This window comes from Lepidochelys kempii, chromosome 4, assembly GCF_965140285.1.
Source record: "Lepidochelys kempii isolate rLepKem1 chromosome 4, rLepKem1.hap1, whole genome shotgun sequence".
NCBI classification, from domain to species: Eukaryota; Metazoa; Chordata; order Testudines; family Cheloniidae; genus Lepidochelys; species Lepidochelys kempii.
Window position 1 is genome coordinate 71,720,071 of NC_136383.1, and position 288,358 is coordinate 72,008,428.

Below are 288,358 nucleotides of genomic sequence, written 5' to 3' on the forward strand. Positions count from 1 at the left end.
CTGCTGATCTCAGGAGGTGGAATTAGCCCTGTGCAGATACCCAACATAAGGCCTATGCACCACTTTAATACCATTTCATCTCTAAAAATATGGCTTCAAGGGTATCTTAAGGGACGTACAGGAGTTATTCTGACCTGCTGGGCTAGAGTGAATTTCACCTGTGGTTTAGTTTCTTTTCCAGCATGAATATACTTATTGGGCTTAGGATAGAAAGTATAACATGCCCACTGCCTCCCAAAGTTCCCAAAGGGATGAATGTGCTGTCAGAGGGAAGGTGAATCTTACAAGAATTGCAAGCATGTTAAGGTATGGAAATCACAGTTAATACACCCAAACAACTTTAACTCCACCCTGTAGTGATCCATGAAATAACAAGAGGAATATGATCAGTGTGTGAAAGTGCTCATGGTTCCAAATTAGATTAAATTGATTTTTAAAGACACATTCGATTTTTGTTTAATTTTTTTTCTCCTCACAGTGTCCCTACAAGGTGGAGTTAAGGCTGTTTTGCTGCTTGAACTGTACACTTCCATATCCTAAAGGTATCTGGATTTCTTTTAATGTTTATCTGAATTTCTTAGGTTTGTTTTTGTATAATTAGAACACTCCTGTAATAGTTTTAACCTAAATTAGTAATATGTACTCTCAACTTTAACTCCACTTTGACAGTTTTTAATCTGGAAATTTGAAAATCAGGGCCATGTTGCACTGAAATTGGGCCACTGGTTTGCCCAAAACACTTGTGACTCATCAAATCTTTAGATGAACACAATCTGGGTTCTAAGTTTGTAAGGAAGCACAAAACCAGGTGAGACTTTCAAGCTCTTAGTTTTTGTTGCTGAGCAACTGCTGCAACTACCATTGACTTTAGGGGAATTTGCAAATTCCCAACACCTTTAAAGATTTGGCCTGTTAGTATTTAATATTTATATGTAACATCTTAAGGGGACATAGAGAGAATTGCAGAGGGACTAAAGAGATAATCACTACTCGGAGGAGTGTACAGTCTAATTTACAATAGGTACAACTTTGAATCACACAGAGAAACAGGGTATCAAGCAAACAGGAGCAAAGGAGACTTATGAACTAATTTTGTGCTTTTCCATTCTTTCTTTTTTGATTTACTTGTAAATTCATGTAGAATTTGGCAAGCTGGTGAGGGAGTATGTTCTTTTCAGAGGTTTTGTGATAGAAAACTAGACGGAAGAATAAAATGGTGTCCTTTATGTATTATACTAGAATTGAGATTTGGGGGCCAAATTCTGCTCCCAGTTTTTATGCTGAAAGCAGAAATTCAGGGTACCCACATGTGGTCTAACCCACTGTTCCATTTAGGCATGTTGGAGTTAAGATCTCCACTGAACTTAAATTAAGTTTACCCTCAGCTGATAAAATCTAGCAAAATAGGAAAACCTTTATTTTTTTAAAAAAAGCAAGCTTGCATGCTAGTTTCTCCTAAGTTTGCTCAGCTTGGTTTAATATTGTTTGCTTTTCACTTTGTATTTTAACAAGTTTGCTGCTTAAGTTTTAGAATAATTTGTGATCAACACTAAAGTTTATTTTATTTTAGTGGCTTGTTCAGAACTAATTTGAATTTATGTCTGGCTTTAAATAAATATTTACATAAAAATAACATGAGATTGCAGGGTGTAAATGTAGTGCCATTCAACTATGTAAATAGCAGCAAAGATGTTTAATTGAATATAAAACACTATTAAAATGTAAACATTTTTGTTCCAGTTACCTTATGCCTGAGTTTTGATGACACAATTGAACAGAACTAATTGACAGTGGAAGTTATCATTTGAAACAGGGTCCCATAACTTTACTTTATGTCTGGAAACCTTTTCAGTAATTGCTTGTACCTTCCAATGCCATTCACTTTGCTTCTTAATCTATTCCACTGTCTTCTGCAAGGTATTCAGTGTTGGGCTTATTAAATAGGATCAGTATAATCCTAAAGTCATGTACAGTATCATAAATCTAAATAAAGAAGCAAAGCTGGTCACAGGCCTGTGCAGTTGACTGCAAAGCACATGAAAACAATAATCACAGGTTATAGACTGAACTGGTTTCATTTTTGATTATTTGCTGTTTGTATTTTTCAGATCTGTAGAAGATAAAAAGCTAAGGACCTGGGTGTAAGTTTAAACAAAAGTGGTGATGGCCACTAGTTTATGGGATATGAATGGAGACTGAGAAGTCCTTTGCTACTATTAAGATGTGATTGATCTTTATGCCATTGAGGCTCAGGCCTAGGGTCTGAGTAGTACAGGCAAATGATTAACAAAGGAACAAAAGCTGATGTCAGACACACACCGACTGTATTTGTAAAGGGTTGTTCCACTATCTCCAACGTGTTGAAAAGGGTGACCCCCCTCAATTCTGTAAGGCACTGTTTTATTGTGCTGAACCAGTTGTTCGACTTCTTGCTGTACGGTTTCCAGGGGCATCTACTCTGGTTTGTGCCATGCTCTGTACAGTCATTGACAGCAAAGACTAGAGCCAGCAGGAGGCAGTGGCATGCAGAGTGGGCAGATCAGCCAGCCCTATGATCAGAAAGGAGAAAGGAGAGATAAGTGTGGAGAGGGAAGAAATTTAGAGGGAGTGGCAAGAAAAACTATGTGTTAGTGTAGGAAAGATATGCGGGAAAGAAGAAGAAAGAGATGAAATATACTCAGGGAAGAGGAGAAGAAGAAGGAGAGATAGAGAGGCTAGAAGGATAAGAAGAAACAGGATGTGGGAAGGCAAGAGAGACTGAAGGTATATGATGGGTTTTTCCTGCTGATTACAGAATATATGTGAATGAAATTGACTGTGTTTGCTTCACAGAAGTTGTATGCAAGCCTTTGTGGTTTGCATGACTATGCACCCCTTAGTTCACTTTGAATATTGAGTCTACATGAATTCCCAAATCTCATAAGTAAATCTCAGCTGACACTCAGCAATTATACCAGATTTGAGTTGGAAATGAGGTGAAACCTTTGTGTTTCTCATAGTTTCCAGCCCAGACCATAAATCAGCCCTAGTTCATTCACAGCATTCATGAACCTTGATGAAGCACATTTGAGGCTTGGGTTATAATAAACATTTTGGGGTTTTGGCCAAATAATATCAGACCCTTCTGCATGGGTCTCAGAAACTGATCTTTGTTTTTGTTGTTAAAGGTCTGGTAGCAGTTTCCTAGCTTAACTGAGGATCTTCAGTTAAGCCAGGATCTTCTATCTTTCAAAAAAGAGGAGATACCCTGACCCTCATCTCTCCTGCATTTTGTTTAAAGAACAGTAGTCTGTCCAGCATCCACAGCTGTGTCATCACTAGAAGGGTATTTGGCTGAATGTTTTTTCTTCTCTTACATCTGTCAGTTAAATCAAAGGTCCAAAGGCAAAACCTAGCACTCAGGCACAGAGTGTGTGCTACATCCTCAGCTGGTGTAACTATGACCATATTAAACTTGACAAATGGTTCATGCTCCAATATGTGATGAAAGGTTCATGCTTCAATAATCCGGTTTCATTTAATATTTCATATTCAGACAATCATCTTACTAAACCACAAAACAACATGCTTAAATAAATTTAGGATCAGACTTAATCCCACAAAACAACAACAGGAAGTTGAGACTTCGGGGTTGATACTATAGCCACAATATGGGATCTAGTCTTCCTTGTCTCCATGCACTTGTTGGAATGCATATTATATGGCTAGGTAATACAAAACCAATAACTGTTTGAATTTATGAAACCCATCATATTTGTTGAGATAGTTAAGAACAATGGAACAAACTAAGGGTGCTGTTTCAACCCGTATGTTTGCTTTCATGGGTTTACAGCGGACATTTGACAACACTTCAATATAGGGCAAGTGTCTTACACTTACAAATCTGCAGCTGCGCCACTGTAGTGCGTCAGTGAAGACGCAAAGAGCTTCTCCTGTCAGCGTAGTTAATCCATCTCTGCGAGAGGTGGTAGCTACGTTGATGGGGGAAACTCTCCCATTGACATAGCGCGATCTGCACCAGGGATTAGGTCAGTATAACTGCATCGCTCAGGGGTATGGATTTTTCACGCCTCAGAGTGACGTAGTTGTACCGATATAAGTTTATAGTGTAGACCTGGCCATAATTTTTTTGATTTTCATTTCCTTTTGACATCTTTTTGGAGGTTAATTTATTTTATCCTAAACGTCTTATTCTGTGAGGTGCTGAGCAAAACTCCCTCTCACTGAAAGCAAGGAGCATTGAGCAGGCTCGTCACCTTGCAGACCTGAGCCCTAAAGGAAGGGCAATGAAAAAGTATATCAGGCTGTACTACTTCATTTGAACTGTTAGGGTCTGATGCATGAGTACTTTGGGTTACATTACGGCATTCAGAGGCAGAGGGCTTGTTCTGGGGGGTGGTAGTGAGTGAGTGGGGCTGGCTGGAGTTACTGTGCTTGCATCAGGCACAAGCTGGCATAGTGTCTTGTGAGGTGGAGGAGGTGCTTCCCTTTGCCCTCTCTCCACTCTGGATTGTCTGTGCCGTGGAAGTCATAGTTTGGTCATTAAAGTGTAACTTTGTACATTTATACTGTGTCCCAGTATAATCATTAGCGACTGGCATGAATAGGGGATGGTTAGCAACCCAGGCGGGCTAAAAGGTGTAAAAATCCCATACTACAGATCCTAAGCCTGTTGGAAAGAAGATAGCCAACACAGCATAAATCCCACTCTGCCTCATTGAGCTGATGGAAATTTATCCATGGGAATGCATTGATTGGTTGTCCTGGCTGGAGGGGATCATGGCTAGGAAATCTCTGTTCTCATTAGTATTTAGTAGTAGTATTGCAATAGTGCCTAAGAGCCACATTCCCGGTACTGCCCAATGTGATAGGCACTGTGCAAACATCTTACAGGAATCAACCTCTAGCACCCCACGGGGAAATTTCCTATGGGAGTTTAACTCCCACAGAGACCAGGCCATCACTACCCTTTCACCCAGGCACAGGTGAAGAGGTGGTGACAGCACAAATCCGAAGGGAGCCATGCTGCTGGGGAAAAGAGATGCTTAGGGACTAATAGGCATGAACTCATCTTCTTTGGCATCCCCAAGTCACACAGGATCTCTTGGTGGATCTTGTGACCTTTTTACAGTTAGAGGACCATGTTACATATCCCCCTCCACAAAAACTTCTCTCACCTAATGGGATACCATGATGGGGGCTCTGCAAGTGTCAACTCACAAAGTTTCATGTGTAACTTTGCACCCGAGTAGTTTTTTTTTCATTGAAAGGGATGAAATAGCTCTACACACATGTGGCACCAATGAAATGAAGCCTGCTCTGGAGTTGAAGGTGGTAACTAACAAGGTGCAACACTGTGGGAAGGGAAGGAGAGGAAGAATTTTGGCTAAGAACTCCACGGCAAACCTCTACATTTACAGAAGGTGAAATAGAGTATTTAATGTCCAAGAGTAGCAGACAGAAACTACATTTATAACGTCTGAAAGACATACAGATAGTTAGCTGCATGGAACTATATATGTCTACCCTGGCAAGATGGAAGTCTGAGTGAATCCTGCTGGGATTTAAACTGGTGGTTCCACGGGGTCTATTTATTTCAATTGTGCTGCTTAGACAACAAAGCCATCCTCTCCTAGGAGGAAGTAACTGTGTATGGAGCAGCAGCAGATTTTTATATGGTACTAAATCTGAAAATGAAAGGAATTATGACGTGATTGGAATAACAGAGACTTGGTGGGATAACTCACATGACTGGAGTACTGTCATGGATGGTTATAAACTTTTCAGGAAGGACAGGCAGGGCAGAAAAGGTGGGGGAGTAGCACTGTATGTAAGGGAGCAGTATGACTGCTCAGAGCTCCGGTACGAAACTGCAGAAAAACCTGAGTGTCTCTGGATTAAGTTTAGAAGTGTGAGCAACAAGAGTGATGCAGTGGTGGGAGTCTGCTATAGACCACCGGCCCAGGGGGATGAGGTGGATAAGGCTTTCTTCCGGCAACTCGCAGAAGCTACTAGATCGCACGCCCTGGTTCTCATGGGCGACTCTAATCATCCTGATATCAGCTGGGAGAGCACTACAGCGGTGCACAGACAATCCAGGAAGTTTTTGGAAAATGTAGGGGACAATTTCCTGGTGCAAGTGCTGGAGGAGCCAACTAGGGGGAGAGCTTTTCTTGACCTGCTGCTCACAAACCGGGAAGAATTAGTAGGGAAAGCAAAAGTGGATGGGAATCTGGGAGGCAGTGACCATGAGTTGGTCGAGTTCAGATCCTAACACAGGGAAGAAAGGGAAGCAGCAGAATACGGACCCTGGACTTCAGGAAAGCAGACTTCGACTCCCTCAGGGAACTGATGGGTAGGATCCCATGGGGGAATAACATGAGGGGGAAAGGAGTCCAGGAGAGCTGGCTGTATTTCAAACCTATTGAGGTTACAGGGACAAACCATCCCGATGTGTCGAAAGAATAGTAAATATGGCAGGCGACCAGCTTGGCTTAACAGTGAAATCCTTGCGGATCTTAAACATAAAAAAGAAGCTTACAAGATGTGGAAGATTGGACAAATGACCAGGGAAGAGTATAAAAATGTTGCTCGGGCATGTAGGAATGAAATCAGGAGGGCCAAATCACACCTGGAGCTGCAGCTAGCAAGAGATGTTAAGAGTAACAAGAAGGGTTTCTTCAGGTATGTTGGCAACAAGAAGAAAGCCAAGGAAAGTGTGGGCCCCTTACTGAATGAGGGAGGCAACCTAGTGACAGAGGATGTGGAAAAAGCTAATGTATTCAATGCTTTTTTTGCCTCTGTCTTCACGAACAAGGTCAGCTCCCAGACTGCTGCGCTGGGCAACACAGCATGGGGAGTAGGTGGCCAGCCCTCTGTGGAGAAAGAAGTGGTTAGGGACTATTTAGAAAAGCTGGATGTGCACAAGTACATGGGGCCGGATGCGTTGCATCTGAGAGTGCTAAAGGAATTGGCGGCTGTGATTGCAGAGCCATTGGCCATTATCTTTGAAAACTCATGGCGATCGGGGGAAGTCCCGAACGACTGGAAAAAGGATAATGTAGTGCCCATCTTTAAAAAAGGGAAGAAGGAGGATCCTGAGAACTACAGGCCAGTCAGCCTCACCTCAGTCCCCGGAAAAATCATGGAGAAGGTCCTCAAGGAATCAATCCTGAAGCACTTACACTAGAGGAAAGTGATCAGGAACAGTCAGCATGGATTCACCAAGGGAAGGCCATGCCTGACTAATCTAATCGCCTTCTATGATGAGATTACTGGTTCTGTGGATGAAGGGAAAGCAGTGGATGTATTGTTTCTTGACTTTAGCAAAGCTTTTGACACGGTCTCCCACAGTATTCTTGTCAGCAAGTTAAAGAAGTATGGGCTGGATGAATGCACTATAAGGTGGGTAGAAAGTTGGCTAGATTGTCGGGCTCAACGGGTAGTGATCAATGGCTCCATGTCTAGTTGGCAGCCGGTGTCAAGTGGAGTGCCCCAGGGGTCGGTCCTGGGGCCGGTTTTGTTCAATATCTTCATAAATGATCTGGAGGATGGTGTGGATTGCACTCTCAGCAAATTTGCGGATGATACTAAACTAGGAGGAGTGGTAGATATGGTGGCAGGTAGGGATAGGATACAGAGGGACCTAGACAAATTGGAGGATTGGGCCAAAAGAAATCTGATGAGGTTCAATAAGGATAAGTGCAGGGTCCTGCATTTAGGACGGAAGAATCCAATGCACAGCTACAGACTAGGGACGAATGGCTAGGCAGCAGTTCTGCGGAAAAGGACCTAGGGGTGACAGTGGACGAGAAGCTGGATATGAGTCAGCAGTGTGCCCTTGTTGCCAAGAAGGCCAGTGGCATTTTGGGATGTATAAGTAGCGAGCAGATCGAGGGACGTGATCGTTCCCCTCTATTCGACATTGGTGAGGCCTCATCTGGAGTACTGTGTCCAGTTTTGGGTCCCACACTACAAGAAGGATGTGGAAAAATTGGAGAGAGTCCAGCGAAGGGCAACGAAGATGATTAGGGGCTGGAACACATGACTTATGAGGAGAGGCTGAGGGAACTGGGATTGTTTAGTCTGCAGAAGAGAAGAATGAGGGGGGATTTGATAGCTGCTTTCAACTTCCTGAGAGGTGGTTCCAAAGAGGATGGTTCTAGACTATTCTCAGTGGTAGAAGATGACAGGACAAGGAGTAATGGTCTCAAGTTGCAGTGGGGGAGGTTTAGGTTGGATATTGGGAAAAACTTTTTCACTAGGAGGGTGGTGAAACACTGGAATGTGTTACCTAGGGAGGTGGTAGAATCTCCTTCCTTAGAAGTTTTTAAGGTCAGGCATGACAAAGCCCTGGCTGGGATGATTTAATTGGGGATTGGTCCTGCTTTGTGCAGGGGGTTGGACTAGATGACCTCCTGAGGTCCCTTCCAACCCTGATATTCTATTATTCTATTATTCTATTATTCTATGATTTATTTATTTTCTTTCTTAAAGTACCTAGTCTGCATTAAGGATTTAACTAGTTTCTTGAAGTAATTTTTAACAAAGAGTAGTGTAAAAAGGGTCAGAAATAAGTCATCTCTACATTTTTGTTTATGTATTGTGCACTGTCTTCTCTTAGCTGTTGATATAAATAAGATACATTTCTATTTGAGCTCTGATTTTTATCTCTAAAAAACACAAATGCTGTAAATTACAACACCTTTTCATTTTAAGTTCAAGTCAATATTTAGTGATAAAAATCCACCACAAATGTAACATTTTAGTGGTTAATATTAGTTTTTAAACTTGAACCTGTTTCCCCATCACACCACTATTTTCATTGCAGTGTCTGGTGTCTATTCATTTGACTTTCAGCTGTCACACATTCATAGTCAGTTCTACAATGTGGCCTGGCAGAAAAAGAAAATGCCATAAAATCAGTGATCCATTATTAACAGATCTATGAGCGAACAAACCTGGTATAGCAGAAAGCAGCGGAATCACCATAACTAACATTAGAACTGGACTGTTACTGCAAAAAAAAATAATTCCATGAATATTCATTCAGATTTTTAAATGAATTCATTTCAACTGTGTTAATTCCCCTTCTGTTCATTTTGTGCAAAAGTAATGCTGGTACAGAGGACTTCAGTGGTTCACAGACATTGGAAATGCTTGCTGCAGAGTTGAATTTCACCATTTCAGTGAATAGTCTTATAAAGAATTTACTAATAGCAAAATTTGTTGAAACAGAACATTTTAAGTAAGTGTTCTAGAATATGCATTGAAAGCATACTTTGAATTTGAATGTCAAAATTAGCGCAGGATAAAATGACTTAGAGTTACGCTCATCCAATTAGAGCACGTTATTATTTAACATTTATACTGTAGTAGCAACTATAGATGAAATAAGTCAGGAAGCCATTGTGCTAGATGCTGTACAGAAGTATAGAAAATGATTGCCCTGCCTTAAGGAACTTAGTCTAAAAGACAAGATTTAATGCAAAGATGAAAAAAGAGCTGGGGTGGACAATAGAGACAGAGTAACAAAAAGAAGAGGTGCACACAATTCTTAGCCAATTAGGAGCAGTAGGTACAAGCCGCCAACAGTATAGCCATTCCTAGCATGTGCTTTGTGTCCAATCAAAACAGCTCAAATTTTGTCTTTTGAATCCTGAATACTTCCAACAACCTGCTTGAAACAAGCTACAGAAAAATAATTATTTGCAGAAACTCTCAACAAATAACTTTGAATAGTGAATACATTTAAATCATGACTTGTTTTGGGGATAAGTGACAGTCAGAAAATAAACCGAAATTTGTTAAATTGATTATTTATGAATTACTCAATGTTTGTCATCTATCACAAATAATTCCAAGGAAAATGTTGTATAAGCTCCTTTAACATTGTTCAAACACTGTACATTTTGAGACATATACACATGTTGATTTGAAACCACAGTATCCAGTCAATTTGACTCAGACATATCCTCAAGACTCAACAAAATTGTCCTTTTCTTTCTTGCTTGCTCTTTTATATTGCTCATACTGAGGAAAGAACCCCGAAGTTGTACATAACATTGAAATCATTGATTTCAGCCCAGAGAAGCAAGGAAATTCAGAATTAAGGTATAAACTTTATGTTTAACCAATACAGTTATGGCTTGGTACAACAGGAATCTATAAACAAGGGATGATCTCACTTGTAACACAGTTTGTACTGCAATACACAGGGGTAGAGTTACAATAGGGTGAGTTAAGGACAGAGTTTCAGCCTTGGCTCTGATTTTTCTTGCTTTTGCAGAGTTTAAGTCAGTCCTATGACATTATTTGAATGAGAGTCAATTTTTGGTAATTTAATTTGTACATAATTTTAAACCTTGTTTTTGAAAAATAATATGTCTGTAGTAGTGCTATGAGTTTGGGTAACTGCAGATAATTCTGCATGTCCGGGACAATTAACACATATCCTGTGGCTCTGATTACTGGGTTCAAGGAAGTTCTGCTCAGCAGAAATTTTCTTCGTAAAGCCTCCTGGAAAGTTAAAGGCCCCTATCCTACAATTAAAATGGCAAAGTAAAGTATCCCCCGGTCCCCTTTTTTTTTGATTGACTATAAACCTTGACTCAGGGGCGTCTACTTTCAGAGGATGGTGGTTCAAAGCAATCATGAATGAAAAGGAGTTGTTGTGGCTGAAAATTCTTCTACATGCTCTCTTAATAGTTTTCCTAAAGAATTTCTAAAAATAAAATTAGGTAATGCTATACTCAGGCTAACACAGGAATCACCAGCACCGAAAGTGAAGCTAGTCATTTTTTGCAGCATTATAAAGTGTAAAAAAGAAAGTACTTTGTGTATTATGCTAAAGCACAGCCCATATGTACAGCAAAGATATTTAACAGAATAACTAAAGAATACAAAGAATGCGTTTCCTATAAGCTATAGCACAATATTGGATGATTAACTGACATAAAGGGAAAATAAATTAAAATACTTTCTACTATAGCCAATAGTTTGTATTTAACCCCCTGGAAAAGTACAAACTAAACCTACAACCATGGCAGTAGAGAAATTCAATGTTCTAAATTAGTGATTCTTAACCTTTGGGTCATGACCTAGGATTGGTTGTTAGCAGGTTATTTTCGATTGTCAAAAGACTACTCGCCAATCCCTGCTGTTGAAGCCAACTAATTGGTACTCCACATGCTTTGTCTGGTCTTAGAGACCTGGAAGGCCCTTGGTGTATCATGGTAAAAGAACCTAAACAGAGGAGATTAAAGCAGTCCCGATCACAATAGAAAATTGCCTGTTATCTGCAAGGATTTTAGTTCCAGCATATTGTATGAATTGAAGAGGCAGGAAGGCTGGGCGACAGTTTAAAAGTGATCTAGGTGAGAGATGGTGAGGGCAGGGAACTAAGTTCTATTTTAGGAATGGAGCTGGGAAGCAGATGGCACATATTTGAGATGTAGAGGGTAAAGCAAGAGGATTTACTGAGGACCTGGAAATAAAAAAAAGACAGGGAACAGTTAAAGGATGAATCATTCCAAGGTTGTCATCTTTAGTAACTGTGAATATAATGAAGATGTCAACAGTAATGGAGAAGCGGGAAAGGAAGATAAGTTTGGAGGAAAGATGAGAAGTTTAGGTTTTGATATATTTAATTTTAGGAAGCAGCAGGACACCCAGGAGGAGATATTAAAGTGGCATCTAGTAACGCAAGCCAGGACTGAAGATGAGATATAGAGATGCAGGTCTGCCTTGTCAGCACAAAGGTAGCAACTGAAATCAATGGAGTAGAGAAGTTCAAACAGGGCACAATTGCTGGGGACAAAATGTGGGAGACAGAGACAAAGGAGAAAAGAAGAAGAGGAACAGTGAAAGCAATGATGAAGGAGTAGTTGTATAAGGAGGAGGAACAGAGTGTGTTTGAGGGAAAGGGTCTGTTCACTGTGTGTAAGGCAGCAGAGAAGTCAATGAAAATGTGACTCGAGAAGAGTTGCTTAGATTTGATGAGGGAAAGGTAATTTATGAGTGCCGTAGAAAAGACAGAAGCTAGATCAACATGCTATCATTGCTAATGCCTGGCATAGTTTAATATCTTTCCAGGAATACATTTTTTCTCTGTAGATTTTTTTTCTTTGGACACAGCCCAAAGGTGAGCTTGGCTCCTCATACCATAAAAGGATAAACGCTTCACAAGATGATTAATTCTACATCCCACCCCTTCAAAAAAAAAATCTGTGGTTTTAGGGAGAATGAATTATATGCTGTAATGTTACTGGAAGCTGGAAGAACAGCAGTGGCATCTCCATTACATTTAAAATAAATAAGCAAAGAAAATGCACATTTCATTTTGCAATATGTACAATTCACGATGTATGACAAGTTAGGAACTATCCACTGGTGACTGGGGAACAGATTTTCAGAGTTAGTTGTGCACCCAACATATTTGGTGCAAATATCCCATATGCACAGGCACACTGGGTGTTTGCATTTATAAGTGTGGCACACACAGATGCGTGCACAGACTTGCCTGAGTCTAACTTTGCAAATTTAGCCCTTTAGTTTCCAACTAGCTGCTGAAGTGTTTTTACAGCATCAGTGACACATACTGATATAAATCATCCAGGGAGAAAAAAAAAAAAAAAGAAACAAAAACCTTTGCTGTCAGCCAACCACTGCATCCCTTACAAAACAGTGCAAGCAAATATTAAGCATAGGGGTATACTTATGGTTTCTTTCAGATAGATTTACTTTCTGATTCAAATAATTGTGTATATTGCTGTAAAATCTCTGTGCAGAGGTGTTAGAAGAATGAATTGAAAGCACAGCAAATAGTAAATCTGGTGGGCCATGTATTCTTTCCTTCAAATAAATTCTTTTTAAGAACTCTGCTTGCACATACTTCATCAGAAGGATTTGTGCTAAGGATATACTTTTAAAGTACTGCCCTTTACCAAAGGCATAAAGTCTCTCTCAAAATCTGTTTGTACTGAAGGCATAGAATTGCAGTTTGGGCACAATGCTACATTTGTATAGCTTTCATCAAATGTGCTGTCACGTAGTTACCGTGATGATTAAGACCACTTTGAGAAGTCTACCTCCTCAGCCTGTGTAGATTTACCTTGACCTTTAAAGGCCAGATTGGTACACTTAATAAATTTATCAATTCACTAAATATGTCTCTAGACATTTTATTTATATGATATTGTTCTTCCTACATATCTAAAATTAGTTGCATGCTTTTCTCATGCTCAGCTTAACTCTTAACTCTCATATAGTAATTATCCATCGGTGCAATAACAGAGGGGCATAATCCTACAAACCCTCTCTTCTGTGAGACGTACTTACTCAGGGATAAGGCCAGTTCATGTGAGTAATGGTTTGAAGGATAAGGCCCTTAATGTAGAAGATACAGTCTTAAATAATCTAATCTCCAGATATTTTCTTGAAGATTAAAAATTCCCTTTCCCCAGTAGAACTAAATAAGAACTTGTATGTAGTGCTGTTGTAGCCATGTTTGTCCCAGGATATTAGAGAGACAAAGTGAGTGAGGTAATATCTTTTATTGGACCAACTTTTGTTGTTGAGAGAGACAAGCTTTTGAGTTTACACAGAACTCTTCTTCCGAAAATGAGCTGAAGAAGAGCTCTCTGTAAACTCGAAAGCTCGTCTCTCTCATTAACAGATGTTGATCCAATAAAAATATATTACGCCCCCACCTTGTTTCTCTGAGTTAGAAGCGGGTAGGTTCTTGTTCTGAATCCTGCTTGCTAACTATGCAACTAGCAATAGCTACGGTCTTCAGTATAAACTATTCCATACTTCCAAGGAATTACTGAGCATTAAGCATATCATTTGTGTGTGTATGAATTTCATGGAATGTAAAGAAATAAATGTTCACAATATGAGATCAGACTATCTGAGGTGACAGACACTATTTGAGGTGATAGACACTATCTGAGGTGACAGACTATTTGAGGTGACAGACATGGTGAGATTTTTTAATGAAAAAAAATCAGGCTTAACCCCCCCATACCTTTCATGGAGATTTGGGAGACGTAACGCAACATGTGACTGCCTGGTCTTGAAATGCCTCATCCTCATGATTCAGCAGGACTCGATCAAATGTTCATCTGACATTCGTTCTTCATCACACCTTGCTTTTGTAGCAATTAGTAGGCCACCAATCGCAAAGAGCTAAAGAAGCTCACGGTCTGTAAGCATATTCAAAATTTAAAGGCTGATTTTTTCCCATTTTTTTTATTATGTGTCAAATTTTAAAATGGAAGGCAACAGACTACATATGTGATGACAACCACACTACACATTTCTCACAGAAATGGATGGCTGATAGTCTGTACTTGTCTAAATATCACTTATAGTAAAGGCAGGTTAAGTAATACTAGCGTTGGTAATGATTGTGGGTGTCTTGTGCATATCTCAAATCAACAATGACAGAGGTAGTATAAAAACAATTTATGAACCACAGTCCTCTTGGGAACTACATTTCAAACCATAACTTCATCTAAACTGTTTATCGGCTGCTCTTATTTAATGTATGAAGTGTCAAAAAGTTTCTTTGACGTTAGGCTTGTTATTGTCCTTTGATTTATGTATTAAAGCAAAGCATAGTAAATACACAGATTACCTAGTGGTTTTGTGTTTGAAAAATGATTGGAAACATTTGCTATAGCTCTACAATCATTTTTTTAAAAAATAAATAAAAGTCATGAGCCTGTTTCAACCTCAGGAACTTAGGATGAAGATAAAGATGAACTGCAAAGACTTTTGTTTTTGATATCAAGTGGCCAACTTTCAAATACAACTGCCTAAAATAATGTACAGACACATACAAATAGGTAGCTGGGCATAATTTTTCACAACTGTGCACACAAAATATTCACGTGTATATTTTACAGAGTTAGCATAGCTATTTATGTTTGACAGTGTGGCTAAAGAGGAACTGAAAATGGCAAAGAGGGAGCCTGGCATCATCACTCAAAGATTTCCCCTGAGCTCTGTATGCTACTAGAATCGGCCACATTAACTCCATGTGCACCTCCATTCACGTAAATGGAACTACACCAATGTATTTATTTAACTTGACCAATGGCTATGAGTAGTCTCTTATATCAAGTGTTTTCATTAGCTACAGCTGCTGACATATTATTGAAAGCTCAAACACCTGTAAAGTCTGAAAAAAATTTGAGGTGAGATTCCTTGAAACCATGGAATTCAAAAGCTTGGTCACTTTGCCATTGTGCTGTACAGTGTTCCCTCTGCCATGAAATGATTCCAGAGTGCCATTTTTAAAGAGGTGCTTGAACCATCAGCTCAGAAAGGAGACCAGGGGTAATGCTTTTTCACAAGATGGAAGGAAAATGAAAACTTGACTAGAAAAACACATTCAGATGTCTGGATTTGATAGAATAGGGACAACTGCACGACAACTGGGGAGGCAGACAGCTGAACCGGCACAATTCACTTTGCAATTTACATCTTTTAAACAGCTGATAGTAAATTGGTCACATCCTGAAGTCCTAATACAGAGAAAACTCCCATTTATCCAGACTTCCATCCAATCACCTTTTTTCTGGGTCTATGCCAGGACATCTCTTGAAGCCTGATGTCACCAGTGATGCTGGGCCAGTTTTAAAAGTGGACATTTTGAACTTTGGTAATGTTTGTTGGATCTTTGCAGGTTGGCAGCCCTCAGATCATGCTTTTTGCCTCATACAATGCGTGGGTTAAAACTAGAGCTGGTTGAATAGTAGCACTAATGGGTAAACATTTTCATGAATGCAAGTGCCAGGTTCAATTTGCTATGATTCGAGGGTTGAAGTATTAATCATTAGTATTCTGACAGTTACTAAGTATCTGTGAAAAACTGGTGAGATTCACAAACATTAACACATTTTTGTACAAATGCTTATTCACCCAAAAATTCTTACCAGGCACATGATATTCACCAATCATTTTTCCTCTGTTTGAAATATTTAACTCAACCAATCAGATAGCAGAAAATATACCAGGTGTCTTAAGTGACCAGCCACACAACATGAGTAACAAACATATGAAAAAACGATAGTCTGAGAATTATTCATCCAAACAATCGGAGTAATACTTACAAATAATGAACTTCTTAAAAGAAATTCTCTGCTCTCTCTTTACATATCACATATCATTCAGTTTTCCTTACCCTCTGTAGCCTTGCTTTTATCTCTGTACTTACTCCTTACTGTTATGGGCGAGGATGGAACAGCTTTTTAATTTTAATTCAGTGTCCCAAATTACAAGAATTCCGAGGTTTTACAAACAAACAACAACAACAAATTATGATTTTCGTCTCTCCCCATAATTGTGTTACTGTGCTTTGATGGTACATACACTACTGTCTCTGCTCCTTGGTTTTCTCTAGTTCCCAAATTATATATATATAACTTTCAAAAAATAGATTCTTTTTACTGAGACACTGTTACCTCTGTGAGCCTTTCATGTTCTGGCTCGTAGTTGGAATCTCCCAGACTCTATCAGCGCCACTTCTCCCAGTGGCTCTCTTCCTGTCAAAAGATAGAGCATCCTCATTCTAGAAGAAGCATTATTTAGGGGCTTAGGGCTCTTCTTGGGGTTCTTCATTAAAAGTTTCACTCTCACAGTAGTCCAAACTTGGGACAAGGGCCTTGACCTGCTATTCTCCCTTCCCAGCTCCCAACTTACTCTCTGGTAGCAGTATATTTAGTACTTCATAGATGACCAGAATTCACTTGGCTGCCTCCTCATATATGAAATAGCACCTTAATTAATTCTTATCAGTACCTCCATAGGCTGCTATCATTTGGAGGTTCAGATAAGCAGTAAAACTATTGGATGCTTATCCAACTGATCCGCTCCATTCTTTTGTCTGGGATTGATCAAACTGACAGATCTATAATTACCTGGGTCATCCCGTTTACCTCTTTAAAATATTGTAGAACATTAGCTTCTTCTAGTCTTCCAGAACTTCTTCACTGTTTCAAAGCGTACTAAAAATCTCAGTCTGCTCTTTCAAAACTCTTAGATGCAGGTTATCCAGACCTGCTGATTTAAAAATGACTAATTTTACTAGCTGTGGTCTAACATCGTCCTGAGATACTAGTGGAATGGAAAGAATGTCATCATACAATATGACTACTTTTTTCTCCCATGTACAAAACAGAAATATTTATGAACACCTTTGCCTTTTTTTCATTATTATTGATAAGTCTACCATTCTATCTAGTAATGGACCAATATAATTGTTATATTAGGGAAAAAAGAATCCTACTTAATAAAACTCCTTCTCTTTGTCCTTAATGCTGCTGGCCAGAGAGCTCGTCTTCTGTCTCTTTGCTTCCCTTATCAATTTTCTACAATCCCTAGCTTCTGCTTTAGATTCATTACTATCAGCATCCCCTTTCTTCCATTTACTATATATTTTTAAAATGTTGTATAGCTGCCTTCACTTTCCCTCTAAATCAGGTTGGTTTTTTAAACAAATGCACGCTCTTCCTTGATGTGGCTTTTTGGGGATCTATCATAGAATCATAGAATATCAGGGTTGGAAGGGACCTCAGGAGGTCATCTAGTCCAACCCCCTGCTCAAAGCAGGACCAATCCCCAATTAAATCATCCCAGCCAGGGCTTTGTCAAGCCTGACCTTAAAAACTTCTAAGGAAGGAGATTCTACCACCTCCCTAGGTAACGCATTCCAGTGTTTCACCACCCTCCTAGTGAAAAAGTTTTTCCTAATATCCAACCTAAACCTCCCACACTGCAACTTGAGACCATTACTCCTTGTCCTGTCATCTTCTACCACTGAGAATAGTCTAGAACCATCCTCTCTGGAACCACCTCTCAGGTAGTTGAAAGCAGCTATCAAATCCCCCCTCATTCTTCTCTTCTGCAGACTAAACAATCCCAGTTCCCTCAGCCTCTCCTCATAAGTCATGTGTTCCAGACCCCTAATCATTTTTGTTGCCCTTCGCTGGACTCTCTCCAATTTATCCACATCCTTCTTGTAGTGTGGGGCCCAAAACTGGACACAGTACTCCAGATGAGGCCTCACCAATGTCGAATAGAGGGGGACGATCACGTCCCTCGATCTGCTCGCTACTTATACATCCCAAAGTGCCATTGGCCTTCTTGGCAACAAGGGCACACTGCTGACTCATATCCAGCTTCTCGTCCACTGTCACCCCTAGGTCCTTTTCCGCAGAACTGCTGCCTAGCCATTCGGTCCCTAGTCTGTAGCTGTGCATTGGGTTCTTCCGTCCTAAGTGCAGGACCCTGCACTTATCCTTATTGAACCTCATCAGATTTCTTTTGGCCCAATCCTCCAATTTGTCTAGGTCCCTCTGTATCCTATCCCTGCCCTCCAGCGTATCTACCACTTCTCCCAGTTTAGTATCATCCGCAAATTTGCTGAGAGTGCAAACCACACCATCCTCCAGATCATTTATGAAGATATTGAACAAAACCGGCCCCAGGACCGACCCCTGGGGCACTCCACTTGATACCGGCTGCCAACTAGACATGGAGCCATTGATCACTACCCGTTGAGCCCGACAATCTAGCCAACTTTCTTCCCACCTTATAGTGCATTCATCCAGCCCATACTTCTTTAACTTGCTGACAAGAATACTGTGGGAGACCGTGTCAAAAGCTTTGCTAAAGTCAAGAAACAATACATCCACTGCTTTCCCTTCATCCACAGAACCAGTAATCTCATCATAGAAGGCGATTAGATTAGTCAGGCATGACCTTCCCTTGGTGAATCCATGCTGACTGTTCCTGATCACTTTCCTCTCGTGTAAGTGCTTCAGGATTGATTCTTTGAGGACCTGGTCCATGATTTTTCCGGGGACTGAGGTGAGGCTGACTGGCCTGTAGTTCCCAGGATCCTCCTTCTTCCCTTTTTAAAAGATGGGCACTACATTAGCCTTTTTCCAGTCATCCGGGACTTCCCCCGTTCGCCACGAGTTTTCAAAGATAATGGCTAATGGCTCTGCAATCACAGCCGCCAATTCCTTTAGCACTCTCGGGTGCAACTCGTCCGGCCCCATGGACTTGTGCACGTCCAGCTTTTCTAAATAGTGCCTAACCACCTCTTTCTCCACAGAGGGCTGGCCATCTATTCCCCATGTTGTGATGCCCAGCGCAGCAGTCTGGGAGCTGACCTTGTTCGTGAAGACAGAGGCAAAAAAAGCATTGAGTACATTAGCTTTTTCCACATCCTCTGTCACTAGGTTGCCTCCCTCATTCATTAAGGGGCCCACACTTTCCTTGGCTTTCTTCTTGTTGCCAACATACCTGAAGAAACCCTTCTTGTTACTCTTAACATCTCTCGCTAGCTGCAGCTCCAGGTGCGATTTGGCCCTCCTGATTTCATTCCTACATGCCTGAGCAATATTTTTATACTCTTCCCTGGTCATATTTCCAAACTTCCACTTCTTGTAAGCTTCTTTTTTATGTTTAAGATCCGCTAGGATTTCACCGTTAAGCCAAGCTGGTCGCCTGCCATATTTACTATTCTTTCGACACATCAGGATGGTTTGTCCCTGTAACCTCAACAGGGATTCCTTGAAATACAGCCAGCTCTCCTGGACTCCTTTCTCCTTCATGTTAGTCCCCCAGGGGATCCTACCCATCTAGTAAAGTTTCCAAAACAATTCCCATAACAACAGCCATGCTGAGTCAGACCAATGGTCCATATAGCCTAATATCCTGTCTTCTGACAGTAGATGCCAGAAACTTCAGAGGAAATGAACAGAACAGGGAGATAGTTGAGTGATCCATCCCTGTCATCCAGTCCTACCTTTTGGCCATCAGAGTCTTAGGGACACCTAAAGCATGGGGTTGTAGCGCTGACAATCTTGGGTAATAGCCATTGATGAACCTATCCTCCATAAACTTATCAAAATCTTTTTTGAACCCAGTTATACTAATAGCCTTCACAACATCCCCATGGCAATGAGTTCCACAGGTTGACTGTGCATTGTGTGATGAAGAACTTCCTTAAAAAAAAACAAACAAACCCTCTTGCTTATTAAGTTTGTTGGGAGACCACTGGTTCTTGTGTTAGGTGAAGGGCTAAATAACACTTCCCTATTCACTTTCTACACAGTATTAATAATTTTATAGACCGCTATCATATCTCCCCTTAGTTGTCTCTTTTCTAAATTGAACAGTCCTAATCTTTTTAATCTTTCATCATATGGAAGCTGTTCTATACCTCTAATAATTTTTTTTACCCTTCTCTGTACCTTTTTCCAATTCTAACATATCTTTTTTTTGAGATGGGGCAACCAGAGCTATATGTGGTATTCAAGGTATGGGCGTATGATGCATTTATATAGGGGCATGATTATATTTTCTGTCTTATTATCTTTTTCCTAATGATTCCTAATGTTTTGTTAGCTTTTTTGACTGCTGCTCCAGATGTTTTCAGAGAACTATGCATTATGACTCCAAGAGCTTTTTCTTGAGTAACAGCTAATTTAGAACCCATCATTTTGTACATATAGATGGGAATATGTTTTCCAGTGTGTACTACTTTGCACTCATCAGCACTGAATTTCATGTGCCATTTGGTTGTCCATTTTTTTGAGCTCCCTTTGTAAGTGTGCAGTCAATTTTGGACTTACCTATTTTACATAATTTTGTATGATCTGCGATCTTTGCCACTTCACTGTTTTCCCCCTTTCCCTATTCATTTATGAATATATTGAACAGCACTGATCCCAGTACAGGTCTTAGGGGGACTCCACTATTTACCTCTCTCCACTGTGAAAATTGAGAGTTTATTCCTATCCTTTGTTTCCTATCTTTTAACCAGTTACTGATCCATGAGAGGTTCTTCCCTCTTATCGTATGACTGCTTAGTTTGCTTAAGAGCCTTTGATGGGGGACCTTGTGAAAGGCTTTCAGAAAGACCACGTACACTATATTAACTGGATCAACCTTGTTCACATATTTGCTGACACCCTCAAAGATTGGTGAGGCATGATTTTCTTTTATAAAAACTGTGTTGACTCTTCCCCAATGTATTGCATTCATTTATGTGTCTGATAATTCTGTTTTTTATTCTTTACTATATACCCAAATTTACCCCAATTGTGGTGGTGCATGCCTGTAAGCCCAGCTACCAGGGAGGCTGAGGCTGGTGGATTGCTTGAGCTCAGGGGTTCTGAGCTGTGGTGCGTTATGCCTATTGGGTGTCTGGTGCCACTGACAGCCTGGCCAGCAGGTGGCTGAAGGAATGGATAGAACAACACGAACAATGCTCTCTCTGTGAGGGCTGATGGACTGATCGATCAAATTCATTCACATTTTCTTTCAGTTGTGCTTAAGCCTAAGTACCATTGTTTTTTTAATGTAGCACAAGTGAAGGGTGCTATTGTGTTAGTATTGTTTTTCCCTAAAATATATTTTAAAAAATGGAAAAAGACAAGTACATAGCTTGCTCATGTGTCACTAATTGAAATAATGATGGATGAAGACATAAAAAAAAAGATCCAGGAATATTGTTGATAATAAAATATCTCCAAATTCTAGAAGTTCTCTAAAAAGCAGACTTCCTTAATATCATTGGAAAATAGAGGTACCAAAGGGTTTTTTGAATGTGAATGTAGTAAAACCTAAATGACTGTGTACTCTCCATGACTGTAGCAATGTTACTGCTTATATAAGTACTATGCAAACAGGACTAAAAAAGAATGTTTATTAGCCCCTGAAAAGCATTTGGGATAGGGGAGGGAGGGATGTAATGATATGTCCCTTTAAGACAACTCTGCTATGCATGGTTTTGCAGCTTAGTTCAGTGGTGGAGCTGTTATGACTGATGCAAATCAAACTAGGCTTGCATCTCTCTCTTCAAAGATCTATACCCACAGTATTTACAAAATAAGAATTTAGAAATTCTGATCTCAAAGCCTGGAAAATGAATATGTTGGAACATTGAAAAAGGAAGTTATACTTCCAGATCAGTTTTTGGTTTTATTTTGTTAATGTCAATTTTTTCATTGATAGGATTTTCCATGCTCTTTCACAGTGAAACAAATTAGCCAAGACTTTCTTCTCTTTCTTCTCTCTGCCGCTTCAATCAGCAGGGACTGGGACTGCTCCTGAAAAAGGTAAATTTAGTACTTTTGTACCAGATTAACAGCATAGGAAAGTGAAATACTTTCCTTGGAGCAAACTGCTTTCACACTTGCCCCCAAACATGCCTCAGTCTTGACCTGGAGGACCATTTCTAGAGCTGAGAGGGCAATTATATATGTGATCTTATGGACAGTGGTGCAAATCAGGGCCATAGAGCGGGATGGGGGTGCCGGGCAATTTCCCACAGTTACTCTTCTAGAGTAATGCTGCTCTTTGGTGTTAGGGTAATAAAGATTTGCTGCCAGGTATAAAACAATAAATTCATTTTATTGTGATCCATTGGTGGAAAGTGATCATACACTAATGATATCAGTGCAGCTTCTGACTTATACATATACCTATAACCTGACTTACCTGCATCAAGTGAAACAAAGGACCCAAGAAACTACCAGAACTGTACTGCAACAAATTTCTGTTACCTTGGAAACACGTCATAATCACAAGACTGGTAGCATCAAGAGCTGGTTTCTCAAGTAGTTATCACATAACTTTCAGAAGAACAGATGACACACTGTCTCCAATGGGAAGCACGGCAGGGTGGAGTACTTTCTCGGGGAAGGGGCATATGTGCCTTTGGAAACAACTTGTATTACAAGTTTGGCCTATGTTCATTTGAACATTCAAACAGATACCTGTTTTCAAGTCGTCTTAATCCCTGTTCTTTATCCTTGGCATATGTATGCTTTGGGCATATCATGCAAAAATCATGCAAAAGAAATGTAGTTTAATGAACAGCTAAACAATGGACTTTGTTTTAGTACCATCTGTAATTGTTATGAGAAAGGTTCATAAAACATCAGAAAAAATGACAGCTAATATTATGTGAACTGGGATGTAAGTGGAAATTATTGGTCTAGTATTAGTGCAGTAACATAAAAATTATCTGGTTTTCATTTTCACTTTCAGGTCAGACAGTTTCTTGCAGATATCAGATGGAGATATCATGTAGCATACTTTGATTATCTTAAGTACCTTGGAATGGGATCCTTAATGGCGCAGATTCTGCTCTGACACCGACATAAATTGTGAATAACAATAGAAATCCATGGAGTTAAAGACTAGTATGAGATTAGAATTAGGCCCACTGTGAATAAACAATTACAACTGATCAACAGCAGGATACATAAACTGATCAATTGCTAAGTAAAAAGACAATTACAATAGGATAAGAACACAGATATATTTTAATTATGTTTTAAAATTTGCCCTGCTTGACCATCTTTGCTCTCTTTATTTGTAAGCAGAGGCTCTCTGTGAGCTGGGAGATATTCACTCTCACCCTGAGACATGAGCTAGTTTGAAAACTCATAAAGTCTGGTGGATTCATACAGTTCCTAAAGCCTCTTGCCCTGTAAAATCACCTTTTTAATGATTTTGCAGAACCCAGGAGATTGTGTTCATTTAGAAAAGAAGAAATTGCACTACACCAACACTGTACCAACAACACAGTTTCATTTATGTCATAGGAAATGAGAGTTTTGGCAAATAGGTGTTGAGACTTGATTATTTATTTTGTTTAAACGTGTAAAACCTGCCCTTCCACATGGCTGCTGCAATCTTTCAAAGTGATGGAACTTTCTTTTGGGGGTTGGGGTTAGAGCAAGACAGGGTTTTTTATCAAAAAGGGTTTAGTAAGGAAATTACAAAGCTTGTGATAATTATTTAAGAGAAAAAAAATTCTTCCCTCCCTTAGTTTACAATTCTTACTCACAACTATGCATCCATCTTGAAATGTAATTCAGCTCCTTCCAGCCACCATTGTACCTACATCCCTAATTGTGGACCAGGAACCCACTGTGCTAGGCACTATTTTCAATCTGCAACCAACCAGGAGAAGAAAAATCATCTGGATGATAAATAAATGACTTGAGGGCTGAAGAAGAGATTTTTTTTCTTTATAAAGAAAGGGACATTTTTAATGAGTTATTAATAAACAAATATATCCATTACATGGCATCCGAGGCCGACTACTGTATTAAAGAGACATAAATCTCTAGGAAATGTGTACTAACCTTTAAATTAATAAACAGCCATTTCATTCAGTTTTAGAGAACCATTTTCATATAGCAGACATGATAATGGGTCTAACTCTGATCTCACATTGGCTGTTCACCAGAATAACTCAGCTAACATCCCTGAAGTTAACTCCTCATTTTTGCTAGTGTGAGAGCAGATTCAAGCTTCAATATTTTTAAAGATAATTTGTTAAAATGACAGTAAAACAATTGCCCAAGGTAAAAATAGCCTGGACTGAATATATCATTCTGTGTCTTGTAAATTCTGTAGCTGCAGCTGAAAAGTGTTGCTGATCAACATGCGCATGTGATTGTGTCTGATACATGTTATGAATGGCAGAAGTGAGAAAAGCTACTCCTTCGTTTTCAGTTTTTTTAACGAGGTCTGCTATAATAGTTATTTTTTCTGATCTTCAAGATTTGTGAATATCATTTTTGGCAAGCACACTGCTTAGGGAGGGAGTCTGCAACATGAAAATGAAAAATCTGGCATTGACTGCTCACCAGCCTTTTAAAGGGACAGTGTCAAGTGCTTAAACTATAAAATGTACAGTCTTGAAAGGAAGGTACACTGCATTCAATCCCATTTAAGCATACTTACAAAATACGTTTTTTAAATAAAAAAATATAGAACAATGGTTTATATACTATGTAGTATAAACTAAAACACTGGATCTGGAATGACTCAGCAAATGTTTTGGGGAAAAATAATCATAATGACGTACAGAGACACAGATAAAAGAGGAACTGTTTAAACAATAACAACAAAATTATCTAAACGGCCTACATTACAATTAATCTCTTAATTTCTCTGTAGTTTATTGAAGGTTATATGAAAGCAGTCTCTCCAACTGGAGTCTTTTCAAGACAGGGAAAGTTACAGCAAACTGAACTGTTTGTGCAAACTAATGCATGATCTTAATGTGCTTGTAAACTACAAGGAGAGAAACACAGTTTTCTCCAGAGGATTGCTATGTGTTGAAATGATTTAGGTCTGGAAAATGAATCTGTTCATCCTTCTGGACAATTTCTGAAACAAATATTTAGCCAGATTTATAGTGCTATACATATGCTCTCCAAAGGATTCCTCTGAAATCCAGCTTTTTGTAATGCCTTATCATCTTGTCTGTGAAGACATATTTTTTTAATAATAAATTTAATTAACCAGCATATTTTAGGACCACATAAATATAACCAATAGCTCAACTGCTTATTCCCAGTGCAAATAGATGACATTATTTTATTAATTTTATACAACAAATGATAAAACACTAGGGGCCTGATTTAAAAAATATCAAACAAACCAAATAATAGCACCCCTCTAATCCAGAAAACTTCTTATGAGCACCTAAATTACCAAGATTATGGGTCCAGACCAAGCTTTAAGCACATAAAAGAAAATTTTCTTAAGCACCTGAGTCACTTACAAGCCTAAATTCCATTGACTCCTTAGTGCCTAAGTCACTTCTGAGCATGGGACTTAGGTGATTTAGAAAATGTTACCCAGATTGGCTAGTTATTAATCCAAATGGCTATTTGTGCATATATTGCAGTCGTGCCTAGGAATCCCAGTCAGGGACAAGGACCCTATTATGCTAGGGGCTGTACAAACACAGAATAAAAAACGGCCCCTGTCGCACAGAGTTTACAATAAAGTATAAGGCCGGAGGCAACAGATGGAGACAGACAGACAAGGGAGTACAAGGAAACAGTGAGAATGTTGATCAGCATGACAGGCAGTGGTCTCAGCACACCAAACAGCCTAACCGTTGCCAAGTTTTTTGTAGGCACCTGAAAAAGGGGAGTTTTAAGCAGGGATTTGAAAGCGATGTGGCTTTGTAGCTGTTTATGGGGTGCTCCTTCCAAGCACGAGGGGCAGCATGAAAGAAAGTACAAAGGTTCTTTTTTGAAATGTAACATGTGGGGAGGCAGCCATCAAATACCCAAATAGCATGCACAGTCATGGTAACTGCACATGCTAATTAGGTGTGTATTTGCTCACATACATATTTTGTGATGAAGCTTAAGCAATCTGTATTCCACTGCTAATGGCAATGAGAATTCTGATGGTTTTGTTTTATTTTTATGTCAATATTTTAAATTCCCCTCAAGCAGGTATCTGAATCCTCCATGAAGAATGAGAGATGAAAACAAGTGACTACACAGCTGACTACATTTGTGATTGATCAACCACAATAGGAACACAGTTCATAAATTCATAACAAGAATCTGCTCACGGCAGCGTTTTAGGAAATTATAGCTGCAAAAGGCTTGTATGTATGTTAAGGACACCATATTTTCAAAATAAAAAAAAAGGACACTTTTGTGGCAGTATTTTTTTGTGACATACTCAAAAACTGCATTTTGCATTTTGGCTCCTTTCTTTGATCTGCTTCACCTGGAGCAGAGCAGCAAACATTTCAAAAAGTCTAAGCTTTGCCTCTTTCCACTGCACCGAGATACCCTCTCCTCGGTCCCCAGGCCTCTCCTTCCAAGCAGAAGTTTTGCACTGACTAGATTGGGTCTTTACCTTACTGGATTCATATCACAATTTTGTTACCTGGGAAATTATGACAAGCTCTGGCTGTGAATAACGATTGGGGTGAAACATGGTTTCATAATGTGATGAGAATGAGACAAAGGTATGCTGAATATTTGACATCAGTACAGCAATATGTTTTATTTATGGTTATAAAAACTTGAATACTTGAATGACTTATCTGATGAAATAGGATATTTGAGGTATACCAAAAGTAGGTCTTGGGACAACAGGACATCATATGAAAAAATGAGTCTGTCCTGCTAAAACTAGGATGTATGGCTATCAATATCAGACTTTATTATTGTTATGAAATTCAGTAAGGACTAATGCAAAGTACTCCACTTAGGAAGGAACAATCAGTTGCATATGTACAAAATGGGAAATGACTGCCTAGGAAGGAGTACTGTGAAAAGGGATCTGGGGGTCATAGTGGATTACAAGCTAAATATGAATCAACAGTATAACACTGTTCCAAAAAATGTTATTCTGGGATGTATTAGCAGGAGTGTTGTAAGCAAGACACAAGAAGTAATTCTTTCATTCTACTCCATGCTGATTAGACCTCAGCTGGAGTATTGGGTCCAGTTCTGGGCACCACATTTTGGGAAAGATGTGGATGAATTGGAGAAAGTCCAGAGAAAAGCAATGAAAATGATTAACGATTTAGAAAACATGACCTATGACAGAAGATTGAAAAAACTGGGTTTGTTTAGCCTGGAGAAGACTGAGGAGGGATGTGATAACAGTTTTCAAGTACATAAAAGATTGTTACAAGGAGGAGGGAGAAAAATTATTCTTGTTAATCTCTGAGGATAGGACAAGAAGCAATGGGCTTAAATTACAGCAAGGCCAGTGTAGGTTGGACATTAGGAAAAACTTCCTGACTGTCAGAGTGGTTAAGCACTGGAATAAATTGCCTACAGAGGCTGTGGAATTTTAGTCATTAGAGATTTGTAAGAGCAGTAGACAAACACCTTAAAACACCTGTTAGGGATGCTCTAGATAATACTTAGTCCTGCCTTGAGTCCAGGGGACTGGACTAGAAGATCTCTCTTCCAGTCCCACTACTCTCTGATTTATTAGTAGGGCTCTGTGTTTGTCATGGAGGTCGTGGAAGTCACAGATTCTGTGGCTTTCCACGACCACCATAACTTCTGTGGGGGTCAGTGTGGTTGACCCCAGGGGACAGCCACACCGGCCGCTGCTGGAGCTGCACTGCAGTCCGCAGCTCTGGTAGCCCCACAGCCAGCCTCTCCGGTGGCCCCAAGCAGCAGCCAGTGCAGCTGGCCCTGGGACTACCTGAGCAGCAGTCCCTGGGTGGCTGCTGCAGCCACTGCCGGTGGCTCCTGGCGGTGGTCCCTGGGTGGCTGGTGCAGCCACTGATGGTAGACCCTGGCAGCGGTCCCCGGGCAGCCAGTGCAGTTGCTGCTAGCGGCCCCCATCGGTGGTCTCCGGGTGGCTGGTGCAGCCACAGCCAGCAGACCCTGGTGACAGTCCGCTGGCATCCAGAGTAGCAGTTTCCCCAGGTGTTCCCTGGCAGCTGGTGCCGTGGCTGGCCTTGGCCTTCACCCCAGCAGCAGCCTTCCCAAGATGCCCCCCCAGCAATGGCATCCCAGTTTCCCCCCCAGCAGCGGCCCCTCCACATGCTTCTCCCCCAACAATGTCCCCAGCGCCCCGCAGCAGTGATTTAGTGAGGGGTATTTATAGTATAAGCCATGGACAGTCTATTGATTTTTGTGTATTGCCTGTGACCTGTCCATAACTTTTACTAAAAATACCCGTGACTAAATCATAGCCTTATTTATCAGTTATATTATAGAAGCTTCTAGGAACATCAGTAGTGGTCTAGGACCTCAGAGTGTTAGTCAATGTACAAACAAAGAACAATTTGTTTGCGTGCATTGCATTTCTGAAAGCCTTCTTGAAGTCTCAGGAACATAGTAACTGGATCAGCCTGTACCTATTGGGTTCCGGGACTGGATCAGCCTGTAGCGGGGTGGTCACCCCGCTCTTGCCTGAATGGGATAAAGCAGCCCCAGAGAGGGCTGCAGGAGGAAAGCTAGGCTGATTAGGAAAGCAGCCACAGCTGTGGTCAGCTTAATCAGGGCCCAGCTGGCCCTTATAAGAGGGCAGTGGGCCAAGAGCTGACACAGTCTCTCTTGCTGGCTCTAGAGAAGGAAGGACCTGGCTGTCTTGGAAACTGAGGCGGGTATCTAGGGTGGAGCAGTGTTGGGGAAGGGCAGAGGGCGCTGAGGAGCTCTAGCCTAGGAAAACCTCAGGCTACAGGCATAATTAAAGCCCTACAAAAGGTACTGGGGCTGCAGAGGGGCAGCCCAGAGATAGGCAGAGGCAGCTGGTCCAACCAGCTTTGCCGATGATAAGTGGTTCACAAACTACAGCCTGCCTCAGGGTGTGGGGGCTAGATGATGACTGGCAGTAGCCACTGAGGTAAGGTGGGGATAGAGGGTTGGGGGTTCCCCTGGGTGGGGAGACCCCAATTGTGGATTGTTTCTGGGGGGGGCAGAACCCAGATGTAGAGCAGGGTCTGGGAGGGACATGGGGGCTAGTGGTAGGAGAGACATCCTCTGGCAGAGGGTGCTCTGGTGCTGGAAAGAGTCCAGGGAATTAGCAACCAGCAGGAGGAGCTGCACCACACAACCCCATCAGCCATTTAGGCCAGTATTCTGTCTCCAACAGTGGCTAATACCAGATGCTTCAGAAGAAGGTGCAAGAAACTCCACAGTGGACAGATTATGGGATAATCCATCCTCTTGAGGGTCTCATCTTAATCCCTAATAGAGTTGTTTTAAACGTCAAAGCATGAGGTTTTAAATCCCTTCCAAAATTCTTTAACTATTAACTCTTGATATTCTTTCTATCCATATAAGCATCCAGTTCCTTTTTGAATCTTGATGGATTCTTAGACTCAATCACATTTTGTAGTAATAAACTGCACAGTCTAATCACGGGCTGAATGAAAAAGTATTTCCTTTTCTCAGTTTTGAATTTGCCACTTTTTGATTTCATTGAATGTGCTCTTATGTCACAAGATGGGAGAACAGAAGCACTCAACCTTCTCTATATCATTATTTTATAGACATCTGTCATGTCCCCTCTGATTTGCCACCTTTCAAAGACACAATCTCATTCTTTTCAGTCTCTCTTCATAAGAGAGAATTTCCAGGCCTTTGAACATTCTCAGCATCCTTCAGTGAACCCCCTCTAATTGTGCAATGTCCTTTTTGAAATGGGGTGACCAGCACACTGAACATAGTGTTCCAGATAAAGGATGCCATCAACATTTATAGTGCTATTATAAACATTGCCATATTATTCTCCATCCCTTTTCTTACCCATGCTAACAGCTTGTCTGTTTTTTTAAAACCACAGTAGCACAGTGAGAAGAAGTCTTCATTGAACGATCTACAATGACATTCACATCTCTTTCCTGAGGTGATATGTTTAGTTTAGACTCTTGTAAGGTGCATGAGCAGTTCAAATGTCTCCCTCCAGTCCATCTTAGCTATTTCTACCACATTTCTGTCAACTTCAATTGATTATTCACTGCAGAAATTAGTCAGATTTATTAAGCAAGTCCTCCCCATTAGATGGATGCCTCAGGAGGTTTTCTTTAATCCAGTTAAGAGTTTTAAAAAAAATCTCCACTCCTTGTTTTCTTTATTTCTGGTAATTTTTATTTTGCCTGTATCATCCTGCCTGTATCATCCTGATGTTCTGTCTCCCCTATGTTCTCCACCTCCTTTTACATTTATTTTATACCTTTTTATTGGGTGACTTTCAGTTTTACTAAATTTTCATTGTATGCCTGACAGTTTTTTAAAGCAACTTTCCCTTTCCCCCCCGGTGAATGCAGAGGCGTAGATATTGTTTTATGTTCCAGTGATAAATATTTCTAGTAACACCAAGTTCCTCAAACAGGCTCTCAATTGGCCTGTTGTATTTATTCCCCACAAGCCTCTAGTAGCAGTGTTTTGTCTGGATGTAAATGACTTGTAGTCCTTTTTTTTTAACTCCCACCACAATGATTTCTTTGAGCACTCTGCTTTTCTTTAGTCATTGTTTTCTGCTTCCTGTAGGTACACTTCTCAGTGGTGTAGATTTGGTGAGCTCCTCCTAAGGAAATCTTCTAACTCTGAATAATGCCAACCAGCAAGGGGAGCTGTGGAATATAATCCTTCAGCATCCTGAGTCAAACTGAAATGAAAACAGCAATGCTGGAGATGGTTTTTAATGAGGCATTGGTTAAATACTAATTATTTCTAGCTGATGCAAATTTAGAACCTTTTTCAACAAAGCACTTAAGGTAATGCTTAACCTTAACTCAATATGATTTAAGCATGTGCTTAAAATATGCAAGTTCTTGTTGAATAGGGACTGGGTCTTAAAGTGGGGAAAAGAGGTTGCTCTTCATGGCACCGTGGCTCCTCATCTTCCTGGGGAGACAGGCTCATCCATGAGGGTTGTGAAAGGCGGCGTAGCAACTAAGAGGCTTAGCAGCCATTGCCATGTTCTTGAAGACAGGCCCTAGGAATTTTTGGGCTTAATTTTTGGAGGTGCTGAACAACCAGTAATCTGACTGAAGTCCATAGGAGCTACAGATGTTGAGCACCTCTGAAAAAACCAAACCCATAAAACCTATGGGCAAGTACAAAAAAAGGACAACTAAGTCCTGCTGATAAGAAACTGCCTAGAAAAAGCCACTCAGTTCAACCCACAACTCCTAAAGGGAGCAAGGCTTCTGGGGAAAATATTGTTTTTCAAAGTTCTTTCTTCTATGAAAACTTTATAACTTACCCAAGCTGATAGCAGGCATAAAGACATAACATTCTGTAACAGATGTTGAGCTTTAGTTTCATACATATATTGTTAAATTTGTGGCATTGTTTTTAAAATACTTATAGTACCGAAGAAGAAAACTAAAACTGTACATTTAGTAAGCAGCCATTCCTTTGGTCAGAATGCAATCAGATGATTGGGAGTTTCTGGAAGGATGTGAATGGGGTAAATTACATTTATGTGATCTAAATCCACTGGTTACACGCAAGAGAGGATTAACATCTGTTAAAAGTATTATGTTTATCAAGCAGGTGTTTCAATATTTGTATTTATTATGTGTTGCAGCAACAGTCTCTGAGAAAACATTCATACAACAATCTGGTTGTTTTATTGTCTGAATCTGTCAGGACAGTCATTTTGTTACTCAAACATTGTGATCCCCTTGCAAGCTGTAAACTGTTTAATGAGGTGAGTATATTGAGAAAGATGACAGACTTTCAAACTTTTGGAAGAGAGTATTACATCAGAGACATTAGTTTTTACTCTTGGGATTGTTCTTAACACACACATAGCAAAAATGTTGAATTGGATTGAACATTTTCAGAATTCCAGTAAATTCCCTTGTGCAGTCTTATATTTGACATAGCTTTCATTAAGTCAATAAACAAAACACTTGTACTCCAGTATAAGTGGAAATAAATATTCCATGAACTACCAAACAGAAAAAGTATAATTATATCTGACTTTGAAAAGCTTTGCTCCATGTGTCTGTAATACTTTTATTACCCACAGAGAAACTATACAGACACTAACTTACATAAAACTGGCTGTTACCAGTTAAAACTAGATAAAGGTTAAAAGTCTGACATCTGCTGATTTGTCTTGTAGTGAAATGTGACACTGACAATATTACACCTCCCAAATTGTGTGGAAAAATGGTAAGGTTGCAAAGTCAAGCACTCAAAAGTTAGGAAATGCCAGAATTAAGATTCTTTGTGCAACTTTAATTTGGTCCCCTTGTGCATATGTATTATAATACAGTCTTCAATTACATGATCACACACTATTTTTTCCTAGAAGAACCCTAAGGCCTGATCCAAAGCCCAGTGGAACTAATGAAAGCATTTTCATGCACTTCTGTGGGCTTGAGGCCAGGCCCAAAGACCACATTCTGCTTTCACTTACAACTGTGCAACCAATTTGTCTTGGGATAACACAGATGTGAATGACAGCGGGGGAGGGATAGCTCAGTGGTTTGAGCATTGGCCTGCTAAACCCAGGGTTGTGAGTTCAATCCTTGAGGGGGCCATTTAGGGATCTGGGGCAAAAATTGGCTTTGAGCAGGGGGTTGGAGTAGAAGACCTCCTGAGGTCCCTTCCAACCCTGATATTCTATGATTCTATGACAGAATTTGCTCAGCAGATTAAGCTCAGAACCTTGTCCTGAAGAGCTTATGATCTAAGGTTCTGATCCTGTAATGACCTCTAGGTGTGTGGATTCCTATAGTCATATGGATCCCCACTGACTTTGATCTATACAGGTGCAAGATGAATTTCATGCAGAGTTCACAGCAAGATCAAGGCCTGAAACAGAGAAGACAAAAGAAAATCCCTCTGACAACATATAGCATAAAAATTTGTTCGGTAGACAGACACACTCCACAATTAAAGAAAAGGAGGTGGTTTAGATATTTTGGTGCTGATTCAGAGATTCTAAAGACAGAAGAGACCACTGTGACCATCTAGTCTGACCTCCTGTATAAACACAGGCCATAGAAGTACCCCAAATGATTCCTGTTTGAACTAGAGCGTATCTTTTTTTTAAAAAAAATTCAATCATTTAAAAATCGTCAATGATGGAGAATCCACTATGACCCTTGGTTAGTTGTTCCAATAGTCACCCTCACTGTTAAATGTATGCCTTGTTTCCAGTCTGAATTTATCTAGCCTTAATTTCAAGCCATTAGTTTTTGTTATACCCTTGTCTCCTAGGTTGAAGAGCCCATTATCAACTGTTTTTTCCCCTTGTAGATGCTTATAGACTGATCAAGTCACTCCTCAACCTTCTTTGTCAAGCTAAATAGATTGAGCTCCTTGAGTCTATCACTATAAGGTGTGTTTTCTAATCCTTTAATCATTCACCAGGCTTTTCTCTGAACCTTCTCCACTTTAATCAACATCCTTCTTGAATTGTGGACTCCAGAACTGGACACAGTAGGAAGTAGAGCTGACTGGATAGTTGTGCTCACCTCAGCATTTTGGGAAATGCTGATCTAAAATGCAGCTGGGGATTCAGCAGTACCCTTAGATTATGCACTTTATACGGTCATTAATTTATAACTGTCTGGCCAAAGGGTCTGGAGGAAAGCTAGATGACTCATGATCAAGACAGAGTTTATCCCAATGCTAGGGGGCAGACTGTAAGATGAGATTTGTCCTTGCCATTTCCTCTAGATATGTGCTCCAGTTCACCAGTATCACCAATATCTTGCCTACTCTGGACTGAGCATCCACCTACCTCTTTTTTTTTTTTGCAGGTCCTAATCTTGATTTTAGTTGTAATTAAATGATCTCTTTCCAATTATAATTGCACTTAGAGTGCAACTTCCTGGGCCAGCTTCCCTTTCCAGTCATGCATATGGAAAGAGAATTAATACAGCATATTAGCATGTCTCCACAAATCATAATTTCACATACTCTCAAAGATGCTTTTCATCTACCCTTGCAGTGGCCTCTGAGAGAGCATGATCACACCCAATCTATTTTCTATCTTCCACCTTATTACATGCCTGTCACCATCTCTTAGAGTGGTCTCTTGAGGGGTCTCAGCTTCTCCTGATGGACCCTCCTTAGCTAACTCTCAGTCAGGTCAGTTTCTGGCTCTTTGAGCTTGCTTCAGTCTTCTGGCTGTTTTCTTGGAGGCAGCCGGTGCAAGGAGGTGCAAGGCTGTTTCCTGTTTGCTATCCCAGGCCTTTCTGCCTCCCTCTCTGTGCTCTCCCCTTTATAGCAGGCCTTGTTTCCTCTATTGGTTGGAGCTATGACTGCCTGCCTTCAGGACTGGCAGCTCTGGCAGTTGCATGGGGTTGTGATCAAGCTGCTTGCTTGTAAACAGGAGAGACTCTGCTCCCGTCTATGCTGAGCATGCTTGTAGACCCCATTAGAATCTCATTAGGCCTGGTCCTTCTCCCATCAATAACTTCCATCAATGCCAATAGGAGCAGCATCAGGCCTACCTTCGAATCAATTGATCCAGGCTCAACAAACTAATGACTGAAATGTCTATATAATTTTATTCTTTGTTTAGACCTTCTGAATCAGTAACATCTGTTCCTGCTGATGGAAAATATCCCCTTGGCTACAGAGAGATCACAGTCACATGCTGCTGCTGGAACGGCCTGTGTGAATCAACAGCAAGATAGATTCATCACTCTGCACCTAATAGATATAACACCAAAATGTAGCCAAGACATTCCTGTCCAAAGTGGGAGGTAACAGCATGTCCCCTAGTGGAGCGCTGACAAAGATTGAGTCAAACCTGCCAAAATGTGAACCTGCTGTTATAGGCAGACTAAGTATTTCAAACCTGATGCTCAACCCACAGAGCCATTGTTTTTGACAGTTTCTTACAGATGATCAATTAATACTTGAGTAATGCCTGACAATATTCATTAAGATTTGGTTAGATGAAAAGAGGCAGAACAGAAAACTGAGGCTTAATAAAATATATTTTAGAATAGATTTAATTTATATTTGGTGCATTGGTGTTCTGCATCAGTTCCACACTCTAGGTGCTTTACACTATTTATAAAGCAATTTCCTTTAAAATACCACAGCTCCCAAAGACTCCTACAGATCATATATGACAACACAATCTTTTGTAGTATCTTTCTAACTCCAAACAGCTCTCTCTTTCCCCCCTCTCATCCATGCCTTCAACAACCCTTTCAAACCAAAGGGAGGTATACACATGTACAAAGAGGACAGAAGAGCCCTTCATTTTAGTATGAGAACAGGAGAAAAAATAATTTGTTCAACAAAGCTACTTCTTTCTCTTATTTGACTCAAAATCTGCCCTTTTGTCTAGTTCACACCTCACTTGAATGAAAGTAATATGACTTAGATAAGGGGGATTTGGTCATGCCCAATTGGTTTATTTAAGAGCAAGGCTTGTGGTGACGAGGAGAACGTCTTTTATATGCCATGTAAGTGATGGTAGAAAGGAGATCCAAACCTCCACAGGACAGATCTTCAGTTTGTTGTAGAGCAATGCCAATATACATCAGCTGAGGATCTTACTTCTATCATTGTACTAGTTTGCCTCTGCCATTATCTTTTGTGCCATCTCATGGCATCATATTTTGCATGATAATGAATAACCTAGAATGAACAAATGCAATGTGTCGTGATAGACTATTGTTCACATTTTGCTGCAAAATGGAAGTTTCACATGGAAAAGTTTAAAAAGCTCTTCAAAAACACAACTCTAAGTCTGATACTGTACGGTGCTGGGCACCTCCTTGTCTTCAGGGGGAATTGAGGATGTGCAGCCCCTCACACTCCTGAAACTTATGGGAGAATATTGTAGAAGTCAAATAACTGACGTGTGTTAGTGAGGTACAGCTAATAAAAAGGGGAATTGTTTAAAATAGACAAAGTGAAGTTGGGAACTAGCTATCAGAGACAGTTTTGACAGAGAGCCATAAAATGCAAAGCCATGTACTACTTTAGCACGCATTAATACAGCAGAAAGACCTTTCTAATGATCTATAAATAAAACAGAAAAAATGTCTTCTTGACTTAAGTGAATTATTGTTGCTATTAAAGATGATAGCACAATCTGGGAGGAAAGGTAGCACTACCTCTAAAAGTGGGGTATTCCACCCCCCCCCAGCTATTACACAGAATCCTTTCACAGAAATTGGATTAATAGGAGTTTAATACAGACAGACTCAGTATGTATAAGATTCAGGATTAGCTAGTTTTGACACTACTATCAGCACAAAAGACAAACTTTTTTCCCTCTGAAAAAAAATATTCAGGCAGTCTTTGTATGATACTTGCAGTTTTTCTTCCCCAAAATTAATGGATAGGAGAACACCCCCCCAACTTACATAAATATCTGGGCCCCACTGCTGGGAGCTATATAAATATAAAATAAAGTAAGTGCCTGCCCCCAAAAGATAACAATCTAAATAGGGATAAGGTGCAACAGGTGTGTGCAGAACACAAAGGAGTGAATGGAGGGAGAAGACAAGGATGATAGTAGTAGGAACACAAAGTTACATATCTTGGCCAAGTATACAATTTGCAGGCTTAATTTTTCATTATTTATTTTAATAAGATAATTGAACAAGAGATTTTTGATGTATCACTAGTAGGACACTTGTCTCTCTGCTATTATTAACATTTCAACATGGAAGAAATGCCTTCCATTTACCGAACAGTAGGCTAGTCATTTGGTAACGAATAGCTAGGTTTTTAAAGTTTTTTGTTTCTTAACAAAATTTGTATCTGATCTGAATCAAGGGATTTAAGGGATGTTAATCAACATTACTGCCCAGAGGTTGGGGTTGATTACATAAAATTAAGATTAGCATTTTAGCACCTAATTCATATTATGATAGTTACATAATAGCTCTCATTACATAAAAGATGGCAATGATCTCTCTCTTTATTCCCTGTTACCAAGCAGAAGGACTAGGGTTTTTTAAATGAATGAATCTTTGAGAATGAGGGTAACGACTGTGGGAAAACCTGGGCAATGAGCTGGATTTTTCATTTGGCTCCTACTGTGCAAAGGCTACTGGTCATGTTTACTTCTATTTATGTCGGAGTATGGCAAACTTAACTTTAGCCCTCACATTTATTGTTAACCACCTTTGATGATTAATTTTTAAATCTACATGACGTGAGTAAATATTTATAGAGTTGCCTATAATATATTGTGGCAGAGAAGAAGGAAACCTAGGATCATGATAAACTGAAAAAAAGATGTGAAGAGTCAGTATTTCCAGAGGTTCCTTTACAGGCCACATCCCTACTCTTCATCCAAACTACCCACTTTGCTGAGCAGTGAGAGCTTCTCTTTTAAAACATTTTACCTTCTGTTTACCCCCATCCTGTCCCTCTCCTCTCCTTTCTTTGCCTCTTCTAGAAGGTGCTATTGCAAGTGGTGGCCAGAGGAGGGTGGAGGTGTTGTCAGTAGGGTCATGGCTATGGTCATGGATCTATTATCAAAATTCCACTTCTCTCAGCTTCCCAGGATGTATATTCTCAGGCTTGGGGGAAGCCTAGTTTGTTACTCACTACAGTAATACAAATAATTAATAATAATTATAATAATAGACAATTGTAGGTCATTAATATACAGAAATGATAGTACAATATTTTTCATATTGTTTCTTTATATCATTTTGTTTCTCAGTCTTCTAGCTGTTAGCACTGAATAGTATTATTTATCTACTTTGAAAACCTGTTCTCTAATTGTTTGTGTGCATATATTATCCTTTTTAAGTTGTAATCAAATTCAGAAATCTCAAACTGCTCTATTTATATAGATAAAAACATCCTGGTCTTGGATCTGGTATTTAAAACAGATTGGGAAATTTTAATAATCATTTTCATGTTTGTAGCACTAGACTTTACTTTTATAAGTCAAAATTTTATAGAATTTCTTAATTTGAAAAATATGGATACAAAAATTCCTTTCTCTTAGACATGCTTTCTTAACCTAAAGATCAGTTCAGTAAATCATACTAAGTGCCCCTCAGCACTTTCTCTGTATTTTATAGTGCTTCATTACTGCAGATAAATATAGTTATAGTACAAATAATGTGAACATAGAATTCATGTGCAAGTACTTAATTGAAGGGGATACATTTTTATGCAGCAGTACTTTGTTCCTTCTAAATTTTTAGTAGGCCAGAAGTAATAATATAAATGATAGTAGTGTTACAAGTATTTTTTTAATGAAAAAATACACAATCATAGTTAGTTCAGTGGTTTTGATCTGTGACAAGGTATGAAATCAAGTTGGCTCCTATTGCGGTATTTTTTTTTAAAAAAGGTAAAAACAAAAATTTTTGTAAAGAAACCACATTTTAAAGTTTTATGATTAAATCAGCCATTGCTTTGCGGACCAATAAAATGGAAAATGTGTGCTTTTATAGATTTATAAAAAAAGCAAACTATAGTTGCATGAAAAATAACTTTCACCGATTGAGTACAGGTGGTGACTTGTTTAAACTCTGAAGACGTAAAGGCTTAGAATGTATGCCTGAAAAAGGTAACATGGCACAATAAAAAGTCTTCCATTCTTTGCTCATCAATCCTTTGGGTATTCCATGTCAAATAAATGCTACAACAATTTATAGTAAAAGTATACAGTGGAAGTGCCAACGTTAACACTTCTTAGGATTGGATAGTGTCCAAATTTTTCACACCAATATTTAATGTGAACTAAAATGTCCTTTCCATTGGAAGTGTCAGCTGTAACATGCTTTCCTATATTTGGCAACATGCTCATGTGAAGTATGAAGTCAAATGCGCATGATGTTCTTTTTATTTCAACCATGATAAATTGTGTTCATTTGTTTAAGTGCAAGTGGCAGTTTTAGTGTTCCTACTATAAATTTTGGTTAACTTCTATTGACATGCTGTATTAAACTTAAGAAAAACAAATTACACTTCACCCATTTTAATTGACTAAATGTGTCAAAATCACAATAAGTGCAACACTAAGGGTCAGAGCCTCAGACTACACCATAATGGGTGTCATGGCAAGGATCCAGCTTTTTGTACGTTTCATTTTTCATAAAGTTTTGTATAAGGCATACATTTAACATTCACTTCCACGTCAAATCTGTAGCTAAAAAAATCTCTGATGTTCTGATCCTATTGCACGCACTCTATCACACTGTTAAAAGTTTCCCTTGTTATTTAAGGAGATAGTACTGATGAATATGGATGAACTTCTGTAAACATAAGATTTGGAAATTGACTCTGGTATTTCAAGGAATGAATTAATGATTTATGTTGCACAAATGGATTACTGTAGCAACCCACAGCAGAGGCCATGTTTTGGAATCCCATTGCCACTGCTAAATAGATGAGCATCTACATGGTTGGGAGCCAGATAAAACTTGGCACACTTCACTCCTCTAGGAATTGACTAGAGCTTGTCACTTTTAATTCATGTGTTTTATGTTATAGGGTTTACGTATATTTTTCCCCTTCCAGAATTTCTAACCTGTTTTCTAAAGATTAACAAGTGAAATTTAAGCAAATCCACTGAGCCACTCTGGGCACAGTCCTACTGCCCTCGAGCAAGGAAATCTTCCTTTGCTTCACTTGGGGATTTGCCTGAGAGAGGACTGCAGGATCAGGCCTTCTGTAAATACCTGGGTCTTTTTATTGTAGCTTTCACATAAAATTAACCCTATTTCATGGGTTCTAATCTCAATTTGATAATCAGTGTCTGATAAAGACTGCAGATAGGATTTTCAAAAATACTTAAGGGAGTTAGGTGCCTAACTTTGAATTTCAATGGAAATTGGGCACCTATCTACCACAGGATTCTTTGAAAATCCCAGCCTAAGTCTTTAAATCATGGTCAGCTTTGTGGGGGGAGTAAGGAAGAACAGTGCCCTGAGACCAGCACCAACGCAGAATACACAGGAGCAGCAGCGGCTACATCTTTTAATAGGGCATACGCCTCACCACAACTGTTAGCTGGAGTGACAGGCCCATGTTTCCACTCCTGACTGGCTCCTGACTTGGGTTTCTACTGCTGCTGGTGGTGTACCAGATTCCCCTGGTCTAGGTGCATGGAATTACAAGAACCACTGTTTTGCCAGTGATCAAAGGGGATTGCTCCTGGCACACCATAGGCAGTTTTAGGCACTGTCTAGCACTGAGCATTTTTAGCAGCACCAGCTACATTTTCAGTTACAACATTTTGCATGCACATTTTTGTACATCCAAAATATCCCATATATTTTAAGTGAATAAAGTTGCAACGGAATTAGACCACATTCCTGGCCTCCTGTCTTTTCTGGCAAGGCCGGACAATATACAATTCCTTATTTCATTACAGTATACTTTGTATACACTGAAAAGGAGACTGTAATGAATCAATTAAGCTTTGAATAATTAATCTCATGCTACAAACAATGACTCTGAGAATACCCTCATAAGTGGGAGACTACAAATGTTACTCTCAAATGTATTATATCTAAGGCCTTTTATTCTCCCACTCAGATAAAATTACGATTCTAGAGAAAAGTGAGGAAAACATTCTAGTGGAAAACATTTCAATTTTAGATATTTGTATTATGTTAAATTGGGGACTATGCCTCAGTAATACTTGAGATTATTTCACAGTAACCATGTTGGCTGAAATTTAGTGTCTGACAAATCCTAATTCCTATGGTGATTTATGGGTATAATATTTTATTTCAGAGTAAGAGGGATAATGTTAAAAAATTACTATTTACCAGTTTACATCTTCAGAAGGCACATTCTGAGTTATATATTACATTTTAAAGTAGTGACAGTGGTTATGTCCTTACCACATTTAGACCAACCCATTCAAAACACAATAGTTCTGCCCTAAAATTGTGGGCAGGTCATGTAACTGTATATTTTTAACGTTTCTTTCAATACTAAATCCAAAACCAAAATTGGCACTCCCTATATTGTGGCACTGTGGCCTACTGACTAATACAGCCATGGTAACTGTTTACTTGAAATATTGTATATGTTAGCTGAGCCCAACAGGGTGACTTAACCCTCTTGACATCAGAATGAGGCCACTCTGCCACATTACAGCAACAAATAATATTTCACAATTGTATGTACAGATTCAATCCATGTCAATAATTTTTAATAAACTTTAGCCTCTGGCTTTTTTCTTCCCATTAGCCATTATAGCTCCTTGTTGGTCTTCATGGATTGTCCCTCACACACTGTTGTCTTATGCACTGATCACTATTTTGTACCACCACAACATTTTCCATCACTGTCCATCACTCTTCATTATTCACTGGGCTTTTCAACTGCATTCTGCCATGAGTATCTCCACACAAGTAGTAGATCCAGTTTTAACAAGGGGTTTTGGTGTATATCTTTATTTTAGATATACTCTTATCGTGCACCAATTAGTTTATGTCAGAGTAATCTCCTCATATCCCTTCCGTCCCTCTTTCTTTACTGTGGTGTACCTGAGACAGTACAAATCAGGCTAAAGAAGCCCTTTAATGGAAAGCAATACTTGGCCTGGGTAATACAAGCAAAAAGATAAATAGTAGTGTAAATAAATATATGCACAGTGGGAACAGACAGCATATTATATCATATATTTATAACTTGTCTTTATACAGAAGATTCCACACAAACCCCAAGTCCCCTTACCAGTCAACCAGAACAATCTTATTTTAGGTGTCTTTTATATGAAGTTGAGTTTCCCATGCGTATTCACTTCTGGGGTAAAGTGTCTCCCTCACAGGTTTTGCAGCAGTCATGGAGTATCAACTTCCTTCCTGGACATTTGGGGCTGCCAGATAAGGCTGCAGCATTCTCTGAGGCCGAAAAGAGATCTTCTGGGGACACAAAGTACCCACCATCCCTGAGGGAACTGAAAAAAACACTTCGTCACAGAATGGCTCATTTGCTGGCTTAGAGGCAAAGGTTCCATAATCCATAGTTCAGGAGATAGGGAACCCAGTGGATTGTATGAGGATTGTAGTTAGAGCCACTTATAGTTACATTCTCATATAGTGACATGCTTCTGTATAAAACTCTGTTTTCAGTTGTTCAGTTGTTTATAATTTTGCTAAAATTTAACTGTTTGGACTGAAATTTCCTATGCTGGGCATCTGCCTCAAGCTGGATTTTTTTGAAAGTATCAGCTAAAATGGTCCAGATGTTTCAGAGAATAAGGTTCAGAATGAATATGTTGTTTTGCCCATGTTACAAAAATTCTTACCATCATTTAATTGAGAAACTCTAGTGCCTCCCTTTGCAACAGGGACTTGAAATTTGGCAAGGGAGTCATTCTGGTGTCAGGGATGTGCCTTTTACTCTATTTGTGAAAATATAACCAATTTTGTTTAAGTTACAAGTCTCTAAAAAATCAGTTTGCATATGCTCAGTAGAGACTAGTTAGAATTGGGTATTCTCAGATTTCATCTGTATTGAGCATGCTTCAACCTAGGGATACAGTGGCTAAGTAGGACTTTTACTGAAATATCTCCACCAAGCTACTGTGGGTCAATGTAATGCCAAACACAGGAACTGAGAGCAAGAATACTCTCTCTCCTGTGCTCTCAGTGCTCCACCCTGCTGGTACTGATGCAGCATGGAGAGGAAAAAAACTTGACTGAAATGCAGAGGGGTGAGGAGCCAACCTTTGGGGCCAGGGATGAAGAAGGAGTAGATTAAATCAAGGAGCCTGATGTGCTGGTGGTAGTGGAGACTGGGATTGGGAACGGGTCCTGTGGAAAAAATAGTATGTGATCATGTAATTAAAGGCTGTCTCATAATACATATGCAAAAGGCGGCTGAATTAAGATTGCACAGGCAACCTTAATTCTAACATTTCCTAATTTTTGAGTGCTTCTTTACAACCTAAATGTTCTTTTAACCCTTTCTGTTATATATATTACAGACTGATGTATGTGTATGTGTAGATCTGTCTCTCTCTATTTATACACACACCCTGGACTATGTAATTTATAATCTTGCCCTTGGTGTGTAAGGAGTGGAGTTGCACATTCCAGGAAGCTGCTATAGTGTTTCACAATCCCTTACAAGAAGACCGTTGTAGGACTGAAGCTGAAGGAGTCAGTGATTGTTACCCTACAGTCTCAAGACACTTCTGGGAAAGTGAGGAACAGCTTATTTGTTGGGGTTTTGCAATTCTAGAGTCAAAAATATTTCAGCAAAAACTTAATTTTTATTGCTATTATTTATTTATCATTAAATAGTTTTAGAAATCTGAAAAATTCAGTTTTTTTAATTGAAAACAAAATAATATTTGCATGAGAAATTATGAAGAGTGATTTTAAAAAATTTTCCCATGAAAAATTGGCATATTTTGAGCAGCTTAATAATAACAACTTGATCCTGCCAGAGCTACCTACCAGCTATAAAACAATTATGCACAAAGAAAATATCCTACTTTTACAATAACCAAAAGCAGCAGAAATAATCTTCCACTTAGATACTCCAACTTTTACAAACAAACATTTGTGTTTGAAGCCTCCAGCAATTACTCTGACCTCAGATCTCTCCAAAAAGCCTTCAAGGTGCTTTCCAGTCAGAAAGACTCTAAAAGAGTGGTGGGTCACACAGATCTACAACAATTCTCCTTCATGGAGAGTCTCTTTCACTCATTGGGCTGAAGGCAAAACCCAACCTGATTTGGCTAAAAATCAAACTCCCACTCCTTTGAACAGAGGAACCTGTCACCTACTTCTCCTATTCTAAAATTCCCTACATGAGAATGCAACCTGCTTCGGGTTTCTGGGGAGTGACTCCTTATTTCAACTCTAACATAGTATAGTTGCAGAGATATTTGCACTCCATCATATTTCATCACTGCTTACTATGCTTGGACATCACACATCACACCTCATCAGGTCTTGCTATTCTGTTTTGTTTTCCATTACACTTCAGTATTTTCAACACTGCCCGTTATTTTGTAAACCCTCTCTATCATCTCTCAATGCTCTTGACATTCCATCACCCTCCACCCCTACTAGGCAATGTCCATCATTCTCCATCACACTAAGGTAATTGGGTGGCTCCATCATACCTTAGCTCATTGGAATTATCAACAGGTTTCTACTGCATCTCATTTTTTGATATTCTCTAGCATTCTTTGGTTTTTCATTATTGTTCACTATTAAGACAAACGAAACATCAAAATCTTGTTTTAAATGAAATGTGGCATCTCAATATATGTTTCCTTGTAAATATACAGAGTTATTCATTGTCAGACACATTTATTTATCCCTGCCTACATTCTAGATCTCGTTACTTATGCCCCCTGAAAGCCTATGTTCAATGCCAATCACAAAAGCAAAAAAATGTATTTCTTTTCTTGCCAGTATAATCTTATATTACTAGAGAAACAGATGAGTAAAGCTTCCTGTTCACCTAGAAAATTTTCCCACTTGCCATTTGTGAGTAGTTCAAGACATTTGATTTAGTTGGAGATTGGTCCTGCTTTGAGCAGGGGGTTGGACTAGATGACCTCCTGAGGTCCCTTCCAAACCTGATATTCTATGATTCATCAAGTCCAGAGCTAGTGAGTCAGAAGATATATTTCAGTAAAGTCAAGTGTGTGGTCTTTATTTTAATTTTGCTTTTCTTTTGCTCTTTAGTTTATGGAATTGCAGACCTTGTTTACTTATACTAAAACTTTCATTTGGAGTACATCATAAAAAATTTACAAAGAAAGCACTTTATTTCTTCAGCCAAAACAATGTATTTTGCCTTCTTTAATGGCTGGATAAAATTGTAACAGTTTGAAAGTCCAGGAACTTCAGCATTTGTAGTTTTTTTTCTTTCAGATGTTTTCTAGTTAAAGAGTTACTCTTTATCACAATAACTATCACAAATTCATTCTGGCTAGGCTGATTTGAACCAATGATTTGTGTTTTAAGGATGGTGTTAAAAAGCTGGCATCTGGAGGCAAAACATTTTCCGGAATGTACAAGAAATGTGATAATGATTTCAGGCATGTAGGTGGATTTTTTCCATTGCACTATCTTATAGTAAGGTGCAGATGGTCCTTTCTCTGGCTAGGGCAGGGGTAAAGGAGATGATTCCACTTCCTCCGTCTATTTAAGGTTGCTAATGCCCTAGGGAATAGTATCTATACCCGGGGGAATGCAGTGACTCTGATTATGCCTGTTTTCTTGCGTGATAGCATGGGGTCCTGCTCCTTTGGAAACCCATTTAAAAGAAATTTGTCATTAACATATCCCAAATGGGGCTTCTCTGGTTGATTCTAGGGCTTAGCAGAGTGCAGCAGACAACATTCTGTGCCAACCCAAGCTTGCTTGGAAGGTCTATTTTACCATAAGGTAACTACATTAAAATTACATGTCAACAATACTGCATAATCTTCATACACTCAAAATAGGCACACTATGGAAGGAACCAATTCAGTCTGAGCTAGGAACCTACTGAGCTGTGGGGTGAGAGCAGAAGCTTTTGGAAGTACTTATATTAAATAATGTATAGTAAGCAGAAGATTTGCATTTTCCCCTATCACATGGTGGCATTAATACTAGTAGTTTATGGAGTGCCAATGTAGCACACAGCACTGAACAACATGGAAGAAGATAGAATTTATGATCTAAACAGAATCTGACAGTATGGTTCATACATACAGGGTAAATAGAAGGAAAAAGCACATTTCAATTGGTGCTTTTTTTTTTAAAGTGGACTTTCTGGATGTGAAGTTTCATTAAGAAATATTAAGACATTTGAGCCTTTGCAGGGAATTTGTAGAATTGGGGTCTTGCATTTCAGCTCCATCACCCTCACCCCAGCAGCGCTACTATGGTATTCTGTGGGCCCAGTGCATGAAATTTACCCTCGCTGCTCTGGCCATGGACATGACAGTGTTGCTGGGAAAGTAACAATCCAGATGTATGTCTGTGCTGCTCTAATTTTAGGAGATTTGGCACAGCTTCAGTGATGTGAAAATGTACTGTGTTCTAAACCTTGATACGCATGACAAGCTAGACAGATTGTTTCCTTTAAATCTGGGCCTGAAAACCATTGCTGGCTTTGAAAATTCCAAGAAATGCAATTTCACTTTAAATCACAATAAATTTATAAGCTGTTATACACTGAAGAAATCATCTCATGGGAAATGAGCATAAAACTATAATGTTTTCATTAACAATCTGTTTTCACAATTGACTTAACCTATATTTATTGTTGGGGAATTTGTTTATACATTATCAAACACAATAAAACCATATTAACTACGTATCACAGTATCAGTTTTTATGGCCAAGTTGAATTATTCATTTTCCTGGTTTAAAACCTAGGATCTTTTGTGTCTGATTATATGATTAAGTCAAACACAGCTAGCCAGTTCACTTACCTAAAAAAGGACACCAGTAGCATAGGTGCTGGAAGTAGGGATGCAGGGAGTGCTGCCACGCCCCCTGCCTTGAAGTGGTTTTCATCATATACAGCAGTGGTGGACAACCTGCGGCCCGTGGGCTGCAGGTTGCCCATCACTGATATACTGGGTTTACAGTTTGGTTCAATGGCTGTCAGCATCCCCAGCATACAAGTTGTTCCAGCACCCCCGACCAGTAGCAATTTCGTTAGTTCGTTCATTCCTGTGTCTCCCATCTCCCTCTCTGCCATGATTGTGCCAAGCAACAGTAGACCAACTGTTGAACAAGTGAAATATATTTTAAACTACTTTTATGGTTTTAGAGTAACAGCCGTGTTAGTCTGTATTCGCAAAAAGAAAAGGAGTACTTGTGGCACCTTAGAGACTAACCAATTTATTAGAGCATAAGCTTTCGTGAGCTACAGCTCACTTCCTCAGATGCATATCGTGGAAACTGCAGCAGGCTTTATATATACACAGAGAATATGAAACAATACCTACAGGACAGTGGGGTGGGAGTAGGTATTGTTTCATATTCTCTGTGTATATATAAAGCCTGCTGCAGTTTCCACGATATGCATCTGAGGAAGTGAGCTGTAGCTCACGAAAGCTTATGCTCTAATAAATTGGTTAGTCTCTAAGGTGCCACAAGTACTCCTTTTCTTTTTATGGTTTTGTTTCTGTCCTCCACATCCAGCTTTGTTTGGAGCTGGCAGAACCTCTAAATATGTTACCCTCCACAAATCAAGCTTTTAAAATGTATGGAAAAGAGCTTCCTCACACAAACCCGTACCCCCACATTTTCTGGTTTGTTCTCACAGCAAAAAGAGTGCTCTGCATACTAGGTATCAGCATGCAAATAAGACATAACAACACACTTTGCATCAGAATACCTATTCTCAGCATAACTTTTCCGCAGGAGTAAGTCTGTTATTACCACTGGTCAAAAAATGAACAGTTGCAAAAAAGTTCAGAAATGTTGAATTTGTTTTCTTTTTAAAAGGTTTGAAACAGACCAATTTTTTCCACATTTTTTTAAAATTCAAAACATTATCTAATTTTTTTGGTTTACCAAAAACTGGGCTTTTGTGCTAGAAGGGGCTGTCTTGAAATTTCTTTGGATCTCCATTCTATCATCCAATCAGTATAGTCATTACAATTGGTAACTTAGGTGGCCAATCACACACCACAAACAACAGATAGCATTTAGTCATAGACATAGCTCTAGTGAATAGTTCATATACTGCCCATTGGTTGAAATATGCTTGAATAAAATGTTCATTGAACAGTTATGATTAATAAGCAAATGCGTAAAAATATCAAATCTGTTTACAGATTCTTTCTGTTTGCAAATAAAGGAGAATTTTTCTAAATAAATTATTCACTGAGAATAGTTGACTGTGCTCTAATATGTATTACCTACTTCTCAGGAGCAATGAGGTTTATTTCACTATTGTTTGTAAAGAATGCTGATATCCAAAGAGGGCAGGTGCTCTAACTATTACGACTGATCACCCAGTTCACACTACTTTAGTAGAGGTGGTCAAATAATACTTCTTGTCATTTTGAAAATGAAATAGTCACCATAAATTTTTCCAGTCTTGTAACCCTTCTGCCAGGTGGTTCCGGCAGCAGCCGGGGCCGGGTTCAATATCTAGGGGTTCCTTTTCAACAATACAACACAGAACCAGCTTGAGGCCCCACCCAGTAACCTGGGAAAATTACATACCACCTCTGGTTGCCTCTGAAGGGCAATACTTCCCCACTCGCAAACACAGAGTCTTCGTGTAGAAAATAAATTTGTAATGAAAGGAGGAAAGTCACCAGATATTAATTAGAGAAAATGCAGCAGCAGGATTCATAATCATAAAACTGTGAGCAGGACACCCACCCCAGAGTGCGTGGGGCAGTGTTTCTACAGTTCTTTTACTATGCTCCTCTTTGCTGCTTCACCATACCTCACTCACAGTGGTTGTCCTTGGCCCGTGAGGACCCAGGGTTCAGAGGTGCATCTGTGTGAGTTCACCTCCCACCTAAGGAAGAAGGCACCTTGCTTGCTCCGCCATGTGAGAACTTGCTTTGGCTGTTCTCCGCTGGCTGCCCCACCAGTTGTTCGCCGTTCCCACGGACCACCTGCTCGGCATTCCTGCCTGCTGCTACCTGCTTCTCTACTGTGACCTCTGCAAGTCAGTCTCTTGAGATTCCACCTAACTTTTAGTGATTGTCAGCTCTTAGTGGGGGAACCTGAAGGAGGCTAGGAGGAAACATTTTCCCACCACAAGTGATTTCAGCTCTATTGAGCACTTGCAATAACAAAAGACTCCTACTGGAGTCTATTTAGCTCTATCTTTGAACAGTGAGGAGGTTAAACCAGATCTAGGACCCTTAGGAAGAGTCCACACCTCCTGGCTGGGATACTTGTCCCTACCCTTCTTACTTTCAAAGGGGTCTGGCATTCGAGTCCCTGGCTTAGCGAGTTCCTTTCAACTAAGGATTACCCCTCAATCAGGACCCACTCAGCACAGTTCTGTTCCCCTTTACTCATACAATAAAGATAACAACACTGAGAACAACATTTCATTACCCCTGCATTCAGAACTAAAGTAATTTGTAACCCAACACCAGCCAAAGCTGATCACTTTGAACAACACAGCTCCTGTCTGCTGGATATCTATGCAGAGTAGGTGTGTTCAGGTAAATGCAGTTTGCTCCTGAAGTCTCTCCCCACCACCAACTAGCTCTCAGGGGAAACCTCATTCAGACCCATCTTACATCCTCATTGTATAGTTCCACTAGTAAAGAGGAAACATCCATTACCATTTTTGGAAGTAAGAAACTTATTGACCAGTGTTGTGTAACTTGTGATATGAGGCCTGGAAGTACTGCAACTCAAGGAGATTTCATATAGTCCTCAAACTCGACTGGTACTTTACAGTAGTTAACAGTAAGAACTACATGTCAGCATCAAGTCCTAATATTTCACGCTTTTTTTTTAAACAAAATCAGATTTGATAATTTAGGGGTTTTAATATTTGCCGGTGTAGAAGTGTCTGTGGAAGTAAAATTAAATATGGAAGTAACAGCAGTCTGGAGAATGCCCTGCTTTTACTAATATAGACTAGTGGAGAAATGGAGGATAAACAAAAGGTTTTAAATGCCAGGCTCAAGTCCTATACACAAAGGTGCTGATTTTCTTTTATTGCTATTGAAAATGAATTTAAGAGATCAAGAGTAAAAAGCAGAGGAACTTCTGTGTGTTCACAATATTTTTACTTATCAGTTAGCTTTCACCTTTTCTGATATTGTGTGCAAGCACAAAAACCCCAAAGGGTAAAGGTCTTGGAAGTTATACTGATAAACAACTACATGTGGATCCCACAGCTGGCATAAAATATCTTGTTTAGGCTGTAAAACTATTAGCATGTCATGTTATCTTCATAAATTCTTCTAACCCATAAGGTGGGTGAAGGTCCCCCTGAATCCCAAGACTGTTGCTATTATCATTAATCAGCTGCTTTCACATTCATCAGGCACGCAGTTGGGGTTGAAGCACTATGATTTTGGAGGGGTAGATGCTGAGTGAGTTATTTGCTGTGACAGACAGCCTTGTTCCCAAACACTTTTGAGAAGATCCTTCATGCAGGAAAGCAACAACTGAAATAGTATTTTCTATCTGTACTCTAACAGATTTTGTTTTCTCCCTAGAATAATGTATTAGAAGTTAATTATGATTTACAGAGCTTTCTAGAAGTTCACCTAGGAAAGTTCAGGCATTTCAGAACTTTCACAGCTCTCTTGATAGGACACATCATCTACATTTTTTGGCAGCGTAGCTTATATTTACAGTATGACCATACCTCTTATTTGTGAGAACACGTAAGTTTTACTCTTTATATAGAGTCAAATTCTGCCCCCTTTGACGTGAATGGGAATTTTTGATATTGACTACTTATTGCAGGAGTTGGGCCTGACTTTTTAATATAAGTGTGGTATTGCTGATCTTAGTTATACTGTTTCAGAAATGCAAGAACAGTTAAAAATTTCCCACATATTGTTGTTTTTCAGGTGTTTCTTACTTTTGTGTAACTGGGGATTCAAATGACAGTCTTACCGCATTGTGTATGTCAATCCCTAATTGATATAATGCTGAAATGTCAACTTCTTTGAAATAAAAAGTATTTGAGAAAAAATGATTTTTTCTGAATGAGCCTCTGGCAGGCTAAAAATCATATATTACTTTTGAAAAAAAATGTAGGCTTGCTCTAGAGTAAAATTTCCAGTGGTATCTAAGTGATGTAGCTGCCTGTCCCATTTAAAAAAGCACTTAGGAACAGAGCTGTGCAAATAACTGATTTTCTGAAAAATTGAAAAAAATGTTTTGAGTTGACCCAAAATGAAAATTTTAAAAATATTTTGAGGAATCGAAAAGTGGAAAACAAAAACACATTTTAGGTCCAACACAACAGTTTGTTAAACCTGAAACAAAACATTTTCTTTTGATTTTTTTAAAATTAATTGAAAAAAAATCAGTGGGTTTTTTTAAAAATGTCAGAAGGTTTGGGGTGGTTTTTGAATTTTTAAAAGGCTTTTCTTGACTGAAACTATTCAATGAAATCAACACAAATTCACATGGACAAAGTTCAGTGGACCAGAATCTGCATTTTTTCTCTGAAAAAAAGTTTTGTCCCAAAATTTTTGCCCTACTCTACTTAGGTCTCTTAAGCCACTTTTGAAAAAGGATTTTAGATATTATAGGAAAAATTTCCAAATCACCTAAGATTTAAACTAAAAGAATTTAAAAAATTTAATTTATTCTATACAATTTACATTGTTTGTTTATTTTTTCCATTTCATGTAGCTTGGACAATGAAATTACAGTGACCTATATCAAATCAGTCTTACTCATTGGTTTCTTTACAGCAGTACATAGTTGCAGTGTTGGGCCCTGATCTAATAACTGGTTGCATACAATCCCAGCAGTGCACCCTTGTACTGTCACTTACAGGATCAGACCTTGGGTTGCAAGTATTGCAGGGGAATGTTTAAGGAAAAAACCCTTCATTTAAACATTTTTTGTGAAAATATTAAGCTTTTTGTAACAAAAGCAAATTTGGGGACTAAACAATCTAGTTTTATATACCATTCTTATGACCAAGGTATCCAAGCTCCTCCATAAACTATTTGACATTGCCTATTGATTTGAATACACTTGGGGGACTTATAGACAGAAAAAAGTCTAAAAAAGAATATTATGACATATACAAGAACAGTCTTAAAAGAAAGCATAGGGCTGATTTTGCAGTCAGACCATGTGTGCATCTCCCTTTGATGTCAAGAGGAGTTTTACATGCACATTTCCAGGGTTGGACACCATTTTCTACATCAACCTTGATGCATAGAGCTCACAAAAATGTTGCTATTGATAATGTTTAGAATAAATCATCTCTTACAGGAACACATTTTTCATCCATATACATCACTTCTAATTTTGTTCCTCTTCTAATACTAAGCAAAGGCAATAGACCCATCCATATTTTAAAACAATTTCCTGCATTTTCATTTCATTGAGCTATAAAACTTTGAGTTGAAGCTGAGAATAAGAGTGAGTTCAAGTAGCACTGGAAATGTTGTTAACTAAGACCCCAGTGCTGGAAAAAGGTGAAGACAATTAGATTTTGCGTTGGCTTAAGAGTTCACACTGGTGCATCTATTTTCAGTGTCAGGATCTAATGAAGACATTTTAAATCAGCTCATCACAGTATGATCTGCTCTGAGTAAGTGGCAATGTATAGCTGTGCTTCCCAAAGAAACAAATTGTGATGCTGTCACATTCTGTCTAGTAGTCTTCCTTCTTCACTGAGGAAGTAAAGAGTGTCAAACTGATAGCTGGCACAGTATACATCATCCAATGGAGCTAAATATGGTGGACAGCACATTGGAAGAGGGGGCAGAGCCCAAGCTCTGCACAGTCCCCATCCCCTCCCATCCACATGTAGGATGGAGAAGCAGAACAGCCTTCCCTCCCATGCTGCAACCCACGTTACAGGTAGGCCATTCAAGGGAATGTTATGCCCTCTTTACTTGCTTGTGTGGATGATGAGGACTGATGATAATCCTTTATATGTAATTTTCTTAGACCCTCCACTCCAGAGAGAGGCGCTGGGGTAAACTGTAAATTCACATACTACTTGTTTTTCTGTTACACTATCAGTATTATCTTTGACAAAGATATAACCTATGCAATTTCTGTGTATCTAAGTATTGCACTTTGAATATAATGTATGAGATTTAGAAAACGCTCTTTAAAAGGCAGACTTTATAATCAGATTGGAAGGAAACAAATCTCTCTCACTCTCTTCATATTGGATTATGTCAAAGATTAGCTCCTATTTAAGCACCATTGTACAAAGTTTTCCAAAGGATTTTCTTTTTAAACTACTACCACATGTTTTGCTCCATTTAAATAGCTTACATATTGGGTATATGAGATTGATTGATGGCATTGGTTCCAGTCATTTTGTGAGTCATTTATTCATTAGATTGTTAGGTTGAGAATTTATTTATGTTATTTATTAGATGATTGGCAAAGTGTAACTCATTGATACTCTTTCCAAATCTGTGGTTAGAAAGCATGGCAGGCACAAAAAGCACACACTAGACCATTATTATATAAACAATATAGATCTTTTCAGTGCATAAGAATATACATAAATTGTTCGTAAAACCTTTACATTACTGTTCCCATTTGAAAAAGCTAGCCAGGTGATTGATATTCTAAGTTTTCTTCCACACACAACATTAAAGCATTATTTACTTTTCAGACTTGCAAACACTTCAAAAATGAGAAATAATGTACCAAAAATTTAAAACAAGGCCCCCTCCAATACACACCAGGATAGTCAAGGAACATACACATTATGCAAACGCGGCCATCACTCTGCTATCCCAATGACTAGCCAACATCAGGATATGAATAATAATTGAATAAAGTTAAACCTGGGCAAGAATTTACAAAAGGTTGTATTGGTAGGGAAAGTTAGAGACTGGGAAGAGTTTTCTTCCATCCTATAGTCACTCTATCAAGGGCCTTGAGTCCCAGACTGTAAAGTTTGCAGCAATGACTGCAGTAAACACTGTCTATGATATAGGGTTATGCAGGAGACCGTTCTCCATCCTATCTGATGATGACCTTGACCTGGCTTCGATTAGACATGTCTGGTACCTCTATATTGGACTGTTATATTGTATTGAAAGCACTGGCACTGAAAAAGCAACCAATGGTCCAGAATGCAGCCCCCCTTCTACCTTAACAACCCATATCACCGAGCACATATCACCTCTGTATTTTGTGCTCTTCATTGGCTCCCATTTGGACATGCTATCAAGTTTAAGATTTCAGTCCTTATTTTCAAGACCTTCAGTGAACTGGGACCAGGGTACCTAAGAGACTGCCTCACATTTCAAGACTTACTTCCTTCAGCCTCTCCTCAGGATCAATAAAACTTTCTAACTCCTGGGTGAAGCTTGTGATATGCTAGAGATTTTGGCTGTTTTGCAAATGGCATGAGACTATGGAACTCACTTCTGTGGGAATGAAGAGCAACCAGATAACTCATCATTTTTATGTTCAAATGTAAAAGATCTTTCTTTCACTTTGCTTTCCCACTAAGTGACAACTTTACAAGCGTTTATGGTGAGGAGGAGAAAGCGGAGAGGATCAGAAATCAAAGAAATCCATAACTAACTCCTCTCCAGGGTAGGTAGGTGGAGTAGAGAGGAATTGGTAACAATCTAAGTTTAGCTGTTGTGGTGCAGTGATACTCATTAACTCCTCCAGTGAGTCTTGCAGAGCTGCCTGTTTCAAATGTAAATAACTTTCTGGAGCTTCCAGCCCTGAATACACTGTAAGGACCTCTGATTTCCTGGGAACAGAGAGAAAGGGGCTCCTTTTCTCCAAACTATGAAGCCATCATTAGATTCTGATATGCAGGTCTGCTGTGCCCAGCTCACCTAACAGGAGAATTAATGAGGAGCTGATCTCTAAGTCATGTCTGTGAAGGTGTTATGCATACTGATATGAAAAAGAGGAGTCCTACATTTGAGAAATAACTGCATTAATTGACAGTATTATTAGCGATCCAAGAACTGAATCCTCTTTCACTTAAATGGGCTTTACAATTGTGTAACTCAGTGGACCTCATTATAGTTACCCCTGATATTCGCTGGTGGAAGTGTTTTATTTCCCAAACCTTGGAAAATGTAGCAATGATTTATTATGTCTTGGGTAAAAGGACACCCAAAGAGCAAGAGATTAACTTGATGAGTGCCTCATCTTTACCCACATTACAATTTGTTTCAAGCTGTGCGTGTGAAACACTACTGTGCTCAGTGCACGTATATTCTCAGTGAACTTCAAGGGTGCAATTCTCTTTATACTAAGGCCTCTTTACTCTGTATGGCTTACAAGTTATGTCTGATTGCAGTTGGGGGCAAGCCTCCTAGCCTTGGTAGACAGACTAGAAGTAGCTCAACCGGAGATAGTACAATAAAAATGGCAGTGGCGATGTTGCTAGGCACGTGAGCTCAGAACCTGAGGGCGGGGTGAACAACATCCTCACAGCTATTTTTAGGGAACTAGCTCAAGCTGAGCGAGTTCGAAAGTGTCTACCTCCCAGATGGAGACTCGCTTCCGGCTGCAACACAGACATATCCATAGGGGTCTCAGTCTAAATGAGAATCAGACCCAGACCAAAAACCCGGGTAAATATGTACAGAGAGAAAAGGCTGTGAATGCAGGAGATACTGTAACATGCTGGGAAGTGAACTGGCATGGAGAACAGCCTCATATTTATCTTCATATCTACTTTCTTATACCAAACCTGTGTAAACTATGTTGATAGTAATGAAAGAATAATCTAGCATAAGTCTACATATTTACCTATCCACTTTTTACTGACAACTGTAACTACAATATTTTGTAAATCTATATCCACGGGAACTTTATGTGCATATGAATGTAAATTGGTTCTGAAAAACACATTTACAAGATATATCAAACATGCAATTTTGTAACTCCAAGATTTTGTAATCCAAGTCCCAGTACAAAAATAGCAGCTTCTAAAGTATTGTATTAAATATACAAATATTGCATTAAAAGTTACTTCTAATAAGTAGTTTGTTTAGTTTATTGAGGAACATTTAAGGATAAAGGAAATGAATGAGTATGAAGTACAGCTGGTATATTAAAAGAGAACCTACTTGACAACCGCCAAATACCCTGCAGCAAAGAGGTTTAATAAAACAAATAGAAAAAGCCCCAGGATGTTTTCTTTATTGCAGCATTACCAAAAAGTAATAAAGCAACCAAACATACAACAAACAAAGTAAACTAGAATACTGATCCTACATTATTGGACTGCTAATAAACCATACTGATGACCTGCTGTTAAATGCAAATAGATTTGTGAACAGTGAGTAGCAAATATGAAGTCCAACTAAAATAGCTGGTGTGTATCCTTGTGAGGATAATGTCTTCAGGAAGCAATCACAGTAAAATGATGGAAAAATCAAACTAATTTGATGGCCTTTTTGATGTGTCTGGTAGAGGACCTTGAACGATGGACTAGATGTTGTCTTTACTACTCTGGGAGGACCTCTCCATCACCAATAAACAGGATGTGAATTCTGGGTGATGGCCTCTAATCAGTTCAATATTACTCACTGCTTCATTAAGGCCTTGACCCAGGTGAAAGTAGCCTCCATGGCAGGAGGCTCACACTAAATTAAAAAGAAAATAAATTCCATGTGCCACCTGGGACCTGAAGTTACAGAAGCCTCTTGTGACTCCAAGTGCAGTATTTCCCTTGGTGACCACAGACAGCTGACGCAGGATGTACTATCATCTCCTTAAGAGCAGAGACTGACTATAATGGTTTGATTTCTGTTTTGTATATGGCACACAAGCTTTTGAGAATGTTGATGTGGGGTTTTATTGAGAGTTCCCAGTCTTCCTGATGTGGTTGTGACCTGTTTAGGTCTCACAATGAATTAGCAACAGAGCTGAGAACAGAATCCAAAAGTCCTGCCTCCTAATGCCTGGCTTTAACCATTAAAGTAAGATGCAAAAACCAAACTGTTATTTAGAACTACCCAGGCAAATCCATTCCTGATGTAATTCCATTGACTCACCATGTCAGAAAACCTTGAAATTGGTGTATGCACTGTCAGTTTATGTCATAAATATAAAGGGAAGGGTAAACCCCTTTGAAATCCCTCCTGGCCAGGGGAAAGCTCCTCTCACCTGTAAAGGGTTAAGAAGCTAAAGGTAACCTCGCTGACACCTGACCAAAATGACCAATGAGGAGACAAGATACTTTCAAAAGCTGGGAGGAGGGAGAGAAACAAAGGGTCTGGGTCTGTCTATATGCTGGTTTCTGCTGGGGATAGACCAGGAATGGAGTCTTAGAACTTTTAGTAAGTAATCTAGCTAGGTATGTGTTAGATTATGATTTCTTTAAATGGCTGAGAAAAGAATTGTGCTGAACAGAATAACTATTTCTGTCTGTGTATCTTTTTTGTAACTTAAGGTTTTGCCTAGAGGGGTTCTCTATGTTTTTGAATCTAATTACCCTGTAAGATATCTACCATCCTGATTTTACAGGGGGGATTTCTTCATTTCTATTAACTTCTATTTTTGTTAAAAGTCTTCTTGTAAGAAACTGAATGCTTTTTCATTGTTCTCAGATCCAAGGGTTTGGGTCTGTGGTCACCTATGCAAATTGGTGAGGCTTTTTATCCAACATTTCCCAGGAAAGGGGGGGTGCAAGGTTTTGGGAAGTATTTTGGGGGGAAGGACGCGTCCAAACAGCTCTTCCCCAGTAACCAGTATTAGTTTGGTGGTGGTAGTGGCCAGTCCAAGGACAACGGGTGGAATATTTTGTACCTTGGGGAAGTTTTGACCTAAGCTGGTAAAAGATAAGCTTAGGAGGTTTTTCATGCAGGTCCCCACATCTGTACCCTAGAGTTCAGAGTGGGGGAGGAACCTTGACAGTTTATAAATTAAAGATTTAACTTCACATCCTTGCCTCTTGGGCAAGTTCAAATCAGTTCAAACAAATTCCCACAAAATGTATAGGTCTTAGTCCTAGTGACTAAGAGTCTTATAAAAATGTTGACAGCTACAGTTTTTACTATCCAGGATACATTCCTATGCTAAACACAATAGCTTTCACCATTAAAATTGGCAGCCAGCTTCATATAATCTATAGAATAATGAAAAGGATTACTGAACAACCTCCATATGATCCTGAGGTTTTCACAGTCATCTGGAGTTTGCTTCTGTAATGAGTTCAGTAGAACCTTTCAATTGATGTATAGTTTGAATTCACTGTTAGCTATAATTTATGTAAACATGTATATAGTATAGATACATATTTGAACAAAGTGAAAGAAAAATAACTAGAGGCCAAATTCTGCCCTCATAACCTTATGCAGAGCGCCCAATGACAAGTACTGAGTTCCTTGTCCCTTTAAGAATGAGGAAACCAGTTTTTATGAGTACAGTTTGGATCCCGCATTTAGTCTGTCTAATTTGTTTCTTGACTCCCATTTTTACCTCTCACACCTATTACCAAGTGAGCTTTGGCTGTACAAAATGCAAAAGTGACTCCTATTTTTGTTGGTGTTCCTTTGCTTGCTCAGTCAGGCATCCCCATGTTTTAGCTGGCTGTTTCTACTCACATTCTGCTCAGCCACAGCATCTCATGTTTTTAAGTTGCCATTTTCCTTTGCCCTGAGCAAATTACGGCAGTATTAAAAACAAACAACCCCCCAAAAAGTGTTATGCAAAAGGGCAAATCTTGGTTTCATTGAAGTCAATAGTCTGGGATACAAGGCCTACAGAATACATCTGTCAGGCAGGTTTGTCTTCAGCACTCTGTTGATCTGGGTGAGTCGACTTTGTTTTCTCTTTTGCTCACAAAGAACCTGCCTTATAAAAGGCTGCAGTCTCATGGCATTACCAGTGCTTTGCTATGATCACACCATTGTGGGTATCAGTATAATTTCTACTTCTAGTAGCAGGGATTTTGTTCCAATACCATTGTGATTGCATTAGGATAGCATTTGTAGAACAATTGTAGAATAATGACAGTAAGATATGTGTTAAATAACAGCTTGCACTTAAGTAGTACTTTGCACCAAAGATCTAAAAGCGGGTGGTATCTGAAGTTGAGGTAATCCATGGTAATGGGACAGATAAGGGCTAAGCTACTTGTCATTTTGGAAATAAAAGGATTAGAGGAGCTGAAAGAGTGTTTGTAGGCTAGGAATAGGTTTAGATACCAGGGCCTGTATGGGTATAATTGTCAGGGTAAAGACCTACTGTGTGTGTGTGTGTCTACACACACCCACACACACACTTATACTTACACGCAGTAGGTCCTTATCCTAACAATGACACTCACAAACACATTATATAACCTATTTGTAAAGCAGTGTACTTATAGCTGTGTCAGTCATTACCTCACCCACCTTGTCTCTCTGTTTGAAAAGCAACATGAAATTGTATGGGCAGGGCTTGAAAAAAAAAAACCACACTTGAAGGCAGGGGGAGAAGAAACTACTGTCTCCTTTCCAGCAGTCAGAGAAAGATAGAGGACTTCAAATGTGTCATACTCCACAACTAGCCAGAGGAAGATAAGAATATATCAGACTCCTGCATAGCTAGAAGGGGATACAAAAGACAGAGCCCTTGAGTGGGGTACAAGGATTGCACACTCACTGGAACCCCATTATCCTCAAACTTCCCAGTCCCTAGGAGGTGCTGGGCTTCTGGTCACCATGCTGATCTTGGGCCTTACATCCTACTCATTTTTTGTACTGGTCTCTGGTTTGTAGGTGTCTAATAATTTTTTCAATTCTTACCTATCGAGCTGTATAAGTAACAAAATACCACCAGATTTTGAAACTCAAGAAAGAACATTAAGGCACTTAGTGCTATGAGATCTTTCAATACACATTGAGCCTACATATCTTTGTCCCCCGCATCACTTCTCATGAAGCAATTTCTCTCTCTAGCTTAAAATGAACCTGAGGTTCAGTGGATCTATATGAAACCTCCATAGCACTTTCCCTGGGAATTCTTGGCAGCTATAATGTACATAGTGGTGTCTGGGACACTAAATGTCAGATTCACATAGGATATACAGTGACAGATTCCATTGCATGTAGGGTCTGATAGAAATGTGACTGGTCCCCAGATTCACATCTAAGGCAGGAAAGTGGTCCTGAATGATCACATACCACTGCCTATTCCACAACTCTATGAACCTTTCAAGTGTGACCATGGGTTACTTGATTACTATACTATATTACAAAGATTACTATACTGCTAACCCAAGGGCTGAAGAATCATAAGATGCAAAAATGTGAATAGAAACCCCACTCATGATATTTAAGCTAGGAGTAAATTGTGATTGCTTTTTATTTGCCTTCTGGTTTTGAGCCATTAGGGTACAGTTGAGTCACATTTTCAAGCTGATGTCTGCAAACATGATGAATAGAAACTTACTTACAAAAAAAAAAAAGAAAGAAAGATGACATTCTCACCTAATCACTTGCCTCCTGGAGCTCAGGCTCTACAAAATCATCAAATATTGTGAGAGTTAGCAACTTATCAGAAAAGTAATACAACAGTCTAAAGTAATGGTCCATACAACATAGCTAAGAGCAGTCGTCGTGCAGTGTTTGGAGTGATTAGTGTGGAATGCTGTAATATTTTTTATTTGTAGGGCAGTTGGCCATTCCTGCACTAGATATTCCTGAGTTTCCTGCTTGCAGAATGATAACCAGTCTAAATGTCTTACCTGTGACTCATGAAACCACTATTCTCCTGGTGTAGTGTGCCAAGTTGGCTTAATCTCAACATGAACCATTTGGCTTTTGAGATTCTCAATAAGTTAGCACTCCATGCATAAACTCTGACCCCAGATACAGTATGTATCATATCTTGCAAATTACATGATTCCTTTCCATGATAGTTCTCTGAGGCTGAAGATTCATTGTATGGAAAGTTATCTTTGCAAAATATACTAAAAATGGAAGTTGGGACAATGAAGCATCACATAAAACCAGCCAATTAGCCAGTGAACCTCTCCCCCTACTTTTTCACACACCATCAGCACAAGCAGTAGCCCAATTAAAACCAACAGTTTTATAGTTCATTGCAAAATACACACAGAGGTGCTTAAAATCGTAGAGCTTTTATACCATAACACACTTTGGTTTAGAACTCTAAGTATTTCTGCATCGATACCAACTTATGCTATGCTCCCACCAGATTTCACAAGCAATTCTCCCTCACTGTCCATTGTTAAATGCTAACAAGATCAATGAGACTGCTTTCAATTTTTCATTCCAGTGACCCACTTCTTAGCTCTTTACATAGCTATTGAATGGATCCCTGCTATATAACAAAAATAAACCCACTCACCACTGCCCCCACACTGCTGGGCTCAGATCTCCATTATACCTGATCTGCTGTGCCACTCAGATCCACTCCTCTTGCCTAGCATCCCCTCCACTGCATCTTAGCTGGAATGTTCCTTTGCTGATGAGGTTTCAGTATTCTGGTCTCTTCCATCTCCTCCATGGCTATACAATTAATTATCTTCTCTAACTCTCAGCTGAGCTTTCCAGTACATTTCCTTCCTCACAAAAAGTCACCACTACATTCCCTATTTATTCTCTATTTTCCGTGGGGATTTATCATCACCATCTTGGATAATCAGGAGACTGTTGCAGTCCAGACATATTAAAACTTAGCTATTTATTGTGGCCAAAGTTATGCCATTATAGTGTTTTAGTAGCTAGTATATTTCTTTTCTGCTGAAGCTGTAAAATATAACAAAGGCCTATTGTGTTGCATGTGGGAAAGCAAATAATTTTGAAAAATTTGATTAATTGTGCAAGCATGAATCTTTTAAGTACATGTGGTAAGCACTATACAGTGGGAATGGCACTTACTGGTCTCTCAGTACATGTCCAGTGAAGTAAACAAAAAGTTAAAATACAGCCTATAGTCTCCTTGGCATTCATTAACATAGTACTGAAAGCAGGAAAAAGCCACATTTCATAGAAAAAGATTCCAGAAAGCTGTGTCTGCTTACATTAACATTATTCACTTGGTGGGTGCCAAATATGCACATAGCTGGTTTTATGAAATGGAAGAGGGGATGGATCAGCAAGGAAAGCTACCTGTTGGAGGGCAGAAAGTGTAGGGGAAAAGTGAGAACTGCCAAAAGCCAAGCAGAGCTGGACCTTGCAAAGGAAATTAAAACCAATAGCAAAAGGTTTTTTAGCCATATAAATAAAAAGAAACCAAGGAAAGAAGAAGTGGGACCGCTAAGCACTGAGGATGGGGTGGAGTTTAAAGATAATGTAGGTGTGGCTGACCTAAATGAATACTTTGCCTCAGTATTTAATAAGGGTAATGAGGAGGTTAGGGGCAGTGGCAGGGTGACTAATGGAAATGAGGATATTAAAGCAGAAATTACCACATCCGAAGTGGAAGCCAAATTCAAATGTCTTAATGGGACTAAATTGGGAGGCCTGGATAATTTCCATCCAAGAATATTAAAGAAACTGGCACTTGGAATTACAAGCCCAAAAGCAAGGATTTTTAATGAATCTGTAAACTCAAGGGCCATATGTTATGACTGGGGAACTGCAAATATAGAGCCTATATTTAAGAAAGGGGAAAAAAGCAATCTGGGAAATTACAGGCCTGTTAGTTTGCTCTCACTTGTATGCAAGATTTTAGAACAATTTTTGAAAGAGATAGCAGTTAAGGACATAGAGGTAGTTGGTAATTGGGATAAAATACAACATGGTTTTACAAAAAGTAGATTGGCCAGACCAACCCGATGTCTTTCTTTGAAAAGAAAACTGATGTAGAGAGGAGGATCGGAATATCATACAAGATTTGGATAACCTTGAAAACTAGAGTAATAGAAACGGGATGAATTTTAATAGTGTGAAGTGCAAGGTCATTCACTTAAGGACTAACAACAAGAATTTTTGCTATAAATTGGGGACGTATCAGTTGGAAGTGACAGAGGAGGAGAAAGACAAGGATGTACTGGTCGATAACAGGATGATTCTGAGCTGTCAATGTGGTGCAGCCATGAGAAAGGCTTATACCAGGTACCGGTGAATCCTTATCTGGAATACTGTGTGCAATTCTGGTCTCCCATGTTAAAAAAGATGAATTCAGATTCAGGCAGGTGCAGGGAAGGGCTACTAGGATGATCAGAGGAATTGAGAAGCTACCTTACAAGATGAGATTTAAGGAGTTTGGCTTGCTTATCTTAACAAAATGAAGGATGAGAGGAGATATGATTGCTTTCTATAAATACATCAGTGGGACAAACACCAGGGTGGCAGAGGAGTTATTTGAGTTAAAGGACAGTGTTGGCACAAGAACAAAAGCCATCAAGTTTAGGTTTGAAATGGATGAAGATTTCTAACCATCAGAGGAGTGAAGTTCTGGAACAGCCTTCCAAGGGGAATAGTGGGGGGAAAAACACCTAAGTTTTTTCAAGACTGAACTAGACATAATTATGGAGGGGATGGTATGATGAAATTGCCTACAGTGGCATATGGCCCATCTGTGACTGCAATTGGCAAATATCTCAACTGCCAGAGATGGGGCACTAGGTGGAGGGGGCTTTGAGTGCTACAGAGAATTCTTTCCCAGGTGTCTGGCTGATGCATCTTTCCCACATGCTCAGGGTCTAACTGATCGCCATATTTTGCATTGGGAAGGAATCCCAAAAAAAGGTCAGATTGGTTTTTTCCCTTCCTTCTTCTGCAGCAGGGGGCAGAGGTCACTTGCTGGTTTGAACTAAAGTAAATGGGGGAATCTCTGGAACTTGAAGTCTTTAAATCAAGATTTGAGGACTTCAATAACTCAGACAAAGGGTATGGGCCTATTACAGACTAGATGATCATGATGGTCCCCTCTAGCCTTAAAGTCTATGAGTAGGTCTGTGGTAGTCAAAAACATTCTATCGCAGAAGTGTGTTATTGATTAATTTATATTTTTCCTCAATCTCAATCTTACTTCTTGAATCTATCCAGGTATTTTTTTAAAGGTTGAAAGCAATTTAATACTAAGCAACATTCACATTCACTCTGTTCTCTCATATGAACATTGAATCATCATATCAATCATTCAATATCATCAAATTGAATATTTCTCCTTATTTTATCTATTTATTTACCTTTAATTAGCTCAAACATACCACAAACCAAAGTTGGCTGTCCCAAAGTTGCCTAGCAAAAATCCACACTCTCGTGAAAATAAAGGTGGGATAAACCTCAAATCTGTGTTCATGAGGGATTTCACATTGCTTCTTTCACAAACCTAATATTTATTTTAAGTGAAAAGTTAATTGCAATTTATTCCATCTGTGCCACAGAAATATGGTTCTGTGGTCCAACATGCTTTTAACAATATTTATATATTTCCCCGTTTCAATGTTTCAGAGCTCCATATGTGATCAGTTTACACACAATAAAAAGAGGAGCATAGCTTATTAACATGAAATGACCTGTGCTACATTCAGCAGCAACTTAAGCTATATGTGTTTTCACCAAAGTGGCTTTATGGGTTTCCATTACTTATGGCCTATGAAGTTTATGTATGGTTGCAAAGGAAAAAAGACCTTTCCTTTCCTGGTTCTGTTGACTGGATTTTATACATGGCCAAAGGACCAATCTCAGGTATGTCTCCCCTATCCAGCATCTTTCAATGGGGCCTTTGCTCCCCAAAGAGAACTAACAAAAGGATAAGGTGCAAACAAGATTAGGTTTATTAACAGACAACAGTTAACAAGGTAAAGGTAAACTCAGGTAAGTATAGCAAGATAGTGTATTAAACAAAACACTCAGGACTCCCAAAATACAACCAAACAGAGGATCAAATACATAACAGGTGAGGGCTTGAAGCCCTAACCCAAGGCTATTCCCAGATTAGGCTAGGTAGAAAGAAAGATGTTGGGTCTCTACCATATCCTGCAGCTTTAACCAATGGCACTGTCATGACGGGACTGGCTCCAGGTTCCAGGTCCAGATGACTCTGCAGGAAGGAAGGCAGGACCTCCTGGTACAGGGTGATGGATGCTCTGCTCTTCTTCTCCTTGCAGCTCTTCTTCCCTGCGTCATCGTGGGTGGACATATGAAAAGGATTAGAATGGAGGGTGACAGCTCGTTCTCGCTTGCAGGTATGTACCCTCCCAACAACTCTTAGTGTGCTCCTAGACCTACCCTTCAAGGTGAGCAGCAGCACTCAGCAGCACTTGCTACCTCCCAGATGGGCAGCCCCTCCAAACCTAACTAGTGAACTGGTTTTATATACCGTCCCAGTTGCTGGGCAGACTCCCAGTCAGATGACCTGCCGGTTTCCTGCCTTTAGACAGAAAAGGCATCAAAGGTTACAAAGGATGGGAAAGAAGGATGCCAAACATGGATTCCTAGTTGTTGTTAAGGGAATCCAAGATGGCGTAGAAGAAAACAATGGTAAAAATAAAAATTTTCCCTTACGGTTCCTTGTATCTCATTCCTCTGGCCTTGGCATAACCTAACCCTAACTATAATGGAACATAAAAAACAAAGTTTAAAATGTAAAATACATATAAATGGTGCTGCAGCAGGTAAAATGCTATTGTTAATGTATGCTACCATGATATCTCATACACAATCAATTACAAACACACACACACACACACTCTTACAGTACAAGTTCTTCAGACTAGACAACACACAGTATATAGTTTTCAGAGTAGCAGCCGTGTTAGTCTGTATCCGCAAAAAGAAAAGGAGGACTTGTGGCACCTTAGAGACTAACACTGAATGCGTCCGATGAAGTGAGCTGTAGCTCACGAATGCTCATGCTCAAATAAATTTGTTAGTCTCTAAGGTGCCACAAGTCCTCCTTTTCTTTTTACAGTATACAGTGTAAGTGAACAAGCTTCACTAAGACAATACAGAGATTCTGTATACTTGATTTCTTCTGCCATGGGAAGCTAACCTGCAAGCCCCTGACATCTATTACACTTGGCAACACTATGGCTGATTTTTGTGGGATTTATAAGGGCTATAGAAAATGTAGTATTTTTTCTGCCAGCAACTTTGTCGAATTAATTCTGGGCCAACTTTGAGATCAAGGAAGTGAATCTTAAAAGTAGTAATTATTAAATCTAATTTTCTTCCCATGTTGTTTGAATTGATACTTTACAAACAGAAAGTCCTTCAAGATGTAGAAAGGTGTAATCAGCTTGGAATTTAGATCAAAGCAGAAGATTCTTATTTCATGATTTTCTGCATTGTGCAGTGCCTGAGATGTATTTTGATGAACTGTGCCATATGGAATGTGAGGATAATAAAAAGCTGCATGACTGTCTCAAAAGTAAGGGAATAATCCCTGTCTTCAATGTAGCAATGACTGACCTACATGAAAAGCCCTTTATGTTACCCAAATACACTATGCTATGTTCTAAAAGATGTTCCTGAACAACATTTAATAACAATCACAAATCATCCATAATGCGCATAGGGTGTAAACAGTTAAATGCAAGTGTTTTTTAGCATCTGCCACACTGGGATGCTGAGGAGTGCCCCTATTCAGTTTCTGATTGTTTACAATCTCCTGCTGTGCCCACAATATGCTTGAATTGTGCTTAAAACATATAAATCTGCCTTCAAAGGCAGCTTGGGAGGCAGAAGTGTGGCTCGGGAATTTTAAATGGAGGGGCTAAGCAATGGCTACAAAGAGCTCGGTTTTTAGTAGTAGGTGTTGCAGTTTGTTCCAATTACAGCACACACTTGAGTGTGAAATGTTCGTGCCAATCTAGTAAAAGAAAAGGGTACACACAATGCTGAAATTAACACCTTGGTAATTACAGACCAGCTCCATTTCTACAACAGGGCAAGTGCAGCTGAAGCAAGTTTGGTGAGCTGTGATTATAACAATTTGCAAAGATTTGAATTTATCTTCAGTATGACTTGTTAATTGGAGGCTTCTTTGATGGGTCTATGGCTAAGTGGCTGTTTAAAATCACTTACGTTTTTTAGAGCAGAATAACAAGAAACACCAGACATATTTAAGTTAACCAACCCTCAGCCATAAAATAAAATTAAAAAAAAGATGCTTGCAATTGAATGACTGGAATGGTACTTGCATTCCTCTCATTCCCCTGATGAACCATTAACATCACAGAACTAGACATTTGACATTTTTCATAATTTATAGCTCTTTTTACAAATGAAGCCAGTAACAAGCCATCATAGAGACAAAATGTCTTTTCTTTGCATAGAGAGTGCTGTCTCAGAGTCGTGGCCAAATGAATTGCTGGAGATCCCCCAATACTCTCGGTTCCTCACCATTCACACATATTATTAGTGACTCAGCCAGGAAAATATCAGCATGTCTTCTAATTTATTCATGTTTCCACTGTAATACTGCAGAGGCTTCCTGGTGCTTGGACATTTATTTTTGTTAGCCTCACTTGCCAAACAGATCATTTCCCACTTTATTATATAATCATTATTTGTACTATATGGGAAGTATATAGCCACATATTATGTATCAAAACACTACCGAATGCCACTAGGATAATGCCAAGACTAGTTATGTGATATGTATGAAAAGAAGGCTCATTCCTTCAGTGTATTAAGCACTGGTTGATCAGTTCATGTTCATCTGGCACTCTTGATTTGAATTTACAGGGATCTGACACAGAGGACTGACTGGGAGGCTGAGAGCAGCATGTCCAGGAATGATAGCCATCTCCTCCAAATCTAGGGATGAGAAACAGAGACTGGAACCCCAAGGTGAAGAGAGCAGGACTAGAGGGTTCCTGCTGAAAAAATATTGTGAACATTTTATTAAAGATTGTATCACTTTCATAATGCACATATAGAGCTGGTTGAAATATTTGATTCTAGATTTTTTTGGATCAAAGAAACTTTTTTCTCAAAACAGATTTCCGTGGGAAATATCTGCTTGACAAAATTTTGGGGGTTTTCATTGGAAAATTGGGAAAAATCCCCTTGAAGATAAACTTTGACAAAACAGCTAAACTTTCATTTTTATCACTTTTTCCCCCTAAGAACAAATCACATTTCACATTTCTCGGATCTACGTATTTGCACAGGCAACCTTAATGCTATAATTTCCTAACTTTTGAGGACTTGACTCTGCAATATGGACATTCTTCTGAATTTTTTTGCATGTAATTTAGATTGCAAGTTCTTCAGGGCAGGGACCGTCTTATGTGTATTTAGCCCAATGGGCCCTTGATCCCATGTGGGGCCTATACTACTGTAATGCGAATAATTTCTATGCATATGAAATTCTGGGCACCTGATTTAAGATTTAGTATTTGTCATTCCACATATGGGGAAAATATTAGACATTTTCCCAAAGTCAATGAATCTTAAACATTTCAAATAAACCATTTGCATTTGTACATCATGATAACATGCTATTCCTGAATACTGACACACTTTAATAAGAACAGCACTTGTTGATGGCATGATGTGAAGGTGTAAATCCTGAGTGGTTTCTGACCCAATAAAAATATAGAACAATATTAATATCTTAGATTATCACATGGGGCAGAAGAACAGGGAAAGAAAGTAGGGAAGAAGGAAGTGTGCCTCTTAAATTGTGTAACAAAATACAAGAATAGGAAACCAATGCCCATGGGGAAAATTCAGAAGGGGGGATCCCTAACAAGAATTGAGTAGTGTCAATATCCCCCAACTGTCTATCCCCAACAACAGCATACATAGTGAAAACACGAAGAGCTATTATTTCTTCTACCTCCTGCAGGTAATTCTCTGCTTCCTGTGCAGATGTAAAGGAGTGTGTGGGGAGGATCAAATTTTTCAGCAGCAAAGCAGATTTCTCACCTACATATTATAGGCTATAAATGTGACAGAGACAATCTCCTGTAATATCCTGGACAAACCTTACGGAATTAAGATAAACCTTATTGATTTAGGGTTAATTCCTTTGGGATCCACTGAATTAGAAATGCAATTGTGTATGTGTTATTGTGTATACATTCTCTAGTAAGAATTTAACTGGGAATTGGTCCTGCTTCGAGCAGGGGGTTGGACTAGATGACCTTCTGGGGTCCCTTCCAACCCTGATATTCTATGATTCTATGATTCTAAGAAGGAGATGCTAATGAACTTCCTCCACTATCAGCCCTTTGAAGCCAGCACCTTGGAGAGGTATGCATATACTAGTTCAGACTGGATTCTCCAGTGACCAAAAGACAAAAATGGGTTTTGGTTTTCAACTAGGTCAGGGCCTTCTTCCAGATCCGACAAATGGACAGGACCTCTGGTGCACAGAGGACCCCAATCCTTAGTGAAGGGGTGGAAGAACTTGGCCTACTGAGGTACATAAGACTGGGTGCCAGTACTGAGCTGAGGCTCAGGTAAGAGTGCAGGTTAGAGTTGGGGCGATATCTGATAAGCTTATTTGTGAAGAAGTAATAGTAGCCCACTGAGCCTATGTAACCCACTGGTTAGTGTGTGTTACATGTCCCCCTTGGTGTCTGATCCAGAAAGGAGGCAAGTCTTTCCAATTTCCTAGTTACAAAACCTGGCTCTTTAGCTCAAGTTGTACATTTCTAGCTGTGTAAATCCCTGGGGTCAGCCAAAATGGTGGCTGTTACACAACTCTGAATGTCTTTGCTATTGTTAATTGGATATGGCTTTAATTCTGATTAGCTGACTGGTGAAAAGGCATGGGAAATTCAAAATGCAAAAAGAGGATTTCTGTACTTTGCTAGCCCACTTACATTCTATTTGACTAGTGTCTTCCCCTGTTCATTGGCCAAAGATTGCTTGAAAGCCTTTTTGCCATTGGGCCTTTTCTGAGCTGAGAGAATAGGCATTCAATTTTAAATCCCCGTTTGTCTCCTTCCAGCCTTGATTTTTCATTTGGTCTCTCTCTGTTCCAGAGTTATTGTGTTCAAGATCAGAACATTCTCCCTTTCTTCCTTTCCTTGGCCTGTTCCTTTGCCTCATATCTCAGTCATCTTCTCTTCCTGTAGACTTCTTTTACTACAAGCATTAACCTTCTGTCCTTTTGCTACAGAAATAATGTCCCATCCTTCTCCTGCTATAGATTCTGGATCTCTCCCTTCCTTCTGTAAGCCTAGATTTTCATATTTGCCTCAGTAGGTGACATCCTCTACTACAGTTCTTGCTCTTGCTGCAGACTCAACTTTTTGTGCTGAAAGCAAAATATGATAGCAATCAAAATGTTTTCATTGGCTTTACTTTTCCCTTTCTGCTTCCACATTAAACAGAGAGAGGCTTTTTTCTTCTGGTTCTGGATACGTGTTGGTTTTAGCATTCAGTATTAAACATCACTGTAGGCTGACTTAGATGAAACTAGAAAGAATTACTGTTTGAGTATTCTATTACTACAGTCTGCTGTTACATTCTATTACTTCTTGGTTTTTCATTTTAATATATTGCCAGAAAATATGGTGTACTGAGTTACCATAGGAACTCATTCCCCCATGACTTCTGTAGACTGCAGCCCTCTCTACCAAGAATCTACCCTTTGGGGGCCAATTCATCCCTGCTGTAAATGGAGTTACAGCAGATGAACTTGGTCCTGTGTCTTTATTCTTGTAATTCCAATACTGTTCATGTCCCATATGATTTGAAATGCTATACCTTGAATGACTGCCTCTGCTCTGGCTAAATGGCTACTAATTAGAGTTGGTCGGGAATTTTCCAGTGAAATGATTTTTCAATGTAAAATGCAGTTTTCTCCTGTCCCATGATGCACCATGGTCTCCTCTCTGATTGAGGTGCTTGGTGAATCATGGGAGTCACATAACTGCAGTGCATCATGGGAGATGTAGTCCAGCCAAGAAGCCTGGCCAAAAGAGAAGAGTGTGGGCAAGAAGCACCTGAAGTGCAGCTTCCTAGAGGTACCAGAGCACCATACACAGATGTAGTTTAATGCTAAACTGATTTAAAACAAAAATGTTTCAATTTGGTTCCACAAACTAGAATTAAACATTTTAAACCAGAAATGTTGAAAATAAACATTTTCATCGGATATCCGATGAAGTGAGCTGTAGCTCATGAAAGCTTATGCTCAAATAAATTTGTTAGTCTCTAAGGTGCCACAAGTCCTCCTTTTCTTTTTGAGAAGACAGATTAACACAGCTGCTACTCTGAAACCTCTCTTGTGTTAGTAGACCATGCAGGGTTAGTATTTTTCCTATGTTGTAATGATAGTGACAGAATGAGCTCTATCCTTAAGATCACAAAATAATTTTAGTAATGCCCAGGCAAAATAGTTTATAACTTCTACAGAGCATCAAACAAAGGTATTATTAATCTATAGTCATTTTGCTGTCATTTTTTCTAATTGACATGGTTAGTATTCATGTGCACCTCGTATAGAGTATATGAGCAAAATTCTTTCATTTTTTTCTGAGTTACTGGAAAAAAAACTTTTGCCCATATGTAAAAAATATTCTAATCACACAATTTGTGTATGAAAAAATGTCTGCAAAATGAATGAAGTATGAGACATAGACTTAGCATAAACATAGCAATATCTTTGTTTTGTTTGGGAAATTTTTTTTTATTTGAAGTGTGAGTAAGTGTATTTTCCAATTTGCATTAGTACAAAGCCCACTCTCCTCTTTCCTGAGGCTTGGCTGTATTAACCACCTGAAACATAGGAATTCAGTTCAAGTTTTCTCACCAGGTTTGGTTTCTCCTAGGGTTCCTACTTCAGGGCTGCTCAGCCTGTGTATATATATATATATATATATATATATATATATATATATATATATATATATATATATATATATAAATAAAAGAGAGAGAGAGAGAGAGAGAAATTCCAACCTCCCTCATATAGAAACGAAATAAAGAACAATCTGCCTTAATAGTTCAGAACACAATTAACCCTTTTCCTGTAGCATCAACGTCTGCTAACATGGCAGGGTTTTTCAAGAAAATATTGGTAGCCTATTACACAAAGATATGACCATATGAAATGTGTGTACTGAATATGTGCAGTAGAAACTTTATAAATTTTACTACTGCACATTTATTATTGCTATCCTGAGGGGTTATTCTTTAGTAAACCTATTTAATTGATAAAGGTCAACAATTTCAAAAGAACCTAAGTGACTTAGGAGCTTGAGTCCCATTGACTTTCAATGAACGTAGGCATTTTTGAATAGTGTACCCAAAGCTACACCACTTAAAAATATATATCTATACATTTAATTTCACTTTGAGACTATTTTGGAGAAATAATTTTTCTAACATACAGCTTAGGATTTGCTTTTTAGTTTCACATAATTTAATACTTATTCATCTTAATTATATGAAAAGAAAACGATAAAATGCAAGGCATGCAAATTTTGGTGACTTCTAGTGTTTTGAGAAACCTGTTGTTTCCTCTCAGCATTTTTTATTCACCTTAGATCTGAAGTGGTGGCCTGTTTGAATTCCTTTGTTCCCTGCCCCAGCACAGTGTATGAAACGCTTTTCAGGATCATGCATATTGGAGGCATTAATACATATTTGTAGAACACATTTGGTTCCAATTCTGACACAGTCTCTCTCTCTTTTGTGTACAACCTAAGAACACAACACAGAAAGTGAATCTTTAAAACTGCCTTAAAATTCAGGAAGACAAACGGGTTGAGAAATAACCCCTATGACAGACATGGGCTGCTGTTGGATTAGACATGCCCTCGCTTGAACAATGCAGAGTTTACACAACTGCAGTGCAATGTACCCTAGTCCCGGTTACAGCCCAATTTTGAGTGTTTCTCTTTTCCCCTTACAGGCATAACATTACTGCTGGTCCTGAACTATTCAATAATGGGTTCTGGCCTTAATAAAACTATAATAAAAATGGACATTGCCTTTTATCCTCATTTTTTTGGGGCTTGTATGAGCCTTCCCAGAAGAGGACGGAACTACAGTTTGAAAAACACTGATTTGGAGGGCTGTCTTTACTAGGCACTTAAGTACCATGGTGATGTGTGTGGTTTAAGAACCTAACCAGAATGTAATAGAAAAGATGAAGGTAAAATTGGTCCACCGTCAAGTGTGCAGGATCATTTAGTCGATCCTTATTTTTGATCATTAAAGGTTATCTCCTGAAAGATGCCGATCAGTCATATTTCCCATTGAAGTCAACAGGAGCTGAAAGTCAGTGAGAGTTATGAGTGATCAGCATTTCTCAGGATCAGGCTGTACATGTGCAGTTACTGATTCCCTACTGCCTGTCTGCTATGTATATTCCAATTGTTCTTGTTTCTATAATTACACTATGCAATCATCTGATGTCCAGTACAAGATCCTTTTTAGGTTAATAGCAGCTCTTAAAGGGGGTCAGGTTGCCCTTTTGGCATGTTTCACATACCCTGTACTGTGCTTTTGTGGAAAAACAAAATCATTAAAATAACGTTACGCATGAATGATCATTAAACAGCAATATAAGAGCTTGGCATGTTTAGCCCATATTTGTGGTTTGGGTATGTCTTTTAATCTGATGCTTTACTATTCTTAAGCACTCCCTTTTTTAAAACAACCAATAGCAATGCAAACAGTTTCAAATCCCTTTAAAATGAGGAAAAAAAGTAAACAGAACTGCAAATGCAACTTTAGTAGAGAACTCCCCCAAATAATTTATATAAATGTAGTTTATCTTTCTGGCATTCAAACACCATACTTTTTACCCAGATGTTTACAACATCTGAAGTAGTTAAATTAAACAAACATAATTCATCCATTGGTACTAAAGTTGGAAATAAAAGATACTTTATATTACCAAGCAAAATACTTGTTTTTCCTAATAAACCTTCACAGTAATGCACATTTTGTACTAGAATGAAAATTTCACAATTTTTACATTTTACAAGCTTTGTGTTTCATATTTGAATGTTGTTTGTACAAATCACTGTAGCATTATGCAGGCATTTGCATTTTATCACATTATCACATTATAATGCTTTTGATACTACTTTTTATTTTAATGATTGATTTAATTAATTTGACACATATATACAATTCCTTTGGAGTTTTGACCATTTTTATCCCTCATTATCATAACTGCAAATAAATTAATTGAAAGGGTAGATATTTACATGGAGCATTATTTCAACAAAGAAAAGCTGTCATGAAATCTAAATAAATCAATGGAATGATTTAGTGGAAAGCAGTCCATCTTCCCTTTTCTCTCCCTGCTTTTCACTCTGTCTCTCTCGTCTCCTACTATTATTCTGTAGGATATGAACTGCTTTAGTCTAATAAACTCTGTTAATTGTGACTTCTTGGACATCAGCAATACTGTTGGTCTGTCCTGGTCCTAGTCTAATCATTGGGGACTTTTACAGCCATGCTTATAACCCCGCCTGCAAACTTTACCCTACCCAGATTTTCCTTCTGGACATTCATAGCCTCGCAACTTTCCCAGCAACTCTAGGTTCATCCCACCTTTCCCCCACCATGAACAACTTCATCATTTTAAGGATCACTTTCCCTTTCTGCATGACTGAGATGCCATCAACACTCAAGATCTTAAAATTTGACTCTACTCTCCCTAAACTCTGTCTCACTGTCCTCTTTAACATCTGCACATTGCTCTAATTGGCAAAGTCTATTTCCCTAATTAATCTCATAATATATACTGTCTACTTTCATCATTAATGCCCTAAGTAATGTCTGATGACAAGGGAAAGATCCAGTGTCAGCATTTTATTTTTTCATTGACTCGTGACCAAATTGATCATTTTCCATTTTGTCTCTCCTGCTGAACCACACCACAGTATGCATCCGATGAAGTGAGTTGTAGCTCACGAAAGCTTATGCTCAAATAAATTGGTTAGTCTCTAAGGTGCCACAAGTACTCCTTTTCTTTTTGCGAATACAGACTAACACGGCTGTTACTCTGAAACCAGTGCATGAGTACATGCAAACTCAAATTTATTGGTTGGGCTGTGGAGATAAAAAGATGCAAATCAAAGGGGAGAGAGACAGAGTAACTGGCAAGAGCAGACATGGAAAGAATAGGCTTACCATCTACTAAGCTTTCCTCTATAGTTGAGCTGAGAAAAACCAGAATGTGTATCCCAAGGGAAATTCTGGATGTTTGACTTTTTTTGTTTCCACTTGGGACAAAAAAATGAAATACTGAAACTTTAAATGGAATGAAAAGTTCCAAAAAATGTATTTGAAAACAGAAATATTTCTTTTTGACATATTTTATAGAAAAGAAACACTGACATCTCTGAAATAAAATATTTAATTTTGGTTTGTTAAACTGAATCAAACCATTTAGCTTCAAGCAATATTGACTTTAAATTGCCTTTGTCCAAGGACCTTGGTGCTTCATGGGAGTTGTAGTTCAGGTGCTTCTTCTCCTCACGTTCCCGGACCACACTACATATGCCATGATGTACTTGCAGTTATGTGACTCTCCTGGATGCACCACGTGCTTCGCCAAAGGGAAGAATGGGGACTTGAGGCACTCGCACTACAATGCCCATAAGTCATCATGGACCTTAAGCAGATGCGGTTTCATGTAGAACTGACTCCAAATGTTTTGGTTCAATCCAATCAAACCAATCCCAAATGAAATATTTTCTTTTGATTTTCCCAATGGAAAAATCAAAACATTTTTGGTAAATCAAAAATTTTATAGAAACTGCACTTTCTGTCAAGACATTTGGACAGAAAGTTCCCAACCAGCTCTACTCTAGAGTCTGAAAACTCATTTTCTCCATTCAGTCATCGTAGAGGTTACTGACATTTCTAGGTGCCTGGTCTGAGCTATTTGCTTTCCTATACCACATTCTCCAAATTCCTCCTTCTAAGAAATTTACTACATTTTCTTTTTTTAGCTTCATTGCTGCCTTGTGCTTTATTCATCTTCAGCTTGGCACCTTCCTTCATCCACTGATGATATGAATGACCTACTTTAAATAAGCATCTCACTAGACTGCCTTTCACCTTCGATTTTCACTTCCCAACCCAAGTCTTACACATCACTGGCACCGTCACTCATGCTCCCTCTGAATATTTTTAATCCCCTCCTTTATGAAAAGCCCTGTTGACCTCTCATCACTCACTGTTTCTAGCTTCCTTTTCCTCAGCAATACTCTGAAAAAAGTGGCCCTAACTGTATAAGTTGCCTGCACTGGACAAAATCTGATTCAAACATGCTAACACTATTTCATATAAATTGAACTCATATTGAATTGCTGCAGCAAAATCTTATGATCAACTCTGCTAAGCATTATGGGGAAATCCAATAGTAGTCAAAGAGAAATATGGCACTGCAATCCAGATACACAGACCACTGCACATCCATATGAAGTCCGTTAACCTATCTATATGTAAACACACAGATATCTCTATATATTTGTTTTATATCTCCTTGCTTACTGATATATTACAATTTAAAGTGATCTGAACTTTGCATTGCTTTAACTCTCAGTGCTGGAGTTATGCATATGCACAAAGAGCATATATATTTTCCCCTTTGTGACTGGTTGCAATGGTTTTTTGTGTATCCTGTATGCTAAGAAATAATATCAAACTAATTAGAAATTTAGCTTCCCCAATGAGATTTCTATATTAGGTTTATATTATCTTGATAGAGAGAGTGCAAGAACATGCACCTTTAGAAAGAATTATATTTGTAGATTTTTGACACAAAATATACTCCGCTGCTTTAGGCAACTTTATACTACATCCTTTGCTATTGGCTGTCATGGTCCATGGGAGATCCATGCAGTGCCATTGTCTGACAACAGCAATGGTTACAGTCAGGGGAATAGGGTGCATCTGACAGGAGACAGCACCGCTCACAAAGCCATATATTTGCTGTATTTAAATTTACTGCTAGCACTTACATGGTACACAGCACTAAACGGCAGTAGTTACTGTTCACAGGGGATAAAATTCTCCCATAGTGTAACTCCATTGACTTCAGTTGAGTCATACCAGGCACTAATTTTGCCTGTAATTATCACAGATGCCATTGGTTGAATATATACCACTTCAGATGTACACATACACACAGTCATCATAGGAGTAAAGAACAGGGGAATTTCATAGAGCCTGTTTGGATGCATGAGCTGCTACCTGATTTTTTCTGGTATTTCCACTCCTGCAGCAAGATCATTATCTTAATGGTAACCAACTCTATGACAAAATTTCATAAGCCATGATAGGTACCCTCTCCTGGCTTATGTAGTGCATGAATATGCTGCTAGCTTTTCCTTAAAAGGCTTTTATTAGAAGTCCTCTGTGTTGGGGCTTATTGCCAGTATAAACAACTTTTGCTGGCTGGTTTGTGACATATGCCATCAAGCTGTCTGGTTTGATGATGATTGCGTCACTGTTCCTCTGTCTTTTTATGCTTGATGCACTTTCCTAGGAATCACATTATACTGTGCCTGACTCTGCTTATAAGTGCCCAGGTGTATTGCAAGGGGATGCTAGGATGTAAAACCAGCTCGCTGGTGACAGGAAATGTTGAGTATGCCTTTCCCAGTTCTGTTATATTCAATTTTTGTTGAAATGGATGTCTTTGTGAAGCTTCTGAGCCGTTCGTCTGAAAATGAGTTTGGAACTCCCAAACATAGGCTTTTTCCTTCAGGCCAGATATAGGATGTGAAGAGATACCTGAGGAGGATGGAGAATGTTGTTATACTGGCATTGCATCTTTCATTCCAAAGCTTTCCAACATACTTTGTAAGTATAACAAACTGATACGTAAACTATACAGAAGAATCACTTCATTCACCATTGGGATGATATGCTCAAGAGAAAGGAAGCAGTTCAAACTGCCCATAGCAACAGTACATAACAGTAAATTCCTTTTCTCACTGAAACTTCAGGACAGGGTTAGGTAGGCCAGTTGGCATTATTTGTAAAAGTAATGGTGTTAACTACAGTATCCTTGCCCAGTTCCAAGTGACCCTGAATAGCCACAAATCTTGGCTTGATATCGGAAAGTCAGCATCTCTAGAAGCCCCTCATTGAGGGCGTTTGGCCAATACGATATCAGAAGGAAGACTAGCACCTGCTGAATCATTGGCACAACCCCTCCTGCAGCACCTTGGTGTCTCTTTCAGGTCTCCAGGCCAAGTGCTGAACCAGCCTGAAAGTGCCTAGCTTGACACAGCTGGTAGGTCACAACACGATACTTTAGTTCATTTTGTAATGCCACAAAATGAACAAACCAAAAAACAGCAACAGTTCAAGTTTAGGTTTATTTTGAATAAAAGGCAAAATTTAGGTTGATTTCTGACCCCCCACCCCATTTCCTAAATATTATCCTTAAGAATGTAATTTAAACCATAGAAGGACTAAAAATTCAGGCAGAGTCAATGTCCTCACTCTGTTAAGCCTAGATAGCACATGTGATCAATGATAAGTCCTTACACTTTTCTAAAACTGGTACAATCTTTTGGCATGGAAGGTTATGTTAAGGAGGAAGTAGGTGCTTAATTCTGAATTTCTTAGCTTTTGTTTAAATTTGACCCTTTTTCTTCAATGCTTGGGGAGTTAGATGCACTACTCCTATTAACATTACTAACGTGGCACGTGCACTGTGTGATGAAATATGCACAGGGCCATAAGCACATTTTTAAAAATTGCCTGTCAAAATGTTGTCTATTTAGTAATTCCATCATGATGTTTCATTTTCCACCAAATATCAAAATATATATATTCATTGAGTTAGTGAAGTTCACCCTCTGGTCAGGTGACAGGATTATTATGAAATTCATTATTAACAATATGTTGTAAATATTATGACTAGTAGGAAGTGTAGACACATTGCACTGTATCAGCATGTCAGACTTGTGGGTGAAGATATACATGCTTCCTGAAGGTATTTTAGAAAGAGAGTTCTGACCTGAAACTAGAAGTGACTCCATTTATTCTGATGTTTAGTTGTAATTGAATTGCAGAGAAGAAAGTTTAAAAAAGGGCTGTTGAAATGAATAGCTATGATATCAGGAAAGGCTGCAGGTATCTCTAAAAGGCTGACGTATGACAGCTGAAATAATTAGCAGCTTTGGCAGTACTATAACCAGAGTGCTAGTATCTATTATTTATAGAGCCATAAATGCACGTGGTGCTTAATGGAACATTTTAAGAGACAACATTCTAGCTCCTAAGACCTTGCAATCAGACACATATGATAGAGTGAAAGATGGTGAATCATCCTTATTGATCAGAAAATCAGCATAGAAAGTCTTGAGGGCTCTAAAGGGAGATTTGAAGATAGAAAATCAAGTGGAACAAAATCTAAGTGATGCAGATACTTTCTCCCCCGTGAATTACTCTCGCACTTTATTCTTGATTCAAAATCCATTGACAGTTTTACCTATATGGCCTCAGAAAGAGTTAACTAAGGGTGAATACCATTTCCACAAAAGCTGTGCTCCATGAATCTCTTTGCTTTCAAACAGTTTGGCATAGTCTGACTGTTTCAATATGGAGGAGTCATGACATGATCCAGGAAGTTTATTAAAACATTTGCAATGTTTTGTTTAGCATGGTATAATTCAGGGCATTATAATAGCCTACAAATGGAAGTTCTCGAAAGGACTGGACTACACTGGACATTAGAGAAAAGTTTCTTTACCCTTAAAAAAACAAACAAACAGCAAAACAAAACAAACAATTTTATGAGAAATTGCACCATTACTTTAGATGTGGTTGTAAAAGTGTAGCATCTCATTACCATATTTTAAAATACAACTCGGAGCTTTAGCACTGGGATGTTGTTCCTCGTTTAAGTGGGATGCTGTGAGTTGGTAGAATGGTTCAGCAACAAAAACAGTCTTGCCACAAGTACTCCTGTTCTTTTTGCGGATACAGACTAACACGGCTGCTACTCAAAAACAATCTTAGTCAGCAAGGTCTCTTCTCAGGATTATTTGGGAAGGTTAAAAAGTGCTGTTTACAACAAGAGAACAACACAGTTCAACATAACTAGAAAATAAACAGACTCCCCAGCTTCAGCCCTGTCCCATGACCCCTGGGCATAGAGCTTGACCTTCCCAAAGGCTTTCACTCCCTTCCATCTCCAGGGGAGGGAGTGAAGATGTCTTTGTTCACTACAGAATACTCCTGCGCCCTGGCACAGATGCCTTAGTGGGGCAGTATTCTATTTGTAAGTGATACCACTACTTGCTAGGGATTAAGAAGCAACACTCTTATTGTGTTGAAAACTATTGTTCTTTAATAAGCGCTCCAGGTTCAAATCACCTTTGACAGCAAGTTTTAATACCTTATTTTGGAGATGTAAAGTAGGGTGCGTGTGTCAAGAAACAAGCTCTGTGCTTTTGCAATACTTTATTAGGAGGCTTAGTTAGAAACTACACAACATAGTGTGAGCCAAGAACTGTAAGTGGTTCAGATTAGAACAAAAAGTGCATATTTTTGTATAGAATGGGACAATTACGCTGTCCTAGGATGCGCACAAAACAAGAAGTGCCAAATATGAATGAACTGTCATTTTTACCACTGGAGACCTGGGTTGAAATTCCCACTAGGGGATATGTTTATAGATCTCATTTAAGCATATTGTAGTCCCGCCATTAGAAAGCTATCAAATGCAATTTGATGCACAGCATGTTACTTAAACGGTGGCCTGAAATTAACAGACTGAATTACTCTCTCCAGGAAGCCAAGGTTATTTATAAATTGGAATTCAGATAAGCAGAAGTGCTTTACTGAACTTACTACTATTATAACCTCAACCTCAGCCTTCCATTCTCTAGGCCAGTCCGTTATTGGAACATTCACAGCATTGAGCCTTTTAAAGTGGGAATACAACTGAAAGTAGGAAACTATGCTATATACTTATGAGAGACAGCACTTCTGGCATTTGGAAAATATCTTGTAAAAAGTTTAATTAAGAGCAACATCTTGGCATCTGTGAAGTTTAATACAATTAACGGCTTTAAACTCAGTTTTCTATTCTGTTTGCCAATTAAGCAAACTTATGCCAGTGAAATTACTGGTAAGAGTACTGGTTAACTCAGTGACAAAATAAGAACATGCTAAATAATGTGATTAAAGTTGTTAAAAGCCAAAATAAACACTTATAATTATCTCAAGAAAAACTGCGTAACACAAGTGAGAGCTCTATAAAGTGAAACTCTGCATTCATAATTTCAGACTTTCCTGCACAATAGATCATAGTTAAAGATCTGTTAACAGACCTCTGACTGCTGAGCTGGGCAGCTTGTGGTTTTCTTCTAAACCTATTGGCATAATGTAGATTTATGTGAGAGGTGCAAATTGGACGTTGTCTGCTATTGGAGCCATTGGCAGAACAGAAATCATACTGTAGGGTTAGCAGCATGAAGTACATTGCTTTGAAATTACCCAGCAGGGTTTCTGCTTGTTGCTCTAGTTGCCTTTAAGACCGAGACCTTGTATTGTCTGGCCATGATTAAAATCAAAGTGTAGGCTTCTTTGCTGGATGCCAGTAAACTGAGGTGAAAAACAGAAACAATCTGGATTCTTAATTATTTTAAAATGCAACATAGACAAAATGCAAAGATGAAAGCATTTTCTGCTAATCTATCCTAATTATTTAAAATAAAATGATTTCCTAAAGAGGCCCATATCGTGAAATGGGTATTTTTCTTTGACTATGCAACATCTCTTCCCCATATAACTTCTCGCATGACTGAGCACATGCACACAGGCACATAAATACAGACAGACTGCAAGATTTGATGTTTCAGAGTAACAGCCGTGTTAGTCTGTATTTGCAAAAAGAAAAGGAGGACTTGTGGCACCTTAGAGACTAACCAATTTATTTGAGCATAAGCTTTCGTGAGCTACAGCATCCGATGAAGTGAGCTGTAGCTCACGAAAGCTTATGCTCAAATAAATTGGTTAGTCTCTAAGGTGCCACAAGATTTGATGTGCAGTTTAAGCATTTATAGAAGGCCCCTAGTTTTAGGCAAGGTTCAAGTTTTCTCCGAAACTTTAAGTCAACCTAGATACCACACACTGAATTTACTTAAAAATTAAATGAAGATGACTTATAGCCGCTTTAGAGTCCCACCAATGCAAAATATCCATTCTGGAAAGTTGTCTCTGGATTGTCATAATATGGATATATGCACTTTATGTCAGTATGGCCTTTCAAAGCTTAAGATGCTAAATTGAAATGGCTGCACCCCCCTGAGGAGGTGCATCCCTGAGGAGCGTGCGTTCTGTCTAGCACATAAAGGATGAAAAAGAACAAAGGACTATTAAATTAGGGCTTGTCTACATGGTGCATAAGTCTGCACCACTAGTTTGTAAATTCTAGGTTGCACCAGTATGTTGCACCCTAATTGGCCCACGTGGACCTTATTGATGTGCACTAAAGGTTCCCTAGTTCATATTAATGTAGCACTGTTTGAAATAGGACTACATTAATGTGTACCAGGGAACTTTTAGTGCACACCACTAGGGACCACATAGGTAAGTTAGTGTGCAACACGCTGGCATGGACCAAAATTTGTACTCACTGGTTTGGACTAACACACCGTGTAGACAAGCCCTTAGAAAACAAAGGAGGTGGGGGAGGGCAGCAGCCATCAGCACAAACACAAGGGCCTCCAATGCAGAGGCTGCAGCACAAAGCCTGTGTACCACATAAACCCTGTTTTCGGGGGAGTCCCTCGTTAAAATATTGCCAGCGCACTGCTATACCCATAGCAAAACAAGATTTAAAGTGGTGTGCTGGCCTATTCATGTAAGGTCGCCAACTTTGTAATATTTAAAAAGGAGTGCCAGAACCTCCCCCGCCCCACCTCTGCCCTGCCTCTTCCCCTAAGGCCCCACCCCTGTTTGCTCCTCTTCCCTCCTTCCACAGTCACTCGCTGCTTTTCCCCTCTCACAACTTCCCCTGTGCCCAGGTTGGGAAGAGACTAGCTTGCAGAGCCACATCTGGGAGCTGCAGCTGCACAACCCAGGTAGGAGGCAGCCCCAGCTGAGTAGGGGTTGGGGGAGGTGATGACCCAGTGCTTTCCCTCCTCCCCTGCCTGTAGTAACCGGACTTTGGGTGTCTGTTCCCATTTTCGACTGAACTTTCTGCTTGAAAACTGGGCACCCAGCCACCCTATCCGCCTTGGGTGACCATCGCAATCAGAGAACTACAGTTTCTTTCGTGGCTTAGGACTCTTTATTGTCAACTTGTTCAAAGTACTTGTTTGGTGGCTGAAATTCCTCCTTATCAGCTCTTAAAGGTTTAAGTGGTGCATAGGCCTTGTAAATAGGCATATCCTCCACCTGGGGAAAATATTTTTACAAGACCTTCAGTTTGGTACAACCAGGTTCATCTGAAAGACCAAAAATTTGCTCTTCAGAAAAATTTTCATGTACCTCAGGAATAAGTCCTCTTTCGCTGAAATGCATTCCAGAAGCAGAGAAATCATCCCAATCTTCCCTTAAATTTTATGGAAAAATTGTAACGGGTGACTCATATGAGATCCCAATAAGCTCTGGAGAACATCTCTGCTTTTCATGGGCACACACAACACTAAAAATCCTCCTAAACTGCTGTTCCCAGCATGCACTGAGATCAGTATAAAACCTGGGATATATTATCTGAGATTTACTTGGTTGCTACAAAGGAACAAGAAAAACATACATAGGATCATTCTGCTTAGGCTGCACCAAGACTATCTTAAATACTGAAGCTGACATTCATCTTTCTTTCCTGTCCATCTCTCTCTTCTTCAAATCCCTTGCTGGCTTCTCTCCCCTACAATAAAGGGGAAGTGCCAGAAGTTTGAATTGAAGGCTCTACACAGTTCTCTCCCTGCCTACATCTCAGCCTTCCTTCCCTCCTACACCTCCTTCTTGGGCCCTAACTCAGCCCATTCCTTTCTCCTCTAAGGCTTCCTTTTGCTTGCTTATCCCCCTTTTGACTTCATGCTTTTTTCCATGCTGCTCCATATGCTTGGACCAGACTCCTCCTTCACCTTATCCACCCGCTCCACCTCCAAACCCACATTTTTTCTCCTATTCTTCCATTCTAGTGTCTTAGGACTGTTTAGTGAGTCTAGTTATATTCATCTTGTAGCCATAACATTGGCCCTGATTCTGCAAAGGGAACCATTTGGGCAGATCCTTATACCCCATCTAGTCTGTGCAGGAATGGGGATTTGAGTCAGATGCTTTAAATAAATGTAAGCTCTTGGAGGCAAACACCATGTCTAATTTTTGTCTGTGAAATGCCATTAAGGAAGGGTACATTTGTAAGTAATAGAGCCAAGATTTTAAAAAATGATTATCAAAAGTCAGGGTCTTAAATTCATATTTAGGTTCCTATATAAGCATAGTCTGATTTTCAGAAGTGCTGAGCTCTCATTTAAGTCCCCCTAGGCCAGTATCCAGTCTCTGAGAGTAGCCAGTTCCATATACTTCAGAGGAAGGTGCAAAAAATGTCCAGGGTGGAAAGTTATGGAATAACCCACTCAAAGAACAAATTTCTTCCTAATCCATCAATGGTTGGTTTATGTCTTGAATAAGAAAAGTTTAGCAAGTGGCCTTGGGCAAGTCACTTAAGCCTGGTCTACATTAAAAAGTTAGGTTGACTCAGCTACATTGCTCAGAGGTGTGAAAAATCCACATCCATGAGGAACGTAGTTAAGCAGACTTAACCTGTTGTTTAGAAAGCACTAGGTCAATGGGGGAATTCTTCCTCTCAGGAAGGTGGGTTACCAGGACTAGAGGGTTACCAGGACTAGACGTCAGCATAGGACTAGAGTAGAATAGTGCCATTGTAGTATTTCAAGTGCAGACAAGCCCTCAAGCTCTCTGTGTCTCATGGTCATCATCTTTAAAACAGAGACAACAGACTTATTTCAATAGGTACGTTATGAGGATTAACTAACGTTTTTCTAGTTTTGAATCATTATTTAAAATGGTAACATCAGATATTATTCCTGGAGTCATGAGCAACAAACAACAATGGGTTTATAAAGAATACATCATAGCAAATAAACTTGAACTGTTTTGTGGTAGAACTGGAAAATTAAGGGATGAATGAAATGAAGTACCTTTACATTCCATATCTCAGCTTACGTAAAGTATTTAGTACTATGTCTCATGAAATATTGCCTGAAAAAAACCAAACAATGGCAAAATATCTAAGCGTCCAAGATACCGCAAGGAACAGTGTTAGACCTGAATGATGATGTTGTATTGCAAGATTTTGCCAACACAAGGGAGGATGGAGCAAAAATACAAAGGGATCAGAGTTTAAATATATGGCCAGGAAATTAAAAAAAAAAGAGAGATTCAACCTGGAAAAATGCAGCCAACACATTTGGGAAAAATGACCAAAAATACTGGGGCGGGAGCAACCGTAAGAAAGAAGTCATGCTGCACAATTCACAGGGATGTTGCAAGTTATATAAGTCATTGCAATGCGATATGGCAACAGAGCATTTGTTACATGTTTGGGTTGCATATATAGAGCCATCACATCATGGACCAGGAAGATGATAGTGCCTTTCTCTCTGGTCCTGATCCTCCACCATTACAATCAATGGGAGCTTTGCCATGGATTTCAGAGAGCCATAGGCTCAAGCCCTGCATGGTATTAGCAGTATTGTCAAACCCAAGTGTTCAAAATTATGATTCAGGCACCCCAAAATCATGAGATTGTCCTAAAATGCATGAACTTTTAAATAATAAGTGTTGGTCTTCTTCTGGGTTTTGAGCCTTCAGGGTTCACATGTTCAAGCTTTTCTCTGTAACCATGGGGGCTAGAAATTTACTCTCAAAAATGAAAGGAGAGAGTCTCATGTAATCACATGACTCCCATAGCTGGGACTTTAAGGCAAACACCAAATACCATGAGACTCATGATAAAATCATTAGAGCTGGTAACACTGCACAGATGAGACCGTGCTTACTATATGACATTCATTTCTGGGCACTCTAACAAAAAGGTGTTGAGATAACTGAGGAAATTCAGAAGACAGCAACAAAAAGTAAGATAACGGATGGATTCATTTAGAAAGAATAATGTGTAAACAATTATTGCTTGTGGAATGTAAGGCTTTTATTGTTGTATAAGCATCAGAGAGGTGGCTTGTAGTGATAAAAAATACTCCATATATTGGAATGCTTAGCTCCAGGATTACCCAACCAAGCTAAGAACTGTAGGCTGCTGCTAAAAGCAGGCTGGGTTTTGTGATGTTAGATGTCTGTAAACCATGAATGAAAAATATATTTGCTGAACATAAGCTCCTGTTGTTTTAATGAGAACCACAACATAGTGTAAGCATTGTTTACACAGTGTGGCAATGCACACTAGGGGGATGTGACTGCTAAAGAGTGAACCAGCGTGCTGCACACTAACTGGCCTGTGTACACTCTGGTGGCATGCACTACAAGTTTTGTAACGCACATTATCAATGTGCAGTGGAGGGGTTTGCACACTAGAGGGGTGCAGTTGCTGGGAGATTTTAGTGCATGCCAGCAGTTTGCACATGGGCCAGATAGTACACACCACGTTTGTGCAGTTTAGAAATCAGACCCCTCTACTACACATAACTGTGCCGTGTAGAAAAGTCCCAAATCTGAGATAGGATTAATTAGTAAGGTTGGAGTGCTGGGAAAGATATGGTAATTGTGTACACATATTTGAAGGACATTCACAGAAGGCAGAAGATTTGTTTTGTGTGTGCAAGGAAACGTAAGGTGCACTTTTGTACCATGCTATTTCTTATATAACATCAGTTAGAATGTATATAAGATTTCAGGTTTTCAGAGAGTCATACAAACATTAATTGATTAATTCATGCAATATTTCCACATGTTGGGTATGAAGTATTATTAATCCCATTTTACAGATGAGAAAACTGATGTAGACATATAGTGCTAACATGATAAAGGAGGGAGTAGAATTTAGAGCTTTCTAACTTCCAATCCTGCGATAATGCTTCCGGATACTGCTGTTTCTAATTAAGCATGAGTTTGGAGCACAGCGCTATTGAAAATTTAGAGTTCTCTTTCTCTGAAATGCAATGACTGAAAATGCACCCCTCTTTCGTTGTTTCCAGATGGTCTAAACTCCATGTCCTGCCTTCCTAAACAACCACAGCCACCAATCAAATATGAAGACATCCATGCAAGCCTGGTTCTGCCCAGCTCTTGTTAGCTATTTGCAAGTCACTGTGCAAATTGAACACATTAAATGCTGTTTTTAAATGAACAAATGCCTCTTGCTTCAGAGTGAAAGAGAATTGCTTAAAGGATGTGTCACACAAACCCATATATTTGTAATAGGAAGCAGAACTGATCATGTAGTTTGTATATATTAAAGATTAGCAAACAAACTTAGATCTACTTAATGGTAATCAAAATTTAAAAGCTCTCCGTTTCCCCAAGTTTAGGCATTTGATGTGACATTAACTTTAAAAGATATGAAAGAAGAACAAAAGGACAAGGCTAAAGGCAAACTCAAATAAGGTTCTGTATTAACAGAGCCTGTTATATATCTGACCTCCTGAACCTTTAAATAATTAAACCTAACACACTGGATAAACTGCCCCTTCTTTCCTTTTTAACTGAATTTAGAACTGTCTGGATAAAATCATTAGAATAGTTTGGCAACATTTTAGTAGGAAAGCCTAGTTAAAAAAAAAGCTACTGTCAGACAACTTTAAGAAGACCTGGAGGCATTAAAAGAACTATATTTCTGTCATCTTCACTATTTTGAGTAGACTGTTATTTAAGTGATAATTTCCTTCCCAACCCCTGTCTTATTATTGGTTGTATCCTTGTTTAAATGATGCAAAACTATGTCTCTCTGAAGTGCAGTACATTTTAAAAAAAGTCTTCTTATGTAGTTGTTGGGTAATCATGAATATATTTTTAATTAATAATTACATTAAATTAAGTCTTAGAGGCATGTATAATATCTAACCCATGGTGAATAGTATCTTACTATAGAATTAATCTGATGAAACAGGATTTTTCATAAAATATAGTTAATGCTACACGCTACAGTATGGGAAAATAGTGTACAGAATTTGATCAAGACATTCTAATTAAAGTATACTTGCATGTATTTAAATGATTACAGATCTATGAGACATCAATGTATTTTATTAACTATGTAATTATCTTCTGTGAAAGACAAGAACCGTTTCACTGGCTGTTCTTCTTGCTGTATGAACACCAAAGTAAAAAACAAAAGGCATGGACTAGTTTGTATTCAAATTAGGATCTATAGCAGTGATACTCAGATCTCAGTGGTTGAGAAGCCAAATTAGCAATCAGTGTTCCCCTAAAGAGCCACAATAATGTGAATCCATTGTTATCCTGATTGCTTAATAACTTAGACTGGCTAATAATTACATCACACAGTGTTTTAATATCATGTGCTACAAAGAGCCACACAAGCCACATTAAAGAGCTACTTGTGGCTCGCGAATCTCAGACTGAGTATCACCGCTCTACAGTGTGTTTTTTCAGCAAAGCACCATGTTTCACACAATTATTTCTGTCACAGCTCCAGGTGTATCTCTACTCTGTTTGGATATAGCAGGATTTATAGAAAAGGATGAAAAGTTTATCAATACAGTGTGAAAACTGTGCATAGTATATAATTTATGGAAACAGATCACTTTGCTAAAATTCATAGTAAGGGAACCAATGATCTGAAGGAGGCCATATTTTCTTGAAAACAGGAGTGTGCAATCCCAGGAGAGTCTGAAGTTTTGTGATCCACACAACCTGTTGAAAATATTTTGTGAACACAGAATGTGAGTTTAAGTTTTCTGAAACTTTTCTCCCATAAATGAAAGCCATATTTTTAAGGAAGATTTGATTTTAAAACATATTTTTCCAACAACAAGGTTTGTGCTGTGAAAACTGATGAACAGTCACTTGGAATGCCCCAATTCATCTCTCACCTGAGTGCTCTAACTGCTGGACTATGTGATACTCTGATATGAGCCTCTCTCAATCTCTCCTGTTATAGGTGATCCACTGTGAATAAATACTTAAAGAGTCATTGGGTCAGAGAGAGAGAGAGCGAATGAAAATGATTTGATAGCCTGCTGATTATGGCATCTACTTGCGAGGTGGGAGACCCAGGGTCCAGTCCACCTGCTTCAATGGCTGTTTAAGTGTTTATCCAAAGTGCAACAACTTCAGCAAGAGAGACTGAGGGAAATTTACATCAGAATATCCCAGAACTCAGTGGTTAAAACACTCTTCTTTTGGGAAAGTTTTAATTAGAATGTTCAATTCCTTTCTCCACATTAGGCAGAGGTGAGTGCTCTAACTACTGGGCTAAAAGTTATAAGGTGGGCACCTGCACGGCAGTAACTCCTGGAGTTTGAATGGGGCCTAATCTGGTAGATGTGCTCTGAGCACACCTATCAGATCAGGCCACACAGTCAAGATAGGCAGAAAAAAATTCTGTCTTCACCCCATTTGTGGATTGCACTGGGGTTTAGACAGGAGATAGGTGTCCAGCTGCCTTGAGCGAGATAGTAGTGCACATACCTTGAGCCAGAAACTTAGGTGCCTAGGAAACTTTTACAGTGGACATTTAGGTGCTGAGCAAGTTAAAGTCCCTACAAGATTGTGGCAGCTGAGTAAGAGTTCAGAGGATCGCAATGGTGTCAAAACCGGGGAGCTAGGTTCCTAAACCTGGGGGTTAGGTACTCAAGTCCCTTTGTTTCCATTTCCATTTCCTCCAGCCTATCAATCACACTCTGCTGCAATCCAAGCAGTGGAGGAGGGGAAGGCCATTCCACTATTGTTGCAAGCAGACCAAATTATTGCACTCCTTTGGGGGTGCAAATTGCAGCTACAAAGTTTGTTTCCACAACGCAATGAAAACCACACAGGTGCAAGAAATCAGATTTGCTCCTACTATCCATTGTGCAGATGCAAGTATTGTGGCCTCCATCCTACTGAAAAACATGCTCCAATATCTTTTCATATGGCAACGCCGCAGTGATTACCAGTACTATCTAGAGAAGCTCATTGAGTTGGAATGCACTATACTTAATCTTGTCCATAGTTTCTTGTGAACATTTTTGGCATTTTAATTCTATGTGACAAAAATCAAAAACATTCCAACTATCTCAGATCTAGATTGACATTTTTGAATCCACACCTGAGGATTTCACAGTGCATTGAGTACAATGTGATGTTTTATGCTATACCATTGACTTCCTGTGAAGCCATTGTTTAGCACATAATATTAATTAAAAATAATTGTGAGTCATAATTAAGAGCCTTGTGAAATGAAAGATTTCTTGATTAGAAGCTTTATGTGAAAAGTGTCTGCACTGCACTTTACAAGTTTTGTGCCTTCAGAACTTTGTTTTTTAGCAACCATTTAAGGCACTGGTTACATTTCACCTGAAGTCATATAAAGCACCAAAACCTTTTTCATATGAAATTTCTTCTTTATTAAACTCTGAGCCTAAGTGGAAGAGGGTTAACAGCTTTCTTTAAAAGTTTTCTTTTGTGGAAGAGAAGCTTGGAGAGACAGTAGGAGAAAAACTAAGGAAAATCTCCAGAAGAGAGAAAAGGGGAAGTTTCTGCCCATGTTGTTCCATGAGGGACAGTTCAAACTGTTGGGTCCTTATTCAAACTGAAATGAATCTTAAAGCCTTTTGGAGTTTGGCCATCATTTATTCAGATACACGTACAGATGATTCTGAGAGGTTTGCAGCCTGACTAGTTTCAGAGTAGCAGCCATGTTAGTCTGTATTCGCAAAAAGAAAAGGAGTACTTGTGGCACCTTAGAGACTAACCAATTTATTTGAGCATAAGCTTTCATGAGCTACAGCTCACTTCATCGGAGAGCCTTGTGTGTAGTGACATGGAAGCAAAACTGCTGAATTGGAGAAAGGTACATACTTAGGGGAAGGATAGTTCTGATGTTAGGGCACTTGCCTGAAATTTAGGCAACCTAAATTTAATTTGTAGATTCACCACAGAGTTCCTGTGTGACCTTGGGAATATCATCCAGGGCCAGATTTTTATGCCTAATTAAGTGCCTAATACTTTTTCAGTTGCCAACTTTCACATGGTAAATAAGCACTCTTACTTTCACAATAAGCCAGAAATCAAGCTAATCCCATTTCAAAACAAGTTCAAAACAAGCCAGTCCCTGAAAGCCCCAACACTCTCTGTGTGACTAGATCCCCCCAGTGTGCAGTCTGAGACTGTGGTAGGCCCTCTGTACATGCCTTACTCTCCTCCCTGCTTGCCCCTTGCCCCTGCTTGCCGGGAGCTGATTAAATAAGTAAGTAAGTAAATAAATAAATAAATAAGAAGCAACAACAAGTTACAAGCCCAAAACCAACCAACAAGCAATTCACAAGCCAATTAAACCAAAGACAAGCCCAATTTCTGTGTTTTTTCCCACAGGTTTGGCATGTCTGCCCTTTGGCATGTCTGTCTATGTCTCATTTTCTCATCTGTAAACAGAGATAATTTTGGAGGACTTCCCTACCGCACAGGTAAATACATTAAATATTGCGTGATGTTCAAATGCTACAGTGATGGGGGCCATATAGGTACCTAAGATAGATAGGAAGGATTTCAGTGTTTTCAGAAGGTTTAGAAGTAACACCAGATTTGGGGCAGATGCAGAAATTGTATGGCATCAGCCCTAGAATCTTCTCTCCCTATGCAAAAAAACATGTCGATCTGGGTCTGCCCAGCCCTTTATGTCCGCTATTGCAAGTCATTATAATCTTTAACCTCTTATAATTCAGCCCCTCCCCAGAGACTAATGGCCCTACAGCTGTTTGTGTTGCTGATGTTACTATTTTAGGTAGACTGTGACTCATTTGTCATTATAATATCACTCATTAACTATACATTGCCTTAGGTAATCAGCCTGCTGTTCTTTTGGTTTTGTAACTTTTGCTGGCACATAACTTGCTTGTTATGATTTTTAAAATCACTGCTAAAAATTTGCAAGTAATTTTCCGCTCATCTCTAGTTGGGATTTATGCAATACCAAATAGATTGTTGCATTTTTATGGCTACTGACATTGTAGAAATAGGATAAAAATACACACCTCAACTGTCTGGTAAACTTCGAGCTAAAGTCTATCCTCAGATGCAGACGTGTGCGGCTCCCACTGAAGTTAATGGGAGTTGTGTGCTTGCATCAGAGGGCATAACTGGTCCCTAATTGCTTATTATTGGCCATTTGATATCAAGTCATATGCAGACAGTAGGAGAATAGATGCATTATATCAATATGATCAACTGGATGATAACGTATCCTGCAGTTAACATTGACAGTTAAAAATGGATTTAACAGTGCAGTCTGCAAAAGCAATTGTTAGTCAAAAATGTAATAATTGCATGTAACTTCTTGATGATAAATTATTCAACTTAAGTGACTTACATCCTATGTTTTTATGGGCTATGAGCCAGTAATCAGGTAGCCAAAGCTTAAAAAAGCTCCTATAAAAGCTCTAAATTGCTTAACATTTCAGATGAACATGAATTATTTGTTGCTTTGTTTTCATATATCTTCATTTTTCTAGACTTTCTTTTTTTCATTCTGGAATTAATGATACAACTATTAGTGTCAACACATAGCTAGTTAAAACTCTAACACACACCTTATCTATAAGAGAGCACCAAGTTATAATTAACTGGAAAAGTTTTATGAGATGACTTCTGTAAAGGCTCATAGATCATTGGAGGAAAATGTCAGATAAAGGCACACTACTAAAATAAACAGAAAATGTTCTGTACTAAATGTAGTGCAGCTAAATGAAAATCAAAATAAAAGGACCCCATGAAATACCGCAAATGATCAATATAAAACATAAGAAACACCAGGGTCATCTCAGAAATCAGTGTGTCATGAATGGTCTTGAGCTGGTAATTAAGCATGTAGAGACTTCGAAAGATAATATGAATGTATACAAAATTCTCAAAGGTAATGCAGTAAATGCAGATTGTATAATCTCTCTAACAGAAAAGAAAGATTTCAGAGCTAAGAATGGAAAAAGTCATGGCAGCATCCATGAAGGAAAATAACACCTGCATTATTCATTATCATCTAAGTTATCCAAAGGAAAAGTACAATAGGACCTAAAGCACTGAAGTAATCATGAGAAGTAATTTCATAGCATGGGGAGGTTTGGGTATCAGAATTCCAGCGTACCCTGTGGATGGGGGATTTTTCCAGCTTTTCAGAGGATAGCTTAAAGGGCAGACCTACTTAGAGTTTTTAGCTCTTACAATATCTCCACAATGGAACAGACAAGTCTGCTTTTTCCTGTAGACTACTTTTTTTTTGGCCTGCTTTACTGGGGAATATGACCAATCTGCAGGTTTTTTGTAGTGCCAGGCTCTGACCTCACTAGGGAATATCATCAGAAAGTGATCTGTGACTTTTGAACAATAGGCCAGGCATTAAAATATATGAAAGTTACCTACTGTTCCTCTGGTATCTTCATCCATGTTGCTCATGCTCTCTCACATGATGTCATTCTCTACATCACTATTTTTATTATTTTGCTTTTTATTTTAATGTCCATGTTTCTCAGATTTCTGATTTTGTCCCATTCCAGGGAATGAAAATAGTCTCTGAACCCAGTGGCCTCACCTTCACCTGCTCCCCAGCTCATCACCAAAGTCCCATACCTTTATGCTGAGATAGCCATGGTGGGAATGAAGTATGCCTTGCATGCCTGTTCTGCAGCTGCTTCTCCCCTCTGCATCAGAGACATTGTGGCTCTGACTGACTGATGCACGTTGCATCCTCTGTTCCTCTTGATGAATTTCTGGGATTGCTTTCTTTTAAAGTGACTGGTTGTTCAATGTCTTGTGCAGTGCCAGGTGGCGAGGAGCCTGCAAGTGTGCCTGTAAATTCCCTGATCTTTGATCTGCCAAGCATGATACTGGTCATGAGCAGTATCTTAGAGCAGGCCTAGTGCCATACTGGCAGTCATGATTTACCAGATCATGTGAGAACTCTAGCCACGTTCTCTCTGTTGGGGGCTGCAAACTGGGGTGAGGCTGTCTATAAAAGGCAACTTTGTGCCAACGGAGGAGTCCCCTTTTGAACTCTGCTTCTTAAAATAACATTTTTTTTTACAACAAAATCTGAAGAGTGTTTCATTAAACTATTTATAGACAGTTAAGCCTTGATCATGCAAACCTTTATGCATGTGAATAGTTCCACTGTTCAGCTGGGTAAAGTCAGTTAAGGCCATACAGCCTATAGAAAATTTACCATTTCCTATTAAATTCTGTAAGACTTTCCCATAAGGGAAATACAACCATCCCAGTAGGGCCTTGCTCCCTTGAAGACAATTGGTGATGTGGCATTGATATCACTGGGAGGAGGATCGAGCTTTAAATGTGGCTCTAAACTGGAAAGGAAACTACAAATGGCCCAAAATGTAAACATTACAAGATCCAATGTATATTTGCAAAATGTGCTTAGCAGAAGTCTTAAAACTGAACATATTTAACATAGGATCATCTTTATGATAAAGAGAAGTCTAGCTTGCACAAATCAGAGGACAGCAAGGGTAATAAGTGGTCATTTTAATGTTTCTAAAGAGAAGCAGATGGTTAGCTTAGCCCCTTTATTTGATTTTGAGCGTACAGAACATAAAATAATAGGGAATTGCAATTAAGGTTCAAGCTGACTTTTTAAAAAGTGTTACCCAAGTCTAATGACTCCTTTGTATAAATTACTCCCAGATGCTGAACTGCATGAAAAACTATGGGATATTATAACCTAATATTTAACCAGCACCTGAAACAGGTAAATTAGTTCAGAACTATAGTTGAAGAATTTCTGTTGTATCTTTCTAACAAAATATTGGGAGGGGAGGGGTAGGAAGAGACAAGGTAAAGGCCCAAATCTTGCCCAGTTTACTCCTTTGAGTAATCCCCCAGAAGTCAATAAGAGTATTTACATACTGGGTACATAGTCAAATGTAAACACATTTGTTTGTATCTATTAAATGCTAATCTTAATGCCACATTTTCAATTTATAACAACAACAAGGAAAGTAATTGAACCCTACATGTTGCAGTTTTCTTTTGCTTCACTTTCCAGTTAATTTTGTTTGATAAACTGTGGCAACATCACACTTTCAAAGCACAAATCTCCTTGTGCTGAATTAATTTTGCCCGAGTTCTATTGATTCTGAAAAAGATTATCTCCACGTAATGGAAAAAAAATCAGAATGATTTCTTCAGAGGTCAGGAATTAGTTGTTAACACCTCACCTTGTCAGAAATATATGACATGCAATTTCTTTTGTACACAATGACTAATAACTGATATTAGAGAGCATGCTTGCAATAACACACATTTTTTTCCAGAGGCCAACAATACTAAGGATGCGAGAGAAAAAAAGCTCATTACTTTCCAGGGGGCTTATTTCTCATTTTTCACTTGTGTTTGTAATCGCTGTCATCTTTGTTTCTTATGCTTTGGCTAAAAAAGGTGATTCTTATATTTATTAGAACTGGGTTTCAACAAACATTATGCAATATGGTAGACCCAGGAATGATTTATTGATAATTTGTCACTTATATTTATGGAAGTGTAGACCCTGGAGCCCTAAAGCTGGTAAATCACATTAAACAGCTACAATTTTTTTTTATTCTTTGCTGCCAAAAGGGCACCATGTAAACTGACTGCGTCCCCAACCCCCACCCAGTGTCTGATAATCATGCACTTGCTAATACAAAAGGAGGTGGGGGGAGTTTGGGGAGAAAACAACTAATTATAACTTTATTTTTGTTAAATAGGTTTGCAGTTTAAGCTAGAGTTGCATAAACAATAGATTGATAAAATATAATTAGAAGCAAGATTAAAGCTTAACAAGGGGAAAGATTGTGAAAGAATGTAAATGGAGCAGTAGGCTGTGCAGAATTTTAAGCTGTTTATTTTTGTACAGCTGTGCAACACTTTCACATAGTTCCCAGATGGAAGCAGCTGTTTGAACCTCTTTTTTCCCTTATAGCAAAGGCCTGAGTTCATTTTTTTTCACTTGTTCCAGATTAGGTATGTTCGATATGACACTTCACTAAGTCACAACCAGCAACCACATCTGAGGTTGTCAAGATGGGCACCCCGTGTTCATTTGCCACTTTACCACTCACTTATCTCATCTGGCAACCTCTCAAACAACAAGCTGTTCCACTCCTTGTAATATGTTTATCTCCCATAGTGATGTCAGCAGAACGCAGCAAATCTAATATTCATGCTCAAACAGATTTGTTGGTGCTCTTTGTTTATGAGAAAGGGCTCTGTATCACCCCTGCAGCTGCTTCCTCTTGATCAAGCTTTGTTTTTGTATGGTGCTCTTCAGATAGAACTTGGGAGATGTACAAAGCATATGCCCATTTGACTTTACCGTATTTTTGTTTTTCATAAAAAACAACTCATATCTATTTTTCCACAGGCGTGTTACGTAACTTACATTTCCCCCCAGTTTGTCAGGAGCTCCTATGCAAGAGAGAACATAAAAGTCAAATAGAATACTTTCTTCTTTAAAAAGCAATCACTGGAAAAGAAAAAATATGTAGGCTTTCAAGAATAAAGGATATAGATTTAGAAGAACATTTATCTTGCAGGACATATGTAGTTCAGCATTATGGGCCAGGACCTCTATTGCCCTGAATCTTGTGTAGGTATTTACATCAGTGCAAAGTGTGTGTAAATCATTACCATACCCATTCAGATAGACACTCTGAATTGGTGTAAATGACTGTATAAGGTGCAAGGCACCATAGAATCTGGCCCTGTATCTGCAATATTTATACATTTCTAGCTTCCCATTTTATGACACATGGGAGTTTTCCAGCTGTTTACAAAGGAGCTCTTTCAGCAGGTTTGTACCAATTGTATTTCCATGGTATTTTATTTGTGATAAACCTCTTAGCTAAGCTGGGGACACAATGTTCCATTTATTTATGACAAATCCCTAGCAATATTTGTGAACACGGTCTTTCAGGCCATTAAGAGATACGCTGATTTTTTTTCTATTTTGATTATATTTTTGCTATTGCTATACATTTTTTGCTGTTCACTCACACATTCAAATATGAAGGGACTTTAAGACCCCAAGTCTGCAATTTGTTTTCCCTGTGCAAAACAAGTTTCAGGATCAGGTCTTAACTAGGCAGCAAGTATGTCACTCATGACCTTATCTTGCCTTCCTATGAACTTTTCAAACAGTCCTGTCCCAAACCTCTTTGATAAGAGCATCTTTAAAAGTATTGGTTATAATCCTGGCCCCATTAAAGTCAATGGGACTTTTGCCACTGACTTCAGCGAAGCCTCTATTTCACTCATGGTTTCCAAAATTCCCTCCAAAGTCAATACACCTTTTTTTTAAATTTAGAGTTTATGAAATCCCTAGAAACAGAATTCTTCTGTGTATCCCTAAAAAAGATATACCATAAGAAACAGTCGTAAAAAAACCTCACACTTCCCTATCAATGGGCCACCCACTCTCCTGATCTGGATTGGAACCACCTCTAGGCTATGAGAGAGGCTGTTCAGTCTCCATTCCTATACAGTCGTTGGCTATTCTGCTGACAGGGATGCCAATTAGTGCCAATTACGGTGGGGAGTTTTATGGTCTGGACACCTGTCCAGTTGGAATTGGACTGAGACCACCAAGTCATTTCTCATCTATCTCAAACAGGCATCTGATGGCTAAATACAAGAAGTGCTACTCACTTAGCATAAAAACAGAGGATTTAATTTGTTATTTGTGGGCTCTTATTGACTGCTCACATATGGCTGGATGGCTGCTGAGTATTTGTGAAAATGTTTGTGAAAGTTTCATGTATTTTAATATGACTGATTGTTCATTCACAAATCTGAAGCAGAAGTGCAGGCCATTAGGCAAACAAAAGATGGGAAGCTGTGTGGTACTGTGGAGAGGCATGAAAAGTATCCTTGACAAGGTTTTAGACCAAAATAAATTAACAAATACCACAACAACTAAGAATCCTGCCTCATATTTATACACACATTTTGGTCTGATTTTTTTAAACTTACCATTGTTAAAACATTTCAAAGTACTATTACCAAGAAAGATTTAAGAAAATGTGTCTTCTTTCTAGTTTGATTACTTTGTGTACCTGATAGTATTTTGTGTAGAGATATATTCTCTGTTTTCCTTTTAATCAGTCAGTCCTTTTTCATCCTTTTGGGTGGATGGGTGGGTGGGTATTGTTTTTCACACAGCAAAGAGGAGACAAAAACATTTAGGGTGGATTTTTTCAGAAATGCTCAGCATTGGCCTAAATCTGACCCCACTGAGTTCAGTGCTTCTGAAAATCACACCCTTAAAAAAATTTAGGAAAATGTGACTGTTAAAAACTATTAAAAGTGGCAGGAGAATTCAGAGATAGTTGAAGCACATGAAATTACTTTTAAATCTTTTTTATGTAATTGATAAAGTTAATTGGCATCCCTTTAACACACCAACATGGATGCACCAAAAAACTCTAGGCCCCAGATGGACTCACATATTTCTCATCAGACAAAATAATATAATAATCCATTCTAAAAAAAGTGTCAACATTGGGATTATATGTTTTTCAAAATACATAAAAGCAAATTATCGGTATATTCTCTATAAAGGCGGAAGACTAATTGTTCATGCCTACCTCCCAGCCAGGTCTCCCAACCCTCCTTTATGCCAGACCAAAAAGTACCATATACACAAAGATTGGGTTTGATGTCATAATCTGGAACCAATCCTTCCTTACACAAGATAATATTGAAATTTACTGCGTCCTCTTTGCTGTTGTTTTGTCATTCCTCAAAGAATATCTCTACTTCTTTTTCTGCCCTATCTGCCTGTGTTTTTCCACTTGTCTCTTTTTCCCATTCTATGTTCCTTTTAGTCCCTCACGTTCTGTTCCCTATTCTATTTGCTCTATTAAAGATCTCCTGCTTTATTTAGCATTTCTTTCTTGCCATCTGTCCAGGGTACTTTCACTTCTCTTGCCCTTTCCCTCTGTTTCTTTCCCATTTCCCCTCAATTCCATCTTCTGCTCTCCTGCTCCAATAATCTATCCTGTGCCTGCCCCACTACCCAAAATTCCCAAATCTAATCTCTGCCAACATTTATCCTGTTTACCTCACTCTTCCCAATGAATTATCAGACCCTAAATAAATTCAATTCCCCAGTGTCCTCTTTTCGGCCCCCAATCCAGTGGCATGCAACCTTATTACACAGGAGGGCCACAGAAATCTAACCACAACCTTGTGTGGGGCAAACAGATTCTACATATTTTAACAAGATTTAAAGTCACCTGTATTGATTTATATTTTAAGTTCAGCTTGTTTTGAATGTATTTAGATAGATAATACTGTACATGGAAACAGCCTATTTACACAATTAAATAAATGAAAATGATGTAAACATGATGACCGAATGCTAATGAATCAGCCATTAGTATATTGTGTTGAAGCAGGTGGTGGGCCTTATGTAATGCTCTGGTGGGAAGTGTATGACCTGCGGGCCTTCGGTTGGGCAGCCACTCCATCAATCCATCCTGTGATACTGACCTCACTCCCCAGCACAGCACAGCCCTCTTCAGGCCACAAGTTGACTGTTGAAAGTTAAAACTGGTAAGGAAGTATCTGAAAATATTGCTTCCAGTTAAGGCAGCAGCTAACGTTCATTTTCATAGCAAAGGATGGTATTAGATGGAGCCATGGTTAGCGCATCAGACCAGCCATGAGCCCTGGCTTGTACTCCCTCAGTCAGTGAAGATGACCCATTTTTAATGTGTAGAGCTATGCCAACTCTGAGATCTTGGACAAGTGACTCAGTTTCTCCTTGCCTCTGTTTCCCCATGTGTAAAATTTCTGGTAACTTGCATGGTGTGCTGAGCTGGGAAAATGCAGTATTTTCCCTTTTAAAATGAAAGACAGACATTATATAAATCAAATGTATTATTACAAATAGATGGTACCCAGGTGCATCTGGGAAGGCCTCCTTCCCTTTTTTCACTGATATTGACACACAAAACTGAGTTGCCAAATCATCTAGGATTCTAGTTAAAGTATTATATGAAACTTGTAATTGCTAGATTGATTTCCTCTCTTACTCATGCATGAAGAGTTGTGAGATGAAACACAGGAAATACTAAGTCTTTAGGAATCATTTTGCTCTCAGTTACACTCTTGCAACATGGGGTTAGTTGTAGGAATGAGGGGAAACTTTGTCCCATAACATTTCACATTCAAGTAGCATGAACAGCAAATCTGATCTATCTCAGTGGTTCTCAACCCTAGGGGTACACAGAGTCTTCCATGGAGTACATCAACTCATCTAGATATTTGCCTAGTTTTACAACAGGCTACATACAAAGCACTAGCAATGTCAGTACAAACTAAAACTTCATACAATGGCTTGTTCATACTGTTCTATATACTATACACTGAAATGTAAGTACAATATTTGTATTCCAATTGATATATTTTATAATTATATGGTAAAAAGGAGAAAGTAAGCAATTTTTCAGTAATAGAGTGCTGTGACACTTTTGTATTTTTGTGTCTGATTTTGTAAGGAAGTAGTTTTTAAGTGAGGTGAATCTTGGGGGTACGCAAGACAAATCAGAGTCCTGAAAGGGGAACAGTAGTCTGAAAAGGTTGAGAGCCACTGATCTATCTAACCATGTTGCATACTCTGGTGAGGGAGTGTTGAAAGACTATAGTTTTGCTTTGTTACACTGGTGTAATACTATTGAAGTCAGCTTCATAGATTTTAAGGCTAGAAAGGACCATTATGATAACCTAGTCTACCCTCCTGCATAACAGAGGCCCAAAAAATTAGCCCAAAATTTTCTGCATTGACTCTTTAACTTCTGTTTGACCTACAGCATATCTTTCAGAAAGATATCCAGTCTTGACTTAAAGATGGCCAGTGATGAAGAATCCAGCATATCCTGATGTAGTCAATAGAAAGAAAAGGAGTACTTGTGGCACCTTAGAGACTAACCAATTTATTTGAGCATAAGCTTTCGTGAGCTACAGCTCAGCTTATGCTCAAATAAATTGGTTAGTCTCTAAGGTGCCACAAGTACTCCTTTTCTTTTTGTGAATACAGACTAACACGGCTGCTACTCTGAAACGTAGTCAATAGAGTTACTCTTTTTTGACCATAAGGTAAGATTCTAGTTTAGGTAGGTTTAATCATATGTTGAGAGAGTGTGAGAAACATAGGTTTACAACAAGCCAGAGAAGTTTCTAAAAACACTTGTTATTGCCTTTCTAAACATTTCACTAGAACCTTAGGCTTTGTGAACTTGAGCCAATACTGACAGATGATGAACATCAGCTGTAAGGCAGGGATCAGCCGGATATGCCTTTGATAAGGGAAAAATAAAGGAGAAAATGGGGAAAGGATCCAGTAAAATACCTGGGAAAATAGCCTCCTTCTAAACCAGAAGTCAAGTAGGTCTTAATTTTTTAATGTGTGAAACTCTTACATGTTAGGTTTATTTATATAAAAATATTTGTATATGGAAGAATTTCAGTCTTGCCCTAGCATGATCAAGTAGTTCACCTGTTAGTAATTTTAAATGCTTCCACATCAATCCAAACAAACCAACATCCACCATGCAACCATATAAAAAGTCATAACTGTTTCAAAACTCACTAGAAATGAAGATTTTCTTTATGTTTTCTTCCAAAGAGCCTATCTGCCACTTGGCCTCAAGGCCATTTAGAACCCTGGAGTAAGCTGATATTTACCACCTCATAAAAATGCTTGTGTACACCTGAGTAGAGGGGGAAAAGTGACATTTTCTGGGGGTTTATAGGGTGGATCAGATTACCTTGCTTAAAAGTAAGAGAAAGATCTTCATTTCTGCATCTTGGGTTGGGGAGAAGAGTGCCTTTTTTTTTTTTTTAAATCGGAGAGGATGGCTGCAGAAAACAGCTTTTAAAAATAGCTACGAACAATAAAAAACAACGTTCCTGACTTGTAAAATCTTCTCTTGGAAAAAAAAAAAGTATGTGCTTTGACTTTTATTTTCAATCAAAGGCTCTCCCGTGCATTCTTGAGAAAAGTCATAGCCACACTACACTTCCCTTTATGCCAGTTTGGGGTTCTTTCAACTGACATGTACTAAGAAATGTCTCAAAGATGTCTGGATGCTTTATGTAGCATGAATGCTCTCTTAATGTCAGATCAGGAATTTATGTGTTGCATACCGTCTCTGCTCAACTGTCTGTTTTCCTCAAATGAATTATGATTTTAAATCTAAACAGAAAATTAGCACCAAATATTTAAAATATTTTATAGTTGCAGAGTTTTTCCACAGTGTCGGTTTGTTTTCCATTCCCTCCATGACATCTCACAACTCTTAAGTGCTCAATGACAGCCTGTAGAGGTTTTGCCATAATCCACCTTTATCCATTAACAGACACTCAATCACTAAAGTGCTTACTAGACTAAACATATTTATCCAACCAAATCACACTTTACAATGCAAAACTGCCAATCAGACCCCAGCTATTAACAAGGAACTGCTTTAAGGGGATTTTGGTGTTTGTGCTGTGAAGAGCATGCTTACCTCCAACAAACCACTAAACCAAATTAACATAGCTGTATCCTCATAAAAGAAACCAGATATCCTGTTGTGAAAATAGAAAGCTTGGTAGGACAGGCCTCCTTTGATGGCTAACAGCGTGGCAGACGAAGGCTTCAGACTACAAATCTGGTTACCACAGGCTCATTACAAAACTCTAGCATTAAGCTTTTGCTAACTTTAAAAGCAAAATAAAAATGTATCATTTGGGTAACTCAGTAAGTCGTCAACTTACTAAGTTACTATAATAATTGCAATAAGTGCTGTAATTGTTGGATAAGGCTCCTTAATTCTAATTGCTCCTTTGTCCAAGATCATGTTGTAAAAACTCTTGCAATAGCCAAAATAAAATCCAAGAGACACAAATGTGGTAGTAATAATAATTCTTTTTATTAGCCTGGCAAAGAGGAAGAGAACAAAGCTTTAAAAAGACTTCAAAGTTCTGACCAGGGGAAAAAAAAATCTCGAATTGGAGAAACACGCATACTCTCTGCCCTTTTATTAGTCTCATACAAACTAAGTGCCATCACCACAACTTAGAGCTTGACAGCATTTCTTTCCCAGGCAGCAGGAAAAGTTACACCATCCATGTTGCAGAGCTAATTTAAGTTCTCTGTCAAAAACTACATAAAACAGTCCTGTATATTCTCACTAAGAAGCCTTAATAGTTTTAGACTTATCGGTATTATGCCTCCTTTAAATACCAATATTTTAAAGCTGGGTTTGACATTTGCTGGGACTTGGTGTATTTCCTCCCCCAGCTTAACCACAGCAAAAAATAAAGTTTAACTATGAGTAAAGCGGCTGATGGAGTAAGTTGAAATTCATGTTATTTTAAAAAATAGACTTTATCCATTAAAAAATCCTCCCCCTTTCCACTCTGTTCCAAAATATTTCTGGCTTTGTGATTAAAATATGTATTTCAATCCTTTATTATTTATAGAAAATAATGAGCGCTTTTCTTTTTTACTAGCTTTTATAAACACTTCTGGGGAAAATTTTATGAGCAGTTAGAACAAGTTTTACTCTTTGGAGCGCAAACTTCATGTTGGAATCATTTACAAAATGAGTAAACCACAACATGCACAGATTTTCCAAAGATCCGAGGAGCATGCTTTGTAAGTTAGAGCTGAAACATATAAAGTACAATTAAGTTGTCATGTAGCAGAAAATAACATAGCTTAGTGTGTTCGAGTTAGACAGTATACTCCAGAATAGTGACATTGGATGCATACTACTATGTCTTTAGTCTACATGTGTTTTGAACAGCTAAAATTTAGCTTAATATGTTAAATCTAAAATTAAATCAAAGTCCTAGTTGAATGAAGGTGAATATTAGCATATGTTTTTCTGCTGAGGAAAACTGATGCAGTGTTAAAATGTAATGATATACCATTTGTCAGAGAGTTATGTGTACATAAAGCAGTGGTAAAAATCTTTGAAAAACCCAAATACAGGGGTAAAATATTGAAAAGGGAACAAAAAAGAACAGATGTTTTATAAATCGAGACTCAGTGTTGTTGATATAATGTACAATACACACTTGTATTTTATATTTTGTATAATACATTTTGTATATATTTAGTGAAAACATTCAATGAAAAATTCTAAATCACAATGCTAATAATGTCTGTTTTCCTAAAACACTGTTTTCCTAATTAAATTAACCAAGAAGGCTGCACCCATGTACACAATGTTGCCGGTTTTGTTCTGTATCACTGCTTTTGAACTCTTCATTCTTCCATGCTCACTGCTTATTTTTAATTAGCATTTTCTTTTTAAAGCTAACACATTTAGCGAAACACTGAAACTTTTCTATCAGCAGAAAGTGGGGAGAAAATAGTGAGAAGTGATTTTGTAATATTTTGGAATGATTATTTAAATGAAAAACTACAACAACATGAAAACGTTTTCTTCTAATCATCAAACTAATGTGTTATGGTTAGCCACTACAGATTTCAATCAAGTATGGGTAAACTGTATAAAAACCAAAGGCCCAAACCACAACCACATACACACAAAAGACCAGAATCTCTGTTGAGTTACTTGAGGCAACTCTATACTATTCAAGTCAATAGGTTTGTGTAGGAGTAACATGAGAATCTGGCCTACAGTTCCTACCCTAAGCACCATCCTCCCAGTTTTATTTACAAGCACAGCACTACACCGAATCACAGCTGAGTTCTGAAAAATGTCAACCTTTCCTCTTATTTTCTACTTGCTTCTTTAAATAGACATTCTTTATCCCTCAATATAACACATCCATCCAAATTCTCTTTATTTTCCACCATACGGCAGCACCAGTTGGTTTGTATTTTAGAAACTATATGACTTACTCTTCAGGTATATTCCACCAAAAAGTTTCTTCCACATGCCACTTAGGCTATGTCTACACTGCTTACCTTACAGCGTAAAAGTTGAGCAGCTATAGCTGTGCTGCTGTAAGGTACGCTGTCTTGCCCCTCTTTGCTGGCAGGAGAGAGATCGCCTGCCGCCAAAATAAAGCCACCCCCAATGAGGGGCAGTAGCTTTGTTGGCTGGAGAACATCTTGCACTGACAAAGCGCTGTCCACACTGGCGCTTTTTGTTGTTAAAATTTTTGTCAGTCAGGGGTGTGCCTTTTCACACTCCGACCGACAAAAGTCGTAACGACAAAAGTGCAGTGTAGACATAGCCTCAGTGTTAGTATGGTTTGAAAGGGATGCAAGTTAGCAAATAAGTAATTTTTTAACTGTCTTTAAGCATCTTAGACTGACCTTTAACACAAGGCATCCACTAGTTATAAAGTATTATCCACATTAAGCAATTGTAAAGCTCCACATCCTTTAAAATCTGGCTAATTTGCCACAAATTATGTTACTCTAAAGGAAAATGAATGAGCTCTTTTCCCTCTTAAGTTCTTTACAGTGATAATTAGCCAAAAGCAGGTTTTGTAATCATTTATCTGGAGGGGTTCTAGAAGGCAATGACTACTATTGAGAGGTAATGTCTGTCCTACCATAAGCATATATTTTACACAGGAATGAAAAACTTCAAATTTTCCTTTTTTCTGTGCTGAAATTGGGAGAATATGTAAAAACAGAATAAACAAACATCTAAGGATAAACTTAATGTTGCCCCTGTTCCTTCTCAATTTTCTACTGGATCTAAATGAGGTGTACAGATTTCCCCCAACAGTTCAATAGCAAACTGAATTGAAAGCAAACGGTATTTTACATCAGCTGGATGTTCTAGCCTTACAAAGATAGAGTTTGTTGTCCCTCCACTCTTTCTTCTAGCTAAGCTTTTTAGGAAACCAGCTGAAGGAGAAATTCAACTGATAAAATGATATTTTTGTTCTAGACTATGTGAAGATATTTTTTGTGGATTTTTGATTAGACATGTGAGAATGTGTAAAACATGGTAGTTTGTTCTATGCTTAAGATAATTCAATGTGAGGCTGAAAGGATACAAATTGGAAGCCACAAATACATTACCTAAAATGGTAATTCATTTAATTCAGTAACTATAAATATATTTTGTTTACTAAAATGATACAGATTGTATTTTTTCCTCATATAAATAAGTGTGAAAAGCTTTGGAGTCAAATTTCAAATGTGTTCTGAGTTGTACGCAGCATTGTTGTAGCCATGTCAATCCCAGGATATTAGAAACTCAAGTTGGGTGAGGTAAAGTTTGTCTCTCACCAATAGAAGTTGGTCCAATAAAAGATATTACCTCTCCCTCAACCATTTTGGCTAGGAACAATAAAATAGGGCAAGTCACATGGTATATTTCCTGTTTCAGAGTAGCAGCCGTGTTAGTCTGTATTCGCAAAAAGAAAAGGACGACTTGTGGCACCTTAGAGACTAACCAATTTATTAGAGCATAAGCTTTCGTGAGCTACAGCTCACTTCCTCAGATGCCTGAGGAATATATTTATATATATAAATATATATATATTATATATAATATATACATATTATACAGGAACAGATATTTCCTGTACTCCTTATTAACTGGGCCTAGTCCATGTGATCAGAAGGATCAACAGAAGGGTTACCATATGTTCGTATTTTCCTGGACATGTCCGGCTTTTTGGTTCTTAAATCGCTGTCCGGAATTTTTAAATATCTAAAAATGTCCGGGATTTTGCCATTATTATTCTTCCCTAAAGAAGAGTTGATCATTCAAAAAGAAAGAGGGAATGTTGATCACTTAAGAGAGTGCCCACTTTTGCCCCCTAGCTCCCAGTGCTTGTGCTGCGAAACAGCTGTTTCGCGCGGCTGGGGAGGAGGAGAAACACGGCACGCTCAGGGGAGGAGGCGGGGCCGGGGTTTGGGGAAGGGGTCCAATGGGGTAGGAAGGGGGCGGAGTTGGGACGGGGACTTTGGGGAAAGGGTTGGAATGAGGGTGGGGAAGGGGCGGGGAAGGGGTGGAGTTGGGGGGGCAGGGGGGCATGAGCAGCCATCATCGCCGGGGAAAGTTGGCGCCGAGCCCTATGGTTCCAGACAGGCATGATCATTTTTCCATAGTGGCAACAGTGCAACATCGACAATTTCAGTGTCTTTTCTGAGTTCATACCAGGCATGGTAGTGTTTCCTGAAGAGCTCTTTATTTGATATTTTATTTTACTACCCCCAAACACAATGCCCAAATGAAAGTGTAAATTCACTGCACAACTAAAGACGAAATTTCCATGTTTTCAAAGTGGTAGAGAAGAATGGGAAGCTGCGTGCTTGGTAGGTAGACCTGGTACTTGCATCTCTGTGAAAAATAAAGGTGCTAATGATTTACAAACTCAGGTGGACTCAGACAAGCACAAAAAAGCAGTTAGAGGAGAGAGCTCATCAACAAAATTGACAGGTTAATTTGTAAAACCAGGCAGCGAATCAGAGGATGCTGTGACTGCAGCAGAGGGTGCTTTTGCATTTCACACCATTAAGCATCATGACCGCTTTAAGTCAATGGATTGCACATCTGTCTTGTTGAAGAAGACGTTGCCTGATTCTGAAGTAGCACGGAAATTTTCAAGTGCTAGAACCAGAAGCAATTGTTATCTCTGTGCTTGCACCGCATTCTGTTGATGTTGTTCTGAAAACGTTTGAAGAAAATGACATCGCTTACTGTGGAGTTGCTACAGATGGAAGCAATCACGGTTCAGTGAAAATATTTCCAGTAATTATTCAGTATTTCGACTGGAAGAACGGCGGTTTGCAGTCAAAATTGATTGAGGTCCAGAACATACCTAATGAGACTGCCAACACAATTGCTCATTACGTAAAAGAAACGCTTGAAAAAAATGGTTTGTTTGAGAAGTGTATTGCATGTACAGGTGACAACTGCAATACAATGTTTGGAGGACTCCAGCTTGATGAAGATGGAAAGAATGCGTTTGCAAACTTAAAGAAGTTGTTGCAGAAGAGAACATTAATTGGTGTGGGTTGCCCAGCACACATTTTGAACAACTGTGTTCACCATGCAGCAGAAAGAATGAACGTTGACATTGAGAACATTATTTTTAAAATTTACCAGTACTTTCATGTCTACACTGTCCGAACTAAGCGCCTGAAGGAGTACTGTGAGTTTGTTGATGTTGAATACAGAAAGCTGCTTTCTCATAGCAAGACACGATGGCTGTCATTATTTCCAGGCATTACAAGGGTGATACAGATGTTTCCGGCCTTGAAGTCTTTCTTTCTGTCACAGGACAAACCACCCACAATGCTTAAGACATTTTTTGAGTATGAATTAAGTGAGATTTACCTCTGGCACCTGCATTCACTCATGAGTGTATTCCAAACTTACATCCAAGAAATCGAAAGGGAAAGCAATTCTGTCGTGGAAGTGCTGAAAAGTTTGAACTCGGTTCACACGATCCTTCTTGAATGCAAGACTCACAACTTTATGTCCCTGAAAGTTAAGGGACTACTGGCACAAAAGTTTGCATGGAAGGAATTGATAAAGAGTGTGACAAATTCTGTGCTGAAGTAGATAATATGTACAGCAGATGCTTAGAATATTTGGAGAAGTGGCTTAGACCCCTGGAAGACTTCTCTTGTTTCAGGTGGATTACCCTGAGTGAGACACCGAATTGGAGTGATGTGGAACCTTGTATCAAGTACCTGATTGATAAGGGGGTGCAAATTGATGACATGAAGTATTTTGATCAGGTCAGCAACCTGAACAAGTTTACAGAACGTTGCAACAGTGATGAAGAGTTCAATAATTTGCTAGCACACCAGAAGTGGACCAAATATTTTGAGAAATCCAAAAACACAGAGTGTCATTCAGAACTGTTAAAGATTGCACAGTTCTTCTTTGCTATTCCTTCTCACAATGCAAATGTAGAGCGAATTTTTTTAATGATGCAAAGCCAATGGACAAAAGAAAGGAACAACTTGAATGTTGAATCACTGAAAAGGATTCTACTTGTACAGTACAGCTTCAGACAAACTTCTTGTAAAGACTTTCATGCCTTCTTAAAGAGCAATCAGCCACTGCTGAGAAAAATGCGATCTACAGAGAAGTATGTGTGGGCACGTGAGGAGAAAGAAAACTGAAGAAATGGTTAAAGGAAAGGACTCACTACATATAAAGAAGTACAGTAAACTTTAAATAATTAAACTTCACTTTTGAGGCCATATCACTTTTTCTTATATATACTCAATATAGACGACATGTAGCGCACAGCATATATAACAGTATAACAACACATTAACACAACACGAGTTGGTAGGTACTGGTGCAAATACCCCCGCTCCTCCCCGCCCCCATCGAGTGTCTTCTTTTTTGAATGTTAAAATATGGTAACCCTAATCAACAGAAGCTATACCAATTGGTTTCTCAGAGGAGCTGTGTTTAAGTCTAAGTCCTGATCCAGACAGAAGAGTCTCTGCCCCTCAAAATTAAAAAAAAAAAATCTTAATCTGTGTCTGACTCTAGCAAGCAATTGTCTAGGTTAGCACATTATTACTCTTAATTTCATTATTTTGTAGAAACCTGTTATTTAACTTTATATGAAATATGTAACATGACTTTGCATGAGAAGAATTTCCTGATTCAGAATCCTTCCTCGCCAAGGCACTAGCAACCATTTGGGCACAATCTTCCTTCAGCCCCAACAACTTTGTCTGTGCATCAGGTGTCTTTACAAAAACCACATACTTGTTCATAACAAAAATATTAATGTCATGAGAACCCAGCATCTCAAACACTCTGTGATAAATGAAGGGGGTAGCTCCCTTTTATGGACACCCAGCCAGCTAGTTTGCTATAAAGTCTCTTTTGGTGGCTGCTTGTTTTACCTGTAAAGGCTTAAAAAGTCCTGTAGGTAAAGAAAAGGGAGTGGGCACCTGACCAAAAGAGCCAATGGGAAGACTAGAACTTTTTAAAATGGGAAAAAACTTTCTCTTTGTCTCTCTGTTGTTCTCTCTGGGCTGAAGAGACGGGGGCAGCTGGAATGCTGTGTAAAGTTTGGACCAGGTATGAAAATTCATTGTCCATACCTAGGAGGATTCATTGGGACAGGGAATGTTTAGATAAACCTAATCGCGTCTATTTCTTTTATTTTCTGTAAGGCTTGTGGACTCCTCTGTGCTAGCCCCAGATGCTTTTGTTTGCTTGTAACCTTTAAGCTGAACCCCCAAGAAAGCTATTTTGGGTGCTTAATGTTTGGAATTGCTCTTTTAAAATCTAACTAAAGCCTAAGTTCCAGATGTATTTTCTTTCTTTTTGTTTTTAATAAAATTTATCTTTTTTAAGAGCCTGATTGGTTTTGTGTCTTAAAAGGTCTGTGCATATGTTTTCCAATTAGCTGGTGGTAACAGCTGGGTTTCTCTTTTGTTTGTTTTCTTTCTCAGCTTCCCCGAGGGAGGGGTGGAAAAGCCGAGGAGCCTCACGGAAAACTTCCCAAGTGAGTTTTTCCAGGATTTTCAAGAGGCAGTTTTTCACTTGGGTCGTGGCAGCGTTTACCAAGCCAAGGTCAGAGAAAAGCTGTAGCCTTGGGGGTTTAATACAGGCCCGGAGTGGCAAGTATTAATTTTTAGAATCCTTGAGGGCCCCCACCTTCTGCACTCGAAGTGTCAGAGTGGGGAATCAGCCTTGACAGACCTATTTATAGCGCTGTCACATAGCTGTGTTCCTTAACTGCTTCCATGGACCATAATAGTTCACATCTTTGTGGCAGTGATTCTATATAATATACAGCTTGGTATACCCTGGACACTGGACATGACTTGTACCTACATATGTTGTTGCACCTCCCGCCGTCCTCCAAAATCCTTTCCCTGTTCTCCACAGTTTTCCTCTTCATCTACTTCACACTCCTCTTCTCCATGTTTATTTTAGAAAGTGACAGGATTTTTAAAATATTGTCTCTACTGTCTTCAGAAGATGTCCCCTCTATCCCTTCACAAAGTCAAAAGCCTCAGTTCCTGGCTGTGTGAAACCATGCTACCTGAAATTTGTGTACAGGTTCAAGCAATGCAAACATGAACCTTTCTGAACACGAGCTGACATATGTGGCCTGGTTCTTACTCTTAGTTTATTTGTTCATGCAAAGTTTTATCTAGTTGATTGTTTCAAAATCCTCTACTGAAAGGTCGAAAGATGGAAAAAAATCTGGCATCTGAATGTAACAGCCAACCACACCGAATTCTCCCAGTTTCCTCCCAATGTATGTAGTATTTGTATGACACTGATTACACATATCAATGAACAAATATATATGTATATACATGATAATCTGTTCATTGATATATATATAGTACATTTCTTACTGAAACGTCATGGGTAATGAATCACAATGACTAAGAGGAATAGGATTACCTTTTAAAATAAATTTGCAGTAATCTCTTTTCTTTTAAAAAATGTCATGGGTAATAATTCATTTGTTTGCTGCACACAGAGCTCTGAAACAAACCCATTTATGAATGCAGGGTCAGTCATTATTACTCTGATTAAGAAAGGGGAGGATTACTTTTCCATACATTTATCATGCTTTTCATCTGTTGTGCATTTATTTTGGAACCCAATTCCACTTACCATACAGGATCTATGGTTGCAGATACCAATGGAAACACACTACAATTTATACAACAATTCAGGAGGGGGAAAGGGAGGGGAAGGGGAATAAGTCAGGCTATCAAGAAAAGGTAGAGTTTAAGATGGGATTTAAAGAAAAGAATGTTTCAGTAGCCTAGAAATTGGAACTTTCAGATAGATGAGGCAGCACAACTGAAAGGATGGGTCCCCAAAATCCCAAACAGGGAAGGTAAAAGAGGAGTAATATAGAAGTTGTCAAGATTGGAGAAGCTGATTCAGCTGGCAGGATATGGGATTAAGTTCTCTGCTTCATTTCCGAGTGAAGACATCCTAAATTCTGTATATTTTCACACTTTACCTTTGGTAATTATTGTTCAGGGAAACTGAAATGGGTACAGAGGAACATGATACTAAATAAGGTGTTTTCACAGAGCTCTGATTCCCCACTCCACCAGCGAGTGAGGAAGCAAGTTAGGAACCATACTGCTGTCTCCTGCATAGCACCACATTTCTTTGTCACCCTATTGTCACACTGCCTCAGGAAATGATATTCAGAAAAATTCTAGTAGTTAATATAATGCCTAAACCTTTTTTATCTACAAGTCAAAAGCCTTTGGGAAATCCTGGACTATTTATTTAAGGCAAATACAATTTTACAGTAGGAAATAAATGACTCACATGAGCCATCACACCTTTCAGTGCGAACATTTGATACTGCAGCAGCTCCTTTGTGTTTTTATGAATGATTATTAGTATAAAGTTATAATTTAACACACGGTTAAACAGGAACAGAATGAGCAGGGCTGACACTGGATTTGTTAATAGACTAGCAAGATCGCTCTCGTTCCTTATTATTAAACCCCCAAATGCTTATCAGTGTAACAAAAATTGGCTCAAGTGCTAGGCAAACTAACTTTTGTGAGAAAAGCTCAAATGTACTAAATAAGTATAACATGGCCAGACAGTACTAAGGGCGGATGTGGTAACTGTGTACAAGTATTTGAAGGGTGTAAATACCAAGTAAAAAGGAATTGCATTGGTTGGCACATAAGGGTATAGCTAGAATTATGGAGATAAAATTAATCAAAGTAATATTTAGATGGAATGCCAAAGACATTTCCTAACAGTGAAGATATTAGAATAGACTCCCACAGGAAGTAAAAGCCCTACCTTTGAATCATAGACAGAAGGGAAAAAAAGCACAACAGAAGTTAAGAATGCTTACCAGGGGATATGAGGGATATGCAGCAGACTGTTACAAAATGACCACAATAGAGCACAGCTGCTTGGCTCTGCCAAATGTAAAAGGCCAACCTACAGAAAAGGTTGCTGGGAAATTATGAGACAAGCTGACCTAATTGTGGATCCGAGCAAAGAATTAACCTGAAAAAAATTATTTTGATAAAATATATTTGAAGAGTTCAGAACTTTCTCTAGTATCTAGCCATTTGGGAAAAGATGCAAGATGGTGTTTGTGTATCCCCTTGATAAGAATAGCAAGGTCTAATCTAGTGCATATAGAGACACCTTTTCACTTCAGATTGAAAATTCACAAGTGTAAATTTTCAAATATTACCATTTCCCCCCCAATTGTTTACCTGTTTCAATTTTCAGTCTCCTAAGATTTTGTGAAAAAAACCCTGAACATTCAAAATGCAAAATTGTGGCAAATGAACCAGTGAAAAATACTGCACCAGTTTGCATTAATACCTTTTCTCTACTTGTAGCTATTCTAACTAATAGTATCTTTCCCCATTTCTAATTTTGATTTCAATGTTGCTTAGCCGCAATGCTGACTTTTTAATATCAAACAAAGTATTTGGACCATCTCCTGAATAATTTACATCCTATATAACATCAACATTTTGTTTACACTTTGTGAAAGCAATGCCTTTCCTGTGGACTTTTTTTTTTTTGAAAGACACATAGAATTCATGTACACAGATTAATGCATGCATAACTGGGCAATTAGCCACACAATCAGCAAAAGTGTAACAGTAAAACACCCAACATGAAGCAAAGAATGGCCATTTGCAGATATAAAACTTGGAACATTTTCTAAAAAAAGATTAAGTGAAAGCAGCCTCATTACAGTTTTAAATTATACCAAACTAATCACATTTATTTGACATATAATCTGTAAAATTACTAACCTTGGCAGCCTTATGGGTGACACATTATTTAAGAACAGCATTTTCTTGTCAAATTCTCCACTGTATTAGGCACAGATTTCAGCCATTCTTTCTCTGAATACAGCAGGCATTTTGATAACTGCTCATTCCATCACTATTTTCAATTTCATGTAAATAATACAAAGAAATCATTCATTTTCATTTTACTTTGAATTCCTCTCTGCCTCTGACAAGTCTCACTTGAACCAAATTCGATTTCAAAGACAGAGACTCTAGTAATGTTTAGGAACTTACTGTTTGCACTTCCAGTGTCCTCTCTTATGCAATAAATTTCCCTTATTTATTCTTGGAAAGGGAAGGTTCCTTCAAATACCCATTGAGTTAGAGGGTGCAGTGGACTCAGCACCTGAGGTCTTGTAGTGCAGCAGAATTATCACATTTCTGTTCATATTATTCATGGGAAAAGAAATAATTTCCTGACCAGTTAGTTCTGTTTTTAAAGAATTGCATTATGCAAAGATGCACAGCAGAAAAAAAAAATCACACAACGTGAAAGTAAATCTACATGTCTCTTCTGTGTTTTAACACAAATAAGTGCTAAAGTATAGCTGCCTTCGATTTCATTAGCTGACATGTTTAGTATTTTGAATGGAGCATCATGTAGTTAAATACAGTACTCACAGGACTGTGGGACTTTTCATTCCTTCTTAACATTATTCATAAAGCAGGATTATTTTCTTCCAAATGCTTAATGGTTTTATGAAGTCCACATAGGGCCAAACCCTCTACCCAGGGCTTGATCCAAAATCCACTGGGGTCAATGGGAGTAATTCTGTTGACTTCAAGGGATGCAGATTTAGACTTTAGTGTGCATATTGACAGACCAGCTGTGGGTCTTCATGGGGTTGGGGTAAACCTCCTGCTCTTTCCCAGCATGTCCTCAACTTCCCTGAATGGAAGGGTGGAGGGAAAACCTGTAGGAGCCGAACATGGCACCTCAGTACAGGAAACCCAACTCTTGCATCCCTTTCTACAGCACAGCAACAAAAATTTTAATGGGTAAGACCCATCCATGGCCATGGACAAGATCTGGACTTTATTTAGTAAATAAACAATTAAACAATTAATTCCTTTCATTTTTTTTTTCAGTGTTTAAACTCAACTATTCAATCACATTTCTTTAAAAGTTCTTTAAGGCAGTAAAACAACTGCAACTGCTTGTTGCACTGGCCCAATTAAAACCAGGTCCAATTACTGAAAACCTTAAATAAATCCAAAACACATTTAGAGTTGGAGAACATGTACTATCAATGAGCACTGCAAAAATTACAGCTAAATGGTTTTGATTATATTAGCTTAGTATTTTTGCTGCAAGTCACTCACTGGATAAGTCTACATACGGTATTTCCTTTTAGGAAGTTAACAGATTCTGTTTCTAATACAAATCGGAAGGCTTCCAGCCTATTGCTTTCATACTGTGACTCCTGCCATCAAAGCGAGAATTGTGGGTGCATATCTTTGACATATATTGTGCCACATTTTGTCAGAGACATTTTTATAGCATTGGCATAACAACAGTTCATGTCTAGGCCCTCAGTCCCACAAGCTGTTCTCTGGGGATGCACCCCTGCACCTGCACAAAGACCCAGAGGGCCAATTTGTCCCCTACATAGGAAAACATCACACAATAGACGGGGAACTCTCAGAGTTCTAATTCAGAGTCAGAACCACACTCTGGTACTTTGTGATTCAGAGTCAACTGACCTCAAGGAAGTGGGAATTTGAGACAGATGGGTAGGAAGCAGGAGTGCAATCCACAAAGATACTTAGGTACCTAAGTCCTGTTTTTAGGTACCACTCTGATCCACAAAACTCCCACTCAGTTGCTGCCTAACTCTGTAGGCACCTACATTCACTCAGTGCCTAAGTTTTTGCCTCTGGCTATGTGTACTGCAGCCTCACTCCAGACACCTGGGTGCCTCTCTCCCACTTGAGCATTTGCACTGATCATAGATGTCTCATGATAGGTGTCCAAATGCCAATCTCCAATTTATGCCCCAGAGTGATTCCCAAACCGGGAATGATTGGGTATTGGGGGTTCCGATCCATTAGGCTTGCTCAGGGGCCACCTAGCAGGTCAGGCCCCTCTGGTGAGTTCACACAAAACAGCTGGGGGGAAAAGATGGCTTACCTTATAGACTTTAGGCCTGGATATAGGAGTCCCCCCTTCTCTCGCCGGGGAGAAAGGATTTGAAGTGTGAACTGTTACCTCTCAGGTGAGTGCTTGAACCCCATAGCTGTAGAGTCATTCTAACTCTTTCTCTAGGCCAATTCGTATTTAATTATTCAATTAGTTAATTAAAGAGGAACATCTTCAATAAGAGAGATTGAGATAACCCACATCAGAATATTTCATAGCCCGGTGGCTAGGGCACTCAATTAAGAGCTGGCTGAACCCTGTTCAAATCCCCGTACCTTTCTTGGGGGGTCTTTCACATTCTGGGTGAGAACCCTGCTCACTTGGGTGAAGTTTATAAGGGATGTCCTCTTTCTCCCCCTGCCTGCAGTCATTTTGTTTCAGGCCCTGCATGCAATATAGGCAGCCAAAACACCTATCTTTCCCTAGTTTGTGGATCGCAAGCAGAGATGGATGCATTTCTTCAGCCCAGACTTTGGCACCTATCTCTATGAGAGGAGTGGGGTTTAGCACACACCCCTCCGGTCAGCATCTCCCATTGGCTAGCTTAGGTGGCTTCTTGCCTAGTGTGCTGGCATTCTAGACTGCTTTGAAAGGCATCTATCTCTCCCCCTTCATTAGCCTAGGTACCTAATGCAGGCTTTGGGGATTGCAGTAGTGTTCCTGTGATTTTCTAGGTGCCTAAAAGTTAGGTGCCACAACCCAGGTCACTAGTCCATTCTCTGTCTCCTCTTGTCAAAGGCTGGAATTGTCAACATATCCCCATTCTAAACCCTAGCCTCTCCAAGCCATGAGAGATCCATCTGTGCTCTAATTCCTCTCAGCCCAGTTAATAAAGGGAGTCACTTGGGTGTTCCCTAGCTTACTCCTTGGAGACACCAGTATAGCTCTTTTAACTATCCATGAACAGGTTATCTCCCACTCCCAAACATAGTCAGTTACCTTGCTTGGTCTAAATCACATATGCCGAGTCTTTCCTTGGGAAGCAAATGTGTATTTTTAACCCTTAGAGAGATAAGATAAGTGAGGTAATATCTTTTATTGGACCAACTTCCATTGGTGAGAGAGACAAGCTTTTGAGCTTACACACAGCTCTTTGAATTAGAATAAAACCAAATTTCAAAATACTCCACGAAACAGAATTAGTTTTTCCACCCAGTTCTGCAGTTGTATACACAACACACATTCCAAAGTCATAGCCACACTGGCTGAAAATGTTTGCTGCTTTCTGTATCCAATCCAGTTGATGCACCACACCCAACCAAATGGAACAGTTCTGAGGGAACACTCGAGAACAGGGTCTTTCTTTTATGTTATTTATTATCTATCTTGGCTCTTCTTCAATAGTTTCATCATCTTCACAGGGATTGTATTTCCCTTCAGTATTTTTCACCATCCGTAGAGACCATTAAACATTTATGCCTGCACTCAACAGGAGAAATTAAAGATATTGTATGTGACCCTGAAGCTGATTTCTAAAGTCATGGATTACTGAGGAAGTCATGAAGTTTTGGCAGGTTTGCATATTTTACTTCTAAGGGGAGCTATGACATTACCAAAAACATGCACTCATGCTCATATGTATCCACATCAACCAACAGCCTTAATCAAATCTCTCTGTATATATAGTATGTTAGATATGTATCTAATAAATGGTACAATTATTTATATAGCATCACTGATGAGCATGGAATTTTACTGATTTGTCAGCATACAGGTCCCTGCCATGAAGAAGTTATGGCCTGGGGGCTTATTGCATAGTGGCCACTTTTCTTGACCCTTACTCACATTGGACAAGACTTTCCAAAGTGACTAGTGATATGCGGGGAGGGAGCAAACAGACATCTGAGAGAGGCCTAATTTCCAGAAGGCAGGTGCTCAGTACTTTCTAAATATTAGGGCCCTTTAAGGTGTCACAAGTTGGCACCCCAAAATTAAGGCACCCAAAAATCACCAGTCACGTCTGGAAATCTTGACCACTGAGTAGTACCTTATTCCACTAATGGTCCCTTTGAAGTCAGATCAATGTAAGCACTTTTTCATTAATGAATGACTTTTTCCGAAGGGAATAGGAGCTTTAGTTAATAAGCAAATTTCACAAGTGACAGTCCCAGGTAAATCCTACACTATATTTCTTCCCTGATGCACTGGTAATAGATCTGAATTAATTATCTGATTTTTATAGCCCAGTTCCTAAAGAAAATGTTTCACCTGTCATAGTCAATGCTAAGCTCCAGACTGCAATTTCCCCCCTTACCTACTACTGCAGTGTAGTCACTTTTTTATGTAAAGTACTTGAAGATAAAAATGGATCTGATAACATTTTCTTGTCAATTAAATGACAAATTTAGTAGCACAGCAGCCTCTCTTACATCATGTAAAACATGCATTTACACATGCAAATCAAGTAATTGAAAATGCAGTTGCCCATTTAGCACACGCAATAATCTGTTTGTGTAAGTGCATACATGCATTTTGCTGCATCCTAGTTTAGATAGTGTGATCACTCATACACCATCAAAATATCTATCCATAAAACTCTTTGCTGTGTATCTGTGTCAGACAATTAAGTAAAAGCATTCTGCTTTGTGCAGCAAGGGAAGAGTGGATGTCCACTATACTTTGCCTAATTTAATCCTGTTCTATCTGTCCTGTTGTTTTTCAGAAACATTCTAAATGTGGTGGAAAATCTTGTTAGCTCTAATAAATTTCCATTAGGTCAGGGCAGCTTCACTCACAGAATGGAGGTCCACATTCCATAAGCTTCAAAGGCCACTGTGACAGAAGAATGAAAGATATTGGTGTAGTGCAGGGGTTGGCAACCTATGGCACATGTGCCAAAGGCGGCACGCAAGCTGATTTTCAGTGGCACTCACACTGCCTGGGTCCTGGCCACCGGTCCGGGGGGCTTTGCGTTTTCATTTAATTTTAAATGAAGCTTCTTAAACATTTTAAAAACCTTATTTACTTTACATACAACAATAGTTTAATTATATATTCTAGACTTCTAGAAAGAGACCTTCTAAAAACGTTAAAATGTATTACTGGCACGTGAAACCTTAAATTTGAGTGAATAAATGAAGACTCAGCACACCACTTCTGAAAGGTTGCCAACCCCTGGTGCAGTGCAACAGCAGCTAACATGTCTGCATAAGGTATGTGCCATGTCTGAGCAGGGCAATATATTAGCAATACACTATAAAACACAATGGCAATTATGAAAACATTTTGACTTTTTATTTTTAACTCCCAAACAACTCACACAAATGCACGTTCTTCTCCTGTAAATAAACAATACTTAGCTGTCATGATCTATGCTGATATGGATTATGCTCTTTCATTATTGAGAGGTAGGGATAATTGACCAGGAGTCTATCTGCAAACCTCTCATTTGACCTCCACATCCACCATCTGCGTGTTGACTTTTTACTTAGCAGTATACTTTCATCAAAAGACGTTGGCCCAGTTTCTCAGCCTCTGCATCAGTGGTGCAAAAGGGATTAATATGGCCCTTGATGTGACAAAGGTGAATTCTTAACTTGCTTCAAGCCTGTGAAGCCAGCTCCTACCCTGACCTCCCTACCTTCCACAACATAGAAAGCATGTCAGGGGAACGGGCATGGGGATGGAAAGAGGGTGGAGTGAAAAGGAACTCCCCTACAGGAATTATCAGTGGGGTTTGGTCCCTGAGGGACCATATCCAGGTTTAATAAATAAGAGCACCCAAGAGATAGCTCCAACTTATTTCAGGTTTGGGGCAGTTTGATAATTGGGAGAGCCACAGCTGGCTCTCCCTCTTTTTTCTCTTGTGCTGAGCACATCTTGGCTCAGGAAAGACTCTGGCCTTATGTATTTAAGAAGCAAAGCATCCAAGCATTTTAGTCCTAATACTTTGTATTTAATGGAAGTCCTTCAGTTAATTTCAATGAGTTTGGATTTCCTTAAAGGGAGGAAAACAAGCCATTAGCTTCTGGGTAAATTGTTATATTTCCCATGTCCTCTGAGGTGAATTATTTTATAATAATGATACAATTAATGAGAATTAAATCTCAACAAGTCACTCTGGCTCATAGAATTTAGAACTGCAAATCTGATGCAATTTGAATTCCTTCAGCGATTCAGTAGAATCTCCATCCCAGAAATAGCATTATTTCCTCTCATGTCAACCCTCAATTTACCAGAGAAAAGAAATCCAGATTAAGCTCTTGTCTGCATAAAAGGATGAAATTTTCAAAAGAGGTTTAGTAATTTGTGAGTTAGTGGGACTTGTGCTCCTAAGTCATTTAAGTACTTTTGAAATTCTGCCTGAAAGCTTTTTTATTGTTGCAAATATATATTGCTTGGCTTGAATTCCTGGACTTAGTGTGGAAAAAAATATTCTAAACAATGCGTAAGATCTATCTTTCACAACTTGGCTGCTGGTAAAATACATTCTGTATTTTGTATTTCTGTAACAGATAATAGTTCTCAAAACATCAGTCTCAGCATTTTAATTTAAACAGGTGGGTGGTTAGTAATAAAATAAGGTGGCTCCTCATATTTATTATTATTGTTTATTAAGGTAATGCTAAGGGTCAAACAAAAATGGTGCTCCACTGTGCTAGGCACTCAACAAACACTAAATAGGAGACAAACTGGATCTTTAAGGGGTCTAAATTAAGAATCCATGGAGCCAATTTCTCTAAGACGCTTGGAATATCTTTTGCTCCTTTGATCATTTGCAACATCCTTATAAATATTTGTATAAACTCTGGTTTCAGAGTAGCAGCCGTGTTAGTCTGTATTCGCAAAAAGGAAAGGAGTACTCGTGGCACCTTAGAGACTAACAAATTTATATTTGTATAAACTCTGTGTACTAGAGTCTATTTTATTCAATATGGCTTTAGTCTTCTTCATTGTAGCCATTAATATTTTAATTAAGTATCCAGCCTTTTTATCCTGAGGTTTTGTCACAACTTCTGTTGATGGAGTTTATTTTTAACTCTGCTTCCTCAAGTTTGGACTCTAGCCTGCTTTCTCTGGAGACACTACTATTTACATTTTGCCAGTGCTGTCAATTTATTTCTTTTACAATACTTGTCTCCTAATCTGATGTTTTATTGGCTTTAGTTATTGTAAGTCATATGCAGTGCTCAAACAAAATGGCAGTTCTGTAGCTGTAGCCTTCTGACTCAATGTTTTAGGATTTAAAAAGTCATTATATGAGTTCTTTTGTTGCCTGGCATTTTATGGTCATGAGGCCAGTATTCTTTTGTGGATGAATCTTTTGCCCCACAGAATTAATTTTGGGGCGCATTTCTGAGGATGAAAGCTGGAGGTAATCTCAGCCACATTTGGTCTCCTTGCAAACTAGCTCTACCTTCACCATGAAACACTTTACTTGAAAACCTGTACCTTTTACAGAAGTTAAATTAGGAAAGACAAGCCAAACAAACTTCTGTATTCAGTACTCATGGTGAGGTAAACAATCTAAGTATATTGCTAAACTCCTGCCTACTACATTCACATCTCTACTACATACAAACAAGAAGACTATAGTTTTCCACAGACTTGTCACATTACAGAAACAACACAATGCTACAATAAACTGTTTGTATTTTGTGATAAGATAAAGACTTTTTCCTGAAGGTTTTTTCTTGGGGGCGTGGGGGGGGGGGAATCTTGTGGTAGTGATAACTCACTGAGAGCCTTTCTATTGTTTTCCTTCATCTGCACCCAGCTGCAGAGAACTATTTAGATTTATTGTGGAACCTAATTAACTTTCAACTTCTTTGAAATCAGAAACTTGTGCTCATGTTCATATCAGTTTCACCAGCAAAACATAGGAAACTAGAACTTTTCCTGCTTTTAGCCTATGAACTGCATTTTACAAGCCAATGGACATTTGACATAGAGAAGAGAGACAGGGTAACTGTGATTATTTTCAAAACTGCTAATCCCATGTGCAGAGCGTAAGTTAGGTTTGTGATCTATATTGGTATTTCTCTCACCATACAAGAAACAAGGAGCAAAATCCTAATGTACCATTTGCCTCATATAAAATACATCTCTTCCCACTTAACATCTGTTAGCAGAGCTTTTAAAAGAGTAAAAATTTCCATTTGTAGGCAGGAAAGTAAAAACCTTGCCTTTTTGTAGGCAGTCTTTTTAACATGATTTGATTAGTTCTCTCAAATATTTACACATACAGACCAGAATCTCTATCTTCATGACAATCATCTCAGGCATAATTCCTATAATTTCCACTATTGTGAAGACTCAAGTTTTAAAAAAATCTCTCTCAGAAAGGAGAGATCTGTGCCTTCTCATATAACCATGAAGCAGAACAATTAAATGTAGCTGATATACGCTACTATTTACTTTTCTCCTATAATACTGTATGCGCCTGACATGTTTTCCTAGTTTGAAAAATTAGGAGAAAAGTCTAACTTGTTATTTTAAAAACAGACCGCAAAGCTGCTTGAACAGGCTTAGCTTTGATTTCTTTCCAATTAAAATAGAATAGAAATAGTTTGAAAATCCTTAAATATTTTAAACACCAATAGTAAAGACATGGTTAAAAATCATTTAATCTGGCTGTAACTTCAGCTTTTAAAGCTGTCTGGTTTTAATTTTTCTCCATATACCATTGGTAAAGGGGAAGCTTTCTCCACAGGGACAGATGAAAAGACAACATAACAGGAAATAGGAAGAGCTTTTAGATCGCTCCTATCCCAACTCCTTTCACGCCTTCCTCCTCACCTGCCATACCTACTTTATTCACCCTATTTGTTCACCTGGTTATTTGTCTTTTCACACTCCTGCTTTCATGCTCCAAATTCTTCCTCCAAACACTGGGATTAACCACTGTTTTATAATTAAAAAAACCAGACAAATGGCACCACAATGTAACTTTTCTTAAATTGCATGCTTCACCCACCTAAGTGACCACATGATCTTGCTGTTGTTGCATAGTCCCTTTGCCTCTCAATCCCTACCTTTGGGGCAGGAGCTCTCTTTTTTGTTTGATGTTAATACAGAGCCTAGCACAATAGGGCCCTGGTCCATGACTGGGAGTCCTTGGTGCTACAGCAAAACTACGAATTATAATTAATAATATTTGCCATCTTCTCCCATTCTTGCCTTAATTTAGGCTTGGATTCTCCAGTCTGAATAACTCTGGCAGGCATCTGCACTTGTACAGAGCCATTGGGGCTCCGAATAGGGGCTTGCCTGGACAGATCAGAGCTTTATGGTATGAGCCCTTCTGGGCTGGGACTCCATCTTTATTTCATGAAGCATCACGCACATTTATGGAGCTATACAAATAATAGTAACTTTTCATCAGGCAGTCCTCTCCCCAGAATACACTGGAGCACTTTCACTGTTCTCAAGGGCCATACTAAAACTAAAATTTTAGGAGAATCCAGGATCCTGAAACTAGCAACAGAAAACAGAGCTGGCTTTGTTCTTTGATTTAAGACTTTCAAAATTTGGACTCCATATTGTTCCTGGAAAAAAAACGCACTTGCACCACTTATTCCTAGGCTTGTGCCAAAAGCTCAAACAAGGCAGCAGCCATGATGGACTTCCACTAGTGCAGCCCGCGAAGCATTCATGCTCTCCTCATTCTCATATGGCCATGTGCTGTTCCTGCATGCCAATGTGCTCTTATGAGAGATCAATTAGTCCTACCCTCCCCCAAGACACAGCTGCTGCTTCATTCCACTAATTCATGTATGTGTTGGGGTTACAAAAGAAGAAGCAGCTTTGTCCCCCATTTCTCACATAATGAGAGGTAGATGGCAATACAAATGATGGAAGGAAGATGTCACAGTTAAAACATCTGTCCACAATAAAATGGACTTAGCTTCAACAAACCAAACTATCTCCATGTTATAGCTAAGTAAATAATGGTGTTCCTATTTATTGCTTATTATCGAATTAATAGGAAACAAGCCCAAGTTGCTCTGTTACACAGAGAACATCACTTAAAATGTCAAGCCACTCTATTTTGCATGTGCCTGGTTTTTGACATTTGGTGTTTATTATTATAGCTATTTGTTAGCTATTATAGGCAAATTCTTCCACGGATGTGCATGCATAGCTCATATTGGTGCCAACAAGAGCCAAACACACACATCTGAGGATGGAATTTGGTCCTTAATTTATAAACACACTGTAGCTGTCAACCTTAGCCACTAAAGCATGCAGATTTTGCCAAATGGGAGTGGGAAATAAACTGGCAGACAAAAATGCTTGAATATGGTTTTTATTAGATTACAGATGCATTATCAATTCCATTAATAGCTGGGCCTGGTTTTGCAGTGGCTGAGCTCTGTTTTTGTTTTTTGTTGTTGTTGTTCTCATTGAGTTGTCATTATTCAGGGCCAAGTTTCTCCTCATTCTTGTTCACATCAGAGATATTGGCAGTGAGCAATTGTTTTCTTACTGTTATGCTGCTTGGCTAACAAGATCATTGCATAGCAGTGCTTTGCTTAAGGACACAGTTCCAATATAATACTGTTGAATGGCAGGAAGCACAAACATTTAAGTGGATCCCATTTTTTTGTCCTCTGTAGCGTTCAAAAGCAGAAGATACTTTCTGCAAAATGTGTGAATATTACATCTGGAAGGAAAGTACAATGTAATTCATATTTACATAAACTTAGTCTAACTCAGGTTTTTTTTTGTTTTTTGTTTTTTTCCCATTTACAGGTTTCCAAAATGTGACTCAGACTTTTGGCACTGTAAAAATTGCACATAATTATTTCACAATACCTCTCCTCCCCAATCAGGATCCTGGGCAGTTGCAGACTTGTACCCAATGAGAACAAGATGACTGCAATGTCTAATGGGCAGAAGGGTGTATACTTTTACAGACATTTTATAGAGCTGAGATTGAAGGAAGGACAGCACAAGGTCAACCACAAATGAGGCTGGAAGGTGCAATTCTGAAGGATTTAAGAAGCCTAAATCCCATTGTATTGACTCTTGCCAAAGGAAAAAGACTTGCAAGGAACAGTTCAAGATGGAAGTCCATTCTATGTGCCATCATGGCTACACCATAGGCCTGCGAATCTGCTGCTGCTACTTCCAATTAGTGCTTCAGTTAACAATAGTTTATTAAGCTAAAAAGAAAATCCTAGTTGGGCTGTTTTTCACTGAATGAGATTTATGATGATATAAAACTGCAGTGGTCTGAAATGAAAATATTTTACTTTTTGAATCTTTGGCACTTTTGTACTCTTTGTTTCTGTCTTTCACATACACAATCTACACAGTGGTGCATTTGAAATATACAGAAAAATTTCCACTGTCAATATGTGCATTAACAACTTATTTCATCAGAAGGTACACAGTAGCTGTGAAACACCACAAGTTTAAAGTGTAAGGAAAAACTAAAATAAGCATTTTGGCATTTAACCAATAGATTTCAATTCACAAATGAAATAAATGAGGACATTTCAATAACCTGCTAAGACATGTCTGCTGTCTGATTTTGCCCTAATTTAGTGATTTGGTGATTTTGTCCTTGATTTCAATGGGGACAAAGACTAGGACCCTGATATCAGAATTATGTTCCCAATATTATGTTTTACTAATTACAGTTCCTTGAAATCAAAGTGTGGATGCAGCTTTCAATGTGAATATCATAACAGGACCTGCATTTGGAGGCACAAGTCAGAATTAAGGTATGTAGATACCTTTTTTGCACGCCTAAATACAGTTTTATAATTATATTAGATTTAGACATCTTTTTTATGTGCTCAGGTTTGCATACTGGGTCTTTGAATTGTCAGCAATATATGCACATTTTATTTTGTAAAAACAAATAGCTAAGAAGATGAATAAAACATCAGGATGCAGAAGAACAAAAAATATTTTTGGACCAAATATTTCTTTTAAACAAAAAAGTGTTAATGAACTTCTGGAGTATCTTTCTCCTTTAAAAATTACAGTGAGTTCATATTTTATCATTTTTAATTGTTGTGGCAAAACTTCTGGTCTGTACATGTGGACCTTTCTCCATTGTAACCAGGTTGTAGCTGAGCCACTGTCAGACCTTTCTGCTGCCTCAGTTTCCCCTCCTTGACATCATCACACCACGTTCAGACTTAAGTCAAATGACACTTCCTCCTGGAATCTGACTTTTTAAAATAGCACAGCCCAAGTATCACCTTACATCAAAGCAAGTCTTTCCCTTACTCTACAGTTTCTTCAGTCCCTTGGTAGGCTCAACAGCAATTTCCCAAAACCAGGTTTTACTGCCTGGTATTTCTTCATACCTCTTTCTCTTAAAGAGAACTACCTACCTACCTCTAACTGAGTTTGCTTTTTAGCCTTTCATCCAAAGAACAAATGACCTACAGATTATCACCTGATCCCAGGCATCAAACCTATTATCTGGGAGGTAGATAATTAGCCACAAATGAGGCTAAGCCCAGCTCCTTTTGAGGGCCATCCCATCTTATGCCACCATGATGTGGAGGGAGCATTGGCAGCAGCCATGGCCATTCTATGTTATCTGTTATGGTCAGCATCATAGTTCATGGTAACTACAGCTGAATTTCTCCTCAGTGGTTCATCAAGGTCACCCCCCTCTCAGGTTTCCAGCTCCCCAGCTTTACCTCTCTTGGGTGGAGACACATGTTTCTCTCTCTCCTGATGGGGATATATCGAAGCTGAACAGTTCCCTGCCCTCACTGTGTTATTCCCAGCAAAAAACAATCTGCCTAAGCGGGCCTGCTTGCTTTCTCTTCAGAGACAAACAGCATAATTGTCCACAGTTCTAAGTTACCACACTGTTCTTTCTAATCAAGCCTGTTTTATTCTTAAGGTAAAAACACTACAGAGAAAACATTAAAAACAATAAAAGAACCTACAGAAATTCCAATAAGTTTATCTCCAACATGGCCTTTGGCAGGATCAGTCCTTCAAAGCCCACCCAAGGGTTTTCCTGTGGTTTCAAGTTCATAACACCCTTTGCTCAGAAAAAAAGCATAGTATTATGGGGCCTTAGTAAGCAAAGTCCTTCCAACCCTTCCCTATGGACTGGGGCCATCCATGGAGGTCCCATCCATTTGCTGTATCAGAACAAAAGCCCTGGGTCAGTTTACCACCAGATTATTTATCCCAACATCCATTCATTGTCTTCTGGTCTTTTGAGAATCCAATTGAACCTTTGACGAGACCGTGAATAGGTATCAGCCAGATAGTGGGTCCTTTCCATGGGGCAAAGCTTCAAAGGGCGGATAACTGGAGGAATTACTTTAGCATACTTCCTCCTCTTAGAGAAGTTGCATGCTATCTCACAATAACACACAAACAATAGCATTTTAATACAATAGAACCCAAAAGTATTAAACTTAATTCAATAAGGTTTATCCAGGATAGTGCATATCTGTCACAGTCATCTTTGCATTTCAGAATGTTCTCGTTTTGATATTTGTGTTTTTGAAGTTAATCTGTAAAAACATGGAATAGGGGCTCTTTCCTATTCAGTTGTAGGGAACCTTGTTTATATTATCTGTGCCCTTGTAATATAATGGTTGTATGAATACCAATAAAATAAATCAAACCCATTATCTGGGAAACAGCTAATTAATCACAGGTGGGGCTAAGACCAATAAAGAGCCATCCTACACTGACACCCTTTTATTCCCCTCCTTCCCCCCGTATCAGGTATTTAGAATACCAATTCCTTGCAGAAAGGTTCTGGTCTCCTTGTTTGTAAGTCCTTTAGCACACTTTAGGCACGGTGCAAATAAACAGTAAATAATCCCTTACTACATTCTTCCAGAGCCGACCTGTGCCTGCTGATAGTGGGAGGGAGGGCAGAGTGAGGGCAGCCAGCTTCAGCAGTGTTACTGAGCATGCTCAGTCCATGTGAGACTGCTTAGTACAAACTGAACAGCAAATCCGGTGGGGTAACATAATCCCACATGTCCCCCCAGTGTGTCGCCTCTGCATTCTTCCTTTCACATACTGGCCAGTAATCTCTTTTATACGCCATATGAATCAATTCTGTTAGCTCAAAATAGTAGTTATGTCCCCAGGAGCTTGCTCATTGTTACGCAAGTTATTCATACATAACTGTCTGTAGGACTGGGACCTTAGGTTGTATACTCTGCAACTTTATTTCATCTTGTACAGGGCTAACATGTTATCAGACTTAGTACATAAAAATATACTGGCAATAGCATTATCTGAAGCACAGTTATGATTATGCAGAAGTACCAGGCTTCCTAATCAATGAAACATTGTTCCATCGTGGATCACCCCAGAGCATGTATATCAAGAGGTTACATATTGCAATAAAGCCAAATATTATGTAACTCATATGTCTTTTCTTCATGACATTCATGCTTACTGGCAAAAAGAGGCTAGTTTTGAAAAGAAAACAGTAAGGGTTTTATCATTTAGCATACATATGAGTGAAATGTACAGCATGGCATATTGTACAGCTACATGACGCCACATGATATCCCTTTCACCTTTGCAGAAGTCTGTCATATACCTGCAATTGTCTCTCACAGTTCTCACAGGCAATTTCCATTCAAATGTATTCTCTCATACACAGTACCTTGAAAGAGTTAAATGCCATGAATTTTAGTTGTAATGTATGTTAATATGCTTGGATTATCCATATGACCATATCTGGAATCTCAATAGTGTCATTCACCATAGCATCCGAGTCCTTTCCAGGTAAATTAGATCTGCATAGCAAAATCCCTAATGGACTTCAGAATGTCTGGTGTTCATATCCCTTCTCTGGTTATGGGAAGAGCTATATGGGAACGGAATATACATTTTCCCCCTTTTCTTTTACTTCCTTCCTCCACCCGCCTGCCCCATGCTGGTTACGGTGGTTGTGCCCTGATTTATTGGGAATGTTTTATCAAACAGGAGGCTCTTGTAGCAAGCCATGGGTTGATCAGATTGTATCATTCCAATCTTCTCTGGAAGCTCTTTCCACAAATGACCCCCTAGACTGAGAATGTTTTCTCTCTGTGTCTCTCACGTCCTTGGCTCTCCCACCCTACTAATTCCTGACTTCCCTCCTCTGGTCTTTATTCCCAGGTCTTTCCCCACAGTTTCACCTTCACCTCAAATTAATGTTTCATAAGAATATTAAGTAGCACATTGTTTTCTCCTACCCTCCTGAGTTATGGAGCAGTGGCAGCAGTGGAAAACTCCTCTTCCTTCCCAGCTCTCCAACTATCTGCGCACCTGCTGTGCTTCACTTACTGGGGAAGGATCCAACAGGAGAGGAATGAGAGAGAAGGAGGAGAGAAAACTATTTGCTACCACTCTGCCCTTTGGGGAACGAGATAAAAAATTATAGAGAAGAAAACTTCCTCAAACTCATCCCTGTTCCTGGCAGGAAGCAGGGTACAAGGAACCCATTAGCAACTCGTTTTCCTCTCCTGTTTCCATCTCCTGGAGAAGTCCTCTGGTGGTCCACTTATCTAACTCTGACCCCTGTATCCTGAACAGGAAGCTGGAAAGCCTAGTACCAGCTTCTTGTTCTCACACACTTGCTCCAATTCCTTGCCTTGGCAGGGAGTGAGGATACTCAGTTTGAGAGCTTGGCTAAAGTATTGGGAGTCAAACAGAAAAAGAACAGCAGTGCAGGGTTCCTGATCATACAACAATGTGCTTTCACTGGCTCCTTCTTTCCTTTTGCTTCAAGCCTGAGCCTCTGGTTCACACAAAATTGTTGTCGCAATTCCCCACCTACTTATAACTCTACTGTTATATTTTTTTCTTTTCCACTTCCCACTCCATTTGTTCTACATAAGCGTCCTGTTTAACTGCTCCTTTTGGGCCCTGTTCTTTGTTACCATGCACCTTATGTAGTCACAGTATAATATGCTATCAATTTGGAAAGGTAGCATTTTGCATCAGTTATATCTGCACTTGGCACTGGTGGAAGTGACTACACAAGATGGAGGGCAACAATGAATTGGGCCCATTGTATCTTTCTCCCATTCATGTTTCTGTGATTCTTCCATGCTGCCCCCAGAGTGTGGAGCCATCTTCCATCTCTTGTGCACCAGCAGACCGTTCTGTCTTTATTGTAATCACTCCTTAAAATGCACTTGTCATAAATATAAAGAGAAAGCTAATCACCTTTAAATCCCTCCTGGCCAGAGGAAAAAACCCTTTCACCTGTAAAGGGTTAAGAAGCTAGGATAGCCTCACTGGCACCTGACCGAAATGACCAATGAGGAGACAAGATACTTTCAAAAGCTGGGAAGAGGGAGAACATCAAAGGGTCTGTGTTTGTCTGGGTGAGGTTTTTGCCAGGGACAGAACAGGCATGGAGTCTTAGCACTTAGTAAGTAATCTAGCTAGATATGCGTTAGATTATGATTTCTTTAAATGGCTGAGAAAATAAGCTGTGCTGAATAGAATGAATATTCTTGTCTGTGTGTCTTTTTGTAACTTAAGGTTTTGCCTAGAGGGATTCTCTATGTTTTGAATCTAATTAGCCTGTAAGGTATTTACCATCCTGATCTTACAGAGGTGATCCTTTTCTTTTTACTGTTTCTTCTACTAAAATGTTTCTTTTAAAGAACAGAATGCTTTTTCATTGCCCTAAGATCCAAGGGCTTGGGTCTGTGGTCACCTATGCAAATTGGTGAGGATTTTTACTAAACCTTCCCCAAGAAGTAGGATGCAAGGGTTGGGAGGATTTTTGGGGGGAAAGACGTTTCCAAACAATGCTTTCTCAGGAACCTAGAGAAAGATTTGGTGGTGGCAGTGGAAAACCAAGGGCAAAGGGTAAAATAGTTTATACCTTGGGGAAGTTTTAACCTAAGCTGGTAAAAGTAAGCTTAGGAGGTTTTCATGCAGGTCCCCACATTTGTACGCTAGAGTTCAAAGTGGGGAAGGAACCGTGACAGCACTTCATCCATGAAGCCATTGTTATTTATTTATTAAGTCGTGATGGTGTGGCCAACACATACAAATTAAAGCCCTGATGATCTTACAACCTAAAAGACAGGGACAGAGCTGACAAAACACAATGGAAGTCTCACAGCAATGTGGCCTGAAGAGTTTGGGCCTCACCTAAGACAACATGCTTGATAACAGCTTTATGGTTTATGGGTACAATCCACAAAGCAGCTTAGGTGTCTAAACTCCAGAGTTAGGCAAGTAAGTCCTTGTGTGTGGTACCATTGTAATCCATGAAACTCTCACTTGGCTGCCCCCTAACACTGTAGGTGACTAAACTAATCCAGGGACTACATTTTCACTGTAAAAGTTCCCTACCTGCCTAAAGTTTAGATTCTGGGACATGTACGCTTCTGCTTCCCTCCTGGTGCCTATCTCCTGCCTCAGCCCCAGAACAATTCACAAACCAGGAAAAGATATGCATTCAGCTGCCTAAGTCTCATGTGGGGCCTGATCGAGTAGGTATGCTCAGAAACTTTCTACGGCATTGGGTCTCATTCAAATCCTACCCAGAGGAGAAGCCATGCACCTAGTAACTTTTAGCCTCCTGGGTAGAGCACTCACCAGGGATGTGAGACCCAGGTTCAATTGCCCCTGACTGCTAGAGGGGAGAAAAGATCTGAACATCAGAGTATCCTGCTGTGAATACAAAACCAACAAAAATCTAGTTTAAGGATCCAGTAAGACAGCAACCAGAAGGTCTCTTAGCAACAAAACTCTGTAACTAATGTGAAGCAGCTGTGGCAATTTTAGCAAATGATTCAAACTGTTGAAAAGCCATTAGGAAGCTGATATATAGAGAATAAAAAGGTCCATTCAACTTTAAAAAGATTTCCCAATATGGAGTGTTATGTTATTTTATAACCAAATCTTAGTCACACTAAGTTTACATGCTACAGAATGCTATTTATGACCTTGTGGCTGGACTTTCTGTGGAGTAGCTGGAATTCCACCACATACCTGAAATTCCTTCTGAAAAGAAATTGCCACAGTCCTTGGCAAAGTATACATGTTTCTACAGTGACCTGTGCAATTGCAAAACTTCATTGAAGCTAATGCCGTTTACGATATGATTTACTATGTGCACTTGGTACAAGACCCTAAATAAATTAGAATCCACTTTTTTAATCCTAGAACTTACAGACCCTGTTGGAAATAACGCAAGCCATTTGCTTTTTCAGGCTTTTCAAATGGTTGATTATCAAACATTTGCTACTGGTTCCCTAATTGCTGATTTGATTAATTTTGAAACTGGAGATTCCTAATTGTCTGACGAATGTCATGAAAGTCACCAGTACATCCTTTGAAAATAGTGATTGGGATAAGCAATCAGAAGCTGCATGAACATCACCAGTTTGGCATCTTTACACTGTGTGTGTGACTAAAGGTGATTGATGGCTTAGAAGTGATTATTGTTACTACTCGGTATTATTTTACAGCTCCAAAAACAGCCTAAGAAACTGGCATACTGATATTGGCCCCAGTTCAGAAAAGAACATAAGCACGTGCATAACATTAAAGCCTAAGTGCTTTGCTGAATCAAGGCCATAATAAATATTATTCATTTTATCAACTAAGGGTCTTAATTAGACAGGCAAAATTGTTCATTATGAAATTGGTATTCTGTTCCACAGTAGGGAAAGATACTGATCAGTACCTTTCACAGTACTCGCAAAAAGAAAAGGAGTACTTGTGGCACCTTAGAGACTAACAAATTTATTTGAGCATAAGCTTTCGTGAGCTACAGCTCACTTCATCGGATGCATTCAGTGGAAAATACAGTGGGGAGACTTATATACATAAAGAACATGAAACAATGGGTGTTACCATACACACTGTAACCAGAGTGATCACTTAAGGTGAACTATTATCAGCAGGAGATCGGGGGGGGGGGGGACTTTTTGTAGTGGTAATCAAGGTGGGCCATTTCCAGCAGTTGACAAGAATGCCTGAGGAACAGTGGGGGGCGGAGGGGGGGAATAAACATGGGGAAATAGTTTAGTGGTTGTGGTGTGTGGTTGCTGGTGAATATTTGCTTCAGGTTGGGGGGCTGTCTGTAAGCAAGGACTGGCCTGTCTCCCAAGATCTGTGAGAGTGATGGGTCGTCCTTCAGAATAGGTTGTAGATCCTTGATGATGCATTGGAGAGGTTTTAGTTGGGGACTGAAGGTGATGGCTAGTGGCGTTCTGTTCTTCTTTTTGTTGGGCCTGTCCTGTAGTAGGTGACTTCTGGGTAGTCTTCTGGCTCTGTCAATCTGTTTCTTCTCTTCAGCAGGTGGGTATTGTAGTTGTAAGAATGCTTGAAAGAGATCTTGTAGGTGTCTGTCTCTGTCTGAGGGGTTGGAGCAAATGCGGTTGTATTGTAGAGCTTGGCTGTAAACAATGGATCGTGTGGTGTGGTCTGGATGAAAGCTGGAGGCATGTAGGTAGGAATAGCGGTCAGTAGGTTTCCGGTATAGGGTTGTGTTTATGTGACCATCGCTTAATAGCACCCAGGACCTATGCTACCAGCACTCCCAGCTATCTTCGAGACACCACTGACTTCCTGAGGAAACTACAATCCATCGGTGATCTTCCTGAAAACACCATCCTGGCTACTATGGATGTACAAGCCCTCTACACCAACATTTCACACAAAGATGGACTACAAGCTGTCAGGAACAGTATCCCTGATAATGTCATGGCAAACCTGGTGGCTGAACTTTGTGACTTTGTCCTCACTCATAACTATTTCACATTTGGGGACAATGTATACCTTCAAATCAGCGGCACTGCTATGGGTACCTGCATGGCCCCACAGTACGCCAACATTTTTATGGCTGACTTAGAACAACGCTTCCTCAGCTCTCGTCCCCTAATGCCCCTACTCTACTCGTGCTACATTGACGACATCTTCATCATCTGGACCCATGGAAAAGAAGCCCTTGAGGAATTCCACCATGATTTCAACAATTTCCATCCCACCATTAACCTCAGCCTGGACCAGTCCACACAAGAGATCCACTTCCTGGATACTATGGTGTTAGTAAGCCATGGTCACATAAACACTACCCTATACCAGAAACCTACTGACCACAATACTTACCTACATGCCTCCAGCTTTCATCCAGACCACACCACATGATCCATTGTCTACAGCCAAGCTCTACGATACAACCACATGTGCTCCAACCCCTCAGACGGAGACAGACACCTACAAGATCTCTATCAAGCATTCTTACAACTACAATACCCACCTGCTGAAGTGAAGAAACAGATTGACAGAGCCAGAAGAGTACCCAGAAGTCACCTACTACAGGACAGGCCCAACAAAGAAAATAACAGAACGCCACTAGCCAACACCTTCAGCCCTCAACTAAAACCTCTCCAACGCATCATCAGGGATCTACAACCTATCCTGAAGGACGACCCATCACTCTCACAGATCTTGGGAGACAGGCCAGTCCTTGCTTACAGACAGCCCCCCAACCAGAAGCAAATACTCACCAGCAACCACACACCACACAACAGAACCACTAACCCAGAAACCTATCCTTGCAACAAAGCCCGTTGCCAACTGTGTCCACATATCTATTCAGGGAACACCATCATAGGGCCTAATCACATCAGCCACACTATCAGAGGCTCATTCACCTGCACATCCACCAATGTGATATATGCCATCATGTGCCAGAAATGCTCCTCTGCCATGTACATTGGTCAAACTGGACAGCCTCTACGTAAAAGAATAAATGGACACAAATCAGATGTCAAGAATTATAACATTCAAAAACCAGTTGGAGAACACTTCAATCTCTTTGGTCACTCGATTACAGACCTAAAAGTTGCAATTCTTGAACAAAAAAACTTCAAAAACACACTCCAACGAGAGACTGCTGAATTGGAATTCATTTGCAAACTGGATACAATTAACTTAGGCTTGAATAGAGACTGGGAGTGGATGGGTCATTACACAAAGTAAAACCCCCACTGTTCCTCAGACGTTCTTGTCAACTGCTGGAAATGGCCCACCTTGATTATCACTACAGAAAGTTCCCCCCGCCCTCCTGCTGGTGATAGCTCAACTTAAGTGATCACTCTGGTTACAGTGTGTATGGTAGCACCCATTGTTTCATGTTCTCTATGTGTATAAATCTCCCCACTGTATTTTTCCACTGAATGCATCCGATGAAGTGAGCTGTAGCTCACAAAAGCTTATGCTCAAATAAATTTGTCAGTCTCTAAGGTGCCACAAGTACTCCTTTTCTTTTTGCGAATATAGACTAACATGGCTGCTACTCTGAAATCTTCACAGTACTGTATTGTGAGTCACTGAGGGCCTGATTCAACCCCATTTGAAGTTAATGGAAAGGTTCCCATTAGCTTCAACTGATTTGGGATCATCCCTAAGTACAGCAAAGGTGTTCTTTAATCTTCTGCAATGATTCTTTTGTCAGTGCCCGTGAACACTATTTCAAAGCATTAAACTTAGGACTGATGTGATTAAGACTCAAAGCTACTCAAGAGACTGCTGGCAACCTCTACTTATCAAGCAAAATCTGTCTGGTAGACAGTTTAGAAGAGCAGCTGAAGAGGCAATCTCTGGAAATGCTGGTTCACAGGAGTCTGAGGCAAGACATCTGTTGTGGCATAAATGCTCACAGTTACTATGCGAGCAAAGATATAGTCTCCTTTCAAGAAAATAAAGTGATGAGCCTGCAAGTTCCATTACTGAGTCATAGCATGATTGAAGGATGACCAAAGTAGGAAAGTGATGTAAACATAGCTCTGAACTCTGACAGAAAAAGAAATTCGGAGGCACAGCATATAAAAACCAAGATGACCAAAAATGAAGGTCAATTCTTGAACAATGGGCCCTTGAAAACTCAGTATATTGCTTTTTAGTAGCTTAAAATGAATAAAGGATTAAAAGAAAATCTTCAGTTTCAATACTGATATTCACTTCTGTATTTTTAGATCCTAATTGTTGATGACCTTTATTAAAATGAGGTTGTAATATCTGATGCGAAATAAAGATAAAATATGGAAGAGAGAAGACCATATCAGATTTTAAAATGTATTTTGATCTGTTTTTTAACTGGAGTGACTCATACTCTCTGTTTCCTCTGTTTAGCTTAGATAATAAATTTAAGACCATGAAAAAATGAATCTGTACTACTGGACAAATGTAGGCAGATTTGTGGGTTTGTTTGGAAATCATGTGAAATTCAGTGGTTTTGACTCAAGGCCAGATAAAAGTTGGTCATTTTGGCTGAGTTTCACTTTGAGGTGCTGGGTTAATTGAGACCCCCAAAGGAAATCAAGTAAACAAAACAAATGGTTTCCATGAATCTCTGTGAAATAACATCTCCAAAATTCACACATCTTGAATTTCACAAAGCTCCACGATCCCAAATCCATCACTACCCTCCTACAGAAGTAAATTAAATTAGAAGTAAAGTAGATGTAAATAGCTCTTTAAATCCCATTTTATATATATATTTGCTTCAATCAGCTTCATCAATAATGTATCAATTAAAACAAACAAAAAACAAGAACAACTTTTCTCTCACAGTCAAGGTACCTACCATCTACAAACAAGGCCAAAATCTGCTCTTGGTTATATGTATGCAAATCAGTGGAATTATTCTAGATCTATACCATTATAGCCGAGAACACAATTTTGTTTGCCTTTTAAAGGTGTAGGACTACATAATCCAATAAATTAAGTAATGGGTGGGGGCAGTAGGAAGAAAAACAGAGGCATTATCCTCTTTCAGCTGTTTGTTTTTTATAGTTGCTTTGTCAGCTTAATTTTTCTAGACATGTCCTCGGTTGACTCCTCTGGCACCTCAGGATAATCTAAGCCACTTTTCCTTATTCAGTATGTCTGCTATGCATAAGCCAACTGAATGGCAATGACTTATTACAACATCTATGGAAGTGGTTAGCAGTTTGTTCAGAATCCTTCTTGTTCTGTTCGCTTAGGAGACCATTCACTGTCCGGTACCAAAGCCAGAGGAGAAATTTTGCTGACAAAGTTGGGTGGACAAAGACCTTCCTTGACAGTACAAGGAGGCGTCCAGCAGTATAAATCCCCTCTTATCACTTTACCTTGAACTAGGCCCTGAACTAGGCCCTTTTAACACATTTTTAGTCTGTCCTCCTCCGGCCCCTCTTTCTTTTACCCTATTCACTTTAGCTCCCCCCAATCTTTTCCCCCTCAGCATCCTCTCTGTCATATCCCATTAATACCCACACACAGTTTAAAACCTACAAAAGGGACCTATTTAGGATTAGTCTTAGTTCTGAGTGACTGTTCATGTCACTTCTTATTTTTTCTGAACTGGCTCATTCATCTTTTCTTTTGCCAATCTAAATAATAATAAACAAGCTACAAAAGGAGAGTGCACATCTGGCAAGTTAAGCCAAGACCCACTGTTGCTGGAGCACCACGGGTGGGATCCATGAAGGGACTTAGGTGTTGCAATGCTGAGTGTCACAGCACCTAACTTTTAGGTGCATAGAAAACCACAGGACTACCACTCCAAGCCAAAAAGCTGACTTAGGTATCTAAGCTCCTATACAATGAATGGAAAGGGATAAGTGCCTTAGAATGCAATTCAAAAAAGCAAGCATGCTAGGTGGAGAACTGCCTAAGCTAGCCAATGGGAGATGCCAATGAGAGAGGTGTGTGCTAAGCCCCACCCCCCTCTCTGAGATTGTCCTCTAAGTCTGGGCTGCAGAGACCTACCTACTGCTTCACAGACAGGAACCAGCTGCCCGGACTCAGGCACCCTAGGTGCCTGTGGTATTCCCTGAGGTGCCTGCCACACTTGACACAAAAAAGAGGTGGGAGTGCCGCTGCCTACCTTATAAAGGTTAGCCCAGTAGTTAGAGCACTCACTTGAGATGGGAGACCCTGGCTCAACGCAATTCACCCCACTCTGCCGGAGTGAGAGAAGGGATTTGAACTGGGGGGTCTCTTACCTCTTAGGTGCCTACCCGAATTACTGATTTATGGGATATTGTGATGTGAGGCTCCCTCAGTCTCTCCAGTTGAGGTGTCCCAATAAATAAGATGTGGATAAATAATAAGAGAGTGGTTGGAGCAGGGAGTCTGAAACCAGTGTCTCCCACATGGGTGCTCTAACCACTGGGCTACAGTATCATTCTCTTTCTGTCTGCCCCAATGATAACTCCAGTACTTAGCCACAGTGAAACAGTAATTGGGCCAGACACTGAGGGAGAGAATGACTCTGTAATCCAATGGTTAGGGCACCCACCGGGGGGAAGGGGCAGGAGAGCGTGGATCCAGTCCTCCTGGCCCAATCCCTCTTTATTTATCCACAGTGGAACAGCTTCAAGAAAGAGACTGAGGAAGCCGCCTCCTCCTCCTCTTCCTTCCCCTGCCTATCATCACAATATTCCCTAGCTAAGTGGTTGGAGCATGCTCCTGAGAGGTGGAAGAACCCCTATTCAAATCCTTTCTTCCCCCTCTGGCAGAGACGGGGAATTGAAGCTGGGTCTCCCAGGTGAGTGCTAATCACTGGGCTAAAAAGCTATAAAATGGGCATCACTGCCATCTTTTGCCAGATTTTGAATGCAACCCAATCCAGTAGGCGGCTTCTGTGCACATCCACTCTGCACGTGACCTAGACAGCCAAATGCCTATCTTCCCTGGTTTGCGAATCACTCTCGGACTTAGGCAGGAGACAGAGCTCCAAACATCTAAATGCAGCAGCAGTGCGGACATTCAGAGGCAGAAACTTAGGTGGCTAGGGAACGTTTATCCTGAAAACTTAGTCACCGAATGAGTGCCTGTTGGGTTTGGCAGGAGTTTTGTGGATCGCTGTGGAGCCAAAACTGGGACTTAGGTTTCTAATTCTTGATTTTAGGTGCCTAAGTAGCTTTGTGGATCCGGGTCCATTCTCTTTGGAAGTTGTTCAGCAACACCCTACAGTTCTCAAGCAGGTAATCTGCAAGTTCCTTGAAGCCCATTTCTGTTGTACACAATATAGCATAGCAACTAGTACTAAAAGTTATATCCTGTCACAGACCTGAAATCACTAGAGGTAGAAACTTGTCATACTGGCCTGCTAATTAACCGGTTAACTGTTGGAGTAGTGCAATCTCAGTGTAATAAAAGAATGAGAGGCCTCTTTTGGTGTTCCTGGGCAAGTGATACAGTGCTTATGAGTTGTATTTCTAGTCTTTTCGTGCTTTGAAAACATATTCACAACTGTCCCATGGTGAACCCAGGACTAAAATCAATGAATTATTATTTATTTATGCTGCAGTAGCCCCTAGGAGCTCCAGTCATGTACCAGGACCATCATAATTTTATGAATACAAACATCAGGGGACTTCACTCTACCAGACTCCTGATGGTGGAAGGATTTGATCTTCCTAGTAAAGTTGCATGGAGCTCTGAAATATGCTCATCCTATGCTGCTCTAGCATTTTACATTAAACCTCCCTCCCGGATCTTGTGTCTATATTTTGGCACCATGCGTCCAAGTTTCATCTCGGTATAAATCCTCAGAAAAGCAGAAGAGGACTTAAAATAATCTTCAATTAGTTTTTGGTGTATCCTCTTAACTACTAAATTAATTCCTCACTTCTGGTCTTTCAGCTGATGAGGCTTACACAAATAAATATGTCTTTAGCAGAAACCTGCAAAACATACCACAATAAGGAGTGTTTGAATGAATTTAACCAATTGACTTTCAGCTCTAGTTTAATATGCTACTACCATGTCTTCCTTTGCAGCCAGAGAAAATATGAGACCTATAATTCAAATGGGAGAGAGGATAAGTACTCCAAACTGCCAACTTGATTAATATGAATTAAGACAAACCTAGTTTAGTACTTAATTAGTTCATGTCAGCAACGATAAAAAAAACCCAGCATTAATGAGGATGACACTAAAATGCTGAACTTTTAAAATTCTCACTGGCATTTTCTTATATGTGGTTACATAGATCTCAGCCCGCCAAGGCCCACATATTGGAAGCCATGTTACAAGTTGGGATAGCTCAGTGGTTTGAGCATTGGCCTGCTAAACCCAGGGTTGTGAGTTCAATCCTTGAGGGGGCCATTTAGGGATCTGGGCCAAAAATTGGGGATTGGAAAGGGTTGAACTAGATGATCTCCTGAGGTCCCTTCCAACCCTGATAGTCTATGATTCTATGTGAGATAAAGGCTGAACATGAAAGAAAGGAAAAGCAGTAGGGAAGGAAGACTATTTATGATAGCAAATAGATTTTTCACCTAAATAACATATTCTGCAACTCCAATGTTACTGTTTTGCATTTTGTAATGCAAATTTACAGCAACACAATTCAGAGAACACCAAATGTGCATGCTAGAGAGATATGTTTGGGTTTTACAGTAAAAGCCACAACTCTCATAATGAGGCACAGTTGAGAGCTATGGAAATGCTACTGAAGAGCTGAAAGAAAAGATTTAGTCTATGAACTGAAGCTTGCAGTCATTATAAAGGCAAAATTATCACTATCAGGTGCTGATTAAACCTAGGTAGCAAGAGCTAATTTGCTCTGCTCAATTGTACTCACAAGGAAGAGACATAGAAGGAGGTGCAATCACTCAAGTCTCATTATCTGAGCTGAGTTTAATCTGCTGAGTCTCATCCAAATATAAATGTTGGCTAGACGATAGGATAGCTGAGAGACAGCTCACAATGAGTCAAATGAACAGGAAAAAGAAAACTGCATATTATCAGCATACTAATGGTGCTATAGTCCTCTAGTAACCTCATAGGACAGAAATGAATCCAATGGTATGCCATGGGTGGAACCCCATGGTTGAAGGCAAGCAAGTACCCATAATCATTTGCAAAATCCTTTCCTCTAGAAGCACCTCAGCCATCCCCAGTAGTAACTAGACTCATCACCAACACCTGAGGGTCAGCAGTATTACAGATCTAACAGCAGTGCTAGTCCTGCAAATGGTTTCATACAAGCAAACTCCTATATGCATGCAGAGGCCTGTTGACTTCAGTAGGATACCATGAGGGATTAGGGGTCCCCCCCATGCACAGCCAGTTAGAGGGTCATGATCAGCAAGGACAGGTTTATTTTTTTTTAAAGTATCCATTGCTAGAAGGAGACTATCAATCACGTTAACCAGGCCTTTTCCAATACCATGAGAAGGTCTATAGTTTACACCTACCAGTTTAGGAGTTCAGATTAATAAATTTACATTTATAGCCCCAGGCTTTACGGTTTACTCTGACATTGTTTCGAGCATATTATAATGTTAAAAATAAATTAAATATAAGAGCTGAACAGTTGAAATAAAGAACATAATCCCACCAGCCTTACATAGACATAACTCCTTGATTTCAGTGGAACTAGAGCAGGTCAAAAATTTTTAATGGAAGTTTTTACAGTTAAAACTGAAATATTGTGTGGAAATGTATCAGTTTTGATCAAAATTGTCAGAAAGATTTCCCCCTGAATAACCTGTTAGGACACTTGCCTGGGATGTAGAAGACCTGAGTTCAAGATGCTGCACCAAATCAGCTACATCCTAGGTAAATACCCTGACCACTAGGCTATAGAATCAATCTCTTGCTGGCCCCAGTGAATACTTAATTATTGGTCAAAGTGAAATAACTCCTACTAGGGAGATTGAGAGTAAAAACAATTGTGTAGCCCAGTGGTTAATGCATTCACATGAGACGTGACAGAAGCAGGTTTAAGTACTTGCTCTGAATCAGGCAAAGTGGGGATTTGCTACTGAGCTTCCCTCATCCCAGGTGAGTGCTTTAGTTACTGGTTATTCAGTGGTGGGTCTCTGGGTTGTGTTTTTTGTGCAAAATTTCAAAATGTCTTGTCCCTGTCCTGCAGGGGAACAAAAACAATTTTGAATCCTCAAGGTAAAACAGAAACGTGTTTTCTGCCTAGCCTTAAACAGGATCACAGGCTCCATCGTGGGGATCTCAAACCCTTGCAGGCCTACAAGGCTACAAGCTACTCCTTGTGGAAGGTGTAATTCAGCAGAAAGTCTGAGAAGCTGAACTTGTAGAGTTTTCTGCAGACTTTTCCCCTTCTTGGAGGTTTATTTTCTGAGTGGGATGTTTTCATTTTCAACAAAACTTTTCCCCTCATAATGATAAATTCTTAGACACTGCTTTGCTAACTATTTAAAGTAAATTCACTTCATATTTGGAGAAACATTAGAGGTTTACTTTTATCAGGGAATTGTTATATTTATTTGGTATAACTAAGTAAAACAAAGGTTTTTCTTCAAGGAACCAACTTCACTACATTTAGAGAAATAAAAAGGGATAGCCTTGGGCATTTATGATGTAGAGGTAAAAATTAATAGCTAAGTGCTATGTTATACTTTGTCTAGAAAGGCTCATTTAATTTTATAGCATGGGGTTTGCATCTGTTTTCTTTTTTCCAATGATATTTTACAAAGGTTTAGGCAACAGTATTCAAAGTCATTTTTATATAATGTAAAAGATTTAAAAAATGTGTAAAGAGTCTTTGTGGAAAGAAAATAATCAATTTCCTGGTGTTCTACAGTAAGCATCCTGTATGTGATTGGGAGATCCTTTATCATAGAGGGTGGTCCAGTAGTAATGTACAAAAAAGGATAGTGTACAAAAATTAAATTATTATTTGACCCCACATCATTATATGCCACACAACTAATTAAAGCACACTATAACAATGTAGCCTTAATGTGCCGTCTGTTACTTGCATGACTCACTCATCTTTCACAAAGAATAAGTGATTTGTATTAGACAAGAGTTGTTAAGGATGTTTTTGCTGCTAACAATTGCTGTCATTGCTATGTTAAATCACAGGCCCAAGCCTGGGATAGAAAGAGACAGGCTTATCATGAGCCAGGAAAACAGCAGCTCAGGACTGATAGCTCTGACTTAGGGCCTTGTTTAAAAAGTTATGACTCAGTGCAAGCAGCCAAGGTTCCTTAGCCTTTCTCAGTTCAATCCAAACCAGCCACTAAGAGCCCTAATGTTCAGGTTGCGTGCCTCACTCTGATTATTTTTGGGAAATGGATCACAGCAAGTTTCTTTCCTTATGCATTCATCTTCATTTAGTGGATAAAGGGACTTCTCAGTGAAAGCTCTACACATTGGGCTGGATAATGGGCATTTCAGCCAAGCAGTGCAACTGTTCGGATTCATAGACTGAGATATTTAAAAAGTTGTAAGTGCACACATCATAATAGCTACACAGTATTACAGTGATACAACTCCCACCCCCGCATTCATTATATATGTGAATGAAAATTCATGACGATGGGAAACTGGACAGAGGTCATTTTGCAGGTAATTTCAAATGAGCACCAATACAACCATTATTTCACACTATCATGTATTTTGTATATGTCTCATAATGTACAGAAATCCAACTGTAGAAACAACTTCAGGAGATTTTTTGTGTGTGCTGTTTGTTTGTTTTCCATATTTCTTCCAACCAACAAGCTACTTTAGCATTGTGAGTTCAATTTGAAAAGGCTCACAAGAAGACTATTACAATTAATTAAAACATCTCTAAAAATGACCCCAAGTGACTTATATTTATATAAATATATATATTTATTAAAAAATGTCAATATTTTAAAGTCCAATATCTTGGGACATTCAAGGGCAAAAAGCAAGTGTTGTTATTCCTTTGGAATCTAGGAATGTCCCTTTTCCTATGGTATAAAACTTTAATTTCTAGTACTGCAGCATCATGCATCATCTGACTTTTAAAAGTGCCACTACCCTCGGACTGAACGTTGTTTGCCTGGGCCTCAGGCCAGCATAATTTTTGGAGGAGAACAGGGGTGGGGACAGGGAAGTAGAATTCCACTTTTGGTGGGAGAAAAAAGCAAATTCTTTAAAGCTGCTCAGAGGACAAGTCCCAATAAGCAGAACGAATGGTCAAAGATGTATGATCAGTGTAGTCTGCTATTTAGCAAATAGCTATTATCATCACATGTGATGAATGTGTGTATATATACAGAATATTTGTATGTATGTGGGAGTGCACAAATATTCAAACACACACACTTTTTTAATAGGACTTGAAGAAGCTTACAGAGTTAAGGACTCAGCAGTCAGGGAACACCAAAGGTAAGATTCCACATGCAACCTTAACTTTTCCCCTTGAGTGTATGCATTATAGTATAGTCCTTACATGACTATATACTATTTCTTAAATTATAGGGGTATCATGTCCAATTTTTACTGTGAAAAAAACAGTGCTATCCTGGCTCTGACCAAGACTTGCTTCTCTAACACTTGTGCCTATAGAGAAAAAGTTTCTGTGAAAGACGCCAGCATACCTAATTCCCTTACACCATACCGGGGTGTTATTGCAATCCAGTCCCCAAAAGCAATATGTGAGACATCACAAGTGTCTTAAAACTGGCCAGCCTAATTTTCAAAGATTATTATAATTTAGGAGCACCACTGAAGAATCACAGGTCTCACTACCTTTATAATTTAAAATCCATTCTGCTGTTAATGAGTCATGAACAAATACTTTTTATTGAAAGTAAGAAACTTTTCAGAGACAGTATGGTAAGATAATGTTAAATACATTGACTTATAGAACAGTTTAATTCTAGCAATGCAGGAAGTTTCTTGTTAGAGCTTGTTGAAAAATGGAAAAAATGTTTGTAAAAAAAGTCACAAATGTGGAAGTTATTTTCATCAGACAGGTTTTGAAAATGAATGATTTTTTTGATTATTCAAATTTTCTTGAACCTTTTAATTGAAAATTTCACTTTTTTCAGTTTGTTTTTGGTTTCATGTTTTTTTCTTTTTTTCCTTTCTCTCCTGTTCCACCCTCCCCCCAACTCTCTTGTTTTTTCTCTTTGGTTTTATCCCAGAAAATGGGGTAGAAGGAAAGAATGAAAAAGGGGTGGAAAGGGTTTGAAAAAGAAAAAATTAATTTAAAACCCCTCTAAAATTTGCAAAAAGAAAAGGAGTACTAGTGGCACCTTAGAGACTAACCAATTTATTTGAGCATAAGCTTTCTTGAGCTACAGCTCACTTCATCAGATGCATTCAGTGGAAAATACAGTGAGGAGATTTATATACACACAGAACATGGAAAAAGTGGATGTTATCATACACACTGTAAGGAGAGTGATCACTTAAGATGAGCTATTACCGGGACGGGGGAGGAGAAAACCTTTTGTAGTGATAATCAAGGTGGGCCATTTCCAGCAGTTAACAGGAACGTCCGAGGACCGGGGCGGGGGGGGGGGGGTAATAAACGTAGGGAAATAGTTTTACTTTGTGTAATGACACATCCATTCCCAGTCTCTATTCAAGCCTAAGTTAATTGTATCCAGTTTGCAAATTAATTCCAATTCAGCAGTCTCTTGTTGGAGTCTGTTTCTGAAGTCTTTTTGTTTTAATATTGTGACCTTTAGGTCTGAGATTGAGTGACCAGAGAGATTGAAGTGTTCTCCGACTGGTTTATGAATGTTATAATTCTTGACATCTGATTTGTGTCTATTTATTCTTTTACGTAGAGACTGTCCAGTTTGACCAATGTACATGGCAGAGGGGCATTGCTGGCACATGATGGCATATATCACATTGGTAGATGTGCAGGTGAACGAGCCTCTGATAGTGTGGCTGATGTGATTAGGCCCTATGATGGTGTCCCCTGAATAGATATGTGGACACAGTTGGCAATGGGCTTTGTTGCAAGGATAGGTTCCTGGGTTAGTGGTTCTGTTGTATGGTGTGTGGTTATTTGCCAGTTTTATCAAAAATATGCAAAACTTTTGTGAAAAACAGCTCTGGCCCTGTATCTCCACCACCGATTGGTTATAGACCAGCCTCTTATCTTGCCTATGCCATCCTACTCATATTTCTAATATGAGCTACCACAGCTGTCCTCATCTGAGATTAAGAATACTTACTGAGTGGTGAACCGCCTACTCATCTTCTACATATAGAACACAGAGTTGACCTGGTTCCAGCCCATCCTCCCACTGTAGACCAGAGATTACCATTTTACTCTTTGCTCACACTTCATATTTGCAAGAGAAAACACCAACGTCACATTGTAGGTTGGAAGAGAACACAGTAGCTTGTCCACCCTCTCTTTATATGGACCTAGAAGCTGTACTGTACCTCATCCTGTTCAACCTCTAAAAATGGGCTGGGTAACTACCCTCTAAACACAGTCCACCAGATATACCTTTACTCCATCTATTCTAAACACCGGAATGTGGGTCTTCACTTGTGTCCTTCTTTCCATGAAGCAGAGAAAGGCACAGATGCTTTACTGTTTCCTTGCACCTCGGGGAATATGCATCTGCCATTTCTCCCCTGCTAATTCCCCTATCCTGAGATTAGTCACAAAGTTACAATATATAGATCTGGAGATGTCATCTGTTCCGAGTGTGGTACACATATTGGTTGCAGGGTTTTATATGTATGAAGGAAAGAAGGCATGGAGAGGAGCACTGGGGGCTAGGAGACTGAGGCCATCAGACAGAAGTAGTGGAGGAGGTGGGACCAGGTCAGAGCAATGAGCCAATCAGCAAATGGAACAGGCTGATGTGAAAAAGTCAGCCTGAGATCACTTGGGTGCAGAAGTATGGGACTGCTCCTGCTGTGGATCCTGTTGCTTTGGTTAGATATTTTTTAGCTACTAGGTTGGCACTGCTCTACTGCTGTTTCTTTTACCTTCCCTGAACCTCTGTGTCGGTGGGTGGGTGGGTGCTTCATGGTTAAGGAATTCAAAGAACAGCTTATGATTCATCGACTCACAATTCTTCTCTATGCCTGCGGTAGGTCACTGGCTCTCAGCACTCAGCTTTCCATAGCCTGGGTAGAAAATTTTTAGCAGAGCACCTGGGTACAAATTCTGATAGGGAAGTGGTTTATAAAAGAGCAGCCCCCTTTTCCAGGAACTTTTTTTTTTGATTGTTGGGTCTCTATTAACCTTCTTATAAGAACTTTTCTCCACCAATTCTTTCTGAGGGCTGCCCCTTTAAATTTGGCAGACTCAAGCAGCTGCTGACCTAAAGTGGCCATTTTGTGACTAGTTTCTGCTTGCTGAAGTTCCCTCTTCCTTGGCTGGTGAATTTTATTAACTCCTGGTTTGCAAACACACATCTCCTTGTTTAATTGCTTTCTTACTGCTGTGAAGATGATGCATATTCACACCAACTATATTATGATCTACTCTGACACACTCCAGATAATAGTAGAAGAAGCATCCATATTTGTGACTTAGGCTGAAATAGTGTCTGCAGGTTCTATCCCCATACAACTCATGACCATATTCTTGGAGTTCAGACTTATCAGGCAGAGTTAAGTATTATGTACAAACTATTGTGGAGTGGATGTGTCTTTAACCCCAATAGATGAAAGTTGGGTGGATATGTAGAGGATATATGGAATTCCCTGGATTTTTAGTTTTTAGCATATTCTAATGGTGAGAGAGAAAATGACCTACATACATTTCTTATATGCACTGTTTAATTGCATATGGGAAAATATTCATTAGGGGCATCATTCACACCACACGTTTACCTGTTCTGTGTTGTACACCAGCATGTCAGTAGTGCACATGGTGGTAATGTGAGAAACTCCCAATACCAGCCTTTTAAAATTTACTATATCCCCTTCTTAAATGTGTTTAATTGGATGCAGAAACAAAGAAACGCACCTAAGTAAACAAAGGGACATAGGGAATGTGAGTAATTCTAGACTGCCAGAAAGAGCTGGTAGAAATATGAGTTTAAGAGGCCATTGAGCCCTGTGAAATTTTTTGGTATGCCACAATTGCTAAAACACCTGGGCCAAATAAATTTGGACAGATCCATCAGGACAGTTTTTTACAATGTACACTGGTCCTCAGGATTGCTGACCTGAGACCTGTAGTGCAGTATTAAATCAGATTAGGCTGCAAAGGGGAGTCATCCAATTTTGATGGCTGTTGTCATGGGCCTGGACATCATGGTGTGATGTGGTATTGCATCATTTTGTGATGCAGCACAGTAGGGGGCAGAGAATGGGGACAAGAGCAGGAATGTGCCAGAAAGGAGTTCATGCCTGCAAGCAGGGCCATTGCCAGATAATCATAAGCATGTAAGTGTGGGTGACCTAAGTGTGGAGCTCTATGGGCGCACATCTTTCTTGAGTCACTCCCCTGTTTCAGCCAGGATGGAGACTCTGTATTGATGTAAAAACAAATAAAAACTGGGGCTGAGTGCAGGGACTGATGCCTGGAAATTATTTAACTTTCCTCAATCTTCAAAGATCTTTCTATAGAGCAATTTTGTATATTATCTGTCTGTTCTGTATAATGGAGTTGTCATTCCCTCAAAAGGGAGTGGAGTCTCTAGCTCCTCTCACATCCATCTTATGCTGGTAGGGGGATAGAACTTCCTGAAAAGCAGCAGAGGGGGATGCAGAGTTCCCATTTGGGACACCATTCTTTGCCCTCTCAGGTGGGACTACTACTATCATCAGTACTGGAAGCCTGAAACTCCCTAGCCAAGTGCCAGCTCTTGATGATGCTCCCACTTCACATCCCCCATCTGAAGAGTTTTTGTTTTGCTAGCCATCAAAGAAGGCTATCCCTTGAGGAACAGAGATCCCATGAGCCCTGGGGACAGGAGTTGTATAGGAGTAGAGGAGCACTCTTCTATGCTGCTTACTACTTTGAAGGGGCTGCAGAATGCATGATCCTAGACCTCCAAAAGGCCTCCTCACTTTCTCTGCAAGGTACCTTTTGACTTGTCATTGGTCTGTCTTGTTCAAATAAGATTGTTTAAATCTGAGCAAAATAGCATTAAAGTCACTTATATAGTTCTGTAAATGTACATGGTGCTTTACAAACATAGATTAAGCCACATTCCCTGCCTCTAATATACAAAGTAATTTGTAAATTAGGTTTAGAGTGTGGGTTTTTTTTAACTGTAAAAATAAAGAGCACTGGAAAGACAGAAAACGTTAGTCAACTTGTTACCACATCATTATGTTTCCAAACTACCCCAAACTTAAAACAACCGTGTGTAGTTCTATGGAAGGCGTATCCATGGGAGGGTGGAGGTGGAAACCCTTGCAGGGTCCTAGAGCCCAAGCCAGAATGTCTACACTGCAATTAAACAGCCCCTCAGCCCACGCCCTGCAAGCCCAAGACAGCTGGCATAGGCCTGGCGTGGGTTTTTAATTGCAGTGTAGACATCCACTATGAGGCATTCCTCCCAAAGGAGGACAGGGTTTGCCTGTAAGTAGGACTGTAAATGTGTCATTGTACAAACAGTACACTTTGCATGTCTTGGCCATGATATTCTAGTAATAAAGCCAAATCCTAGCTCCAAGTCCTTGTGTGTGTGTCCCTCAGATACATTGCAGTAGTCAGCCATAAACTGGTTACATGGAATTTAATGCCCTGAATTGTTAGTTGGGGCTGAGAATTGCTTTTCCTCAAACCCTTATATTTCCAAGTTCTTCCTTAGGGCCTGTTATTTGACCTTTGTTCTTTATCTCAGGATTTGGTTCAGTAAATTTATCTGGCATATAATTTGTATACATCTCATCCTGCTTATTAAAAGAAAACACGTGGCTATTTTGTGGTTTAGAACTTGGTAAAAAAAATATCCCAAACCAATTCTGAATCACGTGTTTGAAAGTCTAGAAATAGGAATATCTTAAGGAGTTTAAACCATTTTTACTGGTTAATTAGTGCAAAGAAATGTGCATTTGGGCAAACAATTTGAAAACCAACTAAGCACAAAAGGTTTTGAAATGGATGATGTATTACACTCTTACATAGAAATTTATGATGGACATTCCAGTTCCACCTTATTTATTAGTTTAGCTGTCACAGCAGTGTGCATTTTCAAGCAATTTTCAAAGGTAGTCATTGAGTTGTGCCACAAGGAAGGGGAGTACTCAATTATTGACACTCTTAAAATAAAGGCAACTTTAAGATTTCAGTTGGGTGGGTAGTCTAGAAGTTATGGAATGTTGTCCCAGTTCTGGCTGCCCCAGCAATCCTGGAATTCTGAAATTATCTGAGCGTTCAGCATCAGGGATTCCCAGCAGGCAGATTTCACGTGCAGTTGTGGTACCTGGCAACTGGTGGGATCAACAGTTGCTAATCCAAGTGTTCCTGTGCTGGTTTTGGCCCACAGTACTCCCTAGAGGTGCGAGTTACTATATGCAAATCTGCTGGTGCATTCAATATATGAAGTAGGGATGGCACATTCAGAGAACTTCATTCAACATTCCACCATCCACAAGAAATCAACTCTATACCATGTGCAATAAATCACCAACCATAGGTAACCAGGAAATGTTTAAAAGGATGGTCCCAGCCCATGCAACTGCAGAATTTAAGTAAAGAGCTGCCTTCAGGCAGGCAGAGAAGGAGGGTTCTGCCTGATGCATTGAAGGGTCAGCTGGCCTGGCTATACCAGCAATGTGTGTTTCTTAGCAGGTAGGACTGGGCTAAAATCATTTAGGAAAATTCATAGTTTTTTGTGACACTAGACTCTTACTGTACCAGATAGGCACTGCTACACTATAGTGCCCATCAGTCACTGGCAGACACAGACGTGAGCACAGGTCAGGAGGCTCTGTGCTGAAGATGCTCAGAAGAGCTCATACTGCTCAGTTAGAAAAGCAATTACCAGTAAAATAAAGGTTTTTTTAAAAAAAATCTGTTTAATTATGTGGCAGATATTTCTGAAGGGGAATTAGCAGAGCAGCTGTGGACATTTTTCAAGGGCAGAGAGTAGTGTAACCATTGGTTAAGGGAAAGGGAGTGACTAATGAGAGGGGGAAAAAGTCTGTCTCACTGGCTATCTGCAAATCAGCCAACATTATGTGGGGGAATAATAGATCTGGCAACCAGAAAATAAAGTAGGTTCCAGCAGACTTTTTTGGCTCTTTACTGGTAAAACATGTCCCTCCGTGTATTTTGTGATAGGACATCAGATATCGTGTTTAATACCCTATTGTTCATCCACTCTCTGCCCCAGAACACAGTAAGCATATATTACTGACAGCCACGTAAAATGGTACTTTCTTTGCTGAATGGCACGCAACAGCCTTGTCAAACATCTGCATAAAGCTACTATGAGGGCCCAGAAATGCATTGAACCTCATTTAGAGCATGCCAGCTCTGGTACATCTAAGGAAATTAATCAAAGAACATAAATTCAACCCTTTTTAATAACTATGCCAGCCTTCAAAACAAAGAACCTTTTTTTAAAAAAGTTCCTCCTTTTACAAGCTTTCTCCTCCCTTCTCTTTCTTGGCAGCAGTTCTTCTGCTTCTGAGAACAGATCATCTAAAATTTATTAGCATAATCTGCATGGAGAGATTTCATAATACCAAAAATAAGTTAAACTGTATTACTTCTAGGGCATCGATGAACAGCAGTTGAAATGTTCCATGGGAAACAGCATTAGTGACTTTATTGCCATTAGTCAAAATACAGCAACATCCAGTAGTATATGGTATTATCTATGAAACTGGCAATCTTATCTTAGTAAAAATATAGAGCTCTAAAAAACAACAAATGTAACAGGGTGGTCTGTTCCCTTTAAGGGCGGTGAGTCCTGGGCCCAGCCATCCCCTGTTCCAAAGCATGGCCCTTTAAGAATAGATGTTCCATGGGAGGACCAAAAGTCAAGCTGGGAACCAGATGCTTTAGTGAGGTGGCCATAATGCTCAGCAGATAAAAGATGGTGGAACTCAGTACGGTGAAGCTTAGAGTCCGGAGAGAGGCACCTTGATGAAGGTGTGCTAGGGAAGCTTGTGAGGATCACAGCCCAAGGAAGGAGGGCTGCGGAGACCTGTCCAAAGTGGAAGAATTTTGAGCCCAGTATCGGGGCAAGAGAAAGGACCGGAGGGAGAAGACACTAGAGAGAAGGCAGGCTGGTACATAGGAAGAGGTTCTGAGAAGGAAAGAATGAGTTTGGGTCTGAGCTATAGGATTGGTATCCCAATTGTTTTGGGTTCCCAGGGCTAGTAGAGGATGCTGTGACCTCTGCTATTAAGAGGGAGGAAGAAGGAACTAACCAGAGCTGACAAAGGCTGGAAGCTGACCCCAGAAAGAGGAGAACTGAAGACTGTTGTGTGCTTGGCATTAGTCTGTGATGGAAGATTGGTGTCTGTCTTTTGGACTTTGATTATGATGGAAGGGGTGGGCTTTGTGATTTAGCAAGAGAGCTAAATCACCTTGGCAACTGAATTGTTCTGGAGGCTGAGAGAATTCATGGAAAACCCAGAAACTAACCTGAAGCTGGATGACTTCCGTGCTGGCATCTCTTGAGCGGGCATGTGTGCAGGGGCTGCTACAATGAATAATCTAAAGTACTGTATCTGGAAATGCATTTTGGGGAAACTGTTTTCTGTTATTAAACGACGGCTTGCATACGTAAGCTTTTATACATATTTGAAATATATTTGTATTAGAGCAACAAATTCAGCATTGATTTACACCCAGTGCCTCTCAGTTAAATCAGCCTGTGGTGGTGATGGGTGTAAATCAATGCAGAATGTCTCATTGCATTCAGCTGGGCAATCAAATCACATGATAAAGAAGTCATGAATTAATTACATATTTTGAGCTTTATAGTGTAGCCTTGAGTTTACCAGCTCAATCACAAAATCTCTTAGAATACATACTTTTAATCCTATAATTATGATACTGATGTCATCCTTGACACTTTTTAAAAAATTGCTCAGTGTGCCTCTGTGATTTTAATTCCAGGTCCAATCTTGGCATTTTCTAGACCCACTTTGGATGTGGCTTAAATGGCAGAAGTCTCATGATTTCTGAAGGCATAATTTAGACCTAAAGATTTAATTGTGCATAAAAAAGGGGGCAGCTCAAACTATAACTGTATTTTCATATGCTTTCTGGATCCTAGTCCTGCTCCCTTTTAGGTTTGGGCTCTGCATAGAAATATTTCTTTGTAATTTATTCTGAACTGATATTTTACTTCTTAAGGGAGAAATCAGTGCATACATGTTTGCCTTATGCAAACCTTATTTATATTTATTCCCAGACCTGTAGGGATGACAGAACCTAATAAGGTGTCAAACTAAAATTCTCATGAAGTGGACACATTTAATCCAAATGAGTTTCACAGTAGAATGCTCTTCTGTTGACCCTGGACATTGGGCAAAATGTTCCAGGAATAAAACTCCTACAGAAAAATGTATTTGCATAAATCTGAGTAGAGAGAACAAACATACCACTCATCTTTTGCATAGTTTCTGTGTGATTGCTACTGTTAATAGTTTTCCTTGTAGGGACTGAATCTAATGAAAAAAGGACATTCCCACTTACATTACTCCAAACAAGTGCTGTTTCCTATGAGTGCTGATGTTAGTATATAACAACCCTCACCCTCTAATCAGAAATATTTCTGCTGTCTCAGCTCAGAACACATTATTTACTAAGCCTGAACTATGCTAAATTCATTTTTTGTCACCTTCGTTAATAAAGTCCCACCCCAAAATTTGTCCACATGTTAATTATTTTAAGTAGAAACTCCAATTCCTTAAACTATTTTTAAAATTTCTGCCATCTAGAGCCAGTTTTGTAGCATAACATCTTAACACGGTTAATGTGTGACCATTTCAGTAACAGCTTGTCCTCTGACCTTAATACCCCCAACTAAGAGACTATTCATGTTGGATGTGAACTGAAACACTACAAAAGGACATGGGTGGCAAGATGACAAAGTGGAATAGAGGCCTACAAGGGGAAGTTTGGACTGTGGAGATTTGTAGCACTGTTTCAAGTGGGGCTGATATTAGAGATGTCTTGCAGACACACAGGGCCAGATCATCCGCTGTTGTTAATTGACATAGGTTCTTTGCCTTCAATAAAGCTATACTGATGTACATCAGTATAAGTCCATTGCTTTCACAGAAGTTATGCTGATGTACAGCAGCTGAGGGTTTGGCCCAGAATTTCCATCTCTATAGTGATAGTAAGATATTCTATTTTTTTTTTAATTCACCAGATTCCGTACCCTACCTGTTGTTTTCCATCTGATAGCATGTCTGGGTCCAGACAGTTAATTGCATCCCAATCTTGGTTCAGTGCCCTGACCTCTCTGATTGCACTGCCTTCTTCCATATTGTTGTGGCAATGTTGAAAACAGTTGCTGTTCCCCCCCTCAGGTCTGGAGACATTGAGTGAAAATAAACATGTACAAGAAACTGCAGCTGACAGGAGGGTACAAGAAGTTAAGCCAGGTCAGTGAGACTGTGCCTGATCTGAGTGTATTCTACCCTCAGCATAACTAAGCAGTCTTCCCAAGTGGAGGTCATTCCAGCTCATTTAAAAAAAAATAAAAAACAGTTGTCAGTGATTAGGGACCCATCTGCAGCTCCGATTATATCAAAAAGATTGAAAAGGAGACTGGGTGAAGGAGATGCCAAGGCTATTGGAGTGAAGAAAGCAGGAATTACTGAGCCTGGAAAACTTGTGGTGGCTCAGTCCACCTATGTTTGCTGGTTCACTAGCAGCCTTCCTTTCCCACCAGGAGGGATAGTGGTGAGGGACAAATGGGTCCATTCCAGAGCACGTCCTCCCACAAACAGGAATGAAAAGAAAATGGCAGTTTGGAGAGAACACTGGGCCCGCTCCCTAGCAGTTGAGATCTTCAGACTCATTTTGGATTGTCACCTAGTTTGATGCACTCATCCAGCGTGCCTCCTTGCTTTAAAAAGGCTGTTCTCATACAGGTAAAATTAAATTAAATAATTTTGTTTTTATTAACATCTGTTTCAAGTTGTTTTTGTAGTAAGTTTGAAACTATTCATGCCATTTAAAGAGCCCATATATTAGTATGCATGTGTGTTATATTTTGTGCTGTGTATAGTTTGTGCGCATATTAAGACTCATCAAAATTTTTCTGTCTAAAGTGACAGAAAATGATTTTTTTGACTAAACAAAACTTTTTAGAGAAATTGTATTTTTCTGTGGAAATTTTGATTGTTTTCCTCAGAAAACCAAATGCCTGAAAATGAGAATATTTCAGTTCAGATATCCTGCCATGGCGCCTCCAGGGAAGGTGTAGTTCAGTTTTCTCATGTCCCAATTATCTCTATGAACTGACCTCCCAAGACAGACTACACCACCCATAATGCACCATGGCCAGAGACTCCCATTGTGCAACTGCCTCTTCTTATCAGGAGGGGACAGCATTGTGCATAATGGGAGATATAATCCACCCAGGGAGCTCTTTTTATAAAGGAGAGAGGAAGTATGAAGCATAATCCACCCACGGGGGTCAGTTTACAGAGGAGAACGGAAGTCTGAGGCACCTGAACTACAGCATCCATGAGATACCGCAGCAGTGGTTCCAAACTGAACTATGTAGAAATGTGACCCAAAATATTTGTTTTCAATTTTTTGCCAAATCAGCCTGTTCATGGAAAATGTTGATGGTCTAATCTTTTTCATTCACACTAATTTTTTTGCACAACCCCTGCTATTTTCTGACCAGCTTATGTGTACATAATTTCTTAAAGTTTTGAATGATGAGTTTGATATTTGCCAAGGTTACTCTTTAAATCCAACTAAGGATTTATCAGATCTCTAAGCGATAACCCCCAAAATGCATCCAGCTGCACTCTCATTTTAACTTGCAGAGTATACGAGTGAAGTGAAGAGGAATGTTGGACCCTATTAGTTAGGTCACCTTTGTACTTGTTAATGAGTTTCTACCAGAGTCCTGCACCTTGCACTTCCTGAACCCAAGTATGGGGTGGTAACAGTCCTATTGTAACTAGTGGTACCTACAGGCGTTCAACATTGGTCTAAAACCTTTCAATACCAGCTGAAGAAAATGCATACCTCACTCTCTCTTAAAGGGCGTGGCAATTGTTACTCCTGCATGAACTCCAGGCCCCATTAAAGCATATGGCCTCCTTCACTCTCCAGTAGACAGAATACCTCAGTTGTTGGCTCTGATACCATGCTTTTCTATTTACCCACATTGCTTGAGTGTCTGATGCTACCATCTTCTAGCCAACAGTGCAGAAACAGTCCCATTTTAACCTGAGATATGCACACAGCTCCCAGTTACTTGAGTGACTTCTATAAAAACTCTATGGCTATATGTCAGGGAAGTAGTGGACTTGTAGGTTATATTTTTTAATTGTTAAATTCTTTTTTGTGCAATCACATTTTTTCAAACAATCTGGGACAATGAAACCAAATCATAATGTTGATTCAGAAAGATAGGCAGTAAAACTTTAACAAATAAAGCCTCTGTAAACTTTAAGTGGTGGTTGTACTGCCTTCAGGCATATGATAAAAGATTCTAGTGTTCTTGGTTATACTGTGTCAGGCAGATGGATGTTCATCAATCAAATTCCATAACAGACAAAATTGGGAAATGGGGAATTGGGAGTAAACCATTCTAAAAAGAGGTAAAACTTTGTGACAGGCAGCCCTAAAAGACCAATCTTGTTTCTAAACATAGAAGCAATTTTAAGGCCTCTCTTGAGGCAGATGAGACCATACTTGCCTAAACAAATAAACTAGTGTTTCTGTACCGCAGGCATACACTGAAGTTAGCTTGGGACTTGAGACCTGAATAGCATTGACCCTGCTCTGAGACTTGAATAGCAAAGTGTCAGACGCTGTATATTAGCCCATCAGCTTTCATTGAACTCTAGATGAATGTCCTTTTAGTTGATGGATTAGTTAACCTGGAATAGAATGGTGAAACTAGAGGTGTACTATGGTTTTAGCACCAATTCTGAGGTCAGCAAAAATGTTCTCGTATCAGCTAGGGAGGGAGAAACAAATGTCAGATCTTGAATTTCAAACCATGTGAACACTGAACTTTCCAAAGTTCTTAAATTGAATAAAGCTCCTGAAATTGAGTTTGTTTGGAGTCTGTCCTTTTAAATCTGACTGGATGGCTGGCTGAGTAGGAACTTGGCTGATAAAATTTAAGGCCCAACAAGGTTCTCCAGGTCACTTAAGCTCCATAGTGGGGCTGTGTACAGAGGGGCCTCAGTACACTCTGTTCACAATAGGGGGTGTCTAACATCAGCCCCATATAGGTCAGCATAGAGAAGGCAGGCTAGGAGAAGAGGCCACAGGATCCATCCGTGTATGTATCCAGTGGTCCCAACTCCCCATAACAGACATGGAGGAGCTGTGGCCACTATTCAGGCCTCTTCCCCCCCCATCCATGGATTTCATTGCACAGTCACGATTATTCAGAAGAGACTAAGGAACCTAAGTCCCTTTAGAAGTCAATAGGGCTTAAGCAATTTAGATGCCTCTGAAAAGTTTACTCTCTATACTTTGCTGTCGGGTGGGGTTGAATTTCACGCTACATCATCTCCCAAATTTAGCTGATTAGAATTTTCTGTAAGGGTTAATGGATGAGCAGAACTCCAACAAACTGTGCTACTGGAAGAAATATAAATTGGTAGCAAATCATAGTAGCACTTCTAATGGCATGATTTTCATCTAGTGTCAGAGCTAGACTGATGATATATGGGGATGCTGCATTGCCGTCTTGTGACTTTTCATCAATATTTGATGATGAATCACAACAATGCTACATCAGCATTATCAGTTATGACACAGCATCATGACTCAAATTTTGTTTGTGATGCAATGTCACAATGACATAAGCTGGTGGCTCTCTGCATTTGAGGATAATGAGCATCCATTTGAGGACAATGTGGCATTCTAGCTGTTAAAAGTTAAGTACGTTTTCTGCTACTCCAGGGTATCTTCTTTGCTGTCAAAGGAATTTTAAATTTGCAATATCTCAAAGTTTCTGGATCTGACTCTCCACTCCACTGTCTTGTGTAGTGCTTTACACCTGTGCCAAGAGGGTATAACATGCTACCAACTTAGAATGGTAGCAATTTATACACACTGTGGACTCGGTTTTCACAAGGGTGACTGGCCATGCAAGGGGCATAGCAGTGGAAGATCAGGTTCACAACTCCTTTCAGAATTGTGGGTGGGTTGCTTCTAGTCCTGGAATTTTGTCAGTCTTTAATTTTCTATTTATGATACTAGTATGATCTTGATCTCTTTCAGTATCTCTTCCTTCCTTCGGAAATTTATGTCTGTTTCTGGCCTCAATCCCATATCCTCCTTAGTTAATTTAATTTTTTAGTAATATCTACAATACCTCTTCTTCCACTGTGTAGAGATCCGCCTGTCTCCTTCACTGACCTCTTATCCCTTATGTAGTTGTAATACTTAGTATAATTTTTCTTAACCCCTTGTGAAGGTGAACAGAGAAATTAAGTTTGCACTTTATTATCTCAATTCTATTTTATAATTTTTCTAGTACTCTGACAATTTATACCCCTCAGATGCCTCCTGCTTGCTTTTCCTATACATCAAACTTTCTCTCTTGTTTTTGGCAGCATGTAACATATTAACGTGACACAATTATTATGAAGTTACATTATTCATAGGAATTAGCACACACTTTATACGCGTTGATTCTGGAGTTCATTCAGTAACCCCACCTGCAAGTTTTAAAAGCATAATACCCAAATGCAGCAATTTCTATTGCTTCACTAATAAGGAAAGTTAGCCGTGCATAAAAACCTGAAGTGGTCACAATGCATTAGAAGCTAGCAAACAACATAGTGCTCCATGGAACAGCAAACAATAGAAGTTCAGTCAAAAACCTTAGGCCTTAAGAAACTCTACTAGATCTTGGAAAATGCAGTTTTTCATACAAAATTGTTTTGAGCACTTTTCTTCACATTTTTGATGAAATTACTAATTTTGCATCAAAAACATAAGTGTGAAAATCCTGTAATGCAGTTTGGTTGTATGTGTAGAAAAAGCAAACCAAACCATTTCACTGTAAGATGGTTCCCCTGTATACTTCAAGGACCCTGTTTTACTAATTTATATTTACAGATTTTCTAATACACATTATTTAATGAACAAAGTTAAACATTTCTTAAGTTTTGGTTGGCTCTGTTTGAGTACAGTCAGGAGACTTCTAAAAAGCTTATTTTACCTTTGCTAAAAAAGTGTGGTTGGAAAGTGGTTTTAATTGGGTTGGAGTCATTTCATGAATTGATTTTCACATTGTGTTTTGATGGTTGCTTCCAGGTAAAACCAGAAAGTACAGAGGCATGTAACAATTTAAAAGAAAAAATAGTTCACATGTGTAACTTCACAAAAGGTGGAAGACATCAGAGAACAGTTCAGATCAGGTCTAATTTTATTCATAAAGTTTGTGCCTCCTTGGCATTATTGACTTCATTGTGACTCAGAGCGGTCTTATGGAACGGCATGAATAAATAGTATGACTGTATCCCTCTCCCACAACTTTTGTCCACAGTGTGGGACTGTCCTCGCTTATGTATGGACAGTGCCTAGTACTGTATCATCCTCGTTCTGTGTAGTATCACTCCAGCATTGTACAGTTTTTATTACCGAGAAGGATATAGCTAAAGAAGGCAGGAGGTGATTATGAATTTAGCAGTTAGTCTTAGTACAAGTACAAGTTACAAGTGGGGCTGACTTTTCCAATTAACTGCTCAATTGACCTGGTGCAAGGAAGGTTAAAGTCCCACCTAATACATGATCATTAAAGCTTTTCATGTAGCTATGTAGACAAAGCCGTCTGGGAAAAGCCTGAGACAACACCATCTTTGGTGCCAGACTGATAGAGCATTTAGCATTTGTCAGTTACAGGAGGGAGACTGGATAATAGCATATAAATCAAACAAAATACTTCAGTTTGAAAATACTTGAAGGGATTATGTTACTTTACTTTTCTTTTCTAAAAATGGTGTCAGATAACACAATTAAGAGAGAATTTTGACAATGATTTAGTAGAAAAACTGGTGCATTACCTCGAGGCATTGTAATGTCTTTTTAATAAATGTAATTAAGGAAGCATGGATCAGAATTTGGACTATGCAAAGTGGTTATTGTGCTATGATTTAATCCTGTATCATTTCTCTTGCAGACATACTTTGAGTAATCCTGTAATGGCCACTAACAGGGACTACTATAAATGATACACTTTTACAGAAATGTACTTCTCTACAGTTGCATCATGTACCCCTTTTTCCAACCGACTAAACTTCCATTCTGGGAAACCTCTCAAAACAAACTGTAGGAACTCTAGTACAACAGTCTCAGCTGAAGTCTATCAGAGAGTCAGTTCTTTCTTGCCCAGATCTGTTGATGCTTGCTACTTGATGAACTGTTCATGCACAAGTCTTTCATTATGAGAATCCATGAACAATAAACAATGAATGATTGATTGATTTCCTTGGGAAGCAGATAAACAGCTCATAAGGCTGTGAAAAAGGTTAACATAGAACCCGGGACCCAGTTGAAATCTGGGTGCTTAATGCCTTTGTGTTCTATTCTGTCTGCAAACTTCAGCTCTGGTACTAGCAAACTTGTACAAAGTCCTCTCTGGCTTTCTCTGGGGGGTACAGGGGCTAACTCTTCTTTACGATCCCCTTCTTACATTACATTATGGTGTATTCAGGGAGAGCCTGTGATCTCTCCCATCTTAATCACTACTAAACAAGGTAGCCTTCTGTAAATTTGCATCTTCATGAGGTGCCAGATAGCTGCTTCTCCACCCAGCACCTTCCCTGATGTAGCCTTTACCACCCCCATGTCCATATAGCGGTCGTCTCTGTTAGAGTGAGTGGGTGGACAGAGAGTTGGTGCACCTACGACTCTGTAGGGCAGTGAAAATGGGAAAATACTTCTGCTCCCATTGCCAGCCAACTCTCAGCCACTCTGAAAGAGATGTATAATGAAAGAGGGTCCATAACCCCTAATATTGTATGCAGTTGCTAAGAAACTCAAGTGGGTTCCCTAGCAGCTGCAGTTACATTTCTAGGGATTATGAGGTTTCTCTATTCCACTCTGATAGTGGAGGAACCCCAGGGCACTGTTCTAGGGATTATGAGGTGTCATAAATATAAAGGGAAGGGTAATCACCTTTAAAATCGCTCCTGGCCAGAGGAAAAATCCTTTCACCTGTAAAGGGTTAAGAAGCTACAGGTAACCTCGCTGGCACCTGACCAAAATGACCAATGAGGAGACAAGATACTTTCAAAAGCTGGGAGGAGGGAGAGAAACAAAGGGTCTGTGTCTGTCTGTGTGATGCTTTTGCCGGGGACAGAACAGGAATGGAGTCTTAGAATTTAGTAAGTAATCTAGCTAGGTATGTGTTAGATTATGATTTCTTTAAATAGCTGAGAAAATAACTGTGCTGAATAGAATGAATATTCCTATCTGTGTGTCTTTTTTGTAACTTAAGGTTTTGTCTAGAGGGATTCTCTATGTTTTGAATCTAATTACCCTGTAAGGTATTTACCATCCTGATTTTACAGAGATGATTCTTTTTTTTTTCTTCTATTAAAAGTCTTCTTGTAAGGAAACTGAATGCTTTTTCATTGTTCTAAGATCCAAGGGTTTGGGTCTGTGGTCACCTAGGCAAATTGGTGAGGATTTTTACCAAACCTTTCCCAGGAAGTGGGGTGCAAGGGTTGGGAGGATTTTGGGGGGGAAAGACGTTTCCAAACCACGTTTTCTCGGGAACCCAAATAAAGTTTGGTGGTGGCAGTGGAAGTCCAAGAGCAAAGGGTAAAATAGTTTGTACCTTGGGGAAGTTCTAACCTAAGCTGGTAAAAGTAAGCTTAGGAAGTTTTCATGCAGGTCCCCACATCTGTACCCTAGAGTTCAGAGTGGAGAAGGAACCTTGACATGAGGTATCTGAGTTACTTCAGTACAGAACTGATGGACAGTAGGAGTTTTTCCAAGACCCTTGATTTAATTAGAGGAGCTAGTGGCTACATCAGTTGGTCCCTGAAGAAGGTTCTGAAGGCAAGTGATGCTGAAAAACCTCTGCTCTGTGAACAGAGCAAGTCCAAAGAGTTGGGAACAGGCCACTGAGCTCCACCTGAAGACTTCAGACTGTAAACCAGGGGAAAAAGCAACAGCATATGGAATTAGGAATGTCCATTGGTAGAGGTTTCTTTAGAGCCTTGGATGTCTATATAAACCAAATCTCCAGGTGAGCCTACAGATCTCCTAGGACAGATCCTGTAGGGCTTAAATAAGCCTACTAATAGCCACAACCAGCTTTAGGTGAAATGAATGTAAACATTTATAATGATCTGACGCTCCAGAAGATACTCTGAACTATTTCTGATAGGCCTGTTCACAAATCTTAAAACTATAATCATCTTGTTGCTTTAGGACTCCGTAAAAAGAGGAGTATATCATATTACTATAAAGTGATAGAGATAGACATATTAAATTAGGTTTCTTTCAGTTAATTTCTGAAGAGGTTGTCAATGTTTTAAGTATCTGAGGATTCCTGTAAAGAATCTCAGTTATTGGGTTAGCATTATATGCTCTGCTTTGGAAATGATTTGGGATCATTTTTCAATGAACATTGGGGAACTGGATGTCTTTTTAAAAGGTACTCCATTTCAACCACACATTATTGAACTTGATGGAGGTATTGCTGGATAAATCTTTATGGCCTATATTGGGTAAGACATATTAGATTATCACAGTGGTCCCTTGTGGCCTCAAAATCGATGAATACTTCATCTGATGACATCTGGTGGTAGAGGTTGGGCTATTCTCCATGACAGAGACGGTTCTTTGTGGAAGAAATCAAAAGAAGACAAAACTAACTGTTTTTGGGTATGGCCGATCGTGTTCCTTCTCACAAAACATATCCAAAATAATTATTGAAGTACAAATATTAATAGAAATAAAATAAAATAAAACTAAGTAAAATCACAGCTGAACTCAGGAGTGATATACATTCATGACTGCATGCTGGATGTGAGTTTTTAATGTGTATTGTGGTGATGCATTAGAAATACTGTACATACTGATCACATAAGATAGATACCTGTATTGTGTTTCTACATGCATTTGTTATATTTTCTTCTTTGGGGACATGCACATGCATACTGGTGAATGATGACACTGCTTACCAAATTGGGAGTTAATCAATATTCTTTTTCATTCTCCATATATAACTTACTGCACGCCACCCAGTCCCTGCACTGCATACAGAATTAATTTCCTTATAGGCTTTGCTAGTATCGGCTTTCACCATAGTATAGTATCTTAGTGCTTTACAAACATCCGTGAATTTATCTTCACACCACCTTTGGGAGGTGGTGTCATCCTCATTTTACACATGGGATTCTGAGGCAGAAAGATAAGCCAAAAGTGTCAACTAATTTTAGGTGCCCAAGTTGAGAAGCCTCTAGTACTTCATTTTTCAGAGTGCAATACTTAGCGCTTTATATGTTCAGAGCAGAGCTCCCACAGACTTCAGTTGCAGCACAGGTCCTCTTAAATCAGACCTCAGGGATCTCAAGTGAGGAACTCAGAAAATGAGGAACACATATTGGCATGATGATATGAAAATTTTGATTTGTGACCTGCCTAGCATCCCACAGAAACTCTGTGGTAAAGGCAGGGATAGAATCCAGTTCTCCTGCCTTAATCACCAGGCCATCCCTTCTGTTTTTGTAAGTCTTTGCCTCATTCACTACACATGTTCCAACTTCTGCAACAAAGGAAGTTCAGGTCATAAAAGCAAAAGCCTTCTGTGCTACACAACCTTGATTCAATCCCAGAGCATGGTCCATCCTGTGCTCTGAATGATGCTGGGGTCCTGTGGAAAAAATAGTGTGTGATCATGTAACTGAAAACTGTATCATAGGCACAAAGGGGCTGAATTAAGGTTGCACAGGAAACTTTAATTTTGGCAGTTCCTAACTTTTGTGTGTTTGACTTTGCAACTTTAATTTTATTTTAATGTGTTTATGGGATGTAATTTACTAAGATTTTAAAAAGCAAACTAAAAAAACAGAAATTTCATCATGTGAAATCAACTAGAACCCCACATGGCTCATGTGCAGGGTTGGGATTTTTAGATCTATAGTGCAATCATCTACCACTGGAGCTGAATAACCAGTGGTTGTAGAAAGCTGTTATCTTCTGTGTAGACCTGCCACTAAAGAAGGCCGAGATGTAGAGTTTGCCAGTGGGTCTCAAAGCTATTTGTTGTTTGAGCTGGTCAGGAATTTTCAAACTAAATGTTTTTATCAGAAAATGCAGATTCTTCCAAACTGAAATTTTTTTGCAGAAGGTTATCAGTTTTGTCAGGAAGTTTTCTTAGGTCCAGGACGGATTTTTTGATCTGATAGACACATCCCAGAATAGCCAGTAGCACAGCAGTTGGGATGCTCACCAGGGATGTTAGAGACCCAGATTCAAGTCCCTACTTCAAATCAGGTGGATGAGTGCCCTGGCTATTGTGGTGTGGATCTCTGTTGGTTTTCATGAACATTTTGGTAGTCTTGGCTCCATTCCAATGCAGAATGGGGAACATTTTTTGTGGGATGAGAAAACTGTCCTGCCCAGCTCTATTTGTTACACAGCAGAGGAATGTTGAGAGTCTGGAATCCTGGGGTAAGTTCCAGATTTTGTTGAGGAGAATACTCTAGTGCTTATAGGCTTCTGTTGCTCTCCCTCTGTCTCCTGTCCTTTGGCTATCCCTCCCTGGTTTCTGCCCCCAGGCCTTTTTTTCTGCTCTTGCCCCGTCTTCAGCTTCTGCCCATGTTGCCCCCAGGTTCCTTCCCCATTACCATACTCTGCATTTGCTCCCTTACCTCACCTATTTCCCCTCCCCGACCCCTCCCGTGTACATTACCTTCAGACTCTCTGCTCCTTCTCTTCCTCTATGATGCCTGTGTGCAAGGATGGGAGGGGAGAGACGGTTTCCCTGCTCTCAGTTTTTGTGCCTGGTGCTACAGCAGCCCTGGTGACCTTTGGGAGTAACTGCAAGGGAAATACTGCTCAGCCCCAGAATGGAGCATGTTCAGTTGCTCTGTGGGGATGATGTGTACATATAGCCTGGTGGGCAGGGAGCTGTTCTGTGCAGACAGAATCTCTGGAGAATTTAGCTGCCAACCTCTAAGTCTCTTCTAATTAAGTGTGAATTGTAATACAGAGGCTTATAACTTGACCGAGCAAATTTTCAAGGGAACAGCAAATGGCTCATCCCTGACACCAGGGCAACTGTGTCTGCCCAATTTCAAGTCCATGCTCCAAAGCATGGGGATGCTCAGTGAAATAGTTGTAACAATTTTTACAAAATGGGCCACACATGTTTTTTGTCTAACCTTGTTCTCAAACAGCTGAGCCATTTTTAGCTTAAACTTTCTTAAAAAAAAAAAAAAAAAAAAACCCTCACCTTTTTCCATCCATTCCAACCAGGATGGAAAAATTTCAGCCAAAACAGTCCAACAAAGTTATAAACAACTGAAGATGGTAATTGTCAGGGTTCGTTCTGAACTCTAGGGTACAGATGTGGGGACCTGCATGAAAGACCCTCTAAGCTTATTCTTACCAGCTTAGGTTAAAAACTTCCCCAAGGTACAAATTTTGCCTTGTCCTTGAACAGTATGCTGCCACCACCAAGCATTTTAAACAAAGAACAGGGAAAGAGACCACTTGGAAACATCTTCCCCGCAAGCCCTACACCCCCTTTCCTGGGGAAGGCTTGATAATAATCCTCACCAATTTGTACAGGTGAACACAGACCAAACCCTTGTATCTTAAGAACAATGAAAAATCAATCAGGTTCTTAAAAGAAGAATTTTAATTAAAGAAAAGGTAAAAGAATCACCTCTGTAAAATCAGGATGGAAAATACTTTACAGGGTATTCAGATTCAAAATACAGAGGATCCCCCTCTGGGCAAAACCTTAAAGTTACAGAAAACAGGAATAAACCTCCCTCTTAACACAGGGAAAATTCACATAAAACAAAAGATAAACTAATCCGCCTTGCCTGGCTTACCTATACTGGTTGCAATATTGGAGACTTGGATTAGGATGGGTTGGAGAAGTTGGATTTCTGTCTGGCCTCTCTCTGTTCCAAGAGAGAACAACCATGTAAACAAAGAGCACAAACAAAAGCCTCCCCCTGCCTCCCAAGATTTGAAAGTATCTTGTCTCCTTATTGGTCCTTTGGGTCAGGTGCCAGCCAGGTTAGCTGAGCTTCTTAACCCTTTACAGGTAACAGGATGTTGCCTCTGGCCAGGACAGATTTTATAGCACTGTATACAGAAAGGGGTGACCCTTCCCTTTATATTTATGACAGTCATAGAGTAGAAAGTGTGGGGCAAATTTACGTTTAGGTGGTGCTGCTGCCTTCATATATTAGTTTTTACATTATAATACATTAGTTTTTAATAGCCTATGCAAATCTAAATATGTTAAAAGGATGTGATGAAGGTTGATATAATCACAATAATCCTTTCTTTTACTATAGCCCTTGGCCTAATTCACTACTAGAGCTGGTTGGACATTTTGTGGATAAAACAGTTTCATCTGAAAATGCCACTTGGTTGAACCACAAATTTCTTTTGAACTTTTGCCAAATGACAGGCTGGTTTCCAGCAGAATCCTGCCTACCAGAGTTCTAATAGAACCCTGCTAACTCCTCTGGCAGGCTGCCTGGGGAGCCCTCCATGCAGGCTGCCTCAGAGCTGAGCACCCCAGCCTTGCATGGTCTGCGTGAGCAGCCACACCCATAACAGAATTTCCAGGGTCCCAGCTCTGGAGTCAGGAACTTGGAAGAGATCTGGCTTGAACCTGGGCACTTGGGGCTTCCAGTGTCCATGGTAGGCAGCTTTGGAGCCCTGACTCTAACTGGGACTCACATTTTGGTTCTGCAACAAGGAACCTTGAAATCCCTGAGGGTTGTTGAAGTCCTGGGACGGTCTCCCCAGCCCTGCAGCTCCCTGAAAGCCCTGCCATATGGACTGTCCAGGGCCAGAGACCGCAGAACCTATAGACTTCTGGCCAGCTGGAACCCTGTGAGTCCCTGGAGCTGTTGAGTAACATTGAGATTCCGGCAATAGTAGAGATTAAACTCACAATGTCAATTTCATTCAACAGCTGCCAGTTCTGAAGAGCAAATTTTATTTCTGAAAATATTTTTTTTTGAAAAATTTCTAGTATGAGAAATTTTTGAAAGATTTGGTTTCATTATGATTCAAAATGCAGAAATTTCTCATGAACTGAAAATCCAATTTTTGGCCAGCTCTATTAACTATGTTATCTTCCAACTTCTGTAAATAAGGCAGGGGTTTTACAGGCAACAGTTTAATTGACTACACACCCTGGTAATGTCCTATAAACTTAACGAGTCAGGAGTCATGTGAAAACATTAATATGTGATCATGATGCCTACACAAAAGGAGGCAGAATTAAGGTTGCCTTGCCAGCCTTAATTCTGGAATTCATTTGCGCTGTTTGGTTTTGGAATCTTAATGCTCTTTTAAGAAAGTTTTATGGAATTTCTGATATTTTTCTAAATCTGAAAAAGCAAAGAAATTCTACAATATACAACTGTAATGATTCCATACATGGGTTATTAGGAAGGTTTGAAACTGGTACCTTCATATCCACAGCACAAACATATACCACTTGAAGTATGGTTTAAATGCTTTAGTTGATAGCAGTATTTTATTTAGCATGTGCATAGTCGTCTAGCCAAGTGATGGTATCTTCAGTGATGTGATGCAGTTCTTCTAGGCCACTGCTAAATCTAGTTAGCAGGCATTCATCAACAATGTGCATCATCATCTGTGTTTGGGCATGCTGCTTTTGAGTGGCAGAGCTAGGAGTGAATTATGTAAGTCACTCAAAGCAGTGGGATAAAATCTTTATTACACCACAACATCATGGATTCTGTATGTGCCACACATGTTACAATAATACTAGTTTAGGAGTGTCTTTATGAGTTTAAATCTTTCCATTAGCATTATTTTTTAACCTGTAAAGTCAGGTGCTTGAGCCCTACAGAATTGGTTTCATGGTTACTAAGAGAGATCCAAAAAAGCCTCTTAATTGACCAAAAATATATTTTCTGTCCATTAAAACATCCTAATCACACACACATCACTTTACTCTCATTTTTACACACACACACACACACACACACACACACACACACACACACACACACACACACACACACACACACACAAAATATCTCTTTGGAAGGGCCTGAGATGTCAGAATTTAAATAATAATATTTTTATATAGAAAAATTTCAGGTTGATTTTGAGCTTTGGTCCATTTTAGTTATACTTTTTCTCTTTCTCAGTACGACTTTAAAAAAAAAAGGCTTCACAAGAAAAAAAAATACAAGACAGTCTCAAGAAAATGCACTCAAACTTTCCTAAAATATATCTTCGTCTTAAAGAATACATGATGGTCAGGAATAAAGGTTTTCACAGCATGAATTTGGGATGACCTGCATAACTAACTTGTGGCTAAGCACTTGTGAATAATGCTGGTATTCCATATTCACACTGATGAAATTTCATGTCTGTATGTTTATGTTTATGTAGTGTGTGTGTCTGTCTGTCTGTATGAATTTATTGCACAACTGGGAGCACTGTGTACAGTAAAAGTTGCCCAACACTTCTCATTATAAGAGCCTGTTTTCACTTGCTTATAACTGTCGAAGTTTAACTGTTCGAGGTTGAAATTTCTTATGCCAGGTGTTTGCCTGAGGCTCTTTTTGTTTTAGCAAAAATGCTTCAGCAGTTTCTGAAAACAAAGTTAGGGGAAAATACGTTGTTATGCCTATGTTAAAAAATTCTTACCACAGTTTTATTGAGAAGTTCTAGTGTCTCAAAACATTGGAGGTGGGACTTGAAAATTGGCAAGGGGGCCAACACAGTGAATAGTCAGGGACCTGTGTTTTGTTTTTCTTCTAGAAAAACATCCCCAGATGTGACCAAGTTGTAAGCATTTGCAAAACATCTGTTTATGCATGCTCAAAAAAGACATAGTTTGGCTTTTAAATTCTCTGACAACGCCATCTCCAAGGGCTGTAGGGGATGAGCAGGGTTTTCCCTGTGGTTGGTGCTCCTGAATGCTGAGGTGCCAGGCATGGGAATGGAGATTAACGTGATTATCTTTCCAGGGCTCAGTGCTTCTTTTGCTGGTGCCTAGGCAGCGCGGAGAAGGAAGAAACTACTGACATGAGTGTAGAGGGGATAAGAACCAGATCTGGGATGCATGACTGAACTATATTGGGATAGTATGGCCTAGTGGATACAGCAATGGATTGGGACTGGGAAGCTGAGTTTATTCCCAGCTCAGCCATTGGCTCACTGGGTGGCCTTAGGAAAGTCGCATCATCTTCCTGTGCCTCAGTTGCCCCATCTGTAAAGCAGGGCTAATGAATGCTTACCTCCCTTTATAAAGTGCTTTGAGATCTAACGATGGAAAAATGCTATAAAAGCAAAGCATAATTATTAAAAGAACATGATCAGACAGTGTTTTTTCCACAGAACTCCTGCCTTTTTCAGTCCTGGGATAGACGGTGCTTAGTGAATGGAACAATATTTTGTTTTATCCTCATTGTTCAGTAGTTAGCCCATGCTTTGTTTGTTGTATGCTGCTCAAAACCTACCCTGAAGACAGAACTATTAATTTTCTTATGGGCTTTAATATGGCACTTGTCATTATAGCGTCTGAGTGCTTCACAAACATTAATTTATTTTCACAACACCTCTGTGAAGTGGGGTGCTATTATCCCCATTTGAAAGATGGGGAACTGAGGCACAGAGAGCTTAAGGTCAAGTGCTTCCACTAATTTTAGTTGCCCAATCTGAGACACCTAGGACCTGATTTTTCAGAGTACTTAGCATTAAAGCTGATGAGAAAATAGTGGTTTCAAAGAGAAAATATATAACTTAATCAAAAAGTTGTTTCTGAAAACAGTGATTTCTATCTTTATTCAGTCTAATTATACTCTCTAATAAGACTTATGAGATGAATAGTTCTGTTGCAAGATTTCTCCCGTACACAAGAGTATGCACTGGGGTTTGTTTGTTTTATTGATATACATCAGCAGTAAGCGTGAGCTTCAGCAAGTTTATGGTGACTATCTTTTTCTCTACTTCCTGGGGAACAACAAAAACCATCTAACAAGTTACACCCGTCATCTTTCTCTGGTGATCTCAGGTCAGAAAACTCCACACACTGCTTTTCTTTAGGATACTAACCTGTCCATGCTGATGCCGTCTCAGACTTGGACTCTGTAAACAATCACATTGTGTTCCTATGAGTTCATAATATTCCAGTTTAGTACCCATCAAACATAATTCACCCAAGTATGAGGCAACCCTGTTGACTCAGAACCTTTAAAGGTTAGTGATGACATAAGTCCCGGCCTTGGAAATGTTGTTGCACTTAGCAGCAGCATATGCCTTTATATTGCCACACTGTACTATGACATGTATTGCTTTATCAGAATTGCCTTTCACCTTGTCTTTACTGTATGCGTTTACAATGCTTCCCCCTCACCAATTGAAGGAGACACAAAGGCTTAGAAGGCTCATGCACAGGGTTTATAGGTTGTCAGAACAAAATGATTTTTTATTGAGGAAGGGTCAAACAACTTGTGCTTTTTGTTGTGTCACACTAAACAGTATAAGAACCATGTTAAAAAAGCTCTGGACTCCCACTAGAAGGCAAGGGCTATGAGCAGTGATTTAAGGCTACATTATCCTGTTTCTAATTCCTTCTCTTTCTTCCTGCGGAAATGTAATTGCAAGAGGCTGGGAGAAGGGATTGGAGCATCGGCTTCTATGTCAGCCTTGAAGAAACTCATAAAGTCTCTTTTTATGAGTTTCTCTCTAGCCTAGTCCTACTTTTCCAAATTAGAGGAGACAATATGACAATCTTAGCTAGCTCTGATCTTACATCTTAATCTGGTAACTCAACAGCCATATCAGTACTCAGTTTAAGCTGCGCATTTTTGAATTTAACTGATTCCCAATTGAGCTGTAGCAAAAAGTCATGCTTGTAAAAGTATGCAGATCATTTTAAGGAGCCAAAAGAAAAAAGTGTCCCTTTTTACTATTTATTAAAGACAATGGCTTCACTAATGCAGGCTAACCTTAGTCTATGACAGATTGAGAATTTAAAAAACCTAATATTACATTGGATGACCCAAAGAGTAAATCTGAATAATTGACATTTTCTACATAACATGTAGCAGATACAGAAGTTAAAAATAAATACTCTTGTAAAGTTGTGACATTTGAAAGAGTGATTTCCCCCTGCGTGCCCCCCCCATTCTATAAAAGGCTGCAAAGGAACTGCATAGACTTACTCAAATCATTTAAAATGTATTCTAGTTCTTTATTTATTGACCTAATGATATATCTGGTAAAATCATACCCTATTTTAAATAGTCTATTGTCCTAGCCTCACTTAATAAAGTGCTTGAAACTGCAGCATTCCACCTCTGCCATGAATGTACCTTGGTCATGACCTGGGAGGACCACCCACTCCTGAGGGGAAGAGGGTAATTTTGTCTCCATGCTAACTTGATTTTAGACCTCCTTTGAAGAAAAAGGACTTGTATCTGCCAGCCTATCCCAGTCTGGCCTGTGTTGCTTCTGTAATATGGATTTCAGTCTGTTGAAACCATGTAGCTTAGTATGGAAGTCAGACAGGGCAGTAGTCTTGTTGTACTCTTGGTTCCATTTCAACTTGAAGAAAGCTCATCTCTCATGCTACTGTCACTTGAAAACAGCTCAAGGGGAAAAAAGGTGTTAACTTCAGCCAAAATGATTCTTTGGCTAATGAGATCTGACTGATCATTTTGAAGGAAAAAAAAAAGTAATAACCTATGACATAAATATAAATACAGTGGTTAAAGATCTAAATTTTATTCTTTGCACAAATACTTGTAATTAGGAACCAGAAATGCTTTAACTCAACAAAGAGAGAGTACGTTTATTGAAGTGATTTTGCAAATCAGTTAATTGAGCCACAAACAAAGCATCAAATGAAGGAAATAATGTGGTAATTGGAACCCTGATCCCTTATTGGCCTACATTATGGGTTTGCTATCTTTTAGCAGTATTAAATCATTGCTTGAGAACATTGCCAAAAAAACTCTTCATTTCCTTTTAGTGACTTCTTACTGCCCTCAGCTGAAGTTTAATAGAAAAGGAAGGACATGATGCAGTTTTAATGACAGGAAACCCATGGCTTCCAAATGAATAAATTCCATCACTGGCTGCCACAAAGTGTGCTAATTATTTCCTTTGATAAATTAAAAGCTGTAAAAGTCCAGAGTATATAGCATGTGGCTTACAGTTATAGTCTGCCTGTCTGCATTATTGAAAGTTCATATAAACTTCATTCTTTTAATTTAATAAACATTATAATTATTTTGACACTAGTAGGCTGTATAGAAAGCATATGTGGAAGACATGCTTGTCTGACAGGATAAATATCCCACAAAAACCAAATAACCTAGTGAACCCGTATGTTGTAATAACTCGGTTTATATGATGATTTTGATTTAATTTACAGATTCATCTTTCTTTCAAAAAAGAAAATGGTGACCATTGAAACTGTAAATAGAGGAGTAAAACTAGAAAGTATCTGACTCCTATTGTAAATTGGTTGCACAAGTTCAAATGACTTTTTTTTTAAATTAAGAATTTAGCTAGCCTGTGACTAATTCTTCAGTGAGTTCATAGGAACTTACCAGAATAGTATATGATAGAGAGAGGAGATGGCATGATAGGCCAGAATAGGAATGCAGGCACAAAACCATACAGCAGACTGCTAGGACCAGTGAGAAAATTAACAGAACTACAGTAAAAGAGTTGTTATCTGGCATGTTGGGGGAATGGGGTGTGCTGGTTAGTCAAAAATTCTGGTTAATTAAGAGTTATACTTACCAATGGATTACCGATTTTCAAAGAGTTAGAATACAATAAAATGAATAAACTTTCCTATTCTCACCCTTTTCAAGACAGGTGCAAATATCTATTTTCTGTTTTAATGTCAACACAACTCTTTCACATCTTGCCTTTGCTTTTCCGTGGTATTTTGGATGCCATAATGGTAGGGTGGCATTGATATTTTACAATAAACACAGGACAATACCTTGAGTAATAAACCAACCAATCACAATGGTGGATACAAACCAAAAGACAAGCATTCGGCTCTCCGCTAACTTGAGCGTAGTCCAACTGCTCTCGGAAATACTCAGGTCCCGAATAGCTTCTCCATTGATTCCAATTAGTTTTGTCATTCGTCCCAGTTACTAGATTGAAGATTTGTATTGGGAGATATCAGAAATGCCAGTTTCTAGAGCTTTCTGGTTGGTAAAGTGCTGAATAACACAGCTTTTACTGTATCTAGAATTGAGAATATCAGAAGATGCAAAGGACAGGCAATCTTCTTTTGGAAGTTCTTAACATTTAAAACAGATGGTCTTGGAGCAGTGAGGTTAAAATAAAATAACTATAGTAAGAACGTAGGGCGGGGGTTATCCACAGAAGTACTTACATGCCTAAGTCCTGGTTTTAGGCATCACTGCCATCCACAAAACTCTGTCAGCTATCACCTAAACTGTCTTAGCACCTAAGTTTTCTGGGTAAAGGTTCCCTGGGCACGTCTGCCTCTGAACATGCACGCTGTGGCCTCACTCTAGGCATCTGGGCACCTATCTCCTGACTAAGTCCCAGAGCAATTCACAAACTGGGGAAGATAGGTGTTTGGCTACCCAAATCCCGTGTGGGACCTGATCTGGTGGGCAGGCACAGAGCCCTGTGTGAACTCGCATGCAAAATGGCCGGTTACAGGGTGGGAGGAGGCTGGACCTCCCTTATAACATTTAGCCCAATGGTTAGGGAACTCACACACGCTGTACGAAAGCCCTGGTTCAAGCCACCCCCCACCCCCAAACCTGATGAGAAGGGACTTGAACAGGGATCTGTCACTTCTCAGGTGAGTGCTTGAGCCACTAGGTAATGTGATATTCTGATAGGGTGGGGTGGCTCTTGTTGAGGTTGTACCACTTTAACCAAATAATTTACTAATTAGGCCAGAGAAAGTGTTAGAATGGCTCTATAGCATAATGGTTAGGATACCCATCTGAGAGGTCACAGCTGTCTGTTCTAAGCCCTTCTCATCAGGCAGAGGAGGGTCTTGAACGGAGGATCTCTCACATCCTGTGAGAGTACCCTAACCACTGGTCTCAAGATTATAAGGGAGGTGTTCATTCTCCCACCCAGAGCTGTTTTGTGTGGAGTTAGGCAGCCTCTGAGCATACCTAATAGTGGGCCTCACATGTGACTTAGGTGGCCAAATGCCTGTTTTCCCCTGCTCTGTGAATTACAAGTTGAGCTAGGTAATTCTCTGCATCCTGGATTTAGGCATTGAATTCCAAGAGGTGTGGGGCTAAGCACACACTCCTGTCATTGGCATTTCCCACTGGCTAGCTTAAGAAGCTCCATGCCTAACATAATGGCTTTGTGGCCCACGTTCTAAGGCACCAATCTCTCTCTCCATTATTTATATAAGAAACCTAGACTTCTAGCTCAGGTTTTGTGGATTGCAATGCTATTCCAGTGATTTTTATAGGCACCAAAAAGTCAGGCATTGTCATGCTCAGTGTCACAATGCCCAAGTCCCTTTTTGTGGATCTGGACCATAGTGTTTTTCATAGAATCATAGGACTGGAAGGGACCTTGAGAGGTCGTCTAGTCCAGTCCTCTGCACTCAAGGCACAATTAAGTATTAGCTAGACCATTCCTGACAGGTGTTTGTCCAACCTGTTCTTAAAAATCTCCAGTGATGAAGACTCCACAACCTCCTTAGGCAATTTTTCCAGTGCTTAACCACCCTGACAGGAAGTGTTTCCTTATGTCCAACCTAAACCTTCCATGCTGCAATTTAAGCCCATTGCTTCTTGTCCTATCCTCAGAGGTTACGAAAAACAATTCTTCTCCCTCCTCCTTGTAACAATCTTTTACATACTTGAAAACTGTTATCATGTCCCCTCTGTCTTCTCTTTTTCAGACTAAACAAACCTAATTTTTTCAGTCTTCCCTCATAGGTTATGTTTTCTAGACCTTTAATAATTTTTGTTGCTCTTCTCGGGACTCTCTCCAATTTGTCCACATTTTTCCTGAAGTGTGGTGCCCAGAACTGAACACAATACTCCAGTTGAGACCTTATCAGCATAGAGTAGAGTGGAAGAACTACATCTTGTGTCTTGCTTACAACACTCCTGATAATATATCCCAGAAAGTGTAACACTGTTGAAAAAAAGCGAACATCAGACTCATATTTAGCTTGTGGTCCACCATGACCCTGGATCCCTTTCCACAGTACTCCTTCCTAGGCAGTCATTTCCCATTTTGTATGTGTGCAACTGATTTGTTCCTTCCCAAATGGAGTACTTTGCATTTGTCCTTATTGAATTTCATTCTATTTACTTCAGACCATTTCTCTAGTTTATCCAGATCATTTTGAATTTTAATCTTATCCTCCAAAGCACTTACAACCCCTCCCAGCTTGGTATCATCTGCAAACTTTATAAATGTACTCTGTATGCCATTACGTAAATCATTGATTAAGGTATTTAACAAAACCGGACCCAGCCAGAACTGATTCCTGCAGGACCCCACTCGTTATGCCCTTCCAGCACAACTGTGAAACACTGATAACTACTCTCTGGGAATGGTTTTCGAACCAGTTTTGCACCCACATTATAGTAGCTCCCTCTAGGTTGCATTTCTCTTGGTTTTTTTTATGAGACGGTCATGCGAGACAGTATCAAAAGCTTTCATCATATGTCTCCTAGCACTTTGCAAAGGTAGGTATACATAGGTATCGTAATACTACAAATAGGGAAAGTGAGGTATTCTGTGACTTGTGCTGGGTGTCATAACAAATCACTGGCAGAACTGGGCTGAGAACTAGAGCCGGACAATCATTATTATTTTTTTGGGGGGGAGGCAAATGGTAAATTCACCAAAAACTGCATTTGGGTGGGGGGTGCTGAAACTATTCAAAATTAGTGGGCTCATGAAAGCAACTGCAAACTGCTAGACAAAGGTAGATCAAAAATACACTGTTGCATGCAAGAATGTCTCTTGGGAAGGCACACTTTCTTTAGAAGAAACTAACTGCCAGGTGAGATCATTGACCATTAAGTTGCAGACCTGGAATTTGAACAGATAACAGATGGACTAATTAGAGATTAAATTATTTGTGAAATAGCTGATGAGATAAAAACAAAAAAAATATGATAGCAAACTACAAATAAATAAAAATCTGTGTGTAAGCCTAATGAATATCAGCTAATAGTTAAAAGGCCTATTGCCAACGTGTTTGGATTGTTGTTACACATGAGAGGAAAGTTGGGAAGCACCCACGTTTTTAGTTCTTGTTATAGTCATTTTTATGATTTTATTTTTGGTTTTAAAGACATGCTTATGCCATCTGGAAAAAGATGAAATCTGTTTGACATTACTTACAGACAATCCTATTTCCATATCTTGTGTGTGTGTGTGTGTGTGTGTTGTCCCTCCCCCCACCCAATTTTGTACTACTAGGAATAGCTGTGTGAAAATAGGATTTCTGCTTCTACAGGGCTTAGTTACTCCCTACTGCTTATTTCTTACTGACGTCATAACTATTCTTAGTTTATGACATTTAAAATGATTTCCATTGTAGCTAATTTTATTGTCACTGATTGAGGGCTATAATTATAAAAGTAGAATAAGCACGAAGAGCCTCTTATTGTACCTGTGACCCTAACAATAAAGGAGAACTGAAAAAGTGAAAATTTGTGATAAAAGCAGAATTGTTTCTATGCAAGTTTTCGTGTGAGACATCAGTGGGACGTTTAATAACTGTCGGTATCAGCAGCAGGAGGATTTTTTCCATTTGCATTTTAAAGATGTATTTATCTCCTTTCAACAAATTTTGGATAGTGGCTTGTATCTTTGTCTACTGCATTTTATTTTAAATCTGATATAACAGTTTCTATTATTACTTTGAGTGTTAGTATGACTGGCAGTGTACAGTAAGCAGAGGAAGTCCTTGTCCATAAATGGCATATCCTTCACATATTGGACACGAAGAAACAAATCCAGCCTCATTCTCTGCTGGTGCATAGGGCCTTCTTGCAGTGGTGTTGTGCTGAGTTTGGGCTCTCTGAAGTGCCCTTAGTGGCAGTGTGCAGGAGATGGAAGGGGAGTGGCCATCACATCTCCCCTGTGGATGGGCAAAGAAGGGCCCATGGGAGCGACTTCAGCCATTTCATCACCCTCTGCCCATCACCAGGTCTATTACTGTGGCCAAGAGCTGAGCTCAGTTTTGCCCCTCAGTGAACAGTGTTTAAGTTGGATATATTGGAAAAAAAGGGGATGTGATTCTGTTTGGTCCTGCAGGAGGCCAACATGGTCCTTGTGCCAAGGACTTTCTCCCTAGTCCCTTGTGGATTGTTTAAAACCCCTACGCTGTATCACCATAGCATATGGGGCTCAGAGCAGAGGGCAGAATCCTTACAGGATATGAGCTAATTTAAATCTGTGTTCAGATCTTTTGTTTTTGCATAACTGCCCACAGCCCTAAGTCAAGCTTCTTCCACACTATAAATACACCATCAGAATTCCCTGGAGGGAAGTTTTGGCTCTCCTTGATTTGAGGATAGATAAAAGGGACAGGGCTGACTAACACATTCTCTGTGGGACAAAGTTAATGTCTGTGTTCAGTTAATCATTTGTGCCTTTGTGGCTTTTGGTCAGAAAAGTTAATCCCGAGGGGCATCAAATTCTTCCTGCTTTATACTGATGATGTGTGTTTTCTGAGTTTCTCTGATAGGTTCTTTGAGTGTATGTCAACTGGACTGAGTATTAAGGGAGCCTAACCCACCCTCCAACTTGGGTCTGCATGAGATATATGGGGTGCAGGAGGCGAGAGTTATTTTTAATTTACTCTGCGTGCTTTATTGCTGACTGGTAGAATTCGATGTATAGTTAGCACATTATTTTCTCATTTCCAGATGCCACAGCCAACATGAGGGCCAATGTAAATCCATAGATGTAATTGCTAGTGGAAGAATATCAGCTGGCTGTATTGGCTGAAACAGCTTTTATTGTCACAAAATTGTTGGCCTCTAAGGTGCCACAAGAACTCCTTTTTCTTTTTGCAGATACAGACTAACATGGCTGCTACTCTGAAACCTATCTACTTTTATCTGGCTTTTGTTCGTATCAAGTGAGTGAGCCACACAATAATATTATGTTATGATATAATGTTTCCGTTTCCATTAGGTGGAAAAGCAGCAGACCTAAATATCAAATAGTTTCCTTAGAGCTCTAATTTGAAATCCCATCAAGTTCACTTGTTTACAAGCAGAAATAGTTAATTAGTACACAGCCTTTAAATTACTGCTTATCACAGCAGTGCTGTTCACTCTACCATGCTTAAGAACTTGTCAGCATTTCCACTGGAAAACCCTGTTTTCAGAGGCTTATGACTTTATCATGAATATTTTCTCTGAAACTTGGCAAATGTCATCTCAGCCTGGGAACAGATTATTTCATTTGTTTGAGGGACAACTCCATTTGAAGGGGAATAAGTGAGCTTTCAAATGGCTTTTGGGAGCTGGAAGAGCTGAATTTATTGCTTCTTTTCCAAGATAGTCAAGAAATATTATACAAACCTTCAGTTTAAAAATAATGTAAATGAGGAGTGAGTGTGTGTGTGTGTGTAAAGGGACAACGTAGGGTAGAGTGTAGGTGTTAGTGAATGTATTTGGTTTAGCAGTATAATATGTTCTATGAGTAGAACAATGCACATTACAAAATCTCATTTTTGTTGTAAAAATACTTGCGAAAGATGCAGCTCTTAACTACCTGAATTTAATTCAGCAAAGCATTGTTTCAGAGGGGGGAGGAATAGCTCAGTGGTTTGAGCATTGGCCTGCTAAACCCAGGGTTCTGAGTTCAATCCTCGAGGGGGCCATTTAGGGATCTGGGGCAAAAATTGGGGATCGGTCCTGCAGGGGGTTGGACTAGATGACCTCCTGAGGTCCCTTCCAACCCTAACCTTCTATGATTCAGTTTGCTACCCTAGCTGATTTACCGTTCTTCCTAACTGTTAAATCACACTAGACAGGATTTAGGAGGCCTGGGTTTGGTTCTTGGCTCTGATGCAGACTTCCTTATTGTGACCACCTTTTCAAAAGGTAGAAGTAGGACACATGCAGAGCCCTACCCCTTTCCATGGTCCCACCCCAGCTCTTATTCTTACCCTTAGGCCCCACCCCTGGCCAGGCTGGAAGCTGGAGCTGGGCCATGGTAAGAGCTGTCCAGAAAGCCCAGGACCCTCCACCTGTCTTGGGCAGAGGGCCGGGGGGGACCGAGAGCAGGCCATGTTCCTGTCCCCTGGGGCATGCAGGTGGAGGGTCCAGGGCTTCCCATAGTGACCCCAGATTCCCTGAGCAGCTCTAGTACTACCTGGCTCCAGCTTCTGGCCTGGGGCAGGGCCTCAGGGGGGAGAGGAGAAGCAGGGAGTGGGGCCTTGTGGTGAAGAGGGGCTAAGGCCCACCTCAGGCCATCCCCACTGGGAAGAGGCTGGAGCTACCCCTGAGCCTCATGCAACTCCGTGTCTGCCCTGGGACAAATGCTGTCCTGGAGTCATTCAGTCCAGGACCAGGGCTTGAACTCTGTATTTTGGGACTGTCCCACCCAATTTGGGACGGGTGGTCACTCTGGACTTCCTCTATGGCCTTGGGGAAGTCCTAATATCTACCCTAGGTCTGAGTTCCCCATCTGTAACATTGGGACAAATCTCCCCTATTTCACAGGTGCATTTTATCCTTACAGCACACTAACAAATTTCTGCAGTTTATCAGTCATCTGTAAAGACTGAGAATCAACAAATCACGGAATTCTTATCAGGTAGTACATGTGCTGTACTAAAACTGTGTACATATAATTATTCTGGGTGGATAGCAATCTTGAATATCAGATGCTTTTTTTTCTAGTGCTGCATCAAAAAAACATGACAATGTTGACACGCACTGCATTCAAGAAGATGCTCTAAAACTACTGACTGGATAGATTCATTACACACTTTTGTGAAAGCTGTAAATCTACCAGTAGAAAAAAAATAAACATACCACAGTTGCATAAGTGTAGCGTTAGCTATCTCTAGTAACTATATATTTTTGGAGGCATTTTCAGCTGGCCAGCCTTCATATAGTAGGTGCAATTTTTTATCCACAAAACTCTGTCCATACTTTTTAACTCCCAATTGAATTATGCCTACCATTCAGGGTACTTGTGCCTCTCGCTGCTGGATTGCAGGTGCCTGTGCTAATGCTCCGATTTATGCCAGTGAATTATTTCTGCTGGTGTAAAATGGAAGTGCAGATTTTTCAGGTGTCTGTTGTACATACAAAAGAGAGGCTAGGGCCTAGTCCAGCTAATATATATGCTCAACATAATGAACATTATATATTCATTTTATATTCTATTCATCTCACTCCCCCTCTCTCACACACACACTTTATATATATATATATATATATATATATATATATATATATATATATATATATATATATATAACATTTAAAAAAGGCACTGAAATAAATATACAGCTTCACCAAATATCCACATATATAGCGTAAGGCAAAACCATAATATGCAGACAGAAAGTCAGTAGCTTCCAAATTAGCTTTTGCTGGAGTTACCTTCAGGACAGATTGAAGGGTAAATATCACTTATGTTGGACAAGTCGTAAAATAACTGCCACTCTCTACTCCTTTGTTATCCATATTTCTTTCTTGCTATTCTCCCCCCAGCCCTGTTTACATCACCATGCTTGCTGGTGGAAAAGGTGCATCCACTGGTGCCATCTGAGTATAAGATGAGTGCAACAGTAGAAGATGAGAAAAAATAGGGCGGCTGGCTGCTGAGCCTGCGGTCCTGTATGTACTGACTGTTGACATTAGGGTCTATCCTCAAGGAGGGAGGAAGGTGGGTGTCTTTCAAGAAGCCACCTACTACTTTTGTCTGCAGCCATGGTGGCCTATTCACAGTGAACGGGAAGGATGGATCTATGCTTCTTCAGTTTACTCCACCCGTGCTCATCCTAATCTAGGTTGGCACCTCTTCTTACTAAACAGCAGCTTTGATTCTGAGTCTTCAGCATGGATCCATGGGCACAGCAAAGAAGCCAGAGTTCTAGACCCCAAGAGCAAGGGAAAGTGGTTTTCGGAAGTGGCCCGATGATGGTTTTGTATTTGTATCTCACTATGGTTCATTTGCCTGTCTGTTACAATTTTAAAGGGTAAGGTGGATTGTGTGGAAAAGCATTCAAAGGCCAAGGAGCCTATTAGTTAAAGTGTTGGGACTGTTAGAGGCGCAGCATTGTATCATTGATTACGATGTTACAAAGAATATTACTCTTTTAACCACTTGGCTGCTCCCTGGACATCCATGTGTAATGCATCTTCTGGGCTCTGTACACACCGTGTACATGATAACATTCCATTCAGATGAGCGGAGTAAGAGAATCGATGCACCAAAGTAAATGTACTTTTATTCCAATACAGCTGTTAATTTATTAGACCATTTCTGTCATTTACATGAAGGAACCATGTGTGGCATTCATGCCCTTGATTGCGTAGCTATCCCCAAAAGAGGAACGTTACTTCAAAAATTATCTATCAGCCACAGAACAACACAGAGCACCTGCACAAGTGCTCTTAATTAATGAGCATTAAGGAGGGTTGTAACAGGTCCATGATTAGCTCTAACAAATATTTTGACCTAGCGTGCACATACAATCATAGAAATGTAAGGCTAGAAGGGATCTCGAAGTCATTAAGTCCAGCATCCTGTGCTGAGGGAGGACCAAGTAAACCTAGATCCACCCTGACAGGTGTTTGTCCAAACAGTTCTTAAAAACCTCCAGTGATGGGGATTCGATTTGGAAGTCTATTCCAGTGCTTAACTACCCTTATACAGCAAAAGGCATGTTATCCAGCATGTTGGGAGAATGGGGGGGTGCCGGTTATTCAAAAATTTTGATTAACTAAGTTATACTTACCAATAGAGGGAGGGAGTTTGGGTGTGGGAGGGGGCTTGGGGCAGGAGTTGGGGCATGAGAGTGGTTTCAGGGTGCTGGATCCAGGCAGCGCTCACCTTGGGCGGCTCCCCAGAAGCAGCGACATGGTCCTGCTGCTCCTAGGTGGAGGCACAGCCAGATGGTTCTGTGCACTGCATCCGCCCACAGGCGCCACTCCCGCAGCTCCCATTGGCCGCAGTTCCCGGTCAATGGGAGCTGTGGAAACAGTGCTCAGGGCAGGGCAGGGGGCAGTGCTTGGAGCCCCCATGGACATTTCTGCCCCAGGAGGAGCAGGGACATGTCGCCGCTTCTGATTAGCCACACAGAGCCAGGTAGGGAGCCTGGCAACCCGATTGAAGATTTATATTGGGAGATATCAGAAATGCTGGTTTCTAGAGCTTTCTGGTTGGTAAAATGCTGGATTACACTGCTTTTACTGTCGCAAATTCCCCCACCCTCCCAACATCTAACCTAACCCTCTCTTGCTGTAGATGAAGCCCATTACTTCTTATTCTACCTACAGTGAGCATGGAGAACAGTTGATCACAGTCCTCTTTATAACAGCCCTTAACACCTTTGAAGACTGTTATCATGTCCCTCCTCAGTTGTTTTTTTTTCTGAAGACACACTTTTTTTAACCTTTCCTCATAGGTCATGTTTTCTAAACCTTTTATCATTTTTGTTGCTCTCCTCTGGACTCTCCGCAATTTGTCCATGTCTTTCCTAAAGTGTGCCTACAATTGGTCACAATTCTCGAGCTAAGGCCTTATCCGTGATGAGTAGAGTGGCACAATTACCTCCTGTGTCTTACATACCACACTTGTGTTAATACCCCCCCTTAATATTAGCTCTTTTCACAAATCCATCTCGTTGTTGACTCAAATTCAATTTGTGATTCACTATTACCACCCAACCCTTTACAGAAGTTCTACCACCTAGCCAGTTATTCTCTATTTTGTAGTTGTGCATTTGACTTTTCCTTCCTAAGTGAAGTACTTTGTACTTGTCTTTATTAAATTTCATCTTGTTGATTTCAGAACAATTCTCCAATTTGTCAGGGTAGTTTTGAATTCTAATCCTAGCCTTAAAGTGTTTGCAACTCCTTCCAGGTTGGTGTCATCTGCAAATTTTATAAGCTTATTTTCCCCTACATTATCCACAGCATAAATGAAATTATTGAATAATACCAGACCCAGAACTGAACCCCTGTGGGACCACATTAGATACAGCCTCACAGTTTGACAGCAAACAATTGATAATGACTCTTGGAGTCTTTCAATCAGTTGGTTACCAACCTTATAGTAATTTCATCTAACCCAGTTTATTTTTCCCTAGTTTGCTTATGAGACGGTCATGCGATACTGTGTCAAAAGCCTTACTAAAATCAAGATATATCATATCTACTGCTTTCCCCCCCCCATCCACTAGGCCAATAACTCTGTCAAAGGTTGGTTTGGCATGCTTTGTTCTTGGCAATTCCATGATGGCTATTCCTTATCCTATTAACCTCTGGGAGTTTATAAATTGATTGTTTAATTTTAGAACAGGTGTCATGGAGGGCCACGAACAGGTTAATCTTCAGGATGTTTTGCAGTTATGAAATGACAACTGGATATGTTTCTTCAATGTGTTCCACTAACTTGAAAGCATTCTTTGTGTTTGGGTAACACAAGTACCTTGTGACCGCTCACTTACATTTCTGACTTTTCCAAGTTCAGGCACCCAAAGTGTTCATGATCATTCATAAACATTCAATATATAGAAAAAGAGGCAACCTCTGGATGATAGTTACTTTACAATTATTTGCTCAGCTTCAGTAAGATTTTTATACTCCCATATGTATCCTTTCTAACTGAAAACACACCCAACCACACAACAACAAACATCCACAATATTGACCTAGTCTAAAAGGTGGCCATGAAAGAAAGAAAGAAAGAAAGAAAGAAAGAAAGAAAGAAAGAAAGAAAGAAAGAAAGAAAGAAAGAAAAAGTGGCAAGTACTGGACGCCTACTCTGTAAAAGCAAAAGTAGATATTAGTGGCACTGTTATCTCCTCTCCTCACTATGTAGCCATCCCCTGGATTAGAGCAGGCCAAGAGGGTTCCATCTCCGTTTGCTATTTCTAACTCTGGAAGGGAGGGAGACTTGTACTGCCCCAAGTTCTGAATATCAAATGATGGCCCTATTGTAGGCTTGGGTGCTGCTGCCTTTTATGTCTTTTCCTTTCTTCCCTGTCTTATATAGCAAGTAGTACTTACTGACCTTCATGTTAGTGTCTGGTTTCCTTTTTACCCTTCTATTAATATTACTGTGTGATTCAGTCAATATGTTGTACACACTTGACTTCCTACTTTTCCACTGAATAGCCTAGGACCACCCTCATCAGATGTCATTGTTTTAAGTGCTGTTGTTGCTAATGCTTCTTGTGCTCCTAACTTAAGTACTCTTCCATACAGCACTACATAAAGAAAAGTGCACAATCTGAATAAGTATTGCAAATGTTGTCCATAATTACTCATTCAGATTTTGGAACACATTTATTTTGACTCTGTTTGTCACTCCTTGTGTTCATTTTCTATTAACATTATGCATTAACACTCATCCAGTCAGGGAGCAGAAAAAATGTCACATGACTTATGTAACCAGTCCCAAGCAACAATATTTGATTTCAAATAGAAATGAAATTAGATTTGTGAATAATTTCAAATAACAAATATATCTGAGGAGTTCATGATCATTTATAAACATTCAATATACAGAAAGAGGCACCATGATGATAGTTACGGTACAATTATTTGCCCAGCTTCAGTATGATTTTATACTCCCCTATGAATCCTTTCTGCCTGAGGAGGCCCCCCCCCCACAACAACAAACATCCACAATGCTGTGGATTTAAATCACACACACGCAAGCAAAGAAATCCAGAGCTCTGGCTGATACTCCAGACTTATCTTGTTGAAGCAAAAAAAAACAAAAAACAAAAAAAAACCCAAAAAACCCTAATAAAGATAAACCCAACATCCTAATGACACAAGTTAAGCTGGAGTGTCACTCCATATTTCCAAAATTAACTATAAAATATTATTTCAGGCCCTCTTAAATACAGAGTGCAGGCTGTATGTGTATAACTTTCCCTATGGGTTTTTTTTTTTAAATCTCATGGTTAATTTAAATAACTGTAGATTAAATTTCAAAAGCTGCTGCTTTTCTTCAAGATGATGGGAATGACAAAGAACTTGCTTTTCAGTGATACAAATATGTAGGTTATGAGACACAATATGTACAGAACATTAGCCTAAAATTGGTATGACTAAAGCTTCTTGTATTTGGAATATTTAATCAACATTTGGGTTAATTCTATGCATTTGATCTTCTTCTTGACTATATATGTTTATATAACTTAATAAAAGCTCTTTTATTTTTGGGAGTTGGATACTGCTAAACTCCAAAAAGAATAAGAGATGGCACTTAACGGAGCAGAAAAGAGAAAGTATTTTGGATGACATTTAGTTTGACTTCATTTGGACACAAGACCTTGAACTTCTTCAGCTGGACATACTAAGTACAAATTTACTTTGTTCTTTCTTTTTCTTTCTTAATTGAGTTATTTTCAAGGACATTCAAGTGGTCCCAGTTCAGTCTTTCTTTTTAAAAGACGGGAAAAAATCTAACCCTTGAGACTAAATCCACTCTGTGCTTGGAATGATAAAATCTGATCAATCTGTGTTTTGTTGTTGTTTCTTTCTCTATAGCCACTTAAAAATAAATCCTTCAGGCAAACATTTCTTTAGCTTACTTTTTCATTATTTCCAGAGGCAAAAGCTGGCAAGGCAATTTATAATTCAATTTTTGCTAAATCCACAACACCTAATATATATGTCAGGCATTTCAACGGCAGGGTACTTTGGGGATAGGTGATAAATTGTACTGATTATAAGTGCAAGCTGTTCTTCCAAAACATCATATCAAAAAGAAGGCAAGTATTATTAGGAGAATGTAATGTATCTTTAGAATGTCCAGAAACATAAGAGATAATCACTTCATGTGAATATGTTCTCCCTCGAGTTTTACAGCTAAATATTAAGGTCTTACCATGTTTTTGATAGCACTCATCTGGAGCAGGGAGGAGGGAAGACCCTACAAAACCAACATAGGTTGGTAGTCTTTCAGCAGCCACCTAGTTCTTAGGCCTGTAATATTTCATTTCTGCCAAAAAGAAAAGGGCTTACTATGAAACCTGAAACATGATTGTAATAATTTTCTGGCTATGTTGGTGTATGTGAAAAGTATAAATATTATTTTATAAAATAATCTCTCCTGATCTTTTAAGCATCCTTTCAGTGTTTCCATATATTTTCCTGTGACGTACATGTAACTTAGTGTTTATCAATAGTGCTGAGCAAGACAAAAAGCCCTTTAGGTAAAGCTTGACTGTAAAGCTAATCTGAAACTCAGAAATAAAGATAATATAGGTTAAAAATACAGACATAGGCAGAGTGGAGGATCTGCTAGGGTGATATGCTTGGAGAACACATCAACTACAGTAATTAAAGCAATAATTAAGGAACACATAACTGGATATTTAAAGAGATTAGCTAATTTGATACAGACTTTCACCTCTAGGTCATTGGTTTGAATTTAACTTTGTTGGTAGTGACTAAATTTCAGTATTACCATCTGTTGACTGGTTGGTCACTTTAGTCCAATCTCTCACATGTAATGGTCACCGGACTTTGCCTATTTGTAATACCAGCTACAAGCAGTGTCCTGCCAACACCTCTTGAGGATGGACAGTTTCCATGTTCTGTGCTTCTGACCTAGTAACCTAGCTCAGATACCCTCCCAAATACTTCTGCATCTCCGTGTAAGTTAGAAGCTCATTTTTCCTTGTCTCTGACCTTGCTTTCTTTGCTTCCTTTGAAGAATGACCATTGAATTCCCCAACAACACTCCACAATCACTAATTTGATTTTAAAAATTATTAGAAAAGCCATAGAGAATCACATTAAAGCAAAGATAGCTGGTACAAAACACACCTAAATCTAAGACTAGGTAAGCCAAAGCCCAAATGACAAGAGAAAAGTCATAGAATAAAAATGCATGACCTTAGAATTTCTGTTTGTGTCAGTTCTACCTGGCTTAGCACTTTTTTGCCTCATTGCATTTCTAAGCTTCTGACATCAATATGCCTACCTCTCATCTGTGACATATCTTCTGAGAGGTGCCTGCTAATTAGTCCTTGAGCTTGTATAATATGTCAGGTATTTAAAAGTCTGTATTAGAGCTGGTCAATACATTTTTATCAAAATATTTTTAATACAATAAATTTTATTTATGGCTTCTTGATAAAATATTTTTTGTGAGAGTTTTCATTTTCATCTAAATTTTGGGCAGTTTTCATTGAAAATCCCCACAGTCTCCAACCTTTTAGTTTAACTGGGAAAAAAAATTATGGTTTGTGGATTTTCATAGGACCCCACTCTTCTCGCCCCCACCCCGAAAATCTGCTAAACTTTGACATTTTTTCATGCAAAATAAAGTATTTTTCTGACCAGCTCTAGTTGGTATCCACTGACTCCAGTGACTAAAGTTACAGCCTCCATGAAATGAGATATTAGTGTCCATTTCCTACTAGATGCTATCCATACTACAAAGACTCACCTCAAAGTTGGCACCTGATGAGGAAGGCTTGACTGAATGAAGATGATAGAAAAGGGATTAACTTTATTTTCAGAATCCTTTAGGTCTGAACTGAAGCAGTTTAATGGAGCAGTGTAGGGAAACTTTTATTTTTGCTAACTTATCTGATTTGTGGATAAATATTTAAAACTTTTAGGCACCTTCTATGGTATCTAAACTCGCTTATGAACAGAAACAGAAAAAAAAAGTCTACTTCTGAGCCAAAACAACTTCAGATTTGCCCACTTGTCTGAAAGACTGATGAGAATAAGTAACGATCTACTTTGACAGAAAAAGGAGAACCAATTTATCCAGAACACCCAGTAGCTCATCTGGCAGTGAACTAGGGGTCAAAATGTCAATCTTCCAGTTCTGCCTCTTGCAGCATTTAAAAATCTATTTTTAAAATCTCTAACATTTACTTATAGTATTATGGGTGTTTCTGATAGAGGAAAAGAGAAAATAGACAAAGGGTGGAGGTCTGGGTAAGAGGAGAGAGAGAGAGAGGCATATAAACAGGGAAAATAAAACAAAGAAAGTAAAAAGAATGGAAGAATCAATGAGGTGAGATTAGTTTGACTGAATACAATGTAGCAAATTGCATGGAAGAATAAGAAAATGGAGTGTAGATACATAAAGGAAGATCTGAAGAAATTCTGAAGAAAGAATGGCAAAAAAGAAACTAAAACACTACAAACTAGTAAAGAAGATATTGTCTGCTTGGTGGTTTTACTCCTTTCTTTGGAGACTCAGTAATTGCTTAAAAAATGTGGATGAAGTTCTCTGAGAATGATCTGCTTGTGATTATTTTACCAGGCAGGCATGGCTTGTTACACATAAGTGATCTGTTTGGGTACATTTCTTAGGCACTGAAGAACAATGTGTTTTTTTAATACCCCACCAGATAAAGACATGCTTAATATTTGTAAGACTGTTAATTGAACCTAACTTCACATTGGCAAAAGCTGTTACTACAGGAAGCCAGGCTGAATCAGCTATTAATATGCAAAAATGCCATTGTTTCCTAAGAAAAATCCATAGAGATGCTTGTAAAAGTTTCATACGGCTAGAAATGGGTATAAAGGCTTTTAATCTTTTGCATCATTGTGAGGAAACACATGGGAGCTATCTTAACTCTAACTTCATAACAATATTTTTTATGAGGGGGAATATGACTTTCCTATGGCTTCTCCTGAGCTACAGATGGTAACCTATTTCAAGGGCAGTCACCTGTATCAGATGTCTGGCTACATGTGCTATGTGCATATGTTCTCATTGTAGGCTTAGTTCTGCTGCCATTGAAGTCACGGTAAAACTTCCATTGACTTGACTTCAATGGGTACAGAGTTAGGCTAAATCTGAGCTTCTTTAATGTTCCACCCTATAAGGATACCTTTTCAAAGATGAGTATGAGTGGTTTCTTCTGGGTGGTAAATGCACATTATTGTGGTATCTGGACACAACCAAAATTACAGAAAGTTGATCAAGCTATTTTTAGTTATCTTCTCCTCTCCAGCCTTAAAAGTTCTTTAACTTGCAATTTTCAGGGAAGTTCATTGGGGGAGGGAGGAAAAGCTAGTGTATAGAAATGGGTCTTACCATTTGGTCAGGAGGTCATTCATCTTTGTTCATGTTCAGAAAATCATCATCTTTTCACACAAGCTTTCCATTAACTCCCAAAAACTGTAGGTTAATGCCTCCCCACGACACCCACAAACAAACAAAAGCAGAAACCTAACTATACACACATTCTTGGACTTGGACAAGACTGGGGAGAGGAAGTATTTCAGACTGAAGGTTTGCTTTTGGAAATGCTGGTTATGCCGAGATGCCACAGTGATGGAATGTTAGAAATACTTAAACATAACCTACATTCATTAACTTGAATGGAGAAGGAGCTAGATTTTGTGTATAAATATCTAAGGGCCTGGATGAAAACCCTAGATGTGATTGCCCTGAATTATGCGAAGATTCAGGTGCAGATACTAACGCTGTGGCTGAAGCCTGTCCTTGGGTTACATGTACGCACTTCTTTCTTTTCAAAGTGGAGAACAAGTTGTTTAATTTTTGAGGACTGTAGTGATTATCTAATGGATTTTGAAAACCGTGATTTATTCCCATCATCTTTTGTGCATGAATTTCTGCACATTTATACAGTATATATATTTGAAGGGCTAAAGATAAGCAGTTTTCCTAATGCTGCTAAGCTATTGCAAGCTGTAGAGAGATGGGTGAACAAACATTTTTTTGGTTTTTGTTTTCTGAGTGCTCCCTGAAGCTGTGTCATTAAGAGCTTGATACTGAGAGTAGAACAATTGCTTTAATAAATAAAAATGATTCTGTAAATATTATAATCATATACAATATTCAAATGATTCATAATCGGGGCCAGCTAGTTGGATGGCCCTGTGTGGATGTGCAAGAGTGAAAAGAAGACACAAGGAGCCTCTTTGTTATGACGCCAGTCATGATCCCATTCCAACTGTAAAGTTCTGGGAAAGTCTCTCTGGGTCTAGACTGCAAAGTTGGAATGGTGGCGCAGAGCTGAAGTAGTGAGGAGCACATGCTGCATGCTTTTCAAGGTGTCAGTAGTCCCTGATAAGTCAAATCTTCAGGAGTTGAGGGGCATATACTACTACTCTTCTCCCAACTCCCTCTTCCATGGGCTGAGTCAATTTAGGAAGTAGGACACGGGGGTCTTAACCTCAGAACATGTAGTATCAACACCACGCAAGTGTAAGGAGAGAGCATGTCAGGAACTGTGTAATGTTAATACTGAAAGCTACTAGCACAGTTCCTACTGTGACAATAGATTTAGAGCCTAGCCCAGCCCACTGACCTCTCTGTAAGCATGATTGGACTGACTTTAAATCCAGATGCAAGAAAATCGCCACTGAGTAAGTTTGAATGTCCAAAGTTCTAAACACAGAAACTTAAAATATTCTAAATGGTATTTCAATGAGTGAAAATCCCATGAATAATGCTATAGGATCTCAAGGATATGTTTGTTGTCAGAAGCAAAAATGTACAATTGTTTTCCTTTTTTTTTATTATCCCAAAGTATGGACTAATCTTTATCTGATTTTAATTAATGCAAAGGCTTCTGCAATATTTATTTTCTATTATTTCTCCTTTCATACCTGATGTCATGCAGAAAATAGGTACGCTTCCTTCTGAATATGGAATGACAAGTTGTTCCATATAAGATGCTTTTAGACTTGAAATGTTCTATAATAAAAACAGTTAATTTAAAGTTGATCAATGTGAAATAAATATATTAGAGATTTCTGTTATTGAGGGTAGAAGTGGGGAGAAAGAAAAAGCAGAGCTGCAATTGTCTTTAAATGCTGAAAGAGTTTTAGTGAAGTTAAAATAAACAGAGTTCCTAAGCAAATGGAAGACCAACTTTAAATTATTCTAAAATAGATTCTGGCTTGTTCTATCTAGCTGACACTTTGATGTGTTTAGATCTCTGCAGACACTATGTAAGAACTGAATCAAGGCCAAATACACTCCCTCTGTTTTCAATTGCAGAAACAGTGGTATCTGAACAGTAAGTGGACCAGCTCTTTCAAGGAGGAAATTTGTAAAGATAACATGAACAGTGGCTGTCATTAAAAGTCAAATGGCTACTTTTAGATGGTGTAGGTGAGAGTTATCAGAAGGAAAATATGGCACAATAGATTATGCAACCTGCTTTAAGGGATTTGCTATGTTTTCTTGTCTTGTGGGCAGCACCTTGCACTCTTAGATACAACACAGAACATGTTATAAAAGGCCTGATTCAGGGGATGGGGGTGAGGAGAACACCAAAATCCAGCATTCAAAGCAACAAAGTAGGCTGTATTTGTTTTACTGTTTGGACTACCAAATGATCTTAGACTTGAATAAACAAAGAGATCCCTTTTAACATATGAGCCTTTAAGAGCCTATTGCTAAAATCCTAAAACAATACACCTGTACAGGAAGTCTTTAAGATTTCTAACTTTTACAGAAATATTACTGCTTAATTCCTTAGAACAGACCATACACTTGGAGCTGGACAAGTCACAAAGGTAAAGACTGTTCCTGCCCCCAAGAGCTTACAATCTAAGCGCTTGAACCTGCAGTAGTAGTTCCCCTGAGAACAGGACACAAAGATGACAGAAAGCACTAGGAAATCCAGGGTATAATTGCAACATTTGTTTTTAATTAAGAACTCCTTGTAGGCATTGTGGCATAAATTAATTCTAAGGAAGGAATGGAATGAGGAAAGCATGGGGGCTTGGCAAACCAATTTTCCAGATCATACAAGTAGGAAAATGAGACCAACCAAGGTGATACTAAACAGGGTGGATAATGAAGTATTTCCCAAAGGGTAAACACAGGGTTAGATGTTATCAATAAAGTCCTAGCAATGGAGTTTTATAGGGTGGGATCCAACAAGGTGGTCTAAGGCTCAGAGACTGCAACTATTTATTTACTTAGACTCATAATGCCCATTCTGGGGATTGTATAAATGCTTAAAACTGTACTTAATAGATCCCAAAAGCCATTTAAAACTATTTTTTTAAATTTTCTTGTGTATCGAGTCATTTTATGAAGGAGAGAATTATTAGACTTTCACCAAAAGAGGGTCCCATATTGTATCTTGCAGTGTGATTTTTTTTTTTCTTCTGAGGTAAACGGGTATCTGTTAATTTCCCCACAGACAGAAGTCTTTGTCAGTGCCATGAATTGTATTTCCTTACGTTAGATAAGGCAGCAAAAAAAAAAAAAAAAAAAAGCTTTTTGTGATTTAAATATGGTTGATGAACACTGTGACCTTCTAACACATTCTATAAATACTCCATTATGCCATACACATTTATTTTTAAATAAAGTGGTCTCTGATTGATTTGTAAGTTAATGCAGAGGGGGATCAGTCTAGAAAAGGTTGTTATCTTAAAAACAATTGACTTCCAAGTCTGTCTGTGAAATAGCTTTAGCAATGAAAAATACACTGGAACTTGCAAGGGCAACCACCAGACAAGAAACTAGGTTTAGTGCAACAAAACAAGGTTTTCTAAACACTCCATTGTTACAACATATTCCTCTGCTGCATCTATGAAAAAAGCATTTCACAGGAAAAGCAATGCAAGAGCAGAGGGTTGGGAAAAGTATTATAGACATGGAAGAATACACAGCTGCTATGCACAAAAAATAAGTGTTCTTTATGCTTCAGAACAGGACACATTGCACAGAGCTGCAGAAACAAATAAAACTTAAGACACTATATTGGTTGAGCACTGCCCAAAACAATGCATATCCCATTGCTGAACCAAGCTGAGTATAATTGTAGGATTCTAACTGACATGTTGTGCAAGTGTTCTTAACAGTATACGTTTAAAAAAAAAGTCACCCATTTTACACAGCAAAAATGCAGTCTAGCATACCCTCATGATGGGGAGTGCAGATGTACTGATACGGCAAGGAAGCCTATGTTTGAGATTAGCTGAATGCCTAACGGGTGTCCAAGTGGGAGGAAGCTGTGGTGAGACAAGAAATGAGAGAGACAATTTATTTGGTGTCTGGCATGATGACGATGAATTTCTTTTAAAATTGTTTCTGTATTTTGTGTAGGTTCTGGGGGTTTTGTCTTTCTTTATTGCTGCTACAAAGAAGTACGTCTTTTTGCTCAGATTAAATTATGATCACTTCAGTTCTGTGACTATTAATCAACATAAGGCATTTGCAAGCCTTTCTCAGCCACATATCCTTTGAGAGTTTCAAAATGTATAGAATGCAGTTTATCTGGCATTGTAAGAACTTGCCAAGTTCCATGATGCAATGACAGCTAAGTCATATTCTGTAGCTGACACTTTCCCACTGACTTCAGTCTGTTACACTGCATGAACAGAAGCTATTATAAATTAATATAATTCTTAAAGAAGTGGTATTTTGAAAGTAGCACTGTGTGAGTATATAGCAAAACAAAGTTGTTTGCTATTATTTATATAGCATTAAAATGAGCAAGGTGCTTTTTATGGACAAATAGAGTCAAGATACCTGCCCTAAGAAGTTCACATAATAAATGGACAACATACTTACCAGGGTTGCATTAGATTGCAACAAAAAGCAGTGAAGTTTATTAGTGCTATGGTTAGACTGTACTCTCAGGCCTCAATCCTGCTCACGTTCATAGTCATGCCGAAGCATGAGGGTAGACAATGGGCCTACTGATATGCTTGAAGTTAAGCATGTGCAAAAGTGCTCACAGGACAGGCGTCCATATTTGTAGATGCAGTTGTTTTAATAATGAGTCAGTCAGGGCAGCTCGAGTTATATTTGGTACCTATTGATGTTTGTGGGGTTGAGATTTTGTTACTTGCACTTTTATATGTCCAGGGTAAGACCATATGAACGGCCACAGTGGGTCAGACGAATGATCCATGTAGCCCAGTATGCTGTCTATGACAGTGGCCGGTACCAAAGCTTCAGTGGAAGAGTAGAGAACAGGACAATTTTGGAGAGCTGCCTATGTCTTCCCCTTCTGGCAGTTACAGGTTTAGGGTCTCCCCAAAGCACTGTGTTGAATCCTTGACCATCTTGACTAATAACCATTGATGGATTTATCCTCCATGAAATTATTTAGTTACTTTTTTGAACTCCGTTATACTTCTTGCCATCTCAATATCCCATGGCAATGAGTTCCACAGGTTAATTCTGTGTTGTATGAAAAAGTATTTCTTCATTTGTATTAAACCTGCTGCCTACTAATTTCACCTCTCCTGTTATCCCATGACTATTTATTTTCCTGAAGAGCTTTTAGTGAGGAACCCTGTCAAAGGCTTTGAGAAAGTCCAAGTAAATTATATTGACTAGATCACCCTCATCCACATGTTTGTTGGCACTCTCAAAGAATTCTAATAGATTGGTGAGGCATGATTTCCCTTTACAAAAGCCACTTTGGTTCTTCCCCAACAAATCATGCTTATCTATATGTCTGATAATTCTGTTCTTAACTATAGTTTCCACCAATTTGCCCAAATTGAAGTTAGGCTTACTGGCCTGTAATTGCCAAGATCACCTTTGGAGCCTGTTACATTAGCTACCTTCCAGTCATCTGATACTGAGGCTTATTTCAGGAATAGGTTACATACTTCAGAGAAAAGGAGTACTTGCGGCACCTTAGAGACTATCAAATTTATTTGAGCATAAGCTTTCGTGAGCTACAGCTCACTTCATTGGATGCATTCAGTGGAAAATACAGTGGGGAGATTTATAGAGTGATCACTTTAAGGTGAACTATTACCAGCAGGGGAGGGGGAAAACATTTTGTAGTGATAATCAAGGTGGGCCATTTCCAGCCATTGACAAGAACGTCTGAGAATAACGTCTGGGGGAAATAAACATGGGGAAATAGTTTTACTTTGTGTAATGACCCATCCACTCCCAATCTCTATTCAAGCCTAAGGTAATTGTATCCAGTTTGCAAATTAATTCCAATTCAGCAGTCTCTCGTTGGAGTCTGTTTTTGAAGTTTTTTTTGGTTGAAGAATTGCCACTTTTAGGTCTGTAATCGAGTGACCAAAGAGATTGAAGTGTTCTCCGACTGGTTTTTGAATGTTATAATTCTTGATGTCTGATTTGTGTCCATTTATTCTTTTACATAGAGACTGTCCAGTTTGACCAATGTACATGGCAGAGGGGCACTGCTGGCACATGATGGCATATATCACATTGGTAGATGTGCAGGTGAATGAGCCTCTGATAGTGTGGCTGATGTGATTAGGCCCTATGATGGTGTCCCCTGAATAGATATGTGGACACAGTTGGCAATGGGCTTTGTTGCAAGGATAGGTTCCTGGATTAGTGGTTCTGTTGTGTGGTATGTGGTTGCTGGTGAGTATTTGCTTCAGATTGGGGGGCTGTCTGTAAGCAAGGACTGGCCTGTCTCCCAAGATCTGTGAGAGTGATGGGTCGTCCTTCAGGATAGGTTGTAGATCCCTGATGATGTGTTGGAGAGGTTTTAGTTGGAGGCTAAGGTGATGGCTAGTGGTATTCTGTTATTTTCTTTGTTGGACCTGTCCTGTAGTAAGTGACTTCTGGGTACTCTTCTGGCTCTGTCAATCTGTTTCTTCACATCAGCCACATGATCAGAGGCTCGTTTACCTGCACATCTACCAATGTGATATATGCCATCATGTGCCAGCAATGTCCCTCTGCCATGTACACTGGTCAAACTGGATAGTCTCTATGTAAAAGAATAAATGGACACAAATCAGACATCAAGAATTATAACATTCAAAAACCAGTCGGAGAACACTTCAATCTCTTTGGTCACTCGATTACAGACCTAAAAGTGGCAATTCTTCAACCAAAAAAACCTTCAAAAACAGACTCCAACGAGAGACTGCTGAATTGGAATTAATTTGCAAACTGGATACAATTACCTTAGGCTTGAATAGAGACTGGGAGTGGGTGGGTCATTACACAAAGTAAAATTATTTCCCCATGTTTATTTCCCCTCTCCCCATTCCTCAGACGTTCTTGTCAACTGCTGGAAATGGCCCACCTTGATTATCACTGCAAAGGTTTTTTTTTTTCCCCCGCTCTCCTGCTGGTAATAGCTCACCTTAAGTGATCGCTCTCGTTACAGTGTGTATGGTAACACCCATTATTTCATGTTCTCTATGTATATAAATCTCCTCACTGTCTTTTCCACTGAATGCATCCGATGAAGTGAGCTGTAGCTCTTGAAAGCTTATGCTCAAATAAATTTGTTAGTGTCTAAGGAGCCACAAGTACTCCTTTTTCTTTTTGCGAATACAGTAACACGGCTGCTACTCTGAATACTTCAGAGAGTAGTTCTGAAGTTCATATTTGAGTCCCTTCTGAACTCTTGGGTGAAAATATATGGTCCTGGAGACTTATTACTGTTCAGTTTCTCCATTTGTTTCAAAACCTTCTCTATTGACACCTTAATCTGAGATACTTCCTCAGATTTGTCACCCAGAAAGAATAGCTCTGATATAGGTATCTCCCACACAACCTCTGCAGTGAAGACCAATGCAAATAATGCATTTAGCTTCTCTGCAATGGCCTTGTCCTCCTTGAGTGCTCTTTTAATACCTTGGTAATCTATTGGCCCCCACTGCCTGTTTGGCAGGCTTCCTACTTCTAATGTACTTGCAAAAACTAATAGTAATTTTTTTATCTTTAGCATGTTGCTTTTCAAATGCTTCATTTGCCTTCCTTATTACACTTAACCTGACAGAGTTTCTACTCCTTCTTATTATCCCCACTAGGTTTGGACTTCTAAATTTTAAAGGATGCCTTTTTGTCTCTAATGGCATCCATTACTCTGCTATTGAGCATGGTGGCACTCTTTTGGTCTTCTCATTGTCTTTTCTAATTTGGGGTATGCATTTAGTCTGAGCCTCTATTATGGTGTTTTTTAAATAATCTCCATGCTGCTTGCAGGCATTTAGCCCTTGTGAATAGGACCTTTTAATTTCCATCTAACAAGCAACGTCTATTTTGTGTAGTTCCCCTTTTTAAAGTTAAATGTTACATTGGAGGGATTTTTTGGTATTATCTCCTACAAGGCTGTTAAATTTATTACTTTATGAGCACTATTTTTGAGCAGTTCTGCTGTAGTTACCTCTTGGACCAGATCCTGCACTCCACTTAGAATTAAATTAAAAGTTGCCTCTCCCTTTGTTGGTTCCAGGACTAGCTGCTCCAAGAAGCAGTGATTTATGGTGTCTAGAAATTTTACCTATGTATCATGCTCTGAGGTGACATTTACCCAGTCAATATGAAGACAGTTGAAATCACCCTTTATTATTGCGCATTCTGCTTTTGTAACCTTTCTAACCTCCCTTAGCTTTTCACAAGCATTGTAACCATCCTGGTCAGGTGGTTGGTACCATATTTTTACCACCACTGATATTCAAGCATCAAATTTCTATCCATTCAGATTCTTTGGTACACTTTGATTCACTTAATAGTTTTACCTTATTAAATACTATGCTTTTACCTTTCCCTACCAGGGTAACTTACTCCTGTCATTCTTTTTATTTTGTACCCTGGGATTGCTGTGTGCCATTGATTATAATCATTCAACCAAGTTTCCATGATGCCTATTATATTCTCATTTAATGCGGGGCACTTTAGTTCTCCAATCTTAATATTTAGACTTCTAGCATTTGTACATATGAACTTGTACACTTTAATATTCAGTTGCTTGCCTTCATGTTAATATTTAAATTAGGCTCCCTTTCATTTGACTGTTCCTCACTAGCTCCTATCTGTGCTTTACCAATTTCATTCTTATCTTCTTTCCTCAAATATAGAGTTGCTTGTTTAATAAATTCATTCCTGAGGGCAGTCTTTGCCTGAACCGTGTGCTTCTCCTTACCTGTCAGTTCCCCCCAGCCTTAATGTAAAAAATCCTCTATAACCATTTTTATTTTGCATGCCAGCAATTTGGTTTCATTTTGGTTTAGGTAGAGCCCATTCCTTCTGTATAGGCCACTCCTTCCCCAAAAGGTTCCGCAGTTCCTGATAAACCTAATCCCCCCTCCACACACACACATCATTGTCTCCTCCATTCATTTAGACCTTGCAGTTCTGCCTGTCTTACTGGCCTTGCGGAGAGCTGGAATCATTTCAGCGCATGCTACCATGGAAGTCCTGGACCTTAATCTCTTGCTTATCAGCCAAAATTCAGACTCCACCTCTCCTACATTTCCTTATGTCATTGGTACCTTCATATACCAGTACCACCGGCTCCTCCCCAGTATTATCTATAAGCCTATCTAGATGTCTTGTGAGATCCACTACATTTGCACCCAGCAGGCAATTCACCATGTGATTCTCCCAATCATCACAAACCCAACTATCTATATTTCTAGTAACGGAATCCCCCACTACTATTGCCTGTCTCTTCCTAATAATTGGGGTTCCTGTTGGAATATACTCAGTGCGAGAGGATATTGTAACATCATCTGGAAGGAGGAGAGGGCCCCTACTCTGGGATCATTTCCATGTGCTCCAGATTGATCCTTTCCTGCCCTGAAACTTGCATCTGCCATATCAGGACAGGGGCTGTCAGACAGGGGATGGGACAGCTTCATGAGGTCCCTGAAAGTCTCCTCTCTGTACCTCTTTTTGTCTTTCTTTGCTCCTCCACTTTAGCCCCTCTGGCCTCCAGAGCCTGTACTCCGTCTCTGAGGGCCATGAGTTCTTGCACTGCATGCACATGTATGCCACCAGCCCATGAGTTTATATTTTATTACTGTTCTGTATTTGATGAAGATTGTTCTAACATAGTATTTAGACACCTTTGTACAGTGTTTTGATTTATAGAAAAGTGTTGTAACAATCACAGCAAAACTTCACCCTTATAAGTCAGCAGGGTTTGAATTAACCAGTATTTGAAGTACTTGTGGATAAAGTTGGTCAAAAAATTGAATTTTTTCCCCTCACAATTTTATTTTGGCACGGGTGAGGGGTATTTTGTGGAAAACCTGTTTTTAAGACTTTTTTTTTTTCTATTTAGCTCTACTTGTTTGTAGTAATACCAGGTGCTTTTATACTGGTGCATTGCCATATTGTTTGTTACCATTGTATTTTGCAATTTATCTCATCAGTTATTTTCTTAATAATTCAACTGGATACAAAGAAGTGTATTAAGTTATCTCTTGCAAACCACTGTGTTGCTCAGCAGCCTCTATTACGAGTCTATGGTTCTTTCTTCTGTGTACAGAAAAGCAGTTATTTTGAACTACCACAAACTGAGCTGTCCTGTGATTTGAACAGCAGGAACTTGTTCCTGCATTTTGAATGATCAAAAGCAGCAGCCTAGTATAGTGTTGGTAAAGGATGAGTCACTGCCTGTGCTCTATATATCCACAGCCCAGACTCATGTACAATCACTAATTCATAAAAGTCACAGAAAAGATTATACTGTTGATTCTTTATGGTCAATTGAGACCAAATGGGAACAGAAAATTCACCAATCCTTCACTTTTGATCCTGAAAATGGCATCTTTTTAAAATATGAAATAAATAAAAAGCTTTAATAAAAAGAGGAGTGAGGAGGTGGATTCTCCTTGAGGAATCTTGGCCCAATCTTCCTCTGTTTTTATAGATACTCTCCTCATTCCTCAGAGATCTCTTTCCAGGAAATCAATATGTCCCTGGCTTATCCGCAGTCTCCATCTTCTAATTTATCAAAATAAAAAATGATATCTTCTTAACTAAGTCTGTTTTATCCCTCAGATAGGCCCCAGGTGCCTAAGCCTGCAAGGTGGTGAGCACTAGAGGGAGGTGTGCTGTGTTTTCCACTCTCATTGACTTTAACGGGTGTTGAGGGTGCTCAGGGTCTTTTGGGAGCACTCAGCATCTTGCAGGATCAGGTCCTTAATGAGAATTTCAAAATCCCATCAGAATATGAGTTCCCCTTTACACATTCTTGTCATTTGACTATCGTTACTCAAGTCTCCATTATAATCCTCTTAGGCTATAATCATGATAGTTTATTTCTTGGTTCATGTAGACACCATTTATTACTGATGTTTGGCCTCAAGGCAGGATTATTTTAATGTCTCCAGAGGGTACAATGTCTGGCAGTTAACATTGTTTTCAAAAATTTAGCAACATATATATTTCTCCTCCAGTGATATCCTTAGGTTGGTTTCCTAGTAATAAAAATCAGAGTGAATAAACATTCTACTGGCTTGGGGGTGGTACTTAATCTTGATCCATAATCCAATAACCAAATTATCGATGACTGAAGTATATTTTTATCTCGCATATTTTTTTGGCTTTAGAGTCATATCCTCAGCATTAGAAAGGTTTAAATACAATGATTCCCAAGGCCAAGATGCTACAACTGGATCCACCAGGGTAAGCCTTGCACAAAGCCCCAGTGAAGGCATAGGTGCAAGTGTCTGCCTGTGTGGATTCAGTTACTGACTTCAATAAACCTACTCACATGTTTCACTTTAAGCCTGTGAATAAGTGTTTGGAGGGTCAGGACTCAAATCTGTAAGACTCTTACTTATGAAGTTAATGCCACTCCTTTCACCTCTTAAATCTCAACTCTTAAATCTTTATTTTCGTAGTATTCCAGTATTTTGAGTGCTTGATCAATTAACGTGATCTTGCTAATCTATTTTTAGTGCTAATTGAATAATGTTCACTGAATAATAATGTAGTTGACAAATCACTTTATTTTTTTTAAAAATATTGTATCTGAAAAATTTTACTACATAATTTCCTTAATGATACTGTTGGGCTGATACTTGGCTGAGTAAATGATCAGCCCATCTCTATATTTTGGGAGAATTATGTCAAATTGTATTTGAAAGGTATTATGAAACTTGTTTAAATTTCACAATATTTTTAAAAATTATTTAACATGTATATAAATAATTATTCACCCAGCTCTAGTCTTCAGATACTTTCACTTGAAATATGTTGCTATGTTAGTGTATTTTATTGTAATTATGAAATTCCAGTTGTAACTAGAAAAACATTTGCTTCATATTCAACAATGCAAAAAAACCTGATGCAAATTAAAAACTGAACCATTTTTGCAAGATGATGCCTATATTACAAATAGTGAAATTTCTATATTTATAATGTAAAAACAGTAAACCTATATTATGCTTAAAATGGCAATTGTCTCCCACATTTTCTGCTGATGAATTGAATCAAGACCAACCATACCAATGTATGCCCACTCCCCCACCTCCATACACCCTCCCAGTGCATGCCAATCTCTGTGCTTGTTAATTAGTAGTGTGTCTGGTGAGTGTGGCAAGTTCCTGCAGGTAATATTCTACAGGCAGAATGACTTTTATATATTATGCATTTGGCGTGCTGTGAAGAAAAAATAGTCAATGAAATGGGTGTGGTTACTGCCTGTGCAATCATAAAGTTCCTGAATGTATTGGTAGTATATGTTAGATACAGGGAAGAATAAAATGGTGTTGGGAGAAGATAACTGACATAATATCCTGACTGATAACCATGTCAGCTGCTGGTGTCTTGTTATTGTAAATTCAAAATCCATGATCTGTTTTTCACTTAGGTGTTTAAGCCATAGATGGATCTTTACTTTCTCCATGACCCTTTCATCCTTTTATTGACATTTATCCTTCTTTTTATGCAATTATCCCAGAATGAAAGCTTCTGGCAAGGCACGTCAGCTGTTGTCTGCCAAAAAACAGACACACAAATCTTGTCACATAGCTTTTATTTTTGTGGTTAGGAACCCTCAGGCCTTGTATTTAGGCAACTTTGGCTTGTGTGGAACTTCACTGTCTCCTGCACACTCTGAAATAAGATTACATGATAGAGAAGATCAATTTACTCAGGACATTTAAGCTCTCAATACTGAGCTTTTTGTCCAATCACAGCTCCTCTCTAGCTGTGTAGCAGAAAAGCCAGTCACAGAAATCTTGACAAATTAGATATTACCACATCTACTTGTGTATATTTAAGCTTATCAAACTGAATTGTAGCATTGTTACTGTACTATTATGTAGACAAGGACTCCATTTAATAAATGTGGTGCCATTTAATAGTAATTAATCACCCAGCTAAAATGTCATATTAAGGTCAAAGAGACCAGAAGACAAAAAGAGGAGAACATTAAATTCAGCTGACAAACATAGGAAAGGAGACTGCAGAGCCAAAGAAAGTTCTGAGACATTGGCATTAGTGAAACATGTAATCCAAACTTCATCTTAACTTTCAGTTCAGTTGAGAAATAATCACATTCGCTTGGTTCAAAACAAGGTCATTTTTGTAACTTTTTTTTAAATGAGATTTCCTCTGTGCATATGCAGCCTCAGCTCATAGCAAGCTCCAGTTTGCTGGTGCATTTTACAGATGTTGTTCTATCTGTATACACTGTCTTATTCCTTTTCCTTTTTGTTTTTGAAGATATCCTTCACTTAGTAGAATTTTCTTTAACATACCCTGAAAACAGGAAAAGTTTCGGACATGTAGATAATTTGGGATGGAGCTCAATGGATATAGACACACTAGAAAAAAGAATGTAACTACGTAGTTTGAACTAAAGCATGGAAGTATTTTTGCAGTTTAAAAATAAAGCTGCTAATAACTTTTGTGATAGGAAAATTTCAAGTTCTGGCAAAGTGCATAATGATAGAGCACTGGTATTCTACTCCTGTTGCTCCTTTGCCTAAGGGCCACATCTGAAGCTTAGTAAAATCATTGGAAAATCTCGGACCATAACTAATTATATAACACAGAACTTGATTTTCACAGAAAAAGTAGCTTAATGTTCTGTAGCAAATGGTTGCAGTAGGTGAGCTGACTGGAGTAAGGATGCATTTATCTATAATCATCCACATTACACTTATACAAATAGAAACTCTTTACTGTGGACTCCCTTTAAGAAATAGAGCTTTGGCCACCTTCAATAAATTTATTGAGCTCTTTGTGGTCTCTCTCATATCTATGTGCAATGATACAGTAAAGGTAAATGTCCATTGATAATGGTGCCCATTGTATACAGTTTTAAACAACTTCAGATATGAAAGTTTGTAAATTTATACATGGCCCATTTTTTATTCTCTTATACAGTGTCCTTATCTATGTATGTTCTCTTTTGCTTGTTTTATAAAATAAGAAAAATTAGCATTTTAAAAAAATCCTTTGAATTGCTCTGGACTATATATACTAATTTCTCTGCTCAAAAAAGAGGAGCCAGTGAAGGCAAGGAAGCATAAAAGTACTTCTTTTACCACATATTATATGTGTTTCAGAATCCAGTCAAACTGCTTCTAAATATATTCATCCTCTAAAGAATCCATCATTTCTCCTTCCTGTTCCAGAGTTCTCAATTTCATATCCAATAATTGCTTTAGTATTGTGAAAAAAATAGAATTCTTCAAACATTACTGTACATTTGGCAAGATCTATCCCTATAACTTCTGTCAGTGTAAAGAATTTTGGCCTCTTCAAAGGTTAAATATTATCCTTCTAAATTGTGTAAACTTGACTACATCAGGAAATGTATCCATCCTCCCAAATAACCTTTCTTCTTTTGGTGAATTTAATTTGTAGGAGAGCTATTTGAATAATGGGGGAAATAACTTGTAAATTTATTCAAAGAAAAACATCAAAATACATCAGATAACTTATTTGGAATTCATTTCCCAGACACTGCTATGTGGTAAATGTTAACTTAATGGTGACAACTGAAGATGCATGCAGAACACACATTTCCATGCATGTGATAGAACCCGAATTCCAAATTTTGGGGCCCATTATACCTAGACAGTTGAATATTAATGTGGGTATTGCTGATATGGAATTTGACAGTGGATTGTGAGATGTGATGTTAATGAATTTTTGAGCCATTCTTGTAGGGGCGTATGACTCAAAATGCAACATGCAGATAATAAACATCTGTTTTTCAACAGGACTCCTGCTTTATTTGGTGAATGAGTTATTCAATTCAGTTAGTCTTTATCCTTCACTCTGTTGTAGCGGCAGGGCTAGTATCCAGTTATCCAGGGCAGCAGTCAACTTCCTTAGCCACAAGACCATCCTTTCTTCTTCTACAGTCCCCTGCCTCATTCATTACACATGTGCCAGAGTCTGCAACGAATGATGCAAGGTTCCAACAGACAACACTGACTATACAACCCTGACTCATACCCTGAATGAAGCAGGTGAAAAAAACACAATATGGAGCCATGTAGTTAAAGGCTTATAATGCACAAGTGGAGCCAAATTAAAATTGCATAGGCTGCCTCAATTATGGCCCTTCTTAGCTATTTCATTGCTTGACTTTGAACCTTAAGGTTCTTTTAACACAGTCTTTGAGATGTAACTTCCTGCATGGGTGGGTGTATGTATGTGTGTTTAAAAAGCTAACTGGAAACCGCCACCCCTCCCCCCAGTTTTATCATGTGGACCCATACTAGTTGCCAACATGAGTCAGTGGCAAGGTTTGTTCCTTCATATCCATGGAACAAACCTCTACTGTTTTAGGTAATGGAGTAACTGGTAGCAATTGTGGGCTGTTATCCTATTCACCCCCCTCTGACACTAAGGGGGGATGAAATACACATGTTGTTAATTGATTTCACAGCTGTCTCCTGATTGAAGAGGAATGTAGACACTCAGGAATCCTGGGTTCATTTCCAGGTTCGGAAATGATATAGAACTTTTTGCCCCTGCCACACCACCCCAGTCTGTCTCTGTCCCCACTGCTCCTCTTGCGCCCCTCCTTCTTTGCTCCTATCTATCTTTGGCTCCTGATTCTTCTCCATCCTCTGGTTCCAAACAACCTTCCCCATTCTGCTCCTCTCCACACTGGTTTCTGCACATATACCCTACCCCTCATATCACCCTCCCCTCTGCCTCATTCCTCACCCAGTCAGGCTGCTTCCTCTTTCTCTGCACTACCTGGCTGCCAGCAGCGGGGACATTGAGAGAACAGGACAGACAGTGACCTTGCTCTCAAGGTGTTGTGCCCAGCAGCACAGTGGCCCCCAGCTCAGCCCTGGACTGGCGCATGTTCAGTGGAGACAGAATCTCTGGAGGATTTAGCTGCTAAACTCTAACTGTCTTCCACTGAGCATGTGCAAATTGATTTTATTGGAAGCTTATAACTTGGCGAGCTTGGGGTGAATTTTCACAGGGACAGCAAAAGATGCATCCATGGCAGTATGGAGCCAAATGTCAAGTCCCTGTTCCAATGCCAGGAGGTGGCAGAGCTTCTTAATGAAACAGTTACAAGATTTTATAATGGACAAAACAATGTTATCTTATATTTTGCTGTCCTGGAGTAATCTGGAAACACGCAAGTTTTACCCTATGGCAAGCATCTTGGGGAATGGGTGCTTTTTTTTTTTTTTTTTTTTTTTTTTTTAAGATTCTGTGAGTTTAAGAGGACTTTTAGAGAAGTTTGTTTGTGAAGAAGAGTTATTAAGCTAAAAGTTATATAAAATTTTGGGGCTTTTTTCAATGCAACCCAGAGATGTTTGGCTTATAATGCAATGATCTATGTGGCACTGTCTTGTTTATAGATTTTGGATTTCCTTATGCAACAATATGGCCTGTTAATAGGGGAAGTCTCCACATTCTTTGTATGGTTTCCTTGGCTTCTGCAGCAACTCATAGTGGAGCCCTGGCCAGAAGCTCTGGGGCTTTATAAACCCAGAGTGAAGAAACAATGTGAACTGAAGCCTCTGGCTGTTGGGCAAATGGAATTTAGTAGCTAGGTTCCTATTTTGTTAGTCATTGTTTCGTGAATGGTTAAAGGGACACTGTCAAACTGAATATGCCCCCAAATTTAAATTAAGACTCTAAGACCAATAGCTCCGTTTTTCAAATTGTGGAAAGATTTCTAAAGTAATTGTATTTGAATAAATAAACATATGCCTGTTTTTGAAATGGAAATATTCCAGTTGTGAGAACCTAAAAGTGGAACTGACTATAAAGGAAAGTGAAATGGAGGACTTGTCTATGTTTGGGAATTGTCCCTGTTTGTCAGTGATGTCCAACCACAGGTATAGCTGCACTGGTGCAAACCATTAAAAGCTGCTATTTGCACCAGTGCAATTTATTACTGCTAGAAACCAGGTTAAGTTCCACAAGTGCAAATAGCAACATTATCTACTCTAAAGGGTTGCACAAATGCAGCTATGCCAGTGGCTGCCCACTGCTAGCTGAAATTGGAGTAACCTCCCATACCCCCCAATCAATGTAGGCGAATATTAATTTCATTGGCTTTCATTGGTCATCTGGAGCTTAATACAATAAATCAATGGTGACACTATTAGTAAAAATAATTTTTATTTTTAAAATCCTTACACATTTAGCAATCAATAGTATTAGTGATCTAGGTGAAGACATTTTGTTTGATTACAACATATGATTAAGTGGATAGTATGCCTTTGATGTATTCCTCAGTGAGATCCCAGCTTCTCACACATGCATTCCAGCTATTTCTGTGATAAGATGTATATGGGAATCAGAATACAAACTGTACAGTCTGGTTTGTGAAGAAACACATGGTATGCTCATATCTTCACAAAGGCTCTTTCTTTATGAGCAGCTCTTCCACCTTCCAAATTCTACCACAAAAAAACATACTATTCTGAGCACTTTTTATCGTCTTGAGGAATAGTTTCCAGAGAGCCCAGCCTGCACTAGAATATGTTGTTTCTTTATTTGTTTTCTTTTCAAGATACCAATAATACACCCCTCTCAAATGTACAGTTTAGTGAGATGGATCACACTTAGGTAACTGGCAGTTCAAGGAAGTCTTACCTCAGGTTGTTTACAAGAACACGTTTTAGAACAGCCATTTAGCTTCCACCAACTTCCACCCTGCTGACCAGCTGTAAGTGTAAAGGCCGCCAGTGAGCCTATAGGTCGCTGATAAACTAAACCCCCATTTGACAGGCAAGGAAGCCAGGATGATAAGGATGTTGATTTATGTTTTATCTGTCACTACATTTTTCAGTAAAGCTGGGCAGCCAGCCTTAACAGTGTAAATGCTGTTATCACCTCTCTTTAGTTTAAGTGAAGCAGATTCTTTAGTTTCTCTCACTAATTCAGTTTCATTAATTGTTAGGTTAAACAAGACTTACAGTACTAAAGCTAGCAGCAGTTAGTTCAGTCTTTAGTTAATACAAAACCAGCACCTTGCTGGAAAGAGTTCATATTATCATTAGGAATTTCCTAGACCAATTTATGTGAGTAAAATATGGTACATGGACCAAATTCAATGGCTGGCATAGGTGGAGACAACTGTTGTCATTGCTGATGCGAATTTGGCCCTTCATTCTTATTTTTGATACTCATTCTCCTATTGTGTCAACCGTAGCTACAGGGGAAATGAATGCTCTGTTTCTCCACCAATACTTTTGCCAACTTTTTTTTTTTAAAGCATACCAAGTTTTTACATATAATGTTAATAAGAATCAATTTTTCAGTTTGGAGAACAAGTGCATGCCTTCAGCAAACCAGAAATGACCACAAAGAAAAAGGGGGACGAAACTTTCAACATTAAAACACCAGTACTGCTTAAGAAAGTATCTGACCACCAGAAACAAAGAGAACTTAAAAATCTCTATAATCAGTACTGTTTCAGACATTAACTATAAAACAATCAAATGGAGCTCTTCTCATTTCTTTTTGCCCCCTTCTCTTCCCAAATATTTTCAATGTTTCCCTTCCCAGGCTTGTTTAAAAATAAGAGTCTATTCCTGCTTCTTCTCCCACTGAAGTCAATGGGAATTTTGCCATTGACTTTAATAGATCCAGGAGCAGGCCCAAAGCAGTATTTTATAGCTTGCTTTGTTTGCCTTAGGTTTTATTTTGAGTAATGTGTCTTTTGTAAGATTGCTCTATTTCCATAGCAAAAACACCATAATGATAGTGTGTAAATGCTCCAGCCTCCTATATATACACAACCAAACTCAATTCTACACTTTTATGCACTTTTAAGAAAAGGAAATACAATTATATAAGAGACTATAACTAGCATTATGGGCAGATCATGATTTCAGTGCTAGTTATAGTCTCTTATATAATTGTATTTCCTTTTTTTTAAGTGCATAAAAGTGTAGAATTGAGTTTTTGTTTGTATAATGCTGTAGTTTTTTCGTATGTAATACTTGTTCTGTTCCTGGTTTTATCCTGTATTGATTCTCAGATACTCGGCAAGACAGTGAACAGAAACTTTGTTCTTTCCTGATTATTGCAAGTTTGCTAGCTAATAAAATGATCCTAATTCATGATTAGTTAAGGAGGCACAGGTTATGTGTCTTTTCAGTAGGCTAATGATACCACCTTCATGCTCTAGCTAGTCTGCCTTGACAACTGTGTTGAGTGGCCCAGAGTCCAAATGGGTTTAGAATTTGGATGATACCTAGCTGTCTGAAGTTGAATCTAGAAAAAAAATGTCTGTAGGTTGACGGTAACATGAAATTAGTGAGACTATATCAGTACCCAGGACAGTATGTACCATTCATTTGTTACACAGTGGGGGAAAATGATGGAGGGCATGTTTAGGACTCTCTATTTTTGCCTTTTATTGCCCATTGCGATGGGGATTCCCAAAAGGACACTTCACAAGATAGAGTTAACTTATAGCCAGAGGCCACAACTTTATTAAGTAAATAAACAAGAATGCAAATAAATGAAAAGTGGATTAATGCAATTTTTCAGTAAAGGGAGGCTTTAGCCCTTTGTTCAGACCAGGAGCCTCCCTTTTTCCTGATTGTCAGACTCCAAGGTCCAAATGGATACCCAGTTGAGTAAACAGTACGGCCCACCCACACCTGGAACCGAGGCTTAGACCAGAAGAGAGACACTCTACCACTCTCCTCTGCAATACCAAGCCAATGCTGCCAGTGATCACCCACAGCAACACTGAATCCCACTATTCTGGGTCAGATATACCCCTTCCTTCTGATGTAGCCCAAATAGCCAGCTAAACTCACATTCCTGCAAAGGCTATGTTCCATCCCAAAGTTGCAACATAACATCCTGGAATGTATTGTAAGGAACCAGCTGACTCATTACTGGGTTGCTTTCCTCCAGTTCTGTCAAGATGGAGGGAAAGAACCTGCCCAGTGGAGTGGTGTTACGCAATTCAAGATGTAGAGCCAATGTAGACTCAATAATCCCTAGAGTACAGGAAAAGGAAATACCATATGAAAGGATGAAGCTCAGGAGACAGCTGTAGGTTTTGTGAGACCAAGAGCAGCAGGCTACAGCGGCAGCCTGAGAGCTTGTTGCAAGGGACAAGGTTAGATAAAAGGTACCCTGGGAGGAGAGCGGGAACTAGAAGACTGAGAGCAGTGCAGCTATGTAGCTGGGAGGGGCTAGCAGTAGTTGTAGCAGGAGGATACAGGGCAGCAATCTACAGGCAGGCAGCTGTGAGGACAACTGTATGTGTGCAGCAGGAAAATGGTGTGTAGGGAATGTGTATCTATTTGTTTCGGGCAGCCCGAGGAACTCAAAATGTGGGAGTGTTTATGGGAACCCATTGAAGACTAGAGCCTGCAGAGCCTACCTAATGCCTAGAATGACTACAGTTTCCTTAAAGAAAAGGAGTATTTGTGGCACCTTAGAGAGTAACTAATTTATTTGAGCATGAGCTTTCGTGAGCTACAGCTCACTTCGTCGGATGCATAAAAGTGGAAAATGCAGTGAGGATGTTTTTATACACACAGATCATGAAAAAATGGGTGTTTATCACTTCAAAAGGTTTTCTCTCTGAGAAAACGGTTTCCTTCCGAGCTTGTGGTGCACAGAGTGTGGTACCAAACCTGTAGAGGGGAGTAGTGTCTCACCCATACCAACACTTTGCGGAGGTGTTGGAGGGGGTGGGGGAGGGGGTGGAGAGTGTTTATATAAATAAACCCAAGTACAACTGTGAAACTGAAAAGTACACAATGATTAGTCAACATGAAAACATACAATTGGCAATTAACTGCCAATACAGTGTCCTTAGGAAAAGGACCAACTACTATCCTAAGTCCTGGCCTCCAGTGCAGAGTGGGAGGGGAAGCCTGGCTGCAGCAGGATGACAGTTTGCTACGCAGCGCAGCGTAGATTAGAGCTGAGTGAATAATTCACAGGGAATCATTCATTTGATTAATATCATTTAACTTCTTTTTCTCCTGGTAAATAGCCCATGAAGAGCCTATGCTGTTCTCCAAAATATTTGCTGTTCAAAAGTATTTGCCAAGTGCTTTCTATGAGGATTTAATGCAGCTCATTGTTGAATTGTGTTAGTAAATTTAGTTTTTTGATTGAAGGTCACATGGTATTTCTTAATACCTGAATGAGTGCAACTCTTAAGGTCTGTAGTGTGAATACTATGTTTACAAAAAAAATCAGTTCAGCTTAACACTTGCTGTTTCCACAGGGTTTCCTGCCAGCAAACTGGTTATTCATGGAAAACAAACACAAAACGGGTGCAAATGCTGCTGAAGCATTTTATCTGAGTGAATATCCATGACCAATTTTTGAGGCATTTGCCAAGTTTCCATGTACATAAATGAAACAATGTCTGTTTAAAAAAACTGAAAATTTCATCAACCCTCTCATACTTTTCTGTGCTGAGCAGTCTTTTAAATTTGTTCAATTCTGTTACACATTCACACCACCCATTTGTTTGCCCAAATACAATTTACCAGTAGCTGGCTCCATAGCTGCTGCCATGCCCCAGAACAGCTGCTGATGCATCACATTTGTGGCTTCCTCTTGCCCTATGATACTCCATAAAACTGTTTATATTCACTGTAAAGGTATTTTCATTCTGTTTATCTCGTGACCGTGTAAGACGGTTTTTTTTTTTACCACTACAAGCACAAAATGAAAATGTTTACAATACTGTTAGCGCCAGTCCATATAGCACCTAGTATACTAAAGAAATGCGCAGTAGCATGTGCACATGGGCAAGATATTTGCTAATCTCTGCTTAATCTTTCTGTGCTGCAACAGAGTGTCCATGTACAGTTAGAACTACATGAAGATTGCATGCATTTGGTGTCTGCTGCTTTAAGTCTTTGAAGCATATTTATGGCCAGTGGAAGGTCTGACATGTGAACTGGGCAAACTATTTTTGAAGATTTTTTGTAGTTCTGGCTGTATCTATTCTAAAGCATTTGTTTATGCCTCTAAGTGTACTCGTTTCTTTTAGCTCAGATCAGCTTTCTGAGCCCAATTTTCCTGCACTATTTTAATACCATTCAACATAAACAGTTTACACATTTCTCCCTGCATTGTTGTAATCTGCCATGTGCTCAGAGAAAGGGCTTGCTCTACAGCTTTTGTTACACTGACACATTTAAAAAAACAATTGCTTCATTATTTGGAACTTGAATATGAAACTTGCATGTAGAGACACTATGCTGATACACAGCAAAGAGATTAATTCATTGAGTTAATTTCAGCTACCCTAATAGCATGAAATAATACATACATAGACTCGCTATACACACAGTGTAGTCATGTTGCTTAATGCACTACAGGAAGGTGCTCAGATGCTATGGTGATGAGCACAGCATTAAAAGCAAGATAAAATAGACCAGTTTAGTGTGTCTCACACATAGACTCCTAGTTTCTTGTGTGAATGATGCCATTCTCTGTGTGGATGATATTGCCATACCCATGCAATATACATGATGTATTGCTAAGCAACACTTAAGAACCTTCACCCTTTATTTTGTTAGTTTCATTCAGTATCTCACATACAGTAAGAACTCCCAATGCCAAATCCGCTTAATCTTATTCACAAAAACACAGGCTGTGATCAGCTGCCAGTGGGAACAAACTGAGAAGGGGGGAACTCTCAGTGGAGAAAAGCTTTGCAGCTGGACAAGGAGTTTTCAAACTTCAATTCTAGCGGCAATCACTTCCCAGCTGATCTTATCTACTACACCACATTGGGATTTAGGATAAGACTCTGTTAACTGGGAAGCAGATCACTCAGAACTTCAAAGATTGAGAGAACTGACCTTCAATTTTTTTTAATACTCACAACTAGTTTTACTTAGAAAATTTATATGATGATTGTTCCTTTTTCTTGGGAGACACGGCTGTTCTTTCATCCCAATAGCTGGGTTTCTTTTATAGCTGTGCACTACTCCTGCTGTGTGTGTGAGCAAAGTGGTGTTTTGAAATGTGCTGGTGTTTATCTATATGCTGTATCAGAGTCGCTTCTTCTCACATGTGCTCCTCTTTTTTTTTTAAATGATCTTTCAGATCAAATTAGTTGAAGTTTTAAATATATTTGTTTAATCTGCCAATTAAGAACATAACACAGTACATACTGTGACAAACACAGTGGGCCAGAACTCTGCCTCTTCCTGGCATGGGATGTGTAAGGGATGAAGGTGAAAGGAGCTGAGTTGTCTTTATTAAGACACAGGAAGGTATGTGTTTCACAACTGAGTTACTTTATTTAAATACTACTTAACTCTAACACTATAGCAACCAGAGCCTACTACTGACTGACGCCTACAGCTCCCTGCACTCCAGAGCCCCATCTTCCAAAAAATGAAGACCTTTGGTTTCTGCAGGCACTTCCTTACATAATAATAGTGGCTAGTCCATACAAGAAACAATGACTGGGCACACAAGAATTCTTAGGACTGCTTCCGCTGACACCCACAGGGACTCTAGTCTCTGGGTATGGAGGGGACAGAGCCAGGGCCTCACTACTACACTGCACCAGTTCTGGTGTGTGTGGGGGAGTGCATGTTGCACCCTTTTCAAGCACAGTGCATGTATTGATATGTTTTTATGTTTTCACAGTTACTTGCAATACACTATTCAGCCACTAATAGAGATGACATGGGGATGACAATTCCTCAAACGTTTCCATGAAACAGTTATGTCATTTTTTGTTCCACACTGGAATTGTAACAAGATGGCTTATCCCATGGGAGGGAGAGCCTGGGGGTAAACCAGCCTTGATTTCAGGATGCGCTCAGCTGAGAAGAATCTGGCGATTCCTGTATAAAAGAAGCCAGGTGTAAGTGTTGACGAGGCCCAGCTGGGGAAAGTCTCGAAGGAAGAGACTGCAGGGAGCAAGAAGACTCCTGCAGAGTGTGAAGGGGCCCGCTCATCCCAGGTGAGCCTCCTTGTGGCTGGGTCTGGGAATTATTTGCCCCATCTGGCAGCCACTTCTGTCGGTTACTCACGGTGTGGTCCTTCTCTCTGTCTCTGACTTGGGGAGCTACTTCTTTGTGATTTGGCCCTCTGGGCAGGTCACTATATAGTCCCCCATTCCTCCCTTCCTTCCATATGCCATCTCAGGTAGTCTTTCTTCCATCTCCAGGTCCTGTGCCACTTTGCTGGAGGGGCCCACACACTATGCTGGGTTTCAGCTGTGGGGACCCTATAAAACCAGCCTCCAAGGTCTGCACAGTCCCACTCCTTGCTGCTCTTTGCCTCGCTGCCTTCCCCACAACTTGTTAAACTTTTGAATATCTTATTTTTTAATTGTATTTGTAGCCCATTTCATGACTTTGATGTATAATTTGCAAGCATGATTTATCCCTGACACATAAAATGATAAATTTGCATGCTAGGATCTGTAAATCTGTATTTACTCATGCAATATATAAACAAATAAAAAACGTTTTTTCCTCTGGCTTATAGAACCTTTTTAATTTTAAGGGTTTTTAATTTTAGGAGGTTAGTGAATAATGAATCCACATACAGAATACCTGAAACGTATTACTTCAAACATTCTATTTTCCCTTTTGTCGCTAGCAACAAAAACAGTACCCTGAGCCCGGTCCCCCTCCCACGCCTGGCACCCCGGGCGGTTGCCTGCCCCTAAATCTGGCCTTAGCAAGGACCAAGTTTATAAAATGGTTAGCACATGATACTTCTACCCTATATTTCCTACCGCAAAATTCAAACTACTTGTTTTTCAGGCATGTCTCTAGTTTTTAATTAAATCACCAATATTCTGGCCACAAAAGATTTGGCTTCTGTGCAGTGAGGAAGCCAGGAATATTTTTGTCTGAACCTGGTCTTTGAGAAGTAGCCAGAACAATCTAAATACCCCAAATGCAGAGGGACCTGAACTTGTCCAAAGCAGGTTAATCTCAAAATCTTCTTTCCTACATGATTTATAATATGTCTCATAAACAGCCCATCTATAGCTTCAGGAATAACTCAAAAATTTCATTTAAACCTGTAGATTACATATGTTTTAGATTAGTTTCATTTTTGTTTTTGTAAGTTTTATGAGTATTTTCTAAAATAATTTTCCTGTTTTCTGAGTAAATTACATGCAACATCTGATTTAAGTTTAATCCATCAGCCTCATGAAGGCAAAAGTCAAGACTTTTTTTTAATGAGTGATAGTCTAAAAATAGATAATTATCTTGTTTGTTTTAGCAGTTTCTATTTGGGTCTCTGAACAGTATTCTTCCATTAGAAAAATACTATTTTTATACTTGTTCTAGACTAGTGGAACAGTCAGTAATCACATCAGACATAAATATAATAATGCTCAATTTAATTAGTAATATAGCTTGATTTAAAATATGTAGAGTATTTACTATGTAAGCATAAACCTAATTACAAGCCTGTTGCATGCTTGTCTATAATATAACCCTCAGCCCCATAAACTAAAGAATAGAATTAATTACCCCTGGATTAGTAATAGTACTTATGAAAGTGCAACCAGAATATATGAAAGCGTGTATAGAGCAATGTATACAAGATATATTTGTAGTAAAATTCTACACCACTATCTGCACTGTGTATCTCTGCTCTGACAGTCTACTTTCCCTGTATGCACAGCTCTCCCCTTATTGTCAATAGAAGTCCCTTCTTTAGGCAGATGAGAGTATTGGTACTAAGATCCATCAGTGCTTGTTAAAAGCTTAATTTAGTAGAAGAGATCTGTGGCCTAGTTCAGCACTTGAGTCTGCTGAGCCATTCTGTTTTGCAGGCCATGCCTCACCTTCACTGAGCCACTGCCAAATTGAGCCACCATATGATTATTCTAACTTGGTAGCAAATATTCTCTAGATTTAAAAAAAAAAACACTATTGCTTTGTTGAGGAGCTTTAAAAAAAATTAAAACAAAAAGGTTTCCTGGGACCTAAACAAGAACCAACCTGGGTATGTAGTAATCACACACCAAACTACAGTCTTAAACAAAAATTTTCCCCTTAGCTCTACTTACTCATATACAAACAACTTATCTTTACTTGTATAGGAAACTCCTTTTATTCATACCTTCTCCTCAAGCTTCCACAGCCCTCTTGCTAAGGTAATAAATATTCCTACTTCTCATATACTGGGCTCAATGTCCTTTCCCTAGATTGCAGGGGTCACCATAAATGTCTTTGCCCATTGGCTGCAAGGAAGGGTTCACACCTCTTCTAGGTACTCTCTGGCTTGCTCACCAGCATTTTTCCTGAGCACCTCTCGGGCTCGTTTCCTGAGCTCTTGATAAGAGGGATCTATCAGTCAGAACTGTTCTCTTTCAACTCTGCTGGTGGGACTACCAGTTTTCCCCAGGTCTTTCACTGAGATATTGGCTTGGCTTCCTGTCCCAGCATGCCTTGCTGTTGACTTGTCGTCAGATAGTCCCTAGAGGCTTAAAATCCCAGAATGCACCTCCTTAAAGGCCCAAGACTAATAATAACAGGACAGCTGGGCCATGCCTATCCTTAACAGGCCAGTATGCCCTGTTTACATAAATGTTGCAATTGAAATTAAAACCAAATAATCCAAATGCCAAATAAAAATACAACCACATTTTGTCAGAGGGATGAAACCGAGATATTTTGTTCTGAGGGCTTTGTGTGTGTTGGAGTGGAGTGCCGGAAGGAGGAGGCAAAGGTTTTGTGTGTGTGCGTGTGCACACACGTGTATTTCAGTGAAGAGAATCTGCATTCTTTTTTTCTGCATATATCAAGGGATACAGAATTAATTAACTTGGATCTTGCTAACCAGTGCCAGTGGCACTGGAAAATAATAGTTGTGCTAAAGCTTTAACTGTCATTTAAATCCATAATTTTAAATTGTATTTAGCATGAACGTTGTGACTTGTTATAGTTTTTTCTATAATTTTATACATAAATTTTGTGTACGTGTAAAGACTATACCAGTGGGAGAATACTCTTTCAGTGGTAGTTGTAGGCTGTTAGTCATGATGTTAAAATGCCTTTAAGCTCTTCATCAAAGTATTCTATAGTACCAAGTAATTCTAAGCAGAAACCTTACACACTGGATTTTTCCTCTTTCTATTTGCAGAATGCCCATGTGAAAATCTTGATTCTACATATTTATTTCTGCAGATATATTCAAATATTTAAGTAGGGTTTTTTTGTTAGTGGATTGCTGTGGCAGTTTGCAACTTGAAACTCAAGCTTTGTTGGTTAGGTGTGATTGATTACAGAAGCCGTATGATATTTGTGTTCCTTGATTGGGTAAACATAACACTTCTTAAAACTCCCCTCCTGATTAATACATATATAGAAAATTTTAAAACTTTTCCTTTCTGGGCTTTGCCAAAGGCAGCACTCATAGAAAAAATAGGCTACTAGAAGATCTATTGGTTGTATGCAGAATTGATATTTTATTTTCTGTCATTGCATTCACACAAAGTAATCCTAGTGTGATCCTACTTGTGAAGGCTGGAGGCAGATCCTTGTTTGTATTGTTCAATTGTACCAAGTCTGGTGATGGGTTTGGGCAACCTTGTCGCCTACTGTGGTTCTCCATGTCCAATATATCACATTTAATCCTCTATATTTTTCTGCCATCATCACAGATACTTCAAGAAGGAAACTGCATATGTATGTGCAGTCCTACTGATAAAATGTGCAGCCAGATCACTGTATCACTGTTTGACTCGTTTAATTGCCTCTGTGCCAGGCATTTGGTACTAAATTTTGGGAATGCTCATTTCTTCTTTATAAAATACAGAAAATTTGGGCCCAACGAAGGTTTAGTGTGGGCAAATCCTGTACATGTTTCCTCATGCTGCTCTACTGTCATAATGCACCTCTGCCTCACCTTGCAACATCCGTAGGTGTGCCAGTTCAGAGTCTCCGAAGTAGATTGACAAAAGCATCTAATTCTACAAGGTAGTTTCATGTGGTGGATAGGACTGTTGAGGCTACTATGTGGCCCTTACTGGATTTGAAGCCCCGTCTCCATAAATTGAGTAACAATTATAGACTGATATATCTTTGTGCTGAAGTACGTGATCCCTTAAAAGTGGATATTTTTTATTTAGAAATGACTTCTAGCAGCAGACTTAGTTTGGGGAAGGATTTTGAATCTGTTGCTCTGCAGATATCCAAGATCATACTATCAGGGTACAGGTAGGAGCACAGTCATTTGGGGTCTGATTTTTAGAGGTACTGTGCCTCCATTGCACCCATTGACTTCAGGAGTTGTGCGTGAAAATAGGGCCCTCACTGCACTACTTCTAGTTTGAAGAACTAATATTGACTGCAATCCCAAATGAGGATGAGTGTGGATATTTAGAGGAAAGAAGGTTCATCTTTTGCCTTGAGAGTAGTTGTTAGAGTAAAAGGACAAGAGATTCTTAAAACGCTGGTTGGAGAAACTAAGGGCAAATTTCTTCTCTCAGATCAGCACAGTCATGCTCAGCTTCAGCATTCTGCTCTCCCTATGCATGTGGATGTCCCATTAACATCAAGGGCAGCAAAGAGAGGGGAAAAACGCACTCACATACCTAGGAAGAAAGACCACCAACCCCTTCGCTCCACCAGTGTATAAATCCAATATAAGCCAAATAATATTTTCTATCATATTATTTCTGAAAGAATTAGAAGTGTCAGAAAATATCACCATGCTTTTAGCTGTGCTGCTTAAATGCCGATATGAAGGTGATCATATAAGTAGTTTAATGATACTTCTTCCACTGTTTGCCCAGCTATGTATATTAAAAGAATGTTGTGAAAAATACTAGAAGTGCTAAAATCCTAGGGCTAACAGCTCATACATTAGTGGTGATTCATTATGAAAAAAGTCATTTTTCAGGAGAGTCATAAAACAGCCTTAAAAACAAATGTTTCACTGTTTGCTTCAAATGTGGCTGTTGTCATGTGACCACCGTTCATCTGACATCATTAGTGACACAGTTTTTGTTAGTATGATATCTGATTAAGGTTCCCAGCCATGGTGGAGCCAGACTAAGTAGTTTGAGCTAGGAGGCTGAGGAAAGTTAATGTGTCAGTGTTACTATAAGGTGAGAGCGTCTGCTCAATTTCCTTTGGAGAGCTAGAATTGAAATTGTTGATGATGCAATCTTCTGAAACTATTTGAAGATTTGGTCATAGTTAAAGATATGATAAACTCCATTGGGAGACTTAAGTCGTTCAACTGAACATGAAGGTACCATACCACTTGAAGGGAAAAATTTAATGAAGAAAAATCATTATTGAAAGATACAGTAAAATATGAGCCTTTTTTCAAAATGAGGCACATGAAATTGCTTATATACATTTGCACAAATAGGTCCAGATCATGCATTTGCATAAATACCTGGTCTGTGCAGGCAGTCTGGGTGCATGCAAATGTAGGTATGGCATTGTATATGCCTAGTTTGAAAATCTGGGATCTGGATCTTTTCTAAAATTTCAAGGGCTTATGCATCTGCACCTCTTGTTACCTGAGCATGAAACTATTTTCAACAGCCACATAAAAAATACGCAAAAAGCAACTTCCACCTGAGACCAGCTTGGCACTGATCATATTGGCTTGGTTAAAAGAGGTTCCTTTATGATCAAATGATAACGCTGCCGTTTAAAAAAAACCACGAGGTCCCAGCTGAAGTCTAAGCTGCAAGGCTGCCACAGTATGCAGCATGTATGAATATTGAATGCAGCCACCTAATGGCATTAATATAATTGTCTGTTCTAGTCCTCCACGGTTTTTTGCACAGGCCATGAATTTACTATGACTGGAAATACATCTAAGCCTATAGAAAACCAAGTGAGAAGCCTGGATAAAAGGGGTGCATCTTACAAGCCGTCAGACAAATACCCCTCCCATCTGTAAGCGGGGGAATAGTCCCGCTCTTGTGGGAAACTTTCCTGGCTTCTGCACTACCCCAGTGAAGTGGGCTAGCGAAAGGATCTGAGTCCTCGCTCCCACTTCCTTTACCCAGTGGCCTCCCTGCCCTTGAGGACTCCCCTTCCACTCTCTTGTCTGGCAGAGTCCTCGTAATCACAACAAGGCTGGGCCCGGGATTCCTGGGGGGCTCGACCCCCAACCCTGCTGTGGTCACCTAGGACAAGGGCTAGGGTGTCCCCACACCGGGGTACTCTCTCTGCACTGGTCACTTCTCGGACCCACTGACCATTACATACAAGTTAAAGCAAATGCAAGTTATTTAATCAACAATTTAATTTTAAAAAGAATAAGGAAAAATGGGAAAGGTTAAAGGAAACACATCAACCCGCTCTGTGGCAGGGAACATCACAAACAGTGTCTCTGGAATGTCAGGGCAGTTCACAGTCTGTTCCTTGTAAGTCCCAGGCCGCCTTCTCAGGCCCTGGCTGTGCTGTAGGGATGCTGTGGGTTGGACACTTGCTCTGGTGGTGGCCACACTCTCTCAGGCTCTAAGTGGCAGGACCCTCTGTCCCAGTGTCGCCGCCGCCCTGTCGGGGTTACGATCCAAGCCTGGCCTGCAGAGCCTCTTGGCTGAGGCGTCTCTCTGTGCTGGGCCCGCTGCCCAGGGTCCCCCTCGCTCTTCCCAGCTGCTCACCGCACCCAGCTCCAGACAGCTCCAGCTCCAGCCCCAGCTGCACCACGCTGTCTCCACGCTGCTGCTGCTCTGCCTCCAGCTCCCTGGGCTGCTTCTTTGGCCCCTCTGGCTCTGGTTGCTGCAGCTCTGCTCCCAGGACAGGTCTGCTCTCACTGGATCTGGCACAGCTCAGCTTGGGCCCCTGCTTTCTCCTTAGCTCAGCCCCACTCTGTCTGACCCAGGCAAATCCAGCTCACACGGAGGATGCGACCTCCCTGGCCTCCTGACTCCCTGATTAGCCTGCCCGCCCTGTCATTCAGGCTGACCTGGAGCATTGGCCTCTCCCCATTGTTCGTGGGGACTGTCAGTCTCGGGGTCATGATTCCCCATCGACCCTTCCCCCTTTTTAGTACTGGGAGCTAGCCAACCAAAACACACCCACTGAATGTTAGTAAGGGGGCAACAGTCCCCTTACACATTAACTCTATTGGCAAGGTTTGCTTTGTTTCTTTCCTTAATGCTGCAGTGCAGTGAGGTGTAATGGGTTATTTCTTGTCTATGAATGTGATGTGGTTTTGCTTTTATTGTGTAGATAGCATAGTGTCTGTCACCTTGTAAATGTTTGTAATATTAAATAATAAATGCTAGTATTCTCTATGTTAACTACTGGCTCTCCCAGATGGTAGAGACATGGTAAGTGGTCATCCATCGCAATAAAGCTCCAAAAGCAAGAAGTTTGAAGAGTTTTCTTCAAAAGTTTGTGTATTAAAAATGTAATTCAAGGGTTCTTTACCTCTGTGTCCTTTTAGGGATATCAGAACTAATCTGGTGTTTCAGAGCACATGGAGACTGCAATTTTAGTGCCTGCATAACTTTTTGAGTAACAGCAATGTTTGGATTTACCTGTATTTTAAATATATAACACACACATTTTCAATGGGCTTCTCTGGGGACTTTGTCATCTGAAAAGGAAAAGGAATGTATTTCTAAGGAAATCTGTATGGTAATGTTTACAAGAAATATGATGGGTGGTAGATAGGCCTCTAAGAAAGACTGGATATTTGTTTTGGATTGCAAAGCCATGCTCTTTTAATAGCTTGTCGAATGGGACTGAAATCTCACAAGACTAGTGATTTTTATTGTGTTCTGGCATTTCTGGTTCCAGATCTAGACAGAATTTAGAAATACAGAAGTGTTCAACAAAAAAACAAACCACAAAAGAAAACAAAAAAAAAGAAACCTTTGCTGAAAGTCCAGGGAGGGAAATCTTATTTTAGATTAAATGATTTGACCATCTCAACATGATCTAAGAATGAGCATAATATATCAGCAGTTCCTGAGTTCTAATCCCGGTTATGCTACTAACTTGCTATTTGACTTTGGGCAAGTTACTTCACCTTTTTTGCACATAATTTACCACCTCTAAAATGGAATATGATGTATGTTCTTCACAGAGGTATTTTGAGGCATACTATATCTACTGTGCTTTGAACATATAAAATGTTGTGTTACTTTGGGGACTGAAGCAAGAACCACACAGCTGATATTCTGAGCCTTTTTAATGTAAACTAAAAGACTGTGGTATGTTTTAAAAAATGCTTAAATGACTTAAGAGCTGAAATCCAAGTCACATTTTCAAAGGTGACTCAGGACATTAAATTCCATTGACTTTCAGCTCCCAAGTACTCTGGACCCCCGTGAAAATAGGATTTATGGTCAAATTTTCAAAAACACTTTATTCTGGTAGGTGGTAGCCGAGAATTTGGCACAAGGGAAGACACATTATACACACAATGAAGAGCAGATTACATCAGTGCTTGGAGTGTTTTTTTAATTCAATGGATCTATGACAATATATACCAGCTGAGTATTATAATACTGTATGTTCCTGAATACTATTATATTTCACCTCTCAGTATTAGGAGTTACTAAATAGCAAAAGGTGGTAAGAACTAGTAAGGTGAAAGAGAAATATTTCATTGTAATGTGTTTTTGTGAATGTTGTTAACTGCTCATTTAAAGAACAGTGCCTTCTGTTTATTTTAAATCAGCTCCTATTCCTTCCCCATTACAAATGGCTGATTGATTGGTGACTATGGGGTATATCGCAGCTTGTAGAAGACATCATATTACCTTACAATAATATTTGAATAAACACATTTTCAGTAATACTTCAGACGGAAATCTTCCATAGCCTCAGATTTCATTAATGGCTTAGATTTAAGCAGAAACCTTTAATTGTCACTGATCATATTACCCGATCAAATTATCCAATCAAATCCACCCAAAGTGATTAAAATAAAAAGATGATGTTTTTAATACAAACTGGTCTATGAGTTTCTTGATCAGATTAATTGTATAAACAATTTAACAGCAATGCAGTGAAACAGAGGTCCAGGTAGCTGTATGCCATCATTATGGTATGTAAAACCACCAAATTCCTACCCATAAAGAGTGTGCAAGTTACCAGCAACATGAATTTAACAGTTTGCAAAGAATTTGGATCATTTGAAATTAGCTGTAATTACTAATAAACTTTATATGTGGAATAATTTTTTACTTTGTCATGATATTTTAGTTCACATTCGCTAATTTTTTTTTAACTTTGGTGAGATGATTGAATTTGCATGTAAATGCTTCAAGAAAACTGAGTTTTATCAGCTATCTCTGGTCCTTTTGCATGTTACACTAAAGTGTCAATTGAAAGGCATAAATGGCTTTGTTTTATGAAGGAAAAAAGCCTAGGACAACTTTGATACTTCTTTATTTTAATTTCAAAACAAAGTTAATAGTTTTCATATTTCAGCTAAACTCTGTCTCTTTCTTTCTAGACATAGCTGAGTACCTACATTCAGCTAGACAGCTAGACACATTTTGCATTTCTTTATGCATGGCACTTTCTCCAGGTGCTGTAATTGCTGGTACTACTAAGCAATACGGCACAGTACTAAAGTCTAAAAGTGAAAAATCCCAATTGACTGTCGGTTCAAAGAAAATTATTCTAGTGAATCGTTTTACTTCCTAATTAAACATGCAGGTGGAAAAATAAGTGTTTCAAAGAAATACTAAAATCTCTAAGGGCCAGATTATGCCACCCATACTTAAAATGATTAAAATCATACTACTCAAATATTCCCATTGAAATGACTAGAAGTATGTGAAGAGTAAAGTACTATTATTCAGTGTGAGTAAGATTAGCACAATCTGGCCCTATATCTCCAAATAAATTCTACTGTAGATTTTTTGAAAAAGAGATTTCATTTCATTTAGAATGTCTGATTGTAAAAAAATAAATCACCCTCACATTATTGTCTATTAAGCTGCTTTAACATCTCAAATGACCACCAATAGCTAATCTGTTTTATTTAGAAAAGAGCCTAAAGTGACAGAACCATATGACATTAGACTCAGCAACACATTACTTAGATGAAATTGCACTTCTGAAGTGCAGTGGACTGAACCTCAGTAGTTAGCTGATAAGACCCAAGTTTTCACCTACAGGACAACAGTTCAAGTAATCTTTGAATTTCTTAAGTAAAATTAATTTAGTTATGTCAGCTATGTTGCCATAAAATGATAATCCAAGCTGTAGAGATGCCAAACATACTTTTTCCTTCTTTGGCTAGATTGAAACTGCACCAGAAGCATTGTGGTATGTAGAATTCATTTCAGGTGCATTCAGTGAAGGTGGTAAATTGGAATTTTATCCAGTGTGCGCAAATAAAAGAGAATATAAACAGAACAGGGTTCTAGGATCTGTAAGTGTGTTGCTGCTCAATTCTGCAGAGTTACAATGATGTGTACACTTACTCATCTGTGGATTTCCACTAAATCATTGACATCTTACATTTTAGTAGGAAAAGGTCTGGAGTGTAGACACTGATACTATAGGAATAATATAGCTGCTTCGCAGTAGGTACACCCCATAATGGGGTGTTGGATTATGGGGTTATCAAAATGGCTACTTGGCGGCCCAAATGACCTGGAGGTGGGTGGCGGCCCTGCAGTTCAGGGCTGTGTGGCCCAATCGCCAGAGCCAGTGGGGCTGTCCTGTGGTTCAGGGCAGCAAGGCCTAGTGGCTCAGTTCTCTATAGTGGCCTCATAATTCAGGACGGTGTGACCCAATGGCTAGAGTCAGTGGGGCTGTCCTTCTGCTCAAGACAGCATGGCCTAATGGCCCAAGTCTCTATAGCAGCTCCGCAGTTCAGGGCAGTATGGCCTAATGGCCAGAGTGTGTACGGCTGTCCTGCAGTTCAGGGCAGCAAGGCCTAGTGTCCCAAATTCATGTAACAGCTAAGTTCACCTGTCTGGGCATTGGCTACCCCAGTGGCAGGGCAGCCAGGCTAGGGGGCCCCAAGCCCATCTTTCTCCACGAGGTCCCTGCCCAAGGCCCTAAGGAATCGACGCTTCCATAATCAGACTTGGTCTCTTGATACTACAGTCTCGTTTCCTGGGCCACTTCCTTTCCTTCCTTACGGCTCTGGTAGGTTCATGCCTTGGCTGTCTTTTCTCCGTCGGCATCAGTGGTTGGTTTGGGGTCCGCTGGTGTCTCAATCCAGCTGGCTTCTGTGTCCTGGAGCTCCGGAAGACTCCTGGCAGGAGCCTGTAACACGTTTGCTCTCATCAGTGGCCAGGCCACACTGAGCTGAGCTACTCCATTTTATACTCTGGTCCCAGTTGGAGCATGCCCAGGATGGGCGAGGGGCCATGGTTTCCTCTGCCCAGAGTGTGGTTAACCCCTGCTGAGCCAGTATGTGGTAGGTACAATCCATCACAATAACATATATGCTTATATATAGAAAACATAAACATTTTTTATCAAAAGTGATTCACTAAAAAGATCAGGGATTCTTTTTTTTTTTTAAGTCACCGCTAACTGGTGTTCATAATTTGAACAAAATACATTTTAGCATTCCTATGACAATTTCTTGTGTATTGAGATATCCTCAAGAGCAGTGGGTCTCAAACTAGGCCCGCCACTTGTTCAGGGAAAGCCCCCAGTGGGCCGGGCTGGTTTGTTTACCTGCCAAATCCGCAGGTTCGGCCAATCGCAGCTCCCACTGGCCACGGTTTGCTGCTCCAGGCCAATGGGGCTGCAGGAAGAGCAGCCAGCACATCCCTCGGCCTGCGCCACTTCCCGCCGGGGGCTTTCCCTTAACAAGCAGTGGCCCTAGTTTGAGAACCACTGCTCTAGAGGGTATATATGCAATGTACTAATAGCTAGAAGGTGTGAATGTGATTAACAATAATACAAATGCAACTAAATATAATAATAATAATAATAATTTATATTACCATAGCACCTAGGAGCCTTATGCTTGGACCAGAATCCCATTGTGCTAGGTACTGTTCAAACAGAACAAAAAGAAGGTGCCCGCTCTAAAATGCTTACAATCTAAGCATAAGACAAGAGACCACAGATAGAGCAAGGGAGCTTACAAGGAAACAGTGAGACAAAATTGGTCAGCATGAGGCAGTGGTCTCTGCACAGCTGCAGCCTACGTGTTGTAAAGTTTTTTGTAGACCTTATAGCAAAGGAGAGTTTTAAGGAGGAATTTGAAGGTGGATAATGAGGTAACTTTGCAGATATTTATTCGGAGCACCTCCCAGGCATGTCAGGAAGCATGGGACAAAGCACAAAAGTGCATGTTTGAAAATTTTAATAAGTGGGCAATGGAGTCTGGAGATGAGCATCGACAGCTCAGTAGTGAATGAGAGATGATAGGTAGGGTGGGGGAAATAGACTACCTATTACTGTTTATTTGATTATTTGAATCTGCTAAGGAAGAAAACGAAGAAATAATTTATTACTTTGTTTCTATTGTGCTCATTGAATTCAATCTGTCAGTTCAGTCTTTCACAGGGAAACAGCATAGCTCTGCTAAAAGATGCACAGTATTAGAAAACTTGCCATTGCACTGTCATCTTTAAGAACCCTATGACCACAGTGGGAGACAAGTATTGAAATCCTTATTCCCTATTAAAAATAAATGAAACATTAACTTTCTTGAGTAACTTCTGGGCTGGTATTTGGTTGACACGATTCACATTGCTGGTGGTAGTGCTTCATTTTGGCAATATCCTCAGTGATGATCAAATTTCTCAGGAATGATGGTCAATGGTACTTTAGAGCTTGTAAAGTTTTTATATTTATAATAGAACAAATAATCTGGTGAGCAGCCAAGTCTTCAGTTTCTACTGAAGGATACTTAAAAAAAAAATTCAATTCCTGGAATACAATGTAAATGTGTTTTCTGTGATACAGGCAAAGTTCAGATGAGTACATCAGACAAGTTCTTTGAGTGAAATATTGTGGTTTTTCCCCCTCCAAACTCAACTTAGTCTTTCAAGACACATGTGCCCTCTTTAATGACTTGAGATGCTTTTATAATTATTAAACTCAATTTAACTACAGTATAGACCCTTCCAGACCTCTGAAAGCGAATATAACATATACAGCACTACTAATGATCGTCCACAAACATGAGTTTTAGGTCACTGAAAGTACTGCCTGAAAAACTACTTGAGATGTCCACACCAACTTCGTTCAACTAATAGTTTGGGTGATAACCACTGCTGAAATTGTATATTAGTAAAGCCATTTGACAAAGTAGTGGTGGGCCATTCAGTACAGCATTCAAATTTTAAAAGTAAAAATTCCCCTGTTACATTTCTATAGTATTAAATTCACGTCTGATTTAAGTGAAATATTTTTCTCTGAAATGCAGTACATTACCTGAGATTTTTAGTCACATCTTCAGAGTTGGAGAAGTGAAGGGCTTAGGTAAAAAATACTCTTGAAGGTGTTATATGTAAGGTGAATTCTTCAGCACTATATGGATATATAATACTATTGCAGATTAAACATATAGACTTCATTGTCTACAAAGGCAGAAAAATCTGTGTGAAGTGTGCTTACTTCTGAAGTATTCAGTAGGTAGCTATGGTTTGCTAATTAGTAAGCAATTACTACAAAGCTTGTGTCAAGAAAATTATTTTTGAGTTTTTGATTTTTTGACAAACTTAATGAATACTTGTTTTGTGAATTGTAGCTAAATTAGTAGATAAACAATACCTGGATACAGATAATTGGCATCTTCTGTGTGAGACAATGAGGTCCATTCATTTGTCCATGCATGTAGTTCTTATTAGTAACGGAAGATATACTGTCTAGTGCTGGGTGCTTCTTCAGTTCCCATCCAAGTCATACTCTGTGCCCTATGAAGCAGCAGCTGCTGTTACTACTCTGGCGTGATATCTAATTCTGCAAGACTGACTCTGCGGGCAAGAGAACTCTAGTTGGATTGTAATTACTTAGGAACATAGACCAAATCCTGAGATATTCTTTAGAATGTCTAGTATAGATGGCAAGAACTAAGGAGCTCTCACCCCTGACTCTTAGGCTGTGCAAGCACCAAGAACTTAGCTGCATCCTTGCACAGATATGCGAAGGAGTGGAAAGACCCCTTGTGTACTTATCTCTCCTTCCCCCTTTTTTTTTCTCACCTACACAGATACAATTAACTTTTTGCGCACTTCGTAGCTTCTGCAGGCTGAGTGAATAGCCCCTGCCTTTTCCCATTCCATTCCATGAGCGCCGTGTGTGCCATACTCCTATTCCTCGTTATTTCAGGGAGTTCCTGCAACCCTTCCAGCCCTATCCTCATGCCACAGGTTCTGTGTATCCTCCATACTGCATCCACAACGCCCCATCTGCCACAAGCCAGGGGCTCTGTGTGTGCCCCTATTCCCCCATGTTGTTCACCCTTTCCCCTCCATGTCAGGGTGTCCCATTTCTTTCTCCACCATGTGCCAGAAACTTGGTGTGCTTTGGGTAACTAGATAGGAAGGGTGAAAAATCAGAACAGGGGGGTAATAGGAGCCTATATAAGACAAAGTCCCAAATATCAGGACTGTCCCTATAAATTCAGGACATCTGATCACTCTAGGTGTGCTCCCTGATTCCTCCCTGTGGCAGGGTCTCTGTATTCCTCCCTATCTCCATTTCACACACCCTGAGGTCCCCGTTTTTCCTTTTTCCCCAGAGCCCTGCTTTCTGCTCCCCACCAGGCCCCTACTTTCCTGTCCTAGCTCCAGTTCCCCTGATTCCCTGCTTCCATGCCTACCTCTACTATAGCTCCCCTCATCACCACCACTTCTCCCCCCTACTCCCTTTGCCCTCTATCTACTTCCCCTACCCCCCATTGCCAAATCCATTCTCCACACCACTCCCTTCCAGGTCCCTGCTTCCCCCACCCATTCACCCTCAATCCTCTCTTGGTTCCTGCTTCCTCCTTCCCATCTTCCACTCCCCCCATTTGGGTCCTTGCTTCTGCCACTACTACTGCCTCATCCCTCCAGTCCCTGCTGCGTGCCCCTCTCCATCTGGGTTCCCACTTCTCCTCCCAATTTCATTCTTCCTCCCTGTAGGGCTCTTATATATGTTAGGCTCCAGGTAATCTCTCCATGCATCAAATTAAGCTGCTGCCTCTGACATATGTAGGCAGCAGTAGCAAGGGGTAGCAAAGAGATTTTTCTGCCTGCAGCACCAGGCAGTCTGGGCTCCTGACTTTCCTGTAAATCAGACCTTTTCAGTGTGCCCATTGATGCCTAGAATGTTCCCTGAAATTTTGGAATTGATCTGATGCAGTATTCCAAAGTTATCGTGTTACCAGCAGAGAGACGCCATCGAGTCTAGATAACCTCCTGAGGTTTCTTCCAACCCTAATCTTCTATGATTCTAAGTTGAGTGCAAAATCCCGCTTCCCTTAGCCAACCAGAAGCTAGTCCAGTGCGATCAGAGGCGCTGCCTTTGTTGATTAAGTACTACATGAGTTCCGTATGGATTGCCTTATGTGGCCAAAAAGAAACATACTGGACATCTGTGCTCAGGTATTTGTTTTACCAAACTCCACCCTCATGATGGTGCACCACACATACTAGTACTTTTGCTGAGCCCTGTTCAGCTACGTCTTACCGCTTGCACCCGGAAAGAAAAGAACATATGCACTGAAGTACCAGAAAATCAGGACTTAACACTTCGTCATAATATTGATAGTACAAGATTTAGTAAATATTGCCTGTCATTAAACACTATAGTAACCACCATCCCCGGGAGGTACAGCTTTCACTTTGTCATTTCATAGAACTCTCTGCCAGGTGATCAATGCAGAAGTTTAAACAGCCATGTATCTATCCACTGGCTAAAAAAAGTATTATATTGCAAATGTTATGAGTAAGGTGATTTGAAAGGTGGGAGCAGAGGAGAGGAAGAAAGCTACAAGATGTATGGATGGGGTTTAGCATATAGGAAACGTTACTTGAAAATATCTTGGCTCCAGCTGGTTGTCCTTTCTTAAGCTGCCTCATTTAATAGTTTTTGTGAAATTTAACACACTATAGAATGTTATGAGTGGAATGGATACAGATTAGTTGCCAAGGAAACTCAAAATGGAGATTCTAGCAGGTTTTCTAGAGAGGAAAAAAATCAGTTAAGCCACACTGGGTCAAAGCTTGGCTGCTGTGGAAGTGAAGTCCAGGACATGTCAGATGTGCAAATAGAAGTGCATATAAAGCACATAGAATACTTGGCTGCTAAGCTCAGTTGCCCTTTCCAGAAAACTCAGTTGAGGCCTTGACTGCCATAGCTGCTGAGGGGGAGCATCTCTATTTCTCAAAGATAGGAAAGTGAACTCTAGTAGGACTCTGATAAGAAAAATAGGCCAAATTCTGCAAATTTCTAAGTAGCTACAACTCCAGTTGAACTCAACTCCTCAGAATTTAGTCCACACTTCCCATTTATATTTAAAGCTCTTTTCTGTTTGTTTTTCATGTGTACGCAGAATGTTGAATCCTCTAGTAACTTATTGTTCTTTCAGACTAGAGTCAGTTCTTTTTCTCCATAACCCATTACTAGTTTTAAACAGCATACATAAATGTAATCTTATTTGTGCACCCCCTTTTTCGTGGAGGCTACCTTGCTTTTTAAATAAAGTAGTAAGGTACTACAAAGAAGAATACACTCTCTAATGTGACTACCTCTGTAGCTACTTAATATCAAAAGAGGATTAAAGGGAACACCCTTAGCTTCAGTTAAACTAAACGTTTAAAATAAGAGTGACAGGAAAACCCCAAGCTATTTTTCCTCGGTAATAAGATCCATCAATTTCTATTGTCTAGCTGGCTGTTTGGTTAGCATTTAAAGAAATCCCTGCTAGGTTCTAAAGTCTAACTTCTAAAAAGAATGAAAGAAGCTTATATCTTTTCCACTTCAGACTGGAGAAAATTGTCTGCAAGATGGGGTAAAAGGGACAAGTGTACATTGATTTAAGGGAAGGCTTTTCAATGGATGGCCATGACTCAGAATTTATTGAGGAAGTTTAAATTTTGCAGAAAACAAAGACTGCTGAAGAGCCCTAGAAATGAGATTCGGCAGCTTCTTTGCTCTTAATATTGTCCCTCATTGAAAGAATTTAGCTCAAAATGTAAAACTCTGTTCCTTGACCCTTTATGCCTGTTTTGAATAAGAGCAGGTACAGATGTAAGATTTGGGTGTCCAACTTAAATAGTTAATTAACTACAGTCTACATCACTAAGCTACTGTGTGTATTTGGTACAAGCTTGAACAAGCTCCAAAAATGGATTGGGAGAGTGAAGGAGGCAGATTTAGATCAATGTTAGAACATGAGAGAAAATCTTTTGTTGCATCTTAATGCAGCAAATCAAATTGGTAGATGCATGGAAAAAGTCATGCATTTTTCTTAATCTGAGAAAATGTATATTTCTGCGTTAGCAGTACATGTGTTTTATAATCCCTTTCCTTGATCAGAAAGCCACTGTTTCTTGATCTGACTCATGGTAATAACTTAAAGGACATGTTATATATCAGGTCAAATTTTCAAGGTGCTTAAGTCACATTTCAGAAGTGACTTAGGCACTGAAATCACTTATGCACTTTTGGAAATTTTACGTTTTCTCCCAAAGGATCTCAAAGCATTTTACAAATTAATTTACAAACTAAGTATAAGGGATGAATTACTTCACCCAACAATGAACTTCAGCCAGTTCTCCCTCTCAGATGAAATAAAGCAACTATTTTATAGTGCCATCAACGTTACATGACCATTCAGGGCAGGAAGGGAAGAGGTGAAGTTGCAGTGTTGCATAAACTGATAGAGAGAAAAACAGAGCACTTTCATGTCCTAACTCCACCCTACATGTCCAATTCATCCTTTCTTTGACTTCCCACATTTTCCAGTGGTCTGCAGGTGCTAAAAAGGATGTTTAATTGTGTTTTTTGGTCCTGTAGCTAATGAGAAAAGTCTGAGAATTACATAGAAGTACATTACAGTGACAGGGTCAGACATGCTCCCAGAAGATAAACAAAGTGCTAAATGCCTATAACTTCTGGGTAGGGAAGGTCACAGGAACTACATCAGGCCACGTGAAGTGTCTGTCATAAACTGTCAGTGAGGAGTACTTGTGCTAGGGAGGCCTCTTGCCTATATTTGTTTTTCATCAGAACCCCATCAATTCATTGTATAAGGTTAATAAAAAATCAACACATTTCAAGGTGTTTCCTTCAAACTTCTTTGGGGTTGTGTTTATAGACCGTAATAAGCTGCTCACTGAACATTTCAGACACCCTAGTGCTCTGTGTATTTTGTACTGCACTGAATTTTCACCTAAGCTGCCTGCCTATCTATTTATCTATCTATCTATCATGATTATAAAGTAGTTCTGTACTTTTAACTAAGTTTATCTGAACAAAATGTTGTGTTTATAATATAAATCCCAGGAGTCTATCACAAAAGGAAGACTTGAATCATCTTGGCCCTCAGCGCCAACATATTTAATCCATTTTATCATTGCTTGACGAAGACTAACCCCCAAGTCTGGTTAAAAGGAAAAGGAAGCTCATCTGTCTGATCTTCTTGGCCCAAGATTCATTTTTCTTCAACTTTTTACAAGGATATCTGTGACCCTTGCTCTCATTTTGTCTTCCTGAACATCATTTGGCTGTCTTCAGATTCTAAGACATTTCTCAGCAGTGTGTTTCTGTTGAAAATGCATATTAATAATGAAGTTGAAAGAAGTGAAGACTAATACCTTAGAATTGCAGCAACCATTTATCATGTTTAATTGCCACCAGGTCTACTTAAAAGATAGTTGATTTTACCTACTCTGTATTACACTGTCCAGTAATGTTACACGGATTGTTTCAGATAAATAAAATTATTATAGTAGGTGCACACTCTAGTTAAGATCAAGCTGAGTTCTGTTATGAACAAATAAATAAGGGAGTTATAACTTTCTGAAACAAACCTTTTTGGACCAAAGATTTCCATGTTTTTTTATCTCTGAGCAATGGTGAAAAAATAGTGAACAAAAGCGGATTGGCTGTTTTAAAATGTATTTAGTTTAAAAATAACCCGCTTCTTCTTCATGTGTTCCAATCAAAAATATTATCTATGCATGTCAAAATCAGCCAGATTGATTCTGTTCAAAGTTTGCTTTTTTGGTAGATCCCACTGGAATAAAGTATAGACACTATGGCAGACATCACATAGGCTGGTTGTCAGACATCCCCTTATCATAAGGGTGGGTTCCACGCTAATTTATCTCCAACTCATGTCATTTAAAAGGCTGAATGGCTCTCTTGAGAAAGGATAGCTAAAGAGCAAGGGCAGGAAAGTCAGATGAGCAAAGCCCTTTTATATTTGAAAGAACAGCCTTATCTTAGAGGGTTGTTACTTTATTAAAAATCAAGGCAAACCCCCTAATGGGAGAGAATGGTTGGACAATATCCTCTTGTATATGGGAACAAAATGGGGACCCTGGTGTATTTGTTCCTTGGATAAACAGAGGACTTTGTTTTTCACAACTGTACAATACAGCACATTTTGCAAGCACTAAATTCATTAAAAATATTAAGATGTTTTAAAAAAATATTTATCACAAATAGATTTGCCTTTCTGCAATCTAAGGAGTGAGTTTGTGTGGCAGAAAGAGAATACATGGGAAATAAGGGAAATAAGTACATGACGTTCTGCGAAAGTGTTTGCTATGTATACTCTGCCTCATTGCTGGGATTCAGAAATTATCTTGTTTGAGGGGAAGCTTTCATAATTCAGAACTGATAAGATCGTGAATTATCTAGAGCTCCCTTTTATGAGTAGGATTACCCATGTCTCTCAAATGATCATAATATATTTTATTTGTCCTGCAGGAAAATATAAATCTTTCTTGCTCTCATATTCTAGGCAATGCTATTAGTCCCTGATCTTTGTGAGCCCCTAAGAATTAACTATATTTCACCACTTAGAGGTATCACTTTTTAGGAGTGGCACTTCTGGGAGAAATGTGAAAAACATGAGAATGTACCAGTGTGGGTAGTGAAACATCTATCTCATCTGAAGGTTATTGAACATATGCCAACCCTCACACCCTGATTAGGAAGGAGTTACCAGAGCTATGCAAAATGTTGGCAACAAAACCTAAAACCATTTTAAACTCACCTAGTTTCAGATTTTATTACAAATTTGAAATGCAGACAGGGCTAATTGAAAGCTTTTCTAAGTTTTACAAATCTTTCAGCTGAACCTAGGACCTCTTAAATTGAACCCAATTTATAGTTTTGCAACAAAATCATCTAAAATGTGTGGTTTTGCCTGGTTTTAAAAAAAGACAGTGTAATTCAGCAGTTGTGAATTAGTTTTGATTTGAAATTTTGTGTTCACTTGAACCTGTAACTTAAAATGAAACTTGGAAGATGTAAAAAATGTGGATCAAAGCTGAAGTAAGAGTGCAAGCTCTCTGTGCAGAACTCCAGTTGAAGACAAGTGGTCTTTAGGATCACATGCAGGGTATGAGCGAAGCCCAAAAACATAACCATTAAGATCTCATTGAGGTTGGTTTATCACTTAGAAAGCTATTTTGACACTGTTTAGTTCATAATGGGGACAAATCTTATCAGCATTCAGCCCAAATAAGTGAGGTGGACACAGAGAAATTATCCAGGGAGCAGAATGGCAGCAGAGCTGTTATCAGATAGTCATACAGCTTAATGACTCGATGGAGATAAGTTGTTCTCTCTTGCCACAGAGGGCAGGACAAAAGGCAATGGGTTCAAATGACAGCATAGCAGTTTTAGATTAAATCTCAGGAAAAACGTCCTAACTGTAAGAACAGTAGGACAATGGAACAGACTGCCTAGAGATGTTGTGGGATCTCCTTCGCTGGAAGTTTTCAAAAGAAGGTTGGATAGCCATCTGTCTTGGGTGGTTTAGACACAACAAATCCTGAATGTTGGCAGGGGTTAGACTAGATGACATTTGTGGTCCCTTCTAATTCTATAAGTTCTTAAGACACTTTTGCTCCTGTCTCACCTGTCCATGCCACATCTCCAACCTCTCCTGTGAGAAGAATGCAAGTGTCCCTCACAGAGTTGGTTTTTGTGCCACACTGGGGATGCATACTTAGGAAATAGTCTTCTGTGTTATGTTCCAGCTGTTAGCTTCCTTTTAACTTCTTATCTATACCTAGGTAGACTGACTTACAGCAGTCCAGCCTGGAAGTAATCAACACATGAACAAATGTGGCCAAGTTATTGTTCAAGTAGTACGGATGATGTCTTCTTTCTAGCTGGAGCTGGACCAAGGTGACTGTTTCTCTTTGAGCTTTCATCTGGTTATTATGGTTGTGTGGTATCTTAACCTCCTGGTAGACATACACTCTCAAGTGAGAGCAAAAATTTTCTTCTAACCATTTCCCTTCTCCAGTTTCTTTAGTAGGAAATAACACTTTCTGTGCTGGATGAGAGGGTGTATAAAGATCTGACACAGAATCATAGAAATGCAGGCCTGGAAAGGACTTAGAGATCACCTAGTTCATTCCTCTGTAAGGAGGCAGTAAAGCCCGTCCCTGAGAGTTTTGTCCAACTTGTTCTTAAAAACCTCCAGTGATGGGGATATTATGTCCTCCCTTGGTAACCTATTTCACTACTTAGAGTTAGAAAGTATTTCCTAAAATGTAACCATATATCATTGACATATAACTGGTATCATGGACTGGTTTTGTTTTATGGTATCTAATAAGAGTTGTTAATAGAGGCTAAGGAAGACTGGTAACAATACTGAGCCCTTTGGGAATGTGTATAGCAGAAGAAGAGAAGCTAACTATAATGGATCTTTGGGACCTACTGGGAAGGAATGAGCATAGCCATCTGAGCACAGTTCATACTAGCACCATTGCTCATTGCACAGCTATAACTTCTTCCAGTTTGTTATCTACTCCTGACTTCTCATGTCCTGTTAAATTACAACATTGTTCCTCTTTTCTGCTTAATATTTAAGTCTTTTGTTTCAGCATGTCTTCAGCAGAGTTGTTTAAATTCTACAATAAATGTTCTGCAAATATTTGCTAACATTTCACAATAAATTATTCTGGCAATGTTTCCACCCATCTTGTGTTCATTTTCCATGTATCGCTGACACAATGCTCATGGAAAGCAAAATTAAAAATATATGTACATGAATAGTCGTAGAAACCCAATGTTAGATTTACACTGGAAGGGCTTGAGTGATTATCCAATTGTCACAAAAACAATACTAGGGGACTTATATTCACCAGTTCAGCTAACCAACACAGCTTTAACAGTCATGAATATTTGTAGAGAACTGTCAATCCACCCACTTAAAGAACTGATCTAATAACCTTAAATAACAAACATCTGAGGAAATTTGCCATCATTGCTGGAATATTTCATGAGCAGGAAAATAAACTACATTAATTTAATAAATTATGAATTGCAAGTTGTCATGTTATGGGAGTTCAAATCCAGACCAGTGAGGGATTGTGTCACCATCTGCCCTGTAACTGTGGGTGCCTCTCAGTGCTTTGCTCTTGTATCTCCCAACCTGGGCCACTCACAACCAGCCTACCAGCATGCAGGTCACACCCTGAATGTCCGTGTGCTAGACACCTCTGGGTCAGCAGCTCTGACCCCAGTAGCCTGTCTACACCCCAACTCTGGTTTTCAACCAGCAAGATGATCCCTACACATTCCCAGTCCCAATTTTTCCAAAATTGTGTGCTTTGCAATGTCCAGTCCTTTTCTGGACATTTCAGAGAAATTATCTGGTTGGTTTGTTCCTCTAAAGACATACTGTAGTGGGGTGGCTGCCCCACTCCTATACTAGATGGGGCTCCAGCAGGCCAGAGAGGCTGTGCGGGTGGGCGGCCAATCAGAGAAGGCCTGCTAGGGAGCCAATCGGAGGCTGAGTAAGAGGTAGCCAATCAGGGCCAGGCTCAGCCCTATATAAAGGCTACCCAGGCCTTCAAAGGGTGAAGTGCCGTCTCCTGTGCGAGGGGACTAGCACCAGGGACAGCGCAGCGCGGGGCAGGCGAGGGGAACAGAAGGGAACTCCAGCCTGGTATCTGCCAGGCTGTAGGCCCTGAGGGGAGGGCCGGGCTGGTGCAAAGGGGCCGAAGGGGAAGCGACCCAGGGAGAGAGGCGGACAAGGGGAGAGAAGGAGGACAGGAAGGCTGCCATGAGTAGAGGGTGTGCCTGGGTCCCCCCTTCCCCCTTGTACATACACCTAGCTGTTGGACGTGGCGATAGAGGACTGCACCAGATCCCTGGCACAAGGGGTTAGACTTTGGGGTGAGGTTGGCCGCTGTGGCTGGGCGAAGTGGAAGACTGCTGATAAACCACCACCCCTGGAAGGGGGTGAACGAGGACTAGGGGGCACTGTTGGAGGGCAGTGTCTTGAAGAGGACGCCGCAAGAAGGGAGAAACTTGGGTCCAGGCGCCAAGAGAGGGTGAGAGATGGACGGGACGCCACCAGTGGAGGGTGCGCCACACTGGACTGAGCTAATTCCCTGACGAGTCAGCAGGAGGCGCTGAGGTGGTGAGTCCCAACCCTGTCACACATACCCATCATGGTTGTAGGACCCATCTTTTTCAGCTTGCAAGAGCTCTGTTCCCTTGTGTCTGTCTAGTGATGGATGCCAAAGATGACTTCTGTCCTTGCTTATATCATCCAAAGTTCAATGACTTTGCTTCATGAGGCAGGAAGCCCTCCTGTGTGCTCAGCTTGCTGTGTCCACCAGAAAGCTGACTTCATGCTGTTCTTCCTTTCCTGTAGGTTTCCCATCCTCCGTATGTAAATAGGGCTTCCATTGTAGGCATAGCCTTCATGCCTCCAGCTTCCATCCCAGACATACCACACAATCCATTGTCTACAGCCAAGTGCTGAGGTACAACCACATTTGCTCCAACCCCTCAGACAGAGACCAACACCTACAAGATCTTCACCAAGCATTCTCAAAACTACGATACCCACATGAGGAAATAAGGAAACAGATCAACAGAGCCAGACAAGTACCCAGAAGCCTCCTGCTGCAAGACAAGCCCAAGAAAGAAACCAACAGAACTCCACTGGCCATCACATACAGTCCTCAGCTAAAACCTCTCCAACGCATCATCAGTGATCTATAGCTCTTCCTGAACAACAATCCCTCACTTTCACAGGCCTTGGGAGGCAGGCCAGTCCTCGCCCACAGACAACCTGAAGCATATTCTCACCAGCAACTACACACCGCACCATAGTAACTCTAACCCAGGAACCAATCCATGCTACAAATCTCGATGCCAACTCTGCCCACATATCTACACCAGCGACACTATCACAGGACCTAACCAGATCAGCCACACCATCACTGGCTCATTCACCTGCACGTCCACCAATGTAATCTACTCCATCATGTGCCAACAATGCCCCTCTGCTATGTACATCGGCCAAACTGGACAGTCCCTACGTAAAAGGATAAATGGACACAAATCAGATATTAGGAATGGCAATATACAAAAATCTGTAGGAGAACACTTCAACCTCACTGGACCCACAATAGCAGATTTAAAGGTAGCCAACCTGCAGCAAAAAAACTTCAGGACCAGACTTCAACAAGAAACTGCTGAGCTTCAGTTCATTTGCAAATTTGACACCATCCGCTCAAGATTAAACAGAGACTGTGAATGGCTAGCCAACTACAAAAGCAGTTTCTCCTCTTTTGGTGTTCACACCTCAACTGCTAAAAGAGGGCCTCATCCTCCCTGATTGAACTAACCTTGTTATCACTAGCCTGATTGTTGCTTGCATATTTATACCTGCCTCTGGGAATTTCCACTACATGCATCTGACGAAGTGGGTATTCACCCACGAAAACTTATGCTCCAATACGTCTGTTAGCCTATAAGGTGCCAAAGGACTCTTTGCCACTTTTACAGATCCAGACTAACACTGCTACCCCTCTGACACTTGACACATTCCTTTTGTTTAGGATAGACCTGTTTAATAACTCATCCTGATGTACCTGGATTACACACACTTTAGTTATATTCCGGATATAGTCATAACTCTTAATACCAATCCCATTCATACATCATGTAAGAATATTACTGATCAGTGAATTATTAGTTTTCAAATGATACCTCACAAGGTATATTTTGTACAAAGATTATTACATTATTATTCTGGGTATGAGTTACAGTTATTTCCTCAGAAAAGCCCATAACTGAAATATTTTGTAGAAATGTGGGACTGGTAACTTTAATGCTCTCATAACTTAAACCAACATCCTTTCAAATTTTACCATCTACAATCGCAAAGAGAACAAGAAGGGAAAGTAGGAGGAATTTCCTCAGCAAGCAATATTCAGCCCTTCAAATTACCCTTCAAAAACGGCAAGTGAAAGGCATTCTGGATCACTGAAAAGCAATTGCTTTCTCTCTTTGTTAGTCTTTTAGCTGAAAAGTGAGACTCTTTAGTTCCCCAAAAATAGAAATTTAGTTTCCACAAAAGAATGTAAAAATGTCTTTGGTGCCATTGCTATTTATAGCTATATTGAATTTCTCCAGTTGACATATATGGCTGGATTAAAGCCTTAGTTTTATATAGGATTCCTGCTTTCCACAGTAAAATATTTGATCAAATACAAAAGGTCAGATCTTCCCTGCATAGAAGTCAGTGGGAGATTTTCCACTGACTTCAACTGGCTCAGGATTTGGCCCAATGGATTTAAAACTAGGATTTAGTAAGCCTGTTTGGATAAAACAAAAACAGATCCTGAAACATCACCCAAAACTGAAAACAAACATTGTGGTTTGAAAGAGTTCAGATTTAATATGTATTTTATTTTTCATTTTCAAGTCTCTGTACTTCCAGAGTTAGGAACAGGGCTAGAAATAAAATGGCAAACTGCTTCAAGAAAAATCTGTTCTTGTGATATTTACAGGTAATCTTGAGAGGGAGTCTGTATTCCCATGATTCTTGCAACCCATTTGTGAGGACTTCAGTGGTTTAGCTAGTACACATAAACATCCAAACTTTTAGGTGCTTTGTCATAAATATAAAGGGAAGGGTAAACCCCTTTGGAATCCCTCCTGGCCAGGGGAAAGCTCCTCTCACCTGTAAAGGGTTAAGAAGCTAAAGGTAACCTCGCTGGCACCTGACCAAAATGATCAATGAGGAGACAAGATACTTTCAAAAGCTGGGAGGAGGGAGAGAAACAAAGGGTCTGTGTCTGTCTGTAGTTGTCTTGGCCGGGGATAGACCAGGAATGGAGTCTTAGAACTTTTAGTAAGTAATCTAGCTAGGTATGTGTTAGATTATGATTTCTTTAAATGGCTGAGAAAAGAATTGTGCTGAATAGAATAACTATTTCTGTCTGTGTATCTTTTTTGTAACTTAAGGTTTTGCCTAGAGGGGTTCTCTATGTTTTTGAATCTAATTACCCTGTAAGATATCTACCATCCTGATTTTACAGGGGGGATTTCTTTATTTCTATTTACTTCTATTTTTTATTAAAAGTCTTCTTGTAAAACACTGAATGCTTTTTCATTGTTCTCAGATCCAAGGGTTTGGGTCTGTGGTCACCTATGCAAATTGATGAGGCTTTTTATCCAACATTTCCCAGGAAAGGGGGGGTGCAAGTGTTGGGAGGATTGTTCATTGTTCTTAAGATCCAAGGGTCTGGGTCTGTAGTCACCTAGGCAAATTGGTGAGGCTTTTTACCAAACCTTGTCCAGGAAGTGGGGTGCAAGGGTTTGGGAAGTATTTTGCGGGGAAGGACGCATCCAAACAGCTCTTCCCCAGTAACCAGTATTAGTTTGGTGGTGGTAGCGGCCAGTCCAAGGATAACGGGTGTAATATTTTGTACCTTGGGGAAGTTTTGACCTAAGCTGGTAAAGATAAGTTTAGGAGGTTTTTCATGCAGGTCCCCACATCTGTACCCTAGAGTTCAGAGTGGGGGAGGAACCTTGACATGGTGGCATAGTGGTGGGATTAACCTGAAATCATTTTGAGATCCAGTTGAGATTTTTTGAACTAGAAATACAGATTTTAAAAAGAAATTTTTTTTTCCTTTGGAAAGAAAGTCCAGAAAGCAGTTGAAACTGAAAGCTGAAACTGTGGCCAAGCAGAGACAAAAGGGGATTATCTTTGTGAATTGCAGGTTTTCTTTGCCTGGAGGCAGGGTACTTAACTCCTGCAGGGAAATTCACAGTCTTCCAACCCAGAGGTTTTTTTTTCTTTTCTTCCTAAAAGTAAATAGGGGGTGTGTGTTCTACCCATTTGCTTTTTCTTTGGGCTGGGTAAGCAGGTTTCCAAGTAGTTGGAGGTTTTTTGCTTTAATTTGGGCCCAGAGCAGAGACAAGGGAATTGTCTTTTTCTGTAGGCTGACAGTCACTATCAGAGAATAGGTATTCTATTCCAGCACAGCAAAATTTTACAGCCAAGTTTTGTTTGTTTATTTCTAAACCTCGGGTGTAAAGTTAGTTAAAAACAGAGAGGTTAGAATGACCAAATCCTCAGCTCGACTACAGCTGGAATTAGCCAAATTTCAGGCTGAGGAAAGACAAAGGGAACATGAAAGACAGATAGAACTCATGCGGCTGAAGAAGGAACAAGAAAGGGAGACAGCGAGAGAAGCAGAACAACACCAAGCGGCTGCTCACAGGAGAGCTATGGAAGCAAGGGACAAAGAACTGGAGGAGAAGGAAAAAGAGAGGAAGTATGTGGAGGAGATTGAGAAGATAAAGGCTCAGCAGAATATCCCAACAAACCCTAGTAATCCTTCTCCAGGTACCACTTCCCATCCCAGAAAGTTCCCCACCTACAAGGCAGGTGATGATACTGAGGCCTTCTTAGAAAACTTCGAAAGGGCCTGCCTTGGGTACAACATCTCTACTGACCAATACATGGTAGAGCTGAGGCCGCAGCTCAGTGGACCCTTAGCTGAGGTGGCAGCTGAAATGCCTAAAGAACACATGAACAAGTATGAACTGTTTAAATCCAAGGCGAGAGTCAGAATGGGGATAACACCCGAGCAGTCTCGTCGGAGGTTAAGAGCCCTAAGGTGGAAACCAGACATGTCATTTACCCGACATGCCTACCACATTGTGAAACATTGGGATGCCTGGATATCAGGAGCAAGTGTTGAATCTCCAGTAAATTTGCCCTTCCTAATGCAAATGGAACAATTCTTAGAGGGTGTTCCTGAGGAAATAGAAAGATACATCCTAGATGGGAAACCCAAAACTGTAATTGAGGCAGGAGAGATTGGAGCCAGATGGGTGGAGGTGGCAGAGAAGAAGAAAACTGGTCGCAGTTGGAGCGGAGACCAGAAGGGACCCACCACACCCTATTACCGGGGGCCGCCCAAAGCCCCACCTACCTCCCAAAGAACCCTCCAGACCCCTTATCGTCCCACCACCCTGTTCTCCAGCAACCCACCTCGCCCCGGTGACCCGTCAGCTGGACGATGTTTTAAATGTAACGAGCTGGGGCATGTAAAGGCCAACTGCCCCAAGAACCCCAACAGATTACAGTTCATTGCACCGGAATCACACCAGAGGTCCACAGGCCCAGATACCTCCCAGATACCCTTGGAGCGGAGGGAAACTGTGAGTGTGGGCGGGAAGAAGGTCACCGCGTGGAGGGACACCGGAGCACAAGTGTCAGCTATCCATGCTTCCTTAGTGGACCCCAATTTAATCAACCCAGAGATCCAAGTGACGATTCAACCCTTCAAGTCCAACTCTTTCGATTTGCCTACAGCCAAGTTGCCTGTCCAGTATAAGGGCTGGTCAGGAATGTGGACTTTTGCAGTCTATGATGATTATCCCATCCCCATGCTGTTGGGGGAAGACTTGGCCAATCATGTGAAGCAGGCCAAGAGGGTGGGAACGGTCACCCGCAGCCAGGCTAAACAAGCCGTGAGGCCTAGCTCTGTTCCGGAAACTTCTATCAGGACCTGGTCAGAGGTGATGGACCCGGACCCCAGGCCAATGTCTGCAACAGCAGTAGTGGATCCAGTCCCAGAGACCCAGACGGAACCAGTCCCAGAACCGGAACCAGCCGAACAACCAACACCAGACCCCGTGTCAGCACTGAATCCAGTACTTGCAACCTCAACACCAGAGGGCCCCACCGAACCTGAACTGGCAACAGCCGATAACCCTACACAAGAGGCTCAGCCGGAGCCTGAATCCCAACATAGTGCACCAGCGGAGAGCGGTTCACAGTCAACAGAAACAGCTCCATCCCCTATATCGCTTCCAGAGGGACCAAGCCTAGGTCCACAATCCCATGAGGAACTGATGTCTCCAGCATCAAGGGAACAGTTCCAGACCGAACAGGAAGCAGATGAAAGCCTCCAGAGAGCTTGGACGGCAGCACGGAGCAACCCACCGCCTCTCAGCTCTTCTAATAGATCCAGGTTTGTTATAGAAAGAGGACTTTTATACAAGGAAACTCTTTCTGGTGGACACCAGGAAGACTGGCATCCTCAGAGACAGTTGGTAGTTCCAACTAAATACCGGGCCAAGCTCTTGAGCTTAGCCCACGATCACCCTAGTGGCCATGCTGGGGTGAACAGGACCAAAGACCGTTTGTGGGGGTCATTCCACTGGGAGGGAATGGGCAAGGAAGTTTCTACCTATGTCCAGTCTTGTGAGGTGTGCCAAAGAGTGGGAAAACCCCAAGACCAGGTCAAAGCCCCTCTCCAGCCACTCCCCATCATTGAAGTTCCATTTCAGCGAGTAGCTGTGGATATTCTGGGTCCTCTTCCGAAAAAGACAGCCAGAGGAAAGCAGTACATACTGACTTTCATGGATTTTGCCACCCGATGGCCGGAAGCAGTAGCTCTAAGCAACACCAGGGCTAAAAGTGTGTGCCAGGCACTAGCAGACATTTTTGCCAGGGTAGGTTGGCCCTCCGACATCCTCACAGATGCAGGGACTAATTTCCTGGCAGGAACCATGGAAAACCTTTGGGAAGCTCATGGGGTAAATCACTTGGTTGCCACTCCTTACCACCATCAAACAAATGGCATGGTGGAGAAGTTTAATGGAACTTTGGGGGCCATGATACGTAAATTCGTAAATGAGCACTCCAATGATTGGGACATAGCATTGCAGCAGTTGCTCTTTGCCTACAGAGCTGTACCACATCCCAGTTTAGGGTTTTCCCCATTTGAACTTGTATATGGCCGTGAGGTTAGGGGCCATTGCAGTTGGTGAAGCAGCAATGGGAGGGATTTACACCTTCTCCAGGAACTAATATTCTGGACTTTGTAACCAACCTACAAAACACCCTCCGAACCTCTTTAGCCCTTGCTAGAGAAAACTTACAGGATGCTCAAAAAGAGCAAAAAGCCTGGTATGATAAACATGCCAGAGAGCGTTCCTTCAAAGTAGGAGACCAGGTCATGGTCTTAAGGGCGCTCCAGGCCCATAAAATGGAAGCATCGTGGGAAGGGCCATTCACGGTCCAGGAGCGCCTGGGAGCTGTTAATTATCTCATAGCATTCCCCACCTCCAACCGAAAGCCTAAGGTGTACCATATTAATTCTCTAAAGCCCTTTTATTCCAGAGAATTAAAGGTTTGTCAGTTTACAGCCCAGGGAGGAGACGACGCTGAGTGGCCTGAAGGTGTCTACTACGAAGGGAAATGTGCTGGTGGTGTGGAAGAGGTGAACCTCTCCATGACCCTTGGGCGTATGCAGCGACAGCAGATCCAGGAGCTGTGCACTAGCTACGCGCCAACGTTCTCAGCCACCCCAGGACTGACTGAACGGGCATACCACTCCATTGACACAGGTAATGCTCACCCAATTAGGGTCCAACCTTACCGGGTGTCTCCTCAAGCTAAAACTGCTATAGAACGGGAGATCCAGGATATGTTACAGATGGGTGTAATCCGCCCCTCTGAAAGTGCATGGGCATCTCCAGTGGTTCTAGTTCCCAAATCAGATGGGGAAATACGTTTTTGCGTGGACTACCGTAAGCTAAATGCTGTAACTCACCCAGACAACTATCCAATGCCACGCACAGATGAACTATTAGAGAAACTGGGACGGGCCCAGTTCATCTCTACCTTGGACTTAACCAAGGGGTACTGGCAGGTACTGCTAGATGAATCTGCCAAGGAAAGGTCAGCCTTCATCACACATCTCGGGCTGTATAAATTTAATGTACTCCCTTTCGGGCTGCGAAATGCACCCGCCACTTTCCAAAGACTTGTAGATGGTCTCCTTGTATAAGTAGGGGCATAGCGAGCAGATCGAGGGACGTGATCGTTCCCCTCTATTCGACATTGGTGAGGCCTCATCTGGAGTACTGTGTCCAGTTTTGGGCCCCACACTTCAAGAAGGATGTGGATAAATTGGAGAGAGTCCAGCGAAGGGCAACAAAAATGATTAGGGGACTGGAACACATGAGTTATGAGGAGAGGCTGAGGGAGCTGGGATTGTTTAGCCTGCAGAAGAGAAGAATGAGGGGGGATTTGATAGCTGCTTTCAACTACCTGAAAGGGGGTTCCAAAGAGGATGGCTCTAGACTGTTCTCAATGGTAGCAGATGACAGAACGAGGAGTAATGGTCTCAAGTTGCAGTGTGGGAGGTTTAGATTGGATATTAGGAAAAACTTTTTCACTAAGAGGGTGGTGAAACACTGGAATGCGTTACCTAGGGAGGTGGTAGAATCTCCTTCCTTAGAGGTTTTTAAGGTCAGGCTTGACAAAGCCCTGGCTGGGATGATTTAACTGGGAATTGGTCCTGCTTTGAGCAGGGGGTTGGACTAGATGACCTTCTGGGGTCCCTTCCAACCCTGATATTCTATGATTCTATGATTCCTAGCGGGATTAGGAGAATATGCAGTCGCCTACCTTGACGACGTGGCCATATTTTCGGATTCCTGGGCAGACCACCTGGAACATCTACAAAAAGTCCTTGAGCGCATAAGGGAGGCAGGACTAACTGTTAAGGCTAAGAAGTGTCAAATAGGCCTAAACAGAGTGACTTACCTTGGACACCAGGTGGGTCAAGGAACTATCAGCCCCCTACAGGCCAAAGTGGATGCTATCCAAAAGTGGCCTGTCCCAAAGTCAAAGAAACAGGTTCAATCCTTCTTAGGCTTGGCTGGTTATTACAGACGATTTGTACCGCACTACAGCCAAATTGCTGCCCCACTGACAGACCTAACCAAAAAGAAACAGCCAAATGCTGTTCAGTGGACCGAAAAGTGTCAGAAGGCCTTTAACAAGCTTAAAGCGACACTCATGTCTGACCCTGTACTAAGGGCCCCAGACTTTGACAAACCGTTCCTAGTAACCACAGATGCGTCCGAGCGTGGTGTGGGAGCAGTTTTAATGCAGAAAGGACCTGACCAAGAATTCCACCCTGTAGTGTTTCTCAGCAAAAAACTGTCTGAGAGGGAAAGCAACTGGTCAGTCACTGAAAAAGAATGTTACGCCATTGTCTACGCTCTGGAAAAGCTACGCCCATATGTTTGGGGACGGCGTTTCCACCTGCAAACCGACCATGCTGCACTAAAGTGGCTTCACACCATCAAAGAAACTAACAAAAAACTTCTTCGGTGGAGTTTAGCTCTCCAAGATTTTGATTTCGACATCCAACACATCTCAGGAGCTTCTAACAAAGTGGCTGATGCACTCTCCCGTGAAAGTTTCCCAGAATCAACTGGTTAAAATCGTCCTTGAGATGTGGAAAATATTGTTAGTCTTTATGTACTTGGTAGTATATTTAGAGATGCATGTGTCTTATTAACTCTGTTTTTCCTAGAGCTCCAAGAAGAAATCCCAGCCAGTGTTTCACCCTAGCTGAGATTTGGGGGGCGTGTCATAAATATAAAGGGAAGGGTAAACCCCTTTGGAATCCCTCCTGGCCAGGGGAAATCTCCTCTCACCTGTAAAGGGTTAAGAAGCTAAAGGTAACCTCGCTGGCACCTGACCAAAATGACCAATGAGGAGACAAGATACTTTCAAAAGCTGGGAGGAGGGAGAGAAACAAAGGGTCTGTGTCTGTCTGTAGTCGTCTTGGCCGGGGATAGACCAGGAATGGAGTCTTAGAACTTTTAGTAAGTAATCTAGCTAGGTATGTGTTAGATTATGATTTCTTTAAATGGCTGAGAAAAGAATTGTGCTGAATAGAATAACTATTTCTGTCTGTGTATCTTTTTTGTAACTTAAGGTTTTGCCTAGAGGGGTTCTCTATGTTTTTGAATCTAATTACCCTGTAAGATATCTACCATCCTGATTTTACAGGGGGGATTTCTTTATTTCTATTTACTTCTATTTTTTATTAAAAGTCTTCTTGTAAAACACTGAATGCTTTTTCATTGTTCTCAGATCCAAGGGTTTGGGTCTGTGGTCACCTATGCAAATTGGTGAGGCTTTTTATCCAACATTTCCCAGGAAACGGGGGGTGCAAGTGTTGGGAGGATTGTTCATTGTTCTTAAGATCCAAGGGTCTGGGTCTGTAGTCACCTAGGCAAACTGGTGAGGCTTTTTACCAAACCTTGTCCAGGAAGTGGGGTGCAAGGGTTTGGGAAGTATTTTGGGGGGAAGGACGCGTCCAAACAGCTCTTCCCCAGTAACCAGTATTAGTTTGGTGGTGGTAGCGGCCAGTCCAAGGATAACGGGTGTAATATTTTGTACCTTGGGGAAGTTTTGACCTAAGCTGGTAAAGATAAACTTAGGAGGTTTTTCATGCAGGTCCCCACATCTGTACCCTAGAGTTCAGAGTGGGGGAGGAACCTTGACATGCTTATTGGAACTGAACCGCTGAATCTTTTGAGGTTCACCCATCTCCAATTTAAAAATCCCCTTGGGAGAAGAGATATCCAGCTATAAGCTTTACAAAAGCACACCTGGCAAAATAACATCTGCCTGAGGATGATTTAGTGATCCTTAATAAAAGTTAACATATTTGCACATACAATTGAACTGTATAGCAACAATGCATTTTGCATTAGGACTGTACACTGGGGAATCCTGACTCCTGAAGAATAACCTCATGGCTTTTACACTTGAAATTACAGTGAAGCTTTATCCACAGATTGTGCAAGCAAAACATGCGCTGTTACACACACATGGGAGCTAAAGGAGGTTATTTTCATGACTACCTATTTCTAATTTCCAGTATTCATCTTAATGCAGTTGCTGCAATTTGAGATTAGCTCTTTCAGTGGCAGTTAAATCCAGCTGCTTTGGTGTCTGATACTTTTGTGATCAAAAGTCTGCAAGCTAAGGTATTGATGCAGTGGGTTTTGTTGACACTTCAACATTATGAAATACATCCCTCTCCTTTATTATGGCTTCCCTCTCTCAGGAGGTCTGATGATCAGATTGTTGTGGTTCATTCAGCTAAAACAGATAGACGGTGAGTAAGTTAGATGAGTTACTTTAAGATTAGTCAGCTGGAAGGCCAGCATCACCAATGGTGATTTATAATGTGGCAAATGGTCCTGTTTTGAAGATATCAACAATGAGGTTAGTCAATTATTTCTGGAGAAGTAAATTTTAAATGTTCAGGTTCTTGAAAACCAATAAAAAAGCTTGAAATACAGTGAAAGAAAGGACTAACTCTTGCAAGTGTTTACATAGCTTGTTTTCTTACATTAAACATTGTTTTAAGATTTTAATGAAATATTTCATTAAACGTTTGCAAATGGCCAAATTCTGACATCAGCACACAGGCCCAAGTAGCCAGTGGGATCTCGGTCTAGGGGCAGGAGGGAAAGAATTGCTTTCCCTTTTCAGGCTATGGAACAGAAGCAGAGCCACTCTGTAGTCTCCGCCTCAGAGCTGTAGTAGCCCCCGTGACCAACATATGATCTCTTTTTGTGGAGGAAAGCAGATGTGTCCATGTAAGCATGGCTCCAGCAGCTTATTCTTGCTCCTCCCGAGCCTGCCTGTCCTCATGTCGCATAGCTCTGCTCATTGGAATGAGACAGATTCTGGTTTACCATAGCCATGGAGGGGAAGGCTTAGGCCCATGTTAACTGAATATAATGAATACTGAGGAATGGCAGGGAGGGAGGGCACTTATAAGGGTTACAGAGATTTTTTTATGTAGTACTAATGGCCCTAATGTGGATCCATAGTTTCCTCATTTCCCCCCCCCCCGCCTTTTTTTTTAACTATCCCATTTCCTCCAGCTATTTTTGGCAACTACTGCTCATGGACACTGATTGTTCTATCATGTGGGATTAACAGCTAATTAAAATGTTTATTACCACTCTGAAAGCAACTTCAGATGGCCCAATAATGAAGAAAAATCAATCAGAATGGAACTCCTGAGAACATGGGGCAGGAGGGACAACCCATATATTGTCTTTAACTTCTTTTACTCATTCAGGGTGTAGAATTTAATTGTGTGTGTTTGTTGCCAAAGACTTATTTTGACATACTGTGTAGTATATTTTGGTATACTGTGCACTATAAGCTATTCCCATTAATACATTTATTAAACTTCATGTGCTGTGGGAAAAAATTGCATCTCCGTCTCTAATTTCAGTACCTTCACCTGAGAGTATTCAGTTGTTTCCAGATTTATAAGTATCTGGATGTACAAAGGTCTAATGGTGCTGTTGAGAAAGATTCTGCTTTCATTTCTCTAACACAAGTTAATAATAAGCAATGGAAGTAGAAGGCTCATTTCAGCCTGAGGCTATTTGTAAAGCCTGGAATTAACAAAAAGTTCACCATCTCAAAAATAAGGCTTGGTTTGTGAACTGTAGTCCTGCTGGATCCTCTGATACCCGAATCAAGTGTTAAATAAAATAATATTTACATTTCAGTCGTGCCTAATGAGGCCCAGCTCGGTTGTAGCCTTTGTGCTAGGTGCAGTACAAACATATAATAGGACTTTGTCCCCAACAAGATGGCTGAGTTGCTTTTTGGAGCCTGTCTAAAATTTCTTTGGTGTGGTCTCCTGTTCCTGCCCCTGCCCCTGGCTTGAACTGGTTCAATTTCTTATGTCCATCTCCCATGTAAGAAATCTGATTTAAAAACTCTCAAGATCTAGGAAAGCCTAGCCTTTAATAATTCTACAAGTAGTGTATTCACTATCCTGACTATTCATCAATTTTTAGAAAAAGTGACAGTCATAACTATATGTAATGGAATTTGAATAATTTAGGTGTAATACATAGCAAAGTTTTGAGCTGGGGTGGGGGTGGGGTAGCATAGTTTATTTAGAAATCTGGAGGAAGCTGTGGCCAAAATTTTGAAACTTGGGTTTCTCAGTTTAAGCACCTGATGTCCTATTTAGTCACTTAATTAAATGAACTGATTTGTACAGATGCGCTAAGCTTCCAACACTCCCATGGGAGCTGTATCTACTAAGTCGGAACTAAATTTTGCCCATTTCCCCAAATCTTTACTACTCAAAAGAATTTCTCTGTGAGAGACCTAGCATATTTAAGAAATAGAGGTGTGCTTTCTTTGTCACCTGTGCAACTACTCATATCAACTACTGCATCCCCTACGAGGATGCCTTTCCTATAAGGTTTTCATCTTTGTGTCTGGGACAGGGTGAGAGAACAGCACAGGCAACTTCCAATTTTTTGGAATTGCCCAGAGCATCTCAGCTCACGCAGAGCATCTGGTTTTAATGAGGATCTCCCAATTTACTCAATTTCCCAGATGTTTGCACTGAAGCACAGGGTGGTCAAGTTTGGATTTGCTCGGAGTAACTAAATGAATCACTAGGTCAGCTGTGATTAGAACTCGGGATAGAGAATTGGTTTTAAAAAATAACCCAGCATAAATCTTTGTCAGACTCCCAAACCTTTTAAAATTTCATACTGGTTTGGATAAACTAACCCTTTCCTAACCAATTTATAGCTCTCTCCAGCCTTCTACCCTTTCAACAGCTCCATGATCCTCCTGCCTCTTTTCAGGAAATGGAGCCCACTGTTGCCCTCATGTAGTTCCAGGTGGGAGGGATGTGAAGACACTAGTGGTGCCCCTAGATCACTCAAAACTCTTGCATAGGCAGCTACTGAGCTCTTCCAAAAGCTTTTGTACTCTGACTGTGGGGGTAAGAAGAAAATGCACTACTGGCTCAGCCTCCTGAAAATCTTTTCTTTGGCAGAGCTCTGAATCAGAACACAGGGAGTAATAGAAGAGCTCTTTCACATACGTACTATACACAGGGCCAAGAGACTTTAAGCCTCTCTGAGGCCTGGTCCATTTTCTCCTGTCAGATCATATGCATTCTGGAGCTTGCCCCATCAGAGGTATTTGATGCACTTCAGAGTTCTTCTAATCAGAACGCCCCAGAGTGCCCAAAATTAAAAACGGTACTGGCCCTTTTCCCAGCAGAAAAAGAGATTGCCAATCTTTGGACCAGGTGAAGGATTATCCAAGGCAGGGTTGGTCAAAGGCCACTTGTTGGAGGGAGTTGCAAAGGGGGATATAGCTGTATTGAGATGTATCATGGTGCTGAAGGCCCAGTAAGGGAACTGTAAAAACCAACCAACAAAACAACCTCTTATCTCTGAGAAAAGATTCAGATAAACACCCAAAAGTACAGATTCTTATATGATCTGAACTTCTGAACACATGTATATTGTCTCCATTGTTGGAGAGGTGGAGATAGCTGACCTTTTCCCCATATTTGTGTTGGAGCAGATGATCCATTAAAGAGCAGAATGAAAGGAAAAGAAAGCTGAAGTTGGGGTTGGATGGATGGGAACAGGCAGACTTCATCAGGGCTTCACTAAGAGTCTGAGGAAAGCGGTGGTGGGAAAGGAAATCCTTAACAGATTGTCCAATGTGAAATAGAAGGAAAGATTGCAGTGCAAATAGGATGGAAAGAATCACAGATCTATCAAGGAGAGGAAGATGTTAGTTGGGGATCAAGGATGAAAATGAGCAAATAGGGAGGAAAGGTTATCGGATCTGTGTAAGGGTACAGCATATTAGGAAATGAAAACAAATAGATTAATCAGCTCTGGCCATGCCTGTTGTTTTAAGAATCATCCAATACTTCATTTAAAAATATATTCTATTTAGAAACAATCTCATATGAGCTTTTCCAACCTTCTCCTAAGAGCATTTGCAGGTAAACAGTCTCTTCATTTTAGAGTGTTCATTTGCTGCTGCTATATTTTACTACCTGGAATTACGTCACCTTTTCCACAGCAACCAATTGCCATTTCATAAACAGGGGATTTTGATTTAACCTTCAGAATTAATCTCCATGAGCCACGAGCAGCTCTTTACAAATCTTTAGGTCAGTCATACTGGCCCAAATTATATTTGGTCTCTTGAAGGTTTTTGCATGCATGTGAATAACAGGAAAAGGAGAACAGTGTTAGCAGATCAAACCGTGACCAGTGGGAGTTGCCATCGGCCAAACCTGTGGACGCTGCAGGTAAACAAACCATCCTGGCCTGCCAGCGGATTTTCCTGGCATGCCAAAGGTTGCCGATCCCTGCCTTATCATCTTGGCTAATAGCCATTGCTGGGATAGATCTATCTCCAGGAACTTATCTAATTCTTTTCTGAATACAGTAATACTTTTGGCCTTCATAACATCCCTTGGCAACGAGTTTCACAAGTTGACTCTGTGTTGTGTGAAGACATAATTCCTTTTGTTTGTTTTAAGCCTGCTGCCTATTAATTTAATGAGGTGACCCCTTAGTCCTTGTGTTATGTGAAGGGGTAAATAACACTTCCCTATTAACTTTCTCCACATCATGCATGATTTTATAAACCTCTACCATATCCCCCTTTACTCGTCTCTTTTCCAAGCTGAACGGTCCCAGTCTGTTTAATCTCTCCTTGCATGGAAATTGTCCCATACCCCTAATCATTTTTGCTGCCCTTCTGTGTACCTTTTCCAATTCTAATATATCCTTTTTGAGATGGGACAACCAGAACTGCATGCAGTTATATAGTGGCATTATGATATTTTATGTTTTATTACCTATCCCTTTCCTAATGGTTCCTAACATTCTCCAAGTATACTTATCCACTAACACTCAAGATAGCATTCAGTTCAAAAGGTAGATGGATAGATTCTGTTAACAGCAATCGCTATCACACAAGCAGACATTAGATAGAATAAAATATATGTATAATGTATTTACAGAATCATTAATCAACAAAAGATGAAGGATTTGCACTAGGAATTTAAAGTTGTAAACCGGAAATCCTTACATTTCAATTAGAGCTGGTTGAAAAACAAGACTTTCCTTTTGGGGAATTTTTGTCCATGAAAACTTAAATAAAAATATTTAACCAATTTTTCAACCATTTCCAAAGATGGCTTAAAATCAAGATGAAATTCTGTGAAAATTTTCATCAAATAAAATTGACCATTTTTTGACTGAAATTGAGTATCTGGAAAATTTTTCATCAGGTCTATCTTGAATCTATTCAATTAAAATCAGAAATTTAAATGAAAGAATACAACAGATATTGGAAGAAGCCACGGGAAAAATAAGACTCACTAAATAGCTATCATATCACAGGTATTTCTGGATACTTTCACAGCCTCTGGGCAAGCATGGATCTAGCTGCCTGCAGATCCTCCAGCTTCTGGAAGCTTTTCCCTGTTAACCTCAACCACAAATATCCACGCAGCAGAAGTCCTGTCTACTTCCAAGAGGTCAATCTTCTGACTAACCAGAAATTACACCAAAATGTCTTTTAATTGGTTCCTTCACTACTGCAACAGAACAAGTCACTTAGCTCAGAGTTAGAACCCTCATGAATCAGGCCTGAAGAGCCTGGCACCACACAAAGCAGAAGTGTTCATTAATAAGACCTTTTTAAGGTAGGATTTGGGCTCAAAGTTTCTAAAAGTAGGGATGTTGTGCTTGAATTGCAGTACAAAAAATGTCAAAACACACTGCAATACATCTATTTTCATTAATAGCAAAACAACAAACAAAAAATATTCTGGAGAAACAAGTTTCTTAGTTTAATAAAATTTAGGCAACTTACTAAAAGAGAATCCTGTAACTCCTATCACTTTCAGAGGTCACCAGCTACCACTGCTGCTGCATTGCTTAAGGTTTGCACTTTTTCTTTGGGCTTTGGTTGGGATGATTTAACTGGGAATTGGTCCTGCTTCGAGCAGGGGGTTGGACTAGATGACCTTCAGGGGTCCCTTCCAACCCTGATATTCTATGATTCTATGAAAAGCCCTAATCCAAAGGTCTAGATGTTTCTACAGACATTTTAAAAAAATAATTTAGGACCAATGTCCACAAATCAAATACTTATCCACCATACTCTATCTCTTGAAAGGAAGAAATGGAGCCACAACCCCCTGCTCTAGAGACCGCAGATACAAGAAACCTCAAATCAACTGTGCTGAAGTCTTGAACTAATTAAAACCTAACATAAAACTTCTCTGAGTTCAAAGTTGTTTTTTTTTCTTTATATTCTATAAATTACACTGTCTTTACATTAATCAATAACCAGTATTTTGAGTTCAATCTTACTGGTGCTGGTTATGAGATGCATTGTTATAGATATCAACTGGAATAGTTTTTTAAAAGTTAGTCTACTAAGCAAATTATTTTTCTCTAAGGGATTGTTCTTCTCTAGTTTAGTTTTATCAACTGCAGATATTTAAAAGAAGATATTGGACTTCAAGAGCCTCAGAAATAAGTAAGGGAGGCAATTCAGCAGCACAAAGATGTGGTACACTAGAAACATCAACATGCATTAAATTTCTGGCTTGTGCAGTATCTTTTAGTGTCCATGCGTCTGAGCAATGGGTTTCTCATCCTGTGCATCTATTTTCTTCTCTATTTCCTTTCAACATGACTAAAAAAAATTTCTTGTGATACTTTTCTTATGCTGCAGGCTGATGTCCACCTGTCTCGGAAATGCATCAAGATAATATTAACAATGTTCTTAATTCTCTGTATGTCAAGCATATGATTATTCTGGAAGTTATGCTATAAATCTTGAAGTTGTGCTAGAAACATTTTTAGTCTTATTCATGATGCATTAATTTGTTAAAGGATTTTTGACACATATGTGAAGGAATTGAGCTGCATGTGGCGAACTCCAATAGAAATTTTTTTTTTGAAAACTGGGTAAGCCAGCCACAGGATGGCAGTGGGTTGAAATTACAGCATAGCAGTAGTGCACAAAGCCAAACATTCTCTGGGTATTGTTGAATAATGTATTTAGTGGTACAAAAGGCACAGAAAGACAATCACTTCCCCAAATCAGAGGATACATTACAAAGGTGTATATAATAATGAATGGTATCTATAAGGTTTATTGGTTGGTTTCTTGCCTTTTCTCTAAAACTACAACAAATTTGAATGTAATTCAAAGGCAGCACATTTTAAACAGATAAAAGGAAATAGTTTTTCCACCAAATTAGCACTAGCACAATTAACTTTGGAATTAATGTGCACAACATATCACTGATGCCAGGAGCTTTGCAGGATTCAAAAAAAGAGCTGGATATTTCTGTGGATAATGAGAACATCCAGAATTATAACAATAAGGATTAAAGTAACAAGAGTTTAGGAAGAGATGTAAACCCTCTGTCTACAGGACATAAACCAACCTCTAATTAATGGTGGGTGGAAAGATCCTTTCCCCACAGGCAGGATATTCCGTAATTGTCTACTGCAGGATTTCTTCCATCTTCCTCTTAAGAGATTGGTGCTGGCCACTGTCAGAGATATGGTACTGAACTAAATGGACCACTGATCAGATTCGGTTTGGCAATTCCTATGATGCAAAGAGCTTACAACGTAATGGACCCATTCTTGTGAAAAGAGAGAAGAGTGTAGAAGCCAGGAAATCCAGAGGAAGGAATAACTTTAGAGGAAAGAATGTTTTGTTATATTTAACTGTTTTGTGTGGTTCGCTTCTTGTGGGCATCTTGAAAAAAGTGAATCTTTGGGAGGGACTTGACAGGTGGTAAAGGTCTGACTTGATGAACCATGATGGGGAGTGTATTACAAGGAAAAAGGCATAGATATGGGATATGCTAATAATAGCTTCCTAATAAAACCACAACCAGGAGGGATGTTATTGCTTGTAGAGAGAATATCTGTGCTACAGAGCTTGAATTTCACTTGGATTCTTATTTGTCATGACAATGTTTATTGATTTTGATAATAAGAAAAAATAAAGTAGCAGAAAACTATCACTTTAAACTCTTTCCATTCTTCTTTTGTTATGTACTATTAAACCAACCTCAAAGTGTTGTTGTTTAACATGATCTGGGAGTAGATGAAGGAAGGGAATCATGAGCTATTTTTCTTTTATGTGAAAGAAAATGAACTTCCTTTGGAGAAGCCTATATCTCTCTCATGACTAGGGTGACCAGGCAGCAAATGTGAAAAATCGGGACAGGGGGTGGGGGGTAATAGGAGCCTATATAAGAAAAAGACCCCAAAATCGGGGATGCCCCTATAAAATTGGGACATCTGGTCACCCTACTCATGACTCATTTGTTGTATGTAGCTGTTAACCCTAATGGAGAGCAGTGCTGGTGGAAGGAAATGGGATTTTACAGACTCTCAGTAAAATGTAATTATGCCAACTATAAAGGCAAAGTTAAAGTTGGGTAGGAGGTGAAACTTGCACATAAATAAATTCCCATCTCCCAACAACTCGCTCTCATCATCTTTATGTTTCCATCAAATAGGGCCTAATACATCCAAACAACTTCCAATCAAGCCCATAGTTTTTGGGTGGAGAGATTCCTGGCTTCATCTCCCAGACTGACCTTAGAAAGAGAGCTTCTCTCCTGAGATGGCATGAAATCTTTACGGTGTGTCAGTTTTAAAATTCTTCACAGACAGGTCTGTCAGAGAAAGAATCTACAATCATTCTAGGAAATCAGAGGCTCCTCAGTCATAGGCAGTGATGGAGCTGGGCAGCGTCACATTTGGAAGAAAGTGGTGCAGAATGCAGCATTCTGTGGAAATCCCATTGGCTAGCAGCCACTGATGCATTTTTTTTCTCCCTGAATTAGTCCCTTGGTGAAGAGAAAATGATAGAATTTATTTAATTTTGGAAGTATTCCATATTTGCGTACAATAACTGCTCTAGGAGACTCATTTAAAATTTTTTATTAATTTGAAACCTCAATGTTTTCTTTTAAATAAAATAAAGGATAAAATATTGTTTTTTAACTATTCTTGTTTCAAAAAATTGCTCCTAATTTATCGGATTATTTTAGTTTTATGTCCTTTCTCACACATGTAAATGAATAAGTAAAAGGTGCAATAAAAGCAAATAACTATACACTTTCATGTCAACTAGAGCAGGGGTCTCAAACTCAAATGATCACGAGGGCCACATGAGGACTAGTACATTGGCCCGAGGGGCCTCTGGAGGGAGGATGCGGTCTGGGCCTAGCACCAGCCATTCTGCATAGAGAGAGACAGACTAGAGTAAGGCAGCATGAATTGAGCCTCTCTGTCTTAGGGAGCAGCCTGTTTTGTCTCTCTCGGTTTCAGGGTTCTTGTATGTTGTCCTGAATTCCAAGAAAAAAAGTTGTGTTATGTTGCAAGCACATTGTCTCTCTTTGTCTAACTTCTCTGTGTGTGCTCTGTGAGCATAACTGCGGTTTCCAGGTAAACTGTGATCATCCTGCCCTTCATATATTGCAAAACGAGAGGGGTTCTATTATGGAGAAGGGCTGATAGTGCTCAGATAGATCGTGCTCATCACCATAGTAAGAACTATATAGAGTACAATAGAACCACTATTCTGGCATGAAGCTGTTAGACCTACTGTTGTCCAGATGAAAAATAAAACCTTAAAGTCTTGAACACTTGTAATCATTAAAGATACTTGGCATCCAGGTAAGGGTGTTAGCCTTGGTGTTCTGCTTATATTCCAGCTCAGGAAACCACATCCTGCCTTTGTAAATCACCTGCAATTTCAATGAGAGCTGGGATTCTTTTACACCTCACGTGCTAAACTGTTGTGTAGAACTGGCTGGGTAGGCTGTTGCACTGTTAATCAGCTGCTGCCTTCCATCTCAGAGCTGGCTGCACTGTGGTGGTGGGAGAAGTGTTTTATGCATATCCCTGACCCACCTCCTGGATGACCGCTGCCCCGGCCCCGCCCCCAATCCAACCCCTTCCCCAAAAAAACCCTTCCCAACTCCGCCCCCTCCCTGCCCCCAGGGGGTGCAGGAGGGGTGCGGCAGGGGGCTCAGGGCAGGGGGTCGGGTGTGGCAAGGGCCGGGGTGCAGGAGGAGTGTGGGGAGCGGGCTCCGGTCCAGAGCGCACTGGGGGCAGGTCAGGCTCCCTGCTTACCTGCCTGCCCCCGCGCCACTCCAGGAAGCTGAGGGTGTGGGGGCACAGGGATCTGTGTGTTGCCCTGGCCATGCCCCCAGGCACTGCCCCCCACAGCTCCCATTGGCTGGGAACAGGGAACCGCAGCCAATGGGAGCTTCGGGGGAGTTACCTTGAGGTGCGGCCAGGGCAACACACAGACCCCTGTGCTCCCCCCCTCCTCACAGGTCCTGGCTGCTTCCCGGAGCAGCGCAGGGGCAGGGCAGGCAGGCAGGGACCCTGCCCTGCCCCCGGTGTGAGCTAGGTAAACACTGGGCGGGGGGGAGCTGGCAGTCCTCAGAAAATAACCCCGCGAGCCACGTGTTTGAGACCCCTGAACTAGAGGCATTTCATGAAACAGAAGAGACAGTAAAGGAACAGATTTCCTAGACCACTACTTTCTTAAGTGTACTAATTAGCTTTCAGAGGAGATAATTTCAGTACACAGGGGTGCTCTTTTAAGTTTTTCTGGGAAATTTGGATTTTCCATTGGTAATCATTTTAACATGTCACACTGGAGCCACAGTGAATTAAAGTGAAGAGCTACACAGTCTAAACAAACAATCTTTCCCATTATCAGAAGCCTGACAACGTAACAAAAAAAATGATAGTCACATGGTCACATTCACAAGTGGTGCAGTAACAATTAAAAAACAAAGTGTTACGTTCCATAAAAATGATTGTTTTGTGGAGCTTGCATAATACTCCCAGCCCTATTTTTCAGTTTCTCATGCTACCTTTTTACAAAGTCTTAAAAAAATTATTAAGCCGAAGTATTTTGAATGGCTTAATATTCCTTTTGACTGTGAGTTGATATGTTTGTGTTATGAAAGCACTGTAGCCGACCACAGTAATATTAGGAAATAAGTTTAGATATTTGAATCCTCACTAACCTGGTCCAGAAACTCTCACTGACTAGAAAAATCTTTCCTCACATGAGTTCTAATATAAGATTAGTATTTAAAACATCATCTTTATAGCACAGTGTGACAATGTTTTTTTTCTACTATGTATATTTGTGTCTCTACATGCTAAAATAACTGTATTGGCAAAAGAATGAATTACATGACCTAAATAGATCTTCATTATCTGATTTCTGCAGTTCTATCATGCTTTGGAGTTCAGCTTTTGCTAAACAAGACTTTCACAATGGGAAAAAAAATTCAAATACTAGATTTAAATTAAATCCTTTTTCACTTTGTGTAATTTATCTTACCTTGTTTACTAAATCTTAAAAGAATACTAAGTTTTAACTTTTCTAACATGTCGGGATGCGATATTCGACAAAACATGCACCAGATGGAAGTCATTAACATTGGATAGGTTGTACTGCGATGCAGGATCAAGTAGTAAGAAACTTCTAAAAGTAACCACTGACATTGTTTCCATGCTGTTTACTCCATAGTACAATAGAAAGTTCTCATGTAAAGACATTAGCTAGGAAAAAAGGCTTTGAGTATGCAAAAAACTCAGTGAAATTGTTCATATAAACACCTCTGCTATATACTTGGGAAAAAATCATATTGTAATCAGTCATTTCCCACTGAAACAATGGACCAAATCCTCACTTGATTTTAACAAGGACTTAAGGACTCTGGGATTTGTCCCAGGGGAGTGTGTTTATGTGTTTTCTTTTAAGCAACCACTTTTGACTCATTAATAGTCTCTACATTAATCAGTAGGGTAAATCTCCTTATGACTTACCATTCATTCTAGTATTTGTCAAGGTAGAGTCAGAAGCTATTGAAGCTTTTTTTGTTGAATACAGAACATTTTCTGATATGACAAGTAACTTATTTTTTAATCTACCAGATCTTCCAAAGCATCCAAACCTAGACTATTGTTCACCTCTTCATTCTGAGGTGCCATCGTTCGCATTTGTTCCTTCCCTGTCTTGTGGGCTATCCTACTGCTCCTAAAGTCGCTCTTTTTCTCCACCCAGGAGGCTGAGTATGGGTTCGCTCTTTAGATTATCAGCAACACATTGTGAATCACTAGGCAGGCATGGATCACAAGAGCAATGGGGCGATAAGTCTTCCTGCAGTTCAATATATCAACATTAGTTGTCTTTTTTTTCTTCTTTTTTTAACGTGAGAAGCGGGAGTCTGAGAGAGTTGCTGAAACTAAGCCGATTCTTGGCATCTGTCAGTATACAGAGAAACAAGGTGGGTGAGGTAATATCTTATATTAGACCAACTTCTGTTGGTGGGAGAGACAAGCTTTCACACTTATACAGAAGACCTCTTCTTCAGGTCTGGGAAATGTACTCTTTCCTTTTTCTCCTCAGGTGCAGAGAATACGAGGGGCAGGGAGAGAAAGAGGGTCCCCTGAAGTGTTTGCTTCTCCTTTTTACAGTTTCAGTCTCCCTCTTGAAAAACATTTCCAGCGGAGAGCTAGGAAACAAAGAGTCTATGTGGAAGGATGTTCCTTGTTGTTTTTTTCACCTGTTTGAGCTTGCTTTGTTTTCTCTTCCTGCTTGATAATTCTGTTTACTGCTTAAATGCAAATTAAGGCAAGCACACATTCTTTTGTGTTAGACCTGTTTGCCAACTTCTGCCTGGGTAGGGCTTTGGGTTTTGGAACATCTGTTAATAACATCATACAGGGGAATCTTATAACTTCTCATGAACACACATTTTATCAGGATATTACTGATCAGCAAGTTCTGAGCTTTCAAATGATACATTACAAGGCATACCTTGTACAAAGATTATTACAGTAGTGTGGAGGGTCTAAATGCAGGGGTGTATTCTGTCACAGTCACTTGTCCAACTTGTTCTGAAAGCAGATCCTCCTGTCCCTAATTTTTTTCACCTTTCTTTTGAAATATTTGCCACCTGTTAATTGACATGTTCATTCTTTTTCCCCTCTAACTTTAAAGGCAATTTGTAAAACCTTAAACATTGACAGCACCTCCTATAAGCTCTGTAGATTTGTCTTTGTAATAGTGTAATGAATGTGCAAAGCAGTAATAAGTCAGCAGAGGGCAGTGTAATGAACCTGCTGAAGGTGGAGCAGCTGCTTCTCTTCTGAAACTGGTTATAGCTCAGCCAGGTGAGAAAAAATCTATTTCAATGTAGAGGACAATTGGAGATGGTGAAGAACATAATAAAAGCAGCTGCGCTTGGTGGCTTTTATGGTGTTTCCAGATACCTGTATATGCAGCTGTGTCTATCTTAGTTTAAGATCTTCACAACTCATGTACACATAACACCATACCTGAGGCCACGACAACAATTTCTCTCAACAGAAAATGATTTGGTCAAAGCCTCAAAAATGACCACTGCTTGCATGAGGTGCAACAATATTTAACATATGCTGGATTTGGCATGCAGAAATTGGCTTCTCTATGTTTAAGATGAGACTGTACATCAGATACAGTAATATTTCATATGTAAATAGAGCTAAATTAATAACAAATAATTACTGTGTTTACAGATAAGAGATGCTAAATTTAGCTCTTCCAATGGCCCTCTAGGAGAGGGATCTGATTAGCTCTAACTGTCTGGTTAAATTTAACCATTTTTAAATGGCTAACCTTAACCTACTACATGTTGTAGACAACTTTGCAGGTATCATATCATGGAATATCAGGGTTGAAAGGGACCTCAGGAGGTCATCTAGTCCAACCCCCTGCTCAAAACAGGACCAATCCCCAAATTTGGCCCAGATCCCTAAATGGCCCCCTCAAGGATTGAACTCACAACACTGCATTTAGCAGGCCAATGCTCAAACCACTGAGCTATCCCTCCCCCTGGCAGTTTGGAGAATGCGGGTGTTGGTCCCACTACACCTCACATGCTAAGCGAGCGCTCTACCATTTGAGCTAATTCCCCCTCTACCCCCACATATTTCTGATGTCTTTTTTTTTCTAGGTTGCATATTTTTTTACATGTGAAAGAAACATTTTAGATGAAATGTTGTCTGTCTTTTTATAAAGGTGCTAACTGATTAATCCATTATTGCATTGATTGGAAAACATTACAAGAAACTCATAAAATTGTAGTCTTATCACCTTTCAGACATGATGCAGGCATTTTACCACTAAGGTATACAGACTTTTCATTACAGTCAATGGGAATGAACAAGTAGAAAGTTAACTGGGTATTGTCCAAGGAATGTAATAACATCATCTTGAGTTAAAAGAAGAAAAATAACCAATTGAATATATATTAGCTGAAGAGTTATAATGAAGCCTGTCACCTATCTGCATCAAACTCTACCTGTAAATGCAAATTGGTGAAAATTTCACTCTGTTCTTGGCTAGAATTTGAGCACTAGGATTCTTTCCTCTTGGCTGTAAATTTCTCCATAAATAGGAAGCCACTTTAAAGGATTTTTGAATATGAGGATGATTAGATTAGACAAATCTTGGTCCTACTCTGCTGCATGGCACAGAGTCAGCAGAACTATTTAGTCTTACTTGGACCTTTTAAAAGGAAGACTCTATGAGGATAACTCTGTGGCGCGTTTGCATTTCCCAGACCCCTCTGCTAGTATGGATTCCAAGTCTCCACCCGGCATTTTTTTTTCTCTTGCCACTATGGCCATCTAACACCACTGGCCTCCTTCAGTCCCTTTCCTAGCTTTTCATTGACTTCTGCCTCAAATCCAGGCTCTTCATCCTCAGCTTCAGCTCTGCCTATCTACAGTTTGTGTCTCCAGCTTATACCCTGTGCTCTGACATTTCTGCTAAACCCTGTGCTCCCTTTGTGTCCTTCTCCCACAGAAGAGAATCTAGTTTTATCTAGATTAGCTATTTATCTAATCCCAGTTACTGTCATATCTGAGCACCTCACAATCTTTAATGTAGCAATACTCACAACAGGAAGGAAGGGGAGTCCTCTTATTCTCATTTTATTGATGAAAAATTTGTGGCACAAAGAGGCTAAGTGTCTTGCCTAAATTCACACAGGAATCCTGGGTGCACCAGGGAGCCACAATCTGGTCTTCTGAGTCCCAGGCTAGCATGCTAACTCCTGAACTATGCCTATCTCTAAAGTGACTCCCTTGAGCCTTTTTGCCATGCTCCTCCTCCTCCTCCTTCAATTCCTCCTCAAAACTTCGGTCAACTCTCCAACATTGACCTCACCTCTGTCTCAAGATTTTAAAAAATGGAGGAAGCTCACAACTTCACCTTAAAAATAAATTATGTTACCACAAATTACCTCACAATCTTATACTGTTTAAATCTTGCTCTTTTCTGAGCCCTCTCATCTGACATCACCTCTCTAATAATGTTTAACTTAGACTGTGAACTCTTCAGGGCAGGACCTGTCTTTTGCTTGTTTGCAAAACACTATTGATAGCAATGGTTCTGTTTTAAGAATAAATAATTATAACTGGCAGTCAGGACACTGGGTAATGAAGCCAGGGAAGGTAGTGCCTCTAGGGATATCCTAATAAGGGAGTTTAGAGGGGGAGCAGTTTCCTCCTGGATGAGTGATGGGTAGGGAGAAAAAAAGTGACAGCTCACTGAACAGCGGTGGAATTATCAGGGCAAAGTACACCAGCATGACAGTTGTGGATAGGGAGGAGCAATCAGTGCCCCACCCCACCCCATCTTTCCTAAAACCTCCATGCTCCAGTAGTAAAATATTTTCTTTTTATCCATGTTAGGTTAGGGAGCCCACCCTAATCTGGTCCCCATCTCCACCCTCGGAGCTCCATGGAGATTACTTCAGACCCAGGGCTACAGAAACCTCAGTGGGAACTACACGTTCAAAGAGGGAAACCAGAATATGTGACTATGTTGCTCAAAGTTCTTGGAGGTTCTGTTCTCTACTCTCTAAGCATGTCTGTATCACTTCCTGACACACCTTCTCCCCAAGTAAGCTCAGTCATCCTCAAAATTGGATGCCCTGGTGCAGAGCCTGCTAACATTACTGCTTGGGGCTTACACATCCATTATGACTGTACAAACAGACCTCAGAATCTGGCACTGCTCTGTGTTTAAGAATCTCTTTTTCTAGGAAATGCTAGCTCAGAAGCATTTAGTTCAGTGTGTTCCTTATTTTTACCCAGGTTTTTTTTTATATCCTGCAAAAAGTGAAAAATTGCTGCTTTTCTGTTTTTGCTGTCTTCATGCCATAAGAGTTAACAGGGGAAAACATGACACAACACAACACAACTTTTAAGCAGCATTAACCTGGGAATAAGAAGAACATTTTTAACAGTTTACCCAGGGATATGGGGTAAAAAAAAAATGTGCCTAAGTGATTTAGGTTTCTAAGTCCAATTTTTAAGGGGATTTAGGCACTTAGGAGTGAACATTTTATGCAGAATCTTTAAATTGAGACCAGATGACATTCTAAAGTTTATCCTGTAATTCAACCACATTTTTGTTGAATACAGTGCAGGAATTACTGGTTGAAATTCTCTGATCTATGCAGGACATCAGACTAGATAGTGATATAGTCCCTTCTGTTACTAAAATATTTGAATTCTCTTCCTTCTTAATTGCTCAGATTTCATTTTCTTGGTTCTTGTGGCTCTAATCCTACTAGTTGTCCAGGCATCACAGAAACTTCCAGGAAAAACAGAAGAGACCAAATTTGAATTTCTATTGTAATAAATTAATTGGGAAAACAAACCCTTCAAAATGGTTCACGAAGCCCTACCACCACCTTTGAGGCCTTCTTTATACTTCATAACTACACAAACAATGCTAACCTATTTTTCCCTTTTGTGGGGTTATTTAATTTATTATCTACAGGCAATCTATTGAGTAATCTATTCTGGGAGGAGGGGTTATTGATCTCTCAAGTGTCATCCACCTGTGCAAAACTCAGCATTTGGCTGAGAAGAAATGCTGATAATGCTAGACATTAATAAGGAACAGTAATATGAACAATAATTTTCCATGGGTGGTTTCTGAAACAGAACTTTCTATAAATTCACAAATACCAGCTAGTGAAAAGAAGCACCTTTTCTCAAATCCACAAGAGGTAGTGTTCTGAAATCTGAGTCTCCTGTTCACTTCAACAGAGATCCCAAGTGATTCACAAATCTTGTGTTGAAACTTGAGACTCTGCTTCTTTTCTCTAGTTGACACTCTAGTAGCACATTATCCCAAAGAGTCCAAGTATCATTATTAGCCCATCTTTTTGTTCTTAAAGGGACAAAGCTTCTTCAAAAATACATTTTACAATTTAAATGGGTGAATACTTTGGACCAATCCTGGCCACTGTAATATGAGACTTTAAAAAAAAATCATTTCCACTAAGAGATTTAAAAAAGGAGGTACATTTGGACCTTACAATTGTTTTGCTCTTGAGCTGAAAAGTCATTAGAAAACTCTAGCACCCTCTGCTGGCCAACCAAAAAATTGCCAGTCTCCGAAATATGCTGACTTCATTGGTGATGCTTGTACACAAACAAGTCAGCAGCAAGTAGGGCAGAGCCATGCTGACTTGTGCCCTGTTAGTAAAAATCACAAGAGAACATACAAAAAACGAATGGGGAAAAGTTTCAAGTTTCTAGAAGAGTATTCCAAACTGTAAAGTAATAAATAATATACTTGACACTATATCTTTCAAAGGGGCGTTTTTATATTAGGCCTCTGTTTAAGGAAGCAAACTTTGCATAGTATACTGTTACAACATTTTAAAATGATTTCATATGTGCTAATGAAACCCCCTCATGTAGGTTTAAATTCTGACTCACTGCTGGAAGCTATGTGATATAGAACATTTAGATGAACCCCCTTTTATGTTCTAAAACATATGGCATTCTTAAAATCAGATATTAACCTTGTGCTTCAGTGGTGCATTAGATCACTTTTAGGTAGAAGCCACAACTTTGTTCTCCACATTCAAAATAAGAGTACATAGTGCGTCTAAGGTTCACAAGGTTAAAGAGGTAAATGGTTTCACATATACTATAGGCCCCTTCTAAAAAGAGGACAATAATGATGAGCCAGCCACTTTTTCCAGAGGAGGAAAGTAACTAGTTAGAATACTTAATCTTCTGAGACACATCCCTGGCATTAAGTGGATCCGTCTAACTCAGCTGAAGGCCCAGCCTGAAATCCAACAGCTGGATTCTGTCATCCCTGACTGGGGCAGTCTTGTTAGTGTAGTGTGACCTCTGGAGCACTAACACAGATAATACTGGCACCTCTCTCTACTCTAATCTACTACCAGTCTGAGCAATTCAGCAGGAGATGGGGGCATTAAGGCCATATTATTCCAAACAAAATTCAGCAGTGGTAGCAGAGTATTGTGACAGCATAAGAATGATTTTACCTTCCTTTCCCACCAAAGGTTTTTTAATGATAAATTTAGGGAATGATCTGTAAAAACACTATGGCTATATTATTTTTAAGTTATGCTTAGCAAAAGGCAGTTTGTGTCAGGAATGCTATCAATGACAATGCTAAAGCTCTCAATTTTATTTCCATGTACATTATTGTCATTCCAAAAACACATGGTTAATATGTGCACGCATGCGCTCTCTCTCTCGCTCTTCCCCCTTTCCATATATAATACATAATACTTACACATGCAAAACAAACAATCTTGTGTTCAAGGAACATTAAGGTCACAAAATCAAGCACCCAATAGTTAGCAAATGCCAGAATTAAGGTTGCCTGTTCAACCTTAATTTGGCTCCCTTGTGCAAATGCATTATGATTGTTTTAAATTACAGTGATCTGTTTTTGCCACAGAAGCATTGCCTCATTCAATGCACAGGATGGAAAGTGTTCTCTGAATGGGGAGCTATTCAGTATTTCTTTCTATACTTGTCATTCAGTCTGTGACACCAGGTATTATTTGCTCTCTACCATGAACACAATATAGAATTATTGCTTTTCTATGGTGCTTTCAAAGTAGTATCTTTATTCTTTACAAATGTTAAGGAATAGATCTTCACAACACCCCTGTAAGAGGAGGTGGTGGTGTTATCCTCATTTTACATATGGGGAACTGATGTACAGACATGAAAGCCAAAAATGTCAACTAATATTGGGTGTCCAATTTGAGATTCCTATGGCTTGATTTTTCAACAATACTTAACATTTTATATCACTTTATGTTCAAAACATTGCTCCCTTTGATTTCAGTTGTTGTGAATGCTCAGCACTTCTTCTAATCAGACCTCTCACTTCGGGCACCAAGAAAATAAGGAAAATACAGTTGCCAATTGTGAAAATGTTAGTGTTTTGACTTGCCTAGCACCACATACGAACTCTGTGGCAGAGGCAGGGATAAAATCCAATTCTCCAGAATGACATTCATCTATCTTTACCACAAGTCCATTCTCTGTCTTCCTGCAATCCCCTGCCTCACTCACTACGACTTCCAATTTCTTCAACAAATGAGGAAGAGGTCCTGCAAGAGACAGACAGAACCTGAATCAACCCCATCAGTTTTAATGTTCTTTTAATGTGGGGGCAGGGTAGTGTGTGTAACTTCCCATGCTTTTTAAAAACAAGAAAACTGAAAAAACAAAAATGTAAGCATAGATTCATAGATTCCAAGGCCAGAAGGAACCATTGTGATAATCTAGTCTGACCTCCTGTATAGCACAGGCCCTGGAACTTCCTCAAAATAATTCCTAGAGCAGATCTTCCAGAAAAGAATCCAATCTTGATTTAAAATTTGTCAGTGACAGAGAATCCACCACGACCCTTGATAAATTAATCCAAAGGTTAATTGTTCTTTCTGTTAAAAATTAGAGTTTATTTCCTGTCTGAATGTATCTAGCTTTAACTTCCAGTCACTGGATCACGTTGTCTCATTCTGTGCTAGGGTGAAGAGCCCATTGTTAAATATTTGTAACTGCAATGAAGTCACCCTTTAACCTCTTTGTTAAGCTAAACAGATTGAGCTTCTTGAGTCTATCACTGTTTGGTGTGTTTTCTAATTCTTTAATGATTCTCATGGCTCTTCTTTGAACCTTCTCCAATTTATCAGCATCCTTCCTGAACTGTGGGCACCAGAACTGGACACAGCATTCCACCAGCTGTTGCACCAGTGACAAATACAGAAGTAAAATAACCACTGTACTCTACTCCTACTTGAGATTCCCCTGTTTATGCATCCAAGGATTGCATTAGCCCTTTTGGCCATAGCATTGCACTGGGAGTTCATGTTCAGCTGATTATCCACCATGACTCCAAAATCTTTTTCAGAGTCACTGCTTCCCATGATAGTCTCCCTCTCCTGTAAGTATGTCCCACATTCTTTGTTCCTAGATGTATGAATTTATATTTAGCCATGTTAAAACACACTGTTTGCTTGAGCCCAGTTTATCAAGTGGTCCAAATCACACTGCATCAGTGACCTATCCTCTTCATTATTTACTGCTCCCACAATTTTTGTATCATCTGCAAACTTTATCAGTGATAATTTTATGTTTTCTTCCAGGTCACTGATAAAAAATGTTAAATAGTATAAGGCCAAGAACCAATCCTTGCGGGACTCCATTAAAAATGCACCTATCAATGATAATCCCCTGTTTACATTTACATTTTGAGACCTATCAGTTAGCCAGCCTTTAATCCTTTTAATGCATGCCATGTTTATTTTATATCATTCTAGTTTTTTACTCAAAGTGCCATGCGGTACCCAGTCAAATGGCCTTCAGAAGTCTAAATATATTACATCAACACGATTACCTCTATCAACCAAATCTGTAATCTCGTTAAAAAAGATATCAAGTTAGTTTGATGGGATCTATTTTCCATAAACCCATGTTCATTGGCATTAATTATATTACCTTCCTTTAATTCTTTATTAATCAAGTCTCATATCAGCTGCTCCATTATCTGGCTCTGGACTGATGTCAGACTGACAGGCCTAGAGTTACCTGGGTCTTCCCATTTACCCTTTCTAAATATTGGCACAACATTAGCTTTTTTGTAGTCTTCTGGAAATTCCACAATGTTCCAAGACTTACTCAAAAACAACATTAACGGTCCAGTGACCTTTTCAGCCAGCTCTTTTAAAACTCTTGGATGCAAGTTACCTGGCGCTGCTGATTTTAAAATGTCTAAATTTAATAGCTGCTGTTAAACATCCTCCTGAGATACTACTAGAATGGAAAAAATGTTATCATATTATATGACTACATCAGTTATACTCAATTAGATCTACCCGCAGGCTGATTTCAGAAATTTAGGATAAAAGGCAGGCTATTTGTGCAGAAGGCTGACAAAATAATAATTTAAAAAGTCACCTGCCAATAAATAAAAGACCTTGATGGCAACATAAGTATTCGTGTTTCTATCTTTTAACAAAGTTTGGAAATCAGCATATCACCTGCATAGGCACTGACTCCAGGAGCTGGGGTACCCATGGGAAAAAAAATAGTGGGTGCTCAGCATCCATGGGCAGCCAGCTCCTCCCCCTCTTCTCCAGCGCCTCCTGCTCGCTGTTCAGCAGCATGCAGGAGGCGCTGGCGGGAGGGGGAGGAGTGGAGGCAGGAAGAGGCAGGGGAGTGGGTGGAACGGGGTGGGAAGAGGCAGGGCAGGGGCAGAGTGGGGGCGGGAAGAGGCGGGTGGGAGTGGAGGCTTGGAGAAAGTGCTGGAGTGGAGCAGGGTCTGGGGCGGAAGAGGGAGGTACCCTCCGGGAACTCTCAAAGTTGGTGCCTCTGATGACCTGTGTTTGTGGCATTCTCTAATGGGAGAGGTGACATTAATGATCTCTGCCAAGCTTTGTGAAGAGTGGTGTGTAGGGGGTCAGGGCCAGATGAATGCACTGGTGAAGATGCTTATCTGTCAGGTGATTGCAGTGTTTGTTTTTTATACTGTTCATGGTAGAAAACCCAGATTCACAGAGGTATGTTGATCTGAACATAAATTAAATGGCTAGATTCTGGCTATTCTGAAACTGGTCAGCATATTGAGCCCAGAAATCACCAAGTCCCACTTCTCCGAATTTTGCCTTCAAGACATCTGAGATCTTGAGCCTTACAATTTCTAATTGAAAGGTACCTTTATCAATTGAATCTATAACAGTCTTTGCTTCAGAAGGGCAAGGTCCATTGGCAGAGACAACAAACAGATCACGGACAAATAAAGGCAAATCCTTTGGAATTTTAAAATTTTCAAATGTCTTTTTAAAACTTTTGATCTGATTGTTTAAGAATTTTTGAATCATTGTCACTGAAGTTTCAATTGTAGCAACAACACACAATATGGGGAAGTGCAACATCTTTCCTGTTAAGTCTGTCTGAAAGATTTGAAGATTTCTCTGAAAGGCACACACTTGTCCAAACAGATCCCTACACTGCTTACACGGCCTTGGAGCTGCAAGTTGAGGGAATTCAAGTGACCAGTAATATTACAGAGCAAAGCTACCTGTGACATAGCAGGAACATCATTCATAAACTCCAGGAACTCGCAAGCCTTGTTGGTTTTGAGGGCTGAAATAAATTCATTATTTCTTTTTGAAGTGCACAAAACCTCTCTAACACGCACCCTGTACTTAACCAATGAACATCGTTGTGCTGCACCAGGTCACTGTATTCTGTTGAAACATATTGTAAAACAGCTTTAAAAAGACAATGTTGCAAGCTAGAAGTTGAGCGTCTGTAGTTCTCATCACAATACCCATTGGTTTTTTTTAAGTCCCCAGACAACTTACCACACAGGACAGTCTGGTGACTGATGCAGAGAAGTATATTTAAGAAGCTTGTATCACTGCTAAATATGAAGCAATGCTTTTCTCTTTCCTTGTCATGGAGGAACCTCCATCTATAACAAACAAATTGACTTTCTTTCCAACAAACAAATTGCAGAGCTAAACCATTTTTTTTTTACCTGTTCAAAAATATTCTCTCCTATGGTTAGGTTAATGGTATTAAACACACAAATTCTTCCTTGAAAATTTCACCACCATAAAATCTAACAAAGACCAATAGCTGGGCAGCATCACTTAAATCACTTGATTCATCCACTGCAAGAGACATGTATTTGACATTTTTTAAGTTGGAAAGCAGTGCTGATGAAATCCTCATAAATTACCTCCAATCTTTGCATTGCCTTGGAATCCAAACAGGGAAACTTGCTTCACATGGTTAACAATGTCATCTTTGTTTTTATCTCCGGCAAAAAGCTCCTCCAGCATTTCCATTGTGCACTCCTTCACAACAGTGGCATCCAGAAACACTTTTTCTTCTTAGTTAGTACCAACATTATCCAAGAAAAATCAGCTGTTGTTTTTTCCTGTAGCCTCTGATGTTGTGAGAACAACATTTGAAGTGTGGTACGAAGACTTCAAATTTTCAGTTCTGTCAGGTCTTGCAACACTGCTAGGAGCATAGGCCACGTAGAAGCTACTGTGCTTTGATTCAAAGTGGCGCCTCATGTTGACGACCTTACAGGCAGATACAATGGTTTGGCATATTAATCACAAAGGTTTTGCGTTTAAATGAGGTGGCATAATAAAAAGAAAATCTACTGTCCAGTTTGGGTTAAAAGCTCAGTGTTCGCTGTCGACTTTGCTACATTTACTCCCACTTGCATTCATTTGTAGATCCATTTCTATCAATAAGAAAAAAATGGTTGGCATCCTAGCTCAAATGTAGCTGATGCTATTGTAAGAACTTAAGATCCAGTAAGCAGTGTTTAATTTTGTGCCAGGGCTTGCTGGGGCTGAGCCTTGGCACCTCTTTCATTACAATTTCAATTACATTCAATTACACCAATTTCATTACAAGCCCACATTTGGCCCACAGGCTGCCTACTGAGGATCACTGGACTACATCATCTGTTTTTTTCCCCAAATACAGAACAGAAATATTTGTTGAACACTCTGCCTTTTCTTTATTATTGATAATTCTACCATTTCCATCTAGTAATATATCAACACCATTGTTAGGATTCTTTTTGTTCCTAATATACTTTAAAAACTCCTTATTGTCCTTAACTCTGCTGGCCATAGATTTCTCCTTGTGTCCCTTTGCTTTCCCTATTAGCTTTCTAAAATTCCTAACTTCTGATTTATATTTATTACTATCAACTTTTTCCCTTTCTTCTGTTTGTTATGTATTATATTTTTACATTTCATAGGTGCCTTCTCTCCCCTCTAAAATAGGGCAATTACTTAACCAATATGGCTTTCTTCTTTGATCGTAGGATTGTGGCTTTTTGGGCACTTGGCAAAGTTTTCTTAAACAATTCCCAATTATCATTCACATTTTTTGATTAAATTCTTCCTTCCAGTTGATTTGGCATATTTTGTTTTCATCTTTGTGAAATAGGCCTTTGTAAAGCACCAACTAAGATATATTTATCACTGGTATGGACTTTATTCTGTTTGCATATTATAAATGTAAACAAGTCATGATCACTTGTACCTAAGTTACGATTAATTTTTAGATCTGTGATCACTTCTTTATCTGTCAAGATGAAGTCTACTATAGAATCACAGAAAATTAGGACTGGAAAAGACCTTGAGAGGTCTCCAAATCCAGTCCACTGTGCTGAGGCACAAGCAAGTAAACCTGGACCATCCCTGACAGGTATTTGTTAAACTTGTTCCTAAAACCTCCAATGATGGTGATTCCACACCCTCCCTTGAAGGCCTACTTTAGAGCTTAACTATTCTTGTAGTTGGACAGGTTTTCCTGATATCTAACCTAAATATCCCTCACTGCAGATTAAGCCCATTACTTCATGTCCTACCTTCAGTGGACATGGAGAAGAGTATACCACAGTCCTCTTTATAACAGCCCTTAACATATTTGAAGACTATCATCAGGTTCCACCCTCAGTCTTCTTTTCTCAAGACTAAACACTCCGCATATGTTCCTTAAATCTTTCATCACTTCTTTTTTGCTTTTCTTCAGACTCTCACCAGTTTGCACACATCTTTCCATGTGTGGCACCAGTACTCCATTTGAGGGCTCACCAGTGCTAAGTAGAAAGGGACAATTACCTCCTGTGTCTTACATACAGCACTCCTGATAATACAATATTAGCCTTTGTTGTTAAACTGCATCATGTTGTAGACTCATACTCAGTTTGTGATCCACTATAACTCTCAGAGCCTTTTCAGTAGTACCATCACCTGATCAGTTATTCCCCATTTAGTAGTTGTGCATTTGATTTTTCCTTCCTAAGTTAAATACTTTGCACTTGTCTTTATTGAATTTCATTTTGTTGATTTCAGAACAATTCTCAATTGTTTGTAGGCTGTTTTGAACTCTAATCCTGTCCTCCAAAGTGTTTGTGACCCCTCCCAGTGTTGTCATATATAAATTTTATAACATGCTCTCCACTCCATTATCCAAGTCATTAAGGAAATTATTGAATAGTGCCAGATCCAGAATTAACCCCTGCAGGATCTCACTAAACACGCCCTTCTTGTTGGACAGTGAACCATTAATAACTACTCTTTGAGTATGGTTTTCAACCACTTGTGTATCCATTTTATAGTAATTTCATATAGAATGCATTTCCCTAGTTTGCTTATAAAAATGACATCTGGAACTGTTTCAAAAGCCTTACTAAAATCAAGATATATCACATCTACTGCTTCTCCTCCTACCCACTAGGCCAGTAATCCTCTGTCAAAGAAGGAGATTATTCTGATTTGGCATGATTTGTTCTTGATAAATCCATGCTGTCTATTGTTTATATTCTTCTTATCCTCTATGTGCTTATAAATTGATTATTTAATAATTTATTTTAGTATTTTCCATGTATTGAGTATATAGAATTGGATGCAATGCTTTTTGAGTTAAGAAATTATCTATAATATATAGTACTTCCAAGGATGTCGTAGTATTGGCAGCATGAGGCATCCAGCATATGTCATTCAGGCTGAAGTCTCCCATGATCATGCAGCTTTTTCCCCTACACATTATAGATAGGTGTGTAAGGTCATCCTGTTCCCTAGTGTGACTTTGTGGTCTGTAGCAAACACCAACTACTACCCCATCTTGTGCTTTATCTGTTAGGACATTGATCCATAGGTATTCAAGAACATTTCCTTCGGAGTTATCAGTCAGTCAGAAACAGCTAATACTATTGTTGACATAGAATGCCACTTCTCCTCCCCTTTTGCCCACTTGATCTTTAATAAATAGGTTATAACCATTGATTGGAACACTCCAATTATGGAATCAGTAACACCAGAATCAGGTTTCAGTAATACCGACTAGATCAAATTTATGCTCATAAATGAGCAATTCCAGTTCCTCTTGTTTGTTACCCAGGTTCCATATCCCTCACACACACAGGGGTCATCAGCGTGGTTGGAACCTTTTGATCCACAACACAGTTCTCTACCACTTATGCTAAGGGAGTAAATGGTAGCAGGAGAAGGCTGCACCTGCCACTAGAGGGGGATGAAGATGCACAATTGGCCAGTGGGTTTCACAGCTATTTGCTAAACAGCAAAGCAATGCTGAAACTCGTGAATAATGAGTTCTAGTCCAGGTTCTGTAGGGGAGGGTTCTCAAGTGGTTATAGACCCTTCTGACCCAGCCCCCTGCTGCTATACCCCATCCCCATTTTATTTCCCCCCTATTCCTGGCTTCTGCCCCTGCGTTCCCCCTCCTAGCTCCTGCTCCTATCCCCAGTTACCTCTGCCCCGTTCCTCACCACCTGCATCCAAGTCAGACTGTTTCCTCCCTCCTTTTTGTGGTAACCCGACACCAGGAGAGGGAGCTTTGAGAGCACAAGCCGGACAGTTGCTCTTCCCTGTGCCTAGTACCACAATGCCCCCTGGAGGCTGGTAGGCACAATTGCAGGGAAAGTTTTGCTCTGCCCCAATGGTGTAGTTTGGCAAAATTACAAGCAACTAAAAGCAGTTTTTATAATGGAAAGTGATGGGCAATCTAAACTATAGATGTAGGTACCTGCACTGTCTTTAATGAGAGAGAGAGAGAGGTACCTACCTAACATATAGACAAACACACACAAATGAATGTTAGGGTTCTAGTATAAATATAGTAAGGGTATGTAAGTTTGTGCTTGAGCTATTTCCAGATGTATCTTTAACCTTCCTTATATTATTCACTGTTAAATAGCTTTTTATAAATCCATTTAGTACATTGATGACAGTTTTTGAAGGGTGGTCAGAAGTTATAAAGCAATTAACCATCATCCTAATTGGCCCTTGTCCTGATTAATATCAGTTTCTTTTTTCTATAAAAGTGATGGAGAAACATGATTTTTTATTGTTTCTAATAAATCAGTTTTTGATTTGAACATGCTGGCATTTATAAGAAACTAACTGTTCACTGGGTAATCTGCAATGTCTGGTATTCTAAAATAAAGACATGCTGTATCCCTGGCTCATTCTTTCCTGTGATGAGTCACTGTTTTCTGGGAAATGTTGATTACTACTCTACTTACGTTAGAATGAAGCAGATTTCAGCTAGTATTTTATGGTTCTAATTGGTGTAATATTCAGGATATTTAAAATATATTACTGTGGGAAAACGTACATCATGGACTTTACCTTGAGAACACAGATACTGTTAAATGTGAATGATGCAATATATTCATATTTCCACAAAGTTAGCTTACACAGTTTTCACACAAAACAAGGAACCCAGCAAGGCTATGGGCAGAATATGGCAAAAAAAATTCATTATAAACTTGGTAATCCATATTGTCAAGAATAATTTGAACTATTCACACAGAGTATAATGTAGAGGTAAAGTTAATTATAACTAACCAAGAAAAGGACCAAATCACCTCCTTCTGAAAGGGATGACTTGATTCTGTACGGTCTGTCAGAGCTGACTTGATTCTGTATGGTCCGTCAGAGCAAGTTTTTTAAGCACGTGCCTAACTTTAAGCATGTGAGTAGTCTCATTGACTTCAATAGGAATATTTTTGTATTTAGGTACTTTGCTGAATCCTGGCCTAAATGGTAGGAGCTGCCCTGCTTGTTCAGGTTGTGAAATGAGTTCTGATGCTTGAGCAAACACTGATAGGACAACCTTATATCTCAAGTATGTCCTGGCTTTTGAGTGCCTGATTTTTATTACTTTAGTATTGCTTTTTTGATATTTTATTTGCACTTAATTTTCATGGTCTTTTTCACAAGGAAAAGAGGGATCAAAATTAACTGGTTTGTGAATTGCTTTCTCTGAAGCAGTTTTGTTTTACCCTTGGAGCTTGAAAGTTCTTGTTTTTATTTTTTCCAGTGCTGTTCACCTTCTACAACATATATGTTCCAGAAAATAAATTGTGTATGGGGGTTCTTTGTACCACCAAGTCAATATATAGTGCTTGGACATATAGTGCTTCTAATGCTTTAGTGTGCACTTGGGGCCTCGTCCAAAGCCCACTGAAATCAACAAGTAACTCTGCTTTCATTTCAGTGGGCGTTAGCTTAAGTTCTTGTAATGCAGACTCAAAGAAAAAGCTGATACAACCTAAGGCCCTGAATGCTGCAGTGTGCAGGTGCACCCTTGCTGGAGTAGTGCCTAAAGGCACAGGGAACTATTTTCTGGTTAGGAACTTATATCTGAGCACAGTTCTTGCATGTACTCTTATAATGGTTCTTTATAGCACCATTTGACAAGTTTTGGTTGTGATCCCTCATTTCAACACATTGGTAACTTTTACGAGCTGGCTGTCTCCCCAAAGGTAATTTTTTTTTAACTGAACAAAATCTCTTCAATGCTTTGAATTCAATAAGATTGGGGTAAAATATATATCTCATCCTCTGAAAAAAAATTAGCCACACCTTAAGACAAGTTATAGTGAAAATAACTGAAGTACTCAGTTTGACATGGACATAGCTGTTTATCAGGCATAGTGCCTCTGGTTGGCTTGGAAAAGATTTGTTTCAATGTTAGCAAAGTTATAAACGTTTGAGAAAGTGTCCTTAAATCTACAGAGCCAATGTGTACATAAACATAGGAGCACTATGCACCATCGAGCAAACAGAAAGGTTCACAGACGTTAAAGATGGAAAGTTTGGGGAATTAGGTGGATTGTGAAGGAGGAAAGGAAAGGGAGCACACAACTACTCCCTTTCCTTTCAAAAATCTGTTTCAAATGAAATTTCAAAATTCAGTTCTTTGTTTCAATTTGGAATGAAAACAATAAATAATGAAATAATGGAGTTTCCCGCTAAATGGAAATTCTGGTACTTCACAATTCTAGCTGTAGCAATATTTATTATTTGCTAAGCCCTGCTTGTGGATCATGCAGAAGGAGTGGGGTTTTTAGGAAGGATTTGCAAAGAGACATTGGAGAGGGGGGAGCGGACTAGAATATGGAAGCATATGGGTACATGGAAAAAACCAAGAAGATGAGAGTACGACAAAGAAACTAAAGAAATGGTGAGGAGACTGGTGGCATTGGTGGAATGAAGAGGGGTGTGATGAAAACAAGAGAAGAGATATAGATGGGATGGACTTGTGCAGGGCTTTTAAAGCAGTAGAAAAGAAGTTTAGTAGGAAAGTGGGGAGCCAATGACAGAATTAGAAGAGGTGAGAAATGAATTGAGCATAGAGAGAAGGGGATTATTTTAACTGCACTGTTTTAAGTGAGCTGGAAGAAAGTGAGACACACTTTACAACACAGCAAACAAAAACGTAATTGGGGATGACAGAAAAAAAGAGACTACTGTAACCAAGGAGGGAATAATTGGGAGAGTATGGATAAATGTTTAAACCAGAGACACATAAAGGAATTGGGTCAGATTCTTGAATGTTGTGGAGGAAGAAATTGCAGAAGACACTAGCTAGCATATGTAGTGAGATGGGTAAAAAAAATAAAAAATGATCCCAAAGTAATCAGTAACCTGGGTGACAGGGAAAAATTATGTTGCTACAAAAATAGAGAAAGGACAGTTACTTCCTCTTCCAACCCTGAGGATAAACCCCTACACAATGAATGTACATTTTAAACCCAGGTGATTGAATTCTTTCTTCAACATTTATTAAAGCTACTTTCTTGTTTAAGCTGCAGTTCCTCAAGTGGTCTTGTACTTACAGAATCACAGGGTTGGAGGGGTTTAATTCTGATTTCACACTGGTTTTACTGCATTGACTTCAGTGGAGTTGCTTATGATTTACATCAGTATATATGAGATCAGAATCAGGCCCTAATTAGGGCTGTGTTGTGTGGGGGTTATTTTTGTTTGTTTTCACTCTGCTAAAAAATGAGAAATTGAACCTATTTGGAAAGAGAGAGTGCTTTGTTAATTTCCATAGAGTATATACCCTGGCTTCTACTCAAAAGAGGTCATGGACCTGGTCCCAAATCCAACTGAATTATTTCTTTAAAACTTGGCGAGACTAGGGAAAGCTATTTTTCCCATTGCTCTGTCTTGATCTCTCATACCTGGTACACAGGGCCCCAGGAGCCATTGTGATTTACCAAATGAATACCAGGGTTTTCAAGGAGTTGTCTTGATATAGGCTTGCTTGATAGATCATGATGTGAAATATACAAGGGATATGTTAAATTTCAGACCATCCTTTTGCGTGGTTGTTACCTGAGAATAATCCCTTCATATTCTGCTGTATCTCAGAGCATGTTCTTGGATGAGTCTGACCGTTACAAGAAAAAGTCCAAATATTGTGTGATTCCACAGCCTGGATATTTGTTGGGGAATCCACCTTTTGCTATGGAATGGTGCACCAGAGTCCGAGCTTTCATTTTAGAATAAAAATTGTTTCTAATCCACAAGTTATATTCATAACCCATGAAATTGTGAAATGAGAATAAACTGGTTCAATGTTGTCTTCCTGGGTCCACAGACAACCTGATACATAGCTCTGATAATATTGCATCTCACTGGGGTGCTAATTCTGAAACTTAAAGATGATGTCTTTAGTGTCAGCACTGTTAATTCTCTCACGACCATTCCTTTTAACGTCAGCATCCAGCAAATGTGTTTATTCTGATTCAGAACTGTCTTACGCCTCTCCAGCTGGAGTGCTTAATACCAAAATAAATAACACATGGACTAATGTGCTGATTGTATTATTTATTTATTTTTACTGACTTAATTAAAACTGGGATTATAATTTGATTTAAATGGATCTATTTCAAAATTTGTAGTCTCCTGCACCAGAATGCCCCAAGTCTCAGGGGACTTTAGGTTCAGGCCTTACTGGGAGAAACTGTGTGGAAACATGTATACAAAAATCCTTGTCTGTTCTGCTTCCCAACTTTTGGCTCAAACTCCCCGAAAGATTTATTGCTTGATTTCACGTCAGTAGTCTGACTTGCTGTGTGATTTCCAAAAGTCTGCAGGAAGGAATCAGCACTTATTGCTGCAAAAGATTATGACATCATAGAGGTTCAAAAGAGAATGAATGGTGTGGTTAGCCAAGCATTCAATATTACTGGAGGAGGGGGTTATATGGAAACATGGCCTTTCTGTCAGACAGAATGAATGAGAGATATAATTTGTTTTGTCCTGTTCTTAAAAGGACAAGGGAAAGGAGACAATCTGTCTTAATAAGGGCATGCCTTGAGCATCAACCAAGCAGAATGTAATATTTTTTGAACATTCATATGGGATCTGATTATTAAATTAGGATATTGAACTAAATTTAACGTATCAATTTATAAATCAGTCAGTTAAATTAGCCAATTTTATACTGATAAATGGGAGTTAATTGCAATTACTACTTTCTGAGCCATAAGGCACTGATTCCCAAATCAGTTGTATGACTTATTACAGACATAATTTACAAGTTTTCATTTACATGACTTATATTCCTAATGTCTCAGGAATTAGTCCTATATTTTATGAAACAGTGTTTAATGTAGTGGCATAACAACAAAACCAATTGAATTCACAATTCACAGTGACACTACATTTTTAACCTCTGCTGCTGCTGCTGTTCATAAGGTTCAGCGAGGAGAGTTAAAGACAGAATTGTCGCCTTAATATTGAATCTCATGACTTTTGACTGTGTATGACCTAACCTATGTGTTGTACCTGTGGATTTTTTTAAGCCACACTTCAATGGCAGGCAGTTGTGAACCAGGCCATTTGCAATGGTAGAGGTGGGAGTTTGCTCTTGTGGAAATTTCACATTGTTCCTTGCACTAGACACACTCAAATATATTTTGAGGTAATTGAACATCACAGTACTTAAATTTCTTACTACACTGCTACTAATTCTCTATTTCTTTGAGATCCAAGTTCGCACTCATTAATTTCAATGAGGTTTTGCCACAGACTACAAAGAAAGCAAGGACGATCAATGAAGAATGTGTTGCAAATTAATATTTGTTTTAATTTTTATTTAAACATTTCTCCTTTTACTGCTTACTTCCTGGAATCTATTTGATTATTCTGTTCAGCAGAAAATAATAGTCTCTTTTACTATTGAAACCATAAGAACTATTGAGGCCAGACTAATTCAACGGTGGTTGTTATGAGGCTCAATTCATTAATTATAAAGCACTCTCAGATCCTGGGATAAAAGGTGGTCTAGAAATACAAAATACTATTATGATTATTAATGATTAGGATCTGGCTAGTAGCAAAAAGCACTGTTATATATCATGGGTAAGGCTAGGGTCCTGGGCACTCTGCAGCACACTGGACCTAGATAGTGTAGTGAGGCCTTCAGATTTCTGTAGCACATTGGAAATTCTATGGTAATAAGAGATGTAGAGAAAACAATTCAGAAAATGAGTTCATTATTGAATTATAGAAAACAGTATTGAATGCATTATTTGTTTGAATATGTAATTGAATAAAAACGTATGTTTCCATTTTGCCTCTGGCTCTAACATTGGCATGTCATAAAATTTCAAGGATGGGCAGCCTTGCTGCAGAATTTAGGATCAGCCTTTTCTTCTTGCTGTGGGTGGGGATGAGTAATCTCTACCTCATCTCTTTCTACTTGCTGGGATATAGACTCTGTCTGATGTGGGTGTGGTGAGAGCAAGAAGAAAGATGGAGGGACACTCAGAGGAAACAAGTGAGCAGGCAGCAGCAGGTGAGAGTGGGAAGGGAGGGATCAGATAATCAAGGATTATTTAGAATGGCTGTGTGTTGGTGGCACTTGTCAGCTTCAGTTTGCAAACTGATTTAAAAAACAAAACCAACAAAATAACCTCCTGGTGGCAGGGATTTGGGGCTGATAGCCTGCAGCCTTGTTCAGCATCCTTGTCAAAATCCTAGCTGACTGGTAAGCAATGTCTCCTAGCTCAGGAAGCAAACTACCTCTGTACAGTAGAGAATATGTCCAATTAAACTTTCTTGGGAAAGGAAAAATAGAATAAAAAATTATTTCCTGTGGCTATGAGGAAGATTGCTGTACAGCTGGCCCAAAAGGCAGATTCTGTGCTGCCCAGATATGGCAGAATTAACCAGGGTCAGGGTAAGGTTAACGTTATGCTCTTTATTTACCTTGCTATGCCTAGTTATTACAGAAACCCCAGAAAGTAGGAAATCTTCGGCACCTATTCAAATGGGATAAGGTGAAGTGAAAAGCATTTGGGAGACTGACTTCTACCTCTTTCTCAAATATAATTTCTGCCATCAAATGTCAACAGCTAATAGATGTACAGACCTCCCTGCTCCTGTCTTTCCTACTGACGTGACTGGATGGCTGCTCTAAGAGAAGCCAGTCACATAAACATGAAGTGAACAGTGAAGGAATTTTTTTTCACAAAACAAATTCTCTCTAGCTGGAGCATAACTGGAATTGCAGTTTGCCCATTGAAATAAGCTAGGACTTTCATTTTATGTCACTATGCTCTAGGGCTGCTGTGTACATTGTACCATTTTGTCAGATAGAAATATTAATGACCATAGCCATGCTTATAATGGTGATCAACACACAGTGGTGAGCACGTGAAGTGCCTGAGGCTCAGCCTGTTTTTCAGCAGGCACGAAAAGAACTCTGAAAAAATGTCCAGAATTGTGGATGATTTAGTTTTGGTTCATGAATTTGTTATATACATATAACTTGCATAATTAATTATATCGGAGCTTACTCCACCAGCAGTGGTCTGCCAAATATCACTTGACGAAAGCTCTCATGGCAAACAGCCCTTAACCATGGTGATTTGGGTGTGCTACTAGTAATATATATGTGTTACTTTTAGCACCATCACAAGACAATCAGTGAGTCTGTCAGAATCATGTCAATGGGACACACTATTTGAATCACAACCTACTTAAATATAAGATAACTAGACGTAAGTGAAATATAAACTAACCAAAAACTATAAATATAATCCTAGTAACAACATAAAAACCTCTCAATAAACCTAATGAAAAAATGTTCCAATGTTTAATAGACCTAACAGAAACTAGGAAAACTAGCTTAAATATTCCTGTGTTACAGTTGGGGCAGCCAAACCGTTGTCATTTGCACACCTTTATTTTGGCCCCAAATCTGAAACTGAATTTATTAATCATTTAAGTGAAATGGAAGCTTGGCAGAATTTTGGTTGTTGGGGTTTTTTTTTCACCCCTCTGTAATTTTATGGATTCTAGATAATAGTTTCCCTTAATACACCTTCCAGGATGCTAAAGAAAGGATTTGTATTTATGAGCTCTGGCCAGTCTGGAGTAAGGATGTTTCAAGAACTCTGATCACCAGATCCTGTTTTCAGGAATTTAAGAATCCAGTTTAAAAAAATAGAACTTTGGCCTACAGGGTCTTGAATGTTTGCTTTTGACAGTCCTAATTGTTGGGGCAGGGAGAGAATTCTCCTCAGCTTTGGTTATCTTGTGCTCAGTCCCCTTTGTCCTTCAGTTGGAAGAGGAATAAAGACTCCAGGTAGTCTTCTCCACACCAGCTCCCTGCATGCCTCTTTCTGTTCCCCTCAGGAGGACACCCTTCATCATTCACACATACACCTACCTTTCTTGAGCAGCGTTCTTGGGAGGATGCGTGGGGTATCTCAGTGTGCTTCACGTTAGCGTTCTGGGTGGCTTGATAGAATTATTAGTCTATGCCTTAAAAAATTATGTGATGGCCATATTAGGTCTGTGTGCTCTGTGGAAAATGAAAGTACTATGTTGCAGACCATCATCTTGACTGTCGGGGGTCAGTTTTGTGCCATCAGAGTGAATCTGTCTCTGACTGTTTTATCTGGAAAGGAGTAAGACAATATGACAGAAATGCATGCAGAGTGGTGAATAACATGGAATGCCATATGAGCTCACTCCTCACAAGTGTGAGGGAACATCTAATGAATTCAAAAGACATCAAGTGTAAGACAGAAAAAAGAAAACACATCTAGTCTATGTATTCAACTTGTGGATATCATTGCCACATTGTATTCATTGAGGCAAACAGCTTAGTATATGTATATAAATATGTTTATGTGAGTATAAATAGTGAGGGATAAAATTACAGAAACCTTTCAGAATATTTTCCTTCATGCTAGAATAATGTACAAATACAGTTGCTGAATTAATGGGTTTGTGTTGTTGGCATCTATGAGAGAGAATAACAGATAGCTGGCAATTTCTAGGAGAAGGCTCTACACGGCTTTCAAAGATATTATGGACGTCTAGGTCTATAAGATACAATTAGATCACCAGGAAACAATGTTAGTTTGCGTGCTGTAGAAGAAGCAAGAAAAGAGGAAATCAGAAGAGGGAATGACCATTGTCCAGACCCCTTGGACTTTTATTTTTAATCTGGAGGTGGGGCAGGGCCTGGATCTCCAAGCACAGACAGACTTCAGTGACTTGCCCAAGATCACACAGGATGTGGTAAAGCAGGGATTCAACCTAGGTCTTCCAAGGCTTAAGCTAGGGTCCTTATTACTGGACTATCATTCTTGTTGATATTTGATCTGTTCATTCTGCTGCATTTGTCACAATATTTCCAATTAGAAGAATTAAGATTAGGATTTTCAGAGGCACCACAGGCAATGAGAGTTGGCCACCTGAGTCCCGTGAACTCCAAGTTATTATTTTTTATTCATATTTATAAGTGTTTTAGAGATTGTAGTCTTATATTTTCTTCACAAAACTAGAAAAATGATAGGAAAGCTTCCTAGACTATAGAGTGATCATGGAAAATAACCCTTTTACTTACTCATTTATTGTTTGGCTTAACATGAGACATTTTGTGATGGACCAGTTTCAAAACTTCATTCATGCTAAGGGAGAGGAAAACTCAGTGTATTCTCACATATCAGTATGTGTGGAGGCCAGTGGATTGTTTTACAACCTATCACCCCTTTTGAACAGCATGGGTCTCCACATGGTTTTGGCACTATTCCCAAAAGTATTGCACCAAGAAAGTGGAATTTTCACCTTCTGGAATGCTGATTGGTGGATGCTGGAAGATGTCATTCCCTTCTGGAGGCAACACTTCTGGGAATGATATCAAGCAGCATGATTGCTGGGAAGACACAGAAATTAGAAGATATTTTTCTCTCATTTGTTGATAGCAGATAATTAAATTCTCTTCTCATCGCATCTGTTTAATATCCAGCTCCTGTGGAAGGTTTATATTTTCTTGAAATGGAAGAGTTAAAGGAGGGAAAAGTTTTACAGAATACTGTAAATGGCATGTTTTGCTGGCAAACAGGAGCAAACTTGCTAGGATTTCTTCATTAGAGCCTTGCCATTTAAGCCATCAGCGGCATTTTGTGAAGACATCAAACATGTGTATACCAGATGCCGGCAAGCAGAGCAGCACTAAGGACCTGACTCAATTTAACAATAATCTATGGACAGCGGGTGTGAAGCTGAGCTGGGCCAACACCTCATCAGACTGCATGGCTAATTGATTTCAAAATTAGACTTGGTATTTCTGAACAATAATCTTAAAAGGCAGCAATAAAATACATCAGAATCCTTTGAGCTAGCCAAGCTTTCATCCAAATGGCTTATTACAAAGAGCTGGCACACCTGAACTTTGGCATAGACAAATAAATCCCAAAACAGCAAATGGAAACCACATTTGGCACTGGAGGTTTGTCAAGAGAAGTTTGTAGTCATCAGGAAACAAGATTTTGGATTTTTTTCCTTTCGTGGCAGGAAATAATTCACTGAACGTGTTTCACTGTGACTGCTGTGATTTATGCAATAAAATATATATAATGGTTATTAGGGGGCTTTTTTGTGTATCAAACAATCTTTAGGATACCAGAAGCCCAAAAAGCACAGCAAGGGTTACAGTTGCCCCAACAGTGATAACTTAATCGCATGTGTAGGCCTTCCCCCTTTGAACTCTAAATGGCTGCTTTGTGGCATCCAGGTCCAAAAGGATTTAGATCTGACTTTTGTGTGGCTACAATAAATTATACCCAACTATCTGAGAAATGCTTGGAATCTTATCTCAAAGAGAGGATGGGGGCAAACTGAGATTACAGTTTCTCGTTTAAGGGATGACATAAATTCTGAGTACAAATCTTTCCTGGAGTTAACATTTCAGAACAGGTACATTTGTTTTTCCTCTTTCTATATTATTATACAAGAGACTCTTTTCTATAGTGATTTAAGGTATCGAAGATGTGGGAACAGACAGACTAACTCATTAAATGATTATTAGTTTATCAGTGCAATAATGATTGAAAAAGTGGCTTCTTCACTGACTAATACGATTGAAGAAGGCACAGAAACGATCTCTGATAGCAGCAGCTGATACATGGGGTACCTTAAAGCTGCTTGGATAGTCTAGGGAAATTTGTTATTTTTAGTTATGTTTAACTTCTGAAACTGATTTTAAAACAATTGAGACAGGTAAGAAGCAACTGAGACTTACAACAATTAAATGGTCTAGGCGGTTCTTAATTATTGCCATTGTGTTTAAAATGCAAATAAATGCTCAGTTTTACCATGCTGACAGTTGGGTGCCTATGGGCATCGAACCCAGGAGAGTGTTGTGCACCAAGCTGCTGGGCTTTTGAATTCTTAATTTGGTGGTTCTAAATTACATTAATATTTGTAAGCTCTCTCTTAAGATCACACCAAACTGCAGTGAGTTAACTTCATCTGAGCTGCAAGGGTGCATTTTTGAACTGCCTGCATTTTTTTGCATTCATACAGATTGTCTATCTGATTTTTAATTTTAAGACATGGACAGATTCTAATATTATTTACAGTGATGACAATCGAGATTTAGTCTGGCTTTACACTGATTTAAGTGAAATCAGAATTATATAGTCTGACATTTGCACTGCTGTGAGAGGACAATCAGACCCTGAAGATGCATCTTTCCTTCCTTGCAAAGTTTCTGGGCTGTCTTTTTAATTACCTTACCAATGTTCCTGTATTATTTGATCCTACCAATATGTAATTTTGGCTCCAATCGACTAGATGTTTTAGGGCCCTTCCCATTAGTGTACTGTATTCCAGTGCAGGTTAACTTTAAGATGTTGGTGTTCCCTAACACATTCCCCCTGAATTCTATAAGTATATGAGAAATAAATACCAGTAATATTCATATTTTGGGGTAATTTTAATTATTTGCAAAGGCAGTTCTTTAGTACCCCTATCTACTATGAGAGTCAATTTGTGATTTTCTTCCTGAAATACCTTTCTGTGTATTAAGTTGAACTTTTTCCTACCCCCATTTTAACATCTAATTATGTACGTGTTAATGCTCATCTTTCTTGAATGTCTTCAAAATCAAATATAAACAAACCTAAATGAGTAACAGATGTACAAATAAGGACATTATGGGCCAAATTCTGACCTCAGTTACATCTATGAAACCCCGCTGACTTCAGCAGGGGTTGCGTAGGTGTAAATGAGGGTAGATTTGACTCTAAATTGTTTCACTGCTCATAATGATACTTTCATCTGCTCATGTAGTACAAAAATCTATGGCAAAATCCCAGCTGCTGTGGGAGAATGACAGTTCCAAAAGTTGTCTTGAGTCTCTTGTTTCTTCATATGGACTCTTCAAGTTTTCCTCCTAATTTTATATGGTTTCTACGTTTATGTATATGCAAAACAAAGAAACACATCAAAGTAGCACAATCAGCATAACAAAACCCATGTACAAAGTCTTGAGCCAGCTGGTATTCTTACATGTTTTAGATTAGAGTCCAGAGTGTACTAAGACTAGACCACCACAGGAGAAAGGGCTATGCGACACTGTGAATGTTCCCATGCACCATATTACAGAAACACCTGTGGCAAATTAATCTGTGAAAATCCACTGTGAAAATTCACAAGGGTTAATGGCTTTTTCTTACCTCTGAAAGGGGGGGTGGTCTTGTTATAGGGCTGCTGTAAAAATCATATAGAGAAACAGATTTCATTTTTTTTTGTTTTTTAATGTTCAAGGTCAAAAATAAAAAAGACACAGTATACAGCAAATATAAAAATACAGCAAATGTGTGCATTCTTTTACTTTTAATCCTGTTTGCCGCATTCAAAGGCGGGAGGTACATGTCTACCATATTAGGGCTCAAGAGAATATACATAGATCATATAAAAAGAAGTCATTAACTTGATATGATCTCTTGGCTGTTCACTGAGGGATTATTTTGTTCTAGAAAAGGGAATCAGGCCACATAAAATCACTAGTATGTATTTTTCCCCACTTATCTGGGAGCCTTTACCTATGTGTACCTAGAACCTTCTATACGTCTATAGCATAAGAGGGCTATTTTTTTTCTTGGTGTTTGGTCAGTGTATACCTTGCTACAATGAGTCTGGAATTCATTATTAAGTAGGCTTCATCCTCTAGGAGTTATAACAGTACCCAACAAATTGAGAGGTAATATGGACTCACTGATTGAGAAAATTAAAGCCCTAATCTACCAAAGAATTTGAACATGTCCATTAACTTCAGTATGACTACTCACACGCTTGAGAATGAGCTGCCAAAATGTTGCCAAATTTCCTAGCTCTAATACTGTAGTTAAACTAGCTTTGCATTAGTTTTAAATGTTTTTCTGCATTAGTCTTTCCTACCAATTCCACAAACAAGACAGCAGTTGTCTGCTAGGTGGAGATGATAGAACTGACTGCTTTTAGAGTGAAGCCAGGAATTCAAAGAGATAACATGACAGAAGTCTGAGTGATTATCTCAAGTTTTTACAGACTATTTGTATGTTGTTAGTTCCTTACATGCAAGTTCTGGAGGCTAGGATTATTGGACTATCAGTTAGTCTATCTACCTGACCTGGTGCCTAAATTGGTGGAAGATAATTGTTCAAAATGTGCAATATTCAGAACTTTTCTGAAACAGGCCTACCTCCACCAGCAACAGAACTTTGCTGTTTTGCTAATATGTCTGATGTGTAAGGATAAAGGAAAAAGGCTTGGCAATAGAGGTTGGTTTGTAGTAATTATCATCCCTTATGTTCACTTCTTGTGTGCACGTACTTACTCTGTGTGTCTGTTGCATCCTACATCTTTTTTAATGTGAGATTTGTATTTATTTTTTGTTTCAGATTTGAATTTAGGTGATCATCAGGATATCAATCCAAAAAGTAGAAAAAGAAGAGAGAGAATTCCCGTAAAACCAACTCCTCATATAAAATCCAAATTAAATCTGAAGGGGCAGGAAGAAAGTGTAAGTAGTGTATATTTAGGAACAATAAATAAACAAGATTTGAAGAAACAGCATAGTTAAATCTCAGTACAACTTGATCAAACAAAACCCCTCGATTTAATTTTATTTTTGAGTAACATGGAGATTTCACCTTCTATTTTAGCTCATAATGTAGCAATATTACTATTATGGTATTGAATAAAAAGAATACCAAAGGACAAATCCTGCCTCAGTATGTTGGTCTCTAGAGGCAATACTAACCATATGAGTCTGGTGCATGGATGTAGACAATATCTGGGAGTCTGTACCAAGGAGGTGCACCTCTACATTCAGTGCTTATCTCTGTGGGCTTTTTGTGCAGCGGCTGAAGTAGTGAAGGGCTAAGGTGGTGGCTGAGTGATCCAAAGAGTGAGAATCATTGTCCTTCACACAGTGAGAGTGCAGGGCTGACAGCCACAGCCTCTTGGGAAGTACGCTGGTTTCTAGGATTTGGCCCTTTATAAAATACCATAGAAAAGGGATTAAGGTGACATGACAGTGGTTATGAAGAGAATAATTCATAATATGTAATATTTTAAATCACTTTAGAGAGATGTGATATATAAGCACAAAGTAGGAACAGGGTTCTTTGTCCAGATATTGCTATTTAAATCACGCGGGCCGTTTCATAATACATAAGCCACATCATTTAAAGGCAAAAGTGATAAAATGAGTAAATCCTTTTGATACTGTCCTCCACTGTATCTGCTTGG